General features: G+C 42.2%; 2 protein-coding genes and 2 long non-coding RNA genes across 9 annotated transcripts; 2 read left to right on the plus strand and 2 right to left on the minus strand.

Annotated features, from left to right (window-relative positions):
• Positions 1-50,192: 50,192 nt before the first annotated feature.
• On the plus strand, positions 50,193-77,278 carry fgl1 (fibrinogen-like 1). Of its 2 annotated transcripts, XM_055635362.1 has the most exons (8): positions 50,193-50,650; positions 50,812-50,893; positions 58,332-58,518; positions 61,274-61,433; positions 66,760-66,857; positions 68,251-68,339; positions 71,025-71,212; positions 74,513-77,278. In XM_055635362.1, the coding sequence occupies exons 2-8, from the start codon at positions 50,822-50,824 to the stop codon at positions 74,670-74,672; spliced, it is 954 nt and encodes a 317-aa protein (XP_055491337.1). In that variant the 5' UTR covers positions 50,193-50,650; positions 50,812-50,821; the 3' UTR covers positions 74,673-77,278. The 2 variants fall into 2 exon arrangements, with proteins under 2 accessions (XP_055491337.1, XP_055491346.1); XM_055635371.1 differs by having other exon boundaries at positions 50,193-50,893.
• Positions 75,828-84,997, minus strand: LOC129697132 (uncharacterized). Its single transcript, XR_008723455.1, has 3 exons — positions 84,863-84,997; positions 80,652-80,750; positions 75,828-75,967 (listed from the first exon to the last, which is right to left on the minus strand). It is a non-coding gene; the product is annotated as an uncharacterized LOC129697132 (long non-coding RNA).
• Positions 84,998-85,083: 86 nt separating this feature from the next.
• Positions 85,084-230,130, plus strand: mtus1b (microtubule associated tumor suppressor 1b). 5 transcript variants are annotated; one of them, XM_055635329.1, is made up of 15 exons: positions 85,084-85,183; positions 122,135-124,451; positions 131,589-131,790; positions 143,827-144,030; positions 147,431-147,556; positions 149,913-150,005; positions 190,261-190,493; positions 207,660-207,726; positions 213,525-213,739; positions 216,584-216,689; positions 216,837-216,910; positions 218,535-218,627; positions 222,297-222,416; positions 225,527-225,624; positions 227,087-230,130. In XM_055635329.1, exons 2-15 carry the CDS (start codon positions 122,286-122,288, stop codon positions 227,301-227,303), a joined length of 4,014 nt encoding a protein of 1,337 aa, XP_055491304.1. In that variant the 5' UTR covers positions 85,084-85,183; positions 122,135-122,285; the 3' UTR covers positions 227,304-230,130. The 5 variants fall into 5 exon arrangements, with proteins under 5 accessions (XP_055491304.1, XP_055491309.1, XP_055491316.1 ...); XM_055635334.1 differs by lacking the exon at positions 85,084-85,183 and adding an exon at positions 85,190-85,548; XM_055635341.1 differs by lacking the exon at positions 85,084-85,183 and adding an exon at positions 85,190-85,415.
• LOC129697136 (uncharacterized) lies at positions 115,110-118,104 on the minus strand. The gene is made up of 2 exons (XR_008723456.1): positions 117,962-118,104; positions 115,110-115,405 (listed from the first exon to the last, which is right to left on the minus strand). It is a non-coding gene; the product is annotated as an uncharacterized LOC129697136 (long non-coding RNA).
• Positions 230,131-243,793: the final 13,663 nt, after the last annotated feature.

Raw genomic sequence — 243,793 nt, forward strand, 5'->3', positions numbered from 1 at the left:
AGATGTTTCAGTATACAGAAACTTCCAATGTTTCAGAAAGCTTATCCTCTCTTAAGGCTTCTGTTTACAGAAGCCAGAACCTTCTCAAGAAGTACATCCACTCTCACCATTGTCAATAGCTTTTGCTTGGGCACAACAGGAAGCAGCTTGGATGCAGTTTGAATGCTGGCCTCCAATTTCCTGATTACCCAGCCCTTCGACAGAACCCAAATTTCAAAGCTTTCATTTACTCAGAACCCAAAACCCAAATAAGTCAAATTAATCTTTACTTAATAAAATAATAAAATATTCCATTATTAACTAGGATATTATCAGATGAATAACTAAGCGAATGGCTGCGTCTCTTCCAAAGTCTGGATTGTCAACATTGGTATTGATTCAATATTGTCACGCGTACCAAGATACTATGAAAAGCTTTGTTTGCGTGCTCTCCAATCAAATCGTACTAGACATGAATACCACCAAGCCACACACAAGTACAAAAGGCAGTGCAAAGAGAAAAATACTGGAGTACATAATATAGTGTTGCAGCTTATGGGGCGAAGGCAGGAGAATGGGATTATGAGGGAAAGATAGATCAGCCATGATTGCATGGCCAAATTCTGCTCCTATCACTTGTGACTTTTATGGGGTGCCAGTTACAGAGAAAACGTGCATGGTCTTCAATGTGTTAGGTTTGAGGATCTGGTCAACACCCTAGTTTATGGGAGGACATTTAAGTAATTTGATGTAAGCGAGGAAAATGCTAATCCTGAATCTGGTGGTATACATGCTTTCAAGCTTTTGTATCTTCTGCTCAACAGGAGAATGAAGAAGTGGGAATGCCTGCAAGTGAAATAGGTCTTAATTATGTTAGCTCCTTTCCTGAGGCAGTCTTAAGTGTAGATGGCGTTCGTGACAGGGAGTCTCATCTGTGTGATGAACTGGACTGATAGACCCAATATGTGGGTTGGTCAGTCAGGGAAGACGTGAAAAACTTACTTAGTCTCCTGAGGGACAACAGGCATTGGTGTGCCTACTTGGCCATGGCTGCATTTGGTAATATCAGACAAATTGCTGGTTTTATATACACCTAAGAACATGAAGCTGTCAAATATAGGGCCTGTCCGACTTGGCCGTCATTTGTGCCTCATTTACTCATTATATGTAAATGAGGTCGACGGATCGTGACGCGTGGGGTGCGCTTGCGTTGCGCATGGTGAGGCGTGGAATCGTATGCGGCAGCATGCGGTCTCGCGCGGCGCTCCAGGATTTAGTACAGGAACTAAATCCTCGCGCGCCACCTGACATATCGCGTACGCACGCTGATGCATTGGGTACGCACGCTGACGCATTGGCGTCGTACGCTGGCGTCCTGACGCCTCACATGTATCGCGTGGTGACGCATGGTTACGTCATCGTGTGTCAACGTCCTTGCGTCAACGTCCTGCCCCGCACCACAGGGTATTCTAATGACATCACGCGCACCAGATGGCTGTGATGACGCGTGGTTTGCACGCGACATCGCGCATCACAACGCGTCGACCTATTTTACATATGACGCGTAAATGAAGCGCAAATGACGGCCAAATGGGACAGGCCCTTATCTTCATTTTGACACCGTGGATGCTGATTGTGGCATGTACACCACACTGCTAACTAAAGTCAATAATTAGCTTCTTCTTGCTGATTTACAGGGAGAGGTTGATGTCTGGATATCATGTTACTAATCTATCACCTTCCTGTACTCCATTTATTATTGTTTGTAATCTGGCCCACTATAATGGTGCCACTTGTAAATGGAGTGAGAGCAATATCTGGCCATACAGTCGTGAGAGTGTAGAGAGTGTAAGGGGCTGAGAAATCATTCTGGTAGGTCACCAGTGTTGAGAATTGTCATGGAGGATGTTTGGTGGCCTATCCTCAGTCACTATGGTGTATGGATCAAGACGTCAAGGATCCAGTTGGAGAGGTGGGCCAGGAGTTTGATGAGACTGGACCTGGTGGCCGGTGTCCCGTCGGTCCGCATATGACATCACAATGGGATCTCATTTACATAAACTGCCTGTGCATTTACAAAAGAAATACGAGATTTTCATTGTGCGGGGGTGGGATCGGGGGGAGGTGAGCGCTGATGCATCACAATGGGATCTCATTTACATTTTTTTTAAACTCGCTGTCCCCGATAAAGCTGGACACAGACACAGACAGGGCCCAGAGCAGCGCTCCTCCCTCCCCCTCCCACGGCTCAAGACGCAGTCTCAAAAACTCATTGACTGACTTTCAGTTATTTTTAAATGTCGCGCACGCTGGACACAGACACAGACGGCCTGGAGCAGTGCTCATCCCTCCCCCCCCCCCCCCCCCCCCCCCCCCCCCCCCCAACTGCTCCAGACCGGAATATTGTGTTGAGGGAACAAGGCTCAACGGGTCCCACGGGGTAGGGAGTGGAGAGGACAATGTTAACAAAGACAGGGCTCTCAGTTCAATGAGAGATTTGTAACATTGTTGTCAGGAGAGGGAGGAAGTGTGGGAGGGGACGATGAGAGGATTGTTGTTTAATGTTATTTATACAGATAGAGGGAGCGGATGGGTGTAGGGAGGGGAGAGGGTTATGGTTGGAGTGAGGGAGGGAGGGACTGAAGGTAGGGGAAAGGAGGGAGAGGTGAGGGAGGGAGTGGAGGAGGGGCGAAGGAGAGGGGAAAGAAGAGGGAGGGTGAAGAGGAGGGGAGGGAGTGCTGGGAGATGAGGGGAAATGAGCCATGCCTGCGCAATTGGGGGCTATGGGTGAGTGGTGGAATATTGCATTGGGGAACAGGTAGCGTTGGGGGAACGGATGAGTGGTGGAATATTGCGTTGGGGAACGGGGCCCTACGGGTCCCACTTGGTCTAATATATTACTAAAACCCGCATCTTGTTTCCATATTTGTTTGACTGGTTTGTATTTGTGCAAAAACGGTACAGGATAGCGCTACAATCTTTGGCCCACCATACTCACCATTGTCATGTGATGTAAATTTAACACGTAAAAAAAAACTTTAAAAAAACTGTATTCAACTTGTCCTGCCCATCAGCAGTGTTCCACCCCACAATGATACATTGATGGGATTAATTTACATTTTTTTTAAGTCCGTTTTAAAAACCACCGCAGGTTCCACCTCACAATGGCATCATAATGGGATCCTGAATTTCATTTACATTTTTTTTAAAAGCCGTTTTTCATTTTGGGGAACTCGATACCTGGGACATTATAAAGCTTGAAAACCACCAGCACCCAGTCTATCTGGGAGTAGCTTTAGATCGTACCCTCAGTTACAAGGCACACACCCAAAAGACGAGAGCCAAGGTCTCAACCTGGAACAGCCTTCTACGACAACTAACAAACTCAAAGTGGGGGGCTCATCCAAGTACACTGCGTACTCCTTGTGCTTCTCCACCACTGAATATGCCTGCCCAGCATGGAGCAGATCATGCCATGCACGTAAAATAGACCCTAACCTCAACGAGACCTGCAGGATAGTGACTGTGTGCATCAAAACAACCTCGGTGCACTGTCTTTATGCCCTCTCTGGCATCGCTCCCCCTGACATCCGCAGAGCAATCATCACAAAAGCCGCGCGCACACAAAGCAGGCCAATGACAACCGGCACTCACTCCATGAACACTCTGCTGCCCAGAAACGGCTCAGCTCCATGAGCAGCTTCTTGGACACTACTGAAGTACTGGAAACCACCCCAACTGATGCCAGGATTACTGAATGACAGAAGCAGTGGAACAGCCTTGGCAGCCAGACAACAGAATAGATGGAGAGGTGCATCACCCCAAATGAATGCCTCGCTACCGGCCATGATCAACCTGTCTGGAAAACACTGAACCGCCTGCGGGTCGGCGAAGGACGCTGCAAGGTGTCCATGAAAAAATGGAAAATAACAACTTCCGATGCATGTGTGCGCGGCAAATCTCAAACCATGGAACACATCATGAGATGTATCCGGTAACATGTCAGCCCATGCCTGCGCAGTTGGGAATATTGTGATGGGAAACGGGACCCAATCGGTCCCACTTGGTCTAGTATCTATCTATCTATATTACTAAAACTCTGTTCTTGACCGGTTTTGGCCATCTGTGCTGCGATTTCCGAGAGAACGCCGCCACCTACGGCCGTCATTTTTGGCCACCTCGCTCAGAGCCCCCCTCCGCCATATGTGTGCCGAGGATTTTTCCAGTCGATTAAATATGACAGAGATATTAATGATTTTACAATATTCTCCATTCTCTCTGCTGCCCCCGCTGGCGGCATGGGGGAGGGACTATAAAACCAGGAAGTGGTGTGCCTCAATCAGTCTCTCTCTCTCTCTCTCTCTCTCTCTCTCTCTCTCTCTCTCTCTCTCTCTCTCTCTCTCTCTCTCTCTCTCTCTCTCTCTCTCTCTCTCTCTCTCTCTCTCTCTCTCTCTCTCTCTCATGAGGGTTGACAGAGTGGGGGATGGGAGAAGAAGAAATGTTATTTCAACATTGTCTTTAGAGGGAGAGTTTGGGAGGGGAGAGGTGAGGGTGGGAGTGCCTGCGGGTAGGGAAAAGGAGAGGGAGGGAGAGGTGACAAAGAGACAATGGGATCATCAGCAAGGGGAGTAAGGAGAGAGTGAGATTTTTGCTACCCCCCCCCACATGGGAAGGATTGATTGGCTCCAGGAAGCGCCGACAAGGATTGTTTGTGTTGAGGGAACGGGTTGCATTGGGAGAACGGGTGAGTGGTGGAAACGGGTTGCATGGGGAAACCGGTGAGTGGTGGAATATTGCATTGGGGAAACGGGGCCCATGGGTCAGGGGGGTAGGGAGGGGAGAGGGGTTATGGAGGGTGGGAGGGAGTGATTGAGGGTAGGAGAAAGGAGAGGGAGGGAGAGGTGAAGAAGGGGGGTGAAGTGAGGGGGTGAAGAGGGAGAGTGAAGAGGAGGGAGAGGGAGTGTTGGATGAGGGAAAATGAGCCTCGCCCGCGCAGTTGGGGGCTATGGGTAAGTGGTGGGTCAACGGGTCACGTTGGGGGAACGGGTGATGGGGTGATTGGCTCCAGGGTGGCCTGTCTAATGGGTGAGTGCCGACGCGACGTTCGGGGACCAGCCCTACCGTATGACGCCGCGCCCCTCCCTCGCATTGGGGGACAGGGCCCAACGCGTCCCACTTGATCTAGTATATTATACTAAAAGTCTTGTCTTGTTTGGACGTCGGTCTGCATGCGTGCGAGTGAGCGATCTCAAGGAACTACGACAAAATGGTACACAATAGCGCCAAAAACTTTGCAGAACCTTACTCAGCTTTTTCCCCTCGTCATTCTTACAAATTTCTTTCAGATTTGATGTTATATTTCACATGTTATTGATATTTAAAGTTTTTAAAAAGCCAACTTTGAAAATATTAACTGCCTTTGAGAGGGAGACTCTTCCAGCAGCTTCCAGTGATGATGTCACAATGGCATCTCACAGTCATCCAATCACAATGGCATCTCATTTACACATGCTGCAGTGAAGATTCCGACAACCGATAATGACATCACAATGTGATCTCAGCTGCCAATACACAAGCTATGAGAGTGTTTTTACATAGTTTTAAGGAGAGGGACGTAGTGGGGAAGATTAGTAAGATTAAATGAGAACTTACCAGTTTGAAGTTTGATCTTTATTTTATCGACTTCCGGTGGCGGCATGCTTTGCTAGCAGTCGCAAACCTTTTAGCTCCGCTGAAAAAATCGCGATTTTTCGCGTTAAAATCGGGTCTGGAGGTCGGGACCGATCTTAAAGACTTACCGGAGTTTCATGTCGCGGTGCTGATGACGTCATCAGTAAGCGCCGTGGATTTAACGGAGGGAAACCGATTTTAAATGAAAAATACATCTACAGGTCAGAGCCCACAGAGGAAAGTGACAAAACAACTTCTGAAGACTAAGGAACACCAAGAAACTGCAACACTAACCTCTGGAGTGGATTCTGGAATGGCTACACGATCTAAGACTGAGTTGATCACAAAAGAGAAAACTGAAATGGAGGAATTAAGGAACTCGGTAAGAGATTTGAAAGAGGATGTGAAAGCTGGAAATTTAAACTTGATGGAAAACATACAATCCATTAATGCTGGTAATGAAAAAATACTCGCGGGCATTGGCGCTCTGCAAAAAAAAGTTGATGATGTGCAAGAAGAGCTAACGGGGAAAATTACTAAGGTGGCAGAAGAGTCCACAAAGATGTTTGAGGCTGTGCATGAAACTATTTCCGCAAATGCAACTGCAGTGAAAGATTTGGAAGCTGTTGTGGAAGAGATGGCTGGAGAAATGGAGGCAATGAAGTCAGAATTAGACAGCCTTAAGAGCCAATTTACAAAAGTATCTGATAAATGTGTTGAACTAGAAGCTCGCTCAAGACGTCAAAATATACGAATACGTGGAGTGAAAGAGGGAGCTGAGGGGGAAAACGCTCGTGAGTACACTGCCAATTTAATTAAACATGTACTCAATTTACCTGAAGCACCAGTAATTGAAGAAGCACATCGACTACCTAGATTTAAACCAAGATTTCAAGGAGAACAAGCCTACCCACGACAGATTATAGTCAAACTTCGGGATATCCCAACAGTGGAAGCGCTGTTGAAAAAAATTAAATACGGAGAGAAGATGATGTATGGAAATGATTCTATTAAACTTCTACGGGACTACCCTTATGAGATTGTGCTAAAGAGAAGAAAGTTCTCACAGACCAGAGAAGCTCTCTACGGTGTCAAGGGCGTCATATCTGGAGTGTTTTATCCGGCTAGGATGCGTATCACTTTCAAGGGAATCTCAAAAACATTCACTAACCCGGTAGAATCCCTTAAATACGCTCAAGAAATCGTTGCTAAGGCAGCAGCAAAAGAAGATTGATCACCAGACGTCATGAACTAATTAATGTGCTTATTCCCCCAACAAGAATATTAGTAGAAAAATGTAAAAAGTGAATAACATCAAGATTTAAAAATGGCTATTCGCAACAGATTTTCCACGAGACTTGTCTAGACATTATAATCTTCTCTCGAATTTAATTCAAGGACATGCGATGTTTAAGCCAGGAAACACTGATAACAGAAGTATGCAGATCTGCTGAAGCTGAGAGAGAGTGAAAAACATCACATGGCTTACATATTTTCACAGACTGTTACAAAGTATAGAGAATTATTAGTAATTAATAACTAACAATACTAATACATAATACATAAACTGATATTGATAAATATGTGTTATAACGTAGATAACATTGTAATCTCACAGGTTCCGCAGCTCGAGTGGGGAGGGGAAGAAACTCAGACACCTGGCTTAATTCCAGGAGCCTGACTCTGGTTAACCCTTTCAACGAACAGCTCACTTTTAACAATACTAAAACCAATTACAAATAGTTAAGAGATAAAGAGAGAGGAATATGTGTAACTGAATAATTGATTAGATTTGATAAGTCGGAATGAAACATATATATATATATATACTGCAATGGGGTGAAATAGAACTGATTTGGAAACGGTACCTACCCCCTAGGTTATGAGCAATAAATTCAGCGGGGCTAACCTCATAACAGCTACGCCGGAAGCAATATTGATGTCATATCCCACAGACGAGTGGGCCACTCACTACGGTGTCGGAAATCCAGACACCGTACATTTATTTTATATACTTTTTTTTTTTACCACAATATGTCACATTTATGTGGTTTTTTTTCAAGGACAATCGCAGAGGGGAACTACCAAGAAAGTCTATAATATAAATGCTTCCAAAATAACCAGAGTCCTGAGGTATGGATGCACCATAATAAGTACGGTCATTAAAATTGGTAAAAATGTATGACGACAATCAAAGGAAAATGGGAGGAGTCACACTATGTAGTTGGAATATAAGGGGTATTAATGAACCTATTAAAAGGGGCAAGATACTAGCTCAGTTGAAAGCATACAACACGGACATTTCGTTCCTACAGGAAACGCATCTTAAACATCAAGATCAGACGAGATTGAGGGCTAACTGGATAGGCCAAACATTTCACTCTTCATTCACTTCTAAATCTAGAGGTACTGCAATTATTATCCGTAAAGGAATTCCATTTAAATCAAAGAATACTATTTCAGATAAGGAAGGGAGATATCTTATAGTAGCAGGAGAGATCAATAATACGCCAATTACGCTGGTAAATATATATGCGCCCAACTTTGATAACCCTCAATTTTTTAATAAAATTCTGAATATAATTGCCGAATTTAATTATCAAAATGTTATAATCGGAGGAGACTTCAACTGTGTTTTAGACCCTTATTTAGATAAATCGATGCAAAAACAAAAAGGTAATATGAAATCTAAAACCAGTGAACTCTTACATACATATATGGAAAACACAAATATAGCAGATGTATGGAGGATTGCAAATCCGACGGGAAGGGACTACTCGTTCTATTCAACGGTGCATAAAACATATTCACGGATAGATTATTTTCTTGTGGATACAAAATTAATTACACACACTATGAATCCTAAATACCACATTAATGCGATTTCAGATCACTCTCCTTTAACCTTTGTTTTAAAATTAGAAGGAATGTCTATGAATAAATCGTTCTGGAGGTTTAATTCGCAACTTTTAAAAGACCCACAAGGGAGTATATATCTAAAAAAACAGATGGACTTATTCTTTGAGATAAATGATACACCAGATATATCCCCCACGCTATTATGGGAATCCTTTAAAGCATTTATTAGAGGAGTCATTATTTCATTTCAAGCTTATCAAAATAAAAAGAATAAGAAAGAACAAAGACATTTAGAAGAACAAATAAAACAATTAGATACAGATAATGCTAAAGATCCAACTATGGATAAACATAATAAAATCCTATTATTGAAATTCAAGCTGAATAAATTATTGTCAGAGAAAGTTATAACATTATTCCAAGTTACAAAACAAGAACACTTTGAATTCGGGGACAAACCCCACAAACTCTTAGCACGCCAGTTGAAAAAACGGGAAAAAGAGAATGCAATACTAAAGATTAAATCAGATAGTGGGGAATTATTAACACTACCCAAGGATATCAATAAAAGATTTGCTCAATTCTACGAAAATCTATATACATCTAAAACGTCAATAGATAATAATAAAATTTCAGAATTTCTGGAAGATTGTAACCTTCCAAAATTAGAATTGAGGGAACAAGAGGAACTGGGAGCAACAATTACTTCTAAGGAGATAGAAGACACAATAAAAACACTAAAGAATGGTAAAACACCAGGACCAGACGGATTCAGTAGTGAATTCTATAAAGCCTTTTATGATATAGTTACCCCACGATTACAGAAAATGTATACACACGCTTTTAAAGAGCAAAGCTTACCCGAAACATTAGCAGAATCAACGATCACATTAATACTTAAAAAAGATAAAAACATAGAAGAACCAGGCTCATATAGAGCTATTGCTTTGTTAAATACGGATCAAAAAATAATAGCGAAAACACTAGCCAGTAGACTAAGCAGGTACGTTAGTAGATTAATAAATGGAGATCAAACAGGATTTATACCTAAGAGACACTCATTCAATAATTTGAGACGTTTGCTTAACATAATGCACTCACATAAACCTCACGACCAAGAGTTATCTATTATCTCACTGGACGCAGAAAAAGCGTTTGATCAAGTAGAATGGGATTATATGATTAAAGTATTGCAAAAATTCCAATTGGGAGAAAACTTTATCGCATGGATAAAACTATTATATAACAAACCTACGGCTAGAATATTAACTAATAATATCTTATCCTCGAAATTTGAACTATCAAGGGGCAATAGACAAGGATGCTCATTATCACCGCTGTTATTTGCTTTGGTAATTGAACCCCTTGCTGAAAAAATAAGAACACAACCGGATATTTATGGTTATAATACAAAATACTCAAAGAATAAAATATCCCTATATGCCGATGATGTACTACTGTACATCACAAAACCACAAATTAGTATACCAAACATACTAAACTTAATTGAGGACTTTGGATCCTTTTCAGGATATAGAATAAATTGGAACAAAAGTGAAATTATGTCAATAAAACCAAAAGACTCAACACAGCTTCGGAAATTTCCCTTTAAAATAGCTTCAAATATTTGGGAATTGAAATTACTAGAAATTACCAGGATATGTTTAAAACCAATTATAATCCCTTACTCAAGAAATTGAATAATCTGATTAAATTCTGGAAAACACTTCCGATGTCCTTAATAGGCAGAATAAATGCTATTAAAATGGTTTTCTTACCACAAATTCTATACCTATTTCAATCAATACCTATATACCTCCCAAAAAAGTTTTTCAAAAAATTGGACTCAGACATTACAAATTTTATATGGGATTATAAATCCCATAGAATACAAATAGCACACCTTAATAAACGAAAAGAGCTGGGGGGTCTAGCGATCCCTAATTTTATGTATTATAACTGGGCAGTAAATATTAAAAATATGATTCACCTGCTGGACAATTCTACACAGCAGGCGGACTGGATGGCAATGGAAAAAGGGGGCTGCTCCCCGAGTAATATAGGAGCGACCATCCTCTCACCAACAAATTTGAATAATAAAAATTATAATAAAAATCCAATTATACATAACACAATAAGAACATGGAAACAAATAAAACAGACTTTAAAATTAAGAAACCTATCTCTTTTAATACCAATAGTCAATAATCCATCGTTTAAACCATCAATCATAGACAAATCATTTATACAATGGGAAAGAATGGGAATTAAAACGCTTGAAGATCTGTATGAATTGGGGAATTTACTATCATTTCAACAACTACAACTGAAATATAATTTGAAAAATAACCAATATTTTAAATATCTTCAAATTTGTGATTATCTGAAAAAACACACAAAAGACTACCATAATATGTCTTCCGACTTATTGGATGAGGCAATGAAGACCAAGGCGGAATCAGCTAATTTAATATCGTACCTATATAATATCATTTTAAACATAGAAATACCCACAACAGATGGAATTAGAAAAGATTGGGAACAAGAATTAGCTATAAAAATCTCAAAAGAGACCTGGGATAATCATTTACTACAGGTGCATAAATGTTCGATCAACGTACGACATACGCTCATCCAATTTAAAACATTACATAGATTATATTATTCAAAAACTAAATTAAATAAAATCTTCCCTAATGTTTCACCAATCTGTGATAAATGCCTATGTCAAGAAGCTACCATAGCGCACTCTTTTGTTTTTTGTACAAAAATCCAAAAATTCTGGTATGAAATATTTGATATTTTTTCAAAATTGATCAAAATAAAACTGGTACCAAAACCAGAATGGATTATCTTCGGAATATCGGAAGGTAACCCTGAATTAAACGTGTTTCAGAAGAATTTATTTAATTACGGGCTAATAATGGGAAAAAAGCTTATACTTAAATTCTGGAAAAATGCGCCGACACCAACAATAAAAATGTGGATATCAAATATGTTTGAAACATTACATCTGGAAGAGATGAGATTCCTCCTAGCAGGTAAAGCAGACCAATTCCAAAAGACGTGGTCTATGTTTCTGGACCTATTACAAGTATGAGGTGCAATAGTAATCTAAAAAAAATATAATATATATAAATAAGCGGAATCAGGACCTGGTAACGGGAGGTAAAATAACAAAAACAGACTTGGTTGGTAGTCCCCTTCCTGCGGAGTTTAATGTTATAATAGAGCGATTGTTTCTATTTTCTCTTTCTTTCTTTTCTAGGGTCTATTTTCTCACTTTACTTCCTTCTCTAACTTCTTTCCTAAGGGGCTTTCTTTTCCTTACACTCTTGCACTGCACGACTCTCTTGCACTTTCTTTACTTTCCTTACTTCTACCTTTTTCTTAAAGCTCAAAAAAAAAATGAAGCGGTACAAAAAATGTATTAAGATATATGTGTTGTGTAGGATTGTAATTTACCGTACTTCTAATAAAAAAAAAAAAAAAAAAAAAAAAAAAAAAAAAAAAAAAAAAAAAAAAAAGATCTTTATTTTATGAGGAGTTACGATGAGGGAATACGTGAAGAAGACCCCGTCCAGCCGCACACGCATCAATCTTCAAAGCAGCGGTGTGAAATCACAGATAATAATTACTGAAGTATGATAGTAAGATACGTGAAGACTAGAACTACCAGTTGACCTTTATGAGGGGTGGGAGTGGAGGGCACGTAATCCCTCATCGTAACTCTTCATAAAATAAAGATCAAACTTCAAACTGGTAAGTTCTCGTTTAATCTTATTATTTTACTTCGGAGTCACGTGAGTGACTACGTGATGATTTTTAAGCGCTGTGATTTCATGCCGTAGATTCAAATCCAGGCGTCTCACTGCATTGATTGACTCCGAATGAGTAAAGCAATCAACAATGCATAACCATAACATAGATGCAATCAGTTAATGGTTTATTTATCACAACAATAGTAACCCCTTTATCCCAAGGGGGAACTTAATACTGAATCCAACACAGCATCACCAAATACCCCAGGTTTTGTAATCTCCTTATGGTAATACTTGTGAAACATCCGTTCACTTGCCCATCCTGCGGCCGCGAGGATATGCTCTATTGGGACGTCCAAATCCTTGGCCGCCGATGTTGATGCTGCCCTGGTGGAATGAGATTTAAATTTGTCAGTATCAATACCTGCATCAACCAACACCTGCTTCAGCCACCTTGAAATAGTCTGAACCGACACTTTCTTATGTGTTTTTATATGGCTGATAAAGAATGCTGATTCTGCACCTCTTAAGGTTCTGGTGGTTTCAATGTAACATTGTAAATGTGATACTACACATAGACGTGGATCCGTAGGATATGCTGAAAAAAACAACTTACATCCTGTGACTCCAGGTCTACTTTGTTTGAGTAAATCATAGACATAGAACGTAATGGCATCTGCTGCTATTTTCATCCTGTCTATTTGTAGTTTCTGCAATGTTTGCACTCTCTGTACTGAAACCAGTGCCATGAGCATGACTACCTTCATGGTAATTTTGGCCAAGGACAGAGCTGTAATAGGAGTCCATTGACGAAGGAGCATTAGCACATCTCTTACATTCCAAATTTCTGTATACCTGGGTCTAGGAGGCTTGGAATTGAAAATTCCCTTCATAAACCTACAGACCAAAGGGTGTGATCCTACTGGATTTTGTTCTGATTCCCTCCATAGATATGCAGAGAGGGCACTCCTTGCAGTATTGATCGCACTGTAGCTTAACTGCAAATCAAAATAAAGAGTTGACAGAAACTCTAACACGTCTGAGATGTCTGCAGTGTGATATGTAATATTCTGCTTTAATCAAAACACCTCCCATTTCCTTATGTAAGAAATGTACGAATGGCAAATGGCCGAATGCCAAATGTGTCTGGGTACTATCCCTCCAGGCTGCTGCAATAACATCCACAGTACGATCTGATAGTCCTCTTCCGAGATATTTCCTCCTTAGAATCTGCAAATCAACAAACCAATACGATCATGTAAAGGATGTGAATCACCAGTTACAGGGTGCACAAGCAGGTTTTCCTGTTTAGGAATAATCATAAGGGGCTTTGTGATCATTTTTAAGACCAGCGGGTACCATGGTTGTGTAGGCCAGTCTGGTACCACCAATACTCCTGAAGCAGAGTCCTGTTTGATCTTCTGTATACACCGACTAATGAGGCAAAATGGAGGAAATGCATACAAAAACATTCTTCCCCAATGCAGCGAGAAAGCATCCACCGCTACTGCCCCAGGATCAGGTTCCCATGACACATATTTAGTTAATTGGTGGTTAAGTCTGGATGCAAACAAGTCAATTTCTGGCATCCCGAACCGTGCAACAATTTTATTAAATTTGTCATAATCCAACATCCATTCTGTATTATCATTGAATTTACGTGACCTTGTGTCTGCAACTATGTTGAATCTACCTGGTAGGTAGGTTGCCGAATGCCAAATGTGTCTGGTAATACACCAGGTCCAGATCACGTTTGCCAATCTATCACAAGATTCTGACTTGATACCACCCATATGATTAACATACGCTACTGTCGTAGTGTTGTCAATCTGTACCTGAAATTTTGCATATTAGAGCAATAAGCTTTAAGCCCATAAAATGTCCCTAAAAGCTCTAGGTAATTGATCCCTTGTTCTTGGAGCAAAGGTACTTCTTCCACATTCCATCTACCTCCAAAGCTGGAAATAGTATTAGTAGCGCCCCAACCTAGAGCACTTACATCAGTCTGTAGAATAATGGAAGGTGTTTCAACCAGAATTTCCCTGGAAGCATTTGAGACACTCCTGATCCACCATTGTATTTCAGTAATAGCTGAAACTGGTAATTGCATGGGCCTGTCAAAATGCCATGAATGTATCCTCAATGCCTGTACCATTGCTCGCTGTAATTGCTGATAATGCAGTGGTGCAAACTGTACAACTGGAAATGAAGCAATTAGTTTGCCAAGCAAGCTTGCCACCTGCCTAATTGAGGGTTGGTGCTTAATACAACCTTCAACTGCAGCCTTTTATCCTTGGGCAGAGTCACTACCATGTGTTCTGAATTAATAGTAAACCCCAAGTAAGCAATTACTGTGCTTGGTTAGTTTGGACTTATCTGGATGGATAATAAATCCCAGCCTCTCGAAAGTGAGCTTGATTTTTGACACTGATGCTTCTGCTGTAGCCCGAGTGTCTCCCACAATCAGAATATCATCCAAATAGGCCATTACCAAATGGCCCTGAGCTCTTAGTAGTGCTAAGATTGGTTTTAACAATTTGGTAAGTAGTCTAGGAGCTGAGATTAAACCATTAGGCAATGCTTTAAATTGCCATAATTGACTCATCCAGCTAAACTTTAAGTATCTCCGATCATTACCATGCACAGCCACAGAGTAATAGGCATCTTGAAGATCTATGCTAGCCATATAGCATTTTCTTCATATTAGCTGTATATCATTGGCAAATGTCTCCATTTTTAAATGTTTATACTGTACAAAAGGGTTAAGACTCGTCAGATCTAGAATAATTCTACACCCACCATCCTTTTTTGCTCTAGGAAAAATACTTGACAAATTGATGGTGTTGATGAACTGACTTCTCAATTATCCCTTTTTTACACAATATTTCAAGTTCTGCCTGAATCTTCATATTCTCTTCCTTTGAGAAAATATATGTCCGGCTTGAAATATGCTGAGTAGGTGGATCAAAATATGGGTAGAATTCAATTCTAAAACCCACAATACTGTACAGTATAAATGCATCAGATGTTATTTTTTGCCATTCTTTTAGGAAGAATTGTAATCTTCCTCCAACTTGTAAGTGTGAGACATTTACTATGTCTTTTACAGGACCAGACCCACCTACCTCTGGGTTTGCCGATGGCAATTGTTGTCCCCTGCTCTTAGTGGGAATACTGTAACCTCCACGTGTCCCAGGAGCAGTGCGCCAATAACTCATATATGGGAAGAACCGACATGTTCCTTCACCGGCCCCAGTCACCACACGTCGGTCGGAAAACTGCCTTCGAATTGATCTGCCAAGCACCGGTCGTTTCATCATCCCCACGGTTTTCGCTTCTTCATTCAGATCTTTTACCCTTTTTGCTAGATTCTCTCCAAAAAGCAGATTAGGCAATTGAATATTAGATGGTTTACAGAGCCCAGCAAACTTAGGGTGGATGTTAGGTCTTATAGCACTTTTACGAATACAGTTTATTTCAAAGTACGCACTACACATGAGTGCCAAGGCATCCTGCTGTAATGCAGACACATGTTCCTCATCCAAGCCTCTGGCGAAAGTCGTAATGCCTGACTCCAGCAATTTCAACACTCGCTGTAATTTCATTTCTTGTGCGCGTACTGCAATGCCCAAATAGCCCCATATTACATTATTCACTGCTGGGACTGCTAGCAGTGCACAATTCTGTGGGGTTTCATATTTTTTGACAGTCTCATCCATGGTGAGTTCCTGGAGCTGGTGGGGGAGCAAGTAATTTATTGTCATTGCTAATTCATCTCCCAGTGGTTCCCCTGTCAGTCTGGGAACAGCAAATTTTTGTGCCAGACCTGGTATCTTAGGCTCTGTTATTGGGCTCTGGTCCTCATATGATTCATCATCTGAATCTTGCTGCCCTGTAAAATAGTCCCCCTCATGGTGGGGGCGATCTGGCATCCCTGCTTCAGGTGTTTCTAGCGCTGGCTCTCCCATAGGCCCACGCATTGAAAACCCTTTTTCAGGTGCTCCACGCGTGGGTTTTCTTGTAGGCCCACGCATAGGCAGCTCTCTTTCAGATGCTGCTGGCGCCGGCTCTCCTGTAGACCAACGCATAAAATGCCCTCGTTCAGGCATTGCTGGCGCTGACTCTCCTGTAGGCCAACGCTGAGCCGGATCTTTCCCAGGCACTCCCTGCGCTGGCTCTCCCATAGGCTGTACTCTTCCTGGAGTGGATCATGATAAATCATTTTCCCCATCAGGAATTCTAGGTTTGCGACCCGAGTAGACATCATATCTGCCTGAGGTGGGGTAACCTCCGGGTCTGACTCCTTAGAGTCTACTGGCCAAACAGATTTTTTCTTGGCCTTGCACCCTAAAGGTGCTGCAACGGTACTTTGAGTTACCGCTTCTGTAGTCGCTGGCTTTGCTGCCACCGACTCCTTAATCAGGCGCCCGCTACTCACAGACCCGCGGTCCTCACGAGTTATACCTGCGGTACGCCTCCCCTTGCCTTTACGCACTTTCTCCATTCTAAACTTGTCTGGCACCCAGCACAAGTCTCCTGGCAGAAAGCGACCTGAAAGCGAAAGTGAACCCACTTACCTTCAGGCTTTTTACACTCACCGCTTGGAGGGGCTCTGCTCCTCTACAACCGGTCGCTACGCTATGCGTCTGACGATATGATGCGTGTGCGGCTGGACAGGGTCTTCTTCACGTAGTCACTCAGGTGACTCTGAAGTAAAATTAAAAGTTTTAAAGTGACATTTAAAAGTTGGATTTCTTCAAATCTGCACTGGGCAGTTACGCAGTTATGATGTCACAATGCCCTACCGGCTACAATGTTGGCATCCCAGAACACTGAGTCCTTCACAGCAAATGTCCTTCAGGGAAAGAATCTGCCGCTATAGTAATATCAGATCACTCACCTGTGATACTGGACCTAGGCTTTCCTTTAAATATTAAAGAACAACCTCTTTGGAAACTCAACCCCCTTTTGCTTTCCAATGAAATTTTTGCAGTTTTGTATCAGCTAACAGAGACACATACCTTGAAATTAATAAAACTGAGTCCGTATCCTGCTCTTTAATTTGGGAAACTTTAAAAGCCTACTTAAGAGGTCAAATCATATCTTATACTTCATACTCCAATAAAGAACGCAAGAAGGAAATGGAAACCCTGTTAAAATCCATCTTGACCCTGGATAGGCAATATTCTGAAGCACCCACCACCCAATTATACAAAAGCCATGCTGATTTACAAACAAAATTCAATCTTTTATCTACTAATCAAACAGAACAACTAATTCTCCCGGACTCGTGGTCTTTATTATGAATATGGTGATAAGGCGAGCCGGCTTATGGCTCACCAACTGAAGCGTCAATCCGTGTCATGGCTTATTCCTCAGATAAGAGACATACACCAAGACATAACAAGCAATCCAAAATAAATAAACAATACTTTCACAGCCTTGATTAGAATAATGAATTTCAAGATTATAGCAGGCAAGATTAAGGCAAAAAAGTTAAGGCTTCATTGAGCGTATAATTAAAGCATGTCATTAAGTGTCATTCTCTTTACACCTCAGAATTCCCCTTGGATACTATGAATATGGAAACTTTCTTAGACGATTTGGAAATACCTACTCTGGAAGTAGAAGACGCAGAAAATCTAGACCAACCCCTTGGGCAGGAAGAGATAAATAATGCCATTATGGCGATGCAGAGTGGTAAAACCCCGGGCCCTAACGGCTACCCATTAGAATTTTATAAGAAATTTAAGGATAAGCTCACACCTGTTCGTTTAGAAATGTTTGAAGAATCTTTGGAAAAAGGTTCATTACCCCCCACTCGTTCACAGGCTTCTATTTCACTTCTTCTTAAAAAAGACAAGGATCCGACTCAATGTGGATCATACTGCCCCATCTCACTTTTGAATGTAGATGTAAAATTTTTGGCAAAGGCGCTGGCTTGCCGTTTAGAATGCCAACTTCACAAAATAATCTCAGAAGATCAAACAGGTTTCATTAAAAATCGTCATTCCTTTTCTAATATCCGCCGATTGGCCAGCGTGGTCTATTCGCCCATTGCTTCTCCGCGCCCAGAGGTTGTTATCTCTTTGGACGCGGAGAAGGCATTCGATCGAGTGGAGTGGCCATATTTGTTCAGAGTCTTGGAGAGATTTGGATTTGGCAAAATATTTGTAGCCTGGGTTAAGCTATTATACCATTCACCCTTAGCATGTGTACAGACAAATTATTTGCGATCTGATTATTTTCAATTAACATGTGGCACTCGTCAAGGCTGCCCATTGTCTCCGCTTCTTTTTGTGATTGCAATTGAGCCCCTCTCTATTACACTTAGGTCAACTACATTATTCCAGGGCATTAGGAGAGGAAACAGGGAACATCGTGTGTCTCTATATGCCGACGACCTTCTTCTTTATGTGAGTGAACCTAGAGCCAGTGGCCCTGCAATTGTGTCCTTGTTGGATCAGTTTGGGGCTTTTTCCAGCTATAAACTAAACCTCCAAAAAAGCAAATGCTTTCCCATCAACTTAACCCTACAGATCCAACAGGAAGCCTTGCCCTTTCCCATATCTCAAGAAGGTTTTGTATATTTAGGAATACACATCATCCGCTTTTTCACATCCCTGTTTGCAGCTAACTACATGCCTCAAGTTAGCCAAATGAAGAGATGGAGTAGTCTGCCACTCACTATGGCTGGGAGAGTGCAGTCAGTGAAGATGACTGTACTTCCCAGATTTGTTTACTTGTTCCAATGTTTGCCGGTTTTCCTACCCAAGCCATTTTTTAACTCAGTTAACCAATCTATAACCTCCTTTATATGGGGTAACAAATTTCCAAGGGTCAATAAGTGCACTCTCCAAAGAGGTCGTGAAGTAGGTGGACTGGGCCTTCCTAGCTTTATTAATTATTACTGGGCATCCAATATCCAAAAGATATTATTCTGGCTCCACCGACCAGATACAGACTGGTGTCTGCTTGAATCACAATCCTGTTACTCCTCGTCTCTCCCAGCTTTAGTATATTCCTCCCTGCCATTGAAACCCTCTAGATTTACATCCAACCCTGTCGTACTATCCACCATCAAAATTTTTAACCAATTTTGTTGCCATTATAAGCTTACATCAGCTTCAGTTCTGGGTCCCATTCATAGTAACCATTTATTTCCCCCCTCTACACTCAACATTTCGACAGAGGGGTTTGAATGGTCTTATGTCCATTAAGGATTTATTTGATAGTTTCGACTTCCTACACAAAAAACATGGCCTCCCACATAATAATTTCTTTAAATATCTTCAGGTTCGCCACTTTGTCATGAAAACATGTCCTTCTTTTCCTGATCTCCTTCCTGTCACAGTGTTGGATAAACTCACTCTTACCTTTGCAAATAAAGGACTGATCTCTGCAGTATATTCTCAATTGATGTATTTAGGAGATCAAAACCTGAACAAAGTTAAAGCTAGGTGGGAGGATGACCTTGGTATGGATCTGTCTGAGGAATGCTGGACAGAAGCGCTGAAAAAAGTCCACTCCTCGTCATCATGTGCTAGATTGGGGCTCATACAATTTAAAGTTTTACACAGGGTTCATTTAAGCAAAGCCAGGCTTGCTAACATATATCCAGGGACGGATGCTGGCTGTGACAGGTGCTCGTTCTCTCCAGCCAATCTAGCTCATGCATTCTGGTCTTGCCCCAAACTTGTTAACTACTGGGCAGTGGTTTTTAAAACCATCAGTGAAGTCCTTGGGATGACAGTGAGACCTTGCCCGCTTGTAGCTGTATTTGGTGTAACAGATAAAACCTTGGGTTTAAATACAACCCAGTCTGATATCATTACATTTACATCACTTTTGGCCCGTAGGAGAATCTTGCTGGTCTGGAAATCTACCACTCCTCCATCTGCCGCTGCTTGGCTGGAAGACGTCATGTTTTTTTTAAGGTTAGAAAAGATTAAATTCACATTGAGGGGATCTGTGAAAAAGTTTTATTTGAAATGGGAACCCTTTTTATCATACTTTGAGGGTCTAAAGGAACTACCTATTGACTGAGGGCACTTGACAGTGAGTGGGGATCCGCCTTTATTCTGTTTTGTTACTTTATTATTGTTAAAAAGTGCATTTGATTTTGTGATATATTTGGATTGTGAAAAAATAAGCTGCCAAGGGGTGTTTAGGGAGGTGGGTTAAGATTATTTCGTTTATATTATTATTATTATTATTATTATTATTATTATTATTATTATTATTATTTATAAAAAACAAAATGGAGGAAAATGTAATGCCATACATCAGATGTACTGTGAATTTTTTTATATTTTATTTCCCTCCAATAAAAAAAACCTATTAATTAAGGATCTGCCAGCCTAACCCAGCACAGCAAAGTTTAATGATTAGATATGGATAACAAAAGATGGATTTGTCGGTGGCACATACAACACATTATATCTTATTGTAATTGCTTTTTTTAAAAGTTTTAAATTATCTGCACAGTTGGGGGCTGTGAGTGAGTGGTGGAATATTGCATTGGGGGAACGGGTTGTGTTGGGGGAACGGGTGAGTGGTGGAATCTTACGTTGGGGAATGGGTTGCATTGGTGGACCAGGCCTCCCGTGTGACAGGGTCCCAACGGGTGAGTGGTGGAATCTTACATTGGGGAACGGCCTGCATTGGGGGACCAGGCCTGCCATGGGGGCTATGGGTGATGGGATTTTTGCATTGGGGACGGGGCCCAAAGGGTCCCACTTGGTCTAGTATATATATTACTGAAACTCTTATCTTGGTTGATTTATACGCATGCGCATGCGATCCTAGAATCCTGCCAAAACGGTAGCGCTACACTCACCATTGTCCTGTGATGTAAATGAAACAAATTTTGTTCAGATTTATGGTATATTTTACAAGATATTGACATTTTAAACTTTACAAAAGTCACTTTTCAAACCACTTTTCCAGTTGCCCTGCCCGTCAGCCACGTTCGACGTCACAATGTGATCCCGAATCTCATTTACATAGAAAATGGCGATTTTCAAAAAATCAGTTTTAATCAAATTCTTCTGTTTTCATCAACAGCTAACATTGTGTTTAAGTTATTAAAAATAAACGCGATTCTCACTGAGAATTTCATTTAAAAAAATATTGTTATTTTCATTGTGTTGTGGGGGGGGGGGATGTTTCATTTTTTTTTAATCGCAAATTCCATTGTGGGATGGGGGAAGTTTCATTTTTTTTTAATATTGTGATTTTCATTGTGGAGGGGTGGAATAAGGGGGAGGTGAGGAGTGGGGGATGAAGGGAGAGGAGGAGGGGGGTATGGAGGGAGAGGGAGGGGAAAGTCGAGGAGGTGAGGAGGAGGGTGGGGGAGGAGGGGGGATAGAGGGAGAAGAGGGGGGAGGCAGGGAGTGGGGGATAGAGCTAGAGGAGGGCAGTGGGGGAGGTGAGGAGGGAGGAGGGGGAGTGGGATAGGGGGGAGGTGAGGAGTAGGGGAGCAGGGATAGAGGAGGGGTTTGTGAGGGGAGAGGCTTTATGGAGGGAGGGAGGGAGGGAGGGAGGGAGGGAGGGAGGGAGGGAGGGAGGGAGGGACTGAAGGTAGGGGAAAGGAGAGGGAGGAAGAGGTGAGGGATGGAATGTGGAGGGGAGGAGAAGAGGTGAAAGAAAGGGGAGGGTGAAGAGGAGGGGGAGGGAGTGCTGGGGATGAGGGAGAATGGAGGAGGATGGGGGAGGATGGGGTAGGAAGAGGGATGGCGAGGTAATGGAGAAGGGGAGGGGAAGAGGGATGAGGGGAAGGAGGGGGTAATATTTTACAGGTTATTGCCATTCTGAACTTTAAAAACTTTGCAGTCGCACTCCCACTTGCCGGCCGCACCTGTGCAATTGGGGGAGGGTTTAACGTAACTCGCGTCACAACGGCGATCTCTGGCGTCACAATGGGAACCCGTCAGCCGCACCTGTGAAGTTGGAGTCGAACAATATTCCACCACTGACTCATACAGTGGTGGAATATTGCCTCGGGCTGAACGGGTCAGCACCTGGTCTAGTAGTTGATAATTAAGAGTCTAACGTAGGAGTTCTTGTTATCTAGATGTTCCAGAGATATGTTTTGGGCCAGAGTGAAGGCATCTGTGGTGGACCTGTTTGGACAGTAAGCAAACTGCTATGAATCAAGACTGGCTGGGAGGCTGGAGTTAATGTGTGCTATCACCAGTCTCTTGAAGCATGATGGTGGATGTCAGCATCATTGGACGCTAGCTGTTTAGATGCCATGGCCATGGTGCCCGCCCGGAAGGTTCGTTGATCAGCAGGGTGTTGCCTGAAGTTTCGTCGGTCAGCAGGACCGGGAACCTGCCCGATGGCTCGTTGGTCAGTGGGATGGGAACTCACCCGAAGGTTCGACGGGATCAGAAACTTGCCCGAAGGCTCGTCGGGGACCGGGAATTCGCCCGAAGGCTCGTCAGACTGTGAGACGGGGAGGGAGCGGGAGACGTTGAACGTGAGGAGCAAGGCCTGTTAGGAGAGTGACACTGGGGTAATCCCTCCAGCATCTTCAAGGACGGCTGCAGGAGGTGACTGGGCAAGGAGATGAGAGGGACATCGGTTTGCAGGACCTGCTCCAAAATATTGAGACCGCGAGCCGACCAGACTTTGGACATTGAATAATACTGCCAAAAAAGCGGTGCCTGCATGTGTAATGTACAATATGCAAAAATAATTTCACTGTGCAGTTGTATATGTGACAAGTAATGCACCATTGAACTACTGAAGGCACACTACCTTACTTTTCTTTGGCACCGGGATGATAGTGGTCTTTTTGAAGCAGGTAGGAACCTCTGAATGGAGTAATGGGAGGCTAAAGATGTCTGTGAATACCTCTGCCAGCTGATCTGCACAGCTCCTGAGGACACGGCCAGGACATTCATCTGGACTGACTGCTTTCTGTAGATTCACTCTCAGGAAGACCAATCTTCCACAGCAACCATTGGTACAGGCACACCCAAGACTGGCAGGGCAGGTATCCGTCCTCCAGCAACCTTCTGTTCAAAGCAGCACAAATGGACATTCAATTGGCTACATTGGCCAGGCTATGTTGTTCACATGCCTGAAATGGGACTCCCTAAACCCGCTATTCTGAGCTTAGTTGGAGGAAGAGATTATCAGGTGCACAGAGGGGATATTTATGGATGTGCCTCATCTCCTTAAAGATGTTGTTAAAATTATAACATACCCACTAACTCTAAGAAATATCCACCTGAAGACTGCTCAAAGTGGAAAAGATGCTTTTAGAAACTTGATTCCATGCATCAAAAACATACAGAATAGAATAGAATAGTTTCTTTATTGTCATTGTAACATGAACCATGTACAACGAAATTTAAAAATGTCAGCCAGTCAGTGCACCATTCAAACATTTCTAAAAGCTAACGATACATACAAGGTAAAATATTAAAAGATAAACAACTAAAATAAATATCACGAAAATAGCACGCATAAACACCCACCAAGAAGCTCTGTGAAAATCATAGAAGCACACCACATCAGGGCCCTCCTGCTCCAAAGTTAGTGAAGTAACAGACAACAAAGATGTTGGTGAATGGCTGTTCTATGGACTGCGGGAAGACAAATACTGGCATTCCAGAATCAATATGAGGATATTTCATGAACAGTCCATGAACTGGCCCTTGGGTCCATGATATTTCTGTTGATCATGACGTAGCTTTTTTTTTAAACCTAGTTCAATGCCTTAGTATTGGAGATAATAGCCACAATTTCTAAATCTGCAGATGACAAAACTAAGCAACATTTTGAACTGCAAAAGGAAAGTGATAAGTTACAGTAGGTTCCAAACAGGACGATGGAATGCATGGCAGATGAAGTTTAATGCAGAGAAAAGTAATATGGGGCCATAAGTCATTGTAAGTGATGATAAATTGAGAAAGCGAATATGCAGACATACACAATTCTGGATTTTATCAATGGATCATAGAGTATGAAGGCAGTGAAGCACTGCTGAAATTTTAGAAAACCGTGGTTTGGGCTCAACTTGAGTACTGTATTCATTCGGTTCTCGTCATCTCGTTATTGGATAGATATGACATGAGAATGAGTCCTGAAAATATGTACAAGAACGATTCATGAGTTGAAAGATTACAGCAGCAGGGAAAGGTTAGAAATACTAGGGCTTTTGATTTGGAGAAGGAAGGCTGAGGAGAGATCTAACAGAGGTCAATAAAAAGATAAGGGGTCTGAATAAAAGGGATAATATGAGGTTGTTCCCGTTGGTGGATGGATTGAATACTAGAACACAAGAAAATAGTAGAAGTAGGCCAACAGACCCTTCAAGCCACCCCCATCATTCAATATGAAAATGGCTAACCTATGCAGATCTCAACTACTGTGCCAATTCCACATAAGCTTCACAATGTCCATTTGTTCATGACTCTCCCACTGGTGAAAATACTTCAACTTAGCCCCTATCAATATTCACTCCCCAATATTCAAACATATAAGATGAATAATTATTCAGACATTCTTCGAAGCCCCAAGAAATGTAGATTCAGTCTATTATTGCCACGTGTACAGTGAAATGTTTTTGTTTGCATGTTATCTAATTAAATCAGATTATACTATACATAAGTACAATCAAGCCTGTGTCTAGCTGCTTAATCAGTCAACCCTCTCATGTCAGGAAATAGCTTGACAAATCAAATCCAATGCTTTAATGTCCGTTTTTCAGACGAGGAAACTGTGTGTAGTATATCAACACCCTATAGAATTGTGACGAAACATCCTGCTTCTTAAACACCGACCCATTCACAAGAAAGGCTAAAATTCTGTTTACCTTCTTAACTACTTTCCTTCTTAATTAGAGGCCACAGGTACAAATTAATATGTAATATAATTCGTTTTGGAAAGCCTGTTTAAACAGTATGTGATTGGGAGTGCATTGCTGTAGCTGTGATGTAGTCAAGTTGCATTGAGGTCTTCGAGAGTGGAATTGGATAAAAACATGGTGAGGAAAACTTTGAAAAGGTATTGAGGGAATGGGGAAGCAATGAGTAATTCTGGTAATGATCCAGCTCGGACATATTGAGTCAAATGTGCTATATCTATTCTATGATTCTCTGATGATCTTTAATATTTAATAGATACTAGACTAAGTGGGACCCGTTGGGTCCCATGTTCACACAGGAGGGCTGGTCCCCCAACGCAATATTCCACCTTTCCACCGATTCCAATATTGGTGGCCAGTGGAGGGGTGGGGGGTGGGGGGGGGGGGCTTACTGGAGTGCTAGTATGGGTGTTGTGGGCTGAAGGGACTGGTTTCCATTACCAGAGTAAGCCCACCCATACACTTTTAGAACAGCACTTCACGTTCTGCTTGGGTAGCTTACAACACAACAGTATGAACATTCAATTCTCCAATTTCAAGCCATACTACTCTACCTCCCTCTCTCCCATGCCCTCCCAACCCCATCCCAGTGTGCATGCATTTCTCCCACCCTCTTCCAATCCCCCAGCCAGCCATGCTGCTCCTTTCCCTTCCTCCATAAACTCGTCTCCCATCTCTTAGTTGCCCTTTTCCCTTTTATTTTCCATCTTTCCCCTTCCGTGTCTCTTAACACACATCCCTCCTTATTGCTCACTCCTCTCCTTATCCCACAAATTAACATGTGATAATCTATTTATGGTTATTGTAAGGTATTACATGTAGGCTTATTGGGGGTTTTTATTTTGAAAACAAATTTGTTTCCTTTTTGCACATCTCTCAATTCTTTGCTGCGTGTGATCATTAGGCTCACATATGTATAGGTCTTTCTGTCTAACAACTGCTGGAAATTGGTGGAGTTTCTCATTGAATTACTGTTCTTACTGCAGCTCTGTTTGAAGTAGGTAGCTCAGGTTTTGTGTTTCAACACATTCACTGTTAGCAGCACTGTTGCTGTGAGAACGCTTTTTGTTTACATGCTATTGAAGTCATTCAGGAAACATAAAAGAATAAGCTAGCTGCTTTCATGCAAAACGTTTAAAGGAGGTCTCCTGCAAATATTAAAAAGAGTGAAAATATTTCGAACAATATTAATGAAGACAATCAATCTGAGATTGATATAATTTGGTATATGGTAATCCTACTGCATTCTTACCACGGGGTGGCTCTGCACCACAAATTAGTTGCAAAATAATTTCAATCTCTTGATTTCAACTCTCACAATTTCATAACATATTTTTTGAAAGGAAATAACTTGAAGCTTCCAGAGGACAAAATAAATGTGGAATTGAGCATTCCAAGAATAAACAGGATTCAAATGACAAACTCTATATTTTTAAGAGCGAAGAAGGGAAACTTGACATAAAACAGATAAATTCTGGCAGTGTTTGAGAGTGGACTGCATGATGGCAGAAGGACCAGCTCTCAATAGTTGAATGGAACAGCATGTGCATCCCATAAGAGAGATTTGACAGTGACCTCAGAATCGTTTTTTCATGGTTACAGGGAACTGTGGAACTTTTGACAAATAGGTGATGAGACTGATGCTGCGATTCTGAAGGAAGATTAAATGAGAGTCAGGGGACTTCTTTTGGTATGAAGGCAGAGTTGGCTCAGGTGGATTAGGAAAAGATATTAAAATTTATTTTAGGGAATAAACAGTGGCAGACATTTAAAGAAATATTTGATAATCCTTAATGAAGCTGTATCCCATAGAGAAATAAACACTTACAGAGAAGGATGTTTCATTCAGGCCAAATTTAATCGGATCAAGATTGGGAACATTTTAGAAATGAGTACAGGATAACATAAACAATCATGTAGGTATGTTACAAAACCTACCTGAATCGTCATTGGGAATCTGCCCACAGCCATGTCCGCGATTTTGGCGCTGTTTGGAGGGGGCGGATTTAAAACGCGATTTTTACTAGGCTGTACTAATCGCAGATGTTCAGCCTAGTAAATCATTAACGAAAAATCGCTGCAAGACCCGGTCGCAAAAGGTATTATTAGTTTTATAGGCCTCGATAATATAGTTATAATAGTTTTAAAATTACTCTCTCATTCCGCAACCTCTCGCAGCCCCAGGGTTTTATAAAGCAAACAATTAAAGGTATGTACCTTATTTTTACATTAAATGGGGCATATATATAACCCTGTAAATCAAGTTATCTATAGCGAGTAGTTCATTTTGGGCTTTTTATATCCCGCAGTATTTTTCTGGGCATTTGAGGGCACTAATCCAGCGCGATGTGAACGTTCTAAACCAGCGCGTTCACATGAACCCACTAGAAAGCCGATTTAAATGGGCATTTATTTACAGCAATTGAACACTAAATTCCTTCCATTTGGCCTATAAATTAATGTAAATTAGATATAAAAATCATGTTATATTGTGAATTATTTGTGAATAATCTTTGGAAACTTAGGCTATTTAAAAATGTTAATCTTTCCTTAAGAAATGGGCTTTTGACTATCCAAGATCACAGCTTTTTTGTAATGTCCATTGAAAATCAATAGGGAACAAGATGCTAATTTCCAAGTATGAAAATGGCCATAACTTTTTTAATACTTGAGATATGAAAGTGAATTTGGTGTAAAATTAAACTTATTGTTATGCTTTATCTGATGGGATAAATTGCAGACTTGATTTTTAAAATCTCAAAATTTTGTAACATTGCTAAATCATGAGGGTAAAATAGAGAGCTTGGAAGAAAAAACCCTGAAAACTCTGAAGAACAGGAAGATTTCATCCAAATATATCAAAATAAGATGAGGGCAATAAAAGGGTGAATACATCGATGATGGAAAATTACACTTCTGAACCTTTGAACTATTATTTCATATTTGTCCATGCCAGAAGACACTAAAGGCATACCAATTACAGGTTAAAAGATAAAGGAGAATGATTTTTTGAATGATTTTTTTTTCTGTAATGGCAGGATATTGAGAAAATCATAGCATAATACAGAAGAGGTTTCATGAGAGAGAAATTGTATGTGATAAATTTATTGCAGTTGTTCATTAAGAATGCAATGAGCCAGGTTATTTTGCTCGTGTGTCAGGCGACGTATAGCTCGCTGTTGGCTTCCGTCATTGTCCAACATGTTGACAGAATTGGTCGTCCGACCCGTCACAAAGTGCATCGTGTCGTCGTTTCCGGGGATCGCCAAGAGGAGGCTTCTGTCTTGATCCCCATGTGCCAGGTGAATGAATGGGTACCAATATAAATAGTATATATGGAGTTCCTGAAGCAATTGATAAGATACCACATTAAAAGGAACTGCACAAGTTAAAAGCTTTTTCCATTGAGAGTGATACTTTAGTTTTGAAAATTGGCCATGGGAAAAGACACAGAAAACAGAGGTTAAGATAAACGGATCATTTTCAGATTTGCAGACTGCAACCAATGATATGTTAAAGAGTAAAATGCCGGGGCCAAAACTGCTCAATCTGTATTAATGACAGATAAAGGTAGTTGATTTGATTTGATATGATTTAATTTATTGTCATTGTCTTCAAAGTGGAGGAGGCCAGGATCAGGAAGTGAGGTACGTTCATAGGACTATACGCTGTTTCTTGGTCTTACTTCTCAACAATAAAGTCATTAGTTAGTTTAAATAATCAAATCCCAGCGGAAGGAAAACTGTGAGATGCTTAGATATCAAGGAAATACGAGGAAGTTTAATTGTGATATTTTAATAAATTAAGTATTTCTAGTGACAGAAGAATTATGACCTGCGAAGAAATATGAAGAAATTAATTTTTACATTGCGAGTCATTGTGACCTGGACTTGTAACCTTGTTTATTGTTCATTGACAGGACACTGATAAGATGACAGATATCGTCCACTTGAACTGATTGATTTTGGTGTGTATGGAGTCAAGTGTCATCAGAAGGAGTAAGGTGACAGATACACTACCTGAAGGATAATTATGAACCAGATGATCATTTAACTGCAATCTAGAAGTTTCATGTTTGCTTTTTACTAACATTGCCTTTTGGTTTTTAATTATTGATTTTGGTGTATTTATTGGTTTTAAATTCTCCATTTGTTAGGTTGGATTTGATTTTGTGTTGCGTGATCAATACTCCTGGCATTTTAGCAATAAATGTAACCATTTTGTAATCATAAAGAAGAAAAATGGTAACATTCATAAAGAAAATTCAATGGGCCAGGATTTCTGAATCGCAGAATCGCCTTCATTCACCAAAATTCAACATGAAATCAAGTCGCCTTCATTCACCAAAATTACAAACTAACTTTTTGCAGAGTTTGTCTGTGTCAATTTGCTGACTGCAGTAACCCGATGCTCTGTGGAAAAGTTTTTGCACAGTGCCAGAATCCTGTGCATGTTATTGGCATCATTTGAAAAGATCAAGGGCACGAGCCAGAACAAGCACTGCTCAGCAAACAACTGAAAAATTGGCATTGACAGCCAGCTTATGTTAGCCAAGGCCTTGAATGGACAACAGTCAATCAACCTTGCATTTCTATTTCTTTTAAGAATATTTAAGAACTACCAAAAAAATCTATTAAATAACAGAAACATTATAAACATTATTAAAATGTAAAATATATTTTAAAGTTAAACTTAAGAATGGGTATAAACATAGAGCCATAGAAACATAGAAATTAGGTGCAGGAGTAGGCCATTCGGCCCTTCGAGCCTGCACCGCCATTCAATATGATCATGGCTGATCATCCAACTCAGTATCCCGTACCTGCCTTCTCTCCATACCCTCTGATCCCCTTAGCCACAAGGGCCACATCTAACCCCCTCTTAAATATAGCCAATGAACTGGCCTCGACTACCCTCTGTGGCAGGGAGTTCCAGAGATTCACTACTCTCTGTGTGAAAAAAGTTCTTCTCATCTCGGTTTTAAAGGATTTCCCCCTTATCCTTAAGCTGTGACCCCTTGTTCTGGACTTCCCCAACATCGGGAACAATCTTCCTGCATCTAGCCTGTCCAACCCCTTAAGAATTTTATAAGTTTCTATAAGATCCCCTCTCAATCTCCTAAATTCTAGAGAGTATAAACCAAGTCTATCCAGTCTTTCTTCATAAGACAGTCCTGACATCCTAGGAATCAGTCTGGTGAACCTTCTCTGCACTCCCTCTATGGCAATAATGTCCTTCCTCAGATTTGGAGACCAAAACTGTACGCAATACTCCAGGTGTGGTCTCACCAAGACCCTGTACAACTGCAGTAGAACCTCTCTGCTCCTATACTCAAATCCTTTTGCTATGAAAGCTAACATACCATTCGCTTTCTTCACTGCCTGCTGCACCTGCATGCCTACCTTCAATGACTGGTGTACCATGACACCCAGGTCTTGCTGCATCTCCCCTTTTCCTAGTCGGCCACCATTTAGATAATAGTCTGCTTTCCTGTTTTTGCCACCAAAATGGATAACCTCACATTTATCCACATTATACTGCAATGAAAACCCTTAATGTTAACATATAAAAACAGAGAGTGGAGGAAGGAATCACCTACCGGCTCCTCGCTGACAAGCGATCACCCTGTACACAAACACTATTCTGGACACTAGGGACAATTTGCAATTTACAGACAGCAGTGGGAGTAAATGGAGCACCCAGAGAAAACCCACATGGTCACAGGGAGAACGTACATACTCCGTACAAAAAGCACCCATAGTCAGGATTGAACCGGGGTCTCTGGCCCTGTGAAGCAGCATCTCTATCGCTGCGATATTGTGAATAAGCTGGATGGTTTTCTTTCATACTGTCCTTCTGTTATAAGATGGCAATGTTTTTATGCTGCGTTGAATGCTCTTTGAACACAGTATGTAAAAGTATGATGGAAGTGTTAGAAATTTTCCAACAGACGACTATTACAAAAACTGAGGTACAACTGAATGAACTTTATTGAGAGAGAGTCATACAGAGCACAGGAGTCTGTACGAGTCCCCCTGTGCTAATGCTGCAACATATCTATTCTATACACTGATTGAAACCAAAGTCCAAGTTGATTAGGAAGTCCCATCTAAGCCAGTCCCATTTGTCTGCGTTTGGCCCATATCCTTCTAAATCTTTCCTATCCATGTATCAGTCTAAATGTCTCTCAAATGTTTTTTATTGTACCCACCACAACTACTTCCTCCAGCAGCTCACTCAATATACCCAATCATTCTTTCTGTGAAAATGTTGCCTCTCAAGTTTCTATTAAATCTTTCCCCTCTCACCTTAAACCTTTGACTTTCACTTCCTGATTCCCCTATTATGTGAAAAACTCTCCCAATCTATTACTCCTATTATCTTACACATCTCGAATAGATCACCCCTCAGTCTCATCCGCTTTAAGAAATAAAATCCTAGCCTGCTCAACCTATCCCCATAGTTCAATCAATACCTGGCACCATCCTCGTAAATCTTCTCTGCAATCTTTCCTTTTTACTGACATCTTTCCTGATGCAAGGTGACCAAAAGTGAACACAATACTCCAAGTGTAACCTCATCATCGTCTTGTACAACTGTAACATAACATCCCAAATTCTGAACTCGGTTCCTTGACTGATGCAAGCCAAAAGTCTTCTGCACCATCTTATCTATCTGTGACATCACTTTCATGGAACTGTGTACTTCCATCCCTAGAATCCTCTTCGTTACAACATTTCCCAGAGCTCTACCATCCACTATGGAGTTCTTGCCCTGGTTTGCCTTCCCAAAATGCAACATCTCACACTTTTCAAAATATAACTCCATTTGCAATTCCGCACTCCATATGCCCAACTGATTAACATACTGCTATCTGTCTAGATAACCATCTTCATTGTCAACAACACTGCGTTGTGGAATATTTAGGAATAATAGAATGACAGACAGGAAGCAGCATGTGAGGCTGGGAAAGCACATCTCGGATCTGCAGGGGCATAGGAGCACCAGCATAGGAGCACCGCAAGGCTGCGTACTCTCCCCTTTTCTACTCCCTCTATACCAATGACTGTACCTCCACTGACTCCTCTGTCAAGCTTCTCAAGTTTGCGGACGACACAACCCTGATTGGACTGATCCAGGATGGGGAGGAATCTGCCTACAGTCAGGAAGTGACACAGCTGGCGTCCTGGTGCCATCGGAACAACCTCTAGAGCTCAATGCTCTTAAGACAGTGGGATTGATTGTAGACTTTAGGAGAGCTCCCCCTCCCCACACTCACCATCAGCAACACCACAGTCACAGCTGTGGAGTCTTTTAAGTTCTGAGCCAAACCAGTCCATGGTCTGGTTTGGCTCAGCCACCAAGCACGACATCCGGAGGCTGCAGCGAATAGTACTGGGAGTTTGGAAATTCCACTGAGAGGGTCTCCAAGAAAATGTCCGTTTCTCTTGATAAATAAAGACTTTCATATAATCCAGCTACTCATCTGTGTGGGCTGAAGAGCCTGTTCTTTAGTTTTAGTTTTTAGAGATACGGTACAGAAACAGGCCCTTCGGCCCACCACGTCCGCGCCGACAAGCGATTCCCCCACATTTACGCTACCGTGGACACACTGGGGACAAATTAGGTTTATACCAAAACAATTAACCTACAAACCTGTACGTCTCTTTGGAGTGTGGGAGGAAGCCAAAGATCTCGTAGAAAACCCACGCAGGTCAAGGGGAGAACATACAAACTCCATATAGACAGCACCCGTCGGGATTGAACACAGGTCCCCAGCACCGCAAGCGCTGTAAGACAGCAACTCTACCGCTGCACCACCGTGCCGCCTGTTCTTGTGCTGTACTGTTCAATGTTCTACAACATTTCTAGTTGATTAACAATTTTGTTTCTTATTGGCCGGCACTGCAGGTGCTTTTGGACTTATCTGACTGTTTATTCATTTATCTCAGCATCAATGGTATTTCATTGCTTGTGTTTGAGTCCTCCACTAACAAGATAACAACAGTGTTCCTCTAATATTGTCCTGGATGAGCTGGGTTGTCCACCATTTAAACAATGATAAGATATCAAACTGCCATCAAAAACTTTGTATTCTTGGCATTTATTCCATCCGCCCCCTTGATCACGTGCCCTGTTGAACAGTCATAAATTTGGTATCCTGTTCAAACTTCCAGCTGTATATCCTTCCTGTCGCAAATAAGTGCTCTCCATTGCACTTGGACTCCAGCCCAATTACTGCTGACCTGTTCATAAACTCCATTACCAAATATTTCCTTAGCTCGCTTGGCTGACCTCCCATGCTCCATAATTAGTAACAAGATTAATTATTACAACCCATACAAACACTCTGTTCCATTCAGTAGTGGACTTAGCTTCTCATGCTTGGACAGGGTGGAGGTGGGAGTGATATTTTACTCGAGAGCACGCTGTTTCAATAGAGGTTGATAATTTTTTTACCTTTGAGTAGTTGCAAGAGGTCTAACAGTGGCATTTTTTTTTAGATAGGCACATAGATATGTAGGAATGGAAGGACATAGATCCTAGGCAGACAGAAGGAATTAGTTTAATTTTGCATAATTTACTCACAGGCATGAGGGGGGTGGGGGGCAGGGGGCTGTTTCTGTGCTGTATCGGCATATGTTCCATGTTTCAGGTTTTGGGCTCAGTAGACAACTGCCACCTCCCTTTTCTGGTTTTGCTTGTCGTTACTCTGGCTGAGGTCTTTTACATATCCACCTCATTTGGTATACACTGATAGTCATGGCTTTAGATAAGTTGTGTCATGTGTCCTGGAATTCCATCCCTCACTCCCTATCCCACTCGACCCTGTGGCCCCGCACGGCTCCCACACAGTTTAAGAAATACTTTACTTTAAATGTTGATCAGAACCAATGCATTCTTCATCTTCCATGAAAAAATCAATCTGATTAGAGATGGTCTAAGAGAAGATTTTGATACAGTTAAATATTCAATCATAGGCTCTGGGAAATTATTTGGCAATAGACAATAGGTGCAGGAGTAGGCCATTCTGCCCCTCGAGCCAGCACCGCCATTCAATGTGATAACGGCTGATCATCCACAATCAGTACCCCGTTCCTGCCTTCTCCCTATATCCCATGACTCCGCTATCTTTAAGAGCGCTGTCTAGCTCTGTCTCTTGAAAGCATCCAGAGAACCAGCCACCACCGCCCTCTGAGGCATTTAATGATCCTTGTAAGTTACGGCCTGATCGTCATTCAGGGAGTATTTTGTTGTTGCAACTAATCCAGCTATTCATCTGGATTCCAGATTTGTAAATTGGCAAACAACGATTGTACATTCAATTTGTCTTTTTTGGGGAAATGATATAAAATCTGAACAAAACTCTGTCCATCACAGGCTCATAATTTCCTTCTTATCAGAACTGAACAAGGAGGAGGACACAAATGCAGGCTCAGACACAGGGCAGATCAGTCTTCAGAGTTTAATCGGTCCAAGTCGGTACACAGGTAAGCAAAACAGAGGCAACAGTACAATCTAGGAGCAGGCAAAAAACAGAGGTCGAAAAACAGGCAATGGTCAAGGTCACAAGATTTCTAGAGCTGGAACGAGGTGATACCAAGTAGCATACACAACGAACTGGCAATGAGAACTAAAACACAAAGGGCTTAAATACAGACTAGCAGGGGATAACGAGACACAGGTGAAACACATCAGGGCGGGGCCAATAATCACATGAGGGTAAACGACCTGATAGGAAATGGGACCTGAAACAAGAGGAGATGCGAGACACCAAAATAAAACAAGAATGCACACTCTAATACTAAAAAACAATAAGAAACAGAAACTAGATCAAACCCGAGACCTGACACTTCTATCCAGTCCATCTTCACCATGCATTGCATCAGGAAGGCTGGAAGTATCATCAAAGATGCCTGCCACCCTGGCTATTCCTTTTCTCACTTCTACCTTCTTGAAGAGGATACACGAGCTTGAAAGTCTGGAAATCTAAACTAAACGACTTATTTCCAATTGCTATCCGACTCCTGAACCAATCACCTCCTTCCCAAAGGTGCTGCCTCTTACTCTTAACTCTACCTCATTGGATTATTCCGTTATTGTACTTTTTTTTGCACAACAATCTTGCACCATTCTGCTGTTGTGTACTTGCCATTGTTTTATTGTTCTATTTATCAGTACCGTATACCGTTTATTCTGTGAATTTCATGTGAACAAGGAATGTCATTGCACCCTGCTGTATATGACAATAAACTACTCCGAAACGGAAGCAATAAAGCTACTAACATATTTAAAATGGAGACCAGACTATTCTGTTATACCAATAAATTAATCTACCGATTTAATTAGCTAGATTATCAACCAATATCCATTACAAGCCCAGAAATGCAAACAGATGTCTCAACTAACCTTTCTTTCACCCTGCTCTGAGCATCTTCCTCCCACTCTCTCTCTTGAATTCCCTTGGTCCTTGCCTTCCACCCTCTGCATCCAATACATCTTCTTCCACAGCTCCAATGCAATCCCACCACCAATGACATTTTCCCTTCTCCCCTTTTCTGCATCCCTGTGAGAAGGGATAAGTGGACTACTCTCCACATCCTCTTGCACTTCCCCTGGCAACCATTACAACATCTCACCACCATCCATTATCATATATAGCCATTCCGGGTGAGGCAGAGATTCACCTGAACCTCTTCAAATCTGCACTGCATTTGTTGATCACAGTGCAGTCTTCTCTAATTGTTTTTTATTGTCGTGTACAGTGAAAAGTTTGTTTTGCATACTATCCAATCAGATTGTTACAACAGTTGATACGGCTCACACCTGCATCTCCTCTAATACCCTCATTTCTGCTCTCAGCCCCTCAACTCGCTGGCAGAGTAACAATGAAATTCCACTATTTGTCATCTCCCACCACATGAGTCTTCGCATTCAATGTCTCCCTTTACAGTTTTTACCACCTTCAATTACCTTTCACCACTAGGAACTGCTGTCTTCACCTTTCTGTTTTTCTCTTCCATCTCCACCAGAGGACAGAAGATGTAACATCTGATACCTTACCCTTTTTCTTGACGCCATCCACAAACTGAAATAAACCTTCCAGATGAAGCAACAATTCACTCACACTTCTTCCACTGTGCTCATGGTGTGATCTCCTTTACATCGAAGAATCTGAAGGTAGATTAGGAAACTGTTCTGCAAGATACCTATCTTCTGTCTGCAGGTATGGCCCTGAACTTCCATTTACCTGTTCCCTTAATTCTCCATCCCATTTCCGCTCTAACTTCTCAATGTATCTCACCAATTAACCTTCACATAAATTTGAAGGTCAGGACTTAATTTTCCTTCTGGGCCTCAATATTGAATTCAACAATTTCACATAACTTGCCTTATCTTATCACATAACTTATCTTATCTTTATCTTGGTATTACTCCAAGATTGCCCATTTGTACTATCAACTTACATTTGCTCTCTCTTCAGATACTGCCTGATCTGTTGTGTATTTTCAGCGTTCCCCGTTTGATTTCAGACCTACATTTCACAGCTTTATTATGTCCCTTTGTTAATTTTCTCTCTCTCCAATTGGATTTACCTATCAACCAGAAGATCACAGGAAGATTGAAGTCACATCAGTAATCATGGTCTCAGCCCATCAGAGATATTCTCTTTCTCCTATTTATTCCTGCACCCACCATACAACTTAATACTAATGCATTTTCAGATTTCTAACATCTGCAGTTGTTTACTTTCTTTAAATGCGCAGCGTATCATCAAGTAACATGCTGAATTGTTGTTTAGTGTATTAGGGGAAATATCTCTAAGTTAAATAGCTGATTTGCTGAAAGAATGTTGTAGAATGGGAAATCCCTAAAGGACTATAATTTCCACAAGAGTGCCACTAGAACTCCTTACTGGTTATGGAAAATGTATTTAAAATTAAATGATATTTCAGAATTCTGCATTCTGTAAACTCGAATATACTTCATCTTATGATCCCATTTACAATGTTGGATTCTTGGTACAGCTATTTCACTCATCTTATTTGATTCAATTGAAAACACACATTGTGCTGCACTTATTCTTACCAGGATTTTGAGATTGAAAAAAAAATGGAGTTGAGCAATAGTTTCCAACAAGCAAACAAATGAATAAATCAAGGCCCCTTGCCAATGATTCATTCGGTTGATTTAGTTTTGCTAAACTCAACTGCAATAAACATGAAGTTCTCTGATTTACTTTCCAGCCTATGCTGCTTTAGCCAGTTTCACCTGAGGCAGTGGTCACCATGCAACAATGTGTTTCTGCAACCCAAAGATAGATAGAGAAAAACTAGCAAAGATGATTGTTGTCAAACAAACCAATTGTTGTCAAACACGCTTTGTTGGATGTGAGTGCAGAATGGAAGGCTGAAGTCAGCTACAATGTTCCCCATAGTCACTGTGGAACCTCACAAAAGGAACATTAGTGAAAAGGAGTAAACATGATTCAGTCTTTGAGTATTAGCAGATGAGAAAATATGGGAAAAGAAACAATATGTATTATGCTGAAATAAAATTGGTATTTTACACTGTATGATACGTTCTACAAATGCATGTATTTATTTGGTTGGAAGAAGTTCCACAATAGTTGATGGTGAACAATGAAACTTTTGTAAATATTGTTTTTGAAATGGCATTTGATTCTTTTCTTCCTTAGAAGTAACCATCAAAGTAACAAAGGGTGAAGTGCAAACATCGGGGCCTCATCTAAATAACAAACATAAGTAAAAACCAAACAAGTTAATTCATTGCAGCTGGACTGGCTGTCAACTCATATCCCATTCAGTGAAAACATGTTATTGTTTTCTGTTTGCCGATTCTCTGAATATTGACTGAGGTTTTTATTCAGACTTCACTCCCCAGCTGAAGAAAAGCAAATAATAATAATAATAATAATAAGTTCAAGAGGAACAATGTTGTGGCATGATGAAAAAGATTGAGGGGGGATCTTATAGAAATAAAAAAATTCTTAAGGGGTTGGACAGGCTAGATGCAGGAAGATTATTCCTGATGTTAGGGAAGTCCAGAACTAGGGGTCACAGTTTAAGGATAAGAGGGAAGTATTTTAGGACCGAGATGAGAAAATCATTTTTTACACAGAGAGTGGTGAATCTGTGGAGTTCTCTGCCACAGAAGGTAGTTGAGGCCAGTTCATTGGCTATATTTAAGAGGGAGTTCAATGTGGCCCTTGTGGCTAAAGGGATCAGGGGGTATGGAGAGAAGGCAGGGATGGGATACTGAGTTGGATAATCAGCCATGATCATATCGAATGGCGGTGCAGGCTCGAAGGGCCGAATGGCGTACTCCTGCACCTATTTTCTATGTTTCTATGTTTCTATAAATAACTTCTCAAGAAAGAGTAGAGAAAGATTTTTTTTTAAAACATCTGAGAAAAGATTCTATAAGCGAGTTTGGTATTCCAGAAAACGCAAGGAATCATGGGATATGTCAAAGGTAAAACGCTATAAATATAAATCGAACAAAGCGCTGTAGATTCAATGAGCATAGTTTGGGTCCGATTTTTTGTATTTTTTCAAGTTTGTATTTGTCAGGGGGCAGATAGAGGGGGCAAGATATGAGTGGGAGACAGGGGGGTGGAGACTGGACAGGCTCTCGGCAGCTGCACGCACACTGGACCGCGCCTCATCCGCAGGCAGAATTGAACCCATGTCCCCTGCACCGCAAGCGCCTCTGAACCGCCACTGGACTGTTCCCAGTCCCCACTCGAGTGTTCCATCAACGCTCGGGAGGCGGCCGGAGACATCCGGACCGATGGAACAACGGCTCCCATGAGAACCGCCAACTCCAACCCCGCTCCAACTCCAGAGGAACCCGCTCCCCGATGGGTCACTACGGCGGCAAGTGCCAGTTCGCCCACGGCCTGGCCAAGGTGCGCTTCCTCAGCCGCCACCCCAAGTACAAGCCATAACTTGCACACCACCAGCTTCTGCCTCTACGGTACCTACTGCCACTTCATCCACAACCCCGTGGAGGAGCGAGGGCCTGGTCTCGCCTGCGCCAGAACGCCAGCCTGGGCTCGGCCTCCTCCGGCCCGGCGCCCAACTGGGCTGCGCTGCGGGTGGCCTTCACCCCGACCTGGAGTTGGAGCAGGCCCAGACTCTGGGCTTGGCGCTGGGCAAGGGAGGGGGAGGAGGTTGCTGCTGCCGCCAGCAACACCATCACAAACATCACCAGCAGCTCCAACGGGCGCCCGACTTGCCCATGGCCGCAGGAATCCGCCCACAGACTCTCTCTCTGACCAGAACGACTCCAGCAGCAGCGGCTCTGAGTCGCCCGTCTTCGAGCAGGGCCAGAGGCTGCCCATCTTCAGCAGTATCATGGTGTCGGACTGAGGGGAGAGGGGTGGAGGTGGAGGGCAGCCAGCCAACCTAGCGGGACAGGCAGAGCCGAGCTTGAGCTAGCAGCTGCAGCAGTAGCTGCAAGTCCGGGGCCGCCCTGCCAGTCCGGGGCCACCCCGGACACCTCCGGACGGGGACGGGACACCAAGGATAGGATTGGGTACGGGCCAGCAACAACTCAACAGCACCCGCAGCGACAGAGAACCAGGCCCGATCCCGACCACGGAAGAAACGCCACTGGAGCCGCGGGGCTGAAGAACGCCAGCTGAGCCGCGGGGCTGGAGAATGCCAGCGGAGCCACGGAGGCGCGGAGCAACGGAGCGGCAGAACACCAGCGCGCATCAAGCCAGCTCGGCTGACCAGAAGCACCAACAGACGGCGATGCTTACGAAAGCACCGCTGGGGACGCAGAGGTGGGTTAAAGGCCAGGTTAGAGCTAGCCCCACACAGGCTAGTGATTCCTACCCTTTTCCTCGCCAACATGCACTCACTGGCAAACAAAATGGACGAATTCCGGCTAAGGTTCACCTCCCACAAATGGATCAAGGACTGCAACATCCTGATCTTCACGGAAACTTGGCTCAACATCGACGTTCCTGACAGCGCCATCCAGCTAACGGGGCGTCATTTACTCCGAGCGGACAGGACAACAGACTCCGGTAAGACCAGAGGGGGGGGCCTGTGCATTTATGTAAACAAAGCATGGTGCACGGACTCCACCATCATCGACAGTCACTGCTTAGCTAACCTTGAGATCCTCTTGGTTAGATGCAGACCGTTCTATCTGCCCAGAGGGTTTACCTCCACTGTTGTGACTGCAGCCTATATCCCTCCTGATGCTAATGCCAAGCTTGCAATGAAAGAGCTGCTTACTTCCATTAGCAAACAACAGACGCACAACCCCGAGGCAGCCTTCATTGTTGCGGGTGACTTCAATCACTCCAACCTGAAGACTGTACTCCCCAAATTCCACCAACATGTCTCCTTCCCCACTAGAGTAGACAAGACACTGGACAAAGTCTACACTAACATGGCTGAAGCTTACAAAGCCGTCCCCCTCCCCCACCTTGGTCAGTCTGATCACCTCTCATTGTTCCTGCTCCCTAAGTACTCCCCACTCATCAGACGGGTTAAACCAACTGTGAGGACAGTTAAAGTCTGGTCAGAGGAAGCGGACTCCACACTTCAGCAGTGTTTTGGAAACACTGACTGGAAGGCGTTTGCAGCCCAGGCCACCCTTGACTCCCACACGGACATTGATTCCTACACATCCTCTGTTCTGGACTTTATAAACTCCACCATCAATAGTGTCACCTCCCTCAAACGGGTGACCATATTCCCGAATCAGAAGCCATGGATGAACAGCGAGGTCAGGCTACTGCTGAAAGCACGGGACACCACTTTCAGGTCAGGCGATGCTCGAGCCTACAGTTCATCCAGGGCTAACCTGAAGAGGGGCATCAAGAAGGCCAAGCACTGCCATAAGCTCAGGATTGAGGAGCACTTCAACAACAACTCCGACCCCCGACGCATGTGGCAAGGCATCCAGGCCATCACGGACTATAGACCCACCAACACCACCCCCACATCCAGCAACGCCTCCTTCCTTGAGGAGCTTAATCACTTCTATGGCTACTTCGACAGGGACAATCTAGAGACAGCCATCAAGGCTGTGCTCCCTGCTGATCACCAACCCCTCACACTCACCCCCTACGACGTGTACGTGGCACTGAGTAGGACTAATGCACGTAAGGCTGCTGGCCCTGACGGCATCCCCAGGCGCGTCCTCAGGGCCTGTGCTGCGCAGCTGACAGACGTCTGGACTGACATCTTCAACCTGTCACTTGCCCAAGCAGTTGTCCCCACGTGCATTAAAACCACCTCCATCGTGCCAGTGCCAAAACACTCCACTGCGGCAAGCCTCAACGACTTCCGCCCAGTTGCACTTACTCCCATCATCACCAAGTGCTTCGAGAGGCTGGTCCTGGCACACCTCAAAGGCTGCCTACCCCCCACATTGGATCCCTATCAGTTTGCCTACCGCAAGAACAGGATTACGGAGGATGCCATCTCAACGGCACTTCAATCCGCCCTCTCCCACCTCGACAACAGAGACACTTACGTAAGAATGCTGTTCATCGATTACAGCTCAGCATTCAACACCATTATACCCTCTAAACTGATCACCAAACTCAGTAACCTGGGCATCGACCCCTCCCTCTGCAACTGGATACTGGACTTTCTAACCAACAGACCCCAGTCTGTTAGGTTAGACAAGCACACCTCTTCAACCCTCACCCTGAACACCGGCGTTCCACAGGGCTGTGTGCTGAGCCCCCTCCTCTACTCCCTCTTCACCTACGACTGCACACCTGTACATGGTACTAACACCATCATCAAGTATGCAGATGATACAACGGCGATTGGCCTCATCAGCAACAACGATGAGTCGGCCTATAGGGAGGAGGTCCAGCTCCTAGCAGCATGGTGCGCTGACAACAACCTGGCCCTTAACTCCAAGAAGACCAAGGAGCTCATTGTAGACTTCAGGAAGTCTAGGGGCGGCATGCACACCCCCATCCACATCAACGGGACGGAGGTGGAACGTGTTTCCAGCTTCAGGTTCCTGGGGGTCAACATCTCCGATGACCTCTCTTGAACCCACAATACCTCAACTCTGATCAAGAAGGCTCACCAGCGTCTCTTCTTCCTGAGGAGACTGAAGAAGGTCCATCTGTCTCCTCAGATCCTGGTGAACTTCTACCACTGCACCATCGAGAGCATCCTTACCAACTGTATCACAGTATGGTATGGCAACTGCTCTGTCTCCGACCGGAAAGCACTGCAGAGGGTGGTGAAAATTGCCCAACGCATCACCGGTTCCTCACTCCCCTCCATTGAGTCTGTCCAAAGCAAGCGCTGTCTGCGGAGGGCGCTCAGCATCGCCAAGGACTTCTCTCATCCCAACCATGCATGTAAATAGATTTATTTATTGAAATCATATTCTATGTCGCTCTTCCAGGGAGATGCTAACTGCATTTCGTTGTCTCTCTACTGAACACTGACAATGACAATTAAAGTTGAATCTGAATCTGAAGCTTGCATACAATGCAGCACCACCATTGCCGAGACTCTTTTTCGATTGTGACCTTTGACCTGGGCTTGAGCAGTCGGAATACCGAACTCGCTTATTCTAAAGCAAAGTATGCATTTAAGGAGTCCTCATTGTCCAGCAGCAAAAGTGAAATGATAGCATGATGATCTGAAGAAGGGTCTCACCCAAAATGTCACCCGTTCCTTCTATCTAGAGAAGCTGCCATATGTCAGGTTCAGGTTACTGGGATCAAGCTACCTGAGGAGCATAAGGAATGTAGAAAGTAATCTGGAGCACAAAAATGGGACATAAAATATCATTGACAGATAAGCTAATGGAGATCCTTTAAATATCTTAAAAGTAAAAGGGTAATTTAAGAGAAAATAGGACCCCTTAAGGATTATTGCTGTCATCAATGAGAGATGTGTGAGGTCTCAAATGAATACTTCCTAAGTGTATTTACCATGGGTGCGAGGGAATTCAGGGAGGAAAACTGACGAAATGATACATCAACGTTATGCAAGGAGAAGTGTTGGTCGTGAGATTCATAAAGGTGGATATATTCGCAGGGCCTTGACAAAGTATTCTTGGACATTGTAGGAAGCAAGTGAAGGAATTCCTTGAGCACCAGCAGAGATATTTGTATCTTACTTAGCCATGGGTGAGGTAGCAGAAGACTGGAGAGTGATTAATATGTTGGAAGGAACTGTAGAAGTTGGTTTAAACCGAAGACAGACACAAAAAGCTGGAGTAAATCAGCGGGACAGGCAGCATCTCTGGAGCGAAGGAATGTGTGACATTTCAGATCGAGACCCAAGAAGAAGTTAAAGGGCCTCGACCCAAAACGGCACCCATTCCTTCGCTCGAGAGATGTTTCCTGTTCCAATAGACAATAGATAATAGGTGCAGGAGTAAGCCATTCGGCCTTTTGAGCCAGCACCGCCATTCATAGAAACATAGAAAATAGGTGCAGGAGGAGGCCATTCTGCCCTTTGAGCCAGCACCGCCATTCATTGTGATTATGGCTGATCGTCCCCTATCAATAACCCGTGCCTACCTTCTCCCCATATCCCTTGACTCCACTAGCCTCTATCTAACTCTCTCTTAAATCCATCCAGTGACTTGGCCTCCACTGCCCTCTATGATCAATGTGATCATGGCTGATCATTCACAATCAGTACCCCGTTCCTGCCTTCTCACCATATCCCCTAACTCTGCTATCATTAAGAGCTCTTTCTAACTCTCTCTAGAAAGCATCCAGAGAATTGGCCTCCACTGCCTTCTGAGGCAGAGAATACCACAGTTTCACAACCCTCTGTGTGAAAAGTTTTTCTTCATCTCCGTTCTAAATGGTTTACCCCTTATTCTTAAACTGTGGCCCCAGTTTCTGGACTCCCCCATAAATCGGGAACATGTTTCCTGCCTCTAGCGTGTCCAAACCCTTAATAATCTTATATGGTTCAATAAGATCCTCTCTCATCCTAAATTCCAGAGTATACAAGCACAGCCGCACCATTCTATCAACATATGACAGTCCTGTCATCCCAGGAATTAACCTTGTGAACCTCCACTGCCCTCCCTCAATAGCATGAATTTCCTTCCTCACATTTGGAGACAAAACCTGCACACAATCCTCCAGGTGTGGTCCACTAAGATCCTGTACAACTGCAGAAGAACCTCTTTGCTCCTATAATCAACTCCTGTTATAGAGGCCAACATGCCATTCGCTTTCTTCACTGCCTGCAGTACATGCATGCTTACTTTCAGTGACTGATAAACAAGGACCTCCCAGATCTCGTTGTACTTCCTCTTTTCCCAATTTGACACTATTCAGATAATAATCTGCCTTCCTGTTTTTGCCACCAAAGTGGATAACCTCACATTTTTCCATATTAAACTGCATCTGCCATGCATCTGCCCATTCACCCAACCTGTCCAAGTCACCCTGCATTCTCATAGCATCCTCCTCACAGTTCACACTGCCACCCAGCTTTGTGTCATCTGCAAATTTGCTCATGTTACTTTTAATCCCATCATCCAAAATATCATTCATGTATATTGTAAATAGCTGTGGTCCCAGCACCGAGCCTTGCGGTACCCCCACTAGTCACTGCCTGCCATTCTGAAAGGGACCCGTTAATCCTTACTCTTTGTTTCCTGTCTGCCAGCCAATTTTCTATCTATGTCAGCACTCAATCCCCAATACCATGTGCTCCAATTTTGCCCACTAATCTCCTATGTGGGACTTTATCAAATGCTTTCTGAAAGTTCAGGTACACTACATCCACTGGCTCTCCCTTGTCCATTTTCCTAGTTACATCCTCAAAAAATTCCAGAAGATTAGTTAAGCATGATTCCCCCTTCGTAAATCTATGCTGACAAGGACCGGTCCTGTTACAGCTATCCAAATGTGCGGCTATTTCATCTTTTATAATTGACTCAAGCATTTTCCCCACCACCGATGTGAGGCTAAATGTTCTATAATTCCCTGTTTTCTCTCTCTCGCCTTACTTAAAAAGTGAGGTACCATTAGCTACCCTCCAATCCATAGGAACTGACCCTGAATCTATAGAACATTGCAAAATGATCACCAAGTGGTTTCTAGAGCCACTTCCATAAGTACCCTGGGATGCAGCCAATCAGGCCCTTGGGATTTATCAGCCTTCAGTCCCATCAGCCTACACAACACCATTTCCTGCCTCATGTGAATTTCCTTCAGTTCCTCCGTCACCCTAGATCCTCTGGCCACTAGTACATCAGGGAGATTGTTTGTGTCCTCCTTTGTGAAGACGAATCCAAAGTACCTGTTCAACTCGTCTGCCATTTCCTTGTTCCCCATGATACATTCACCTGTTTCAGTCTTTAAAGGGTTGTCCCACTGCGACGACCTTATCCGCAAGTTCTGGCATGTTTGCCCTCGACTCATATGCGCAGCATGGTTGACACGAGATCCTAGGAGGTCTTTGTAACTCTCCTTCATGCTCGAGAGTAGTCCCCACTTACTCGAGGCCTCAGTTAGATTGTGGCGTATTTTTCAACATGTTGAAAAAATGCCCATGAGTAAACAAAGGTTTCCATGGAAAAAATCAATGCTTTTTTTTACTCGTAGGTTTTGTCGAAGTAGGTCGTAGTAGGTCGGCATGTTATTCGTAGGTAATCGAGGGTAGTCAAAGGTAATCAAAGGTAGTCGAAGGTAGTTGTAGATAGTCTTCAACATAGTCGAAGGGAGGTCGAAGGAGATCGAAGAAGGTCGTCTTCACTCTCCACTATTCGGTGTCAATTTTCCCGAAGCTAGTAGGTTAGTCGAAGCTAGTCTTCAACATAGTCGAAGGAGGTCTTCTACATAGTTGAAGGAGGTCTTCAGCACGACATATTTTCAAACTTTCATAAACTCTTCTAAACTTGCCAATTAGGTTGCTGCAGTGGGACAGCCCCTTTAGGGTCCAACTTTAATCTTAACTAATTGTTTTCTCTTCGCATACCTAAGAAAGCTTTTACTATCCTCCTTTATATTCTTGGCTGGCTTACCTTCATAGCTCATCTTTTCTCCCCGCATTGCCTTTTTAGTTATCTTCTGTTGCTCTTTAAAAGTACCCAATCCTCTGGCTTCCTGCTCATCTTTGCTACATTATACTTCTTCTCTTGTATTTTTATACTGTCCCTGACTTCCCTCGTCAGTCACGGTCGCCCCTTACTCCCCTTGGAATCTTTCTTCCTCTTTGGAATGAACTGATCCTGCACCTTCTGTATTATTCCCAGAAATACCTGCCATTGTTGTTCCACTGTCATCCCTGCTAGGGTATCTTTCCAGTCAATTGGAAAGCTCCTCCCTCATGGCCCCATCATCCCCTTTGCTCAATTGAAATACTGACACTTCCGATTTTCCATTCTCCCTCGCAAATTGTAGGTTAAAACTTATCATATTATGGTATTATGGTAATACCATAATATGGTAACTCAGCAAAATCCCGCTGAGTTACTCCAGCTTTTTGTGTCAAACGTCGGAGGGTGATTAAGCTCGAGACCTATAGTCTGATGAGCCTAACCCCAGTGGTGGGATAGTTACTGGAGGGGATATTGTGAGAGAGAATCTTTTATTTTTTTATATAGTTTTAGTTATAGAGATACAGTGCAGAAACAGGCCCTCCCACAACAACCAGCAATCCCCGCACATTAACATTACCCTACACATGCTAGGGACAATTTAGATTTCTACCAAAACAGTTAACTTACAAACTTGGACATCTTTGGAGTGTGGGAACAAAACCGAAGATCTCGGATAAAACCCACGTGGTCACGGGGAGAATGTACAAACTCCATACAGACAGCAGCTGTAATCGGGATCGAATCTGGGTCTCTGGCGATGCAAGCGGTGTAAGGCAGCAACTGTACCACTGCACCAACTGCTGCCCTTGCATCTATCTGCATTTGGAAAGGCATGCACTAATTAAGAATAGTCACCATCGCTTTGTGCATGCAAAATCGTGTCTCGTGAATTCACTTGAGGATTTTGAAGAGATGAAAATTGATGGTGGTATGTGTTTGGGACATCCAGGATGGTCAGTAGAAGCAAGGCAGCATACATGTTCTGTTAGACTTTAGACTTTACTTTAGACTTTAGAGATATGTGAAAACTGGCCCTTCGACCCACCGAGCCTGCACCAATCCTGTACACTGGTACTACCCTGTGCACTAGGGACACATTACAAATTTACAGAAGCCAATTAAGCTACAAACCTGCACGTCTTTGGTGCGTGCGTGGAAATTGGAACACCCACAGAAGCGGTCACAGGGAGAACGTAGAAAAATCCGTACAGACAGCCTCGTAGTCAGAAGCAAACCCGGGTCTCTGACGCTGTAAGGCAGCAACTCTGTCGCTGCACCACAGTGCCGCCATTGCAGAGGAGGCCGTTGAGAATTTCATAGGGATCACCGAGGGAAGATAAGTGATGGATTAAGTAGTTTGTGTGCTGGGAGAAGTTAAAAGGAGCAGGAGGGAAGTGGAAGATAAGCAGGTTTAGGTGGGGATTTAGATGTAGATTAGTTTTGTAGTGCTGGTGATTAGGCAGATATAGTGGGGCAAGGTTTTGGATGAAATTAAACATTGACGTATTGAAAGATTTTGGATGTTCCGGAGCTAATTTCTGTGAATTTTTCGATACTTTGCAGCATAAAATAGGTAATTGGAGGATTAGGTGTACTACATTTTGTTCTACAAAGACACTAAACCTTGCTGAGTTAATCCAGTTTTTTTTATCTGTCTTCATCTCAACATTGTTTTATACCCTTGTTCATCACACTTCACCTGGAATCGTGTGTCCTCATCAATATGTTCATTCAATTTGCCTCTCTTGCTACTTGTGGCCACAGCTTCCACATTTTGTACTTTCTCGGTTACAAAAATAAATTATTTCAGTGGAAGTGCATTGGACACTGGAGGGAAGCCATGGTCATAAGAGTTTTGAATTACAATCAAAACACAATGTCCAGAATGACACTTGGAATCTTCTCCTTGTGTGTACCTGGAGCCAGTATTTCTATACTGAGTTTGATGCAGGTACGCCTTTCAGAGGATTGTGCATGTCAAGTTGTAATATTATTATTCGTTATTTAATCTGGGTGAAAGCATTTGCAGCAGAGACTTATTTGGTTTGTTTAAAATGACCTTTTGCAAAATGGCAAAATGCCATGCCTTTGATGAAGATGTAAGGCGCAGCCTAAAACTTCACAGAAGTAGTTTGAGCATGGGAGGCAAAGTAATCTGTATATCATTTTGCAGACACTTTGGTCTTATCCTAAATTCTGCGACAATAATTTAATATCCATGCCTGTTTATGCACAGTGGATGTCCCTGGCCTGACTTATTAGCAGGGAATTGAAAATATACCCTATCCTCATTGAGACTAAATTGTAACACAACTTTTGGCCCAAATACCTCATGACTGCAATTAATACCATTGTCCACACTTAACATTTTTCAATTTTGTTGCAATTTATTGGTCTGGCTGCTGCTTTTCCTTTGACCTGTTGACATGAACCTGTCCCACGGTGGAGCAGTGGTTGAGCTGCTGCCTTACAGCCCTTGCTGCGCTGGAGACCCAGGTTCGATCCCGACTATGGGTACTGTCTGTACAGAGTTTGTACGTTCTCCCGATGACTGGGTGGGTTTTCTCCGGGATCTTCGATTTCCTCGCACACTCCAAAGAGGTACAAGAATAGGTGACGTTTGGGGTCGAGACCCTTGTCCAGACTAATTTTGTATGTTCCTTGACCCACTGAGTTTGTTCCTTGACCCACTCACCTGTACATGCTAGAATTTAGAAGATTGAGGGGGGATCTTATAGAAACTTACAAAATTCTTAAGGGGTTGGACAGGCTAGATGCAGGAAGATTATTCCTGATGTTGGGGAACTAGGGGTCACAGTTCAAGGATAAGAGGGAAGTCTTTTAGGACCGAGATGAGAAAATCATTTTTTACACAGAGAGTGGTGAATCTGTGGAATTCTCTGCCACAGAAGGTAGTTAAGGCCAGTTCATTGGCTATATTTAAGAGGGAGTTAGATGCGGCCCTTGTGGCCAAAGGGATCAGGGGGTATGGAGAGAAGGCAGGGATGGGATACTGTGTTGGATGATCAGCCATGATCATATCGAATGGCGGTGCAGGTTCGAAGGGCTGAATGGCCTACTCCTGCACCTACTTTCTATGTTTCTATGTTTCTATGAGTTACTCCAGCACTTTGTGTCTTTCTTGGTAAACAGGCATCTGTAGTTCCTTGTCTCTCTGGAGAAGAAATCTAGGTGTACAGATGAGTGTGTGTGCGGAAGATGAATTCCTGGGGTGTGGGTTCCTACATCTATGGTCTTCTTTGCCTTCATACCACTGCTCCACTTCAAATCCTCTTCAAGGCATGGCTACTTTGGAAAAGCTTCCCTCCTCCTTCTGACAGACTTTCTGTCAGTCTCTCATTGGTCTCCCTCTATCGTATCTCCTTCATCTGGATAAGGCCCTGACACTTTCCCCTCCCTGTTTTCATCTGCCCATCATAACGCCCATCCAACTCCTCTCTCTCTCTCCACCCCTCCCCTCCAAATCAGTCAGGCTTTGTCCCATCCTTCCCTCCTGTCGCCAATCGTTCTCCTTCCCTCGAGGTTTTGCTGCAGGGTCTCCATCCTAAATGTCAACATTTACCTCCACTGATGCTCCTAACCCACTGAGTCACAGAGTCATAGAGTGATACAGTGTGGAAACAGGCCCTTCGGCCCAACTCTCCCACACCGGCCAACAATGTCCCAGCTACCATAGTCCCACATGCCTGCGCTTGGCCCATAACCCTCCAAACCAGACCTATCAAGGTATCTGTCCAAGTGTTTCTTAAACGATGGGATAATCCCAGCCTCAACTACCTCCTCTAGCAGCTTGTTCCATACACCCACCACCCTTTGTGTGAAAAAGTTACCCCTCGGATTCCTATTAAATTCTACCATCCGGAGCAGTCACACGACCCGCAACATCACCTCTCCACGCTCTCCAGGGAAGCTGCCTGAGCCGCCGAGTTCCTCCAGCACTTCGTGTCTTCATTTCTGAGTTCTTCCGTCGTTTTCGTTTCTTTTTGTAACAGATTCCAGCAACTGCAGTCTTTTCTGTGTAGTCTTCGCGCTGTCAATCCTCAATTCGCTTGCAACAAAACGTGTCTCGTGTGTGTGTGTGTATAAAGTGTTAAGGCAACTGTGACTGTCTTCCTGCCAAACCAGCCAGTCATCTTCTTATATTCTATCTTTTGTCTTCCTTTTTTGGGGCCACCGCAGTCTCCTCCAGTCTGCTGACTGGTCGGATTTTTTTTTTCTCTCTCTCTCTGGAAACCATCTCAGCGGAAAACATTCCTGCTCATCGACTCACCCAAGATACAAATCCCCAACTCTGAAAACGGCTGAAATCTTCGAGCTCGCTGGAGACCCGATAGCCACTTGGAGCTGACCGCTTTGCTACTACAATTCTCAGGAAGAAGTAAATGTTCAATCTCAGTCTTCACTTTAGCCGCTCTTATCAGTGTGGATTATTTCCGTGTTAGTGGATGGAAAGTCTCCGTTTTCTACCGTCGGCCTGTTTGGATAATTCCCTGTGTATATATATATATATGTATTGTTCATTTTTGTGTTCGCTAACAGGAGTTCCGAAATGCAGCGACTCTGGGGTTCACTGTGTTCCCTGCTCGTGTGCACATCGATGCTGAGCTGCTGTTGCCTCTCGGTAAGTGAGTTCTGCTGTAACGAGCAAGAATGTAATTGTTCCGTTGTCGGTACAACATATGCCAATGGAACACTCTTGAGTTTACTGCAGTAAAAAGACACGCGATTACTGAGACTTTTTTAAACAAATCTTTACGACGAAGCTGGCCCAAACTCAAAAAAGTTGCAGCCTGAAAAGCAAAAGAAGCAGCTGGCAAAGTTAAAATGTTTTAAAATGTTTGCCAGACATTTTCAGTAAAAGTGGAGGTAAAGTGACGATGGAATATTGCTATTTGCTCAATCTAGAGTGGATGTGGAGGGGAAGCAGTGCTGTTCCAGATGTTTTCTATTGTGCAGCTGGGATCAGGCACTCACATTCCACTTACTGGCTTTGCCTCCCACACCACTGCTCTTTGAACTCTTGTCTGAATCCCGCACTCCTTGCAAAAATAAATCCATCTGTAGGGAATGAATCACTCTTGTTTGGTTACATTCTTCAGGAGTAACTTTCTCAAGAGAGCTGAAGTTCTCCTTAAGAAATTGTCAGTACTTTGGAGATATAAAATTGATCGGAATGTTTTTTATCTGACTACCTTTATTTGTAGTGGTTAACTGCGGAGACGAACATCCAAAAGAATATGTATTAACGGGAAGGTATCAATTCAACTCTTACCTCGGCAACCGGGAAATATACATCCAGTTAAGTAAATAGAACATAGATAAATACAGTGTGTAGGAAGCAACCGCAGATGATGGCATACACGGAAGATAGATACAAAATGCTGGAGCAATTCAGCAGGTCGGGCAGCATCTCTGGAGAAAAGGAATAGGTGACGTTTCGGGCTGAGACGCTTCTTCAGACTTAGAGTCAGGGGAGAGAGGAAATCGAGATATAAAAAGGTACAAAACAAATCAAAGCCGAATACTTTTCATATCTCTAGTTTCCCACTCCTCTAGTTTCCCACTCAGTCTGGAGAAGGGTCTCGACCAAGGGGTGACATAGAACCAGGAGATGTAAAGTCAGTATGGATAGAACTGAGGAATTGTAAGGGTAAGAAGACCCTAATGGGAGTTATCTAGAGGCCCCCAAGCAGTAGCCTGGATATACGGTGCAAGTTAAATCAAGAGTTTAAATTGGCATGTTGCAAAGGGTTGTTATGGGAGATTTCAACATGCAGGTAGACTGGGAAAATCAGGTTGGAACTGGACCCCAAGAAAGGGAGTTTGTGGAATGCCTCCGTGATGGATTCTTAGAGCAGCTTGTACTGGAGCCTACCAGTGAGAAGGCAATTCTGGACTTAGTGTTGTGCAATGAACCGGATTTGATAAGGGAACTCGAGGTAAAGGAACCATTAGGAGATGGTGACCATAATATGATGTTTTAATCTACAATGTGAGAGGGAGAAGGGTAAATCGGAGGTGTCAGAATTACAATTGTGTGAAGGTGACTATGGTGCCATGAGGGAGGAGCTGGCCAAAGTTGACAGTAAGATACCCTAGCAGGGATGACAATGGAACAACAATGGCAGGTATTATGGGAATAATACATAAGGTGCAGGATCAGTTCATTCCAAAGAGGAAGAAAGATTCCAAGGGGAGTAAGGAGCGACTGTGGCTGACAAGGGAAGTCAGGGAGAGTATAAAAATAAAAGAGAAGAAATATAACATAGGAAAGATGCGCAGGAAGCCAAAGGATTGGGTAATGTTTAAAGAGCAACAGAAGATAATTAAAAAGGCAATACAGGGAGAAAAGATGAGGTACGAAGGTAAGCTAGCCAAGAATATAAAGGAGGATAGTAAAAGCTTCATTAGGTATGTGAAGAGGAAAAACTAGTTAAGGCCAAAGTTGGACCATTGAAGACTAAAAAGAGTGAATTTATTATGGGGAACAAGGAAATAGCTGATTAGTTGAACAGGTACTTTGGATCCATCTTCACAAAGGAGGACACAAACAATCTTCCTGATGTACCAGCCAGAGGATCTGGGGTGGCAGAGGAACTGAAGGAGATTCCCATTAGGCAGGAAATGCTGTTCGTTAGACCGATGGGATTGAAGGCTGATAAATCCCCAGGGCCTGATGGTCTGCATCCCAGGGTACATAAGTAAGTGGCTCTAGAAATTGTGGATGCATTGGTGATCATTTTCCAATGTTCTATAGATTCAGGATCAGTTCCTGTGGATTGGAGGGTAGCTAATGTTGTTCCACTCTTTAAGAAGGGTGGAGAGAGAAAACAGGGAATTGTAGACTTGTTAGCCTGACATCGGTGGTGGGGAAGATGCTGGAGTCAATTATAAAAGATGAAATAGCAACACATTTGGATTGCAGTAGCAGGATCGGTCCGAGTCAGCATGGATTTATGAAGGGGATATCATGCTTGACTAATCTTCTGGAATTTCTTGAGGATGTAACCAGGATAATGGACAAGGGAGAGCCAGTGGATGTAGTATACCTGGACTTTCAGAAAGCATTTGATAAGGTCCCACAGAGATTAGTGGGCAAATTTAAAGCCCATGGTATTGGGGGTAGAATGCTGACATGGATAGAAAATTGGTTGGCAAACAGGAAACAAAGGGTAGAAATTAAAGGGTCCCTTTCAGAATGGCAGGCAGTGACTAGTGCGGTACCGCAAGGCTCGGTGCTGGGACCGCAGCTATTTACAATATATAATAATGATTTGGATGAAGTGATTAAAAGTAACATCAGCAAATTTGCAGATGACACAAAGCTGGGTGGCAGTGTGAACTGTGAGGAGGATGCTATGATGATGCAGGGTGACTTGGACAGGTTGGGTAAGTAGGCAAATGCATGGCAGATGCAGTTTAATGTGGATAAATATGAGGTTATCCTCTTTGGAGGCAAAAAACAGGAAGGCAGATTATTATCTAAATGGTGTCAAGTTGGGAAAAGGGGCAGTACAATGGGATCTGGGGGTCCTTGTTTATCAGTCACTGAATAAGCATGCAGGAACAGCAGGCAGTGAAGAAAGTGAATGGCATGTTGGCCTTCAAAACAAGAGTAGTCGTGTATAGGAGCAAAGAGGTCCTTCTGCAGTTGTACGGGGCCCTAGTGAGACCACACCTGGAGTATTGTGTGCAGTTTTGGTCCCCTAATTTGATGAAGGACATTCTTGCTATTGAGGGAGTGCAGCGTAGGTTTACATGGTTAATTCCCAGGATTGCGGGACTGTCGTATGCTGAGCGAATGGAGCGACTGGGCTTGTACACTCTGGAGTTTAGAAGAATGAGAGGGACTCTTATTGAAACATATAAGATTGTTAAGGGTTTGGACACGCTAGAGGCAGGAAACATGTTCCCGATGTTGGGGGAGTCCAGAACTAGGGGCCACAGTTTAAGAATAAGGGGTAAGCCATTTAGAACAGAAACGAGGAAACACTTTTTTTCCACAGAGAGTTGTGAGTGTGAATTTCTCTGCCTCGGTGTTGGAGGCCAGTTCTCTGGATACTTTCAAGAGAGAGCTAGATAGGCTCTTAAAGATAGTGGAATCAGAGGATATGGGGAAAAGACAGGTACGGGGTACTGATTGGAGATGATCAGCCATGATCACATTGAATGGTGGTGTTGGCTCGAAGGGCCGAATGGCCTACTCCTGCACCTATTGTCTATTGTCTATTGTCTTCCCCTTGAGCTTTCTTCCCACAGGAAGCCTGCAGTTATACTTGCACTTCTGGCTACATTACTTCCTGCATCTCAACAGTATTACTGCTGCAGAACTCCAATGAAAATGAGGCAAGCAGGCCACAGGTGATAGAAACTACAATCCTGAAACAGCGCTGCCCTGATAGCTTTTGGATAGCATCTGTTCATTATAAGTGTATCTGATGTGCCTGCATCTGACTTTCGGTTAATTTATACTTCAGTGGGAAGATCTTGAAGACTGGAATATGCTGATATGTGGCAGCACAATTTTGAGGACTTCTGGATTGGTTAAGCATCATTTGATCCAAGCCATTGAGTTTGGCTCTTGACTGCACTCTGCCATTGGAAATAGATAGGAATTGTTGGCTTTAATGTAAAGTTCTATTGCTAAGAAAAATGGTACAGTTACTCAATCAAGAACATCAGTTAGAACAAATTTGAATTTATTACATTTTTCCTGACAAAATCTGCCTCCGAGTTTTAAAAGCTCTTTGTAACATGAGGAAATATTCACTAATACCTGTATGGATTAAAATGCCTCCCCAAAGAAAGTAACAGCAAGTCTTATTTGGCATTTATAATAGGAGCCCATAATTAAATTAGTAATCATTGAAACTATGTTTAAATTTATTACACATTTGTTTTCAGTGTTATAAACAAATGGCAAATATTCATGCTGTGGCATGAATCATGTATCAAATACCACTGGACAAATTAAATAATCAAGTTGTGTGTTTACATTTTTGCATTGGATCTCCATAATCTAATATTTTAATCAATTCAAGATGCAGAATTCTATAAGATGGTTATTGCTGCACCAAATATTTGCTTATATATGCTTTTTGTTCATTACAAACTAAGCACAATGACATGATTTTATTGTCATAAATGGAATTGCATATTTTTTCTTAGCATGTTAAGTGATTATATTTTGCAGCGCACTTTCCAAAACACATAAATTATCTTTTTTTAAATTATTTTTACTTATGCTTTGAAATACCATTCAGTTTTCCAATTTTGCATCGACAAACTTTGATATTGCTGATGTTTGTATTAACAAATAAGTAACTGTTTGCATTAACAAATTTGGAGTAACCGACCGATAATACAGGTAAATATAGAAATTAATTCAAAATATTAAACTTGAAGTGAATCAATTTACACTTTTTCTTATAATGGAAAGATTGATATGGCTAGCAGTAATATAGAAACAAGGAATTGCAGATGCTGGTTTTAAAAAGAAGACACAGTGTGCTGTAGTAGCTGAACAGGTCATACAGCATATCAGGAAAACATGAAGAGGTGGCATTCTGTGTTGGGACCGTTCTTCCGACTTTATCCTGAGAAGCTGCTGACTCACTGGGCTTTTCCAGCACTCCGTGTCTTCTTTTGCATCAACATAGGATCTTTTGCAAACACAGCACTTTATTTATTCTGTAACTTACAAAACTTTAACACGCGGAATGTACTGCCTTGCAGAGTTCCCTCCATCTTGTTGGTCATTTCCCAAGGGATTTGGAACACATAAATGTTTTCCAGTTTTCTCATGGCATGTTGGCACAAAATGATGCATTTGCAATGACTATAATGTTTGATTCTGAAAGCAGCAATTAATTGTCAACATGAGTAAACAAGATTAAGTCTGAATATTTTTCATACCACATCTCTGACAGTACTTCCAAAAATGCTTATAAGTTTAGAGTCATGGAGTGATAGTGTGTAAACAAGCCCTTTGGCCCAACCTGCCTACACCGACCTACATCACCCATGTACACTAGTCCCCCTGCCTGCTTTTGGCCCATATCTCTCTAAATCTATCATATCCATGTACCTGTCTAAATGTTTCTTAACTGTTGCGATAGTATCTACCTCTACCTCCTCCGGCAGCTTGTTTCATGCGCCCACTACCTTTGTATAAAAACGTTACTCCTCAGGTTCCTATTAAATCTTTCCTCCTTCCCCTTAAATCTTTCCCCCTTCACCTTAAACCTGCGTCCTCTGGTTCTCGATTCCCCTACTCTAGGCAAGAGACTCAGTGCATCTACACAATCTATTTCTCTCATGATTTTATTCACCTCTGTAAGATCACCCCTCATCCTCCTGTGCTCCAAGGAGTCCGAGCCTGCTCAACCTCTCCCTGTAGCTTCGGCCCTCGAGTCCTGGCAATATCCTTGCTAATCTTCTCTGCACCTTTTCCAGATTGACAACATCTTTTCTATAACATGGTGTCCAAAACTGAACACAGCATTCTAAATGTGCCCTCACCAATGTCTTATACAACTGCAACATGACCTCCCAACGTCTATACTCAGGATTCAAGATTGTTTAATTGTAATATGTAGCAGCAACATAACAATGAAATCCTTACTACTGCAGCTTAACAAGCCTGTAACACAAGATAAATATATGAAAATCACCAATACAATAGAATAATGACCACAATACCAGGTAACCAGAATAGTGCAGAACAAAGTTTGTAGCACAACTAAAGGCCCAGTCCATAGAAGACCATAGTTGCTGAGATTAATTTGTGCAGTGTTTATGAGTTGATCTTTGCTGGGATGAAGCTGTTCTTGAACCTCTTGGTCACAGTTTTCAAGTTCCAGTACCTTCTTCTCGATGGGAGTAAGAAATGAGAGGGTGCACAGGATGCTGTGGGTCCTTGATGATGTTGGTTCACTTTTTGAGGCAGTGCCTCATGTGGATCCTTCGATGATAGGGAGGCCTTCAAGACAGTAAATGAAATTAAAAAAAATAACTGAAGATGCTGAAATTCTGAAATAAAAACAGGACATGTTGCAAATACTCAACAGATCAGGTATCACCTGTGGAAAGGGAAACAATGAATTATTTAAGTCCAGGATCCTTAGTCAGAACTTCAAAAGTGAAATCATAATCAAGATATTTTACCATTAACCAGAAAGTGGGGAGGGAAGGATAAAACAAAGGGGTAGCTCTGATAAGGTCTGTGGAATGTTGATACTAATGAGGTTAAGAAATATGTCCAGCAAGTCAGACTATCTTAAGAAAAAGTGACCCACCCCTGCTCCCCACATTCTCTGCTACTGAAAACAAAATTGTTTTTCTCACTTTCCGAGTTCTGAAGAAGGGCCCTGGATTTGAAACATTATTTTTTTCAATGGATACTGTGAGTGTTACCCGGATTCTCTGATTTTATATCAAGGATATAAAACCCTATGTTAATGCAAGGCACAAGGAACTGCAAATACTGGTTTACAAAAAAGTGCTGGAGTAATTCAGCGGGTCAGGTAGCATCTCCTGAGAATATCACTAGGTAGTGTTTTGGGTTGGGACCCTGTTTCAGATTGATTAAGGTGGGATGAGATGGTTAAGGCAGGGTGGGGTGGCGTTAGTGGGATGGGAGAAAAATGGAAGAAAGGAAAGGCAGGATAAAGCCTAGCAAGTGATTGGTGACAGGGAGTTTTGATAGGGAGATAATTGGACAAAATCCCTCGCACCTGTATCCACCTATATCCACCTATCACTCACCAGGCTTTGTCCTGTGCTTCCTCTCGTCCAGATATCTCAGCCTCCCCATCCCCTGACTCCACCACAATCAGTCTGAAGAAGCGTGCCGAAACAAAACTTCAACAATTCATGTTTCCCAGAGATGCTGCCTGGCCTGCTGAGTTATTCCAGCACATTGTGTCTTCATTTCCTATATGTTAATTCGAGTTACTTTAATTTGTTGATTTAAGGGAAAAAGTTTATGTTTCATATTTAATGCGCAGGGCAGTGTCCCCTCCCTGCATTCTCAATGACTGTCATGTTTGATTCTGAAGGCACCTGTCGATTGTCATCATGAACAAATGAGACTGAGGGCTCAGGTGAAAGCTCTGGAACTCAGGATTAAACAGCAACAACTTCAGATTGAGGCAATCTTGAGAGAGAGAGAAAACCAGAAAAACATTGATGTGTCAGAAGATGATGAATCCCTCAATGAAATGGAAGGAAGAAAATACTTTGCAGGTTAGACATGACTTATTTACAAGATTATTTTTAATAAACATAAAGCTACCTCAATAGTTACTGAGATTAAAATATAGGAGGGCCGAAAATGACAATCATTTAAAAATCACATCTTCCAAAAAATAAACAAACAGTAAACACCAAAATGTATGAAGCAGATCAGATATGAAAGAAATAAGAGTCTATTTCAAAACAAACGCTTCAGTATCATCTGGAAAAAAAACTATTAACCTATTTATTGTGTTCAGTTCTGGGCACCACGTTATAAGAAAGATATTGTCAAACTGGAAAGGGTACAGAGAAGATTTACAAGGATGTTGCCAGGACTAGAGGGTATGAGCTCTATGGAGATGTTGTGCAGGCTGGGACTCTATTCCTTGGAGCACAGGAGGATGAGGCGTGATCTTATAGATGCGTATAGATCATGAGAGGAATAGATCGGATAAATGCACAGAGTCTCTTGCCCAGAGTAGCGAATAGAGGACGAGGACTTGGGATTAAGGTGAAGGGGTAAAGATTTAATAGGAATCTGAGGGGTAACCTTTCCACACAAAAGGTGGTGGGTGTATGGAGCAAGCTGACAGAGGAGGTAGTTGAGGCAGGGACTATCCCAACATTTAAGAAACAGACTGGTACATGGATATGACAGGTTTGGAGGGATATGGACCAAACGTGGGCAGGTGCGACGTGTAGCTGGGACATGTGTTTGGCATGGGCAAGATGGGCTGAAGGGCCTGTTTCAATAGACAATAGGCAATAAGTGCAGGAGTAGGCCATTCAATGTGATTATGACTGATCATCCATAATCAGTATCCCGCTCCTGCCTTCTCCCCATATCCATTGACTCTGGTAGCTTTAAGAGCTCTATCTAACTGTTGAAAGCATCCAGAGAATCAGCCTCCACTGCCTTCTGAGGCAGAGAATTCCACGGATTCACAACTCTCTGGGTGAAAAAGTGTTTCCTCATCTCCGTTTGAAATGTCCTACCCCTTATTCTTAAACTGTGGCCCTTGGTTCTGCACTCCCCCAACATCGGGAACATATTTCCTGCCTCTAGCGTGCCGAATCCCTTAATAATCTTATATGTTTCAATAAGATTCCCTCTCATCCTTCTAAATTGCAGTGTATACAAGCCTAGTCACTCCATTCTATCAACATATGATAGGCCAACCATCCCGGAAATTAACCTGGTGAACCTACACTGCACTCATGCAATAGCAGGAATGTCCTTCCTCAAATTTGGAGACCAAAACTACACACAATACTCCAGGTGCGGTCTCACCAGGGCCCTGTACAACTGCAGAAGGACCTCTTTGCTCCTTTTTCTCAACTCCTTGTGAACTCTATTGTTGGAAGATATTCCGTGTAAAAATTATATTGAAGCTCTGACATGATATTGCCTTTCAAAACTCAATTTTGTGAGTTAGCTTGTGTCAGTCATATTTAGTTTAGTTTTAGTTTAGAGATACAGTACAGAAACAGGCCCTTCGGCCCATTGAGTCCACGCCAACTAGCGATCACCATATACTTCTCTGTCCTGCACACTAGGGACAATTCATAATGTTTTTTTACTGAAGCCAAATTAACTAGTGCAAAAGGGTGATCAATGGTCAGCATGGACTCAGCGGGCCAAAGGGCCTGTTTTTATGCAATATCACTAAACTAAACTAAAGTAAAATTTGCTTTGTAGCCACATTTAAAAAAATTTAAGTTTGTAATTTAAATACCTCAAGTAAATTGTCAGCCTTTTTCCAAGCAGACTCAACCTGTCCAACCTTTCAATATACTATCATATTTTTAATGATATCATTGTAAGTCAACTCCCAAGTAACTTCACATCCTTTTTTATAACATGGCAACCAGATTTGTGCACTATTCCAAGTGTAGTATCACCACACATTCAACATGGGCTTAGCACAATTCATCTCCTTTTTAATTTTTTTACTCCACAGATATATCATAGTTTTTCCCTTCTTTGGACTTTATTATTCAGAGGTGCCACCTTTTTATGTTTGTTGCATTTGCAATCTAGGGTCTTTTTGTTTTTCTACCTCACCTAGACTTGCAATTAAATAGTGATCCCCTTGGTTTTCCTATCAAGGTACAAACTCACATTTATTTGCGTTGAACTCATTTATCAGTAATCTGCCTATTTTGCATTTAATCACGTATTCCTGCTATTTGTTGCAGTCCCCCTCATTGTTGACTATTAATTCTGATTGGATGTCTTCTGCAAGATTAGAAATTCTGTTTTTTTAATTCTAAATTCAAACTCAATAATGTAAATGTGAGCGGCACTGGTTCCAGAACTGATCTTTGTATCCTTAGTTTCAACCCCTGCTTTTGGTCCTGAAGTCAGCTAGCTATTTGACTAATTCTGCAATTTCTTCACATTCTCTGATATTCCCTGGTGTTTCATGATGTTTTATCAGAGACCTTTCTTAAAACCAAAGGAAAACTTGAAATCTAGAGGTATGCGTTTTCACATTGTTGTACCTCTTATCTGATGGAAAAAGGTAGAAGAGGGAGTGAGGCTGGGGTGAGACTCGTCCTTGATCAGGCCAGCAGCATGGATCTCCATATAGCCCACTGTTGCCTCCTCTTCCTTTCCCTTGTCCTCAGATCAATTTCTCCCTTATCTTTCTTCAGCACTGTCCTGACTATATCCAACCCTTCCCCCTACCCCACCACATTTATTTTTCTACAACCAACTTCCCTCGTCAGAATAACATTCTCAAATTTATATTTGATGAAGATTGTGCAGAGCTGTACAACAGTGGTAACAGGCATAGTGGATTTTACCGAATTCAGCCACTGGCATCACGTACAAGCTTTCTCGTGCACTGTGACATGACAGAAGGTGGTGGCTGGACTGTCGTTCAAAGACGAACTGATGGCAGTGAAAATTTTGACAGGTTTGACACTTTTAAAAACAAATTCTTTAGTTAATACACTTCAAAGATTTTTTTGCATAATATATCTGATGGATGAGGATATTAATTTTACCACCATTGCTACTTATTTAACCCATTCTAGTAATATTGTTCCTTCTTTATTATGGTGGAAGCTTTCAAGATTCCTATTCAAGTGACACTAATCAATTTACTTTACCAAAATCTGCTTAAACCTGAAATTTTTGCAATCAGAATGTCTATAGTTACTATAATTATGCTAAAACTTTCATAGCTTTTGTGTGTAAAATGTTTCTTAAGATGTAACTTCAATTGACTAACCTCCGAAAAGAATTGAATGTTTTTCCTGTATGATACATCAATTTGAAATTTACTGCTAAATTGTAATGTGCATTAAAATGTGATCAGTTACAGGTATTTTAAATGTTGCAAAGAGAGAGAAGTAATTTATAAATTTGTATCAAATCTTTTTTTTGTTGAAGTGGCTACAATGAAATATAAAGTAGAAACAAGGAACTGCAGATCTGGGTTTACAAAGAAAGACACAAAGTCCTGGAGTAACTCAACGGGTCAGATCGTATCTCAAGAGAACATGGCTAAGAGACGTTTCAGATTGGGACTCTCTATAACAGTCAGTCTGAAGAAGGATTCTGATGTGAAATGGTGCCTTTCCATATTCTCTTGAGTTGCTGCCTGACCTGCAGAGCTACTCCAGCACTTTGTGTCTTTTCTATGAAACAAAATCCAGCTTCAGCAAAAGTACACTTCTGAATCCCCGTTCTCTGTCCCACTAACAGAACTTATAAAAGTGAATACAAGATTTATTTATGTTACGTATTGATATGATATGAAAATCTTACCTCACAATGTTGTTAACATTAAGACGGTTTAGTGTAACAGGAAACAACCTGCTTTTGCATTTTTGTTTTAAAACAAACTTTACTTAGAAATTGAAATACATCATATCACAATTTGACTTTAAATATTTTGCTTAAAGATTGTCTTCATTAATATTTAATTAATAATGTATTTAATATAAATGGTTCAGAAGCATTTGGAAACAAGCAACAATTAAAATTTCTACAACAATCCTAACTGATCATTTGAAATTCACATCTGGAAATAATTTCCTTAAAATTTGTCAATGGAATGTGAACAGCATTAACACACCCAACGTTTATTGCCAAACTAGTTTAGTTTTGTTATTTCATTGCTCCTGAGAAGGTGGTGGAAAACTGGCTTCTTGAACAGCTGCTTGAACTTTTACTGAAGTTACAAGTACAAGAACTAGAAACAAGGAACTGCAGAGGCTGGTTTTGAAAAAAATAGACACAAAGTGCTGGAGTAACTCAGCAAGTCAGGCAGCATCTCCAAAGATTGAGATTAAAAGTACAAGATCTGTTGGGCTAAGAATTCCAGTATTTAGACCCAATAACAATGATGTAATATCTTGATATTAGGAGAGTTCAAGTTCAAGTTCAAGTGAGTTTATTGTCATGTGTCCCAGATAGGACAATGAAATTCTTGCTTTTCTTCAGCACACAGAACATAGGAGGCATTTACTACAAAACAGATCAGTGTGTCCATATACCATTATATAAATATAAACACATGAATAAATAGACTGATAAAGTGCAAATAACAGATAATGGGTTATTAATGATCAGAGTTTTGTCCGAGCCAGGTTTAATAGCCTGATGGCTGTGGGGAAGTAGCTATTCCTGAACCTGGTTGTTGCAGTCTTCAGGCTCCTGTACCTTCTACCTGAAGGTAGCAGGGAGATGAGTGTGTGGCCAGGATGGTGTGGGTCGTTGATGATACTGCCAGCCTTTTTGAGTGTGTGACTTGGAGGAGAACTTGCAAGTGGTGACGTTGCCATGTGCTATCTGTCCTTGTCCATCTGCATGGCAGAGACCATGAATTTGGAATTTGGAACATGGTGTCAAAAGTGCTTTGGTGTATTGCTGTTATTTGTTAATGACGCACATTGAAAACTGGTGTACTGGTGGTGATTAGAGTGAATGTTTCAGGCTGGTGAGTTGAGCTGATTACTTATTCTGGATGGTGATGAATTACTTATGTTGCTGGAGCGGCACTCAAGTAACTAAATGGAGAATATTCTTTCTCACTTCTGGCTTGTGCTTTGTAGATTGGGAAGTCCAAAAGCAAATACTCTTTTGATGATGCCCAACTTCCGGCTTTTTGTTTTTGTAGTGCCAGTATTTACATGGCTGCTACTATTAGATTTCTTGTCAATTAAACTTCCAGCGTTTTTGATACTGAGCTATCTGCTGCTGGTAATGTTGAATGTCAGGTGGAGGTAGGTAGACGCCCTCATTTTGTAGATGGCCGCTCCCTAATGTTTCTGTGCTGCAAATATTACTTGCCACATCTGGAATATTGTCGAGGTCTATTTTGTGTCTTTATCAGAAGGATTGTGTATGTCCCCATATTTGTCAAAAGGCACTGTTCAGTGGAACTCCTGGGGTTTCGATATGGATGGCACAATGACGCAGTGACTGAACTGCTGCCTCACAGCACAGGTGATCTTTGGTGTGCGGTTTGCATGTTCTCCCAGTTAACAAATGGTTTTCTCCCTCAACCAAATACATGCTGGTTGGTAGGTAAATTGGTAGGCACACTCAGCTGCCCCTTCTACCTGAAGGGAGTTGATGAGCATGTAGGGGGGTATAGTTTATAGGGGGGGAAAAAGGCGGGGAATGGGAGTGATATCTTTCCCAGCATAGTTTCAATGGACTAAATGACCTCTTTCCCTCTTAATGAAAATACGACCATACAGTAAGTCTTTCCACTGATTTCCATTGACTAGTTTTACCATGTGCCCTTGACTCGCCGATGTAATTTAAACTCACTACACAAGCTTGGCTATATATTAATGTTTAGAAAAGGATTCCAGGATAGATGAAGCTGAATAGTGCTGGTGAAATTCAAACTGATCATCAATAATAAAGCACTGGGCTAAAGAGCTCTACTTCGCTGGTCTGGATTCCAAGAGGCGCTTGTAAAGTTCTGCCGATACAATTGGTCAGGATGTGAGCAATAAATTATTCAGAGCACCTTTTAATAGTGGAAAAAATGAGTCAATGTTTTATGAATACAAGGCTTAGAGCTAACCGTGATGCGCTTCATTTATTGAGAATTGTTTCACAGGAAAGTAAAGACTGTCGTAATTTATTAAAACAACCTCAGTGAAAATATATGGCGGTTGATGTTATTACAAAGATCCCAAGCAAATTAAAGGCAAATTCAGCAAAAGTAGATGGCAGGACACTTTAGACTTCTTGACTTTAGAGATACAGCAAGGAAACAGGTCATTTGGTCCACCAAGTCCACGCCGACCAGCGATCACTAATGCTATCCTACACACTAGGGACAATTTACAAATTTTACCGGACAATTAACCTACAAGCATGTATACGTCTTTGGAATGTGGGAGGAAACCACAGCACTCGGAGAAAACCCATGTGGTCACAGGGAAAACGTACAAACTCTGTACAGACAGCACCCATAGTCAGGATCGAACCCAGGGGTCTGCCGCTGTAAGTCAGCAGCTCTACCATTATGCCACTATGATGCCTAGTCTCTTATGTTTAAGATCTCTACCTCCCTCAAGATCTGAGATGGTACTTATGATAAACATTTTTTTCACTGTCTTGACCAAACAATTCTTGTATTAGGAGTCTAGCTATTTGTGAAGGCAATGTCATTAGTTTCTTGCAAAAATGCAATTAGTGTACAGTATCTTGGTTTGATAATCATAGCGTCAAGCAACAGGGAAACAAGCCATTCAGCCCACCAGGTCCCCTCTGACCAGTGGGTGCCCATCAGTAATGAATCTCATCTTTCACCCCCCATGCCGAGGCAATTAAAGTGCTCCAGTAGACTATTTTTAAATGCTGTCAGCAACTCTGCTTCCACCAGTCCTCAGGCAGCAGTGTATTCCAAATATTAACCAATTTCTGGGTGAAAAGGATTCTCATCAAAATCCCCTCTAAATCTTTCACCTCTTACCCTGACTCTTTGTCCTCCAGTTTTCATACGTTTATGTACTAGGAGCAGAATTAGGCCATTTGGCCCATCGTTCAACCATGGCTGATCTACCTTTCCCTCTCAACCCCATTTTCCTGCCTTCACCCCATAACCCCTGACACCCTTACTAATCAAGAATATGTCAATCTCTGCCATAAAAATATCTATTGATTTGGCCTTTACATCTGTCAATAAATTCCACAGATTCATCACCTATTAACTAAATATATTCCTTTTCACCTCCTTTTAAAATCTCATCTCCTTTCTCATCTCCTCTCTTTTATCAACCTCTGAGAATAGTTTCCTGCCGACTACCCATTTATACCTCCATAATTGTATATACTTTATTTATGACTCCTTTTAACCTCCTCTGCTCAAGGGAAAACAGACCCAGCCTCTCCAATCATTCCTCATATGTGAAACATTTAATGCTTTTGATTGTGCTTATTGATTAGAATTCAGTATCTTCATTTCCTGCAGGTCCATCAAATGCACATGGAATGAATTGAAACAATCAACAAAAATAAAAAAAATGTTCCTTACATTTGTTGATTATCAGTTTTCACCGAATACTGGAGCCTTCTTTTAATCAAAATAGGTTTTCTTATGTATTGCAGTTCAAATGTTTATTTAAATGTTCCTTTATTTTCTTTAGAAATTATTGTTCATTCCCATTGGCCAAAGTTACTTTCAAGCTTGGTTTTAAGCAGTTACCAATGCTCACCAAAGCTCTCATCAGGGTTTAAAGGGACATAGTAAACAACACAAAAATCCCACCTAACTTGCATCCTTCTACAAAGCAATTCTGAGTCAAATATAATGCAATCCGAATACAATTAAAACAGATGTAGTCATCTTCTCTTACCTAATGAATTAAAGATATAGGCATAATTAATAATGAATACAGGTGTACAATTCATAATTAATGTGCATGCTCATGTATAATTAATAATAGTGTACTCTCTCTTGCTAGGTTGAAGACATTCAAGATTACCACAGACAGTTCAAATGACACTACCTCCTTATTGCACATTGACCTTTTCAGCAGTTGAATGCAACCTAATTTCTACTGCACTATTTTTTACAATTCATTTCTGATTGGTTCACAGTAAACATTTAAAAAATATGATCATCTAGCTTAATTTGCAGTAAATACAGATAATTGTGTCCAAACATCTGTTACAAGTTAGCCCTTTCTGCCACACAATCTTTTACAGTATCTAGTTTTACTTTTAAGAAAATAACTTTTAAAATAATATATTTCACAATTTCTTTGCAGGGTTTGGTCTGATTATAAACGAGGATTTGGAAACTTCCAATCAATCAATGGAGAATATTGGTTAGGAAATGACAACTTGAATTATTTAACATCACAGGGTATGCATTCCAACACCTTTGATTATTATGAGCTGCATTCTTTCTAATTGAAATACCGGTTAAGATTAAACAAACTGCTTCAATGTAATTTGAGCCCTCTTTGTAGAATAGAAAGGAAATACACTGTCTTTTGTGAGCAGTGAGCAGTGCATGCAAGGATTTTGCTGTGTGCTTATGGACCCAGCATTGTCAAGAACTGTGGAAGGGACATTTCCAGCAGAGAAGTTGGGAATCTCTGGATGGTTTTGGTCCAGAAACACAACTGAAAATGATACATGACTGTCCATCGAACGTGTCCAAAGACAGGCAGCTCGATTTGTTACCAAACTTCTGAATTCACTCGGTGGAACCCTCTTCAAGACAGACGTAAATCTCACCATTTGACCTGTTTTTACAAAATGTTAAATAGTCAGCTCGACATAGATTACCAAACCTACACCAAACCTATTAAGAGCAGACAAGGGCTGATCCAATTCGATCCAATTTGAGATACCAGCTACCAAGACAGATGTGTACATCAATTCATTCTTCCCCCGCACAATTAAAGCATGAAATAGTCTTCACCCTACTATAGTTACTCAACTAGACGCAACTAAATTTAAGGTAGCTCTTCTTCTCCAAGAATCCTTTTTTGCTTAAGTCCACCCTCTGCCACCTCCAGTTTAAATTCGATTTGGAATATTTTGGAGGACCAAGAGCCAAGAACATGATAGTTGTGCAGCTGCATTTTCTCCAGAGATGCTGCATGACCCACTGAGTTACTCTAGCACTTCATGTCTGATTTTGATATAAACCAGCATCTGGAGTTCCTTGATATTACCTTCGAGGAGATGCCTTGCCAGGTCAACTATTTCTTTCCCTCTTCCTTTCTAGAGTCCAGGCAATTCCCGAGTCCGTCAAATGCATTTTTACAACCTAACTTTCAGTAATATAATTGAAGTTACATTCTGTGCATTGGTATTGCACGCTATTGCATTAGTGGTTGGGCCATTTGCAATATGTTCACAAACTAGCCGAGTTAAATCTCCACCAACGGACAACTGAGAATAAAACTGGCTCCTGCTTGCCGGTAAGCACTGCGCTTCTCCACCTCAACCTCTTCTCAAAACACCAAAGAGTAAAAAAAAACTCTCCCCTTCTTAAGAAGACGTTAAAAGGAAAAGCTTTACCACTCTGGTTTGAGAAGCAATTTATTGATTTTTTTAAAGTAATTATTTATTATTCATAACCAACTGAGATTTCAGAATAAGCCAGACCCACTTCCGTACTTATATTTCTACAGTGTTTTACTTTTAAACTTGGCAATCTTGCTTAAGAATTTGAGATTTTTATTGGACAGCCCAACTCAGTAAGGTTAGAGGAATAAATATATCTTCCCTTTTCTTTATATCAGGAGATTACACAATGAAAATCGATCTTACTGATTGGGAAGGTGATAAACACTACGCACAATACAAACGCTTCAAAGTTCAAAATGAGCAGGTAAGGATAATTGGGATGAATAAATGTTCTTTTTTTAAACATTTGGTTATAATCAGGTTACATGAGACATCTAGCAGCATTCTTTCCAAATGGGGCATAGTGTCTGACAGTGTTTTATGGGCATCCTGAAGGAATATACAGTATTTTCCAATTTTGTATGGATCAAATTAATCCAACTATATGAGTACTACTATGGGCCACTTCATTTAATGGTGAATGAATGACAAGAAGTTGCATTCATGTAGTTTATTTAATGTTGAATATCACCCTTCTAATCTAATTGTGCTCCCCCCAAGATCACAACAAATACTCCCTGCTTTATTGAACCCCCTTCCAATTTTCTTCAACCAATTGTGTGACTATTGCATGACCTCCTCTGTTGATGAGCTGTTCAGATTTTAATCACAAGAGGAACATACAGGTTGCCAATAGATCCCTCATAATTAAAATGATCCTCAATATTAGGTAAGCCTTGAACTTGCACCTTCAAGTAAAGCATTTGATCTCCGTAAACGATTTACTTCAACGTGAACTTAATTGTTCTTGGTCAGGAGATCAACTGCAACAAGACCTACACATGTAAAATCCTTATCTTGTTACCCCTATAGTGCACTGGAGTTGTTGTCTAGACTTCCATCTACTCATTATTTGGTCCTAGTTCTGAGCATTATCTCCAATGGCTTTTTACTCTCTATGAAGTCCTTCCACATATTACACCCTTCTGATCTCCTGTTTCTTTCATATCTTTATTTAAATCCCAAATCAAGTTGTTTTTCCATTCCTGCTGCAATACTGAGAAAGTTCTGATCATCTTTTACAATCCGTTAGCAATTTGACTAAGTTGATCAGAGCAATTTCAACCTCCACCCACATTAGCCGAATGTAATTTTACACATCTACTTGTCATCAGGGAATCAACAGCCGTGCCTTCACACCTTACCCCCAGTGCTTTCCCTGCTGTGTTTGTAGTTATCTTACCCATGGCCTGTATTTTATCTGCATGCTGGTGCTTGGCAACATCATATGAAAATAAATTGTAGTTTCTACATGAAAGCTGATAGTTCATCTAGCTTTATCTCAAACTACATATCTTACTCCTTCTGTCGCCCTACGTGGTCAAACATTTGGCCTGACTTCCAGAGGGCGAGCATAAATTTCCTTCAGCTAAGTATTGGGAGGACCAAAACCATTATTTCTGCTCATTTTCACAAACTTGATTTTCCAGCCAATTACTCTATTTCTCTCTTAACCATTATTTGTAACAATGTCACATTTACCCTCCAGTTGGTTTTGACCTCATATCTGTGCGATTATTAAGATAGCTAATCTCCATTGGCCAGCTTCATCTCTGCCTCAATTTATGTGGTACTGAACCCTCATCCAGACTTAACTATTCCAATGTCTCCTCCCCTCCCCATTCTATTTGCTGCAAATTTGAAGTTATCCCAAACTCTGCTGTTTACATCATAAACACACTCTCATGTACCCAACCCCCCTTTGCTAGCTGACTTACTCAGTTCTCATTTAAGCAAAGTCTCAAGGTTAATGTTTTCCTCCTTGTTCCCACTCTCTAAGGTTTTTCCCCTTCCTTTCCCTGTAATGTTCCAGAGTCCAACAAAACTCGTCAGATGCTGCATTCCTCTGATTTGTCCCTGCATATCCCCGATTTTTGTTGCTCTTTCTGTGAATTGCCAAATTTTTGTATAGTTCTTGAAAAGTATTTGCAATCCATAAAATCAAAGATCTGATATATACTCCAATACTCCAGCAAATTGCATGGATTTGTCTAGCCATCCCTTGAGCTTGGGTCTCATCAATTCCTTTTTTGTGACGGTATGCGCAGTATAGAAACATAGAAATTAGGTGCAGGAGTAGGCCATTCGGCCCTTCGAGCCTGCACCGCCATTCAATATGATCATGGCTGATCATCCAACTCAGTATCCCATCCCTGCCTTCTCTCCATACCCCCTGATCCCCTTAGCCACAACTAACTCCCTCTTAAATATAGCCAATGAACTGGCCTCAACTACCCTCTGTGGCAGAGAGTTCCAGAGATTCACCACTCTCTGCGTGAAAAAAGTTCTTCTCATCTCGGTTTTTCCCAAAGGATTTCCCCTTTATCCTTAAGCTGTGACCCCTTGTCCTGGACTTCCCCCAAAGGATCGGGAACAATCTTCCTGCATCTAGCCTGTCCAAAAAATCTTAAGAATTTTGTAAGTTTCTATAAGATCCCCTCTCAATCTCCTAAATTCTAGAGAGTATAAAAGTCTATCCAGTCTTTCTTCATAAGACAGTCCTGACATCCCAGGAATCAGTCTGGTGAACCGTCTCTGCACTCCCTCTATGGCAAAATAATGTCCTTCCTCAGATTTGGAGACCAAAACTGTACGCAATACTCCAGGTGTGGTCTCACCAAGACCCTGTACAACTGCAGTAGAACCTCTCTGCTCCTATACTCAAATCCTTTTGCAATGAAAGCTAACATACCATTCGCTTTTCTTTACTGCCTGCTGCACCTGCATGCCTACCTTCAATGACTGGTGTACCATGACACCCAGGTCTTGCTGCATCTCCCCCTTTCCCAATCGGCCACCATTTAGATAATAGTCTGCTTTCCTGTTTTTGCACCAGTATGGAGTACCAACACCTCCAAAAGGTTAAAAACAAACTTTTGTTTTTTTGCAGAGTTCATATGTTTTAACCTTTGGCGCCTACACTGGAACTGCAGGGGATTCACTGAGTGGCACTTTTCACCCAGAGGTCCAATGGTGGGCCAACCACAACGGCATGAAGTTCAGCACAAAGGACAGGGACAATGACCGTTATCATGGCAACTGTGCAAAGGAAGACAAGGGTGGATGGTGGTTTAACAGGTTGCTGAAAAAAATATTTTTCTTGACAAAATTCATAATTTACAGTTCTTATACTTTCAACATTAATATTGGACCAGAATTGGCAACAATTTCTTTTTAAGGGGATAATTTCCATTCAAAGTGGCAATACTCCGTTTACATTTTCAAACGAGGAATAGTTGTCCCACTCTAATTGATACTTTGCAAAGGAAGCTGGGGAGGTGAAAACTGCACGTGATATAGAGTTGTTCCTCCACTTTAATTTTTTCCAGCAAAATCTGCATGGACATAAATATAATTTGTTCTGGATACTCTATTATTTTAGACACAATGACGATTTTAGCTAATGATAATCAAAAAAATTGCAGGTGCTGGAAATCTAATCTAAAGATATGTAAAAGCACAATGTCTATGTTTTGCACACAGAGCAGAGCTCAGGAAACCAAACTAAAAATCTGCCAATTTGCATGTCTGTTGGGTCTAGCATAAGGAAGTGCACTACACTCTTAATTGTTCTAAAATCCCCAAATGAGGATACCCAAAGCCCAAATAGGCCTATTTTAAATTTTCCCCATCGAAAATTGATGACATTTCTCTCTCCGAACTCTTTTTGAAATATATTGCTGAGATTTTCTTTTGAGTTGGATATATTCATCTCAATTGAAAATTATATCTATCATCGTCTCGCTAAAAAGAATAGTCTAATGTCATTAGAATGATGTGTGTCTATCCCATAGCTCAGTAACAAAACAATCTCAGAATCTAAAATTTTGCATGAAAGTTAGGTTTAGCATTAGGGTGTCCACACTACACTCGACATTTCTTTCAAACCTCCAAAGAAGGCCTTCCATAGCCCCAGTTTTAATTTCCTCCATTGATGAGACTCTTTTCAGATCGATTTTTGAGGTACTAAACATATAGGTGGACACGACCCAAGCATTTTGGATTTACCTAAACCACAAATAGAATCTGTGCAAGTGTCTGTAGAAGACCAGCAGCAACCTAAACAAATATTTTAGCGGGATCCCAAAGAAATACTTTAGATGCTGACACATAGACTGCTTACGAATACCAAGGAATTGTTTTTTCTTTGGATGATTCCGATGAAACTGGAAACTATTTACGTATTAATCTATTTTTGGATAAAATTCAAAGACAAAACATAATGGTCCTGTCTGAGGCATTATCAGGCTTTTAAAAGGAGGTAAATAAACACATTTGACTGCAAATTCCTTTAAATTCTTTGTTGCTTTGGTGGTAATGAATTTCAAGGACCTCCATGAAATGCAAGGAGTTTGGAAGACAATGGTGCATGTTAGGGGGAACGATAGGCAGTGACTTTAGGAGTGCTTTGAAGTCAAGACAGACAAATTACTAATTTTTCAACAGTCAGTGGCTGCTGATAGTGTTTCTTCCAATCCCAAAGATCTTCCAATCAGACTCCCTGGGAAGCCAGTGTACCAGATTTTAACTGAATTTTAAGAATCCATTCATCTGCGTAATGTACCCACAATATGCATGTTAAGCAACAGCCTCAGATGCTTGCAGATTTGCCAAAACTGTTTTCAGTTAGATATTTTCCAGGGATCATTTAAGACACATTATTTACTGAAGTCTGGCCTTATAGTTCCCTTTTAGTCTATTCTAATAAAAACAGAAGCTACCAGTGGAGCGAGAAACAAAATTAATGATACCTTTCATAAGAATGAGAAGACTTTACCCTGTTCTTCTCTCCACAGATGCTGCCTGACCTGTTGAGCATATTCAAAATCTTCTGTCTTTATGTCAGATTTCAAGCAACAATCTAGTTTTTTTTAAATCACCATAAGAAACTATGAAACTGAATTTAATATATCAAGCGATTTTAGAGTTGGAACCAGAAAATGACATGATAGCTATAGAATTAATACAAACACCAAATGATTTGATGGAAACTTTTGCAGAAGATTACACTCCATCTTTTCTTGGTCTGACCCTTCGAATGCAACCTTGCACAAAATGGCTGCCTCTCAATGTCTTCCATCATTGCTAATAATGGGATATAACTATTACGTTTGTTGTATTATCTCCATCAATACATTAATAAAATAAATAAATTAAGATGGTAATTATTAAGGGGTAGGCGAACCAGAATTTTCAACGACATTATGGCATACCGTGTTAGTTGGTTATGGGTGTAGTAGGGCGGCAAGAAATGAACCAAGACTGAAATAAATCAAGTCCTTACTTTGGCTGCAAGCTTCTATTGAGATCTATTTGGAACATAGTTTGTGACCTAAATATAGCTGATGACATAGGATGGGGAAGGCATGTTGGGAATGAGTTTTCATAGGAGTAATTCAATCAGCCCTGCTATCTTTATTATGAAGTACATTGCACCCTACATTAACTTGATTAATGATGTTCCCAACCGTGAGACTGAAGCCAATTTGGCAGCACTGGAATGGAGACACAAGCAAAAGACACATTCCTGTCCTAAACTCTGACTTTTAATTATAAAATTACCTCCTGTTATTAAATAAGCATCTTGCCTCTAGTTTAACCCTACCTACCTCCTAAATAGAACTGCAGGTTTGGTGAACAAGTTTGCATCGGCATTGCATCAACCAGTAACCATCTGCATTCACAACTTCGGTAACGGGGATGTAAAATTTAAGATGAATAACAAATGGGTATAAAGAAATATGACGGAGAATCGCAGCATTCAAAGAGAAATAACCGATACATACTGTACAAACAAAACAATTAAAAACATGATCATAGTTGGTCTTACATGCTATTAAATAAATGTTGCAGTTACTTCCCAGCTATTAGTTTCTAGGTGAATGCCTAACATAGCATTACCCAATACAAATAATCTGCAGACACAAGGAATTGCAGATACACAAAAATGCTGGAGAAACTCAGCGGGTGCAGCAGCATCTATGGAGCGAAGGAAATGGGTAACATTTCGGCACGAAACGTTACCTATTTCCTTTGCTCCATAGATGCTGCTGCACCCGCTGAGTTTCTCCAGCATTTTTGTGTACCTTCGATTTTCCAGCATCTGCAGTTCCTTCTTGAACACAGGAATTGAAGATGCTGTGTATCTTACATAAAACAAAATGTTCGGGTAACTCAGCGGTTCAGGCAGCATCTATGGAAGGAATGGATAGGCGACATTTTGGGATGAATATTTTCCATTAAATTTAGGCTGCAAAATCTAATTTATTTGGGATACACTGCATTTACAGGGTTGTTAATTTAAATTGACTGCATTGAAGGGTTATTCTTTTTTTTAGTTTTCTAGATGTTTAAAAATGTAACATGTTGATTTTACAGATGTCACTCTGCTAACTTGAATGGACATTATTACAATAGAGGACCTTTCAATGCAAATACAGATGACGGAATTGTATGGTACACATGGCATGGATGGTGGTATTCACTAAACTCCACAGTCATAAAGATAAGACCTTCTGAATTTGTACCTTCAGAATGAATTTTCCAATTTTTTAATCAAATTTGACTAATTTTGTATTATTGTACTGTAATAATTTCTCTAAGTAATGCTTATGCACAACATTGTACATTATTCTGCATAGTTATTCCTCCAACATTTCACATGGCACAAAACATTAATTGGTAAAATAATAATGCAGTCCATTTGGTATTTTCCATTAGTAGCAGTATTTAACATTCAACATGTATCACAAAGTGAACATGTATTATTATCTGAGTAGGGTTATCTGATTTTGGTGTGTGGAGTAGGTTGTTTTAATGCCAGGTATGTGTTACATTATTCTACAGCATGACACATAAGACATATTGCCACATTTTATCTGTTTTTCCATAAATATATTTTAATTCGAACAATCAATATCATTTTGTTATTTAAACTGGATAAAAAATATTCCCTTATGACTCAGATTCAAACAACTATTCTATTTTCTGTCACCAGGCAGAAATTTAGGATCATTATATTGTTTATCAGAATCAGAAATTATTCGCTAAGTATGTTTTGCAACATACGAGGAATTTCACTGGCCAGGTCAGTCATACAATTAAAAGCAACAGACTCAAAAACACATTTTAACATGAACATCCACCACGGTGACTCCTACACATTCCTCGCTGTGATGGAAGGCGAAATAAAGTTCAAATCCTTCTTTTTGTTCGTCCTTGGTCGTGGGCCTTGAGCCCCCGTTGACGGGACGGTCTTGACTCCCGTAGCCGGTGGTGTTCGGGCCCTCCATGTCGAGGCGATCAGCTCCTGCATCGGGGAGTTGTCAGCTCCCCCCCGCCGGGCGATCAAACCTCGCGTCGGGGCTGGTCGAGCCTTCCGTGGTGTTGTAACTCCCGACCAGCCCTCTCCCGAGACTGCGAGCTCTTGATGGTAAAGTCCGCAGGCCGCAGTGAGAGCGATCCTAGGCAAGCTGATCCGCTCTGATGTTAAGTCTGCGCCCCACAGAGGGGCTCACGACAGTCCGAGGAGGCCCCCAGCTCCAGCGATGGAAGGCCGCAGAGCCCAGAGAATGTGATCCGAAAATTGATCACATCTCCGGCAAGGTAGGAACCTGAAAAAAAGTTTCCTTCGATCCCCTCCCCCCACATAAAACAAACCGAAGTACAATAAAACAAACTTTTAACAAACGCTAAAAATAACAAAACGATTAAAAAAACGAACAGACTGCCGGCAGGGTTGCCATGTCCCCAGTGTCCTTGGTGGTCATTAAATGGAAATGTCCTTGATGTTTTGAGAGAAGCAAGTCTAAAGGTTGTTGAAGCCAGTTGAAGCTGTTGAAAGAAGATAAGAGCAGGCGTAGATCTTTGAACCCTTTAGACCTGCTCCACAATTCAAAATGATTGTGGCTGATCATTCAATTTGATATCCTGTCCCTGACCTCCCCTTATGTGTTGATCCCATGTACTGTATATTAAATATATTTACTTTTTTCTTGTATATAATTAATGCTGGTCTCCACTGCTCTCTGTGGTGCAGAATGATGGACATTTCTTCACTTGAAAATACATCATCCCTACACTGAAGACATTTCTGTTAATCTCCATGTCATCAGGAACATCGATCTTTTATCGCTTTTGTCTACTCTTGTAAATTTTTTTGTAAAAAGAATTTTAATATGATCCTCTCCCATTCTCGTAAACTCCAGTGAAACTATCCAAATATTTCCTTATCTCACAGTCCTGCCCTGCCAGGAATCCAGCTAGTGAACTTTGGTTACACTCCCTCCATTGTCTAGAACATTTTTGTTTATCAGGTATTGAGGCAAATACTGTACAAACATTCCAGATGGTGTCTCAACAAGGCCTTGTACATATATACCAAGACATGCATAGATAGGACAGGTTTGGAGGGATATGGACCAAATGCAGGCAGGTGAGACAAGCAAAGCTGGGATATGTTAGCCGGTGTGGGCAAGTTGGGCTGAAGGGCCTGTTTCCACACTGTATCACTTTATGACTCTATCCTTGCTCTTGTGCTCATATTATCTTATAATGATACATGCCCTTTATCTTCCTAAGAGCTTGTGGCACGAGTGTTTGCTTTTAGTGAGGGTTACACAAAGACACCGGATATCAACGTATTGTTCCAGTATTCTTAAATAAATAAGCTTTCGGCCTATGACAGCTCTCTCTTTTATATTAGACAAGTGTGATTGAGGTATTGGCAAACAAAATCATCAACCTCATTTAATCCATGGTCTGTATTTTTTTTTAATTGCATTAATATTTAAAAGTTGCAGACATCTGCATTTTATTTTACTGTCATCCATTCCACACCCGACCTCCCAATCCCATAACTATTCATATTTGTATTCATCAAGCTTTCTTCTCCGGTGTGTAAATACTCTTCAGAATCTTGAGCACCAATTTAAACAATTTTCTCAATTAACAAATGGGTTTAACTAAGAATGGGATTAACTAATCAAGCTGAGGATTGAAGCATGTTGAATGTGACTTTTGTGCAGAGATCTGTGCCTGATAATTGCAACTCATCATTGTGCATTTGTTGACCTCACTAGTTGCAGATATTTTCCAGTGTCATGATTTCTCTTTGTATGGCAAATAAAGTAATAGCTATCCTCATTTTGTATGGGTCCGGTTCCTTCCAAATGTCAAAAGTATCAGGTACCATTAGCTGGTTCAGCAACAGGCATGATCACCCTTCATAGAGTAGCCTATCCAGTTTGGTTTCAACCCCAGAAAGCTAAGGCAGCATCATAGGAACCAAACAATCAGTTACCCAAGAAAACTAATAGGAAGGTCACTCACATGGAGGAAAACTCATCTGCAATGCACCAAGAAAATGTCTCACCTCACCACTGCAGGAAGTAATTGTCAGATTTCCCTTCATTGACTAATGGGCTGTCATGGCAGCAATTAAACAGTCCCTTCTCCAACACATCAGTTAATACTATGAGGATCTTGGCGCAGAAAACCCCAACATATGGGAAAATGTCCATATCAAATGAATCGTTTATTACATGATTTATCGTGGGTACTTATTTGATAAATTGAGATATGTTGTATCCTCATGTTATATTCCCTTCAAATATACCACTCTGTACAATCCCATACTGAGCTTACAAAATGCATAGGAAAGAACTGTAGATGCTGGTTTTTATTGGTGTTATTATTGATAGTGAAGAGGATAGTCTTAGAGGCAACAGGATAAATATTAACAAGTTAGTAAGAAACATAGAAATTAGGTGCAGGAGTAGGCCATTCGGCCCTTCGAGCCTGCACGCCATTCATATGATCAATCATCCAACTCAGTATCCCGTACCTTCCTTCTCTCCATACCCTCTGATCCCCTTGGCCACAAGGGCCACATCTAACTCCCTCTTAAATATAGCCAATGAACTGGCCTCAACTACCCTCTGTGGCAGAGAGTTCCAGAGATTCACCACTCTCTGTGTGAAAAAAGTTCTCCTCATCTCGGTTCTAAAGGACTCCCCCCTTATCCTTAAGCTGTGACCCCTTGTCCTGGATAGGCAGAACGATGATAAATCAAATTCATTCCGGATAAATGTGAGGCGAAGCATTGTGGGAGTTCTAATATCGGTGGGACATGTACAATGAATAATATAGTGTTGGGTTTTGTTGAGATGCAGAGTCCTTGCTGTACAAGTCCTGGGATCCCCGAAGTTGGCACCACAGGTAGGTAAGGTAGTTATGAAAGCAAATGTGATGCTAGCTTTCAGTTGCCACAGCACAAAATAAAGGGACAGCGAGATTATGATGTAAGTCTGTAAAATATTTGTTATGCCACAAGTACTGTGCAGTTCTCAACCTGCTCACAAAGAAGGGAAAACAGAAATACAATCCTCATTCAATGCAAAGTGAAATCAACCTAATTTACAGAACACTGCATTTAAATCAAAGCAGTTTTACGTGCACTTCTATATTTACAGTGCTTCTTTGCACATTGTACTTATTTCGGGCTGCGCTGAGGTTAAATGTAACCTGATGCTCAGAACACCACTGATAGTTGGCTGCTCTGTGATATAATGACCTTCATGGGACAGAAATGAACTTCATTTCAAGTTTTCCAAGTCCAGAGGTTGACCAGCAGCTGTCTGAAATGCCAGTTGCATGAAAGGGCAGCCTTGTAGTGTATCATGTGTCATGATCAGGAAGGGACTGACTAAAGAGATCACACGAACAGTTACCAGGAAAAGGATCAGTGTAATTAAGGTGTATTCTTGGTTATTTGGGTTGGGTCCCACCTCCAGCTACCCACTGTTCAATGGGAGAGAGGATCATCTTGCTGATTTTGAGAGGTATTGCCTAATGTTGACAGACACAATAAGGATTAGTGAAGAAAGGGGAACGGTAGACTGGAAGCATTTACTTGCAGGTAAGTCTTCATTGCACAGTGAGAAGCATTGAAGGGAGAAACAGTGAGAATTTGAGGGCAACGTGGTCCTTTAAGGGTAAAAGCCAGGGATAACATGTACAGAGAATCCTGGATGTTGAGGGATATTGAATGTTGGGTAAAGAGTTAAGAAAGCATAAGATGGGGGGGGGGGGTGGGGCGGCTAATGATAGGGGAGTCAAGAGAGATTATATAGAAAGTGTAGGGGAGATCTTGAAAGGAGATTAGGAAGGCTATGAGAGGTCATGAAAAATCACTGGCAGGCAGGATTTAAGGTAAATCCAAAGCATATAATGAGCATATTAAGGCAAAGGAATAACCTGTGAAAAGATAGGATAATGCAGCAAATGCGCCAAGAGAAAAGATCCTAAATAAATAATTTTCAACAATATTCACAAAAGAAACAATGTTGAATTCTGTAAAAGGCTAGTTGATAGTACAGGTCTCCATTTAAAAAAAAAAGAGAAAGCACTTGATGCCTTAACAGACTTAAAGGTGGATAAATTCTTGGGACCAAATGGGATTTATCCCAGGCTGCTACATGAGGCAACAAAATTGATTGCTGGGGCTCTGGCTGAGATTTTTTATTTTTTGCTGAACACAAGTGAGTTTCCGATGAACTTTCCAAGAAGGACAGGAAGGAAGGAAAAGCCTATTTAATATAAACCTCCGAGCCTAAGCTAAATATTATGAGCAATTTTGGGCTCCATATCTCAGGAAGGTAGTGCTATCCCTGGAGAGGGTCCAGATGAGGTTTACAAGACTTATCCCAGGAATGAGTGGGTTAATTTATGATGAGCGTTTTACAGCACTGGGCCTGTACTCGCTGGAGTTTAGAAGAATGAGGTGGGCAGTGGTGGACTGGGTCTAAAAATATTGGTTGCCAGGAGACAAAGGGGGCCCACTTCATCAGGGGCCCACTTGATAGAGGGGGCCCACTTCATCAGGGGCCCACTTGCCATCGGGCAAGCTGACACCCTGGCCAGTCCGCCACTGGAGGGGGGTCCTTATTGAAACGTACTGAATAGTGAAAAGCTTGGATAGAGTGGATGTGGAGAGAGGGTTTCCACTAGTGGGAGAGTCAAGGACGAGGTCATCACCTCAGAATTAAAGGACGTTAATTTAGGAAGGAGATAAGAAGGAATTTCTTTAGTCAGAGGGTGGTGAATCCGTGGAATTCTGCCACAGAAGGCTGCGGAGACCAAGTCAATGGATATTTTTAAGGCAGAGATAGATTATTGTGTAGGAAGGAATAGCAGATGCTGGTTTAAACCGTAGACACAAAAAGCTGGAGTAACTCAGCGGGACAGGCAGCATCTCTGAAGAGAAGGAATGGATGACATTTCGGGTCGATACCTTTCTTCAGACTGGTTAGGGATAAGGGAAACAAGAGATATAGACGGTGATGTAGAAAGATAAAGAACAATATGTGAATGATATGCAAAAAAGTAACAATGATAAAGGAAACAGGCCGTTGTTAGCTGTTGGGTGAAACCAAGAAGCTGGTGCGACTTGGGTGGGGGAGGGATAAAGAGAGAGGGAATGCCGGGGTTACTTGAAGTTAGATAAATCAATACTCACCACTTAGCTGTAAGCTGCCCATGTGAAATATGAGATGCTGTTCCTCCAATTTGCATTTAGCCTCACTCTGACAATGGAGGCGACCTTGGACAGAAAGGTCTGTGTGGGAAAGGGAAGGAGAATTAAAGTGTTTAGCAACCGGGAGATCAGGTAGATTCAAGCCGACTGAGCGAAGGTGTTCAGCGATACGATCGCCCAGTCTGCGTTTGGTCTCGCTAATGTATAAGAGTCCACATCTTGAACAACAGATACAGTAGATGAGGTTGGAAAGGGTGCACATGAACCTTTGCCTAACCTGAAAGGACTGTCGAGGTGCCTGGACAGAGTAGAGAGAGGAGGTATAGCGACAGGTGTTGCATTTTCTGTGGTTGCCGGAGAAGGTTCCTGGGGAGGGGGTGGTTTGGGTGGGAAGGATGAATTAACCGGGGAGTTGCGGAGGGAAAGGTCTCTGCAGAAGGCGAAAAGGAGTGGAGATGGGAAGTAGCGACTGGTGTAGGGATCCCGTTGGAGGTGGTGAAAATTTTGGAGGATTATGTGTTGTATGCGACGGCTGATGGGGTGGAAGGTAATGACTAAGGTGACTGTCTCTGTTGCGATTAGAGGGAGGGGCAACAAGGGGGGAGAAACGGGATACTGAGGAGACACGAGTGAGGGCCTCATCTATGATGGGATTGGGTACACCTAAAGAATGAGGACATCTCGGATGTCCTATTATGGAATACTTCATCTTGGGTGCAGATGAGGCGTAGATGAAGGAATTGAGAGTAGGGGATAGAGTCTTTGCAGGAAGCAGGGTGGAAAGAAGTGCAGTCGAGATAGTTGTGGGAGTCAGTTGGTTTGTAATAGATGTCAGTCGATAGTCTATTTCCTGTGACTGTGAGATCAAGAAAGGGGAGGGAGGTGTCGGAGATGGTCCAAGTAAATTTGAGTGCAGGATGGAAATTGGTGGCAAAGTTGATAAAGTCCATGTGTTCTGCATGGGTGCAGGAGATAGCACTGATACAATCGTCAATGTAACAGAGATAGAGTTCGGGGATAGGGCCAGTGTACGTCTGCGATTGTTCAACATACCCTACAAAGAGGCAGGCATAGCTGGGACCCGATGCGAGTGCCCATAGCTACGCCTTGGACTTGGTGGAAGTGGGAGGAGTCAAAGAAGAAATTGATAAGGGTGAGGACCAACTCCGCTGGGTGGTATAGTGATAGTAGAGGGAAATTGGATGGTTTTGCACTCAAGGAAGAAACATAGGGCTTTATGGCCTTCCTGGTGGGGTATGGAAGTGTAGAGTGACTGAACATCCATAGTAAAGATGAGGGAATGGGGGCTCGGAAAGTGGAAGTCATTAAAGAGACGAAGGGCATGTGAGGTATCTTTGACATAGGTCGGTGGAGATTGGACCAGGGGGAATAGGATGGAGTTAAGGTACGTGGAAATCATTTCTGTGGTACAGGAGCAGGCAGAAACAGTGGGTCTGCCAAGGCAGTTGTGTTTATGGATTTTGGGGAGAAGGTAAAACTGGGCTGTGCGGGGCTGGGAAATGATAAGGTTGGAGGTTAAAGCAGACAGCCAGAAGTGGTTCTGATCGGAATCAGATAGATTCTTTATTAATACAGGTGTCAGGGGAAGAAGGCAGGAGAATGGGGTTAGGAAGGAGAGATAGATCAGCCATGATTGAATGGCGGAGTAGAATTGATGGTCTAATTCTGCTCCCATCAATTATGTCCTTATGACTTAACAGCAGTGGAAGGGAAGATAACTGGAAAAATACTGAGGTAGAGGGTTACATAGAAACATAGATAATAGGTGCAGGAGGAGGCCATTCGGCCGTTCGAGCCAGCACCGTCATTGTGATCATGGCTGATCATCCCCAATCAATAACCTGTGCCTGCCTTCTCCCCATATCCCTTGATTCCATCAGCCCCTAGAGCTCTATCTAACTTCCTCTTAAGTCCATCCAGTGATTTGACCTCCGCTGCCCTCTGTGGTAGGGAATTCCACACATTCACACCTCTCTGCCTCCTCCTGCATCTATTTTCTATGTTTCTATGTTTCCAAGCTGTATGATTCTGTGACTGAATGAACAACAACTCTCAAGGTTTCTTTATAAGCCATTTTTTTATTCGTTGACCAGTGTTTGGACTTGTGTGGGGACTGGCATTGTTCGAGGGCAACTGAAGTATGTCAGAGCACAGTGCCACAAACAATTCCATTTCCTGACAATCTCAATTAGGCTTTTGCAGTTACTCTTGAGCAACCGCAGCTAATTTATTTCAGCATTTAAAAAAATGATTAAATATAAATCATTCAACTAAAACAAATATTTCCGGAAGGACATTTGGGATGTTTGGAAAGTTGGCACAAAAAGTAATGTGGTATTGAAGCCTCACTTCATCCTTACCATTAAAAAGTATATACATGCAAGATAAATCCAAATTGAGCTGTAATAAGAAACAGCAAAATCTCCTGCATAATAACATTAAATCACAGAGGTACAGAAAAATTGGCGACATGAAGAGAGCTATTGAGCATACAACATGTTAAACCACTAATTATTTGCATTTATTAAACATTAGAAAATAATAATGCACACGCACAATGCAAATAGATGGCCGGATAATGGCAGCAATATAATCTCAAACTTAGGTGATCCTCAGAAATGCCTGCAACCTGCCTTCTTCAATGGTGTTTCACCACTGATTCTTCTTGGGCAACACAGCAGCGCCATCTAATGTTTGATTTAAACCTACTAAATTTCAAAGCACAATATAGTGATATCTTTCAATCAGAGCTTAAATATTTGCAAATTCAAATATTTTTGTGTAAATAATCAATGGCAATTACAATAAAAAATATAGTATTTATTTTTAAATTCAAATAGGTAAAATAAACTCAGAATACCTTTCATCTTCTTCACTATAACACATTGCCTGTGCCAACTCCCAGGAGTTTTGTTCCCCCTAACTCTCTTCCCCTGCAACCCAACACTATTGTAAAAGCATAATTTCAACGAGATCACACATCATTAACAATACCTGCATAGGATTTCCCCCCGAAAAGTTAATTGCAAGAAACACTATTCTGTGAATACGATGGTGCAAAATTGTGGACAATAGGAAACCAAATCTCAGCTTCTGGGCCAACTATGATAAACGACATCATATTCAACCAGTTCCCACAATCAGAGGCTTCTCCCAACTGATACGTTGCATTTTTCGTCCTTCAAACATTAACCTGATCTGCTATTGCCAGCTTCACTATATTTTATATTGGCCTATTATAACAAACGAATTGTGTTTAGTTTTCCCAAATAAAACTGAAAATCAAAGTTTTAAAAGAACGATTGTAAAGAAGACGGTGTTTTTGTAACACGGGTGAATTATTTAATGAAAACACAACAACGCAAGTTAAATGTAGTTTGATTGACATACATAGTTATCCAAAAGTGTGTATATATATTTACCAACATTATCATAGTTTTGAAATAGAATTAGAACGATATGGAAGTGCACTCTGCAAATGTGACAATTAGCGGGAACAGTAACTAACCTAACGAACGACACTACGCTCAGCCTTTGTTAATACACAGGTTGGTATTTTGGGCAAAACTTTGTGATAAAGATAATAATATCATCACAGTATTTTCACCCATTTATCTTTCATCTGATAATTAGTTCGCCGGCAACAGAATATGTTGACAGTGATTTTTAGTATTAGATGTTTTCAAAACACTGCTTTAAATCACCAGTGGGTTATCAGGGAGCATTCCAGCCTCTGAATATCTCTGTACCGAGTGTGGAACTCTCCGCTGTGATGTTAAAGTGCGGCCTAGTCTGCTGTTTCGGACAGAAGTGAAAGATCCGATGGTGCTACTTTGTGGAAGATTTGTTGCTTGTATCCTCGCGTGGCGCCGGGAAAACAAATGATCCGATCACCATTGCACTGCAGTTATACAGGCAAATCATTTGTCCAGAAGCTCACCTCGACAGTATTCTTACAAAAGGTAAAGACACGAGAGGTTGCAGATGCTGGAATCTGAAACAAAAATAAACAGGCTGCCCGACAAACCTGCTGGGCTCTATAAAAATATTGTTTAAATTTCTCTTCAAACTGAACTTCTTACTTGCATTATTAAGGCACAAGCCTTCGTGAAACTAATGTCACGTACTGCTTTACAGGCATGTTTGAAATCTGCTTGAAAACCCGCACAAACCTAGTCAAAAAATGTGACGAAATGCAACATCGGCTGACCAAGATGTTAATGCAGGGTTCAGAGAGATGTTGCCCAATAAATTTCATTGCACTGCTCCCCCGCCAGCACCTCGAGAAAAAACAGCAAGTACAACTCAGGGTTATTAAAGATCGCCACTGATATCATTGGGAGTTCACGTGGGGCACGAGCTTGTCCAGGTGGAGCGAATCCCGGGGGCGCGCACTGCAGCTTTAACTAAAGATACCAGAGGAGCTATAGGATCTTTGGCTTTAACTGGCTCTGCAAAGCCGGGCTTGACTTTCACCGTACGCTAGTGGGAAGGTTTGTTGCATTGCGCTGTAATGAGTGGGTGTCAGTAAGAAACGAGTTTGCGCTGTGACGGGTGGGTGTCAGTAAGAAATGAGTTTGCGCTGTCCTCCTGGTCACTCATTCCAGCATGATTTGAAGCATTATTTCTTAGCGCGTAGTGTTGCGTTTTCTTCTAGGTATTTTCCCATCTGCTACTATATTCTATCTTCTACGTTGCTCGTCGTATCGCTCCAAGGCTAACCCGGTAGGTTGTTTGTGTGTTGTAGACGATGTAGTTTGTACCCGGGTCTTCTAGTCTGAGTTAACAGTGGGCTGTACGCTAATACTGAGAGGTGCAACTACAACTCCCAGTGGACTCCGCGACGGCAAGTTACCAGGTGTGTTGTGAGCGCTGGCGCCACCATTGAAACGTGTGTTGTTGTCAAAGTGGGAGGTGGGCTACAAAATACAGCGTTTGTTGTGTATTTTTCTAGTCGCAATTACGCTGAATGAAAATTAGGAAACTGGAGATATGTCACTCATTGTAAAAATCTTATGTAAGTTTTCTGTTCATGCCTCTTCTCTCCTATCTCAATTGTTCAATCTTCCTCGAGGTCAAACTTCGGTTTTGCTCAGTCTTTATCATCAGCCGAATCATCAATTTTAACTCTATTGCTCGGTAACATATTTTCGGTTCTGTATAATGCAATTAAAATAACTTTATTGGATAAAGTTGTATTTGTTATTACAGATTGAAAAAAAAAGTGAGTGTTACATACAACAAGAAGTCGAGGTTTTAAAATGTGAAACGAGAGCGAGATTTCTTTGTGAGCTTCGTTTTGTTAATTCACACAACATGGCTTTTGGAACAATACTGGCGAATGTTTGGAGGTTAATTATTGCCTGATGTATATTGTTTTGATTGCATTCCAACGAGATATTTGCGTATTAGTAAGGATTATAACAGCTGCCAAATGTTCCATGGGTTTGGAACTGTAATTGAACTTTGTGCCAGCTACTTATCAGTGAGTTATCTCCATTTATCTAGTTTACTAAGCAAACAACTTGACATCACTGAATAATGTGGTCACATTTTCAGGTTGTTTCTGCAACAAAGGCCTATTTCCAAATAGAGGAGTGGATTATCATGTTTAAATGGCTGGAGTTTGTTGCTTGTTATGTTTACCTAAACTGGGGCAAATAGTTGCCATCTAATATATTTGAGTATAATAATTAACATTAAATTTTCCCCGCTGCATTTATCTGTGGGTGGTGGTGCACGGTAAATCATTTCCCATTGTTGTGTACATGGTTTGCTGTCTTCAATTTAGTTATTGCACCCCAAAGGGTTACAATTCAACTGGAGAATGTTTTTTTTTAAATTGTAATATTGTAAAGGGAAACAATCTCCAGAGTTGAAATAATTATTGGTAATTCCAACTCCAGTGTATTGTTAATTGAAGTAGTGTATGATTATCCTCAAATTGTTTGAATTCAAATCGAGACTTCAACACACATCCTAACCAGCTCTGCTAGTGAAGAGATATTCTATTGCATGATGTACTTTCAAGGAGTATTCTTTTCTGGATTAATATTAAATCAATTATAGTTTGTTGACTATCATCGGGGAAGATCGGCGGGGAGGCTGGCTGGACTTTGGTTTCTTCCCTAACTTTGGTGCCGCTGTAGGGTTGTGTTGTGTCGTGGACTTCTGTGTTTGTGCTTTTTTAAAAAAAAAATGATGACTAAAGAAAATCCATTTTGTTGTCTCTTATGAGACAATGACAATAAATTGAAACCAATCCAATGATGAACACAATATATTCCATTATCCTTTACCACAAACTGCAAATGTTCTGGTCATAAGGAATAGGAGTAGAATTAGGCCATTCGGCCCATCAAATCTATGCCATTCAATCATGGCTGATCTCTCTCCCTCCTAACCCCATTCTCGTGTCTTCTCCCCATAATGGTCTTATGATATTTTTTATTAAAATTATGTTTTGAATTAGTAGCCAAGCCAAGTTAATTATTAATTGTAAAGCACATGATGAATAAAACTCTCTACAGTCACAATCAGCCTCCTGGGATGGGAGATAAGTGTAGATAAACTGGAAGAACTGCACTTTATGTTCTGTTTTGGTAGCTTACCAGACAATGGTATGAATTTTGGTTTCTCTAATTTCAAGCATACCTACATTCCCAGCATGTGCACATTTCTCCCACCACATTTCTCCCATCATCTTCCATCTCCAAGTATTATATTTCTGTCATGCCCCTTGTCCCTCGCAACAATGCCCTTCTGCACATATCCTTCTACCTGCTTTAAAGTCCATTCTTCTTTATCTCCCACCCTTCATCTCTATTGCACAAGCGTTTGTAATTTATTCCACCCACTGCTAATCACCCCCTGCCCCTTCACTTGCATCCACCTATTACTTCCCAGGTTATGAACTTTTCCAGCTTTCATCCCCTACTCCATCAGCCTAAAGAAGTGTCCCACCTGATGTCATCTTTCCATTCCCTCCATTGATGCTGCCTGACCAGCTGAATTCCTCCAGCCTTTTATTTTATTGCGAGAACCATATTGAAAACATTGGTTCCTTTATCAGGATTTAAGGAGAACATATTTGGCATTTAGTCCCTTTTGGTTAGCTCACCCATTGGTCAATACTCTTGTGGCATTGGCCCCATATTTGTTGATTCCTTAATATCAAGTTTAATTCCCTCAACTTGTATTTAGCAACTGACCCTTGTAGCTCCTTTTGGGGGTGGAGGAAACGGAGAGAGAGGGAGAGATGAGGTACAGAAGACCTTTTTATTGAATGGCTACTGAAAGATTCCATAAGCCCTAGTTCTGAATATGTCAGCCAGGGGAAATAGATGCATTGTTCACTCTTGAAGAATTTAAACTGTATTTTCAAAGAATGATGTAAGCCTGGTCTGATTTCTGTTAATGGGAATTACAAGAATCCATTTAACCACATTGATTGAAAATATATTTTGTTTGAAGAAAAAGAGATGTACTGCAAGAACTCAACATGTCAAGCAGCTTCTGTGGAAAGCAAAAACAGCCAACATGTTGTGTAGAAATGCAGCATTTGTGCTAGAATATTGAGTGCAGTCGAGTCTCTGTAAACTCTGGTGAGGAAAGAAGACCAGCCCACAGTAGTTTAGACATAGACTCATTGTCCTCACTCGTGTATCTCTCCAATCTTTATCAACATTACCTTTGCTTGCCAAATTGTTTGGTGAACCTGAAATTTGACTTTGAGTGATTTTGTGTATAAGGAAATCCAGGTTTCTTTGAATATCAACACTTTACAATTTCTCATTGGTAAGTGAAATCTTAGAAAAATAAGTGACCTTGCACTTAACACATTGTTCAGATCAGATTCAATTTAATTGTCATTGTCAGTGTACAGTACAGAGACAACGAAATGCATTTAGCATCTCCCTTGAAGAGCGACATAGCAAACGATTTGAATAAAAAATAAATAATAAGTGTCCGGGGGGGGGGGGGGGTGATTGGCAGTCACCGAGGTACGTTGTTTAGTAGAGTGACAGCCGCCGGAAAGAAGCTGTTCCTCGACCTGCTGGTTCGGCAACGGACCATCTACCATGTTCATGTCCATCTACCATGTTCATGTCCTATCATTTAGCCTTTGCCACTGAAGATTCTGTCTCCTTGCAACTTGCACTGCACCCCAGCTTTTGCTTACCAGTGAATCTTTGATATTAAACAGTTGAATACCTCAAACACATCTCTTATACACCATGTTATAGTTGATTGAAAAGTGTCCAATTTATTCCTAATGTTTTCTGTTAATCTTCAGTTTATGCCATTATCTACTACCCATCTACCCTTTGTTGATTAGCATCCATGTGTGGCATTTGAAGGTCATCTGGCCATCCAAAGATGTTTGATCCATTCGTTCTCACTGCAAACTATCTCAAAATAATTTTGGATTGACTGCCTTTCATAATTATTCTCTAATGAGCCTGTCAATACTATAACAGAATCTAGAGCTTTCTACTTCTGATGTCTTGGTCAGTCTTAAAGTTGGCCCTTCAATCTAAGTCATACTACTTGTAAAAAGCTCAAAGACACAGACATTGCACATCCATGTTTGCCTATTCTTTTGCTGTGGAACAAAACACACCCATCAACCCTGGATAGTTGTTGTAATAACAAATAATTAACAACTAGATATATTACCTTACAAATTAAGTGCAAAGGTGGAGGATTTCAATGCTTTAGCTTTTAACTTAAGCAGAGATCAGATCTACATTTTGTCCCTGCTGCCTTCCAAAGTTAAAATTAAGTAAATTGTACCAAGTTTGCAGTTTCCAGTCTTGGTTTCAAGATTTTAAATTACCTTAACGCTTTGTAGATAAAAGAACACGTGTAATGTTCAAGGGTCACATTTTTCAATTGTAAACGTGTGAAGTGCTTGTAGGGAAATGTGGGAACAATTCACCCTTTGAGTGTGATTTGTTTTTCTTGTTCATTGAAGAGAAACATTTTGCAGGATGTCACCCAGCTGAAATTTAGACAAGACGTAAGTTGTTCTGGCCCTTTACCCCATTGATTCAGCAAAATAAATAAACTGTTTCCATCAACTTTATCAACTCTCACCACTCATTCACACAGTTTATTGTAATAATTGGACCCAACAACCTCCATGTTTTTTTAGGAAGGGGTGTATTTCTAGGAATCGAAACTCTGCTTCTTGCATGGGAAATGGGCTGCCCCTTTAAGATTGCTAGGAGACTTGAACATTTGATATATCAAGGTCAAGTAACAAGACTGTAAAGAAACAATAAGTGCATTTTTGCATTCAGCAGGGCACCGGATCTCTGTCCGATTTCAAACTAAATAAAAGCTTATCTTATCTCGCAGTAATTTTCCCAGCACAGAAGTGGGCAAGCATAACTTAGTGTTGCCAATTGTCCCAAAATGAATGGTAAATTAGCTGCACCACACCATTATGAGGATTCGCTAATCTACAATGAGAAATTTGACAGAAATAGGACACACGCGCAATTTTTAAATACAAATTTTATTAAAATTATGTTTGCACATTTATGTACTTTTAAATTTTGAATCTGGAATGAACTTTGTTTATGCAGAGATGATTCAGCTGTTGGAAATGAGTACAGGTAAGCAGAATGGTTGGCATGGACATAGTGTGCCAAAGAGCCTATCACTGTGCTGTATCCTGATCCTGACTAATGAACTTGTGCATTCACGATTCCCTCTGTGTCTTCCGATGTCTGCACCATAAGCTGTGAAATACCATCCTTGCTTAAATATTGGTTTACACACGAGTTACCATTTTTCCTCAAGCAATTACATAAGTGCAAATTGCGGTTCTGAAGATCCATCCAGAATTTTGTACATGCATATTTTTAGGAAAAAACAGTTTTATCATTAACTTCGTGAGTTCACATCCAGTACCTTTATTTACTTTGCCCCATGAATAAAGGTTGTTCTCAGTTACATTGCTTAATGTTTACTTAAAGTAGATGCCTGTATCTCCCCCCCCCCCCCCCCCCCCCCCCCCCTTAAATGAAGATGGCTTTCTTTTTGACAAGTTACCAACCAACACCTTGTTAGTTTTGAACCCATATTTTCTGGCTGTATCCATGCTGTATTTAAAAACTTTTCAAAGTTGCTCATCAAAATAAGAATTAATGATGCCATCCTCGAACTAAGGGGGTTCTTTGTGGATTAATAATCCTGGACACATGGGAAGCTGGAATCTTAAGTAAGTAATAAACAGAGGGTCAGGCAGCATCTGGAGGGAATGGGGGGACATTGCATTGGTCCAGGATAATTTTCTTAGAGTAAGGGGAAGAAAGCTGTAAACGAGGTGGAGGTTGGGGGAATTGAGGGGGTATTACTTGAAATTGACAAATTAAATGTTCACACTTGTATTGTAAGTTACCCAAGTGGAATATGAGGTGCTGTTCTTCCAGTTTGCATGTGGTATCTGACAATGTTAGAGGCCAATGGTGGTTCCCAGGCCTTTGGTTGTTTGTCTATTCCCTCCTCGGATGCTGCCTGATCTGCTAAGTTGGGGCTATATTGCCCTAATTCTGTTTGGTAAAGATGTTGATGTATTAATGGGGAAAAGCTGCTTGTAAGGGAAGTAATACGTGACTGACTTGCTAATAATGTTACAACATGTTTAAGCCACATAATAAGTACAAACTTGTTTACAATAGTTGCAGATGGTTTATTAAGCAAGTTATGCAAACAAATTTAAATCTGGCAAGCTATCGTTGTTTTACACTAAAACATTTGTGTCCCAATGTAGTTCATCCATATTTGTATTTACTTCTGTGTGGTCCAGATGTTCGAAAATTGTTGTGTAGTTTTTATAATTATGTGAGATTAAAGGGTTGTTTTAATTCCACTTTTGGGAGGAGGCAATGAGCAACACTTGAACTGTAGCTGTTGAAAGAAATGCTACTGGGGCGGATGTTTCAGGATTGTGACCCAGTGACCTTGAACTATAATTCCAAGATGAGACGGTAGGATAAAACTTAGATCTGGCGTTTCCATGTGCCTGCTGCCATTTGTCCTTGGTGGTGGAGGTAGTTGGCTTGGGAGATGCTGTTGCGGTAGCATGGGTGGGTGAGTAGTTACACTGCATTTTGTAGCTGTTATGCACTGCAGCCCCTGACTATCTGACTCCAAACAAAAACTGAAGGAGGAAGATCCAGTACAGAAAGTTGTTCAATGCTGGCCTGTGGAAACAGATGACATCCTTCGACTGCTTTGAGTTCGTGGACTGGTCCATATTCAAGAATTCAGCAGCCAACCTGACTGAGTAGGCCACTGCTGTGATTGACTTTATCAGTAAGTACAGAGACGAATGCGTGTCGAACAGGGCAGCACGGTAGCATAGTGGTAGAGTTGCTGCCTTACAGCGATTCCTGACTGCGGGTGCTATCTGTGCAGTGTTTGTATATTCTCCCTGTGACCTGCGTGGGTTTTCTCCAAGATCTTCGGTTTCCTCCCACACTCCAAAGACGTACAGGTATGTAGGTTAATTGGCTTGGTAAATCTAAAAATTGCCCCTAGTGGGTATAGGATAGTGTTAATGTGCGGGGATCACTGATTGGCGCGGACCCGGTGGGCCGAAAGGTCTTGTTTCTGTGCTGTATCACTAAACTAAACAAGACTGTTCCTCAGCTGGAAACTATGGATGAACCCACTTGCTTTAAGAAAACTGCTATCACCTCCGTGCCAAAGCAAAGCAAGATGCGTGCCTTAATGATGACAGTACAGTGGCCTTGACTTTCTTCATTGATGACCAAGACTGCTGCTTATTGGTCAAACAAACATGAACGGTACAAGAAATCTCTATGATCTTTGCAAAGCCATAGGAGTGCTAAGAGACAACACTGGGACAAACATGAGTCCCAGTATAACCGTTCGGACAGATGTTGACTGTGGCAAGGCCTGAACATTATAACTGACTAAGAAGTGAAGTCATACAATTACGCTGGTGATAGTGTGGTCTTCCCTGATGAACAATGCATTCTTGGATCACTTTGAGCAGGCCAACAGTGTGATGATGATATGCGACCCGTCAGATACTAGTGTGTCTTTTTGCATGGTCACAGGAAGATGGGACTTTGTGAGGGTGAACCCATGGAAAGCAACTGTCCAGGGTGGAGTCCTAAGGCCACATTCTCAGCAACTGTGCAGACAAACTAGTGAGTGTGTTCATAGACATCTTTAATCTCTCCCTACTCCATTTGAAGGTACCCACTTGCTTCAAGAAAACTGCTAACATCTCTGTGCCAAAGAAAAGCAAGTTCTCGTGCCTTATTGATCCTGTTCAGTGGCCTTCACATCCACCATCCTGTAGTGCCTTAAGGGCCTGTCCCACGAGCATGTGACTCCATGCGGCAAGCGCAACCTAAAGAGCCGGTCCCACCAGCATGTGCCTGCATGCGGCAAGCGCGACCTAACATGGTCGCTTGAGCCGTACGGCCTCGCGGGGCCGGTCCCACTTCGATCGGCGGAGTTGTGCAGAGCTGGTCCCGACATCGCGCGGGGCTCCGAAAAACTGACCGTGTTCAAAAACTCTGCGCGGCAACGGCCTGCCGGCCCGCAGCTGCCTCGACGCCGTATGCACCACCTCTAACTTCATGTCGCTCACTCGACCTCCGCGTGGCCTCTGCTTCTGATTTGGTCGCGCTTGCTGCATGGAGTCGCATGCTCGTGGGACAGACCCTTTAAGAGGCTGGTTATGGAATACATTACATCCAGTCTACCAAGCAGCCTAGATCCACTGCAGTTTGCCATTGCCACAACAGGTCCATGCAGATGCCTTCTCCCTGGCACTACTCATCCCTGGAATACCTGGATAGGAAGGACACATTAATACTCCTATTCATCAACTAGCCGGTGCCATCTTTTGCGCTGTCATGTGCTGGGGAAGCAGGGCGAAGGCCGTGGACGACAACACAATTAACAGGCTCATCAGAAAGGCTGGCTCTGCCCTGGGGGTGGAGTTTGATTCACCGGAGATGGTCTTGGAGGGGAGGATGCTTGTCAAACTGTGTAGCCTCTTGGACAATATAGCTCACCCCCTCCATGACACACTGGTCAACCTGAGGAGCAGGTTCAGAAATGGATTAGTTCCACCAAGATGCAGCAGAGAATGCCACAGGAGATCCCTTTTTCCTGCAGCTATCAAACTGTCCAACTCCTCCCCATCTGTCGAGCGGTAGACTGACTCCCTTTCCCCTCCCCAATCTTTGCACATCTCAAATCCTAGACTTTCCACTCGTCACTAGGATGGGGAGAGATGGAGACAGGGAAAGCAAGGGTTACATGAAGTTAGAAGTCAATATTCATACTGCTGGATTGTAAGCTGTACCTTGTAACCTGGTGCCAAGACTACAACCCCTCCCTCAATGTCAGTGACAAAGGGGATTGTGTGGAAACAAAACTGCAGATGCTGTTTTTACAAAAAAAAATGCAAAGTGTTGGAGCAATTTGGTGGATCAGGCTTCTGGAGAACATGGATAGGTGATAATTTGGGCCAAGACCGTTCAAACGAAATATCAAATGCCAAAATATTCAAGATAATATGCATGTGCACGAAACAAATTTGAAGCATATTTGCAATTTTTCTGCATGATGTGGGTGGGGAGTGGTGTGTGGTGTAATGCACGACCTTTTGTCTTGAACCTATGCAGTTAAAAGTCAATGCTGGAGGCTGCGTGCAGGGCATAGCAGTGAGAGGGGGGAAATATAATGGAGATGTGTGGAGCAAATCTTTTTACAATGGGTGTTGGAGTCCTGGAATTCATTGCCAGGGATGATAGAAACATAGAAAATAGGTGCGGGAGGAGGCCATTTGGCCCTTCGAGCCAGCAGCGCCATTCATTGTGATCATGGCTGATTATCCACAATCAGTAACCCGTGCCTGCCATCTCCCTATATCTCTTGATTCTGCTAGCCCCCAGAATTCTATCTAACCCTCTTTTAATTTCATCCAGTGAATTGGCCTCAACTGCCTTCTGTGGCAGAATTCCACAAATTCACAACTCTCTGGGTGAAAACGTTTTTTCTCATCTCAGTTTGTAAATGGCCTCCCCTTTATTCTTAGACTGTGGCCCCTGGTTCTGGACCCTCCCAACATTGGGAACATTTTTCCTGCATCTAGCTTGTCCAGTCATTTTTATATTTTATATATTTCTATAAATCCCCTCATCCTTCTGAATTCCAGTGAATACAAGCCCAGTATTTCCAATCTTTCCTTGTATGACAGTCCCGCCATCCTGGGGATTAACCTCATGAATCTACGCTGCACTCCCTCAATAGCAAGGATGTCCTTCCTCAAATTAGACCAAAACTGCACACAATACTCCAGATGTGGTGTACAACTGCAGGAGGACCTCCTTATTCCTATACTTAAATCCTTGTTTTGAAGGTCAACATGCCATTAGCTTTCTTCACTGCCTGCTGTACCTGTATGTTTACTTTCAGTGACTGGTGTACAAATACACCCGGGTCTCGTTGCACTTCCCTTTTTCCTAATCTGACACCATTGAGATAATAAACTGCCTCCTTGTTCTTGCCGCCGAAGTGGATAACCTTACATTTATCCACATTATACCACATCAGTCGTGCATCTGCCGACTTGCTCAACTTGTCAAAGTCACCCTGCAACCTCCTAGCATCCTCTTTGCAGTTCATACTGCAACCCAGCTTTGTGCCATCTGTAAATTTGCTGCTGTTACTTTTAATCCCATCATCTAAATCATTCTATATTGTAAATAGTTGCAGCACCGAGCCTTGCGGCACTCCACTCGCCACTGCCTGCCAATCTGACAGGGTCCCGTTAATTCCTACTTTTTGTTTCCTGTCTGCCAACCAATTCTCTATCCCTGTCAAGACCCTACCCCCAATACCATGTGCTCTAATTTTGCCCACTAACCTCCTGTGTGGGACCTTATCAAAGGCTTTCTGAAAATCCGGATACACTACATCCACTGGCTCTCCTTCTTCCATTTTACTTGTCACATCCTCAAAATTCCAGAAGATTGTTCAAGCAATATTTCCCTTTCATAAATCCATGCTGACTTGGACCAATCCTTTTACTGCTATCCAAATGCACTGTTATTACTTCTTTAATAATTGACTCCAGCACTTCCCCACTACCAATGTCAGGCTAACTGGTCTGTAATTCCCCGTTTTCTCTATTGCCCCTTTCTTGAAAGGTGGGATAACATCAGCTACCCTCCAATCCACAGGAACTTATCCTGAATCTATAGAACATTGGAAAATGATCACCAATACGTCCACAATTTCTAGAGCCACCTCCTTGAGTACTCTGGGATGCAGACCATCAGGCCCTGGGGATTTATCAGCCTTTAGTCCCATCCGTCTACCCAATACTATTTCTTGCCTAATGCAAATTTCTTTCAGTTTCCCCAGATCCTCTGTCCTCCAGTGCATCTGGGAGATTGTTTCTGTCTTCCTTAGTGAAGACAGTACCAAAATACCTGTTCAACTCTTCTGTCATTTCTTTGTTCCCCATAATAATTTTGCCTGTTTCTGACTTCAAGGGACCCACATTTGTTTTTACTAATCTTTTTCTCTTAATTTTCCTAAAAAACCTTTTGCTATTCTTCTTTATATTCTTGGCCAGTTTACCCTTGTACTTCATCTTCTCACCCCATATTGCCCTTTATATTATCTTCTGTTGTCCTTTGCAAGTGTCAAAATCCTCTGGCTTCCCGCTACTCTTTGCTGTGTTATGCATCTTTTGTTTTAGTTTTATTCCATCCCCAACTTCCCTTGTCAGCCACGGTTGCCTCTTACTCCCCTTAGAATCTTTCTTCTTCTTTGGAATGAAATGATCCTGCATCTTCTGGATTATGGCCAGAAATTCCTGCCATTGCTGTTCCACTGTCATTCCTGCTAGGATCCTTTTTCAGTTGACCTTGGCCAGCTCCTCATGCCTTTGTAGTCCTCTTTGTTCAACTGCAACACTGACACTTCTGATGTAACCTTCTTCCTCTCAAATTACAGATTAAAACTTACCATATTACAGTCACTACCTCCCAGCGGTTCCTTTACCTTGAGTTCCCTTATCAAATCCCATTCATTACACAACACTAAATCCAGGATTGCCTTCTCTCTGGTTGGCTCTGGTACAAGCTGCTTTAAGAATCGATTTCAGAGGCAATCTACAAATTCCCTTTCTTGTGGTCCAGAACCAACCTGATTTTCCCAGTCTACCTGCATATTGAAATCTCCCATAACCACAGTGGCATTACCTTTCTTACATGCCAATTTTAACTCTCCACTCTGCTGTCTCCCCTCCCCCAGGCAAACTTGCCTGCCAGAATGCTGGTCCCCCACGTGTTAGGGTGCGACCCATCCCTTTTGTACAATTCACCCTTACCACAAAACTGATCCCAGTGGTCTAAGAATCTAAATCCCTGCCCCCTGCACCAGCTCCTGTCTAACCTTGCGCGCTCCCCCCCGCCCCCCCCGAACGTACAGCCCTCCACTCACTCCGCAACATCCCAGACTGGGTGATTAAATCTGCGACAAGGGAGGTGCCGTGGTAGTCTGGCGAGCTGATCTCTGCAAGGCTGAGGTCACGCGCCAACTCCCAGACACGTCCTCCGACTTATCCTTGAACCATGACCCCACAGACGAGCACCAGGCCATTATCTCTAGCACGATCACTGACTTCAACAACTCCGGGTCCCTGCCCCCCAAGCCTCCAACCTCATCATTCCCCAGCCCCGCACGGCCCAAATTTACCCAAAATCCACAAACCTGACTGTCCTGGCAGACCCATTGTTTCTGCTTGTTCATGTCCCACCAATATTATTTCCACATACCTCGACTCCATCCTATCCCACCCCCCCCCCCCCTGGTTAAATCCCTCCCTACCTATGTTCAAGATGCCTCACACGCTCTTCGTCTACTCCAGGACTTCCGTTACCTAGCCCCCCAATCCCCTCATCTTCACCATGGATGTCCAATCACACTACACCTCCATCCCCCACCAGCAGGGTCTCAAAGCCCTCCGTTTCTTCCTCAACCGTAGAACCAACCAATCCTCATCTACTGATACTCTCCTCCGCTGAGCGGAGCTGGTCCTTACCCTTAATAACTTTTCGTTTGACTCCTCCCATTTCCTCCAAATACAAGGTGTAACTATGACCAGGGTCTCTCTATTCCCTGTGACTCTGCTCTCACTCACCATCCTCCCCACTCGCAACAAGGGTCGAGTCCCCCTTGTTTTCACCTACCACCCTACCAACCGTCACATACAACAAATAATCCTCTGACATTTTCACCACATCCAACGTGATCTCACCACTTGCCACTTCTTCCCATCTCCTCCCCTGTCTGCTTTCTGCAGAGATCGCTCCCTCCGGAACTCCCTGGTCAATTCGTCGCTTCCCCCCTGAACCACCCCCTCTCTGGGCATTTTCCCTTGCAACTGCAAGAAATGCTACACTTGTCGCTTTACCACCCCCCTTGACTCCATTCAAGGACCCAAGCAGTCTTTCTAGGTGCGGCAGAGGTTCACCTGCACCTCCTCCAACCTCATCTATTGCATCCGCTGCTCTAGATGTCAGCTGCCCTACATTGGTGAGACCAAGCGGAGGCTTGGCGATCGCTTCGCTGAACACCTCCTCTCGGTTCGTAATAACCAACCCGATCTCCCGGTGGCTCAGCATTTCAACTCCCCCTCCAATTCCGAATCCGACCTTTCTGCCCTGGGCCTCCTCCATGGCCAGAGTGAGCACCATTGTAAACTGGAGGAGCAGCACTTCATATTCCGCTTGGGCAGTTTGCACCCCAGCGGTATGAACATTGACGTCTCTAATTTCAGGTAGTCCCTACTTTCTACTCCCCTTCTCAGCTCTCCTTCCACCCCCCCCCCCCCCCCCCCCCCCCCACACACACACACCCTCACATCAGTCTGAAAAGGGTTTCGACCTGAAACATTGCCTATTTCCTTACCTCCATAGATGCTGCCTCACCCGCTGAGTTTCTCCAGCATTTTTGTCTACTGTGTGGGGGCCTGTGGATAACTCCCATTGGTGTCTTCTTATCTTTACAATTCCTCAATTCTATCCACAGCGACTGTACATCATCAGTCCCTATGTCACCCCTCGCAAGGGACTGAATTTCATCCCTCACCAACAGAGCTACCCACCTCCTCTGCCCACCTGCCTGTCCTTTCTATAGGACATATAACCCTGAATATTCGGTTCCCGATCCTCCTGCAGCCATGTCTCTGTAATCCCCGCAGTCATATCTACCAATCTCTAACTGAGCCTCAAGCTCAGCCACTTTACTGCTTATACTTTGTGCATTCATATATAATACTTTTAATACTTTACTCACCTCACCTTTCACATCGATTCCTATTTCACTTGGCTATACTCTCTTATCCCTTTGTGAGCTTTTTGCTCCGTTAATTCTGGTGTCTTTCGTAACTTTTCCTATACTCTCCCTTTAACTCCATCGTTTCATTTCCAATTTGCCTCCTTCTCCCCCCCCCCCCCCCCCCCCCCCCCCCCCCAGGCAAACTTGCCTGCCAGAATGCTGGTCCCCCACGTGTTAGGGTGCAACTCATCCCTTTTGCACAATTCACCCTTGCCCCAAAACTGATTCCAGTGGTCTAAGAATCTAAACCCCTGCCCCGTGCACCAGCTCCTGCCACAAATTCAGATCCCATATCTCCCTGTTCCTGCACTTACCAGCATGAGGAACTGGAAGCAAACCAGAGATAAACACCCTGGAGGTCCTGCTTCTTCCGAGCTCTCTAAAGTCATGCTGCAGAATCTGTTTCCTCTTTTCCCCGATGTCATTTGTGCCGACATGCACTACCACTTCTGGCTGCTCACCTTCACCCTTGAGTGACGTCCTGGACCAGGGAGGCAACACACCATCCTTGAATCCTGCATGTTGTCGCAGAAACCCCTGTCTGTACCTCTCACTGATGGGGACACTGATACGATAGTAGCGTTTTAAAAAAAAAACTTTTAAATAGGCACATGTATTTGCAGGGAATAAAGGGATATGGGTCACTTGCAGGCAGATGAGATTAGTTCAGCTAGGCATCATGTCTGGCACAAACATTGGGGCCAAAGTGCTCCACTGTTCTATGTTCGAGCTTCGTTTGCCAAAAATTATTTTGGTGAACCAAACGAACCATGATTGATGCTTAATATATAATTGCAGAAGTTATTTTAATGAGAGTTCATTTTTCCCTCAGACTTTTGCATGTTCTCATCTTGACCACAGTCGACTCAGTTGCTACATTCCAATACTCTGGGGGTTGCTTTCCATCCACCATTTTTAGATTATGTCTAAAATGTTGCTATCTTTCACCTGAATTGCACTGTCTATTCGTGGATAAGGAATGTATTTTATGAAGACATCTCCACATGACCTTGCTGCTATGTTTGTGAAAACCTTTCCAGCCCCCTCTGTGCTCGGATTCAGTTCTGCACATATTCATATTCTTTTGACTTCAATAGAGAAAATGGCTACAACTGCCAACATCTTAACTGGTTTCTTCTAAGCATGACTAAGCATCTCAATCAAATCAGTGTAACTCATGCTGGTGTTCTGTTTGATGGCAATGGGATGAACCAAAATAGCAGTTTTTCCCAATGACATCCACATCATGTGAATGACTAAAATGCCAAGAGGTGTGCTTTACGCATGACCCCATGGTTTGGTCACAGGCAGAAGTGCTTTACCCTGTGAAAATATCACACTTTATTTCCCCGGTGAAGTTCAGCAGTGTAACATATCCAAAATGTGCCCTCAGCTTTTGTTCTGCTTTGATTCTACCTAAATTGGAAACAATCCTGCTGTTACTTTAGGTACACAAAAATGCTGGAGAAACTCAGTGGGTGCAGCAGCATCTATGGAGCGAAGGAAATAGGCAACGTTTCGGGCCGAAAGCCTTCTTCAGACTGATGGGGGATTATCCAGTATTGCTATTTTATCCAGTCCATAGCTAGCAAAAAAATGTGCTGCTGAAAGTCTGCGCAAATTTTCATGATCGTAAAGTTTTTAATTGTTTGGCTCGAGGGGAAGAGAAGATTAACATTTGCTTTCAAGGTACAATAGTTATTTTGTGCTATTCAAATGGATTTGCTGTCGTCTGCATTCTTGCTAATGCATTTTGTGGAAAAGTGATTTGCTGTGCAACCTTTCATGCTAATTTATCCTGACTGGATCAGACACACCCATTTCAATGACGAAGCTGCCAGTTCCTGCTGGAACTTCGGCTCAGTTGCTCGTTTGGATCTTGAAATGCAGCATGATAAGAGCGTTGCTACGCTCATTAAACAGCAGCTTTCGGGAGACCATGGCTTGAACATTCCGCTTAAACATGTCTGAGAAAGTGAGCACTTGCCCTTTGTGCTGCATTGCTTGCTGAGTTAATCCACAAGGAGCAGTCAGTCCCATGAGGGTTCTTAATGCAAGCCGATGGTTTAGTTTACAGTACATCTCCATTTCCAGAATGTCGCAACCGGCAATGCAGCCAAGTGAGTGCCTGCCTCCACTTAATGAAGAGGAAGTTTTCATGATTCAATACTTGCTTTTTAGCGCGTTGTCCTTTTCGCGGTAAACAGTTTATGGTAAGTTGCTTTTTATTGGACCCAGTATTGATCCTTCTCGGTTGTACATTTTCCAAAGTGCTGCCCTTAAGAGCATTCCGGACTCTTTGTTTTTGGAACTGCTCATAGACAATAATCGTATTTGGGCATTCCGCAGGTTAAATGCAAACACATTTTAGCCATTCAGCCGTTCTGGAAAGACGCTTAAGAAGCTATGAACTACAAAAAGTGAATAATTTATTTCGCACCTTCTGCGGGAGAAATGTTCAGTTGCATTGAATTAAACCCTCGTCAAAATGTAAACCTACCTCCTATCATGAATTTAATTTTCATTATATTGCGCCATTAATTATTTCCATTTACCTTTTTGTAAAAGGTTGGCTTGCACCTGAATCGCCGCGAGTTGTACTACAATGGGAAGATTTGTCTTGGCACTGATCCCTTCTTCTCCCCCCCCTCCCACTCCCCCCCCCCCCCACCCCCACACACCCACACACCCACACCCCCCACACACACACACACACACACACACACACACACACACACACACACACACACACACACACACACAGACACACACACCCACACACACACACACACAGAGTCGGCAGAGGTAAAGTAAAATGCTAAACTTTTAATGCGAATCGCAATCATTGTTTTTTTGAGGAAATTACTTTATAAAAGGAGTTATTTCAGCCCTTTATAGGATCCATTTCAGCCCTTCTCGCACAGCAATCGCCGTTGATTTTAGTAGGCTCCCATCAATGTACTCTTCCTGCCCCCTCCATTCAAGATTTCAAGGTCAGTTTGTCTCGTGTACCAATTAAGGTACAGTGAAATTCGAATTACCATATAGCCATGCTGAAAAAAAACAAGATGCGTAACTACATCAAAGTTAACATAAACAGCCACCGCAGTTGATTCCCCACATTCCTCACAGATAGACAACAGGTGCAGGAGTAGGCCATTCGGCTCTTTTAGCCAGCACCGCCATTCAATGTGATCATGGCTGATCATCCACAATCAGTACCCCATTCCTGCCTTCTCCCCATATCCACTGACTCCGCTATCTAGCTCTCTGAAAGTATCCAGAGAATTGGCATCCACCGCCCTCTGAGGCAGATAATTCCACAGACTTGCAACTCTCTGTGTGAAAAAGTGTTTCCTCATCTCCGTTCTAAATGGCTTACCCCTTATTCTTAAACTGGCCCGTGGTTCTGGACTCCCGCAACATCGGGAACATGTTTCCTGCCTCTAGCGTGTCCAAACCCTTAATCTTATGTTTTAATAAGATATCCTCATCCTTCCAAATTCCAGAGTATACAAGCCCAGCGCTCCATTCTTTCAGCATATGACGGTCCCGCCATCCCGGGAATTAACTTTGTGAACCTACGCTGCACTCCCTCAATAGCAAGGATGTCCTTTCTCAAATTTGGAGACCAAAACTGCTCACAATACTCCAGGTGTGGTCTCACTAGGGTCATGTACAACTGCAGAAGGGCCTCTTTATTCCTATACTCAACTCCTCTTGTTATGAAGGCCAACATGCCATTTGCTTTCTTCACTGCCTGCTGTACCAGCATGCTTACTTTCATTGACTGATGAGCAAGTACCCCCAGACCCCATTGTACTTCCCCTTTTCCCATTTTGACACCATTTAGACAATCTTCCTTCCTATTTTTGCAACCAATGTGGATAACCTCACATTTACAGTTATAGAAACTTACAAAATTCTTAAGCGGTTGGACAGGCTAGATGCAGGAAGATTGTTCCCGATGTTGGGGAAGTCCAGAACAAAGGGTCACAGTTTAAGGATAAGGGGGAAATCTTTTAGGACTGAGAGGAGGAAAACATTTTTCACACAGAGTGGTGAATCTTTTGAATTCTCTGCCACAGAAGGCAGTTGAGGCCAGTTCATTGGCTATATTTAAGAGGGAGTTAGATGTGGCCCTTGTGGCTAAAGGGATCAGGGGGTATGGAAAGAAGGCAGGTACAGGATACTTAGTTGGATGATCAGCCATGATCAAAATAAATGGTGGTGCAGGCTCGAAGGGCCGAATGGCATACTCCTGCATTCGCCCAACCTGTCCAAGTTACCCTAAATTCTCATAGCATCCTCTTCATAGTTCACACTGCCACCCAGCTTTGTCATCTGCAAATTTGCTAATGTTCCTTGTAATCCCTTCATCTAAATAATTATGGGTCAATTTAGGGCCCCTAATCTCACCTACACATGTTTGGATAAATGATGGAAACAAAGCACATGGTGCAAACCACTGAATCACGGCATTATTTTGTCTGGCAAACTATTAATAGACAATAGGTGCAGGCGTAGGCCATTCGGCCCTTCGAGTCCGCACCGCAATTCAGCATATGACAGTCCCGCTATCCCGGGAATTAACTTTGTGAACCTACGCTGCACTCCCTCAATAGCAAGAATGTCCTTCCTGAAATCTCTTGGTATAACAGATTTTGGGGGAATGCATACCCCTCAGAACGGGCTGTGATCAGGGTGTTAAAGCAGGGGATATTTCTCCAACAGGATGGCAGATGGTTTCCTGATCCTTCCAGTGCACTGGGAGGTTTTTGGATAGTGGATACATTTTAGGTTTTGTGCTTTAAAAACTTTGAGTTGTACAATAAAAATAAACACATGGCAACAATCTAGACAATCCCAGTTCAACATATTCAATGCTTGACTAGATGGTCTCTGTCTCGATTCGTGTGTTCCAAGCTCAAGCCATTCGCTAGCAAAAAAACTTAAAAATCCTTAAGCATTGTGGAGTAAGGGACCTGGAACTTACACATTTATTTTCCGATTAAGCATTGCACTTTTAAGTGAATACATCTTAATTTTGACGGTTGCAGATGGTAATTATTTGTACAGCTTGCATTGAGCTGTGATAGGCATGGGTTGAAGTCTGCAAATGAACAGCACTAATCAATTCTTAGAGTACCCTTAATTGTTTGAAATCAATCACCTGTCAAGAGCTGTAGATTTGAAGAACCTTATTGGAAATGATCAAGCCAGCAAACTTATTAAAATTCCTTGTATCCTCATTTCAGGAATGCTCTTTAATGGTAATCATGTGCCCAGCTGATCCAGATCCAACTATAATTCCAGATAAACATCTTCACTGTCTACAATACCACCTATTTTAGTGTCATCTGTAACCTTGCAAATCATGCCCTGTACATTCTCACCAAATTAATGATATAGATGACAAACAGCAATGGGCCCTGCACTGGAAGAGTGTTTCTAGTCTGACAAACAACCTTCCTTTAACCACCCTCTGCTTCCTATCATGAAGCTAATTCTGTATCCAGTTAGCTAGCCCTTCCTGGATCCCATGTAATCTAACCTTACAGAGCAGCCTACAAAATAGTTTCATGGTAGGCCTGGATAGATATGCTGCTGGGAAGAAATTACAGAAATCCTGGCTGAGATGTGAATCATGGATAGACACAGGTCCTGGAAGACTGGCTACTGTTGTGCCTCGAAGGGCTGAAAAGAAAACATGGGAACTATAGACCAGTAAGCCTGACATCTGTGATGGGAAAGTTACTGGAAAGGATTCTGTGGATTAAGATGTATACATCTTTGGAAAGTTAGATGTTGATGAAGGAAGGTCAGCATGCTATTGTACATGGGGGGTCGTGTGATAAACAAACATTAGATTTTTGTATGGCAAGGTGGCATCTTTTGTAGATAGAGTGGTAAAGAAAGCTTTTGGTGTGCTGGCCTTTATAAATCAGAGCATTGAGTATAGAAGTTGGGATGTAATGTTAAAATTGTACACGGCATTGGTGAGGCCAATTCTGGATTATGGTGTACAATTTTGGTTGTCTAATTATAGGAAGGATGTTAACAAAATAGAGAGAGTACAGAGGAGATTTACTAGAATGTTGCCTGGGTTTTAGCAACTAAGTTACAGAGAAAGGTTGAACAAGTTAGGTCTTTATTCTTTGGAGCGCAGAAGGTTAAGGGGGACTTGATAGAGGTTTTTAAAATGATGAGAGGGATAGACAGAGTTGATGTGGATAAGCTTTTCTCCTTGAGAGTAGGGAAGATTCAAACAAGAGGACATGACTTGAGAATTAAGGGACAGAAGTTTAGGGGTAACATGAGGGGGAACTTCTTTACTCGGAGAGTGGTAGCTGTGTGGAATGAGCTTCTAGTGGAAGTGGTGGACGCAGGTTCGATTTTATCATTTAAAAATAAATTGGATAGGTATATGGATGGGAATAGGTATGGAGGGTTATGGTCTGAGTGCAGGTAGATGGGACTTGGGGAGAATAAGTGTTCGGCACGGACTAGAAGGGATGAGATGACCTGTCTCCGTGCTGTAATTGTTATATGGTTATATGGTATTGAAGTAGCAAGAAGGTTGACGAGGGGCTGGGCTGTATACACAGTCTGTGGACTTAAGCAAGTCATTTAAACTTCTATCAATGATTTGTATATCTTGGCCAAGACTTATGCAATTTCTTCTCCAGCTTCCCAACAATATGCTTGGAAATATCTGATCAGGCCTGGGAGATTTATCTACTTATGTCTTTGGATGTCCAGGACCACTAATGATTGTAACTCAGACTGTCCTTGAGACATCTGTTAACTTTCCCAAGTTCCCCAGTCTCCTTTGGCAAATACAGATATTAATTGAGGATCATGTGGCTCCCAACATAGATGACTAGACCAAAAGTATGTTTATGTAAAGATTTTAACCTAAATTCAGTGCTGTATTTGCTCAGTGTAAATTGTCCTTAAAGCTTGGGTTGTTTGCTTGGACCCAGTGGCTGTCACACAATTAGAGAGCAGTAAAGAACCACCATGGTTATATAGACATTTTGTGATGTATTTCAGTTTCAAGAATGTCCCAACCCGAAATGTCACCTGTCCATTCCCACTTCAGATGTCGCCTGACCTGCTGAGTTCCTCCAGCACTTTATCATAAAAATCATTATATCTAAACTGTGTACTCCACCAAAACCACACTTTAAGGAATTTCTTGGATTTGGTTTGCATGCTTGAGGCTTCTGATTGATTGTAAGAATGGGTGTAAACCCAAAGACGGGGATAATTATAGAAATGAGCAATATTTGGATAAGATCCCAGAGGATGGGGAAACCACAAACCAAATGTCAGTCAGGAAAAGGCTGGAATTAATTAAAAGGAAGTAATGTTTGAACACTTAACCGCTAAGCAGAATCAACATGGTTTTATGAAATGGAAATATTATGAAACATTGGAGCTCTTATGAGTTTGCAACTTGCAGGTGGAAAACTGAATGCCGGTGCATGGAACTTTATCTTTTGGAAAGATACAAGTGCTGCAAGAAATACTGTATCTGACATGGGATTGAGTGTAAGTGTTTGCAGGAATAGATATTTGATTGCAAATAATACTGATTTGCAGTAATACTGATAAAATGATTTTTTTTAATGTAGGTGAGCAGTAACTGGTGGTCTTTGATTTGTGGAGGCAAATTGATAATGGCAGGTGAAATGTGAGGCAAGTTTAGCTGGTTACACTGGGAAGAGTAGAAAAGCAGAAAGTTTAAAGCTAAGAGGCTGTTACATGGTGTTTAGAAATGTTATCTCACGATGTGTATACTGACTAGCACACAAATAACCTGAAAGAAAATTGAATATTGATTCTTATTGCAAGAGAGATGGGGTACAAGAGTAAGGAACCTCGTACAGGGTTATAAGGGCATAATTGAGGTGAAATACTTTGGTCCCCAAGGATAGGTCCCCTTGGAGTTCTGCTGTGAAGGTTGAGGATAGTTCAATAAACTATGGAATTTGGCATTAGCAATCTCATAATAACTGTCAAATTGGGCAGAAATGTTGAGTAAAATACTTGATTTGAGACGACATTTGCAGTGTACACTGTTAATTGATGACACCAATTGTGAGGAATTGATTTGTTGAAGGTTGTTTTCCTATGACATTTGCTACAGCAGTGAACTGATTTGGAGAGTGAACATGTAATTAATATGAATATAGAAGGAAAGTGAGAACAGACCAAAGCCATTTAGGAAAGGGAAAATAACATTAAAGGGCTGTCTGTCCCTGCACAGATTAAGATGGAATCAAGTTAAGGCACAAGTCCAATGATTTTCCAGTTTGAATAAAAAAAAACTGACCTCCACTGAAATGATTGCAGTGTGGATGAATCTTGGGGTGAATTACTGGTGATTTTGACTATAGTCCACTTCCCCTCCTTTGTGAGGCCACAATTGGAGTATTGTACCATAGGATAACATTAAACTGGAAAGAGTGCAGAACTGATTGATGATGTTGCCAGAACCTTAGGACCTGAATTCTGGGGAAAGGTTGGACAAGTCAGGACTTTATTCCTTGGAACTCAGGAGGCTGAGGGCTGATGTTATAAAGATGTATGAAATCACAAAGGGAATAGGTAAGATGAATGCAGAGTCATTAACCCATGGTTGGTGAGTCAAGAACCAGAGGACAGGGGTTTAAGATGAGGGGCAAGATTTAAAAGGAACTTAAAGTGCATCTTTTTCACTGAGGGTGGTGGGTGTATGGAGCAAGCTGCCAGAGGATGAAGTTGAGGCAGCTACTATAATCAGGATTTAAAAGACACTTGGACAAGTACATGGATAGAGAAGGTTGAGTGGGGTATGTGACAAACATGGCCAAATGGAATTGGCTTGGATACGAGGCACCTTGTTTGGCATGGACAATTTGGGCCAATGGGTCCCTGTTTCCATGCAATGACTCTGACACTATGACTAAGCTATGACCATTATTTGGTAAGATGTAGGTGTAGTCTGGCATAAGGGTAATTCTTGAGGGTGTGTGAAGGCATGTGGAAGAGAAAGATGAATACCCGGTGAACATCAGGAGGTGAACGGTACATAATAGCTACTTTAAAAAATAAATTGTGGGTAGCATTTGTTTTATGGTGATCATCTGCCAGAAGAGTAGATTGATATTAATTTTTAATAATGCCATTTAAATATAGTGGTTTAAACTGTGTGGGATGAGGTTGTATATTGGAAAGGAAACAAATGTTGAAAGACTTGGCAATTGCTGATGAGAGCAATCATTGCACAATGAAAGGTGTTTGTTTTGAAAGGTGTAATCATTGGGCTAAGGGGAACAGGAATATTCCTGAGAGATCTTGAGTGAAGGTTCACTTGCACTTCTCCTTCCGAGATTCTGACCAGATCAGCTTATGTCACGTGTACAAGGTATTGAAAAGTTTTGTGTGCAGGCTCGAACATGGGCCGACAATCGAGCCTACTCCTGTATAGATAATTTCGGAATAACGTTTCTGCAAGTTAAAGCCAGCAAGGTTTGATCAAGGATGTGATCACCAGTGGGTAGATAAGAGCAACAGGAGTCTCTGGTTGTAGTAGGATAATTTAGTTGATGATCAAGATCTTGAGTGAAATCCCTGAATCACATGCACTTCTATATCTTTTGCCTTGGGGATTCTGACCAGTTTAGCTTATAATGTCCTTACTGTGTACCAAGGTACAGTGAAACAAAGCTTTTGTGTGCTATCCAGTCAGTGGAACATGAGGCAACCCATGATTACAATCGAGCCGTTTACAGTGTATAGATACATGGTGCAACGGAATAACGTTTAGTGCAAGTTAAAGCCAGCAAGGTCTGATCAAGGATAGTCTGAGGGTCACCAGTGAGGTAGATAGTAGTACAGGACTGCTCTCTGGTTGTAGTAGGATAATTTAGTTGCCTGATCACAGATGTGAAGAAACTGTCCCTGAATCTGGTATTAAAAGGTTATGACCATTTCTATACTCGGAAATTTTTGTTCCTATGGGGAGGGAGAAGGGCGAAAAAGCTGGATCTTGGATAGTGAAACTCCCATTTCTTAAGGAAAGATTAACGTTTTTAAATAGCCTGGGGCCAAAGAAAATAGGTCATAAACATGAGTCAATGTAGTTTACATTAACAAAGGCCAAATGGAAGGAATTTAGTGTTCGATGGCTGTAAATAAATGTCCACAATTTGCTGCAATGGGTTCTGTGCGGTCTTGGAACGTGGACATAGCGCTGGATTAGCCAAAAATGCAAGCTGCGGGATATATCAGGATAAAATGCTTTCTATGGTGCATTTGTAGAAGTTAGTAAGAATTGTAGGGGACAGGCCGAATTTCTTAAGACTTCTAAGGAAGTTCGTTGGTGTGCTTTCTCGGTCGTTGCGTCAATATGGGTGGTTCAGGAGAAGTTGGTGATATTGACTTCTAGGAATTAGGAATTTTCAACCATCTCTACTTCGGCACCATCGATGCAAAGTGGGGTATGTCGATCAGTATCGCATTTGCCTTGCTGATATTGAGAGAAAGGATAGATACCAGGACATGAGGTTCTCGATCTCCTTGCTGTACTCTTTCATCATTATTAGATATCAGCAGTATCGTTGGTAAATTTTGAAAATTGAATTGGATTTGTACATGGCTGCACAGTTGTGTAGGAATAAAGGGGGCTGAGGATGCAGCCTTGTAGAGTGTTGACGATTATCATAGAGGATGATTTGTAGTCTGGTCAGGAAGTCGAGGATCCAGTTGCAGAGATGAGTGCTGACACCAAGTCCCAGGAATTTGGTGATCAGCTTGGATTGTATAATATTGTTAAAGGCAGAGCTGTAGTCTATGATTGGGAGTCTGAAGAAGGTGTCTCTCTCATCCAGGTGTTTCAGGAATTGGGGTAGGAATGGGTGATGACATTGTCCATGGACCTGTTGTGGCGGTAGGCGAGCTGCAGTGGGTCAAGGCCGCTGGGTAGACTGGATTTAATGCATTCCACAACTAGCTTCTCAAAACATTTCATGGTGGTAGATGTCAAGGCCACTGCATGGTAGGCGTTTACACATGAAATCTTGCTTTTCTTCGGCAAGATGGTGGTCTTCTTGAAGCAGGTGGGTACCTCAGAACTGAGTAGGGAGAGATACGACTTGACCTACTGAGTTCATGTTTTTGTTCCCTATTCCAGCATCTGCAGTCATCTTCTGTCTGCTAATCATTCAATGTAGTGCCTGTCCCTCAGCTTGTACATTTGACCACGTGTCAATAGGGTAATAATTCACCCAAAATATCTTTGGTCCCGTAGGATTTGACAATAGACAATAGAGGGCTATTAAAAGGCCATTTGGCCCTTCGAGCCAGCACCGCCATTCATTGTGATCATGGCTGATCATCCACAATCCGTACCCCTTTTCCTCATGTCCCTTGACTCTGCCAACTTTAAGTGCGCTATCTAACTCTCTCATGAAAGCATTCAGAGAATTGGCCTCCGCTGCCTTCTGAGGCAGAGAATTCCACAGATTCACAACTCTGCGTGAAAAAGGTTTTCCTCATCTCCGTTCTAAATGACCTACCCATTATTCTTAAACTGTGGCCCCTGGTTCTGGACTCCCCCAACATCGGAAACATGTTTCCTGCCTCTGTCAAGAGTTCCCAACCTGGGGTAAATTTACCCCAGGGGGTAAATTTTGCCTACCCAGGGGGGGTAAATTTTGCCTACCCAGGGGGGGTAAATTTGAACAAAATGTTAACAGTATTTTGAAATTCCCCTTTGTTGGTTGCTTTATTATGATAGAAGTGTAAACTCAAATTACTGAACAAAGCGGGGTGGGGTAAATTCACTTTCGAAAATTCGCCAGGGGTAAACGGAACAAAAGGTTGGGAACCCCTGCTCTAGCGTGTCCAACCCCTTAATAATTCTATATGTTTCAATAGGATCCCCTCTCATTTCGGAGTATACAAGCCCAGTCGCTCCATTCTTTCAACATATGACAGTCCCGCCTTCCCGAGAATTAACCTTGTGAAACTACGCTGCACTCCATCAATAGCAAGATGTCTTTCCTCAGATTTGGAGAGACACAATACAAGTGAGGTCTTACCAGGGCCCAGTACAACTGCAGTTCCTAGTTACATCCTCAAAAAATTCCTGAAGATTATTCCAGCATCATTTCATCTTCGTAAATCCATGCTGACTCGGACCCATCCTGACACTTGCTGTTGGATGGCTACCCAAGCAGATTTTCAAAGGCATTTGGCAAAATGCCTCAACATCAGCTCCACAAGGCCCTTAAGGCCCCACTCTTATTTTACACAGCTGAAATGTCAGCACCAAGTTCTCGAAAGGATATTTAATGTTAAACAGTAAAAGGAAAAGTAAGCTCTGCCATGGCTATTAGATGGAAAGTATATGGGGAGGAAAAAGCTTAAAGGCTTCTTTTGGAGGTGAGAATGCAGGAGGCTGCAGGTAAATAGTCCTAAAATGATGCTTTTACAAATAATACTTAAATTTAAGAGGATCTTTTAAAATAAGGTATATATTTATTCAAAAGTAATAGTAATAGAATGTGGTGGCCTCTGGGATTCTCAACTTGAAAGATTGGAGGCTACAGGGGAAAGAAAATCCCAAAAGTTATGTATTTGAAATCGGCATCAAATTACAATGGATGATGCATTGATTTTGACAGTTTCATATTACTTGGTTCCTGATGTGCTACGTAGAAAATTGAAGGGCATTTAGGATTTCATTAGGTCGTTTTGCACCACAGCTTACTGTAAGTTAGGGAATACAGCCATTCAAATATGTTTGCATTTGTCTAGCTGCAGGCAACATTTGGTATGAAATTCCAGGAGGGTGAAACTCTGCTGCTGTCTCCTTTTTGCCAACTTATGATACTTTGGCCCCTAAAACATAGACCCCAGGAGTAGGCCATTCGGCCCTTCGAGCCTGCACCGCCATTCAATATGATCACTGATCATCCAACTCAGTATTTGCCTTCTCCATACCCTTGATCCCCTTGGCCACAAGGGCCACATCTAACTCCCTCTTAAATATAGTCAATTCAACTACCCTCTGTGGCAGAGAGTTTTTCACCATTCTCTGTGTGTGAAAATGATCCCTTTCCCTTCGGACTAAGATATCACATGCGTTATTTTCCTGCCGGCGGCTGACTTGTCTTATTTTCTATTTCTCCCTACTATTCCTCGTTTTCTTTCTACAGCTTTCTGCTTTTTTAAAAAAAAAAAGTCAAAGTAGAACATGGCCAGGTTAACCAAGCTGTGTAGTCTGATGTCTTTTCAATTTGGCCTGGATATTTCACCGCTGGCTCTTGACACTGGCCTCCTTGCTGAAAATTATTGGGCTCCGATTACTGAAGATGAGAAAAATCTTTTTTTTTTGGTGCAGTTACCTATGTGCCCTTAGAATGAGTATAAAGTCTGTACTCTGCAAATAGATTTTGTGTTAATGAATTACAGCTGAGCTCAAGGTTGCAGTTTTTATATTGAAGATAATTGGCTTAGTATGAATGAATGCAGTCATGTATCCAAATGAAATTATCATATAACCATATAACAATTACAGCACGGAAAAGGCCATCTCGGCCGTACAAGTCCGTGCCGAACAATTATTTTCCCTTAGTCCCACCTGCTTGCACTCATACCATAACCCTCCATTCCCTTCTCATCCATATGCCTATCCAATTTATTTTTAAATGACACCAACAAACCTGCCTCCACCACTTCCACTGGAAGCTCATTCCACACCGCTACCACTCTCTGAGTAAAGAAATTCCCCCTCATGATACCCCTAAACTTCTGTCCCTTAATTCTGAAGTCATGTCCTCTTGTTTGAATCTTCCCTATTCTCAAAGGGAAAAAGCTTGTCCACATCAACTCTGTCTATCCCTCTCATCGTTTTAAAGACCTCTATCAAGTCCCCCCTTAACCTTCTGCGCTCCAGAGAATAAAGACTTAACTTATTCAACCTTTCTCTGTAACTTAGTTGTTGAAACCCAGGCAACATTCTAGTAAATCTCCTCTACTCTCTCTATTTTGTTGACGTCCTTCCTATAATTGGGCGACCAAAATTGTACACCATACTCCAGATTTGGTCTCACCAATGCCTTGTACAATTTTAACATTACATCCCAGCTTCCATACTCAATGCTCTGATTTATAAAGGCTAGCATACCAAAAGCTTTCTTTACCACTCTATCTATATGAGATTCCACCTTCAAGGAACTATGTACGGTTATTCCCAGATCCCTCTGTTCAACTGAATTCTTCAATTCACTACCATTTACCATGTACGTCCTATTTTGATTTGTCCTGCCAAGGTGTAGCACCTCACATTTATCAGTATTAAACTCCATCTGCCATCTTTGGAAATCCTCTTTATTATCCACAACACCCCCTGTCTTGGTATCATCTGCATACTTACTAATCCAATTTACCACACCGTCATCCAGATCATTGATGTACATGACAAACAACAAAGGACCCAACACAGATCCCTGAGGAACCCACTAGTCACCTGCCTCCAACCCGATAAACAGCCATCCACCATTACCCTCTGGCATTTCCCATTCAGCCACTGTTAAATCCATCTTGCTACTCCTGCATTTATACCCAACAGTTGAACCTTCTTAACCAACCTTCCATGAGGAACCTTGTCAAAGGCCTTACTAAAGTCCATATAGACAACATCCACTGCTTTACCCTCGTCAATTTCCCTAGTAACCTCTTCAAAAAATTCAAGACGATTAGTCAAACATGACCTTCCAGGCACAAATCCATGTTGACTGTTCCTAATCAGACCCTGTTTATCCAGATGCTTATATATATTATCTCTAAGTATCTTTTCCATTAATTTGCCCACCACTGAAGTCAAACTAACAGGTCTATAATTGCTAGGTTTACTCTTAGAACCCTTTTTAAATAATGGAACAACGTGCGCAGTACGCCAATCCTCCGGTACTATTCCCATTTCATGATTTAGTTCTCCTCTTAATCTGGGGAAAGAGAATCCAAAGGCACAAGGTTAACAGAAATGGTGAGATGATGATGGCCAGATTGTGAAATCGTTAAGCTTGTTTGAAGAAGTTGGCCCAGAACCAAATATTTGACAGTCCTCCAATTTGATGCCTGCAATAGATATAGCTGGGTAATTGGCTCATGTCCTTCCTCCTCGGTGATTTAGTACATGACCTCCAGAGAGAAATGGGAGCCTGTCAGTCTTGCATGCTCATTGTTATGGTGCATCAATAATACTTTGTGATTTTAATCTGAGAAAAGTAAACTGAACAAGGTCATGTTCAGCCAGAGTAGCTGAAATGTGACTACAATAAAATCAATTAAATTGCATTGCAGAAGTGAAAATTCTGTATCTAATGTTCCTTGTGTGGATTTACCATTGTGAGCAGCATTCCAAAAGCCTTATTCACAAGCAGCAAGAGGTGTCATGCATATCAGTCTGAACTTCAGTGGTTTGGTTTTTATACCCAAATATATGTGGTACAAGGATATAGGTTTGTTGTTTTCAAAGTTAATGGTCCCCTTGGCTAGAAAGAGCAACATCAAATTTGTATGACCAGGAGGTAGAGATTAGAGAAAAATGATTTTGGAGCCAGTTATCTTGCTCTGGTTGTGAATAGTAAACGAAAAATGTTGTTGGACTGGAGCTGGGACTTTATGACTAAATTATTAACATCGTAGGTTAATAATCAGCAAATAATTGTACCATTCACCCATTTGTGACACTGGATGTTTGTGCTTTGTTTATATTGCTTATTAGACAATAGACAATAGGTGCAGGAGCAGGCCATTTGGCCCTTTGAGCCAGCACCACCTTTCAATGTGATCATGGCTGATCATCCCCAATCAGTACCCCGTTCCTGCCTTCTCCCCATATCCCCTGACTCCGCTATTTTTAAGAGCCCTATCTAGCTCTCTTGAAAGCATCCAGAGAACCTGTCTCCACTGAGGCAGAAAATTCCACAGAATCACAACTCTCTGTGAGCGTTCAACAATTTATTCCTTGCTACCCCATTATACTGAAAAAATAATATTTTTGCCTGGTATTCGAACCCAATTTGGTCCTCTGATTTTTATACCGCAGTTGGTGGTGATAATGCTCCGTAAATGGTAAATGGACCACATCACTGTCACTCATATCTATGATGCTCTCACTCCTGGATGATCCTGAAGTTGTCCAATCACAACTCTGTTCTCTCCACACGGGATTCCGTAGTCAGGAATTGCAGCTGGATGCACTTCCCACTGGTGTAATCTTCTCCCAGACTTCCCACATCCTGCAGAAAGGGCATACAGTGCTTTAACTACCAACCCAAATGTATGTGGTAAAGAAGAACGTTAGAAACAAAACACCTTATGGCCTATTTAGCCTCTTCAGTGAATCCTCTGGAGTCCAAGCCAAAACACTTTCAGCCACATTTGGAGAATTGTTTGCAGTTCTGGTCATGCCATAACAGGAATGATGTGGAGGCTTTGGGGAGGGTGCAGGAGAGGTTTACCAGAATGTTTATCTCCAAGAAGAGTTTGGACAAACTTGGACTTTTTTCTCTGGGGTGTCTGATGTTGAGCGGAGACCTGAAATGTCTAGAAAATTGAGTCTTTGTGGGCGGTTAAAAGTTTTCTCCCATGGTAGAAATGTTAAAGACTAGAGAGCATAGCTTTAAGATCAGAGGGGAAGGTTTGAGATGTACAGTGTATGTTTATTTAGGGTGGTGGGTGCTAGGAACATGCTGCCAGGGGTAGTGGTGGAGGCAGATATGATGGTGGCATTGAAAAGTCTTTAAGATGGGTACATGGATATGCAGGGAATGTGCCAATATTATGCTATACATTGTACTGTCCTATTATGCTGTACAAGTATGAAGTAAAAGGATATTATCAGATGTATGCATCAATGGATCACCATTGAACAAAGCAAAATGATTGAATTTTGAATATGGCACGGCTCCAATTGCAGACGCAGGTTTCTTGCTACTTGTCAGATTCTGAGGTTTGTTTTTTTACTATTTTGGAACTTTATGGTGGGATAGACGTGAAGGTCACCTCAGAAAAATTGGCGGATAAGGATAATGAAATGAATAATGTAATAGTTTGAATGTTGTTCCATCCACCATTATTTAGGTGCAAGATGCTTAATTCCAACTTTTAAAGAAACAGTAAAAAGTTTTGATAGCAAGACATTTCTCCTTGTCTGTTGATTGATCTAAACTTTGCATGATTCCAATATCTATCAAGAGAGTTAATGTTTCCTGGGGCTACTCCATGGCTTCTTTATGGAATGTACTATAGATTAATCTGCTTAACCCTCAGAATTAAAAATAATGAACAATTTCAGTTTGCTCTCTAGTTACTACATTGCTATCTCTTGGTCTTTCTTGCCCCACCCATTACTGTGGACTATAGTTAATCCAGGATAATAACTATAGTATGTGCTCCAGCATGCCTATGAGTCTGTGAATGTTTATCTACTAGAATTATGTTTTTACGCGAATAGAACGTGAGGTTCCCGATTACTTTATTCATTATGATGGATCCTGATTTACGTTACAGAGGATCCTGATTTACTTTACTCATTGTCTTGAGATACGGTAGGAAGCATCCTAAGTCTTGTTCAAGCATTAGCCTAAGAGAAATGGGTATCCTGGATCACTGCAATTGTGAAGATTTGGAATGCAGGGAAATCAATAGTTGAAACCTCCCTGCAGGTTCCAGGTCATTAATGTCAGGGCTGCCTCTGTCTTGCAGTAAAGAATGATGCAAAGAGTGAGGTTATTTTTGTTGTTCCTGTATTTGACTTTCCCCTTGGAGAAAAATTGAAGGAAGATGACGGCTGGTGTGCATACTTGGAGCTTAAATTTAATCTATTAGTTGAACTCAGTTCTGTATTTTAAGTAACACAAAAAAGCATATTTCTTTCGATTTCAGAACTTAAGCATGTAACGTAACATTTAGTGGCTTGAACTTGGATAAATCTTTAATTTGGGGCTATGGATGACACATCTTAATTTTAATTAAATACCAAATCACCTTTTGCAAATTCATAGCCTGCATCAATAAAATCAGAAGCATTGTGCACATGAATAACTTCAGTTAATATCTAACTGGATCAGTCTCAAAAAAAGGTGTGCCAGTACAGAAGAATGCACCTGGGAACCTGATGAACCTTTTGATATTTTTGGACATGGTTTTTGTTTCAGCAAAACATTTGTCGATGAAATTATCCGCTAATCAATACTTTAGAAGTGATTTGCTGTTGGCCAATGAAGCATCAAATTAGGATTTGTAGGCGCAAGTCACTCTGGCCCAATTGAACAGTGCATTCCCAACTAATAGGAGAAACGTTAGGAGTTTTTTATTTTGCAGAATCTTTGGGTAAGCATCATTCCATTGTGCAGTATTTTCTTGATTAAGAATGAAAAAACATGAAACTAAAATCAACAAAATCTGACTACTGGTTTTACCTGATCTGGCGATAGATATCTGTATGCCCTGTCCCCAGGTTATGCAAGGATTTGGTTCCTGAGAACTGTCAGTGAGCTGACTTTGCCGCAAGTCAAAAAGTCTGCCTTCAAAAGTAAATTGTACTGGATGCGCTTGCTGTAATTCTTTTATTTCATTGAATAATTACTCCAACACTACCCATAATTAAATTAAAGAACAATGTACAGTATCCAGACATTAATGAATACCATGAAATATTTTTACTAGAATATAAGCACGTAACAAAAGATTTTCACTACCTCAGTACACATGACAATTAACTAAACTGAACTAAAAATGCTTTTAAAGCATGGTAAAATCTACGTAAAAGTTGGTTTTGTAAATGTCCTCACTCTTAGCTGGGGAGTCCGTGTACATGCTGTCCATTCCAGTTAAACACCAGGGGCGGTTCGGTGTGCTTTCAGCGGTTGAGCCTGTTTCTCTCAAGTTACATTAATCAAGAGGGTTTTGTTGTCGTATGTCCTGGACGGGACAATGAAATTCTTACTTGCTGCAGCACAACAGAATATGTGAATAAGTAAGCATTGTATATGACCGGGGGGGGGGGGGGAAGAAAAAGTTCAATAAATAACAAATATAGTGCAAATAACATATAATATAGTATTTTGCAATTCAGAGCTCATAGCTTATTCGTTATGTTTAATAGCCTGATGGCTGTTGGGATGAAGCTGTTCCTGAACCTGGACGTTAGTCCTCGGGCTCCTGTACCTTCTTCCTGATGGCAGTCGTGAGATAAGTGTGGCCAGGATGGTGCGGGTCCATGATGATTTTGGCTGCCGTTTTGAGGGTGCGACTACGATAGATCCCTCCGACGGTGGGGAGGTCAAAGCCAGTGATGGACTGGGCAATTATTGAAAGGGCTGTGATTGTTGAGAAGGTGACCATATTTATCCGATGAATTGGGGAGTTAAATATTTGATTAAGCAATATTCAGGAACAATCAGTTGGAGAAACTTGGTGGGTCAAGTTGCATTTATGGATGAAAAACATTTATTGGATCAAAACCCTGCATCAGGACTTGGAGTGGAGAGGGGAGAGAGAAAAGATGATTAATTTATTATATTTCTCATCAAGATAGAGATATAAAGGGGAATGCAGAGGCAGAAATGAGGGGTCATTTGCAAACCTGGAGAGGCAAGGAATGACTGGTACATGGAGCCAGCTGGGGAAGGTGTGGTTTGGAGGTAGAGACAGTTAAATGCTAAATTGGAGTTTTAGTTGGAGTTCCTCCAACGCTAGGTTGGAGGAACTCAGCAGGTCGGGTAGTGTTTGGAGAAAAATGGATAGTTAAGGTTTGTTGTCTGGCCCCCAAAAATCAAAACTTAGAGGGAAGTAACCAGTATAAGAGACGAGTGGGGCATGCGTTGGGTGGAGACGGATGACGAGATGTTGATTGGCGGATACTTCAGATTGGAATGGGAAGGATGGAGATAGCAACAGAGTCTGGGAGGTACGAAGTGGGGATCAAAACACTGCAGATTCTGGAGTGTGAAGATTGGAGCTGAATAAGAAATGATGGGAACAACTGGGTGAAGACTCGACCAATTCAAAGCTGAATGCAGAGGAAATGTGCTCCCGAATTACTTTATTTAGTATGCAATAGAGCTTATAATTGGCAGGACATACATAGATGAAAACTGCAGAAAGGTACATGGCCATAATGCTCAAGTAAAACTTTTTTTTTGGTAGATCCAGATTATAACTTCGTGCCTGAAGTTGCCAATGTTTTCCTCCTTCCTCTTGACAATCTCTGGAGAAAATGTTACGTTTTTAAAATTAAGGGAGAGAGCATGGATTTGTCACCCCTCCGAGTCCACACTGACCATTGATCATCAATCAGTTTGTGCTAGTTCTGTTTTACCCCACCTTCATCATGCATTAGGGTGCAATTTAGAGGCCAATTAACAGCAAACCCACATATATTTGGGAATTGGGAGGAAATTGGAGCACTCTGAGGAAACCCAGCCAGTCACAGAGAGAGCTTGCGAATTGCATTCAATCTGCATAAGACATAATAGCAGAATTAGGCCACTCAGCCCATTGAATCTGCTCTGCCATTCGATCATGGCTGATCTATTTTTTCCCTCTACTGCATTCTCTTGCCTTTTCCCCATAACCTTCGATGCTCATGCTAATCAAGAACCTATCAAAGCATTTGGCGAGCTTGCCTTGATCAGTCAGGGCAGAGTACAGCGGTTAAGATGCCATCTTACAACTAAGATATTGGTAAGGTGGCACATGGAATTTTATATGCGTTTATTGCCCAGCTGTAGCAAGGATTTCATTAAGCTTGAGAGGATGTTACTTGGATTGGAGAGCTTGAATATGAGGAAAGGCTGGACAGGCTGAGACTTTAACTTGCGTACCATGGCCCTTGGTTTATATATATAGTCAAGTCAAGAGTATTGTTGTAATATGTCCCAGACAGAACAATGAGGGTTATTTACAGTCAAAGATCCCATAAGGCACAGCATGGGTAGATGAGGTGGCAAATGGGATACTTTATTAGTTTGGGCATGGAATATAAGAGCTGGGGTGTCTGGTACAACTGATATTCATTTGTAGGTGGAGTCGCTGCTTAATGGGGAAGTCGGCACTGAAGATAGCTTTGAGTAGATACACTGGCATGTTGCTTAGGATGGAGTGATGTATGAAGCTCACAGATGAGCAGGGTGGTGAAGGCATTTAGCTCGCTTGCCCACAGTCAGAGAGTAGAGTACTGGAATTGAGATGCCATCTTACAGCTGAGATATTGGTAAGACGGCACATGGAATTTAGTATGTATTTCAGTTGCCCAGCTATAGCAAAGATTTAATTAGACATGAGAGGATGCAGCAAAGATGACCAAGGATGTTACTAGGACTGGAGGGACTGAACGTCAGGAAAGACTGGACAGGCTGAGTATTTTCTGGAGAATATGAGCCTGAGGGGATGACCATATAGCGATGTATAAAATCGTGAGGAGCAGAGAAGGTGAATATTCAGTCATTTTTCCCAGTTTGGAGAGTCTGGGTTTAAAATGAGTGGGGAAAGATTTAAAGGACATCTGATGGGCTGGGTTTCAGAGGGTGGTGGGTATATGGAGGAGCTGCCCAAGGAAGCTGTGGAGGTGGGTATAATTATAATGTTTTAAAGACAATTAAATAGGTGCCTGAATGGTTAAGGTCAGAGTCGTACAACAAGCAAACTTGCTGTTAGGCCCAAACTGCCCATACCAATGATTTAGAGGGGTGTCTGCCAAATGCAGGTAAATGAGGTTAACTCAGTAAGGCATCATGTTTGGCATGGATGAGTTTGTCTGAAGAGCCTGTTCCCACGTTGTACAAGGGCAAAGATTTAAGTGATAATATATTTAAATGGTAGTAGATTTAAATGAGAACTGGACAATTCTCTAGATGGAGAAAGCAGACTTGCATAAAAGAGACTTAAATACTCAGTATGGTATTGGCTTATTATTGTCACGTGTACTAACTTGCAATGAAAAGCTTTTGTTGAAATATGTTTGAAACATTACACCTGGAAGATATGAGACTCCTTCTTGCAGGCAAATCAGACCTCTTCCAAAAGACGTGGTCTGCATTTATCGACTTGCTACAAGAATAAGGTTCATCAGTACTTCAAAAAAGAAATTGTGTCAGGATCTGGTAAAGGGGGGAGGAAAAATACGAAGTTGGTATATCCCTTTTGCGCGGTTTTCATAATAGAGCTTTTTTTGTTTGTTTTTTCTTTCTTTTCGGGGGTCTATTTCTTGACTCTTTTCCCTAACTAATGGTTTTTTGTTTTTTTTTTAAATTGATCACTCTTTTCCACTAACACAACTTTCTCTCACTTTCTCTACTTTCTTTATTTCTATCTTTCCTTAAAGCTTAAAAAATGAAGGGGGACAATAAATGTAATATCTGGCTTGTACTACTGTAATTTACTGTACTTATAATAAATAAAAATATTAAAAAAAAAAAACAAAAAAAAACAAGCTTTTGTTGGTGTGCTATAAGATTAAATCGGATACTACACATGAATACAATCAAGTCACGTAAGTACAAATGGTAGAGCAAAGAGAAAATGATCCGAGTGCAGGATATAGTTGTCCCATGGCAGCATTACAGTTCCAGAGAGCAAGTCCAGTGTTCACTGTGAGGTAGGTTGGAAGATTGGGAGTGCACTCTAGCTCTGGGCCGGTTGCTGGAACATGGGAATCTTGGTACATGTCTGGCATGAAGATGGTGGACGGTAGGGTCTAATTTTATGGTGTTTTAACACTGACTTTAAACCTTGCACAGAGAAATCTGAACTTCATTCTGGGATTCATCGGTTTTATTTTCTGGCAAATTCTAAACTTGTAAATTTTGTATTACTGTAAGGTTGATACAACTTTGGTCCAGTTGCACTGCAAGCATTGCATTATGATTTGGAATTATCAGATAGCACTCTAAAATTACAAAATCCAGTGAGAATATCTATTGGATATGTAGCAAACCTAACTTTTGTTTTCTGTTCACTTCTAGATAAACGTTATTTGCTTGAAGAATCAACATTCAAGTCGATTCAAATTGCTATTTTGGAACAATTTATCCTTTCTGATTTGCCTCGAGTGTTGTGTGCACTGCTGCTAATGTCAGATTAATATTCCGAACAGCTCTGTTGGATATATTTGAAATGAGCTTGCAAGCTAATAACTGCAATGGAATGGATGATTCTTTGCCCGATACAGTAAATAGCGCATATCAGCCTAATCTGATCAATGACACGAATGACAACAAACATTCCTGTGCACGAACATCTCGTAAAACAGTCCATGTGGCAACCCAATTGACTATTGAAAAGTGTATGATCCCAGATAAGCTAATGTTTGCACGCAGTAGTAGTAGTAGTAGTAATAATAATAATGCCATGGCAATCTTATCTGACCAAGAATTGTGCGGAATCCCAGATATAGCCGGACCTGAATTAGAAGTGGCTGATGAGCATCTCTGTGATGAAGTTACTAATTCTCAAACTAGCTCTTCAGATAAGTACATGACTGCAAATCTGAGTTGCAACTCCGAGAGTTCTGCTACAATAACAGATCCTGGCTGGTGTGGCCAAACACGTAAATTATCTAACTCCCTCAAAAGTAAGATGCCGTGCATTGAGCCCCTTGGTGCCAGCCATGCCACAGATTTTGTACACAAGTTAAACTCTAACGTTTCAAATGAAGAGTATCTTCAGAAGACGGTGCATCACGTTTCGGGTAACAGCTTGAACTTCGATAAAATTCGCAATACCAATAATTCAAGCATAGGAATTAAAACACGTATAGAAAGTTTAGAATATCTAATATTGCCTTGTGAAGCACAGTTGGAAATGAAAGGTGGTTGTCTTGGCAGCACAGAATTTGAATCTACTGTGTCTGTCCCTGAATTGTCAGTATTTTCCAATAGTTCGTATGAACCAATTGTCGTGTCAGATCAGTCACTGGATGTTTTTGAGTCTGTGGGTGACTGTGAGCTGACAGATGACCTGCTGACTACATATCAACTGCCAATGGAAGTTGTCTTTGATTCCAAGGACCCTCTTGAAGGGCTATCAAATCAGCAGCCAGTCGTCGATGAAAAGGCGCAAGTACTTTGTCAAGCAGAATTGGGTCAGAGAGCTAGATTCTCTAGCGGCCCCTCCCAAAATCCTAATTGGAACGATAGGGAGAACACTGATCGTGAGAAATTCCGTTCCACTGATGACCTCTGTGTGAAATATCAACCAAAGGAAATGGTACATGAACAGTTAGTAGCTACAAATGAACAAACCACCAAAGTTGACAGTAAGAAACCTATGCAAAGGAATGAAGCTTGCAGAAAGCCAGCCAACTGGGCAATGGATGCCACTTTTATGGTGTTGCAGGAAGCAAATAATTCAAATTCCGCATCTGAAAGCACCAATTGGAATGGTGATGCAGAGGAACCTGTACCTCAAGCAAGGGAAAATAATGAGGAAACATTTCTAATTTCTAATTCAATAATTCATGAAGATGGAAATACTTACTCTCAAACATCAACCCCATTGCCAAAGTCCACAGGAATGACATTCTTCAGCCCTCCCTATATGAATCCAACTGGCAGAATGGATGGGAACTGCACCACACCTGTAGAAGAGCCTCCCATTAACATGCAGCTCCATACACCCAGAGACCCAGTACAGAGGCAACGTTACAAGGTAAAACATAATGCAACTATGAAAGCAAAATTGGAGATAAAATGTTACCCCAAGCCTAACTTTAACAATGTCAAACCTAAAGTTGTATCCAGAGTTCAGACAAATTTGTCACCAAAAAATGTCTCCCCTTCATCTGAAGGTTCATCAAAAAATGTTCCAAGGTCCGTCGGTTCCATTCCATCACCACGGTCTCCATGTTCCCTCTCTTTTCCAAAAGCCTTAACTAAGGATCAGCTTTCCAAATCTGCACTAAAAACAAAGTCGGCAGTCTTGAAATTGCAGAATGTTGTGTATAAGAAAATGATCCCTACAAACATGCAGCGCATTTCGATTGCAGAGAAGATCTCAAAGTCCAATTGTAAGAATGCTCTAGCCTCAACATCTTCAAAACCAGCTTTAATTGATGGACCCTCAAGTCAAGTACACAACTCATCGCAGTACTCTGCAAGCACAATTCAACTTAATAAAACTTTTCATTGTAATGGAAGTGAGAGAACAAATATTTCAAAGCAACGTGTTCCTGTTATTGAAAAACCAAGAGCCAGATGTTCGAGTCTGGCAAGTGATCACCAAGTTGATTTAAATGTTCCAGCTTCTGTGCCGAAAGTGGAGAAGGCTTGCAGCACAGAAGAAGTAAGTGTTGACTGTTATTGCTGTACGTTTTGAAATGCGAGCCTTTTTGTTAATGGTTAGAGCCACATTGTTAATTTTCTGTTATGACCAATCACAGCTGCAGGTGACATCATTTGAATAGTTTTATTACTAGACGCTTGGATTAAAATTCAAGTGTGCATTTATCTGGGTTAATTAAAGATCAACTCTAATCTCTCCAATTTTTCGCACTGCTACTATTATCGGTGCAATGTACTGCAAGTGGGAGGGGAAGAAATAAAGCAAAACAATGTAGTGGATATAATATGAAAGTACTAATTGAGCAATGGTGGTTGCTGCACTGGCTGAGAAAATAGCTGAAGGCTTGGAAGTTAGTTGTGCAAAGGGAAACTCATTTTGGGCATGGCTGAAAATCGCAAAATATGATTTTGTATTTTTCAGTTATATTCAGTTAGGAATTAATGTTTGGAGAACAGACTGTAATGTTCCTTCCATAACACTTGGGGAAAATAGAGATGAATATAAATCTGATGAATTCCAAACACTATTACAGAATACATTTATTAATTGATGGAGTAGCATTCAGCCTAGTGTTTATTTCTCATTAGTTTGGGCTGTTGGATCCCAGCCAAGTAATTTAACCAATGCACAACTGAATTTCTATCTTGTGTGATTATTATCACTGTAACAGATGTGGCATTCCTGAGTTCTGGATTTATAAGCTATCGTCTGGGCCAATGACATCTGCTTTAATTCCTTCATGACTGCTGGCAAAATAATATTGAATTAAATTGTAACTAAAATGCCCTTTTTGATAAATATTACATTCAATTTTAAACTATCGATCATTTATAGACTTGGGGATAAGCTGGTCTATTCCTGCCCAATGTGGCTTGAAATCCACAGCAGCAAGGCTGATTCTTATCCGTCCTTGAATTTAATGAGTTGTTAAGACCATTTCAAAATAGAATTCAAGTTGGAGTAATGTGTTGGTGTTGGCCAGTGGGAGAGAATTGAAGTATGCAGCTGCAAAGTGGAAAACATGGGAATATTGTATATTTGGGAAGGTGGAAAGCTACTACTTGTATTACAGCTTAATTGTAAATGTTTTTCAAACTATCTAGGGTTACCTTCATGATCCATTTTTAACCTAATGTAAAGTGGAATTGCGTGATTTGAGATTTAGAAAGGATCTGCAGAAAAATAAAAACAGCAGTGCTACTTTGGAAATGCAGTTGTAGGTTGAATAGCGTCCTATTAGCCCTGTGGGTGAGCTCTACAGAAAGTATATTGGAAATGAAGTGCAGCACTGCAATGAAAATATTTACAGCTATTGTGCTCTGGTAGGTTAAATCGTGGCCTGCTTTCCATCGTCAATCAAATGAGATGCAGATAACTCTGAACAGCGCAGGGATATTGCAGTTTCTCAGGTGGTGGTGGTGAGGTTCAGGCAAGCTCAAAGCCATGTATGCTACAACTCTAAAGATAGTCAAAGTGCTGGAGTAACAGTGGGTCAGGCAGCATCTATGGAGAAAACGTATGATATGGTGGTTGGAAAAGATTAGGACGTCCTGCCACAGGACGGGGAGATGCAGCGAGACCTGGGTGTCATGGTACACCGGTCATTAAAAGTAGGCATGCAGGTGCAGCAGGCAGTGAAGAAGGCGAATGGTATGTTAGCATTCATAGCAAAAGGATTTGAGTATAGGAGCAGTGAGGTTCTACTGCAGTTGTACAGGGTCTTGGTGAGACCACATCTGGAGTATTGCATACAGTTTTGGTCTCCTAATCTGAGGAAAGACATTCTTGCCATAGAGGGAGTAGAGAAGGTTCACCAGACTGCTTCCTGGGATGTCAGGACTTTCATATGAAGAAAGACTGGATAGACTCGGTTTATACTCGCTAGAATTTAGAAGATTGAGGGGGGATCTTATAGAAATTTACAAAATTCTTAAGGGGTTGGACAGGCTAGATGCAGGAAGATTGTTCCCAATGTTGGGGAGGTCCAGAACAAGGGGTCACAGTTTAAGGATAAGGGGGAAATCGTTTAGGACTGAGATGAGGAAAACATTTTTCAATCAGAGTGGTGAATCTCTGGAATTCTCTGCCACAGAAGGTACTTGAGGCCAGTTCATTGGCTATATTTAAGAGGGAGTTAGATGTGGCCCTTGTGGCTAAAGGGATCGGGGGTATGGAGAGAAGGCAGGTACAGGATACTGAGTTGGATGATTAGCCATGATCATATTGAATGGCGGTGCAGGCTCGAAGGGCCGAATGGCCTACTCCTGCACCTATTTTCTATGTTTCTATGTCATTTGTAGCTGGCCCCGATTGTTCCTGGTCTTTATTAGCCTCCAGCTCTTCACCCCCCCCCCCCCCCCCCCCCCCCCCCACCCCCACCCACCACCCCTACTTTCAGTCTGAAGAAGGTTCCTGACCCAAAACGTCACCCCTCTTTTTCTCCAGAGATGCTACCTGAGCTGCTGAGTTACTCCAGCACTTAGTGTTTATCTTTGATATAAACCAGCATCTGCAGTTCTTTGTTTCTGTACTATAACTTCAATTGGTACACTTAGCATTTTGATGCAAGACTTGGAGTATGGATCATAATTGAATGTTATTCATATTAATACCGTGATGGTTGGGTTTTATGTCTTGAGTTTTCAGGGAACCCAGTCATTTTAAAGGAAACGTTGTTTCCTGGAATTTAAGTGGAGTGCAGGAAATGTCACCTGGTGAGCCAGATGCTGAATGGTTAGGATTTAGAAACGTAGAAAATAAATGCAGGAGTAGGCCATTCGGCCCTTCGAGCCAGCACTGCCATTCAATGTGATCATGGCTGATCATCCACAATCAGTTCCTGCCTTTTCCCTATATCCCTTGATTCCACTAGCCCTAAGAGCTCCACCTAACTCTTTTGAATGCATCCAGTGAATCGGCCTCCACTGCCTTCTGAGGCAGAAAATTCCACAAATTCACAACTCTGCGTGAAAACGTTTTTCCTCATCTCAATTCTCCACCAGATGGCGCCAGCAATGGCTGCCTCGTCTCTTTGTTGTGTTTTATTAGTATGTGTTAAATGTATATTTAGTGTTCTTTCAAACTCCCTCAAACTTTTTCTAATCTCTTGCCTTGACGGAGATGCAAATTTTTTTTTTCCCCGTATCGTATTTCCGTCAGACTTCGGGAACTCCAAACTGCGGGAGTTTCGATCACCCCGACGCGCGAATTTCGATCACCCCGATGCAGGGGCTTTGACCGCCCCGATGCGGGGGCTTTGACTGTCGCTGCGGGAGCTTCGATCGCCCCGACGGATGGTTTGACTGACCCAACTGAGAATGAAGAGGAAGGTTTAACATTTTTGCCTTCCATCACAGTGAGGAATGTGGGGAATCCACTGCGGTGGATGTTTCTGTTAACTTTTATGTAGTTTTGTCTTGTTGCTTTTTTATCGTAAGGTAAATCTCATATCACTGTACCTTAAAGTTGTACATGTGACAATAAAAAAACCTTTGAAACTTTTAAATGGCCTTTCCCTTATTCTTAAACTGTGGCCCCTGTTTCTGGACTCCTCCAACATTGGGATGTTTCCGGCATCTAGCTTGTCCAAACCCTTAATAATTTTATGTGTTTCTATAAGATGCCCTCTCATCCTTCTAAATTCCAGTGAATACAAGCCCAGTCGTTCCATTCTTTCATCATATGACAGTCCTGCCATCCCGGGAATTAACCTTGTGAACCTACGCTGCACTCCCTCAATAGCAGGAACGTCCTTCCTCAAATTAGGAGACCAAAACTGCACACAATACTTCCGGTGTGGTCTCATCAGGGCCCTGTACAACTGCAGAAGGACCTATTTGCTCCTATACTCGAATACTCTTGTTATAAAGGCCAATATTTCGAGAATTTTTCGAGGAGGTAACTAAGGGAGAACCAGTGGATGTGTTATATCTGGACTTTCAGAAGGCTTTCGACAAGGTTCCACATAAGAGATTAGTATACAAAATTAAAGCACACGGTATTGGGGGTTCAGTATTGATGTGGATAGAGAACTGGCTGGCAGGAAGAAAAGAGTAGGAGTTAACGGGTCCTTTTCACAATGGCAGGCAGTGACTAATGGGGTACTGCAAGGCTTAGTGCTGAGACCCCAGCTATTTACAATATATGTTAATGATTTGGACGAGGGAATTGAATGCAACATCTCCAAGTTTGCGGATGACACGAAGCTGGGGGGTAGTGTTACCTGTGAGGAGGATGCTAGGAGGCTGCAAGATGACTTGGATAGGCTGGGTGAGTGGGCAAATGCATGGCAGATGCAGTATAATGTGGATAAATGTGAGGTTATCCACTTTGGTGGCAAAAACAGGAAAGTAAGCTATTACCTGAATGGTGGCCGATTAGGAAAAGGGGAGATGCAACGAGACCTGGGTGTCATGGTACACCAGTCATTGAAAGTAGGCATGCAGGAAATCTTTTAGGACTGAGATGAGAAAAACATTTTTTACACAGAGTGGTGAATCTCTGGAATTCTCTGCCACAGAATATAGTTGAGGCCAGTTCATTGGCTATATTTAAGAGGAAGTTAGATGTGGCCCTTGTGGCTAAAGGGATTAGGGAGTACGGAGAGAGGGCAGGTACAGGATACTGAGTTGGATGATCAGCCATGATCATATTGACTGGCGGTGCAGGCTCGAAGGGCCGAATGGCCTACACCTGCATCATACCTTCTATGTTTCTATATGCCATTAGCTTTCTTCACTGCCTGCTGTACCTGCAAACTTACTTTCTGAAGTGTTGAATTGCAGATTATTGGCATATTACTGGCAAAGGTTGTTATTGCTCCCTGCATTTATTGGGTATTGTCACCTAGTGAATATTGTCCACTCATTCTTTACAATGTTTGGGTGAGCAGCTTATCTACTATTAGTAGGAGGATTCTGTCAATTATTCCCGATGGCAAATAGCAGGGTGTGTCCCTCATTATTGTCAGTTGTCTGTTGTTTACATCATCTGAGGCATGTACTCTGCTCAGATATTCACTTTGTGGATTTGTGACTCGGCTTTTATGGCTAAGTTTTAAAACTAAAGTGGCAAAACTATCTGGTCCTTGTTCTTCATTAGTTAGTGTTTGACCTTTTCAAATATCTGACAAGGGAACTATAACAAATGGGTGGAGTAAAGGTTGCTTGATTCGAGGATAGTTGCGATCGAGGTGGTATTCCTTCCTGACAGTCCCTCTGTCTTTGAAGTTCGATCTTGTCATTGGGTAAGGCCTTTGGTGTTTCGGGTAAAGATATCATTGACTGAGCTGAATGTGGGCAATGAAGGGGGACTGTCATGGTAGACAATTTACAGTGGAAACAAAAGACTGGAGGGCATAGCTTTTGGGTGAAAGGAGCAAACTTTAAAGGAGACACGTGGAACATTTTTTTTAGTAACTGATGGATGCCTGGAATGTACTGCTAAGAGTGGTAATGGAGGCCGATACAATAGTGGTGTTTAAGAGGCTTTCAGATAGGCTCATGGATATGCAGGGAGTGGAGGAGTATGGATCATAAGTAGGCAGATGAGATTAGTTTAGCTTGGCATTATGTTCTGCACAGACATTGTGTGCCGAAGGACCAGTCCCTGTTCTGCACAGTGTCACAGCGGTTGAGTTGCTGCTTCACAGCACCAGAGACCATGATTCAATCCTGGCTACGGGTGCTGTCTGTATGGAGTTTGCATGTTTTCACTGTGACAACGTGGGTTTTCTCTGCATCTTTGGTTTCCTTCCACACTTCAGAGACATACACGTTTGTAGGTTAATTGGCTTGGTATAAAAATAAATTGTCCCTCGTTAGTGTGTGTGTGCGCGTATGTGATAATGTTAGTGTGCGGGTTCGCTGGTTTGTATGGACTTGATGGGGCGAAGGGCCTATTTCCGCACTATATCTCTAAATTAAATACTGTTCTATGTCTAATTATGGACTCTTTCAGGGCAGCCCATAGTCTTTGCACACTCAAGCTTCTTTTGGCTGAAACATCCAGGCTTTTAAATGCTAGTACAACTAGTTTCAAATGTTCAGTTATTTATGCTGATACTTATTCACACTTGCAAGGCTCCCAAGGTCTTGATTTACCTATAAAACATGCATAGTTGAACAATCAATGAAATGGCTTGCAATTAATGCATTAGTTCAAAGAAGATGTGGCAGGGGGTCGCAGCGGAAGACTGATAGGCCTGTTTCCGCACTGTATCTCTAAACTAAATTGGTATTTGCTTATCTTTATCCCTTTATTTTGAGGAGATGTTTAAATGTGACGAGACAAACCAGCATTTATTGATTACCTTTGGTATATCAAGTATCTGTTGGATTTAAATGTCAACCAAGGTTATGAAATGTCTTTTGGGCAACTAGCTTCCTTGTGTCAAAAGTTTACTTTAGTATTTGAAATGGTTTTAAACTTTCTAAGTGAAGTTCTGAATTGTATTTAGTGCAATAATTTTAATTGATCTGAATTTCCCAGTTTTGCATCTTGTAAATTCTATGTGAATGCTCCATAGAGAACACAAACAATGTTAGCACTCAAATGATGCAGCACTTTGTAATGAAGATAAAAGATATTTTTGTCCTTCCCTCTTCCCCATTGTCAGTGCTCAAACAATGCAGTTGGCTGAGGCAGTGTTCTTTTGATGCGTTCCCTGTTCATGTATTTGAGATTGTTGTGCAATAATTGTGGAAATTGGCCAACATTGCAAGTCAGCGATCAAAGGCACTCTGAGTGGCTTAACAGTTGCAGTTTTTTTCCATTTTAACATTGAGCCATCAGCATTTGAGTGCTTTGCATGAAAAGCTTCTAATTCTCATTTGGACATATTTTTAAAAGTGAAACTACTTACCATGTAAGTAATAGTGCCTTGCTCTTCAGTGTATGCTTTTTGTTATGGACAATTATGCATCATTGTGTAGCAGAATACTGAATGTGCTTAGACTAGTGGTGGCTCAAGCAAAACAATCATCTTTCAATGAGTGTTTACACGTGAGACAGAAATAGATGTCTCTAACTACATGTAAGCCTGATTTTGGTCAGTTGATTACATTTTAAGTGATTTGTACAAGATCAGTGGACCCCTTTTCAATTTATTTTTTCCACATAACATTTTTTTTTGGTCAGGTTATTTTACCTATATCAGCACCCAGTGATCAAGGTGGACGGAAACCATCTCTCAGCAATAAGAGGAGCCTACCTATGCCGTCTCAGTCTGCAAAATTAAGAGTGCCATCTTCTGAGTCCAAATTGCCTCTGGGAAGTATGAAGAACCACAACCACTTGGGTGGAGTGCAGTGTCCAACAAATAAGCAGCTGATGCAATCTGGTAAGCTAAACACTAAATTGCTTAAACTCAATGTATAATTGCGTAAGCCACTAGTTTAGAATTGTAAAATGTTTTTGTGATTGGTTATTTAGGTTTGGGTATATTATTGTCACATGTACCAAGGTACAATAAATATTTGTCTTGCATGCTATCTAATCAGATAATACTATATATAATACAATCAAGTTCAATAGGTGAAGCAAATGGGAAGGTAGAATGAAAAATCGTTCTCAACATTATAGCACATCCGTTCCATTGACAAATCGCAATGTCTGCAGTGGGGCAGAGGTGAATTAGACAGTACCCTAGGTTATGGAAGGAGCATTCAGAAACGTGATAAGAAGGGAATGAGCTGCCTCTGACTTTGGTGATGCACACTTTCAAGTTGTTGGCAGGAGACAGGAGGGGAATGACTGGGATGGGAAAAGTCTTTCTTGGTTCTTTTTCTGAGGCAGCTTGAAATGTTGATGGTGGGGAAGCTGGCCTGTGTGATGAACTGGCCCACACTTCAAATTCCCATTTTTATTTTGTAAAGTGCTTGCTGAATAATTAATGCTGCTTTCTAGGATTATTTTGATGGAAAATAAAAAATGACTGGATAATCTGTAAGGGGAGTCCTTTGTGCTATAATGTTGAGAACTATATTTTCATTCTATCTCCCCTCCCCCCCCCCCCCCCCCCCCCCCCCCCTTTGCTTTCCCTATTGTACTTGATTGTATTTATGTGCAGTTTTGTTTGATTGGATAACATGCAAAACAACATTTTTTTTGTACCTGGGTACATGTGCCTTAACCAGTCACTACTTGCTGCTGTAATGAATAGTCTTCATCAATATAATTGCATCCCACAGAGCTTTGTGGAAAAAAACTCAAAAGCTTTCAATTACTTTTCCACGCACCATCTGGTAAATAAGGGTTAAAAGTTGTAATAGGTTAAGACAGTTTGAGATTCCTACCTTGCCACCAGCAGTGATGTGGTGTTTGTAAGAAAATAAAGCCATTTGATTTGACCAAAAGAAATCTTGAGGTTGGCAAATATTGATCAAGACCGTGAACATGCAAAGAAGCAATTAATTTACTGTATATTGTATATAACAGTCAATGTGTTAATAAATGAGTTTACTGTGAAATATTCTTCGTGAATTTGAAAGTTGGAAGAAAATCCTGGTCTTTGGGGGGGGGGGGTGGGGAGGAAAATAAAACACATGCCTTTGAAGAGTGTGGATCATTGACGCAGTTAAAATCTGGGCGAGACTTCAAGTTTGAACAATCCCTTGCTACACTTTCAATATAAACATTGCCATTTAACGAAATGTTTTTTAGATGTTTCAGCCACGGCAGCTTGCCAATGCTTTGCCGTTGCTAAAAGCAGTAAACACTGGAAACATTGAACAGCATGTGGGGCATTTCTGGAATGCTGCCTCTTGTTCCTTCCACAGATGGTGGCTGGGCTGGTTGAACATTTTGAGTATTTTCGGTTTTTGATTCATTCAGCTGAGTTGTGAAGGCACTTTAAGTGTGTTTTTTGGTTTAATTATGCCCTGCCCCCTTCGCATTGCTCCATTAATAACTTGCCTTTCTTCCAATTAGTTTTTTTCAATTTTGACATTCAAAGCCAAATAATTATCAATATTTAATTCCAATGCAGAAGAGGCTGCAGTGACTAAATCTGCCAAGTCAGCAATGGACATTTTCTGCTTCTTGTAACAAGATTTAGTTTACAAATGTCTGCGTTTGCCAGATTTGAAATACAATAGTGATTCTGAATATTTTTGGTTCGTGCTAAATTGTTGAACAAAGAAGTTCTTGTCAACTAAGTAATTGAAACCAAATGTAAATTCCTTGTTGAGGCTACTGAGTCAAACAGCCTGGGTTGAGGTTAAATTATAAATTATGCGCACTTGGATTATAGTTTAATTTTAATCACTTGTGTAGTGTCACTCAGCGCTGTAAATTAAAAACGTGTAGTTTTGCAGAATGTTGCACTCAACTGGACAATCGCCTTTTTAGGTTTAATTTGAAGATATTTCCGCAACTTTTATTTGCTTAGCTTTGCATAAGATGACATTCAATTAATTCCCCAATGCATGGTTGTAAATGTAAGTGCTTGCTAAGGAAAGTGTTTTTAAAATGTTGTACAAAATGTGTAGGACAGCAGACCAACTCAAAATACAGTGCGAGTGATGTTTATTTCTCTGATGCAATGGAAACTGGAAATAGGTTTCAAACCTTGTAACTTTTAATTTGGTCACACACTTAACTGGAAGTTTGAAATGAGTGGACACTTCTCAGAATAATTGCAGCATCAGCAGGGCAAAAATGTTTCATTTTGTTTTGGGATTGCTTTTTGTAGCTCCACTGCCACTCATGAGTCAAATGGCAATGGGCTAGTCAAGACTTGCCTTGTGTGGGTGGAAATGCTTGCCTACTTGATACTCTGAAGTCCAGGTCAGAGCAATATGCCAAGTGGGTCATTAATAACATTGCTCTGCCCCTTACTCTGGGATTTGAGAATGGTAATGAGATTTGCACTTTTAATAATTGTTTATTGGCAATTATCCAGTTGCCATGAGTTAATAATAATGTACGTGTGGGGTTTTCGAGAGTAAGGAGCAAGGTTAATTTAACCAGAGTGATACGGGCCAACTGTTGGGCTTTGTTGTATGCAGAAAGTCAGCTGGTCCTAAAAACCTTAGCTGTTGTCAAAAGCTCTGTATTTAGGGCGAGTAGTACACAAGATGGACAGGTCACACTTGAACTGGAGAGGGAAAGATTTGCTGGAGCTGCTTGGGAGGATTTAAAGTTGATTGGCAGAGGGAGAGGTGGGGGGGGGGGGGGGGGGGGGGTCGTCCACAGCAGGAACTAGACAGATGAGAAGTAGGAAGTAATTGCAGTCAAAAAGCAATGTTTGCAAACGAGATGGGCAAAAAGGTTTAAACTGCTTTTTATTTCGCTTGAGGCTTAACGGGCAAGGTGAATGATCTTGGGCTATGGATTGACACTGGGCACTGATATTGTAGTCGGAGCAGAAACATGGCTGAGAGAAGGGCAGGGTTGGCAGCTCAATGTTCCAGGGTATAGTTGCAGCAGCTGTGATAAATGTACAGGTAAGAGAGGGAGGGGTTGCCTTTTTAGGGAAGACCTAACTACAATACCGTACTTTCTTGGGTTGCACACTTTCCAGTGAGGCTCTATAAGTAGAGCTTGGGAATTAGAAGGTGCTGGCTTGTCTTTGCTGGGTCCACAATTTGTCAACCGAATTGTTAATAAAGATTAAAAAATGAACTTTGTCAGTAAATGTGATGCCAAAATTGGTGGTAAGGAAGGATATGTGTATGTTTACAATACTGGAGAGATTTTAGCACAGAACATTAAAAATGTCATATCTCCACTGTTTCAAGTAGTTTGGTGTTAAATTTTTCAGGGATTGTTACCCAAATGTGCAAGAGATAGTAGAGATAAAATCAACTTAGTAATTAAATTAATTCCCTGGTTCAACCAGTTTATCTCAAAAATATACATTTTTTGGACATCAAAAATGTGACATGCTTTGACACAATGAAATAAAGAGGCAATTTCTGCATTGATTTCATTATAATTCAAAACATTTTCACGTTTGTTGTTTTGCAGAGGGGGATGTTTCACAGTAATAAGCAAAACATTTGATGAATTTGGCCTTAAGTGCTCTGGCCATATTTCAAAGAGTGTAACGGAGGTTACTCTTGGTGTCCACCCTATTTTAGAGTAACCACTGTTACACCACAATGGCACAAGTTTGAAGAACTCAATAAATGAAGTTATGAGAAGAAAGTAACATTAATATCAAGATTCTGTAAAAGCTGCTGCATGCCGAAATTAGTGAATTGTTTTGTCCACCATCACACGCGTAACACCAGCCTTTTGCAGCATCTATATTTCCATCAAATTATGTACCTGCAGTCTCTTATTATATATGGACAATTACTTCCATAAAGTTTATTCAAAACATGAGAAAGAAATTACAAAAAAAGAATTACTGGAAGAAACAGGAGCTGCTTTCATTTTGGTCCCTTGGACACTGTAATGCACGTAACACACGTTTCCGTAGATAACAGGAATATTGCTCATTTGGTCACATACTCCAGGTTTATAGTAAGAAAGCACATCTCTGTGTTGAAAAACAGCAAAAGTGAACAAATCAGCTGTCATGCTTTAGAAAAAAAAAGACTTTCGTGATTCTCTAAAAATGACTAAAAGGAATCAGGCCATTGTTAAATGTGACCTAGGTGAAAACAAATTAGACAATGAAACTCAAGATGACTTTGAAGCTAGTATGACTTGGGAGGGGGTGGGATGGAGAGAGGGGATGCAAGGGTGGTGAATGTAAGAACAGGAAGATTGGGTAAATTAATGTGTGGCTGAGGAGTTGGTGCTTTATGTTTCTGCATCATTGGGATCTTTTCTGGGGCAGGGGTGACCTGTACAAAAGAGACGAGTTGCACCTTCACTGGAGGGGGACCAACATCATAGCAGGAAGGTTTGCTAATGCTACACGGAAAGGTTTAAACTAAATTGGCAGGGGGATGGGATCTCGTACAGGACAGAGGCACATGAGAGGCTAGAAGTTGGTAAAGAGGGTGGTGTAGAAAAGGTTAGTGGGAAGACTAGGCAGCTGAAAGGCAGAGAGCGAGAAAGGAGAGTTGGTTTAAATGGCACGTATTTTACTGCAAGGCAGATGAGGGGGAAAAAAAAAGTTGTTCGGCACGGACTTGTAGGGCCGAGATGGCCTGTTTCCATGCTGTAATTGTTATATGGTTATATGAGCTTTGGACACGGATAGGTACGAGTGACTGGGACGTTGTAGCCATGACTGAAACCTGGTTAAGGGACGGGCAGGATGGGCAGCCCAATGTTCCTGGGTGCAGGAGCTCCCGGAGAGACGGGAGTGAGGGAAAATGAAGAGGGGGGGGGATTGCATTGTTGGTTAAAGAGGATGTTACGGCTGTGTTCAGAGGTAATATTATGGACGGTTCGTCCAGTGAGGTGATATGGGTGGAGCTGAGGAACAAGAATGGGATGATTACCTTGTTGGGGGTGTACTACGGACCCTCAAATAGTCAATGGGAATTAGATGAACAAATGTGCAAGGAGATTGCAGACAGCTGCAGGTCAAATAAGGTTGTTGTAGTAGGGGATTTTAACTTTCCCAATATAGACTGGGAGAATCATAGCGTGTAGATACAAGATACAAGATACATTTAATTGTCATTTGGACCCCTTGAGGTCCAAACGAAATGCCGTTTCTGCAGCCATACATTACAAACACATAGACCCAAGACACAACATAATTTACATAAACATCCATCACATCGCTGTGATGGAAGGCCTAATAAACTTATCTCTCCACTGCACTCTCCCCCCCCCCCCCCCATGTCAGAGTCAAAGTCAAAGCCCCCGGCTGGCGATGGCGATTGTCCCGCGGCCATTAAAGCCACGCCGGGTGGTGCGAGCTCACACACCGGGTCTTGGTGTTAGAGCCCCCGGCGTGCGCTCGCAGAGTCCCGCGGCCATTCCAAGCCGCGCGGGGCGGTGATGTCAGGCCCCGCTCCAGGAGCTCTTCGACCCCACAACTCGGGCGGGAGAAGTCGCCGTTGCGAGAGCCCTGAAAAGCGGTCTCCCTCCAGGGAGCCGCGGGCTCCCGGTGCCGCCGTCCACAGACCTGCCGTTGGAGCCTCCGACTCTCCGGTAGCAGCAGCAGCAGCAGCAGCAGCGCTCCTCCACCGCTCCACCCGCTCCGGACTCGGCCAGCCCCGCGACGGCGACGGTGAGTCGTAGCACCAGAGTCCCCGGCTTCTTCCTGTTGGAGGCCGCTCCTCGTTGCGGCCCCAACGAAAACGGAAACCCGACGAGAAAAGGTCGGGTCTCCAGTGCAGGGAGAGATTTAAAAAAGTTTCCCCCCACACACACACACCCCAACAAAAAATAACAAAAACTACATTTAAATACAGACAGAAAATAATAAAACGCGGACAGACTGCAGAGGCCACTGCTGACCAGAGTCGCGCCGCCCACCCTTTTGGGACCAGTGTCCACAGTTCTATTCAGTTTAAGATAGTCATGGATAGGGACGGAGAGTGTCTATATGTTAAAATGCTCAACTGGGGTAAGGCCAACTTTGAGGGTATGAGAGAAGTTCTCGCTCAAGATGACAGGAGCAGGTTATTTGAGGGGAAAGGAGCATCGGCCAAGTGGGATGGTTTTAAAAGTGTACTGAAGAAAGCTCAGGATGTGTACGCCCCCGTTAGAGTGAAGGGCAAAGCAGGCAAACGTAAGGAAACTTGGCTGATGAGGGAAATTGAGGCATTGGTCAAAAACAAGAAGAATGCATTGGATGTGTTTAAGCAGCTGGGATCAAGTGCATCCCTGGAGGAGTTTTAGGAGCTAATGAATAAACTGTGAAAGGAGATCAGAAGGGCAAAATAGGGCCAGGCGATAGCTCTGGCCAGTAGCGTTAAGGACCATCCCAAAAGATTTTATAAATACATAAGGAGGAAAAGGGTAACTAGAGAGAATGGAACCTCAGAAATCAAAGCGGTCACCTCTGTGGAGCCACAGGAGATGAACAAGGTATTGAATATTTCTCCTCTATATTTACTGAGGAGAAAGACAGTAGGACGGAGGAACTTGGGGCAGTCAATGGAAGTGTCTTGAGAGCATTTAGTGTTACCGTCGAAGAAGTACTGAAGGTAGACCAAATCCCCAGGCCCTGATCATATATATCAGGCAACATTGCAGGAAATGAAAGAGGAAGTTGTGGGAGCACTGGTTGAAATTTACAAGTCGTCCTTAAATACAGGAGGCGGAAGACTGGAGGGTGGCAAATGTTGTGCCTCTTTCCAAGAAGGGCTGCAGGGAAAATCCTGGGAACTATAGGCCGGTGAGCTTAACATCTGTAGTTGGAAAATTACTTGAGTATTGTGAGGGATAGGTTATACAGACATTTGGATGGGCAAGGGGTGATTAGGGATAGAGCTGTAGATGTGTACATGGATTTCAGTAAGGCATGCGACAAGATTCCACATGGTAGGCTGCTCTGGAAGGTTGGATCGCATGGAATCCAAGGAGAGATGGTGATGGTGGAAGTTTGCTTCTTGGACTGGAGGACTGTGACTTGTGGTGCGTCTCGGGGGGGGGGGGGGGGGTCTGTGCTGGGCCCGTTTGCTATCTACATCAATGATTTGGATAAAAAATATACAGGGAAAGATTAGCATGTTTGCTGATACAAAAGTGAGTGGTTTTACAGATAGTGAAGATGGTTGTGAAAGATTGCAGCAGGATCTGGATCAATTGGAGGAATGGTTGATGGAATTTAATACAGAAGTGTGAGGTGTTGCACTTTAGGATGTCGAACAAGGGCAGGACCTACACAGTAAATGGTAGGCTGGGTATGAAAAAGCTACTTTTCTTAACTACTAAACCCGGTTCGCTTCTTAATAAACAGACACCACACAAACTGTTTGGTAGACCAGTTCAAAACTTTACTTAACATCGGCCGATGGAAGGGAGCGAGAATTCCAGCTAAGTGACCAATATAGACACTTGACTGTCCTTGGTCCCCTTCCCTGAACAACAGAATTACATTGCATTAAATAGGTTTTTTTTTTGTACCCTTAGCACATTCCACAGACATTAGTCATGGTCAGAGGTACAGGAAAAGGTTTCCACAAAATGCATCACATCAAAGGCATTTTGTTTACATGGTACAAGATATACTAAAAACAATGGCCATTTGTTTTAGGTCATTTTATCTCCAAAGAGATCACCCTAGCTCTTTTCGCTGCTTCCTCTCTGTCACTTGGTCCCTCATAAACATAGGCCATTTGGTTTACGACATCTTACATCAAAGAGATCTCTCTAGCTTCTCCTCTCTGCTTGTCACTTGGGAGACAATGTTATAGGATTTATTATCTCACACACCGCAACCTGAGGAAAGCCTAATTTGACACTAAATATAAGCTGTAAGCTAGCCCAGAAGCCAATTTAATATCTTCTTATATTTTTAACTAAAATTCGGCTTCATCAGGTAGTGTTGTAAAGCAGAGGGATCTTGGAGTATAGGTGCATGATTCCTTGAAGGTTGAGCCGAAGGTGGTCAAAAAGACTTTTGGCACTTTGGCCTTCATCAGTCAGAATATTGAGTATAGAAGTTGGGAGGTCATGTTGCAGTTGTAAGATGTTGGTGAGACTGAATTTAGAATATTGTGTTCAGTTCTTGGCACCATGTTAAAGAAAATATTGTCAAGCTTGAAATGGTTCAGAAAAGATTTCCGAGGTTGTTGCTAGGACGAGAGGGTGTGAGCTATAGGGAGAGGTTGAGTAGGCTGGGTCTCTATTCCATGGAGCGCTGGATAAGGGGTGGTCTTATAGAGGTGTATACGATCATTAGAGGAATAGATCGGACAGATAGTCTTTTGCCCAGAGTAGTGAAATCTGTAGCGGAGTAGGGATGACAGTGGAACAACAATGGCAGGTATCTCTGGGAATAATACAGAAGATGCAGGATCAGTTCATTCCAAAGAGGAAGAAAGATTCCAAGGGGAGTAAAGGGACGACTGTGTCTGACAAGGGACACCAGGAACAGTATAAAAATCAAAGAGAAGAAGTATAACGTAGCAAAGATGAGCGGGAAGCAAGAGGATTGGGTAATGTTTAAAGACCAACAGAAGATAACTAAAAAGGCAATACGGGAAGAAAAGATGAGGTACAAAGGTAAACTAGCCAAGAATATAAAGGGGTATAGTAAAAGCTTCTTTAGGTATGTGAAGAGGAAAAAATTGTTAAGACCAAAGTTAAACCCTTGAAGACTGAAAAAGTGAATTTATTATGGGGAACAAGGAAATGGCAGATGAGTTGAACAGGTATTTTGATCCGTCTTCACTAAGGAGGACACAAACAATCTTCCTGACATACTAGTGGCCAGAGGATCTGGAGCGACGGACCAAGCACAGGCAAGTGGGACTAGTGTAGCTGGGACATTGTTGGCCGGTGTGGGCAAGTTGGGTCCAAGGGGCTGTTTCCACACTATATCACTATGACTATGACTTTATGATTATGACTGTTAGAAAAATGAATATTCATACTGCTGGGTTGTAAGCTGCCCAAGCAAAATATGAGGTGCTGTTCCACCAATTTGCATTTGGCTTCACTCTGACAATGGAGGCCCAGCACAGACGTCAGTGTGGGAATTGGATGGGTCAATTCTATTTTTGCCATGGAGAAAGAAATGAAGACAAGGGAACTTTGGACAATTAATGGGGATATCTTGAGGACCGTCTGTATTGTGGCTGAAGAGACACTGAAGTCCAAAGGCATATGAAGTCAGGTCAGGGCAGGCCCTACACCGTGAATGGAAGGCTGCTGGAGAGTGTTGTAAAGCAGAGGGATCTTGGAGTGCAGGTACACAAGTCCCTGTAAGTACAATCACACGTAGATATGGTGGCCAATAATGCTTTTGGTGATTTGGCCTTCATCAGTCAGGGTATGGAGTATAGAAGTTGCTATTTTGTATTGCAGTTGTACAAGAGATTGGTGAAGCCACATTAGTGTCTTTAATTTTGGTCACCTTGCTGTGGGAAGCTTGCCATTAAGCTGGAAAGATTGCATTACTTCAAGAAGGGGAATCGAGAATCATAGGACAGAAGTTTAATGTGAGAGGTAAGGTTTGGATCCTGAAGGGCAACTTTATCCACACAGGGCAACTGGAAAGTGCTGCAAGAGGAGGTTGTTGAGGCAGGTATTATAATGACATTTGGACATGTATATGGATAGGAAAGGTTAAAAGGGATACGAGCCAAACATGGGCAGGTGGGACTAATGTAGATGGGGCAACTTGGTGGGCATGGGCAACTTGGGCCAAAGGGCCTGATTCAGTCCTATATCACTCTAATCTGGTGATCTATCAGTGTTTCCGAATCCATGAGTATGTTTTGCAGAATAATTTCACTGGAATATTAATATGGAATCAATCGACTTGAGAGTTTAACATATTTCTGGTTAATGGAACGGCTCCTTATAAATGAAGGAAATTGTTTCTGTAATTTTACAGCTATGAATTTGCTTCCCATACATAAATTGATTCCTATCGTTGCAGTACTTGGCATTGCCAGGGAGTGGCGTGAAATTACTTATTGAAAGATGAAGGAAACATGACGTTTTGTACCACAGTGAATGCTTATGCTGTTGTATTTGCCAAGCATAAATATTAAATGTCCTGTACTTTTTCCACATTCTTGATGTATTGATGATAAATGGATTTTGAGCATTAAGCTGATTTTGCAGCTAGCATTGCAGAACGTAATAGAATGCTTTTGTCAATCTCAGATATGGAGATCATTGCCATGGTTACTCACATAATGCTTGTTCCCTCTGCATGCTTAAAAGGCATCAATGCAATTCACAAAGGACAATTCATTAAAGGAACACTTCCTTGGAATTTAAGGGTACAAAATATTTAGGGTATTGTACACCATTTTAAAATTGAATATTTCTAAATCTAGTGCTATTTATATTAATTTCCTGTCTAAAACTTGTATCTGTCAAAATTGTTTGGTAGAACTGGATAATAAATTTGTTACTTGCTGGTGATGCATTTGAAATGAACAACAGTTCAGCCAGGAGAACATTTACCTGAATTTCCATGTTTCAAGATTCTATGGCCATTTTTATGGAATAAATAAAATAAAATGGGTGTCTGGATAAGTAGAGTAGAAAATAGGGGTTGTTGTGAACTTGCTACCTCCTGGTTGCAGTATTAAAACATGAAGTTTGGTGACTACTGACTTGACAAGCCATGAATTTAACACTTGTGATAGAAGCAGATGTTTTAAGATTTAACCATGGCATTATAGTTTAATTTGTGGATGGCTATCACATTTTCTGATGGAGTGCCTCAAAGCTTTATAGTGAGAATTCCAGAAATGTTGTGTTATGTTGTTTGCTCCTGTGCCGTCAGTGATTCCAGTAACTTTGCCCTAGTTTATTTGATTGAAACCTGGTCTAATTTGTCAAATGAGTGAGATTTTTGCATTTATGTATGAGTCTGCAAACAGATCACAATTTCCTTTCGGACGATGTACTATTTTTTATCATATTATCGAGGACTTTCATATCAACTCTAATTACTTAAATCAAGGAAGATAGTGTGATATTATCCCAGTTTTTACTACTAAGGATAACAATATGAATCGAGTAGATGGATTTAGATATTACTTGGCCTCTCTTTCTAAGAGGATAACATTCTGACTATGCAAGGAATGTAATATTGAATTAAGGATGAACAATTGCTAAAATTAGTGTATTCAAATAGAAGTAATGAAAATCAAGTGGAAACATTCCCCAATGTTAAATCATTAGTAAAATTGTGCTGCAGTAACTCAGTAGGTCAGGCAGACTTAAACAGGTGTTGTTTCAAGTCTGGACCCTTCAGACCTGTAAAGCTACCGTATGTCCTCCAGAGATGCTGCCCGATCCACTGAGTTACTCCAGCACTTATTGTTTTGTTCAATAATCCAGCATCTGCAGTACTTGTCAAATTGAGTTTTCATTATGGGAATTAATGGAAGGAATGCAAACAAATAAATATACGTTTGAAGATGTTTTGTCCAATTTGGTGTAGCCCTAGACTTTTGGAATTTGATTTCAAAATGGGCAGAGCTTAAACTGAGCATGGGTTGATCATAGCATTTGATTTCGTGTTTTGCACTGCGTTATATCAATCTCTGAAAAACAGAGATGGAATTTTATGTCTAAATTTAGATATTGTTGTCGTAAATCCATCAGGCTGCATTGTTTGAGTTTAGTTTATTGTCATGTGTACCGAGGTACCGAGGCTTTTGAATGCTAACCAGTCAGCGGAAAGACAATACATGATTACAATTGAGCCTTTCGGGGCTGCTCTCTAGTTGGTAGAATGGGTTGGTTACCTGACTGCATTTTGGGCAAAATCTGGAAGATGACGTTTAAACTTCTTGCAGTTTACACTTTTTTATTCTTCCTCCAGATGAACACAAGGTTGCTTCAAATAACACAAAACCAAGGCTTGGATCAATTAAAGCCACCCCAAACTTGGGCGGTAAAACAGTGAAAGGCAACTTCAACTCTAAGCTGCCCGTTCCAACTTCTGGGTTAAAACGAGTCAACAGCCTGTCATCAAACAGCAGTGGTGTGTCAGTTCACAGTGTTCGGAGCACTTACAGTAGTAAAGGCAAGTATCTTGTGCCCTACGTATTGGAAAAAATACTTTGAAATTTAGCAATGTCCATAGCTTTTGATTTTTCTGCAGGAAATTCATAATCATCATAATCATGTTTTATTAGCCAAGTATGTTTTGCAACAGATGAGGAATTTCATTTGCCATACAGTCATACCAATAAAGAGCAACAGAACACACAAAATATATTTTAACAAACATCCACCACAGTGACTCCTCCACATTCCTCACTGTGATGGAAGGCGAAAAAAAAAAAGTTCAATCTCTTCCCTTCTAGTTCTCCCACGGTCGGGGGCCTCGAGCCTTCCATTGACGGGCTGATCATGGCTCCCGTAGCTGGCAGTGTTTGGGCCCTCCCGTTGGGGCGATTAAGCTCCTGCACCGGGGGGGGGATCTCAGCTCTCCCGTGCCGGGCGATCTGACCCCAAATCGGGGCTGGTGGAAATCTTCTGCATCATATGGAGCTTCCCGACATCGGTCTCTACCCGAGACTGCGAGCTCCTGGACGGTGAAATCCCAGGCAATGAATAGGCTCTGATGGTATGTCCACAGCCCCGCAGTGGGGCTCAAAATCAGTCCCGAACAAGGCCTCCAGCTCCATGTTGTTTGGCCGCAGAGCGACCGGAGACACAATCCGGAATACAATCGCATCTCCGGCGATCGGAGAGATTGAAAAAACATTTTCCCCCTACATAAAACAAACTAGAGAACATTAACACAAACTTTTAAAACACAATTAAAAATAACAAAAAAAAACAAGACGGAGACTGTTGACGAGGTGGCCATCATGCAGTGCCCCCTGGTGCCAAGATTTTAACAATTGTTACAATATTGCAATATTTTATGTTTATATCTTGAAATGCATTGATTCTTGGCACTAATTTTTAATACATGGACAAGACTGTGGAACTTAAGTAATGCAGACATAAACTTGCTATAGCACAAATCTTTAAACTGGAAAAAGCAAATGGTCTATCCAAACTCATTCTACAAAAATATTAATTCGAATTGATCCATCTCTGAAGCTATTGCTAATTTAGGATTACCTAAAATAAAGTGGAATTGAATTGTGTTGCCTCAGTTTCAAGCAGATTTAAAATAACATTCAACACTGGGGCACTGATGGTAAATAATCAAAAGGAACAGTGGGCCAAATAGCTTCTGTACTTTAATAGATTGCGATATACTACTTGATCAACGTTGCTGATAGCTCTACATTTGATAATGTAATTCGTGTTGTCTAATGAAATACGCATCTGCCTGGAGTGTCAGATGACGTTTGCTGTCAAGTTAATGTATTTAATTGTTTGACTGTGTCCAGCTGAAATGGAGAAGGATTTCATGAAATTAATTGTTTCCTTGTGTCACTGGTTTAAATGCTCATGTCGACTGCTGTGTCTACTGTGCTGTAAGAATGAACAGCTTTCTACAGCAGCACCCTGGAACAAAGGCTATCTAACGAGTGTGTGTGTATAGGAGTGATTCAGTGCTCTCCAACAAAAATATTAAAATATGCATGAAAATATTCACAAAGTGTGCACTATACAAATCTGCATCGTTTCAATTCGCGGCTCTGCAAATAAACAACAGGAATGCAGCATAAATGCGTGTGAATGCAATTTTTCGGCGAAGGAAGCTTGTATTCTACATGCTGCTTCTTTGTTTCCATTTTTTGATTGGCCATCTCTTTGTGCGTGTGTAGCTGGAGCACAGCACACAGGCATGCCGAGCAAATTACTTTATTTCCACTCTATTTCACAGAGGGGCAGCGTAGGAGGTGGCAGCATGAGCAAGGGTGAAATGTTATTTCTGCGACTGCTTGATTTTGGACTATTTCAATGACTGTATCAGGAGGACTTCGAAGCTGCACTCATACGACTTTTTCTCCACATATTTTCTCCAATTCGACACTCATGCCTCCCAACACTTCAGGAAGTCGCAGTGATGTCATGTTTGTGACCTTTCTATTAATTGGATCTTATAGTTTCTGTATTGTTCCTTTGTTAGCAGTCTTCATTGCTCGACCTAAATACCAGCATTTCAAAAGTAAGTCAGTCTTTTATTTTCTTAATGTGTTCTCTGACCCATTGGTAGTTTGAATTGTGAAATTTACATGCTAAAATGAAGTCTTGACACAGCTGCAAGATGGGAGACAAACGGCAGTACAAAGGCAGATGCATTCTTGTGTGATGGGAGAGAAAAATATTACTACATCAGCGGATGGATTCCACCGGGACCAGTTAATTTAGTGATGTCAATAGTGGCGATTGAATTGAATCCCTTAAGGCAGTTAAGCAAAAATAAACATAATTTTATTTCTGGTTATTCTGAGCAATGCACACAAGCCACAGCAGGTGACAGAAATGTGTGAAATGCTTGCTGCACGAATACTCCAATACAGAGCAAAAGGCTTACGGTTGCAGGGTAAACAAGCAATGCTCTCATTCCAACAAAGAAGTATTAAGCTTTCGTGGATTAAATCTGTGCGAAGCTTATTGCAAAATTTAAAAAAAAAAAAAAAAAAATCCAAGCTAATTTCATCAAATGGGAGGTACTTCATGGCAGAATGATTTCTGATCTTTGACATCCAGAATGATGCCCTGGTACTGCCTCCTCACGTGACCTGTACTTGTGCAGCAATAGCTGCTTCCATTTGTGGCACTATTTCATCCATAGTACCAAAATGAAAATTGTTAAACTGTGCCTTGGGTCAAGTCTATAGCTATCACTTGTCTGGTACATTTTCTAAATCAATTTGCACGATACCATTCTGTTTTTGGGTAACGGGTCATGCAAAATAATTATTTGAACAAGACGAGATAAGGTAGATGTATTGAGAAGGTAGTCATTTTTAACAGCTTGTGTACAACACGGGTTTGATTTTTTTCAATTGAACATACTGGAGATTTGAAGTGGGTAAATCCTGCCCTTATAAATGAAATGCAATCCAACTTCAGATCAAAATGTACTGTGATGCTTAAGTGGCTATACAGTAGTTTGTGCAAAATTGAAATGTCCTCCTGTGACTTTGCACAATGGGCATGTGTCTGTTGCCATGCAACTGTTAAATTTTAAAGCTTGAACAATATTAGTTCAGCTCAGTTTATTGGCACTTGTTCCGAGGTACAGTGAAAAGCTTCTGTTGCATGCCAACCTGTCAGCAGAAAGGGAATACATGATCACAGTTGATCCATTTACAAGGTAGAGATACATGATATGTATTATGGTGGTATATTTATAACAAATGGATGGATGGTTTTTGGGGAAGTTTCTTCAATCCCTGTATGTCCACTTGATTGAGGATGTCGCATGTGTACAGGTACAAAGTGTGTATCATTGTAAACAAAAATAGCTCGATGCTTCAACAAACATACTTTTTTTCTCTCTCCATCAGCTACAGTTGCTTCAGTTCATCGCGGAGATGGTTCAAGGGAACGCATACGCTCTGCATGTGCCAATCATATTCAAAAACAGTCTTTTTCGGTGATACGGTCTGCATCCGTTAAGTCCCCATGCAAAGGTAGATATGCTTTGAACGTAGTTGAAATATACTTTAGTTTTGTGTTCAAAATGTACTCTCCTGTACGTGACTTGAATTTCAGCATCTGGTGGAACAATTTACTTTGTAGTGTTAGATCTGAATGTTGCCATCCTGTGTATGCATTTGTGGTACTGAAGTAAAATTGCACATCACTTTTACTGGGATTCTTTCATGTTAACTATCGGTGAGTGTGACAAATTTCTTATTGGTAGCTCGCAAGTAACTTGGCCTGTAAACAGCTCCACTGGTTAAGAATTGAAACAAGCTCTCTTTTAATTTGACACAAATGACTTGGACCATTCTAAGATTTATGCATTTAGTTAAGTTCTGCCATGCACATGAAAACTGTTGTATTTTTACCTGACCACTCCTATTGCCACAGGCTTGTGGTAATAAATAACGATTGCTAGTTATGGTTTACTTTTCCTTCCTTTGAGTAATTATTCCAGGAATCAATGTTTTAATTTCTAGAGTTGGGTGTTTTAAAAGCCAATGATTCAAGATTCAAGATACATTTAATTGTCACGTGCCAGATGGCACAGTGAAATGAGATTCCCCTACAGCCATACAATTAAAAAAAAAAGAAAAAAAAAAAAAAGATATTTCATCACTAGATACAAGGCACTGCAGTTGCTTGTTTACAAAAGAAGACAGTGCTTGAGTAATTCAGCAGGACTGAGTTTGAGGAAGGGCACTGACCCCCAACTTCACCTCTCCTTGTTCTCTGCGGATGCTGCCTGACCCGCTAAGTTACTCCAGCACTGTCAATATTTGGCCACTGACCCAAATAAAATGGCAGGCTTTTTTATGGATTATTTCATATTCTGGCCTGATTAATCCAAAGGGGTTCTATAGATGCACAGATTCTGTGTTGCAATGAATGAAGCCATCTTTAAAGATCTATTACTGGATCAATTTATCATAGCTGAATTTTAATTTGTTCCTGGACATTCGTGTGTGTTTATAACTACCAGTCCCATAATATTGAAGTAAAGGCAGGATAATGCTGGGAGCACTCTAGCCAGGCAGCATATGTGGAAAGAGAACAATTTGGTCCATGACACTTAATCAAAACTGGGAAAGACAAAGGGTCTATCTTGTCATATTTCTAGCAACTGCAAGGCTTTATCCTTTTAGACTCTTCTAATTTAGGATTAAAACGATGTAGGGGCACATACAATAGCAAAGCACAGTTTAAAAAAAACAGGAGAGAAATGGACAGGTGACTTCAGGATGATGACAACATGAGGAATGGCCGATGCTGATTAACAATTGCTGTATCATCTTGAGGGGCAAAATGCTGGAGTAAATCAGCAGGTCAGGCAGCATCTCTGGAGAGCATGGATCGGTGACATTTTGGGTGGGGGAGCCTTGTGCAGTTGTGCCAACCAACATCAGGAATTCCTGGTATCGAACGGTCGTGAGCAGAAACATCGCCTACTCGTGTTCTCCAGAGATGCTGCCTGATCTGCTGAGTTACTCCAACATTTTGCCCCTCAAGATGATACCTGACCCATTGTGCTCCACCAGCAGGTTGTTTTTGCTCATGACACCAGCAGCTGTGAACAAAACTGTAAAAGGAATAGATCGGGAGGATGCTCAGCCTCTTGCACACAGTAGGGGAATCGAGAACCAAAGGACATAGGTTTAAGGTGAGGTGGGGGGGGGGGGGGGAAAGATTTGATAGGAACCTGAGGGGTAATATTTGCCTCGCAAAGGAGTAGGTAGTTGAAGCAGGTACTATTGTAACGTTTAAGAAACATTTAGACCGTCACATGGATAGGACTGGTTTAGAGGGATATGAGCCAAACAAGGCAGGTGGGACGAGTGTAGATAAGGCATGTTGGTTCGTGTGGGCAGGTTGTGTTGAAGGATCTGTTTCCACGCTGTCTGACTATGTGCAATCTTTTGTTTCTTATTTGTAAACTATAGTCTGACAAAGAAATTGGCTTATTTTAAGTTCTGAAACTGAAGAGGTCAAACTTCGCACTTTCCACAATGTGCCGTGATTGTATCCTTAAGATTAATCACATTTCATATTGATCTTCATATAAAAGAACTTTTGTAAAAAGCTTCATGTAAAGGGCCATTATTTGGAGGCAAAACTTCCAAATGTTGTTCTGTCAGGAATGTGCTTTTCAGTAATATAAAAGGTCTTTGTTCCTTAATCTACTGTTTAACAGAAATTTAAATAAATCTTCCAATGCAGAAAGCTCGTTCCAATTGTGTTGAACTGTTTTTGTGTAGAGCTTAGAAAAACTCTTGCACATTTTTGTCTTGACCATTAATTTATCAGTGAGGCTTAATTTTACAAACTATTTTCTTAAATTTATAGGACCATGGAGAAACGGGAACACTCCAAGCCAGGTTCTTTCAGGATCTGTTCCAAGGTCTGCAAGACAGTTGACGACTTCAAGCAAGCTAAAAGGTAACTTCAACATCACTGTCTGTTTCAGCTACCAGCTTCATTAGCCATTGATGCAGCTGTCACTTTTATTCATTCCACCAATCTTTAGTTTATGATCGGTTGGAGATTATCTTAAGACATTGTGTGATTAAGTTAAGGAATTCCGTCTTTCCTTGGTTTGTTGCCTTCTGATTACCTGCAATTTAAGCACAATCTTGCTTGGCACAATCTGGTAAAACCTCAATCTGAAAGAGTACCAAATGCGTAGCTGAGATTGTGGGTTGTCTGTCAAAAGCAAGCTGATGCACCTGAAACTCAACACAATCTGTTTGCTATCCAATTTGGTTTCATGTATGAACGTTTGAAATCTGTTTGGACTTGGGTTTGATTTCATTCTGTCAAGGGCAATTTGAGGGAAATGTAATCTGTTTTGCTCTCCTCCTGGCCAAAAGGGTGGCCTTGTGATAGCTCTCTAACACAAAGTAGATCATGGGTTTAAGGTCCACTTCCCAAGGACTGCTTGACACTTATGATTTCACATGATTACTTTCAAATCCATGAGCTTGTAATTTGATGCAAACTAGAACAACCACAGGCCTTTGACAAAAACTTGTAGTGCTTCTCTTATTTTGTATTTTAAAGGGTTACACTTGAACCTGCTACGATGCCAACATTAATGCACCAAATTGGGGTAGTCTGCAAGAAGCTAAAGAGTAGCTTAAACATTAGGGGGAGTTCCACAGCTTGGGCACCTGGTGTGGTTGGCAGAATTGAACTGTTCAAAGTAAGAGTCCAAGAACTAAGAATTGTTCTGAGATTTGTATGGTCAGCTGATAATAAACAGAGTGTAATATGATTGTTAGGTGTTAAAAGTAGAACTTGGAGCTATGGGGCATGTGCTAATGTGGGCAGCAGATGTGTAGAAAAAGGAAAATGATAGGCCAGTTTTATTTAATGTGACGTCTGCGGTATAAATAGATCATGTGGTTTTTGAGTGTGGTGTAACAGATGGAAGTTGGTGACAATGATGGAACACAGATAAGACCTGAAGCTCTGCTTGGGGTATTATGAATGGGTTTTGTTCAGCTTCAATTACCAGGCAGAGGGAGCGTTGATTTGAGTAAGCTTTTAATAAAGGCCAAGAAAGATGTAATGTAAAATTTTTGTTTTTATAAATCGTAGTGCTTGGGGCTCATTGTTCACTTTAGGTAAGTTGATTCTGATGAGTTTAGATAACTTTGGAGTGACACCTACATTGTGAAACTTGAGAGAGTAATGTCATAGAATTACACAGTATGAAAAAGGACCTTTGTCCATGCCAACCAAGCTGGTTTTCGTGGTTAGTCCCACAAAGATGAAATTGTTCTGAGTAGAGATGCCTGAGATTTTATTTTTAAAAGCCCAATGCTTATCAAAAAATTGTATAAAAATTTCCCATTTTTATACAATTCCTAAAAATCGCAGCCTAAAAGGGTATGAAATGCAACAAAATCAAGTTGTAAATTGCATGGGTATTTTCAATAATTTGTCAGATTCCTAATCTAATCCTTCATTTAGCCTGTTGTAGGTATCGAATAAAATCTATGACCTGACTCCATTTAGTCTGCAACATTTTGATAGCATGACTTTGGATTCAGTAGATACACTGAAGGCTTCCCGATGGGTGGAGGCTGTGGACTGGGAACGCGGCCGGAGGCCTTTATCGAGGCACTGTGGTCTCGATGCCTCCTGGATGGCCGTGTGGAAGCCGGGACGGGGCCCGGCCGGGGTTTCGCGGGTCGGAAGGAGGAGCCAGGTCTCGGGGATCGGAGTCAAGAGCGGCCGTCGGAGCCCGCGGCTTGGGCCTGGGTAAGCGCCATGGAGGCGTGAAGGCCTTGGTGGTGGTGAAGCCTCGCGGCGGCTGCGAAGATCCTCGCGGGTCGACTGTCAATGAGAGCGTGGAGGACCAACGTGAGGGGGGAGGGGACGATCAATGGAGGACCAGGCGTGGGGGGACCGCTATGGGGGGAACCAACGGACAATGGGGACCTGACTTTGGGGGAGGGGGGGGGGGGGGAGACACTAAAGGGGGCGCCAGCGTGCTTTGTAACTTTGTCAGCGTCGTAAGTGGCTGCTATTTGTATACATTGTGTATGCAAGCAAAGAATTTCATTGTGCCTATAATGTATTCCTTCCTAATCCTATTCCAACTATCTTCCTGAATTATTTTGATTCCTGCGTGTTTAAATACAAGAATAACCAAGTGCCAGGCAGGGTAATCTGGAATCGGTGGTGCCTGCCTCGAAATCAGGGTTGGAAATGGGATGTATATATCATTCTGGGAGTAAATCTTTCCCTCAGGATTATGGATGCTGAGTTGCTGCGTAGTTTAAACTTTTAAACTGTAAATCCATCAGTACAGAATTATACTGCTTATTGATTTTTGCGAGTTTCCATCTCAACATTAAGTGGTGAACTTTTGAAGTCACAAAAACAATTCTGTAGGGATCACACTTGTTGCTATCAATGGACGTATGTGCTCAGCCACAGTCTTGGTTAAAAAAATGAGATAATGAACACATGATGCAACTGGCAGCAAATTTAAAAGAAACGTCAGAAAAATTATAACATGTGAACTGAAATGGTGGCATAGAAAAATTGTGTTGATCAGACACCAAGGTATGGACTCCTGGAACCAGAGATCAAGGCTAAAGCGCTGAATACCTTGGTGTTCTTCAAATAAGAGGCTGCTGTGTCAATTATAGCAAAAGGAGCAAATTAGATTTCTAATAGGCTAACTATTGATAGATAAGGATTAAAGTGGCCTGCGACACTTTAAATCTGGCCCAAAACGTCACTTATCCATTTTCTCCAGATATGCTGCCTGACCCGCTGAGTTACTCCAGCGTTTTATCCACCTTTGATATAACCAGCATCTGCAGTTTCTTTTTATTACAGTTCAAATATATCTTGTTGCTTGTTGGGAGAAAATAGGAGGTCCTGAACACGATCCACCAAACAAATAGCCATCAGAGGGTGGTTCCTGTGGGCTAGAAAGTCGCAGTTGGGAGGCAAGCGTATAACCACATACCAGAAAATGAGAACCAAAATGGCCACCATGACCCTTTCAGATATTCCTTTTTATTCCCCCATTGTACTCTTCCCACCTTCTTTGTTACTCACACCAGCTTACATTTTCTTCTTGGCTCAAGTAAAGGCCCTTTAGCCTGAAATGTCAACTGTTTCACTTTCCACATTTGCTTCCTGACCTTTTTTTTGAGCATTTTTTGTTTATGACTAATAAACAGGTCATTCGCCTTGGAGTGGAGATGGAATTTACAGCCCTGACTTGGCTTGTCAAGGAAAAATACATTTAAAGTTAAATTGTCTAAAATAATAGTTTAAGGAAATGTATGGGTAAAATCAAAACGGCAAATATCGACTTTTAAAGGTGTTTGATAAGATTCCATATTATCCGGTTGACCTCAAAGATTAAAAGGGGCAAAGACAACATAGTTGGTAAACTGATTAGTTAATAAGAAATGTCTTTGTTTTCCAGTCTACTTTGTTGCTTTACAGAGTTCTGCGTTGGAGTAGTTGCTTTCTATGATACATATGACTTTGAATTGAATGGGTACAATTTTCAAGTTTGCGCACAACACCAAACTTGGAAGTGTTAAGTGTGAGGAGGATGGTAAAAGTCAAGCTACTAAAATAAATCAAAATAGACTGCAGTCTGAAGGAGGGTCTCGACCCGAAACATTGCCCATTCCTTCTCTCCAGAGATGCTGCCTGTCCCACTAAGTTACTCCAGCATTTTGTGTCTACCTTCAAAATAGGCTACTAAAAGACTGTGCGGCTCAGCTGGCGGAGCCGCTCCAGACCATTTTCAACCTGAGCCTCCAGTCAGGGAGGGTACCAGGTCTGTGGAAAACATCATGTCTCGTGCCGGTTCCCAAAGCAGGGCGGCCGACCGAGATCAACGACTACAGACCAGTGGCCCTTACATCCCATATCATGAAGACAATGGAGCGGCTACTCATTCGTCTCCTGAGACCACAAGTCCAGCACGCACTCGACCCACTACAGTTTGCATACCAGGAGAACATTGGGGTGGATGACGCAGCCCTCTACATGCTGCACCGGATCTACTCCTTTTTGGACAAACCCGGTGGCTATGTGAGGATTATGTTCTTCGACTTCTCAAGTCCGTTCAACACCATCCAACCCCTGATTCTGAATGACAAGCTTAAGAAGATGGGGGTGGATTCCACATTTATCTCCTGGATAGACGACTACCTGACGGGTCGACCACAGTTTGTCAAGCTGGGTGACAGTGTCTCTGGCACAGTGGTGTGCAATGTTGGTGCCCCACAGGGAACGGTTCTGGCCCCGTTCCTCTTCACCCTGTATACAGCAGACTTTAACTATAAGTCTGACACATGCCACGTACAGAAATATTCAGATGATACAGCGATTGTGGCATGTGTATGGAACGGGCAGGAGGAGGAATACAGGAACTTGACCAGTTCCTTTTGTGCCTGGAGTGAAGAGAACTGTCTCATCCTGAACACAACTAAAACTAAAGAGGTGGTGGTTAACTTTGGCAGGTCCAAGCTCCCCCTTCAGCTGGTCAACGCTGCTGGGGCTGACACTGAGGTGGTGCAGACATATAAATACCTTGGAGTGCACCTTGATAACAAACTGGACTGGTCTGTCAACTCTGACTCCCTCTACAAAAAAGGCCAGAGCAGACTCTTTTTCCTCAGAAGGCTCAAATCCTTCAATGTGTGTAATGACATGCTGCACATGTTTTACAACACTGTGGTTGCAAGTGTTATTTTCTACGCTGTTGTCTGCTGGGGCAACAGCATTAGTGAAAAAAACAACAAGAAGCTGGTCAAACTGGTTAAATGAGCTAGCTCAGTGCTGGAGGGGAGAGTAGACTCTGGGATGGATGTGCTTGAGAGGCGTATGAGGCACAAGGTGCAGGTCATCCTGAAAAACCCCGGGCATCCCCTCCATGTAATTCTGGAGAGTCAAAAGAGCACTCGGAACAACAACTGGTTCCTCTCCCTGCCCTGTAGAACGGAGCGGTTCAGGAGATCCTTCACCCCTGCAGCCATTAGATTTTATAATTCGGACCGCTAGGCTGTAGGGGGATGCATTTTTGCAATTTTTAATTGTTAATTATTGGTCTTTTTAAGTATTTATTGCTCTCAGGTAGTGTCCACAGTGTATTCTATGTATTTTCTGTCTGTGTTCGTTTTGAATCTGTGGGTTTGTTGGTTGGGGGCTTCTGGACATCTGAATTTCCTTGAGGGGATCAGTAAATATTTTATTATTATTATTAAAATAAATCAATAGTTGGCAACAAATATGCCGAGATGTTGTGCAGAAAGAATGAAAATAGGCTCTCTAAATGGGTGCACAAGAGCAGGTTGAAGTAATAGGTTTTGAGTATGGGGGACAGGTTGAGAATCGAAGCTTAAAATGCAGATCTAAACAACAAGAGCAAGGAAGTTATAACATACCATTATGTAATACATGACTTGGTCATTGTTGTGAGACAAATGAAACTTTTACGCTACTCGTAATTTACGTAAACTTTATTGAAGTTTTAAGCAACTAGTTTCTGTAATACATAACCTCGAAGCATCTGGAAAATATCGCTGATTCCACAGGCCTCGCTGGCCTGAGACCTGGCACATGCACACACTCTGGAAAGGCCCCGCACATGCACACACTTCAATCATACAGGGAGTATTGTCTAATGCCTAATGCTGCATATTATAACGGATGCAAAAGCTTCAGAGGTTGAAAGATTTTTTAATGCATAGAATGAGGACCTTTATTTGTGGCTGGACCCCATGGGGAAGGTGAGGTTGCTCTTAATGGAACATGAAATTAAGATACCTGGAAGATATTTAAATCTTTAAATGGTTCAACTATAGAGGCAGTAGATGAAATATTTTTCATTGGAGGAAGGGTTAAGAACTAAAACGTTTTTGCCATATCTTCATTCTAATTACATAAATAAATTGTTTGGCACAGTAAATGGTAATAGAATGCACTGCTTGGTTGGTACTTTCCTTTAAAAAGGAAACTGGGTTATCTGAAAGGAAGAGATTTGTTGGACTTTCAGTGGGTATGGGCAGAGGATTGAGACTAGCTGGCGAGAATTCTACACTTCCGTTCAAATTGGGTTGTGCTTGTATATAGTCATGATTAACCAATTTAGGCCATTTAGTCAATGCAATCTGATTTGATAATAGGTGCAACATGATTTGTAAATTTGGAAGCATTTGCTAAGGTTGAATTTTGTGAGATCTACTAATTTTCATGTGGCCTTTGCTTAACATTTATAGTAAAAAGGTTAAATTCTTCATCTTGATGGCTGCTGTGAACTAAGTATAGTTGGATCATTGTGCCTTGGGCAAGAATACTCAATGTTAAATGTACAGTTAATAGTGCTGACAGACCAAGTTGGATTACTTTGACAAGGTTGGGTTACATTAAAGAATTGACTCACCCATCCCATATATACAGGTTTGAGGCTGAACTGGGTGTAGGCAGTTTTCAGTGTTCATTGGCCAGGTGCACTCGTGTTTAACATCAGCGATTTTAGATCTAGTTTCTTGCGAATTTTTGGGCTTGGTGTTCCTGGATATTCTGTGCTGAATGTGCTCTATATTAGAATGTACATGATTAGTTTTAAATATTGACTTGAAAGGTATTCAATCTTCATTATTAGTAATGAGATTTGTTTTAATCTGTTTCAAATCTCATTTGGGTAGAGAGAAATTACTAGGAAGTGGAGTGTTGGGGATGGGAAGGCTTGACTGGATTCTGCAATGATTCAGATGTAAAAATGAGCCGGTATATGGTTGCCAGATGTAATTGGACCACAACTGCAGTATTGGAAGGTAAGGAGTTAAAAATGTAATCATGAGATGTTTTCTATAAGTTTGACTAAACTTTGTATAATAGTTGTGATGAGAAGCAGTTTTTCGATCAATATATAGTTGGCCATAAGTCAGTTTACTAAAAGTGCAATTTTCCTGTGGTCTACTTCACTGAACTAATATAGTATTTTAGGTATTGTCATACACGCAAAAATGTGATGTTAGAATTAAAACTGTCAAATGAGTTGTAATTGCAGTCTATAAGTTTCTACTATTTCTATAAATCAAGTTATTTAAATCAAGTATCAAGCTGTTTACATGCTACTGCAGTTACGTGAAATTCTGTATTCTCTGTTACATAAACTGACATTGCTTGTAATTGTAACTATTGAATTATGAAATTGATTTAACGCTATGTGTGACGAATTCAGTTGAAGTATCGGCAGTGTTCCTTCATGATATCCGTTTATAATTTTGAGGGTTAAGAGTTGTGGGAGTCAGAACATCTGAAGTATATTCTGTATTTTAAGGTAAAACTTCAAATGTATTTAATTAAAACAGTGGCATATCTTGTATTTAAAGCATTCTTAAATGTTTGATACAGGGAGGTTTGCTAGCGCAACTAGGGAGATTTTTAATTGGGGGGGGGGGGGATGACCCAGCAGGGAGAAGTGAAGGAATTTGGTGATGCCCATAGGATTAAACTGTTATCTCAATACAAGGAATATTGTGGAGAAAGCATATGAACTTGGAGCCTAGATTGGTACTTGAGAATGATTTTGAGCTTGGAAGTAAGGAAGGTGTAAGCACTCAAATAGGCTTATAATATAGGCCTCCCAATAGCAAGTAAGGGATGGAGGAACAGATGGATAAATGAAAGATGCCAAAGCAGCCGTGATGTCTTAATGTATGATTTAAACCTCCCCAATATTGAGTGGGACTTGCTCAGTATCAAAGGCTCCGAGAGGCAGAATTTGAGAGATGTATCCATGAGGGTTTCTTGATACATTGATAGTTGAATGTGATAAGGAACATACTGGACCTTGGGTTGGGAAATGAGACTGGCCAGGTGACTGGTGTTCCAGAGGAAGAGCATATTGAGGATGGTGGTCATAGCTCCAGGTTTTTTAATTGTTTTGAACAGGGAGAAGGCCAGATTTTTCGGGAAGGTTTTAAATTGGAGTAAGACAAACTACAACTTTGACGGAGCACAGGAGGTTACACTGGAAGCATTTACTGAGTCATCCACATCTGGTTCAGAACTTGCATGTTGCAGTAAGGAGAGAGGATTAGGATGGCAAAATAATGGAACTTTGGATGACCAAAGAGGTTGTAAATGTGGTCAAAAAGATGAAGTGCATTTGAGGTTTAAGAGAATGTCCTTGAAGGAATATGAAAAAATACAAAAGGAACTCGAATGGGCAATTAGAAGGGCCAAAAGGGGCAACAAAATGACTTTAGCAACTCGGATTAAATAACATTCCAAAGATCGTTGTACCTATATTAAAAGCAAGAGGGTACCCAGGGAGAAGGGAGGATCACTTGAGGATAAAGGAGGGCATTTGTGCTTGGACTACGGGGATGCATGCAAGGTACAAAACGAGGAACTGCAGATGCTGGTTTGCACAAAAGGGCGCACAGTGCTGGAGTAACTCGGCAGATGAGGCAGATCTCTGGAGATCATGGGGTAGGTGACATTTGGAGTTCGGAGTACTTTGCATCTGTATTCACCAAGATGGAGGACCGTGAGATCAGCGGGTCGAATACTAATAGGCATGGGTAGTTTGAGATTAAGAGTCGGGAGGGTTGCATTTTCATGTCTCAAAATAGAATTGTTGGGGCTTTGGAAGAGCATTAAGATGGTTAAATCCCCAGAAAGACAATGCTGGAGTAACTCAGCGGGACAGGCAGCATCTCTCGAGAGAAGGAATGGGTGATGTTTCGGGTCTAGACCCTTCAGCCTGAATCCTCAGGACGTGTTGGGATCCAAGGTAATTGTGAGACCAGAAGAGATTGCAGAAGCTTTGACAACGATCTTTGTATCTTCTCTAGCTACAGATGAACACTGGAGAGTATTTAATGTTCCTTTATTTAAGAAGGAAAGTCGAGATTACCGGAGCCTGGCTGTGGGTGGAGGATATCTTCATTTTCCATTTTCATACAACAAAATTCTTTAGGCTTTGTAAATACAAATGGTAGAAATATGAATAAAACAATGCTGACAGTACCTCTGTTCAGTTGCTTCTGAGATGAGAGAGTAAATGTTTTAAGTTGAAGATTCCCCAGAACATGTAAAGTAGAGAAATAACAAGCTTGTTTTGTGTTTAAGGGTGGACGAGGCATGGAGAGAACAAAGTACATCTCTGATGGGTTTGCCTTTGGGGATCTGGTTGACGGATTAATCAGGGCAGTTAGAAACACGAATGGGAAAATGAAATAGAGCTGCAGAACACGTTTAACAAGTCAGGATATCCCAACAGTTAACAAAATGAGCCAGTATCACGTGGACTTGTCTGCTCGGATGCAGAGTTGTCTAAAGTTGTACAATTTGAGTTGGGGAAAGTGAAACGCGCTCAAAGATTGGGAGTTTTTGGCCAGTGTTAGGCCTTGTTATAACAGTGCAGGATGACACAGCAGCTTGGTGAATTAAGTGGCAATTTTGTGTAGATCACAGTGATAAGGGAATATGAAGACTGAGGCCATAGACCAGCAATTTCGGGAGGTGCATATCAAATTAAGAAAATCTGAAACAATTCATTTTGGAAAGGTAGAACATCGCAGGTAATATGAAGTAAATATTACTATATTGGTGTCAATTGAGCATATCGTTTCTGAACATTTTTTTGAAAGTGGTGGTTTTATTCTCTAAAATGTGAAAGCGTGTTGAATACAGAAGGATACGATGGCAAAAATGCTTAAACCAAATACTTAAACAGGCAATGATTAGGAATCGCTTGGTTTGTGCCAAATTTAGTGCATCAATTTAAGTTGTATTGGAAAAGGGTACAGTGCCAAGGACGTGGGTCTTCAGTTCTTCTTGGTCCTCCAAAAATATTCCAAATTGAAACTGGAGGTGGTGGAGTGTGGACTTAAGCAAAAAAGGGTTCTTAGAGAAGAAGAGCGACCTTAAATTTAGTTGCGTCTGGTTGGGTAACTATAGTAGGGTGGAGATTATTCCATGCTTTAATTGTGTGGGGAGGAATGAATTGCTGTACACATCTGTCTTGGTAGCTGGTATCTCAAATTGGCTCGAATGCCCTTGTCTGCTCCTAATAGGTTTGGGTTTGGTGTAGGTTTGGTAATCTATGTCGAGCTGATCATTTAACATTTTGTAAAAACGGGTCTAAACGGTGAGCTTTGATTTGAACGGTGAGCTTTGGGATTCTATAAACCCATAGAATCATGGTCAAACGGATGCAAGGCTAAGTTGATACTTGATGCAAGTTCTTGATTCAAAGTACTTCATTCTAAATGCCAAGGCTTTCAGCACTTCATGAACTAGCGAAACAGTTTAATTTTGTGATACCAGCAGTCAGTTTTGAAATTCATCTTTGCCTGTAATTATCATGAAAAACTAAATTGTAATTTTTAAACATTTGATATTTTCCTCTTTCAAAATGAGATTTCAGTTGAATTAAACCAGTAATCTGGAATTCTACATTTTAAATTCACATTATTTAAACACCTTGCAAATGTATGTGTATGTATATATGTGTATATATTTATTTATATTACAAGGATGACCTATGTGATATTTATGTATGTGTGTGTGTGTGTGATCCTTGTGTAGAATTCATTAGAGGATTGACCTTTCTCCCAGCCTTGCCTCTGACTAAGTGGAACTAATTCTTGCTTTCTGATCCTTGTCAATCCAGTTATTATACTGCATGCCTGGCTGGCCTCGTATTTTACCTTAACATAGACCAGAATCTATAGCTAGCTGACCAAGCCATCCCCTTGAGCCTTCAGTGTCAGTATATATGGAAATACTGATGATCCAACCTAATCATTTTGTGCCTTTCCTCTCCAGCTCTTGTGCCTTTCTAGCTCTAGAACTCTCAGATCTTGGCTTTCAGTTTTGGTGACCTGTGCTTTCTCCCCATGTTTTCATCAGTTACCTTACTTACCTGTAGATTCTGGCACGGCAATACATGTGAACTGGGGAGCCCAATTCATACGCAGCAATGTTCCCGATGTAGCCTCCTTTACATTGGTGAGACTAAATGTAGATTAGGTGACCACCTCAATTGCACTTTGTCCACCAAAACCTGTTGAGTCTCCTGGTTACCAACCATTCTAACCCCTCTTCTCATTCTGCATCCCAGGGTACTTAAGGAATTGGCTCTAGAAATTGTGGATGCATTGGTGATCATTTTCCAATGTTCTATAGATTCAGGGTCAATTCCTGTCGCTTGGATGGTAGCTAATGTTATCCCACTTTTTAAGAGAGAAAATCAGGGAATTATAGACCAGTTAGCCTGACATCGCTGGTGGGGAAGATGCTGGAGCCAATTATAAAAGATGAAATAGCGGCACATATGGATAGCTGTAACAGGATTGGTCCGAGTCGGCATGGATTTACAAAGGGGAAATCATGTTTGACTAATCTTCTGGAATTTTTTGAAGATGTAACTAGGAAAATGGACAAGGGAGAGCCAATGGATGTAGTGTATCTGGACATTCAAAAATTTGATAATGTCCCACATAGGAGATTAGTGGGCAAAATTAGAGCACATGGTATTGGGGGTAGGGTACTGACATGGATAGAGAAGTGGTTGGCGGACAGGAAACAAAGAGTAGGGATTAACGGGTCACTTTCAGAATGGCAGGCAGTGACTAGTGGGGTACTGCAAGGCTCGGTGTGGAGCCGCAGCTGTTTACAATATACATTAATGATTTAGATGAAGGGATTCAAAGCAACATTAGCAAATTTGCAGATGGATGCAAGCTGGGTGGCAGTGTGAACTGAGGATTCAGGGTGACTTGGACAGGTTGGGTGAGTGGGCAGTTGCATGGCCGATGCAGTTTAATGTGGATAAATGTGAGGTTGTCCACTTTGGTGGCAAAAACAGGAAGGCAGATTATTATCTGAATGGTGTCAAGTTGGGAAAAGGGGAAGTACAACAAGATACGAGGGTCCTTCATTACTAACTGAAAGTAAGCATGTAGGTGCAGCAGGCAGTGAAGAAAGCTAATGGCATGTTGGCCTTCATAACAAGAGGAGTTGAGTATTGGAGCAAAGAGGTCCTTCTGCAGTTGTGCAGAGCCCTAGTGAGACCACACCAGGAGTATTGTGTGCAGTTTTGGTCTCCAAATTTGAGGAAGGACTTTCTTGCTATTGAGGGAGTTTAGCGTAGGTTTACAAGGTTAATTCCCGGGATGGCAGGACTGTCATTTGTTGATAGAATGGAGCGGTTGGGATTTTATACTCCGGAATTTAGAAGGATGAGAGGAAATCTTATGGAAACATATTAGATTATTAAGGAATTGGACACGCTAGAGGCAGGAAGCATGTTCTCGATGTTGGTGGAGTCCAGAACCATGGGTCAAAGTTTCTGATTAAGGGGTAGGCCATTTAGAATGATGAGGAAAAACTTTTTCATCCAAAGTTGTGAATCTGTGGAATTCTCTGCCTCAGAAGGCCAATTCTCTGGATGCTTTCAAGAGAGAGTTAGATAGACTCCACAATCTTTAAGAGCTCTAGGATATTGGTGAGAAGGCAGGAATGGGGTACTGATTGTGGATGATCAGCCATGATCACATTGAATGGCGGTGCTGTCTCGAAGGGCCGAATGTCCTACTCCTGTGCCTATTGTCTATTGCCATATTGGCCTTTCTGTGCTTGGCCATTACCAGAGCGAGGCCACAGGCAAACTGGAGGAACAGCACACCATATTCCGCCAGGGTAGCTTACAACCCACGTGTGCATGATGGTCGGTGGTAGAGTTGCTACATTACAGCACCAGAGACACGGTTTCAATCCTGACTGTGGGTGCTGTCTGTTTGAAGTTTGTATATTCTCCCCGTGACCTTCGTGGATTTTCTCCAGGTGGTCTGGTTTCCGACCACACTCAAGACTTACAGGTTTGTAGGTTAATTGGCTTAGTAAAATTGTAAATAGTCTCTCATGTGTGTAGGATAGTATTAGGGGATTGCTGGTCGGTGCTGACAAGGTGGGCTGAAAGGACTCTTTCCGTGCTGTTTTGGGTAACACACTGGCAATTAGCATATTTTTATTATTTTCTTACACTTTATACTTTTCACCTCTGGCCTTTGTCAACCGTCTGCCTATGATAAACCTCTCTCTCTTGCATCCACGTGTCACTAGCCAGGCTTTGTCCTTCCCTTGCATTTCCCACCTTTCTTCCTCCACAATCGATCTGAAGAAGGGTCCAGACCCAAAATGTCTCCTGTTCATTCGTTGAGTTTCTTCTGCACCTTGGATTAGTTTGTAGTTATTTAGGTTTGGAATTACAGCGGGGAAGCCGGCCCTTCAGCCCACAGAGTCCGCAACACCAAGCAAACCCCGTACATTAACACTATCCTACACGAGGGACAGTTTTTACATTTATACCAAGCCAATCAACCTACAAACCTGTACGTCTTTGGAGTGTGGGAGGAAACAGAAGTTCTCGGAGAAAGCACACGGTCACGGGGAGAGCGTACAAACTCCGTACAGACAAGCACCTGTAGTTGGGATCGAACCTGGGACTCTGCCGCTGTAAAGCAGCAACTGTACCGCTGCACCACTGTGCCGCCCCTTTTTTTTGTAAACCAGCATCTTCCTTGTTTCTGCCAAACACACAAGCAATACCATAAGGTACAGCAATTAGATGGGTCATCTGACTCGGAGGGCAGATAAATCTTTAAACACCTTAGCAATTTAAATGCAAGTGGATTCTAGGTTCATGTTCTCTGACAAATGTTGCTGTACATGAAGGCAAGGAACTGCAGATGCTTGGTTTTGGAAAAAAGGGTCTGTGCTGCTAGAACTCATCTGGTCAGGCAGCATCTTGTTTCAGTTGTGACCCTACCTCGGACTTATTGTGGGGGACAGGGAAAAGGAATGAAACTGGAAGCGAGGGGCATGGCGAAGCTTTGCATATAATCTGTGAGCAGATGAGGGGGTGTGAATATTGAAAGGCAGGTGGTGGGCAAAGCAAGAGATGAAAAACAGAAGGTGTGAGACGAGGATTGAAGCATTGCAAATTGTGAACCTAGAAGAATGAATATAGGTGGAGAGGGGCGGGGCAAATGGGTACAAATCCAGGTGGGGCACAGGGGTGGGGAGCAAGAAAGACGGGTGTGGGAGAGGAAAAGGAGGTGGGGAGGGGGTGGTAGCTTCCTTATATCAAGAAAACAAGGGGGTGGGAAAGAAGTTGGATTGTTTGGTCAGTACATTCATCACTACTGAAAATCATTCAATTTTACGATTTATTAATTTGCCCTTCATTTGAATCCTATCTGAAATGTGCTGCGATAACCATCTAGATATTAGCCAACTGTCAAAAAAATCTACTTAACTCTCATAATAGAATAGAATTATCATGTAAAAGTCAATGCAGTCCTGTTTTCTGCATGACATCAAAGGTTGGTCATCTGGTAATTTGTACAGTAGATCTTTTGTATCATTTGAAAAATAGCAGCAACTCCATCCCAATTGTTTGAATGGTGTTTGTTATAATTCATGCAGACAGATGTGAAAAGCGTTGACAATGAACCTTTGTAAGGATTCAATTTTCATGAAGAAATGAGAAAACCTCATTCAATCAATCCATGGAATTCTTTAACTTCAGCACAAATCAAATGAATAGTTACTTGCATTCTCACAATCTCAACAGATTTCAATAAATTTGTCGACAGTGCAATTGCTGATTAAGACCCAATTACAGATTGCGTTTGCATTTATATAATATTAATTGTCGTTGCTTAAAGGGATGTTATTGCCTGTCAGAAGTTAAATGCATAGGCAGTTCATGGGTTAAACTTCGGACTCTCTGCAATTTGAGAGGGACTATAGACAATAGATGCCCTTTAAGCTTTCGTAGTGATCATGGCTGATCGTCCACAATCAGTACCCCGTTCCTGCCTTCTTGCCATATGGCCTGAAACGTTGCCTATTTCCTTCGCTCCATAGATGCTGCGGCACCCGCTGAGTTTCTCCAGCACTTTTATCTACCTTCGATTTTTCAGCATTTGCAGTTCCTTCTTAAATTCTTCCCGTATCCCCTGACTTCGCTATCTTCAAGAGCCTTATCTAGCTATCTTGAAAGTATCCAGCGAACTGGCCTCCACCACCCTCTGAAGCAGAATTCCACAGACACAACTCTGTGTGAAAAGATTTCCTCATCTCAATTCTAAATGTCTTAAACCCCTGTCTCACGATGCGAGTTGACCCACGAGTGACTCGGAGTTTAAAACAAATTAAACTCGTGGTAATCACGTACAATTAACGTAGCGAGAACGTCTGATTACGCAACTTAACGACACGTGGCGCTAACGGCAGGTACCCGGGAAATTTCTTCACTCTTGAAAAACTTAAAACATGTTGAAAGATTTCCACGAGTCAAATTTACTCTTGAAGTTAAAATTTGAAACATTTAAACTCGTTGTAAGACCGTAGTGGCCCGTGAGTTTACCGTAGTGATTCGTGAGTCTACCGTGGGCACTCTTTAACTCAGCGGGCAGGCAGCATCTCTGGAGAGAAGCAATGGGTGACGGGATGATGTTTCCAAATTTCTGCTGCGTCTTTGTGTTACTCCAGCACCGTGTATTCACTTTTTGTCAATCGGCATCTGCCCTTTCTTGTGTGTGACATTATTTGTATCCGTGGCAGTTGATTGTCGCTCCCTTCAGTTTCCCTGGGGGTCGGAACGGGACTGGAGTTGGGAGGGAATGGTTGGGGGGAGGGGGGGTGGGGGGGAGATGACTTGGGACGGCAGACAAGTGTACTGACTGTGTGGGCAGACACTTTGGTAGTGATTGCCCATGGGGTTCACTGTCGAGGACTTCATAATGCAGAGAGCATTATAAACAGTGTAGCGAATAACCCTGGAAAGGGGGGAGACTTCTCTCCGAGTTGGACCAAGAAAACTGAAGCAGGAATTTTCTTGAGGTTATTAACGACAGATAAATGGATGGGAAGGGTTTAGAGGGCTATGGGGGCCCTCTATTTTTCCTTTCTAAAGATGCAGTATATTTTTGTGACTATTGCACACTGCAGACCAGAAGCGCCTTCAATACCCAGTGAGAAGGGATGGGTGGATTAGGTGAGCAGGAGAGTGGGGTTGTTTACAGAGGCAGGGGGCAAGGGCTGTACAGTTCCAGTCTCAGCTCCTACTCTACCGAGCGTGTGGACGTGGTCGGGTGGCTTGGTTGGCGGCGGCCCATGGTGTGGCAGAGCCGGCGTGGCTGCTGACTCCCATCCCCCCCCCCCCCCCCCCCCCCCCCCCGTCCAGGGCCACGCTGGGAGAGAGCCCCACAAGCACCTGCCCCGGGACGACTGGCACTGACCTGCTGGTGTCGCCGACGTGAAGACGGTGCGAAGCCCCCGCACCCGGTGCAATGGGCGGGGAGCTGGAGAGGGGAGGGAAGGGGTCACACACATGACCGGGAAGCAGAGGGGTGTAGGAGGGGGGTGGTGATAGACAGGGCCAACAATGAGTGGAGAAAGACAGAAACACTGACGTGCAAAGGAAACCTACAACAGTGCATGATCTCTCTCGCGTTATGGCGGGTGATTGTCGCCTGCCCGCTGTTCCTGATGCTAAAGCCTTGGGATCATTGCCCTTCGTATTGGCGTGGAGGTGGAGGGGGGTATTGTGCTGTTTGATCGCCCCCTGCTATCCCAGGGACAGGGAGACAAAGCGGCTTTTGAGACTGGTGGGCAATTACTACCAAAGTGTCTGTCCACACAGTCAGTACACCCCTCCTACACTTGTCTCCCGTACAAAGCCACCCAAGGCCCCCCCCCCCCCCCCCCCCAAACTGCAGTCCCGTCCCGACCCCCTGGGAAACTGAAAAGAGCGACAATCAACTGCCATGGATACATATAAAACGTCATCCCGTCACCCATTCCTTCTCTCCAGAGATGCTGTCTGTCCCGCTGAGTGACCATACTGAGGGAATTCCCACGTATATGAAGCGGAGAGAAATGCTCTGGCACTGGACGGTGTGCATTTTCCCTTTGTAGGTCATATATGCGGCGGTGTGACTCACCTGTTGCAGCGGCCCCTACAGCCTGTCTGTCTTTTTTTTTTTGTCTAATTAAATGTAGTTGTTCGTGTTTTTTAATAGTGTTTTTAACTGTGTATATGTGGGGGGCGGGGGAGGGGGAAACTTTAAAAATATCTCTTCCCTGCAGGGGAGACCCGACCTTTTCCCTGTCGGGTCTCCGTTGTCGTTGGGGCCTAGTGTCGTGGAGCGGCCTCCAGTCACGGAGCCTGCGGCGCTGCGGACTTACCACCGTGGGGCTGGCCGGCCTCGGAGCGTGGGGAGTGGTGGTGGCTCATTGCTGCGGCCCGACTCTGGAGCTCGGAGGCTCCAGCAACGCAACTTCTCCAGCCCGTGTCGCGGGGTTGGAAGACCCGGAGCAGGGCCGTACATCGCCCGGCGCGGCTTAATGGCCGCGGGACAATCCAGCGCCTGCCGGGCGCTCCAACTTTTGGACATTTAGACCTGGAGCGGGGCCGTACATCGCCCGGCACGGCCTAACATGGCCGCGGGACTTATCACCGCCTGCCTGGGGCTTCGACATTGGGAGAAAAATGGAGAACGGGGGAGAGAAAAGACTTTGCCTTCCATCGCAGTGAGAAGGAGGTTCACTGATGGATGTTTCTGTAAATTGAATTGCGTGTATGTCTGTAGGAAATTGTCTTTGTTTGTATGGCTGTGGAAACGGAGTTTCGTTTGAGCCTCACTGAGGTTCAAATGACGTAATAAAATATTGTATATTGTATATCAATAGATACGGCCGCGCGGAATTCTATCTTTAACTCAAAGCCGCAGGATGGAGCTGTCTTCTTTAACACTGTTGCTTCGCCGCCACCGCCTCCTTGCTGCGCAATGGCAGCGAGTGTGGGACCAAGATCCTGCCTAGTTTTTTTAAGTTCTGAAATTGAGTAACTTTTAATACTGAATCAGAATATACTTACTGTATGAGATGCTGTCCAGCTCCTCTATTTGATACTTAAAACAGGCCTTCATTCACGGTTGGCTCGAGAGTAACACGGGAGAGGAACTTGGTAACTCGGGAGAGGAACTTGGTACATCGCAGAAATGAGAAGTAAACGTCAAACTTAGACATACATGTGGGAACTCGTTTAAACTCGTGACCATGAACTTGGAATCTCGTAAACAACCACAAGTGTGATTTTTTTTTTTTCTTTTACTTGGGATCACTCGTGGGTGGACTTGTACCGTGAGACAGGGCCATTACCCCTTATTCTTAAACTGTGCCCCTGATTCTGGACTCAGGAATATGTTTTCTGCCTCTAGTGTGTCCAAACCCTTAATCTTATGTTTCAATAAGATCTCCTCTCATCCTTTTAAATTCCAGAGTATACAAGCCCAGCCGGTCCATTCTCTTAGCATATGACAGTTCCACCATCCCGGAAATTAACCTTGTGAACCTACGCTGCACTCCCTCAATAGCAAGAATGTCCTTCCTTAAATTTGTCGACCAAAACTGCACACAATACTCCAGGTGTGGTCTCACCAGCGCCCTGTAAAACTGCAGATGGACCTCTTTGCTCAACTCCTCTTGTTATGAAGGCCAACATGCCATTCACTTTCTTCACTGCCTGCTGTACCTGCATGCTTACTTTCATTGATTGTTGAACTAGGACCTCCAGATCCCATTGTAAATCAGTGTCAATGTTGTGGTTGAATAACGGGGTCTATGAAGGCATGAGAGGGGAGCTGGCCAAGGTCGACTGGAAAAGGATACTGGCAGGAATGATGGTGGATCAGCAATGGCAGGAATTTCTGGGCAAATCCAGAAGATGCAGGATCATTTCATTTCAAAGAGTAAAAAAGATTCTAAGGAGTAAGACGCCACCGTGACTGACAAGGGGAAGTTAGGGATGGAAAAGGTGTAAAAGAAAAGGTATATAACATAGCAAAGAGTAGCGGGAAGCCAGAAGATTGGGAAACTTTCAAATGACAACAGAAGGTAACAAAAAGGGCAATATGGGGTTTAAAGATGAAGTACAAGGGTAAGCTGGCCAAGAATATAAAGAAGGATAGTAAAAGCTTCTTTAGGTATGTTGAGAGAAAAAGATTAGTAAAGACAAATGTGGGTCCCTTGAAGGCAGAAACAGATGAAATTATTATGGGGAACAAGGAAATGGCAGAAGAGTTGAACAGGTACTTTGGTTCTGCTTTCACTAAGGAAGACATAAACAATCTCCCAGATGTACTAGAGGACAGAGGACCTAGGGAGACAGAGGAACTGAAAGAAATTAGCATTAGGCGAGAAATAGTATTGGGTAGACTGATGGGATTGAAGGCTGATAAATCCCCTAGAAATGGCTCTAGAAATCGTGGACGCATTGGTGATCATTTTCCAATGTTCTATAGATTCAGGATCAGTTCCTGTGGATTGGAGGGTAGCTAATGTTATTCCAGTTTCCAATAAAGGGGCAATAGAGAAAACAGAGAATTCTAGACCAGTTAGCCTGACATTGGTGGTGGGGTAGATGCTGGAGTCAATTATTAAAGAAGTAATAACATTGCATTTGGATAGCAGTACAATGATTGGTCCAATTCTGCATGGATCTATGAAGGGGAAATCCTGCTTGACTGATCTTTTGGAATTTTTTGATGGTGTGACAAGTAAAATAGATGGAAGGGGAGACAGTGGATGTAGTATATCTAGACTTTCAGAAAGCCTTTGATAAGGTCCCACACAGGAGGTTAGTGGGCAACATTGGAGCACATGGTATTGGGGGTAGGGTGTTGACATGGTTAGAGAATTGGTTGGCAGACAGGAAACCGAGAAGGAATAAACGGGACCCTGTCGGAATGGCAGGCAGTGGCGAGTGGAGTGCCACAAGGCTCGGTGCTGGGGCTGCAACTATTTACAATATATTAGTGATTTAGATGGGATTAAAAGTAACACAAGCAAATTTTCAGATGACACAAAGCTGGATGACAAGCTAGATGCAGGAAAAATGTTCCCAATGTTGGGGGAGTCCAGAACCAGGGACCACAGTCTAAGCATAAAGGGAAGGCTATTTAAAACTGAGATGAGAAATTTTTTCACCCGTGAGTTGTGAATTTGTAGAATTCTCTGCCACAGAAGGCAGTAGAGGCCAATTCACTGGATAAATTTAAAAGAGAGCTCTAGTCCAGGGGCTAGCGGAATCAAGGGAGAAGGCAGACACGGGTTACTGATGGCCTCCACCTGCACCTATTTTCTATGTTTCATTGTCTTTATGCAGTTTTCCAGTCAAATTTTAAATAACGTTTGAAACAAATTAAGCTAGTCCAACTTTAAGGGAGAGCCTCATGGGCAAGTCAGAAGCAAATCAGTTGGCCAGTACAACTGGAGCCTGGCTAGGTTTTATGATGCGGAATTGATATTTTCAGCAGGAATATGTGGTTTAAGTCACTGCGCTGGCTGTCCGGAGACTTGTCTGGGATGGATTTGCCACTGCAGGGTTGCGGGTGGTATTTTGGGGGTTGAGTGGGGTATTTAGCATGGTGTTTTGGAGATGGCGTGATGGATGAAGGTGGATTTGCTTGATGCTGCAGGCATCTTCTGCCGTTTGGGAACAAGGAATTTTTGCTCTTCTTCAACCTCTCCACAGCTGTGAGCAGCAACAGTCAGTGGCTGGGTCAACCAAAGCTGGGATTGCTGAGCTGTCTTGCTCACTCACTGAGTCTGTGAAGCTGGATGATGGCCACTCTTCTGATAATGCTCTTTTTGTGTTCCACACAGTTTGGTAATTTCTGACTTCTAAGCAGTTTGAGTTATGAGCAATTCTCTGAATTTGAGCCCTTTTGCAACACTGATTGTCTGTAACTTTGAGTACAAACTGCATGCCCTTTCTTATTCAAAGTTCACATGCATTTCCATATACCAATCCTGTTTATTGGGTCCAGTCATGTTTTTCAAGAACAAAATGTATATGAAATAATTGCAGATGCTGGTTTAAATCAAAGGTAGACACAAAATGCTGGAGTAACACAGCGGGATAGGCAGTATCTCTGGAGAGAAGGATGGGTGACATTTCGGAAGAAGGGTCTCGACCTGAAACGTCATCCATTCCTTCTCTCCAGAGATGCTACCTGTCCCGCTAAGTTACACCAGCATTTTGTGTCTACCAATGTTTTCCAAGGATTTAAAACTAGATAGTAACCTGATCCAAATGTTCACATACAGCTTCAATCTTTTTAATCCCTGCAGTACTTTTCAAGTCTAATGAATATCAGGATGTTTTAATTTGAAATCTGGATGATGCTGACAAAATGAGCATTATGACAAAAATAAACTGGAAACACAACAAGCCAGTGTGACACATTTTGTGCCTGCATTCTTAAATCCCCCGCCAATGAATTTTAGGTTGGCTTTTGTTGTGAATTCCTTTTGAATGATGTGCTCTAAAGTATTGCACCGGCGCGGGGGCTTTGCACTGTCATTAAGGTTATGCAAATTGAATCAACGGCAGTTGTCAAGGCTGCCACATTGTACTGAACTCCTTGTCTTCGACTGCTCAAACACTCCCCACCCACCATTCCATCCCTGCATCTGAGTGTCAGCTTTGAGGTTTGAACATGCTGTCATGTGACCAATAAACTAGGCTGTTATTGGTTTCTGCTTCGCCCCTGCATAGCTTCCCCACCCCCAGTCTTTCATCTGCCGTTATAAGATCAGCAAATATTTTGTCTTAAAACATTAAAATGCTAAAATAAAGATTTGTTCCCAAATGCAGCTGTTTACATTTAATACCTGTGCATTTCTTTAAATTTACCTTCCTGTCCAGAATTAGTTGTTAAACCGATGGTGTAGCGGTAGAGTTGCTGGCTTACAGCCACCAGAGACCTGGGTTTGATCCTGACTACGGGCGCTGTCTGTACGAAGTTTGTATACTCTCCCTGTGTCCGCGTGGATTTTTTTCGGGTGCTCAAGTTTCCTCCCACAGTCCAGTGACGTATAGGTTTGTAGGTTAATTAGCGTTGTAGGTTGTAAAATTGTAAGTTGTCCCTAGGATAGTGCTTGTGTACGAGTTGAATGTTGGTCGGCATTGACTCTGTGGGCTGAAGAGCCTGTTTCTGCGCTGTATCTCAAATCTAATCTGCAACTGACTAAAAAATGTACCCATTCCTTCTCTCCAGAGATGCTGCCAGTCCCACAGAGTTACTCCAGCATTTTGTGTCTATCTTCTATTTAAACCAACATCTGCAGTTCTTTCCTGCATCCTTTTTTACCTATTCATTTTGTCAGCAACCATTGTAAGCCAGTTGTGCAGTAGCCACATCAAGTAATCTGAGCTCTTTGTAGTTTTGTGAATTTCAAGGTGGCAATGTTGATTTGAGGGTAGGGCAGTGTATGTTTCTACATGGATTTTAGTAAGCGTTTGATATGATTGCTCGTGGTAGGCTATTGCAAAGAACACATGGTGAGTTGGTAATTTGGAAACAAAATTAGCTCTGTCATACACAGTGCAGAGGTCAGAGCATTTTCTGACAATTGGTCTGTGAACTGTCAAGTAAGTTTGCATATGACATTAAAAATATGGCAGTTGTGGGTGGTAAGTGTCAAATAAAAAGGCAGAATATAGATCAATTGGAAATTTGGGGGGGGGGGAGAGAGTAGAGACACAGTTTAATCTGGACAAGTTTGTGATGCTGAATATTGGGAGGTCCAATGCAAGAGGGAAGTATGCAGTAAGTGGCAGGACCCTTCAAAACATTGGTATTGGAAGGAACTTGGGCTGCAAGTCCATAGCTCGATGAAAGTGGCAACATTAATTGATAGTGTAGTTAATAGAAGGCAGATCAAATGCTTGCCTTTGTTAATAGAAACATAGAAATTAGGTGCAGGAGTAGAGGCCATTCGGCCCTTCGAGCCTGCACCGCCATTCAATATGACCATGGCTGATCATCCAACTCAGTATCCCGTACCTGCCTTCTTATTGGGATCTCCTCCATAACCCCTGATCCCCTTAGCCACAAGGGCCACATCTAACTCCCTCTTAAATATAGCCAATGAACTGGCCTCAACTACCCTTAAACATTCAGGGCTTTGAATGTTTAAATTAACAGTAAATAAAATGGAGGCATCTATATTAGGTAGGTAGTCAGTTGTTTCCTCTGGTAAAAATGTGAAATGCTGGAGGATGTAGGTTTTGGGGAGTGGGGGGGGGAGGGACATGACTGAAGAGTGTAAAGATGAGCAAGGCAACTTTTTTTGATTGGCGACTGCCTGGAATGTGGTGCCTTGGGAGGTGGTAGGAGCGGATCCAATAGCAAAGTTTGAATCATTTTGGAAAATGCATGAACAGGCCGGCAGACCAGTTAGCGGCAGCTGGGTTTAGTCAGATTAGCATCATGATCCCTGCGGATATAATGGGCAAAGAGCCTGTTCCCCAGCTTTACTGCTGTTGCAGATGGTTTACACTAAACTTGGTGTCCTAACGATGGAGGGAATGAGCATTAATGCCAAATGTTTGAATATATTGGTTTGTCCTGGATGGTGTTTGTCCTGACCTGAGTTGGGAATTAGCTCAAAGGCAAAGTGCTGGAGTAACTCAGCAGGTGGTCAAGCTGCATTTCTCGAGAACACGGATTGGTAATGATTTGGGTCAGGCTGCGACAGACTGATTGAAGAATGGGGCGAGATTAGAAAATTGAAAGAGATGGGGCTGGGCAAAGCACGGCGGGTTTAGTTTAGAGATACAGTGCGGAAACAGGCCCTTCTGCCCACCGAGTCTGTGCCAACCAGCAATCACTGCACATTAATTCAATCCTACACACGCTAGGTACAATTCTTACCAAAGCCAAATAACCTACAATTTGGATTGTTCGAGGAAACCAGAGCACCCGGAGAAATCCCACGCAGGTCACAGGGAGAACGTATAAACTCCGAACCGGCAGCACCCGTAGTCAGGATTGAATCTGGGTCTGGTGCTGTAAGGAAGCAACTCTACTGCTGCTCCACCCTTAATGGGTATTAGGGGGATGCATGCAGGTGATGAGGGTTTTTTGATCGGCAGATGGTTGGACAAAGACTAGAGATGAAAGGACAGAAATGAAGGAGGGGAGAAATGGGTAGGAGTCCAGGTAGGGCACGGTGTGAGGGAGGGGGGTATAAATGGGGGAGGAAGGGAGCGATGGAGGGTTATATAGAATAGCTTGATAATTCCTTTGTCTTGATGTAGTTTTGGTACAGGATGTGGATGTTCACAAACTGGCTTTCAATATCTAATTGTCCTTAAACTGCAGCAACCTAGTGTAGATTTTCTTAATTTTCATCAGTTCCAACGTACAGTCTGATTGAAGATCAACCCTTTAATAAACTATTATCCAACTGGCGACCATTTTGGAGGACAGTCTACTGTACATTCACCAGGCGATGCAAGGGCACCAGGTTTTCCCTTGAAGGCAAACCAGAAAGGTTTTACAAAAGATTGGTGTTGGTTATGCTGACAAACTGACTCTTGGCTCATTCCAGATAATGTGAGTGAATGTTTAAATTCCACCACACCACCAGGGAAATATAATTCTTCTGTATTTTTGGCCGAGGCAGATGGGTTTTAGTTGGACTAAATTTCTGTCAGTGCATGGGGAAAAAAAGTGTATTTAATTTGACAGTAAGAGCATTGATTTCTTGGTGACTCTGGGCTTGAGTCATCTACCCTAGTAAAAAATCAACTCGCAGCCATAATGTTTTCCAGAGTTTGCTTCAACGTATTTCAAGTTGAAGTGGAACTTAATGTGTTAAATGGAAAAAGATCCCAATCCTTTAAAAACGACAAATCCAGAAATATTTTGCCATTCCAAAATTCAAATGTAAATAATCCTTGTGCCAGCATTTTAGCTTGTCTAGAGTCTGATTTTGTATAAGCTAATTTTAAATGACCACAAAAGAACATGAATGATCTGCAGTCTTTCTAACCTTGCGCTCAAAGTATACATTGAAATTGACTCAATCAGTTCCGTCTAGGCAGATTCTATCGTTAAAGATGTATCATTGCAAAAGACAAAGCACCACTTAACAATCTTGTACAAACTGCAAAGAAATGTTTATTTGGCAGGAAAAATAACAATGTGTTGGAGTAACTGCGGGGTCAGGCAGCATCTACGGAGAATATGGAGAGAAGTTCAGATGCTGGACCCTTCAGACTTTTTTGTGGGGTTGGGAGGGGGGTGGAGATGAAGAAGAAAGCTGGCAGAGGAGGGGCAGGGCAAAGCTTATTTGGCAGATACGGATCAGCAGTTGCTAGTTTACGAAAAAGTCACTTTCAGCTGTAAATGAAGGCTGGATGTACACATTTTGATTTCTGTACTTTTGCATGTCTGAAGCACTTCTCATCTCCTAGAGCCAGTTATTTACTTTATTTTGTTTACACCAATAAATTATGTGTAACCTTGTTGATAATGCGGCTTCTCAGTAAATGGCATGTGTTAAACTTGGAAATTCAAGTTCCTTAAATTTGAGTTAATTGAATTTTTAAATGCGAGTCCCCTTGTTCTTGTGCTTAAACATGGTACGAATTTTCTCATTTTTCTTTCTGCACCCCTATGTCCGGGAATTCGAGCTTGAGTTGCGGCTTGCTTGCTTCACCCTCATGCTTTTAAGTTCCTACCCATCTGAAGGCTTACCCATACTACTACTTGAGGCTGTCTCCAGATCCTGCCTCTTCTTGATCTTTTCTCTCCTCCTTGTAACTGCCCTTGCGTCCTTCCCAAAAGTGCACTCACCCTTCATCCATCAAGCCATCTTTATTTTCATTGTGTAATGTCCTTAAAATAAGAAAATGCTGGAAATACTGAAGTCATGCTGCCTCCTGGGAAGTGAAGCAACTTTTTAATGTTAGTTCAATAACTTTCTGAATTTCGAATGTAGTTTCTGCTCCTGTTTTATGTTGGCTGATAGTTAAGATTTTGTGCAGGAGATGGTGACCAGATTATTAGTTCTCAAGTTTTCAATGAGTGATCTTTGCTCGGAAATAACCATGTGTAAAATCTATTATAACTCCAGCAAATAATAACAATATCATGGAGTTGACAGTTTTCTGGTGTTGTCTTGATCTCCTTGTATTGTAGAAAGAGTTGATCTCACTTACAATCCCTTTGGTGCAAGTAACTTAATATTCAACCTGTTCTTATTGTACATCTCAGAATGAAATGGACTTGAACAGCGAAGTACGAGGGAAAATTGATTTTGATGCATCTGTGCATTCCATTCCATTAATGTATTGAAACATCGCAATAGTCTAGTGCTTCCATTAAAAGGATTTCAAAAGAGACCTTAGATTGACCATGTATGAGACTCCCAGGAATGCACATAAATTGCATTTAGCAAAGTGTCTTAATAAGCAAGTTCGGTATTCCAACTGTGCACGCCCAGGTCATAGGCCACTCGCGATGAACATTCTCGGCAGCTGTGTTGCTGCACCTGTGCAGGCCTGCGATTCATCCATGATCGGGGTAGGACCCGGTCTCCAGCGCTGCGGGTGCTGTGGAGTTGATGCTGGGCTGTCCCCGCCCCCTCCTGGGTGTCCCGTCCCTGTCCTGGGTTGACTGGGGTGACTTTGGGATGGCGAGGCACCAGCCAGGGGCGGTGATGGGCTCGGGCTTGCAGCCGGCGCGGGGTGGAGATGCTGTATCCAGCTCGGCTCTGCCTGTCCCTCCGGGTTGGCCGTCAGCCATGGACTGGCGAGGTGGTGGCCCCGGGCTTGCAGCCAGCGTGGGGGGGGAGACGCTGGCTCCGACTCGGCTCTGCTGCGGCTCCCGGGAGGTGTGTTCCCCGGCGGGCTGGGGACCGTTGGCTGTGCCTCTTACCTTGTCCTATCGGTTGGCCCCCTTCATGCCGGCAGAGATGCATATGGGGTGCTGTGGTGGCTCGGCGGGTCAGGCAGCATCTCTGGAAAAGGGTCTCGACCCGAAACGTCACCTATTCCTTTTCTCCATGAATGCTGCCTGTCCAGCTGAGTTGCTGCAGCGTTTTGTGTCTGTCCCTATTGATGGCTGGGGTGCTCAGCATTTTTCGGCACCGGGGGGGGGGGGGGGGGGGGGTGACGGGCGGTCCCCGGCCCGTCGGGGAGTGTGGGTTCCTCGGGAGTTGGAGCAGGGTTGGGCTAGAGTTGGCGTTTCGTCTCCGCGCTGGCTGTGGGTCTGGGTCCGCTGCTGCTCCGGGCCGATGTCCCGTCGGTCCGTGGCTGTCTGTTCGCCCGGTGGAGTTGAGCTGGAGTTGTCACTTCTCCGCGCTGGCTGTGGGCCTGGGGCCGCTGCTGCTCCGGGCCGATGTCCCGTTGTCCTGGACATCACCAGCTGCCCCCGGGGGTGGGGTGAGAGACAGTCCAATGGTGGTTCGGCAGAACTTGCGGTGCCGGGGACCCAGGTTTGATCCTGGCTGCGGATGAGGCGCAGGTCTATGTGCGCGCAGCTACTGAGAATGTCTCTCAGCACACCCAGTCTCTCCCCCTGTCTCCCACTCACATCTGTCCCTCTGTTACACCCTGCTCACCTGCTACCTGGCACCCCTGTTCCTCAGATTAAATATTTTTACATAAATTCTGAATAAAGATAAGAATGTAAACACAGCTTGTACAGCCACGCATCGTTCACTTTTTATTTATCATGAATGACCTTTGACAAATCCCATGATTCCTTGCTTTTTTTTGGAATACCGAACTGGCTTATTGAAGTAAAAGAATTTCAAAACAATTCTTCAATACGAAATAATTGTTGTTTTTTTTGTAACCTTTTTTGCATTCCTTTGCCCCAGAATGAAACTAGGTTGTAATTAAGCTGCTGTTGACGTTCACTGGAACAGAGTAGGGAGGAACTGCAGATGCTTGTTTAAACCGAGGATAGACATAACAAGCTGGATTAACAGCAAGACAGGCAGCATCTCTGGAGAGAAGAAATGGTGGACTTCTCTGGTTGAGACCCTTCCTCAGACTGAAAGTCACGAAAAAGGGAAACGAGAGATATAGACGATGTAGAAATATCGAATAATGAATGAACGATATGCAAAATAAATAACGATGATAAAGGAAATGGGCCATTATTAACTGTTTGCTGGGTGAAAACTAGAAGCTGGTGTGACTTGATGTTGTTCCTCCAATTCTCATTTTGAGGCCTGGGACGGAAAGGTCGGTGTGGGAATGGGAAGGAGAATTAAAGTATTTAGCAACAAGGAGACTTCCTAGAACTGCACTGTCTGCACAGTTGCAACTTGCTGCTGCTGTCTTGTGTGTCAATTGCTGTTGGAGCTGCACTGAGGGGCAGCTGTGGGGTTGAGAGTGGAAACATCTTGTGCCTCCTTATGAAATATGTTTATGGCTCCCAGAAAGCAGCGAAAGACACCAGTATTGTTTGCCTGAAATATATGCTATTGATTCAGCAGGAATTTTCCCACGTTGTGGAAACATTTATTCCAATGGCTCAACAAAGCATGGATTTTCATTGAATTAGCAGTACACTCATTACAATGCATGTGCATATTCATGTATTTTAACTTGAATAATACATGGCCATTCAAGCAATCTAATTTCAAATTCTGCTCATGTCACCACTTGATATATGCAGCACCAGAAGCTGAGATATTGCATCGCTTACAATTTTCATAAATCCATGTGGATCTGGCTAATGCCAAACGTCAGTAAATTTGCGCATTATTTTGTTCTCTTCCAGTGACTTCTCAAAGGAAAGTGATGATGTAACTTCCCCAAACAGCTGGGATACTGTTCTCATCTTTGTGCAAAATAATACTTCCGTTTGTTCAGGAAGTTCAATGAAATTAAAAGTGCTCTTTTGCATTTAATATTTGCCTTTTCACAGAGATGTAATCCATGTCAGAAATCAGAATGAAGATGCAATTTTATAAACTGTTGTAATGAAGGAGAATGCTAACCTTTATTGTGCTTTAAAGAATTGCCCTGAATAGTGTATGTTGGCACATGCCAAATGAGACAAAGGTGGCTCATTTCCTCCTTTTGAATGATGTTCAAAAGGTTCAAAAGGTACAAGTACAAGAATCATGCACAATAATCTTCTAGTTCATGGTGCCAGTTACTGAGGAATTGATAAAATTCCACTTTATATACTTGCTCTAAATCTCCACCTGTCATAATGCAATTGTAGGTACAATTCAAAATGAAGCGAGTCAAATTCTAGCTTTGAGATGCTTAAATACCCTGTTCAAAAACATTAATTATACATATTTTTTAAAGCTGAAATCAATCAATTTGGAATTTTCTAAAATTTCATGCGAAACTTCCTGATTGCATTCTACCTTTCTACCTGTGAATTGAAACGTAAAGATTACTTTTTTTAAATTCTTGGCATTTGACAAGATGCATTGGATTTATAATTATACATTTTGTAAAAACTGTATAGTTAAGGCCAAGCATTGAACAATGTGAATGTGCACAAATTCCCGTCAATTGCATCTTTCCATGTCTCTCAATCTGAGAGAGGGCGTGGGACTCAACCTCTGCAGATTTGCACAGGAAACCTGTTTACGGAACAATAAGGCACCAGAATTCCTTTGAGGAATACAAATTATTTTTCAAAAAATAATCCTAAGCTTTTTATCCTTCAGTTTTAAATTGCTTTTGGCAGAGCTGATTTTTAATAAGTGTCATTTTAATGTAAAGCTCAATCTTGATTTAAAACCCATAATTAGAAATCGCTTTTTTTCATTTTCTGCCCCCACCCCCACATGTTTTTGGAACTGATTAACCATGAAACAGCAGTGCAATTTGGGGCAGGCTTGTTTTGATTTGGTGGGATGGTTTGCCAGCAGCTCAATCTTTGTGACACAACTGCAAGGGAAAACCCTGTCAAATGGATATGTCGCCCTCTCTGAAAACATCTCTGTGTTGATGAAGCTTTGGCATATTTGAATTCTAATTTCTTTGAGTTTTGTGAAATCACATTTTACGTTGCTTGGCGATGGTGATGAAACTTGTGCTGTGATTGCACATGAGCAGTGTTTCATCCTTCAGTTTTTCATTATCTGGAAGAAATGTTCTGGATTTCAAGAATATCGTTAACGAAAGTCCGTGTCCGACTGACTGTAAAAGGGTTGTTCCAAAATCTTCAATTTCTGTCAGCACACAGAAAGAACACCATTGTTTTTCGGAAAGGTTTGTGATGCACCTGGGGCGGGAGCCAAGTACTTGATTGCAAGTAGTAAATACTGTGTAAACACATTTTTAACGTGCAGAAATCTGAGTAAATATATGGTGACATTTGCTCATCTCTTGGTAATTTAAATACAAAATTAATGTTTTTTATTTGGCTTTTGTGAATATGATCTCTTTGGCTGTCACTTTGATATACTTGGATGAAGTGTCTATTTTATAAAAAGTGACATTACAATGGTGTTTTGGCATTTAAAAGGACAGAATTAGCATTGTTTAAACCAGCTGATAAATAGCACCAAACTAGCTGTTGAATATTTTCTGTAAGTGTCTGCCGAGGTGCATATTTGATAGAAATATTTACCATTTGAAAGCAAATAAATTCTATTGAGAACCAATGTTTGTTAGGAGTATTTCAGCTATGTTGTGGAAAAATATGCATGTGATTATCATTTTAACCAGATTTTCTTGATGTTAGAATTTGATCCCGTTACAAAGCTACTTGGTGCCCAGCATATTGAAGATGAGCTTCTGTTCTGTGTTAGCTTTCAAAAGTTAATATTAATATATCATTTTCGTTGTTTCTCCATTCTCATTGCTAGAGCTAAAGTTCACGTTTTTGTTTTGTACTTTGAACAAAAGCTAGCCATTCTGAATCTAATTGTACACCCTTGTAGTTTTACAATCCACCACCTCGACTATACTAAGAAAGAAATGACTAAACTGAAGATAATGTCAGTAATGACTAAAATTGAGTGTTTTTGCACAATAATGGGAGTGGATGTGGGAGAGGCCGCAGTCAAGAAATGCTGTAGATAGTGAGCAGGTCGGGCAGCAATTGGAAAGAGGCAGTTTGCATGTTTCATCAAACTTGTTACTAATGTTGAAAGGTCAATGATCTAATACACCTATCCTATTTACAAGAATTGGCTTGCAAAAAATGTATTCAAGCCTCTTTTGGGTGTTCAGTTCTTTTGTTTTGTAAAGGGCCTGTCCCACTTAGGAGACCTAAACAGCAACCCCTGATGACCTTGCCTGCCACCCAAGGTTTCCATGAGGTCACAGGAGGTTTTGGTCGCTCCCTAATGGTTGAAAGTGGTTTCCACGTGGTCAAGGTTTCATCCAGGTTGCTGCTATTTTTTTTCATCATGATTAAAACCGTCCTCAACTAAAAATAGGCTGCCGTTTTAAAAATTGATAATTTTTTAGTCGCAGGTCTAGTCGAAGCCGGTTTTCTTCATAGTCGAGGAAGGTTTTCAACATGTGCGTGGGAGGTGGTAGGAGGTTGCAGGTCACCTTGACCTTGATTTTTTTTTTTTTTTTTTGGGTGGCGGGCAAGGTCACCAGAGGTTGCTGTTTAGGTCTCCTAAGTGGGACAGGCCCTTAACAGTTGTGACCCATCCTCCTCACCTCCTACTGCTATATAAAGAAATCCCAGATAGTATTTCTCTGCAAGTATTTCAATGCATTTTGAATATCCATATTAAAGCTGAATTGTCTGCATTCTTGTGTCAATTTTAAATTAAGATGTGCTGTGCTCTGTATAAACACAATCTCCACTCCCCTGCTCTGCCATTTGCCAATGTGGTAATTTGTGCATAATTTTAGGATCCCAATGCTCTTGCTGCATGAAGTATCAGGATCTTCACTTAAAGAGAATATAAACTATCTCAGCACTAAAACAAATCATTCAGTCCAACTTGTCCATGCAACCGAGATGCTCATCTAAGGGAGTCCCATTTAGATGAATTTACCTCTAATTTGTACTATCTATGTACCTACATGAATGTCTTAAATGTTAATGTACCTGCCTCAACTTCTTGCTCTGGCAGCTCATTCCATGTCTGCTATCTTCTGGTTCCTATTCCGTTTGAATTTGGATGAGTGAATTTTAGGCTGCACAGTGATGCAGCAGTAGAGATGCTGCCTTACAGTGCCAGAAACCTGGCTTCGATCCGGATACGGGTTATGTTTGCACATTCTCCATGTGACCGCGTGGGTTTTATCCGGTGCTCCGGTTTCCTCCCACGTCACAGTTAACTTTCAGGTTTATCGGTTAATTGCCTTTGTTAAAAAATTGGAAGTTGTCCCGCGTGTGTAGGGTAGAGCTAGTGTACAGGGTGATCACTGGTCGGCACGACTCTGTGAGCCAAAGAGTCTGTTTCTGCACTGTATATCAAAGGTTTAAAGAGTGGGAAATGCCATTGAGTTGTAGTTTCAGCCGTGATTGTGAAAATACAAATGGTCCATTCCCTATTTCTAGTTATATATTTAACTTGGGGGAAAATGACTATAGTTTGCTCGATACTTGTGCAAGGGTTACATTGGAGCTTGCAAAACTGCCATGAGTTTATCTGAAATTGGAGAAACCACTGATGCAATGCAGCTAAATCTGAGGCTTTAATTTTGTCTATAACTGTGATAATGAAGGAACAACATAACCAAGTCCAGATAGTGAGACTTGAGGTGTGCAACTAAGAGTTTGAGAAGGGAATTGTCACTAAACATGCTTGTTGCTGTATGCGGTCAGGGCATATGTAGTGTATCCAGTATGTTTAAGCTTGTGGTTTGGTGCCAGTTAAGTAGCCTCTTGAACGTTGGTTCAATGAATATGGATGTTAAAATTCTCTGTGCAAGCAAGTCGCGGATTTCTATTTGTTGTACATTGTAAGATGGACCTATGGTTCTACCATGTTCAACATAATTACTGTCTCAAATCCACTTCAAATATTTGCAATAATTTTTCGTTCTGGTTCATGGTGGGAATAATGGTGCAAAACACTGTAAAAGATGAATTTCATAAAGATTTTAGACATTAGACAATAGGTGCAGGAGTAGGCCATTCAGCCCTTTAAGCCTATTCAATGTGATCTTGGCTGATCATCCCCAATCAGTACCCCGAACCTGCCTTCTCCCCTTATCCCTTGACTCCGCTATCTTTAAGAGCTCTATCTAACTCTCTTGAAAGCATCCAGAAAACCGGCACCTGCCTTCTCCCCATATCCCTTGACTCCATTATCTTTAAGAGCTCTATCTAACTCTCTTGAAAGCATCCAGAGAACCGGCCTCCACCGCCCTCTGAGCCAGATAATGCCACAGACCTGCAACTCTCTCTGTGAAAAAGTATTTCCTCATCTCCGTTCTAAATGGCTTACACCTTGTTCTTAAACTGTGGCCCCTGGTTCTGGACTCCCCCAGCATCGGGAACATGTTTCCAGCCTAGCATGTCCAAACCCTTAATCTTATATGGTTCAATAAGATCCCCCCTCAACCTTCTAAATTCCAGAGTATACAAGCCCAGCCGCTCCATTCTATCAACATATGACAGTCCCGCCCTCCCGGGAATTAACCTTGTGAACCTACGCTCCACTCACTCAATAGCAAGAATGTCCCTCCTCAAATTTGGAGACCAAAACTGCACACAATACTCCAGGTGTGGTCTCACTAGGGCCCTGTACAATTGCAGAAGGACCTCTTTGCTCCTATACTCAACACCTCTTGTTATGAAGGCCAACATACCATTAGTTTTCTTCACTGCCTGCTGTACCTGCATGCTTACTTTCAGTGACTGATGAACAAAGACCCCCAGACCCCATTGTATTTCCCCTTTTCCCAACTTAACACCATTTAGATAATAATAATCTGCCTTCCTGTTTTTGCCTCGTGGATAACCTCGCGTTTATCCACATTAAACTGCATCTGCCATGCATCTGCCCACTCACCCAACCTGTCCAAGTCGCCCTGCATCCTCGTAGCATCCTCCTCACAGTTCACACTGCCACCCAGTTTTGTGTCATCTACAAATTTGCTAATGCTACTTTTAATCACCTCATCTGAATCATTGATATATATTGTATATAGCTACGGTCCCAGCACTGAGCCTTATGGTACCCCACTAGTCACTGCCTGCCATTCTGAAAGGGACCCGATAATCCCTTCTCTTTGTTTCCTGTCTGCCAACCAATTTTCTATCCATGTCAGCAACCTACCCCCAACCCCAATACCATGTGCTCTAATTTTGCCCACGAATCTCCTATGTGGGACCTTATCAAATCAAGTTTTGCCTCTGAGTTTGTAAGAAGCTGCTTGACTTAATTTTCTTTTTTTTTATGGTTAAAAGTGAAGAGATTGAAGTTTTAACAATATTAATCGCAGAATATTTAGTGGTACCGCAAATAAATTTCTAAGTCGTCATTAACATGTCATGTATCCAATTCATTCTCTAAAATTGGTTTGGATTGGTTTTTATTTCTATTGTACTTTATGTAAAAAATAATAATTATTTGTTATCTATAAAATTGCACTTGCTAATATTTCTCTAAATTAGTTGTGCATCTGAATTTGCAACAATCGGATTAAATTTCCACCGTGACAAAACCGGAAAGTGAAACAAATGAGGATGGAAATCTGGACTCAGCACAGCTGTGTACATTTCGTGCTGCTGAGATAGGAATATAGAACCTTGTGTGCACCCAGATCTAGATAAGGTAAATCATGGCCGTCTGAAGGGGGGGATGTGTTGGGTGCGACCGCACCCCCCTTTTTTTCCCTTAAGAAAAAGGTCACCCAAAAAAAAATTTTTTTTTTAAATCAACGTTTCCACTTTGGAAACAGCCAGTTCTCTGTTCTCTCGTCCCCGGGCGGGAGTGGCTGAATCTGAACCCAACGGCTGTAACCCCAACACCAGTCGCCGCTGCGGCGGAGCCCGCTCCCCACGCTTCCCCCCGCCGCCGGGGCCCAAGCCATCTTCCCCCCACACCACCCCCGCTGGGCCCACGCCACCCCCGCTGGGCCCACGCCACCCCCGCTGGGCCCACGCCACCCCCACTGGGCCCACGCCACCTTCATCTTCGCCCGCAAGAAAGAGGGGGATGTGAGATGGGGAGGGGGAGAGAGAGAGAGATGGGGAGGGGAGAGGGAAAGGGCGATTATCTTGAGTGAGATTGCAAAATTAAGGTAGGTTTTATAGCTATTATATTTTCTCCTCCATATGAATAATATTAAACAATATCAAATAATATCAAACAATTGGAACTGCTTTCTTTTCCTTGATAACAATACTGAAAAATATGAATTCCATAGTTTGTGACATAAATACACATTTTAATGGGATAATTATACACAGATGTAACATTTCCATTTTGAGATCGGGGGGGAGGGGGGGGGGATGTTGGGGGAAAATATGCGTCAAGCCAATAACCTAATTGTTAAAGAGTTAAAAGATAGCTTAATCGATAATGGGCTCAGAAGATGAATCGGAGCTGCCAAGGAAAGATATCCGGGGAAGTTGAGGAGCAAGTTCTCAGCTAGTGATTCTTCTTCAGTTTGGAAGGGCATGCAAGAAATCACCAGCTATAAGAGGAAAGCCCCCTGCTCTTTGGACAATCGTCAGCTAACGAACAACCTGAATGAGTATTACTGTGGGCTTAAAAATCAAAAACGTAACCCTGAAACCCCCTCCCCAACAAACGCATCCAGACCCCAGTCTGCAAAGAATAGACCCTGCACCCTCTCCTTCCCATTCACCACTTCACACCCAAAGATCCTATAGCAGAGCAAGATGGGTTACTCTCACGCAAACGTGTAGTACGCTCATGGGCGGATTCATGGGCGATTTTATGACATTTTAGCAACCTGCCTCCGCCATCTTGTTCCGCCATCTTGTTCCGCCATCTTGCTTCCGGCCAAAGATTGGATCCGCAGCGGGGAGAGCGAGTGCGCGGCCCGGAGCAGCGGGAGAGAGAGTGCGCGGCCCGGGCCAGCGGGAGAGGGAGTGTGGGGTCCGGGGCAGCGGGCGAGGGAGTCCGCGGCCCGGGGCAGCGGGAGAGCGAGTGTGGGGTCCGGGGCAGCGGGAGAGGCGATCAGGCCTAGTGTGTGTGAAGTTGCGGGGAGGTTTACAATGTTTCTTATTTAATGTTCCGTGTCTAGTCTGAAATAAAGTTCATTATTGGATCAGAATATAATTGTGTGTTATATGATTATATACATTTATATAATTTTCATGTATGTGTGTTTATAAACATTTTATTCTTTAACAAGAATTAACAGAATTATGAACTAACAGAATTATGACTCTAACCCTATATCACACACAAAAATTTCCCCCGCAATGTCAATTACCCTGCGAGTCGGGTCGGTTCCGGTTACTACAAAAAATCAAACTCCCTGAAACTGTTTGTGAGCCATTTAAAAGAAATGATTTAAAAAAAACCATTAAAAAAGACCTATTACCAGAGTCAAATTTTATTCTTGACAAGAAGTATGAACTGACAGATTTATGAATCTAATCCACACAAACTGTTGCCCCGCAACATTGATTACACTGCGAGTCGGGTAGGCTCAGGTTGCTAAAATGGGCGTGGAGAAATGCCCAGGATCCCCTCCATAGCGTACTACACGTCAGCCCATTGCATTTTGCAGGAGTAGCCCATCTTGCTCTGCTATAAGATCTTTGTTCACACCTACTTAAGGCAAGACTCCAGTATGAAAAGAGTGGAACCTTTCCCACCCTACCCAACCACTTCACATCCACTCACAGCCTGACCTCAGTCTGCAAAGACTGGGTCCTTCTACACCCACCCAACTCCAATCACCACTTCACACCCAATGACGGCACCTCCACAGACACCTCTGTCAAGCTTTTCAAGTTTGTGGATGACTAAACCCTGATTGGACTGATCCAGGATGGGGATCTCTGTACTCTTTTCAGTTTGACATCTTTCCTATAATATGGTGCCCAGAACTGAACACAATATTCTAAATGCGGCCTCACCAACGTCTTATACAACGGCAACATGACCTCCCAACTTCTATACACAATACTCTGACTGATGAAGGCCAAAGTGCCAAAATACTTTTTGACCACCTGATATACCTGCGACACGACCTTCAAGGAACCATGCAACCATCAACCATTCCTCTGCCCACCTGGCTAATTGATCCAGATCCTGCTGCTATCTTTCACAACCATCTTCACTATCTGCAAAACCACTCACTTCTGTATCATCAGCAAACTTGCTAATCTTGCCCTGTTCTGTGACGTTTCAGAGTGCTGGAGTAACTCAGCGGGCCAGGCTGAGTATAGAAGTTGGGAGGTCATGTTGCAGTTGCATAAGAAGTTGGTGAGGCCGCATTCAGAGTATTGTGTTCAGTTCTGGGCACCGTGTTATAGGAAATATGTCATCAAACTGGAAAGGGTACAGTGAAGATTTATGAGGATGTTGCCAGGACTGGAGGGCCAGAGCTATAGGGAGAGGTTGAGTAGGCTGGGACTCTATTTCATGGAGCACAGGGGGCTGATGGATGATCTAATAGAGGTGTATAAAATCATGATTTGAATAGATATGGTTTAGTCTTTTGCCCAGAGTAAGTGAATTGAGGAGCAGAGGACATAAGTTTAAGGTGAAGGGCAAAAGATTTAATAGGAATCTGAGGGGTATGTTTTCCACACAAAGGGTGGTAGGTGTATGGAACAAGCTGCCAGAGGAGGTAGTTGAGGCAGGGACTATCGCAACATTTAAGAAACAGTTAGACAGGTACATGGATAGGACAGGTTCGGAGGGATATGGATCAAACGTGGGCAGGTGGGGCTAGTGCAGATGGGACATGCTGGGCCGAAAGGGCCTGTTTCCACACTGTATCACGCTATGACTATTTTTCTCTCTCAAACCCATTCTCCTGCCTTCTCCCCATTACCTCTGACACGCGTATCAATCAAGAATCTATCAATCTCCTCCTGAAAAATGTCCATTGACTTGACCTCCACAGCTGTCTGGCAATGAATTCCACAGTTCACCACCCTCTAACTTAAGAAATTCCTGCTCATCTCCTTCTAAAGGAATGTCTTTTAATTCTGAGGCTGTGGCCACTGGTCCTAGACTCTCCCACTAGTGGAAACATCCTCTCCAAATCCACTACCTTCAAGTTTTTACCATGCTGGGACAGACGGCAACAGCTTCACACTGTGTCCCAAAGCTTGTGTCCTGTCCTGCATCACCCAAGGCAGCAGAGACGTTATAGGAGAGGGCAAGCACCGCGACAAAGTAGCTCACGATGGTTTGGGTTACATTCAGGAATGTCTATGCATGGCACATCATGAATATTACTGAAGAATGGTCTTCACCCGAACTATAATCTATACCTTTTCTCCAGAGATGCTGCCTGACCAACTGAGTTACTCCAGCACTTTGTGACTATTTTCCCTTCACTCATCTGCCCAAGCCCACTCTCCCCCTCCTTTCCTATGTTCCTTTCCACCCATAAACCTCTCTCTGCCTTTACATTTCACTCCTCTGTCAAATCTGCTCTACTTATCTACATGCATTTTTCTTCACTTTTTAGTCATAGAATGATGCAGTGTGGAAACAGGCCCTTCAGCCCAACTTGCCCACACGGACCGACATGTCCCATCTACACTAGTCCCACTCACACGCGTTTGGCCCATATCCATCTAAATCAGTCGTATCCATGTACGTGTCCAAATGTCTCTTAAACAGGAGGATAGTCCCAGCCTTAACTACCTCCTCTGGCAGCTCGTTACATACACCCAGCACCCTTTGTGTGAAAAAGCTACCTCAGATTCCTGTTAATTTCTGAAATATTGGTCATAAATTTGGTGCAAAAATGCTCCAAAACAAGGCTCAGAATGGATCATAGAGCATCTAAAACCCCTTAAGCGGGCCCTGGACCCCGATATCGAGGGGCTTCGCGTTCGTGATGTGTGCAGCACACACATTATTTCACATTAAGTTTTTTGTAATCCTGTCATGCCACCCCCTTTTATAAAAGCTTTGTACGGGCCTGTAAATGAACCACCTTGTTAAGAGCAGTATAATTGAATGATATTTTGGTGATACAGTTCCTACATGGTATCTGTATTTTCATCTGTAACCGCTAAGTGGCACTGTTCTCATTTTCGCAGCTGTATTCATATTCTGCAGATAATCTTTCCAGTCACTGTGCTGCGGACTGCACATTGTATCACATTGCAGTTTGCATTTACTTTGTTATAAAACTTTTTGGCCAGTTCAGCAAGATTTTATTCAGTTACTCTTGGAGAGGGGGGGGGGCTCTCAAAGATTTTGGTTCTCAAAGGATAATGGATATTTTGCTATCATCTATCTATACACTGAAACTCCGTGATTTCTTCCATTTTGCTAGCTAATTCACTTTTACATTCACTCAAAACATTTAAAACATTTAAAACCTCCTTAAAACATTTGGACATTTTTATGTACACATTTTTTCATATAATCCTCCCCCCCCCCCGTACTAGGGGTCTGAAGCACGTTCGAGGACCAGACCCAACGGGTCTGCACTTGGTCTAGTATACTTTTAAAACTGTGTTTGTGTGTAGATTTTGAATAACCTACCCCTCTCCCCCCACACTCTCGTCCTCCCCCCCCCCCCTCCCCCTCCTCCCCCTCCCCCCCCCCCCCCCCCCCTCCTCCCCCCCCCTCCTCCTCCCCCCCCTCACCCCTCCCCCTCCACCCCTCCCCCTCTCACCCCTCCCCCCCACCCCTCCCCCCCTCTCACCCCTCCCCCTCTCACCCCCCCCCTCTCACCCTTCCCCCTCTCACCCTCCCCCTCTCACCCCTCCCCCCCCTCACCCCTCCCCCTCTCACCCCTCCCCCCTCTCACCCCCCCCCTCTCACCCCTCTCACCCCTTCCACCCCTCTCACCCCTCACACCCCTCCCCCTTCTCACCCCTAACTCAAATCTCACTGTACCAATTGGTACATGTGACAATAAAGCAGAATCGAATGCAACATCTAGCATTGCTGCACAACATGTACCTCTTTGCAGCTGCTTGATACAACATTGTCTGATTGAACCTTTCACAGAGATGGTGCCACCCATCAACCAGATCAGTCACGATCAGAAAATAACATGCCCAAAAAACGTTGGTTAAGTGCATTTTTAATATTTGAGAGGTTAGTTTTTCATAACGGGTTGATCTTGTTTGCACAGTCAACAACTGAAAGATATTGTGAAAATCAAAATTTTGTGTATATCAATTTTGTCCTAACAGGATTGTGCAACATTATTTATGCCTGTAATTTTGTTTGCTAGCTGACAAAACTTGGGTGAAGTCCAACTCCGCACAGAAAGCAGGCTCCCAAACTAACCTGTCAACACACCCTTTGGATTTGCGCACAGTTGAGAAGAGACCCCCTGGGCTACTTCACTACAAAGCTACATGTGAAAAGCAGGTTGCATCAATTGCAAGGCTGAAAGAACGATTAAAAACAAGTAACCAAAGATGCGAAGCTATTGCAACAGTGGTTCAATATCTTCAAGGCCAGGTGAGGATTGCTTGAACTTTATTTCCGTGGCTACTTCAACATTAACCTTGAGCAAGTTAATAATTTTATCGAAGATAGACACAAAGCTGGAGTAACTCAGCGGGTTGAACAACATCTCTGGAGAAAAGGAATAGGTGACGTTTCGGTCTAGACCCTTCTTCAGACTGAGTCTGTCTTGAGTTCATGCATTCTGCTGATTTACTTGTGTATCAGGATTGGGTTGTCACAAGGAAAGCCAGCTTTTGCATATTACTAATTGGCTGTAGGATGGTGGTGAGTCATCATCTTGAATCACTTTCTTACTAGTGAAAGTTTAGTATTACTAGTGAATCTAGAGTACTACATTGCCGGTTCCCCACAATCAATATCCTTGAGGGGGGTGTTTGTGTGGGGAAAGGTCACCATTGACCGAAAACTCACGAGTGAATCACAAAGGGCAGATCAAAGGCTGCCAGGTTGTGACTTGCCTCTAGCCACCAATCAACATAGTGCACCCTCTTCACATGCCTGGATGAAATCAGTGCCAACACTAGCAAAGCCCAAAATGATGCAGTTAGAAGCATCCTCCTTGATGGGCACCCCATTGACCATCTTAAATATTCATTCCTTCCTTCAACTTTTGAACACAGTGGTTGCAGTATTTGCCATTTGTAAATGTACTGAAGCAGTTCGAACAGATGGAATGACACCCCTTAAACCATGCTCCGATACACAACCAAGTAGTTAGTACAAGGGTAACAAGGACATGGGATACCACTGCTTGCAAATTCAAAGTCATTCAGTTGCCCGACTTGGAAATGTCTTACTGAACTGTCATTTATTTTGTCTAAATCTCTAAAGCCTTGTATTTCCTATCCACAGCACCATGTGAGTGAGTATCTTTAGCAGTAAAGCTGCAGTAGTTGCTGCAAATAGGGAGCTCACCCCTACCTCGAGGGTAACTTTTCATGGACAATAAATGGCTTGGCAGTTCATGCCCTGATCCTGAAAATAAGAACATTTGACCTTGTGATTGAAGGAAGGACATAGAAAAAGTAATTTAAGGTGGTTAGGCTCAAGGTTCTGCCCTGAGCAATGTTTACTATAGATTTTTGAAATGTGCAATTTCAAACTTGGTGGGGGGGGGGGGGAGAATTAGTGTTTCAAACAAGATCATCCATTACGCAATGCATTTTCATTGAAAAGCCTCTGAATTTACATTAAGGTAGTTCAGCAGTCATTTAAATTATTCATTTAAATAATTTATTTAAATAATTGGATCGGGCCCCGATCCAATTCGTCACCATTCCATGTCCCACAAAGACTCTGCTTGACCTGCTGAGTTACTCCAGAATATTGAGATTTTAGTATCTGTAGTTCCTTGTGAATCAATTTAAAGTTCTTATTGGGTTGGGCTTGATCCATACTTCGAGGCCAAGCCATGGCAGGTCCTGCAACCACAGTAGCCTCTCATAACCACTTTTCTGCACAATGTTGGGCAGCTCAATGTTAGTTGTGCAAAATGTTAGTTGTGCAAATGCATCTCATCAGTTTAAATAGTTGGGAAAATATCAGATTTCTATTTCAATGTTTTAAATTAACAAACATTTAAAGAAAACCTTTTGCATTTCTGGTGTGAGCCAAATTACTTTTTTTCGGCTGGTGTAAAGGTAGAGTTAAACGCCCTGGTTTAATTACACATTGCCTTTGATCAGTCACTGCTTTTATTCAAATATTGCTGGGAGGCTGCATTATGACATGCAAATTGTTCAGTTTGCAAACGATTCTCAGGAACAGAACCCTGTCATAACCCAAGGACCTGTCTGCTTCTGATCTGGATTATGTACAACAGACATTTCAAGGCACTGGAATGATGCTACTTAAGAGGCCTCTGGAATTCCCCCAAATGGTAAGGAAAGTGAGGCAAACTACCGCAGTGCCCTTTCCCAGATCATTAACCGAGTTGACAGGAATTTCCACTTGCATGACCATTATCAATCTCTCAAAACACTAATTTCAGACCTCTTCCGTTGACCAATTGTTCATGTTTTAACAGTCAAGGTGATGCTCAAAGCTTGCTTTGTGGGAGGGGTGTGGAGTACAATATTCTTATGGAAATGAGGAATCTCTGACCCATGACCAAGTGAAGGGACATTTAGGTTTATTGTTGCCACATATACTGACGTACAGTGAAATGTTTTATTTTGCATGACACCCAATCAGATCAGTTTATATAATACATGAATACAATCAAATCAACTCTCGGACAAGAGGGAGGGCAAAGAGGAAGAGAGTACAGTATATAGTTGTCTGCAATTTATTGAACCAGTTCCATAAACCTCCAATGTCTGCAATGGGATAGAGGGTACTAACACTAGTACCCTAGCTGGTGGTAGGACTGTTCAGAAGTCTTGTAACAGGGGAAGAAGCTGTTCCTGACTCCAGAGCATGCTTTCAAGCTTCTGCATCTCCTGCCTGATTGGAACGGGGAGAAGGAATGATGGGTAGTACAAGTCTTTGATTCTATTGGTACCAAGGAAGTACAAGTACTTTGTTCCCTGAAAATGTCTCACAGATAGATAGGGTGGTGAAGAAGGCTTTTTGTACGCTGGCATTCATCAGTCAGAGTTTTGAGTCTAGACATTATGTTATAGTTGTACAAGATGTTGGTGAGGTCACATTTGAAGTACTGTATTCAGTTTTGGTCATTCTGCTATGCGAAGAATGTTGTTAAGCTGGAAAGAGTGAAGAGCAGATCTATGAGGATACTAGATACTAGATGCATTTATTTGTCACATGTACCAGTTGGTCCAGTGAAATGTGTGGTCACCACACAGCCATATGAATAATAAAGAGCACAGAACACGATAGATTTTAACACAGACATTCCCACACAGCGGAATCAAAATTTTCCACTGAGGGAAGGCTCCAAAAATGCAGTTATCCTCCTCCGTTGTGCTCCGTTCACCCGTGGTCGGAGGGGCTCCCGAACCCCTCGCAATCACCGCCACAGGCGGCTCGAGGTTCAGGCCCTCTCGCCGGGGTGATGAGACTCCGACGTCCGAACGGGAGAACCACCTCAATAGCTTGGACATCGGAATCAGCCACTTCCTACCGGACGGAGTCCACGGCTCCCGAAGTCCACAGGTTGCGCTGGGCTGAGATTCAACGCTGGCGGCCCTCGGCAAAGGGTCCCAGGACTCCGCGTTGTTGGTCAGTGCTGCCCCCGCTGGGAGCTCTCCAAACCCCAGCTCCAAGATGTTGAGGCAGCAGGCCCAGCACTCCGGAGCTTCAAACGGCGATCCAGGTAGGCATCGCCCGCTCCGCGGTGAATCCAGTGCTCCGCTGCCACCGCTGAAGCTTTGGCCAGTCCCCGGCAGGACAGGCTGCTCCAATCCAGTCGGTAGGCCGCGAGGAGGGAGGGCGAGAACGCAACTCGGAGTATAGTTGCATACTCGCCAGGAAGTGACTGGGAAACGGTTTCCCCCTTACCCTACCCCCCTCCCCCACATAGAAAAACTAAAAAAACCTCCACCACACTTTTAAAACAGACTAAAAAATTTAAAAAAGATAGAAAAACAGACTGACTGTGGGCAGAGGCCACCATCAACGCCCCGCCCCTAGTGGCACAGGACTCCAGGGCCAGAGTAAAGGTGGAAGGTTGGGCAAGCTAGGACTTCATACCTGGTAGAGCAGGAGAGGGGCGATCTTCCACAAGTGTATAAAATCACGAGGGGAATAGGTCGGAAGAATGAAGCTTATTTTATCCATGCTGGGGAAATCAAGAAACTGAAGACATTGTTTAAGCTGAGGGGAAAGATTTAGTATGAATTCAAATGGCAACTTTTTCACGCAGGATGGAAGGTGCATGGAATGAGCTAGATTATTGTCCAAACACCGTGACACATTTTTTGATCTTTCATGTACATCATCTCATTTATCCAACTGACATCAGTAGTATCATCAGCGAACTTGATGACCGAGTTGGTAGTGTTCTTGGCCATACACTGTCGTTGGGAGTAGAGCACGATCTTCCCAAGGAGCACCAGTGTTGAAGGTCACAGTGGAGGAAACGTTATCACCAATTCTAACTGACTGAGGTCGGGTCTGGACCCAACACGTCATCCATTCCTTCTGTCCAGAGATGCTGCCTGAATTACTCCAACAATTTGTCTATCTTCGGTTTAAACCAGCACTTGCAGTCCCTTCCTACACACATTGTCTTTCCTTGGTAAACCAGCATTTGTAGTTTCCCCATTTCTATCAATGTGTAGTAACATGTAGTAGTAATGTGTTGAAGGCTGAGCTGTAATCCCCGTTATCAATGAGTAGCGTTATGACTTGGGTGTTTTGTCAAGGTATCCAGAGCTGAATGTAGTGCAAGAGAGAGTATCCTTTGTAGAACCATCTTTGTTTGGTGTGGAATACCTTATCCAAGCTTAGTGGGAAGTCTGGTGTACTGGAATGTGACCACCAGTGCAATCTATACTTGTTCCTTTAAGACTTTAGTCCTTCAATGAGTAGTAGGCCTTTATCTTGCCGGAAAAGGCAACAAATAAATGCTTCATTGTCAAGTACTAACATTTCTCCAACCTACAGTATGTATGGCATATGCGAAATGGAAGTATACGTACCTCCTTTGCACACAGCTGAAACTAACTGGTCATGGTCTATCTTGAGTAGGATCTTGCACGTTGCCTTTTTTCTCTGAACAATTCAAATCGAGTTATTTTGCATCAAACAAAATAAAAGCAGTAAATTTGCTGTAGTGTGAGCATCAGAGTTACCACCAATAGTGTATGTGATTTAGACACACTGCTCGAGTAACTCAGCGGATCAGGCAGCATCTCTGGGGAGAAGGAATGAGTGACGTTTTGGGTCGAGACCCTTCAGACTGATGTCAGGGGAGAGGGAGATACATAGATAAGGAAGTGTAAGGTGCAGCAGTAGAAATCAGAGGGGGAGCAGCGATAGAGGTTGCCAGCACCTGCAGTTCCTTCCTACACAGTGTATGCGATTTACTGGGCAAGGAGTAAAGTGAGAAATGCATGTTTGGCCAATGAAAGACAAAGGTTGATTAGCATTGCGTAAATTACCACTTATTTTAAAGGTCGTATTAATTACTAAATTACACTGTAGGAAATCACAATGTGCAAATTGCTAAGTTCTGAGATTGGGGCAATGAAGGGAGGTGCCACGAATGTAAAGCAAACTGAAACCACCAAGAAAATTCAAAATATGCACCATGGCCAATTAATTATCGTTTATGGCTGGTGAAATGCGTGTACAATATTGCAGATGGAGATTGGAGGTGAGCTGTCAAGTGAATTGTTAGTAATAGCATTATAGAACCGTAACTTTCAACACATCTTCACCCTGGTACACACCTGCACTTCGTAAACTGAAACAGACTGGTCGCCGACTTGAACGACTCACAAAGAAATCATCTCTAACAGTCCACCTTGAAGCTTACAAACTCCACCTCACTGACTACAAAGATGCCCTCATTGCTGCAAAATTTGCCTATCTCTTTTCCATATTCACCGATCCCTGCCTAAACCACAGAACCCTCTTCTCCACAGTGGGCAACTTCCTCAAGCCTCGAGCCAACACTCTCCCTACCTCTACTCCGGATCTCTATAACTCATTCCTCCACTTTTTCACTGATAAAATCAGCACCATCTATCAATCTTTATCCCCTGTACCAGACTCCCCAGCATCTACTCCACCACCTACCAAGGCCCCTCCTTTCAACATCTCCACTGACCTCCTTACCCCTCCTCCACACTGCTTCCTCTCCCAGTTTGACATGGTCACCCCTATTGAAATCTCCAAACTCATCGGCTCTTCCAAACCCACTACCTGCTCCCTCAACCCTCTCCCCACTCCCCTGCTGAAGTTCTTCCTCCCCGTTCTCTGCCCCTACCTCACTAATCTCTTCAACTCCTCATTGTCCCAAGGAATTGTCCCCTCCGCTTTCAAAACTGCTGCTGTTACACCAATCTTAAAGAAACCTGGTTTTGATCCCTCCTCTCTCATTAACTACCGCCCAATCTCAAACCTCCCCTTTCTTTCAAAAAACCCTGGAGCGTATCGTCGCGTCACAACTTCATTCCCACCTCCTTGCGTATAACCTACTTGAACCCCTCCAATCTGGCTTTCGCCCCCTCCATAGCACATAAACTGCTCTCCTCAAAGTCCTCAACGACCTCCTCACCTCTGCTGACACTGGTCCCCTCAACATCCTCATCCTCCTCGACCTGAACGCAGCCTTCGATACAGTGAACCATAACATCCTGCTCACCAGACTCAAAGACGTCGGCATTGAAGGCTCTGCACTCAGCTGGCTCCGTTCCTACCTTTCCAACAGATCCCACTTCATCTCTCTCCACAACCACAGCTCTGCTACAGCCACAGTCACTCAAGGCATTCCCCAAGGCTCCGTACTCGGCCCCCTCCTCTTCATCATCTACATCCTCCCCCTTGGTCAGATACTCCGCCACTTCAACCTGGACTTCCACTGTTACGCTGACAACACCCAGATCTACCTCGGCACCAAATCCCCCCACAACCCCTCCCTCCCTCCCCCCCCCCCCCCCCCCCCCCAGATTCAGATTCAATTTTAATTGTCATTGTCAGTGTACAGTACAGAGACAACGAAATGCATTATCATTTCCCTCCCATATCAATTCCTGTTTGTCAGCTATAAAAACCTGGATGCAACATAATTTCCTCAAACTCAACAGCGATAAGACAGAATTCCTCCTCATAGGCTCCAAAGCCACACTCAGCAAAATCAATAACCCCACTCTCACCATCGACGGCACCACTGTCTCCCCATCTCCCCAGGCCCGCAACCTTGGCGTGATCTTTGATTCCACCCTCTCCCTTGAGCCTCACATCCGCCATGTCATTAAAACCTCCTTCTTTCATCTCCGCAACATCGCCAAACTCAGACCCTCTCTCACACCTCCCGCTGCTGAAAGACTCATCCATGTCTTCATCTCCTCCCGACTGGACTATTGCAACTCACTTTTCCTTGGCATCAGCTCCACCTACATCAACCGACTCCAACTGGTCCAGAACGCAGCCGCCTGACTCATCACCCACACCAAATCCTGGCATCGCATCACTCCAGTCCTCAAACAACTTCACTGGCAACTTCACCAGAACAACTACAAAATCCTGATCCTCCACGATCTGGCCCCCCCATGGATATGCAGCGAATGGAGGGATATGAATTATGACAGCCAAATAAGAGATGGTCTTGGCATCATGTTTGGCACAGACATTGTGGGCTAAAGGGCCTATTCTCTTGCTGCACTGTTCTACGTTCTGTTTTGGTCGCAGGAGGGGGGTCTTGCCAGTGATTGCAAGGTGGCAGGTCTAAATACAAGATGCAGATTGAGAAATAATGCTGAATTTGTAGCCAGGTAAATGTAGTTTTGATGTCCCTTGCTTATGTACGTAGCCATATAGTTGAGATTTTGCTGGGAACTCCAAACCTTTCATGTATATAGTTGCAAAGAAATATAGAATATAGGTGCAGGAGTAGGCCATTCAATACAAGCCAGCAGCGCCATTCAATACAATCATGGCTGATCATCCAAAATCAGTACCCAGTTCCTGCTTTCTTCCCATATCCCTTGATTATGTTTGCCCCAAGAGCTATATCTAATTCTCTCTTAAACATCCAGTGAATTGGCCTCCACTGCCTTCCGTGGCAGAGAATTCCACGGATTCACAACTCCCTGGGTGAAAATGTTTTTCCTCATCTCAGTCCTAATACCCCTTATTCTAATTCCCCCCCAACATCGATAACATTTTTCCTGCATCTAGCCTGTCCAATCCCTTAAGAATTTATGTTTCTATAAGATACCCTCTCATCCTTCTAAATTCCAGTGAATATAAGCCGAGTTGAGCCGTTCTTTCATCATATCAGTCCCGCCATCCCGGGAATTAGCCTGATGAACCTGCGTTGCACTCAATAGCAAGAAACCCCCTTCCTCAAATTAGGAGACCAAAACTGCACACAATACTCCCGGTGTGGTCTCACCAGGGCCCTGCACAACAGCAGTAGGACCTCCTTGCTCCTATACTCAAATCAAATAATTCAGGAATATTAGAATGGAACATTCCTGAGCCATTTAAAAGGATTTCATGGAATGATATTCCACACGATTTGGGACAGAATGCATTGGCTAATCAGCAGATCGATTCATCTTGTCATGTTCTGTGCTCTTATTCCCCTTTAACTATTTTCTTCCACGTTGAAGCAAGTGAACGTGCATTTTTCCTTATTTTTATTGACAAACTGAGCCAACAGCAAAGCAATATAATTACGTTAACATTGGGTTCAAATTTTGTACGATTGGAAGCAATTGACGCTGGGAATTTTTATTTCTGAACCAGATCAGACCAAAGAACAAATTGTATGAAGTTGGGTGGCAGGTCAAAAATTAGACAAAAAGCAAAAATGAAAAAATAGCTAAGATCGTAGTGAAGAAAAAATGGTTCAAAAACAGCTAGTCAGAAATATCAAAATCTGTTTTCAGATATTTTCAAAGTTAACAACATGCAGATAGGTTATGTGATTGGGAGAGGTGGGGGGGGGGGGGGGGTGTGGATGGGGTGGTGAAGTCTTGAGAACTGAGAAAAAGGTGACACATTGTTTGCATCAGTTTTTGCCGTATAAATGACAATCCAAGCAACAGTAAATCAGCAACTGCGAGGGAGGAATTTGTAGAAAATTCCAATCACCAATGTCGAGGTGCAACCCATAACAGTCTCCAGGACCTGATGGATGTCACCTTGGGTAGTAAAAGTTGTGGCAAGTGAGAGATAATTACAAGTTCTTAACTATAGTTACTTTTGTTCAACATTTTGCAAATATACGTTTACTCAAAGGGAAGGAGTGCAGAAATCTACAGAATGTTCATTGGGAAAGTATTCAAATCTATTGTCGATAGCAGGACTAAAATGCAAGGGAATTGGGTAATGTCAATGGTTTTTATGACCGATAATGTTTGATCAACATTGATTTTAAAGGAAGATTTGCGATAGACAAAGGATATAAACCAGTTTGTTTAAAGGTGTTAAATTTCATCTCTTGCACATGTCTATTTCTTAAGTTTGTGATTCTAAAATCTGTTAGTAACCGCATCAGATTTTGATATTTGCACTGCCAGGTAAATTATAATTTATTTAAACAGTCTTTACTTACAGGAACAGTTGTCGTAACACTGATTTCTGGGGAAATTGCTGAGTGCTTTGTCTAATTTTGGGCAAGGGGAGACAAACAACTGTCACTTAGCAAGAGAAAATTTGATGGTATGAAACAGTAGCTTCCAAAAGTTGATGGTATAGATTGTTTGCAGGCAACAAGATGTCCAGAAAGTGGGATGTTCTTAGTGTGATCATCATCATTCTTTATTGTCATCATGCAAAGCAACAAATTGTACAGTGCAAAATGAGAAGACGTTTCTCAGGGAATACCAGAGCATCGCACATAAAAACTTAAACATTTCACACATAAATAGAAACAATCCAGTTCCTGATAAAAAACAGTACGAATAGTTTAAAAAAAGTGCAGGTAAAAAAGCAACATTAAAATACAATTTTAAAAAGTCGTAAAATGTCCAGGGCAGCTGATTTAAGTGACCTGAGCCAGTGCCAGAGTTATTACTCAGTGCCAGTTATTAAATTGTCAGTGCAAAAGCAGCAGAATCAGGTGGAGTGACTGTTTAGCAGCCTCACAGGCTGTGGAAGGAAGCAGTTTAGCAGTCTGGTTGTCCGGGCTTTGATGCTGCGGTATCTCTTGCCTGATGGCAGGAGATCTAGATGTGTGTGGAGGGGGTGCAGCCTGTCCTTTGCTATGCTCCGTGCTTTTTTCAGGCAGCGGCTCTGGAACAGTTCTTGTACCGAGGGTAGCAAGACACCAATGATCCTCTCTGCTCCCCTCACAACCCTCTGCAGAGACTTCCTGTCTGAGTAGTTACAGTTGGAGTACCACGTGTTCATGCAGTACGTGAGTACACACTCCACCGTGCCCCTGTAAAAAGTCCTGAGGATGTTGGTGGGGAGTGAGGCCTGTTTGAGTTTCCTCAGGTAGTGCAGTCGCTGATGGGGCCCGTTTGACAATCCCAGTGTTGTTCCTGGACCAGGTGAGACTATTTGTTATTTGCACTCCGAGGAACTTTATGCTCTCCACTCTCTCCACCGTGGTGCCACTGATGTTGATACTGAGAGATACTGTTCTTACTCCATTGAAGGGCATGGCAGATGGGAGAAAGGAGGCCTGGATGACCAGAGAAATTGAGTCTGGTCAGGAAAAAGGTGTTGGTCAGGTATACGCAGCTGGAATCAAGTGTATCAGAGTATGAGAGATTGACGAGCATACTTAAGAAGGAAATGAGGACAATAAGGGGACATGAAAAAGCTTTGGCAAGTAAGATCAAAGAAAATCCAAAGAGATTTAACTATATTAAGAAGAAAGGGTAAACTGGAGAGAGAATGTCCCTCAAACCAGCATGATCATCTGTGTGGAACTGCAGGAGATTCCACATGTAAGATGTCCTCAATATATATTTCTCCTATTCGACATGGGACAGTTCATGGATGTGTCTTGGAGACTGTCTTATTTACAGTCGGAGGTGCTGGATGTCCGAAGATGAAGATTAATCTCCTGGGCCTGATTAGATATATCCGAGGATGTTAGAGTAGAAATTACTGGCTGTGATATCTGAATCATCAGTAGACACGGGTGAGATGCTGGAAGACTGGAGCTAATGTTGTGCCTCTGTTTAAGAAGGACTGCACAGGAAAAACTTGAACTATATGGCTAGTCATTCTAAGATCTGTGATAGGAAAATTACTGGAGAAGACTGAGGGGTAAGATAAACATGCATTAGGTTAGAAAAGGATTGATTGAGGGCAGTCGGCATGGATTTGTATGTGGGAGATCATGTCTCAAATTTTCAAGTAATAAAGTAGTTTGACACGGATAGATGTTGACAGTCTGCATGGACTGCAGCAATTTATTTACGACACCATGGTAGTGTGCTCTGAAAGTTTCGATCACATGGGATCCATGGAGAGCTAGCTAATAGGATGCAGATACAGAAATGGCCTCATGGAAGGAAGCAGAGGGTCGTGGTGAAAGGTTGTTTTTTTCAGGCTAGGTCTGTGATTAGCAGTGTACCTTGGGGATCTACATCAAAAACTTAGATGAGAATATATAAAACATAATTAAGATTGTAGGTGACCATGATGGTAGTAGTTATCAAGGAAAACAGTGCGAACTTGATCAGCTCCACCATCAATAGTGTCACCTCCCTCAAAAGGGTGACCATATTCCCGAATCAGAAGCCATGGATGAACAGCGAGGTCAGGCTACTGCTGAAAGCACGGGACACCGCTTTCAGGTCAGGCGATGCTCAAACCTACAGTTCATCCAGGGCTAACCTGAAGAGGGGCATCAAGAAGGCCAAGCACTGCCATAAGCTCAGGATTGAGGAGCACTTCAACCACAACTCTGACCCCCGACGCATGTGGCAAGGCATCCAGGCCATCACGGACTACAGACCCACCAACACCACCTCCACATCCAGCGACGCCTCCTTCCTTGAGGAGCTTAATCACTTCTATGGCCGCTTCAACGGGGACAATCTAGAGACAGCCATCAAGGCTGTGCTACCTGCCGATCACCAACCCCTCGCACTCACCCCCTACGACGTATATGTGGCACTGAGTAGGACTAATGCACGTAAGGCCGCTGGCCCTGACGGCATCCCCAGGCGCGTCCTCAGGGCCTGTGCTGCGCAGCTGACAGACGTCTGGACTGACATCTTCAATCTGTCACTTGCCCAAGCAGTTGTCCCCACGTGCCTTAAAACCACCTCCATCGTGCTGGTGCCAAAACACTCCACTGCGGCAAGCCTCAACGACTTCCGCCCAGTTGCACTTACCCCCATCATCACCAAGTGCTTTGAGAGGCTGGTCCTGGCACACCTCAAAAGCTGCCTACCCCCCACACTGGATCCCTATCAGTTTGCCTACCACAAGAATAGGAGTACGGAGGATGCCATCTCAACGACACTTCACTCCGCCCTCTCCCACCTCGACAACAGAGACACTTACGTAAGAATGCTGTTCATCGATTACAGCTCAGCATTCAACACCATTATACCCTCTGAACTGATCACCAAACTCGGTAACCTGGGCATCGACCCCTCCCTCTGCAACTGGATACTGGACTTTCTAACCAACAGACCCCAGTCTGTTAGGTTAGACAAGCACACCTCTTCAACCCTCACCCTGAACACCGGCGTTCCTCAGGGCTGTGTGCTGAGCCCTCTCCTCTACTCCCTCTTCACCTACGACTGCACACCTGTACATGGTACTAACACCATCATCAAGTATGCAGATGATACAACGGTGATTGGCCTCATCAGCAACAACGATGAATCGGCCTATAGGGAGGAGGTCCAGCTCCTAGCAGCATGGTGCGCTGACAACAACCTGGCCCTTAACTCCAAGAAGACCAAGGAGCTCATTGTAGACTTCAGGAAGTCTAGGGGCGGCAAGCACACCCCCATCCACATCAACGGGATGAAGGTGGAACATGTCAACATCTCTGATGACCTCTCTTGGACCCACAATACCTCAACTCTGGTCAAGAAGGCTCACCAGCGTCTCTTCTTCCTGAGGAGACTGAAGAAGGTTCATCCGTCTCCTCAGATCCTGGTGAACTTCTACCGCTGCACCATCGAGAGCATCCTTACCAACTGTATCACAGTATGGTATGGCAACTGCTCTGTCTCCGACCGGAAAGCACTGCAGAGGGTGGTGAAAATTGCCCAACGCATCACCGGTTCCTCGCTCCCCTCCATTGAGTCTGTCCAAAGCAAGCGCTGTCTGCGAAGGGTGCACAGCATCTGGTTTAACCCCGTAAGGACTGCTCTCAAGCCTGGACCAGAAGATCCGGGACATCCCCCGGGGGACACTCCTCCCACGGAAAAATACACTGTCTGTATACATGTAAATAGATTTTTCATTGAAACATATTCTATGTCGCTCTTCCAGCTAACTGCATTTCGTTGTCTCTGTATTGGTACACTGACAATGACATTTAAAGTTGAATCTGAATCAAGGACTGCTCTCACCCCAACCATGGACAGTTTACCCTCCTACCATCCGGGAGCCTCTACACGTCTCTCCGCTGCCGGACCAGCAGGTCCAGGAACAGCTTCTTCCCTGCGGCTGTCACACTACTCAACAACGTACCCTCCCCCCCAATATACCTCCCCTTCTCTTTGACTGCCAATCCGGACCCCCCCCCCCCCCCCCCCCCCCCCCCCCCCCCCCCCGGGCACTCTTCCCACAGGAAAATACACTATATCTGTACACATGTAAATAGATTTATTTATTGAAATCATATTCTATGTCGCTCTTCCAGGGAGATGCTAACTGCATTCCATTGTCTGTATTGTACACTGACAATGACAATTAAAGTTGAATCTGAATCTGAATCTGAGCTGGTCAAGTGAACTGAGGAATGTCGTGCAGAGAGCAGAGGGTTTGAGGAACACAAGTACATGGTTCCTTGAACGGGCTATCACAGTAGATAGGGTAGTAAAGGATATGAGTATATCTCCTATATTTACCAAGGAGAAGGACAGGAGGATGGTGGATCTTGGGGCAATCAATGGAAGTGACTTGAGAGCAGTCAGTGTTACAGTCAAAGAGGCGCTGAAGGTACTATTGTGTTTAGATGGACAAGGGTGATTCAGGGCAGTCAACATGGTTTTGTACGTGGAGGCCATATCTTACATCTGAGTTTTTTGATGACTGGACCAAAAAGGTTGCTGAGGGCAGAGCTGTAGATATTGTATATTTGTACTTCAGCAAAGCTTTTGACACGGTTCCGCATGGTCGGTGGCTGTGGAAGGTTGGATCGCATGGGATCCAAGGAGAGATAGCTGAATGGATATAAACTTGGCTTTATGGAAGGAAGCAGAGGGTGTTGGTGGATCGTTGCTTCTTGGACTGAAGGCCTGTGACTAGTGGTGTGCCTCAGGGTTCGATGCTGGGTCCGTTACTGTTTGTCACCTATTTCAAAGATTTACATGAAAACATTAATGGCAAGATTAGCACGTTTGCTGATGATACAAAAGTGGGTGGTTTTGCAGATCGTGAAGATGGTTGTGAAAAATTGCAGCAGGATTTTGATCAATTGGCCGGGTGGGCTGAGGGATGGTTGATGGAATTTAATGCAGAGAAATGTGAGGTGTTGCATTTTGGGAAGTTTAACATAGGCCGGACCTACACAGGGAATGGTAGGGCTCTGAGAAGTGTTGTAGAGCAGTGGGATTCAGGCCTTTGTGTATTAATTGGTAGATTATGGAGATGGTTACAGGAGTGTGGGGAGAAAACAATGGGCATGGGTATCCAATGTAAAGTATTCATTGGTTCATTATTTATCTTTTAAAATTTGTTGAAGAAGTTTGTCTCGACACATTAAGGTAATGTTTCAAGATGGAGCCCATTAATATTATTAGAAAAATTATGACAATGACTTGGGTGCAGTAGAGGAACTGGGCGACAATAAAATGTGCCATGTCATTGCTTGTACTTCAGACTGAAACGTAACCTTGCACAAAGCTCCTGGTAATGCAGGCTGGTGTTGGTAGCTGCTGATTAGATTGCAGGTTCTGCTGCTGGAGGCAATAAATTACATTCAATTAATTAAATTAAATTTAACCAATTTGAATAGTTTGACCATAAATTTGGAGTTTAAGTCTTTAAATGTGGATAATTTCAGATCAGATGTATTCATTCTTCAAGGAATTGTGTACTATACAATCAAGTCTGCTTGTGACATTGTCAATGCCTCCAGTTTGTGTTTTGCCCGTTTGCTGGAATTATTACTTTAAAGCACTCTTTTTTTTCATAATTTTAGTCTGAATTAACAGTTTACATGGAGCTATTTTTTAAATGAGCTGCTATTGCAAGTATCTACAAACCTTTGCATTTACATGGCTTGCTCTTGAAAATATACTATTCTCAGCATTTAACATTTTTAAATTTGAGCTGTCATGCTGCAGTCAGTTCAGCTACGATCCAAAGTACTTTGTGCCCAATGAGCTACAAAAAGACAAGCTTAATTTTGAACATGCGTTTTGCATATATGTGAGTAATATTTGTAAGCTTTTCACCACGTTTCTCCTGTCAGTATGGCAATATCAACACTGATAGTAATTACCTTATTCTCCAGTGTACATTCATATAGGTGCATTTAATCTTTTGCACTTTAAGAATCCTGCTCTGGGATTACCTTGGGCTGTATTTGAGTTACTTTGATGTATGCTTCTGAAATACTTTCAATATTTCATTATATAGGTGCTGAATTACAAATCAGCCCGACTTACTGTAATATGAAACTCTCTAGTTACATTTCAGCAGACCTTCTGTTTTCCAGCTTTTTCGACTTTCTGGTACTTGATAGCATTGCATATTAAGATGAGATATCAGAATAGTCCATTATTGTATTAGGTGGAAGATCAATGCGCGTTGCAGTGCCAAGCTTCAACTGCTGACATACGATGAAATGAATATTGATCAGCTTCTTACCGCCCCCTCGCTACCACTCCCCTTGTCTCCAGTTTACAGACAGGGCTGTGCCTCTTTTAATGAGTGCTTCCCAGTGCTTTCTTATGCAGCTGTTTTTTTTTTCAGGGCACAGTACTGCAGGAAATATGGTACATATACTGCACTGAAAGTTAGCTTGGAAGGCAAGGGTCAATGGATCTTTTCCTACAAGCATTTTAAATGTAGAAAGACCAGTTTGGGTTGTGGCGTGGCCACCTGTGCTCCACACAAACAGCCGGATAAAGAGAATGGGCTGCAACAGCAGCAAAATGTGCCTCTACGGTCCTTGCACTGGAAATAGGGTAACTGATGCATCCTTTCTTGATTTGCTGACTGGGAATGAAAGCGGTTGCTAGCTGGCGCTAGTAGTTTCAACCAATTCCTTTGTTTCCAGCTGTTCTTCGCTGTCGGTTGTTCCTCCTCTTTGCTGAACAATTGGTGCATTAGGGAGTCAGATTAAGCAGAGTGCTCAGAACATCATCTTGCTTTTAATAGCTGCATCCTGACTCTATGCTTTTGGGATTAAAAAGGCTCAGTCAATTTCCTCAGTTATTGATTTGCTGGTGAATTGGATGTCGCTTGATTGTGTCTAGGATACTAAAGGTAATGCAAGGTCTGCCTGTTTTTCTTTATAAGATTATGTAAAATTGTGCACTTCAATATTTTGGTTTTTGCTTATGTTGAAGATAGAAGTATTTACTGGATCAATTTACAGCCATACTTGTTTAATATAAATTTAAATCTGTGTTGGAAATGCTAAATTGTGTTGTACTTGGTTAATATGCAATGTAAATTATATTGTAATGGCAGTTAATACAGTTGAAATGCTGATCTCCAAGATTTTTGCATAATTTGCTCATTTAAAACCTTTAAACAAATTATACTGTTCATTAGTACACCGACTGACCTAGTTGAGTTTGGAAATGCACATCAAAAGTTACGGGATTGTTTTTTCCTCCAGGTGAACTTATTTAGCTTTGAGGCTTTGTCTAGAAGGCACATGTTAGTTTGGCCCTTTGTACATGTTTCTATTGATAATTTTTCAGAACCACTTTTGGTGTTTTTGTCATTTGGATGAATTTCAGTTTCCACCATTGGAAACTGAAGTCCAAATTTGAGACGGTAACGTGAATCAATAAAATCATGGGAGACCCCTTCCACCCATGCAACGGACTGTTCCAGCTGCTACGGTCAGGCAAACGCCTCCGTTGCCATGCTGTGAGAACGGAGAGGTTGAGAAGGAGTTTCTTCCCAGAGGCCATTCGGACTGTAAATCTCACCAGGGACTAACTTTACTGAACGTTTTTCCTTCCAATATTTATATATATATATATATGTAAAAGAATATGTGTGTGTCTATGATTGTGTTTATAGTTTGCTTGGTTGTTTGTTTGTTTGTCTTTTTGCACAAAGTCCGCGAGCATTGCCACTTTTCATTTCACTGCACATCTCGTATGTGTATGTGACTAATAAACTTGACTTGACTTGAGTTGATGTACTAAATATATTTCTGTGGTAACAATGTATTTTTCTTCTCAGAAGGAGGAAGTGGACAAACAACGCAAGGGGTTGTCTCAGGAGTTGCTCGCTTTGCATTCTGAACTTGGTAAGAAATGCATAAATTGATATTGTACTTCGAGTTTGAAAATGTAAATGATGCAATCCATATACAAGTTTCTACAACTAGTTCGTCCTTGGTAACTGAAAGTTATTCGATTCTATATTTCACTGGAGTCTGATGGCTTGACTACTAATGGAATTTCTCCCACTTGGTGCAGCAGGAGTTGCCAATGTTTCTTCTGTTGCATTTCCAGAATGCAAACTCTCAAGTTCGGATCAAAAAATATACTTGACTCTTTACTTTGATTTAAATTATTCAGAATGAAATGGTTAATTTTTTTGGGGGTGTTTAAATTTCTAAGTATTGTAACTATCAAAAGTTTGTGCATTTACCTGCTTTGTACACATGGAAACTTGGATAAAAAAAGATAACCCAGAATTTAAGTTATGAAGAATTCAAATAATTCCTAAATTGTGTTAGCCTTAATCATTGTACACATCAAATTTAAGCAGAAATTGTGTGCAATTTGACATGTATTCACTTGATGCAGGCCAATTGACCAAGCAGAAAAACATTGAATTCAGAATGCACTAGTCACTTTCTGACTTGAGGCACCAGAATTTTTCCCATTATATAATTACCATGCTTGTCATTGATGTGGATTGAAAATTGAAATGGATTTCTAGCTTCCAGTGCTCTGAAATAAGATGCTCACTAAATAATAGTCATGCCTTCAAAATTACTCGGGTAGGTTTAACAGTTTAACCTGCTGAGTTGTTCCAGTAAGATATTTGTTTGCTTTGATATGACTTGTTATGAACCAAACAGATTTCTGGTTCTGACTACCAGTTGTGGCAAGCTTTAAAAGAGCTTGTGTTATGAATCAATTGAAGAGGAATTTGGGAGTAAACTTGCTTTCATCATTCTGGGCTATTTTGTTTGTAGGTGGCTCAACATGGCTAAATCAAAATTTCTGGGTTTTACATATTTTTTCATTCATAGCCTTGCAGAAGCCTGTGTTGGGAAGGAACCGACTTGAGTTTAATTCCAGACAGCACCTTAAGACAGTAGTGGTTCAGTATTTAAGATTAATGTCGCAAGAATGTTATTTGAACTGGTTATTGATACCTGGAATGATGTTTGGTGTCACATTGTTTGAGCACTCATTGAGTGAGTAAGACAATTATTTTGACCCCATTGGTGGCCCTGCATGGGTTGATAAATGTATTTCACATGATCCAAACCCGTGCCAATGCTTAATATTGGCATCTCTAATTCCTGTAATTAAGGAGATTCAACTTTGGTTAAAATGGATGCTGAAGGATTGTTTTCTTTATCTTTAACCGTGATTGCTAAGACAGCAGTTTAAGATAAATCTGAGCACATGGTGTGGAAACCCATTCATCAATGCTCATGCGGGGCAAAATGGAGTATTTAATGACACTTCCATTTCTCCACGCTCCACCCATAGCTATTTGGTTTCTGTTTTTTTGATTTAATGATTTAATGTGAGGGTTTAATGATTATCCAGGTACTAATTAAGGGTTTAATGATTATCCAGGTTCTGCCTCCGCCCTGTTCATTCTGTAAATTCTTGATTTGCTACTCATAGTAGCAGAAAAATGTCTTCTATAAACCCTTCCAAATTGTAACTTACCACTGACCCAAGAGAAATGGGATCTTCCATTTCCCCCCAACTTTGAATTTTACACAGTAGAAACAAGGAACTGCAGATGCTGGCTTACAATTTAAAAAAAAAACAGTGCTGGAGCAACTCGGTGGGTCAGGCAGCATCCCTGAAGAACATGTGTTGATGACGTTTCAGTTCAGAGTCCTTCCTCACGACCCGAAATGTCATCTATCCATATTCTCCAGGGATGCTGCCTGACACATTCTCATCGCCACACTGAGATGAGAAGGAATTTCTTTAGTCGGAGTGTGATAAATCTGTGGAATGTTTTGCCACAGAAGGCTGTGGAGGCCAAGTCAATGGACATTTCTAAGGCTGAGATAGATAGATTATTGATTACTATGGGTGTCAGGGGTTATGGGGAGAAGGCCAGAGAATTGGGTTGCTGACCTTCCTGAATTGAGGGAGAGATAGATCAGCCGGGAGCGAATGACGGAGTACAATTGATGGGCCAAATGACCTAATTCTGCTCCAATTCCTTATGATCTTATGACTTTGTGACAAATGTTACACACTTCCATCAAGATGTTTCTCACACCCAACCTCAACTAAATCCACAGCAATCTTTCATTCCAACTGCAGTTCTCTGCTCCTGTTCTGGTCAAATTATATTCCTGTTGTGTGGGCACCAGAATTGCATGTGGGATACAAGCTGTGCTACCTCGTATTACCTGCTTCCTGACGGAATTTAAGGACAATTTAGATGCATTAAAAAACAAGGGGCTTCGTCCTGCAGAATGCCGCTCCACTCAATTTGCTGGTGGTTTAATTTCCTGTTCAATCTGATGAGATTGTTGGCTATTTTCCCAAACGTCCATGTAAATTGCATCAATAGCTGAGCTCATCATTGTGTTAGTCTAAGTGCACATTGCGCAGTGACAATGCATTCCACTGCTCCATTTAAAAAATCTTGTTCTGCTGGTATTACTGCCTCGCCTGAAATTACTGAGCCAGCCCTTTTTAACAGTCGTAAATCAAATTTTCCATTCTTCAGCCAACACATCTGTACCCAGACATTGGAAAATGATTGGAGTCCACTGTATTTCCTCCCTTTTAGAAACCCCTACATACATGTTGTCTGAAGGAAGATGCTGAATATTTCCAGCATTTTGCAGTAGAGCAAGAGATGTTTGGATTGATGGCCATTTCCCAAAACTTGCTGATATTCACTTTCCTGGTGCCCTTTTTGACCCAGGCTGTGACTGGAGAACAATACAGAGCTGAAATATTTAGGGTTTTTTTGTATCCTTTGTTCTCTAAAAAACATCCACATTACACAGCAAGTGCATGTAGTCCCCACTCCATATGACTTAACTCACTTAAATGTTGCTGACCTTCCTGAATTGAATACCATCTATAACCTTGCCATCTATCCAATTTGTACACTTTGTTTCCCTGTCCACCATTTGGGGGTAAATTCAGAGCTATCCATGTCTCTGAGTTGAAGGTAAACAAAAGAGAGCAATGGAATGTATTTTTAATGTCCATCTATTGTTGTATGTCTTGTGCATGAATATGGGTGGTTGCACAAACAATTTATAAATAGTGAGAAATGTATTGTAGGCAAGACCACTGTAGGTGAAGAAGATGCTTCAGTTTTAATGTGACCGCACCAGGTATCCTCAGTGATCTGATGTTGTAATCCACCCTGGCAATTGAGTAATACTTTCCTTTTTCATTCACTGCCCTCTGATGTATTTTGTTTTTTGTTCATTGGTATCTTTTGGATAAAAATGTCTATTACTGTGGATGCCAGTAACATATCAAGTTATGATGGTTTCCAGTCAAGTGGTTGGCAATAGAAAGCCTTCATGATAATGAGCAGCATAGGCATCAGATCATCAGGTTAGCTCTTGGGGCGAAGGAAATCAAGGGATATGTGTGTGTGGGGGGGGGGGGGGGTACTGATTTTGGATGAGCAGCCATGATTATATTGAATGGTGGTGCTGGCTTGAAGGGCTGAATGGCCTACTCTTGCACTAATCTCTATGATATTGGTTTGAGAATTGGCCATCTGTTCAGCAGGAAGCAGTCTTGTATGGACATTTTTAAAGCTGAAAGTGAAGATACTTGATCACGAAGGACTGGGAGGAATATAAAGTGGGATCAGCCATAATCTTGGTAATGGTAGAGCGGTCTCGAGGGATTAAATGGATCTTGTATACTTAGTACACTAACCTGTCTCCGGGATAAGATGGGACTGAGGGCTGTGGAAGTAGAGTAAAGGAAGATTGAGCCAGTGAGATTTATGTTTGGGTAGATGAACTAATCACAGTCAAACCTGGCTCATTATTGAATTTGAAATCTATTTGGTTTACTGAATATTTGATATTTGGAACTTGCATGTCATTTAATACAAGGTGAAATTACAAACACCAATACAATTCAGCGTTCTAGTTCTGCGTCAAACTGTAATTTTATTCCATTAAACATAGTCTATTATTTATATAGGATGATATAGAATGAACTTTCCAAATTTAGGTAACCGCTTTAAACCCCCCCCCCCTCCCCCACTCAGCTGGACTTGTACATATTTCTCCCAACCATCAAAACCCCCTGGCCTGAATCCATCATATCCACATATTATCTGTCACGCTCTGTCTCTTCCAGCTTTCTTCTAACCCACCACTCTCCTCTCCCACCACCAGTGTGAAGAATGGTCCTGACCCAAAATGTCACCCTTCCGTGTTCTACAGAGATGCTGCTTGATCAGCTGAGTTACTCCAACACTGCCCTTTTTTAAAGTAGCTTGAATGCATGACCGTTGTCCTTGAAACTATTTTTGGTATTGGAACAAAGGAGTCTGTTTTTTTAAACTGGAAGTACATTAACTAGCATGAGATTGTCCTGAATAATATAATCAGCTGTGTTGTCATTGGGAGTTATGACTGCAATTTTTATCAGAACCGATTATTATTATTGTGACGAAGCTGCCGTTTCAGACTGCAGCCGACTTCATTGAGTTATTTGATATTAGCTGATATTTAAAAATTTGGGTTGCAGGAAATGGATTTTTGCCTAGTTACCAATGTACAAGTTTATCCCAATGCATTTCGAAGTGTTTGATGCTGTTGTAAAATTAAATCTGCAATCGTAGGTGAGGTTGTGACACTGAAAAATTGCATTTAAAATCTTCGATTACCATTTTAATTGAAACTACTCAGAAAATCGAAAAGCCTCGCTTGTAACCCCATTTTTCATTGGTTCCCGTAATTTACAAAATTTGAAGTCCGCCATAATTGTGTTTCGAGCCTCTGTGGAACTATTGCATAGAAAGTAGAGGATTTGGTTATTTTCCTCTCATCTCCGTTTTGAATGCTTAATGCCTTTTTTGAAAGAGTTCTTTCATTTTCCCTTGTTTCCCCTCTCTACAAAAACAATCCCAGTCTGTTTGGATTTCGTTAAGTCACCAATCGTATTGCAATAGAATGACCTTCAGTTATATCTACTGCCCATTCTTCTATATTCTGGCCAAACTGCAAGGGCGAAATGATCGGTTGAAGTAAACATTTGGATGTCGGGAGAGTGGAAGATTGCTGTGGTTATGATCCTAGCACGGCTGTCAGTGGTGTTGGGTTCGTGCACATGTTTATTTTGCATCTGGTATTTGCTTCTCTGAGACCAGTCCTCCTCTGGAGTCTTTGTCTAGAAAGCTGCCTGCAAATGTATCCGGCTTCATGATCTGGAGGAAGGATAACACTTATTTTGGCCTAAATGGACATGAAGGGCTTAACGCTATGTTCCAATGTAAATTGCTTTAAATCTATATTGACCGGAACAAAATGTATGTGCAGCATGGTATTGCACACGTGGCAGACTGAACTTTAGAGTTCCTTTCTTCAGTTATTTTCTTTTTCCATTAAAGTCTTGCAGGAGCCCCTCTTGTCGTGTTGTGTACAAAATGCAAGAATAAAATATCTGACACATCCAGGTTTTTAATCAAATTGTCTCTAGTTTTTTTTTTTGTCAATTCACACAAGGTGAGTGATGTGCTGCACTCAATGCTTATCTGCTCGTGTTGTGACTTTTCAAAAATCTAGCAGGGGATGCACAAAAACTGATCAAAAAAAAGGCGTTCTCGATTTTAAAGCTGGTATTGATTCATGCATGCATTTGTTCCATTAGCTCAACTAACACAATTTATGCCATGCAGAGACGAGGAATTTGACGTATACCCAGTTAGAGAAGGATCAGGAAGAACTTCAAAAAAAATATGAAGGAGTCCTTCAAAAGCTGTCTGAAGAACATCGGAATGAGCTTAAAGATTTGGAACAGAGACTGGAACAGCTTTTCAATGCAGAGAAGGAGCATTTGGAGCAAAACTTCAAACACGATGTGGAAACTCTGCAAACACACCTGCAAAAGGAGGTCTGATTCTTCAGATGAATTTTAAATTTCTAGGGAAAAAATAGTAATTTGATTCTGCACTGTTTTATTTTGGCATATGGCTTTTTATTTTTTGGGAATTTTTTGGCTAAATGCTTGTATGCATTGAATTGCAATGATTACATTGTAGGAGATGGTGATTTGACATATTACGCCAATACTCACTCTTTGTAAGCTGTAAATTTCCCCTCTTCAGGTATCTAGGCAGTTGCCTATTGAAAATCACAATTAAATTTTCTGAAATGTAGAAACTAGGAACTGCAGATGCTGGTTTACACAAGGACAGAAAGTACTTGAGTAACTCTGGGTCAGGCAACATCTCTGGCCAAGATGGATAGGTGACATTTTGGGTCAGGATCCCTATTGAGACTGTTTGTTGGGAGGGGGTGGAGGAGCAGAAGAAAGCTGGGAGAAAAAATGTAGGACAAAATGTAGAACAAAGTCCAGAGATTAAAGCAGAAGGTGTGAGAGACTGAAGGGTTGCAAATTGAGGCTCGAGGAAAGAAAGAGGGGAGGGACGAAATAGATGGTCCACAGGGAAAAGGGGGGGGGGGGGGGGGGGGGGGGGGGGGGGGGTGAATTGTTAGCTACCTCTAAATTTGTCTCTGTTCAATACCCTGGTAGTATATACTTGTTTCCTTTATCATTATTACAAATTTCCATATCTTTAATTCATTTGTTCCATATCTCTCTATTACTGTACATCTCTCGTTTCCCTTCCCTTGCCTCTCTGTCTGAAGAAGGGTCTCGGCCCGAAACGTCACCTATTCCTTTTCTCCACGAAAGTGGGTGGTTTTGCAGATAGTGAAGATGGCTATGAAAATTTGCAGTTTTGATTGATTGGTCAGGTGGGCTGAGGAGTGGCTGGTGGTGAGGTTACATTTTGGGAAGTCTAACCTGGCCAGGACTCACACAGTGAATGGTAGGGCTCTGGGGAGTGTTGAGCAGGGGGATCTGAGTACAGGTGCATGGTTCCTTGAAGGTGGAGTCACAGGCAAATAGGGTGACACATTGACCTTCAGTCAGAGTGTTGGGAGGTCATGTTGCAGTAGTATAAGATGTTGGTGAGGTGGCATTTAGAGTATTGTGTTCAGTTCTGGGCACTGTGTTAAAAGAAAGATGTCAAAATGGGGTGTAGGAGGGTGAGGAGTGATCTTAGAGATGCATAAAATCATGAGAGGAATAGATCAGGTCCAGTAGAATGCACAGAATCTCTTGCCCAGAGTAGGTGAATCGAGGACCAGAGAACATAGGGTTAAGATGAAGGGGAAAAGATTTAATAGGAATTTGAGGGGTAACATTTTCTCACACATTGTGGTGGGTGTATGGAACAAGCTGCTAGAGGAGGTAGTTGAGGCTAGCACTTTACTAATTTATTGTCATTGTAGTGGTGCATGCTGTGACATTCAGGCGCACTGTCTGAGCGGAGCTCAAATATACAAAATAATAAAAAATAACAATAAAATAACAGCAAAAAAGTGAGGACATTTAAGAAACTGTTATGGAAAGGATATGTTTGGAGGGATGTGGACCAAACGAGGGTAGGTGAGACGAGAGCAGCTGAGACATGTTGGCCGGTGTGGGCAAGTTGGGCCGAAGGGCCTGTTTCCACACTGTATCACTCTATGACTCTAACTCGAGAGGTGCTGTCTGACCCCTGAGTTACTCCAGCATTTTGTGTCTCTACTTGGACACTAATTGTTTACTGTGTTATGAAAATTCTTGAGCAATGTTACTTTGGCTAATTTCTGTTCTGTGTGTGTACAAGTTTCTCTGCAATTAAATGAAAAAGCAACTAATGCTCTGTTCACACGGAACCTGTACATTGACACTTGAGCAATCTTAGTTCTAAAAATTTGATTTTAATTTGAGAACAACTTTTAAGTTGAATTAGCACAATTAAGGACAGTTTAAAAAATAAAAAAGTCTAATATTAGCTAAAATGTAAGCATTGTCGCCAATGCTTTATTGCGAGATTAAATCTTGGGATCCCTAACCCAACCGGAACAGAAATGTAATCATGGAAGTAGAGCAGCTCAAGGTGCTTAGTGCCACATTGAGGGCAGTTGGGCATTCCTTTGCCTGCCATTGACATTTTAGTTTAGTTTATTTTATTTATTGTCACGTGTACTGAGGTACAGTGAAAAGACTTCTGTTTACATGCTGTCCAGTCAACGAAGACTGGGCATGCTTACATCCAAGCCATCAACAGTGCACTGATAGAGGATAAAGGGTACAACATTTACTGCAAGATAGTCTGATTTAAAAATAGTTTAAAGCTCTTCAATGAGGTAGATGGTGGTCGGGACCACACTCCAGCTGATGAGGACCGTTCAGTTACATGATAACAGCTGGTAAAAAACTGTCCCTGAATCTGGAAGTGTGCGTTTTCAAACTTCTGTACCTCGTGACTGTTAGGACGGGAGCAGAGGGTGCAACTGGTTCTTGATTATGCCTGTGGCCTTGCCGAAGCACCATGAAGTGTAGATGGAATCAGTAGAAGAGAGGTTGGTTTGCGTGATTTTGTGGGCGGCGTCCACAACACTCTGTTACTTCTTGCGGTCTTGGATGGAGCTGTTCTCAAACCAGATTATCCCAAATTTTCGTTTTTTCTTGTAAAGGGCATCCTATCTCCGAATGATCATTCAGTTATTGTCAAAACTATTTCCAGCAGTTTGCCATACGCTATTTTGCTTCTACACTTCATACAATAATTGCATTTCAATAATCTTTAGTTGCATCAGAATTGGGAATGTCCTAAAGCTTTAAGTGACTCTCAATTGCTTAATTTCCATGATATGACCATTAATTGATGCCTCTTTTTAGGTTGAAAGCTTATCTTCTGAGCATGAAGCCCATGAAGTAGAACTTGTTGCAACCCATGCAAAGAATCTAGAATCCCTTGAGAAAGCCTATCACCAGTCTTTGGCAGGTAATCAGCATTGAATGTGATCTTTTATCAATGGAATGGCATTGTGAATTGAATAGATGATTTATAAACAGCTGACATATCCCACTCATCAGTGTTATTTTTGATGTAATCTGAAACTTTTGGATTTATTTTTGTATTTCTTTGCAGAACTGACCAGATCACATGAGATGGAACAAACGACATTGGAAGAGAGCTTTACAGAGAGACAATCACTGTTTGAGGTTAGTGTAACAACCTTGCAGGAAAATATGTGGCAAATCAATTCTAAATTAGGAAGATAGTTTTGCCTTAATGTATCAGACACCTGTAGTATTACATTTAGTGCACAGCAGGGACCTGAAATTATTGCCCAAAAGATGGAATAAAGGAAGTCGGTAATATCAAAATGAATGTTGAGCAAATGGATACAAAAATACTGCTGTTGAGCTAATTACTAACTCTCAATGATAGGATAAATTTGAAGCACTTGGTATAATCATGCTAAGTTGAATGAATGAAAACAAATACAAGTTAAAATTGGAGAAATCACTCGTCATGTTCAGATCTCTCGTACACAAAGAACCCTTCCAATTTTTCATCCTTGCTACCTTTCTTGTAACTGATCTCTGCACTCTGCCTTAAAATATGGTATCTAATGTTGACATGAATATTGCAGCTGTATTATGGATTTGGTGACCAATTTCCAAAGTTTATAAAACGACTGCACTTGTATGATATGCAATTTGTGTGCACTTGCCTTGTCCCTTCCAAAGATGTGTTACATTAATACGTAGACAATAGGTGCAGGAGTAGGCCATTTGAGCCAGCACCATTTCATGTGATCATGGCTGATCATCCACAATCCCCCCCCCCCCCCCCCCCCCCCCCCCCCCCCCCCCCCCCCCCCCCCCCCATACCTCTTGATTTTGCTAGTCCTAAGAGCTATATCTAACTCTTTTCAATGCATCCAGTGATTCGGCCTCCACTGCCTTCTGAGGCAGAAAATTCCACAAATCCACTATTCTTTGTATGAATTCTTTTTCCTTTTCTCTGTTCCAAATGGCCTACTCTTTATTCTTAAACTGTGGCCCCTGGTTCTGGACTCCCCCAACATCAGGGACACGTTTCCTGCATCGAGCGTGTCTAATCCCTCAATAATTTAAATGTTTCTATAAGATCCCACCTCATCCTTCTAAATTCCAGAGAATACAAGCTCAGTCGCTCCATTCTTTCATCATATGACAGTCCCACCATCCCGGGAATTAACCTTGTGAACCTGCGCTGCACTCCCTCAATAGCAAGAATGTCCTTCCTCAAATTAGGAGACCAAAACTGCTCACAATGCTCCAGGTGTGGTCTCACCATAGCCCTGTACAACTGCAGAAGGACCTCTTTGGTCCCATACTCAACTCCTCTCATTATTAAGGCCAAGATGCCATTAGCCTTCTGTACCTATATGATGCTTACTTTCAGTGACTGATGTACTAGGACGCCCAGGTCTCGCTGTACTTCTCCTTTTCCTAACCTGACACCATTCAGATAATAATCTGACTTCCCGTTCTTGCTTCCAAAGTGGATAACCTCACATTTATCCACATTATACTGCATCTGCCATGCATCTGCCCACTCACCCAATCAGTCCAAGTCACTCTGCATCCGCATAGCATCCTCTGCACAGTTCACACTGCCACCCAGCTTTGTGTCATCTGCAAATTTGCTGATGTTTCTTTTAATTCATTCATCTAAATAGTTAATGTATATTGTGAATGTGCCCCAAGATTTATTCTTGAAAAGACTTTATCAGTGCACTAAACCTAAATAACTCCTACTGTTAAGAACCTGTCTAATTGGAATCTGTAATTATAGGAACAGATTGCAAAACTGAATGAGGAAAATGATTCTTTGAAAGAAGAAATTAAAGCAAAAGAGATTGCAAAAGCACAAATGCAGAGAGATCAAGTAAGTACTTGTTTTGCAGAGGATTAAAAAAGTTAGGCATGCTTTGAGATGTATTGTTTACATCAACTCACAAGATGAACAATTGTCAAATTTGGGGTGATTTGGGGTTTGTGTAATTAATGGCAAAAGCATATTTTCTCATGGAGCTGCTGTCCTGAAATTGAAATAACACGTAAATACAAAAGTTACTTAATACAAACAAAACATTGAAACACGACCATGCAATAGCAGGCCAATTTTTGCTGTATAGCGGACTGTGACAATCGCTTTTGTTAGAATTTAAATTTCTGTGAAGATCAGTCTTGTTTTGGTGAACCCCAGGTTTCGGGGGATCATGTGTTGGAAATGTATTTAATATCACAACATCTGCAGCTTCGGATGTTATTCCAATGTCATTAATTTTAGACTAATGTTAGTGACTTTCTTTCAAACTGAAGTTCAGAACGCATTGTTACAATGTGAGATCAGTGCAGATATTAACTGGTTTTAATTAGTATGGTGTTTTATACTTAAATGCAAAGTGTACGTTGTCTGACCTTGACAATTAATTCGCAATGATCCACAAGTTCTGAAGCTCATCCCCCATCACTGTAATTTGAGAATTTGTGATCTGTCAGGCGAGATTAAAGTAGCCACTTGATAGCTTCCATTGATATAGTGTTTCTAAATGCAGCAATGTTGTTGCTGAAGCCTAATCAAAGAAAGATTATCCATAAACCAAATGACTACAACCTTGGCCAGTAGGGAAGGCTGTTCAGAGTGACTTAAAAATTGTTTGTATTGGACCTAGTGAGTGGGATAAAGCAAGTGGGAGGCCCAGAACAGAAGAAATGTTGTTGTTTTTTTGTCCTAATGTATGGTTTAATACCACTGGAAACGTGTTCCTCTATTTGCTTTCATTTAGGAATATTCACCTGGGATGGAAAATTGATATTGATGTGCACCTCCTAGATCTTTGAGGGAAATTAAATGGTTGTTGTGGGATTAAATAGTGAATGTGAGCCAACAATAACAAGTTTGTGATTAATACAGGCAAAGCAAAGTGCAATGGACAGCTGAATAGGAGAGCTGATGGTGTTTTGGGTGAAGTCTGAGCAGTAATATTGTTGACAAACAGTTAATTGAGGTTGAAACTAGATCCTTTGGATTCTAAATGTGATTTGTTCCAAGTGTTTGTGGTAGCAGTGATATCACTGATTATAGAATGGGTCTTGCATGGATCAAGAATGGGAAGGCAAAAACTCTGCTTTCCTAATTGTATGAAAAAATGTAGCTCGTACAACGCTAATGAGTCGTTTGGCAATAATGCCCGTCAAGAGGTGATGTGGCAGTGAGACTGTGAATTGTGGGTCCAAATTGTGACCAGCTGGGTGTAAACCTCATGATAAATGGTGATAATATTTGTAAACAACTCTATGATAGATTACTAAAAGATGCATTGGTACAGCACAGGAACAGACAATTTGGTCCCCAATGCCCTTGCCAAACATGATGTGAAGTTAAAATAATAATCTCTGCCTGCATATGATCCACATCCCTCCATTTCCTGGAAATCCATATGCCTCTAGAGTATCTGCCTCCACACCTGGCAGTGCTTTCCACTGCCACTCTGTATTTAAACAAAAAAAACTTGCTGTACATATCTCCTTTTTAAATTTTGGTCCTCACTGTAAAGCTATGTCCTTTAGTCTTTCCTCAGCCTCCGATGCTCCAGAGAAAACAATTCAAGTTTGTCCAATCCCTTTAAACCTAAGATAGACACAAAGTGCTGGAGTAACTCAGCAGGTGAGGCAGAATCTTTGGAGAAAAAGGATGGGTGACGTTTAGGGTTGGGACCCTAAGAGGGGTACTGACTCAAAACATCACCAATCTCTTTATCTCCTAGTTACTTCTGCACTTTGTCGATCTTTGGTATATATCAGCACCTGTAGTTTTTTTCTGCATTCTTTATAGCTAATATCCTTTAATCCAGCCAATGTTCTGCAAACCTCTTCTGCACCCTCTCCAAATTCTCCTCATCCTTCCTGTAATGGGGTAATCAGAACTGCATATGTTACTCCAAATGTGGCTTAACCACTGTCCAATAAAGCTGCAACATGACTTCCCGACTCTTGTACTCTAACTCGACCGATTATGGCAGGCGCACCATGTGCCATCATTATCGTTCTATACTCATGTGTTGCCACTTTCACAGAGCTATGAACTTTGACCCCAAGATCCCTCTGTACATCAATGCTGTTAAGGGTCTTGCCATTACTCCCCTTGCATCAAACCTCCCAAAGTGCAGCACCTCAAACCTTTTTAAAATTCACTTTGCTATCGCATGTAATTTTCAGTGTAGGACATTTTTGATGAAATGTTGATTCCTATTTGAGATTTGGACATGACTGGTAAGTATTGAACCATTCACTATTTCCCATTTGCCCCTGAACTGAAACAGTTGAGGCAACTTCATTGGGAGGGACAAATCCATGAAGGAAAGAAGTAGATGAAATGAAAGTTGGACCCAAATGGAAAATGGCAGCAATAGCAATGAAAATTGATAGGGGCAACAGTACATAGAAACATAGAAAATAGGTGCAAGAGTAGGCCATTCGGCCCTTCGAGCCAGCACCGTCATTCAATATGATCATAGCTGATCATCCAAAATTAGTAACCTGTTCCTGCTTTCTCCCCATATCCCTTGATTCATTCAGCCGTAAGAGGTGTATTTAACTCTCTTGAATACATCCACTGAATTTGCCTCCACTCTGGCAGAGAATTCCACAGATTCGCAACTTTCTGGGTGAAAAGGTTTTTCCTCATCTCAGTCTTAAATGGCCTACCCCTTATTCTTAAACTGTGACCCCTCGTTCTGGTCTCCCTCAACATCGGGAACATTTTTCCTGCATCTAGCCTGTCCAGCCCCTTAAGAATTTTATGTTTCTATAAGATCCCCCCCCCTCATCCTTCTAAATTCCAGTGCCTGCACAATCATTTATATATCAGAAACATTTGAGGAAGAGAAATAAACCATTATTTTGTTTTGCAAAGATGTGTGGTGTGGGTCCAAGGCAGTTTCCATAGTAATATCTCTGGATTTGAGTTGACTAGCAAATTTGTGCTGGAGGAGGGGAGTAGGTTGGACCTCTGTTCGAAACCACCCTGGTGAGATGGGGTAGCAAAAGAATTGTGTATCCATGGTTACAGTGAGCAGAACAGAAACTCTATAAACGGCAGAGGATGTCAGATATGTCAAGTATGCAAGTGGAAAGGAACTGAGCCAGAGTAGGAGCAAGAAATTGATTTGATGGGGCAAGAGCAGGCTGAAACAATCATTGAATAGGTCGTAGAGTGCAAGAGTCCTGCGGTAGTGTGCAAGAGTCCTGCAGGTGGGAAAGATGAAGAAAACTGGAGATGGGATACATGGTCTGCATTCTGTGGGGATGTGAGAGATTCCTGGCCATAGAAGTCGGCTCAGAAATGGTGGTAAAGGTAAACAATGTTGGACTCAGAATTCATTAAATTGAGGAGGGAGATAAAGCGGAGTTCTGACTCACTAGTTGGAGACTAATTTCTTCACTGCATTAAAAACCATCCAAGATAACTGCAACATTACCAAGTTCGATCAATGTTCACTTAACCAACCGTGTAATTGGAAACCCACTGGTTTAAAACTTTTATTTGTAGAAAGTTGACCCTGTGGGTCTGTTTTTGGAGCAAGAATTGGAAAGTTTGAAGGCGGTGCTCGAAATAAAGAATGAGAAAATACACAATCAAGAGAAAAGGCTGATGCAGATGGAAAAATTGGTAAGTCCACTTAAGAAGCTCAAGGTTCAAGGTTTCTAGGTCAGTTTATTGTCACATGTACCAATTAAATTTGAGTTACCATACAGCCATACCAAGTGAAAAGCAACAAGACACACAACCACTTAAAAGTTAACATAAACATCCACCACAGTGGATTCCACATTCCTCACTGTGATGGAAGGCAATAACGTTCAGCTTCTTCCTCAAACCACCCGCAGTCGGAGCGGTCAAAGCCCTCGCAGCCGATGATCGAAACACCCGATGATCGGGGCGGTTGAAACATTTTCCGTGCATGGAGCTCCCAAGTCGGCCTCTTCTTACCAGAGGCAGCGGGCTTCACGATGTTAAAGTCCTCAGGCCCAGCGGTTGGAGCTTCGATCCCCAGCAAAGGGATCGCAAGCTCCGCGATGTTAAAATCCTGCAAACTTCTGCGGCTTGGAACGCCCGTTGGTCTCCAGGGAAGGCAGCAGTGGTGATACAGTACGGAAAAAAATCGCATCTTTGTTGAGGTAAAAAAAAAATTCTTTACGGTTTCCCCCAGCTCCCCCGCATAAAACAAACAAAGGAATACAAACATACTTTTTAACACATATTAAAAATAACAAAAAGAAGAAAGGACAGACAGACTGTTGGCGAGGCAGCCACTGCTGATGGCACCACTTGGTAGCTTAAATCTATCACAGGATTGTCTAGAATTTGGAATAAGTTCATTCTCTCTTTTGGTTATGTTGAGTTGAATAGGTATGGCAGCTCATCTGCAGTGAGGGTTTTGATATTTCCAGTTTACTTTAATCACTCTATCTTTTCCTGTCTTTGTAAATATTAATTTGTATCCCTCAACAGGTTCCTAAGTGAATCTTTAATGCACTCAAATAGCTTGGTCGTATGGATTCAGAAGTTGCTTACTGATCAGACAGAGTGGATGTGGGGAAGGCATTATTCAGGCTGAGTAGAGTTCAGCAGGAATCTGTGCGGGGACTTCTGCTGTTTGTGATATAAATGATTTGGACCCGCACGTAGACGGGTTGGTTAGTGTGCTTGCAGTTGACACCACGATTGTTGGAGTCACGGAATGTGAGGACGACTGTCAGAGTATACAGTGGGATAAAGATCAGATATAGAAGTGCATGGAGTGATAGATGGAGTTTAATCCGAGCAAGTGTGAGGTGTTGCACTTTGGGTGGTTAAATGTAAGGGGAAAGATACAATTAATGGCATGAGGCTTAACAGCATAGATGTACAGAGGGATCTTAGAGTCCAAGTCCATAACTTGCTGATGTGACAACAAGTATATTGAGCAGTAAAGTAGGCATATGGTATACTTGCTTCCATAGGTAGGGGCATAAGAATCAGGAATCGGGAAGTTATGATGGATCTTTATAGGAATTGGTTAGGATTTTTGGAATATTGTGTGCAGTTTTGGTTGCCCCATTACAGGAAGTATGTGTAGGCTTGTGAAAGGCTTTGGAGGAGGGATAGCAGAATGATGCCTGGCTTATGGAGTATTAGCTATAGAGAGAGTTTGGACAAACTCATCACCCTGAGCACCGGCACACCACAGGGCTGTGTACTGAGCCCCATGCTCTACTCCCTGTTCACACACGACTGTGTTCCTGCATTCGACACCAACACCATCGTCAAGTTTGCAGACGACACAACTGTGATCAGGCTGATCACCAACGGTGATGAAACAAACTACAGAGCAGAGGTCCAGAATCTGGCGGACTGGTGCTCACATAACAACTTGTCCCTAGGCACCTCCAAGACCATGGAGCTGATTATCGACTTCAGGAGGACACATAATGGGGAATACACCCCAATCTCCATCTACGGGGACAGTGTGGAGAGAGTGTCCAGCTTTAGGTTTCTGGGCACACACATCTCAGAGGACCTCACATGGTCCACCAACACCGCTGCGCTGGTCAAGAAGGCACAGCAACGACTGTTCTTCCTGAGAACATTGAAAAAGACTGGTCTGCCCCAACAGCTGCTGACAACCTTCTACCGCTGCACCACAGAGAGCATATTAACATATGGCATCTCTGTGTCGTATCTCAGCTGCACGGAGGCGGAGAGGAGAGCTCTTCAGCGCGTCGTACGCAGAGCGCTGAAGATTAGTGGGACACCGCTACCAGCCTTGGAGGGCATCTACTATACACGGTGCCTCAGGAAGGCCGTCAGCATCCATAAAGACTCCTCACACTCTTGTAATGGACTGTTCAAACTACTTCCCTCCGGCAGACGTTACAAGGCCTTCTACGCCCGCACCTCCAGACTCAGGAACAGCTTCATCCCCAGAGCTATAGCTGCTCTGAACCGGCCCTGCTGATTGCCAGACACCCCCATGAACTGTCTCCCTCGGATGGTCACGTCGCACATCGACCCGGCACAGACACATTTGCACTTTAGACTGTTTTACTGTTCTTTTTATAAATCGTATTTCTCGGGGTATCTGAATCTAAATTTTATTAGTTGTTTAAGTTATGACATCGGATGGAAGCTGCATACCACATCTCGTTGCACATATGTGTAATGACAATAAAATGTATTATTATTATTATTGTTTTCTCTGGAACGCAAGAGATTACAGGGAGAAGTATATAAAATTGAGAAGTATAGATTGGGTCGAAGGTCAGAACCTTTTCCCCACGATGGACAAATACTAGTGGGCACAGCTTTAAGTTGAGAGGGGCAAAGTTTAAAGGAGATGGGCAAGGAAGTTTTTGGAGTGGTGATTGCTTGAAACTTGCTGCCACGGGTGGTAGTTGAGGCAGATACAATAGTAGCATTTTTGAGACTTGGGTAAGCTTATGGATATACAGGGGTTGGTGCGAATTGGATCATGCACAAACAAGATGGTCTTGGTTTAGTGTGCGGCACAAACGTGGGCTGAAGGGCCTGGTCTTGTGCTGTACTATTCGTGTTTTTTTACTGGATAGCCTGGATCTCGCCACACGTCTCTGTGTTGGTCGTGTAGGATTGTCAGCCCAACGTGACTGGTTTAATCCAAGAGACATTCAAGTCTCTCTCGGAGGTCACTTGGGGATGGGCATAAGTGGAGAACTAACTCCAATTTGAACTGACAATCTGGTTTTCTTTTTCAAAAATAGATGGAAACGCATATTGCGTTGGATGAAAAGCATAAAATTGTGCTACAAGAAAATGAAGACTTAAAAGCTCGAATGGACAAACATAAAGCTGTGTCCAAGTAAGTGACTTCACTCTTCCAGAAATGCTTTGCTGTCAATAGTGATTGTTTTTTCAATTGTAGTTACAGGTGCAACACGTTCTCCTGGGATATAGGTTGATATGCAAGATGCTATCTCCAGTATTCTTCTGGTTCTGCATCTGTATATTCATTTTCTTTGTGCTCCAGAGTCTTTTCCTCTCTTCATGTGGAGCAACTGCTGGCTTTGGTGCATGAGGAATTCAGTGGACAGTTTCAGGTTATTTTATGTTAAGAAAGAAGATTTGAAATAAATCGAGTGGAAAAATCTCTAAATGCATTACCTTTTTGCTGCCAGGTTTTTTAAAATTGAGAAGCAAAAAATGTTGTCATACACAAAATCCTTTTGGTTGAAGAATGTAATGCAACACTGTTTTTAAAAAAAAATTTGCATTCTGATTTGGACATTGTCTTCCCACTTGAATTGGCAAATAGCTGCAAATGGACAAAGTATCTGATATAAATAGACAAGCTTACTTCTACAATCAGAATTCTCAAATTAAACTTTTCAATGAGTTGGAAAGTTTGGTCTGTCTTGTATTTTGGTCAGCCAACCAGAAGACCTATCATTGACTGTCCCATGAAGTGGAACTATCTTTAAGGGCCTGTCCCACCAGCATGCGATTGCATGCGTCTAGCGCGGACAAATGTGGTCGCTTGAGGCGTACGGCCGTGCGGGGCCGGTCCCACTTCGAACCGCGGAGGCGTATGGAGTTGTGCGGTTTTAGTGAGTACAGGCCCAGTGCCGTCAAACGCTCATCTTACAAACCTCCTCTGGATCCTCTCCAGGGCCAACACATCCTTCCTCAGATATGGTGTCCAAAATTGCTCACAATACTCCAAATGTATCCTTACCAGCGCCTTTTAGAGCCTCAGCATTACATTCTGTTGTATTCTAGCCCTCTTTAAATAAATGCTACCATTGTGTTTGCCTTCTATACTACCGATTCGACTTGCAGATTTAATGTGAAAAATGACAAATGACACTAATAATGGTAGAACAGTGAATAGTATCAATAATTAACAGATCGTGGAATGCATATCCTCTAACTAACTTTATCTTTAAAGGTTGCAATTGGATTAAGCAAGTTCTTGAATATGGAGGAACTGAGTAAAATGCATTTTGTTCCAAAAATATAGATGAGGTCCTATATTTACCCAATTATATAAATTATACATTTTTAAGGCTGTTGGATTGTTAAGGACTATTTTGAGTATTACCATTGACTATTTTTAGGGTATTTTAGGGGAAAAATACAATATAAGCTATCTCAATAGTTAATCATTTTCAAATAACAATAATTGTTGAGAAATACTATTGTATACAGAGTAAGTCCTTTGTGTGCATGTACAAAACTGGACTGAAGTAAAATATGTTGCTTTAAATTGCCGTTGTGATCTTGTGGTGATCTCTTTCAGCAGTGTGTTTGTAAATTTATTGCAGGCAATTGTCAACTGAGCAGGTGGTTCTCCAAGAGTCATTGCAGAAAGAATCAAAAGTCAACAAGCGCTTATCTATGCAAAATGAAGAACTTTTATGGAAACTGCAAAATGGAGACGTTCTTAGCCCTCAGAAGTTATCACCAAGTTCTTCTTTCTCCTTTCAATCTTCTGGAAATTCAGCACCCTCATTTTTCAGCCCTGCACCCACACCAAGGTGACACATCCAAACCTTTTACATCAAAGGTTATTGGGACATTCAAGGGCTTTTGATTTTTGACCGTGACAAACAAAATTCTGTTCTATTATATGGTGTAAGATTATGAAAAGCATTTTTTAATATCTATAATTGAGTATGATCTGTATATAGAATGTTGCACAGAGCACTTAATATAAACAGCAAGAATCTTGCTTTTGCCTTTTTGCCTATTAAAATCAAACTCAGGGCATGTAGATTATTTTTAGCAAATCTGAGTGTTCCTCATTTATGTAGAACATTTGTCTGGTAAAATGGAGGAACTGCGAGATATCTAGATGAAACTAGCTTGTAGAAGTCGGAAATGCTTGTGCAGTATCTAGTCCTTGATCTCTGTTAGAAATCAGACCGATAGCTGTGTGTACAGATTTAAATTCACTTGGAAGTTAATGGCCAGAAGATATTGTGGACACTTGCTGACTTTATTTATAATGCAGAAAGATGCTCTCAATCTATCTAAGCACTTAGCAATATTAAAGGAACAATTAGTACACTAGCAATGCAAGGAGAGCACTTAAATTTTGATTCCAATATGTGGCTGCATATTACTGATTGCAATATGTGGCTGTATATTACTTTGCATCCATTCAGTTGTAATGAATTTTGAACTTTTCAGGACAGTAAGGACTTGTCTGTTCAACCATCCTACAGGGAGTTAAATCATTCCACCTTGAACTTTGAGGTGTGTTCTTAAACATGGTGTTAAAACATCTTCCATGGTTGTGAGCGCGACTATAGTTCTGAACAACCCAGAAAACAATTTTGGTCGCTATATAGCTATTTTTAATGAATTTAATCTTAAATGGCCACGTCTCTAGAAACAAGTCTTACCTGGCAGACTGCATAGGAATGTTGGTTGTGTTTATACTGTAATAAAAGTAGATCAAGTGTAGTAAAGTTGCGAAATACCAAGTCAATGGTTTGTCTTTTACACTTTAAAATTCTCTTTGGAGATGTGTAGCTTTGTGGAACTTGTCACCATTGAGGAACTGCTCTCCATTGAACATGTTGCCGGATGTATCTTGGTGATTACTTTGATCTTTTCTCTGCATTCCTTTCAATGGCGTGAATCTAGAACCCCAGGTAGATCTGCAAGAACCAGCGGTAGCGCCTAGACATTCTAGTTTTTGAGATTTGTTAGAACTGTATTGCTTAGAAGTTGATACGAGTCTGTTTACTGTTTTTTGGTGGGTTGAACATAATTCAAAACTCTGATCTGTTAAATTTGGCAACCTTCAAGTGCAAATTGATGGGACGATGATTTTAATTTGTGGTCATTACACCTCATTCTGTGTGAATGCAACACAGATAAACAGAACATTTCCAGAATCTTAGTGCAAGTCAACAATTGTCATCCTACAATTATTCTAAATGTACTGAAGCTATTTCTATTCATCGCATAATTTATTCCTCTTGAAGCTACTGCCATGAGCAGGTGATTTCCAAAGAAATCCAGATTAAACCATGACTAAGGTGGTCAAACATTATCTGTTGGCCTGGCCAAAATGTTGATGTTCTTTTGTTGCATTAAGTGAGAGGATACGTTCCTATTGTATCAATAAGTAATGAAACTAAAAACATGCAGTTTTTCAACTTCCCAATTGAAAATTGGCATTTGCTTTCAAAATGTTATTAATTTTGTCTTGATGCATGCTGATTTACAATTCACTTTCCAAATTAATCTGGGCCACGGAAAATCATGATTAGTGTTGAGTTTTATCGGCATCTACTGCAAAAAGCTCCAAATTCTCAGGCAAATCTTGGTTATTTGTTACTGATCTGTGTACTATTCACTTTATACACAGGATTAAAAGGAGGAACATCAATCACTAAATTCATTTAATCTAGAAATTGAAATGGAGGCCCAGACAATTGGATTTATTGATTGTTCTCATTTCTATGCAATTTCATTTCACTAACCAATAAATATACTGACATGGATTTGCAATATTAAAGATGTTAACTTTCTAATCAAGGCATTCAAAAATTCATAGTTTTTCAAGTAACGCACCCGATGCCTTTAATAATTTTCCTCCAGTGTTGGTACTATTAAGTTTGTTTGGTCAGTTGTAGAAAAATATATATATTTTGGAAAGGAAAAATAACATCTTCCTAGCTTCATTTTGAACTTTGAATAATCACCTCAATCAACCCTTGATGTAAACCAACTGAGATTTCAAAGGTATTTCTTGCATTTGGTATGCCAATGATTATTTGTGCATTTCATTGAAGTTAGCATTTTCACTACAGATGCTTATTTTTGAAACTCGTTTACACATGTTGGAGCGGCCTGGAGTTTCTTGTTGCACAGCAACACTAGTTACTGGATGATAAACCTGCATTATTCGCTTCTCCAAGTTTAAAAAGAGATGTTTCTTAATCAGTGATCCAATTTGTGGTGTGTAATTAGGAAACCTTCTCATGCTGATGCTTGTTAAATGATTTTGGGTACATGCAATATTTTAACCAGTAAATCCGTAGAAGCTTGTCTATTTTGTTGCAGAAAATAGCTATCTTCAGTATTTGTTATGTTTTTGCATAACATTTTTGACAAATGATGTAATGAGATCGAAGATGCATTTATAATTTATACTTACTACAAACTTGATGTCCAATGCAAAAGGGACAATGATTAGTTGAAATGCTCTAAATAAATGTCCTAACAAAGCTTGTAAACATTTTGATTTCATTTTACATGTACTTTGTGCATTGATCACTTTTAATCTTTTGCATGGTAAATGTATCCGTTGCTTCCTTGTTAAATAAAGTTATTGCTGTTTTCTCTAATCAAACATTTATATTGATTTTATATTGTATATTTGTTGATTTATTCCGTTTGCATTTGTTTCACTAATGGTTCCATAAAATATTGCAAGCATTATAATTATTTAACATGTGAACATTTTTTTCAAAGCTTCAGTCAACCATTGTGTGTGTGTGTGTACACACACACACACACACACACACACACACACACACACACACACACACACACAACGTTCCGCATGATAGGCTGCTCTGGAAGGTTAGATCAAGATTCAAGATTCAATTTAATTGTCATTTGGACCCCTTGAGGTCCAAACGCATGGGATCCAAGGAGGGATAGCTGAATAGATAGTAAATTGGTTTCATGGAAGGAAGCAGAGGGTGATGGTAGAAGGTTACTTCTCGGACTGGTGGCCTGTGACTAGTGGTGTGCCGCAGGGTTCAGTGCTGGGCCCGTTACTGTTTGTCATCTTCATCAATTATTTGGATGAGAACATACATGGCAAGATTAGAAAGTTTGCTGATGATATAAAAGTGGGTGGTTTTGCAGATAGTGAAGATGGTTGTGAAAAATTGCAGCAGGATCTTGATCAAACGGCCAGGTGGGCGAGGAATGGTTGATGGAATTTAATACAGAGAAATGTGAGGTGTTGCATTTTGGGACGTCTAACATGGGCAATACCTAAACAGTGAATGGTAGGGCTCTGGGGAGTGTTGTAGAGCAGAGGGATTTAGGAGTACAGATGCATGGCTCCTTGAAGATTGAGCCACAGGTCGACAAGGTGGTCAAAAAGTATTTTGGCATATTGGCCTTCATCAGTCAGATAATTGGGTATAGAAGTATTGGGAGGTCATGTTGCTGTTGTGTAAGACGTTGGTGAAGCCACGTTTAGAGTATTGTGTTCAGTTCTGGGTACCATGTACAGGACCCTAGTGACACCACACCTGGAGTGTTGTGTGCAGTTTTGGTCTCCAAATTTGAGGAAGGACATTCTTGCTATTGAGGGAGTGCAGCGTAGGATCACAAGGTTAATCCCCAGGATGGCGGGACTGCCATATGCTGAGAGAATGGAGTGGCTGGGCTTGTATGCTCTGGAATTTAGATGGATGAGAGGGGATCTTATTGAAACATATTATTAAGAGTTTGGACATGCTAAAGGCAGGAAACATGTTCCCTAAATTGGGGGAGTCCAGAATCAGGGCCCACAGTTTAAGAATAAGGGGTAAGCCATTTAGAAAGGAGACGAGGAAACACTTTTTTCACAGAGTTGCGAGTCTGTGGAATTCTCTGCCTCGGAGGGCAGTGGAGGCCAGTTCTCAGAATACTTTCAAGATAGAGCAAGATAGGGCTCTTAAATATGGTGGAGTCAGAGGATATGGGTAGAAGGCAGGAAAGGGGTACTGATTGTGGATGATCAGCCATGATCCCATTGAATGGTGGTGCTGGCTCCAAGGGCCGAATGGCCTACTCCTGCATCTATTGTCTATTGTTATAGGAAACATGTCAAGCTGGAACTGGTACAGAGAAGATTAACAGGGATGTTGCCAGGACTCGAGGGTCTGAGCTATAGGGAGAGGTTGAGTAGGCTGGGTTTCGATGCCTTGGAGCGCAGGAGGATGTGGGGCGATTTTATTGAGGTATAAAATCATGAAAGGAATAGATGGGGTCGATGCACAGTCTCTTGCCCAGAGTAGGTAAATCTAGGACCAGAGGACATAGGTTTAAATGTGAAGGGGAAAATAATTAATAATAATCTGAGGGGTACCTTTTTTCACACAAAGGGTGGTGGGTGTATGGAACAAGTTGCCAGAGGAGGTAATTGAGGCAGGGACTCTCCCAATGTTTAAGAAACGGTTAGACAGGTACATGGATAGGACAGGTTTGGAGGGAAATTGGACCAAACGCAGGTAGGATTAGTGTAGCTGGGACATGTTGGCTGATGTGGGCAAGTTGGGCCAAAGGGTCTGTTTCCAAGCTGTATCACTCTGTGACTAAAACAAATTGACTTGTTTTGGGGTCAATTTTTTGCGTTCTGATTCTGTTTTTACTTTAGTTTATTGTGTCACATTTATTGTAGTACAGTGAGAAGCTTTTGTGTGCTATCCGTTCGGTGAAATTACTAACTATATTACTAAAAGTCTGATCTTGACCGCTTTTGGCCCACTGTGCTGCGATTTCCGAGAGAACACCGCCACCTACGGCCATCATTTTTGGCCACCTCGCTCAGAGCGGGACCAGAGGGTTTTTCCCATCGCTGAAAAATCAGAGAGATATTAATTTTTTTTTTTTAATTGCCATTCTCTCTGCTGCCCCTGCTGGAAGGAGGGGGAGTGAAAAGGCACTGCCTGCAAATGGTTGTTTGGGGGCGTTGGGTTGAAGTGAAAAGGCACTGCCTGCAAATGGTTGTTTGTCTAAACTTGACAACTTCCTGTTTGCACTATATTGATTTTAGATAAAACGCTACCACTTACGGCTGTGGTTTTTGGCCATCTTACTCGGTTCCCCTCCGCTCATCAGGTGCAGAGAATTCTTCCCATCAATGAAAAACAAAAGTTTTATTAGTGTTTAAAAAATGTTGAGAATCTATCTCCTGTCAATCACGCCATGAAGACCACACCTTTTCCGATGGGAGGGGGAGGGATTATAAAACCCAGAAGTGTGGGTGTGGCTCAGTCTCTGCATGATGGGGGAGGGAGAGGTCACGACTTTGTCTGAGCTGTGAATCAACTGAACACACTGAATGTCTACTGAACTGTGAGTGTGGTGTTTTGTTTGGTTTTATGGTGGTTTCATCCTGCTTGAAATAGTATGAAACTGCATTTGAATGTGGTGGCCTTGCACGAAATGGTATGAAACTGCATTTGAATGTGGTGTCGTTGCACCCTGCATGAAATGGTATGAAACCACATTTGAATTTGATGGCCTTGCACCCTCCTTGAAATGGTATGAAACCACACTTGAATTTGGTGGCCTTGCACCCTGCTTGAAGTGGTTGGAAACTGCACTTGAATTTGGTGGACTTGCACCCTGCTTGAAATGGTAGGAAAATGGATTTGAATTTGGTTGCCTAGCACCCTGCTTGAAATGGAATTTCAAGGAATAGCCGTGAGTCAACTGCCAGCCCACCAGCCGTGAGTGAGCTGCCAGCACATCAGGCTTGAGGGACTAAGCTGCCACCCCAAGAAACCATGTGGCCCACAATGTTCATACTAGCCCTCTGGAGCCCAGTAGTCCCTGCAGCCAACAACACCCATACCAGCGCTCCAGAAAGCCCCCCCCTCCCCACCCCTCCTCACTCGCCACCAATATTGGAATTCGTGGAGAGGTGGAATATTGCGTCGGAGGACCAGCCCTCCCGTGTGAACATGGGACCCAACGGGTCCCACTTAGTCTAGTACATGAATAGAATCAAGCTGTCCACAGTGCACAGAGAGGATATGGGTACATTTAATGCAAGATTAAAGTCTGATTAAAGATGGTTCAAAGCTCTCCAATGAGGTTGATGGGAGGTCAGGACCCCACACTAGCTCATGAGGACTGTTCAGTTGCCTGATAACAGCTGGCAAGAAACTTCATGCATTTAGAGGTATTCATTTTCCAACTTCTGTGTCCCTTGCCTGATGAGAGAGGGAAGAGGAGTGACCAGGAAGAGACTGGTTTTAATTATGCTGGCGGCCTTGCTGAGGCAGCATGAAATGTATATGGAAAACTTGTTCCAATGAGTACATAAAGGCATGGCCGTCCGAAGGGGGGGGGGTGCGTTGGGTGCGACCGCACCTCCCCTCAGGATGCAAACTGCCCAGGCGGAATATGAGGTACTGTTTGCAATATTCCGCCTGGGCAGTTTGCATCCTGATGGCATTAACGTTGAATTCTCCCAATTTTGCTAGCCCTTGCTGTCTCCTCCTCTTCCTTAACCCTTGAGCTGTCTCCTCCCATCCCCCCGCCCTCGGGCTCCTCCTCCTCCCTTTTTCCTTCCTTCTCTCCCCCCTCCCTTCCCCCCCCCCCCCCCCCCCCCCCCATCAGTCAGTGAAGAAGGGTTTCGGCCCGAAACGTCGCCTATTTCCTTCGCTCCATAGATGCTGCTGCACCCGCTGAGTTTCTCCAGCAATTTTGTGTACCTTCTATACTCAATACTCTGACTGATGAAGGCCAAAGTACCAAAATACTTTTTGACCACCTGATATACCTGCGACATGACCTTCAAGGAACCATGCAACCATTAACCATTCCTCTGCCCACCTGGCCAATTGATCCAGATCCTGCTGCAATCTTTCACAACCATCTTGACTATCTGCAAAACCACTCACTTCTGTATCATCAGCAAACTTGCTAATCTTGCCCTGTTCTGTGACGTTTCACAGAGTGCTGGAGTAACTCAGCGGGCCAGGCTGAGTATAGAAGTTGGGAGGTCATGTTGCAGTTGCATAAAAAGTTGGTGAGGCCGCATTCAGAGTATTGTGTTCAGTTCTGGGCACCATGTTATAGGAAATATGTCATCTAACTGGAAAGGGTACAGTGAAGATTTATGAGGAAGTTGCCAGGACTAGAGAGCCAGAGCTATAGGGAGAGGTTGAGTAGGCTGGGACTATTTCATGGAGCACAGGAGGGATGATCTAATAGAGGTGTATAAAATCATGATTTGAATAGATATGGTTAAGTCTTTTGCCCAGAGTAAGTGAATCGAGGAGCAGAGGACATAAGTTTAAGGTGAAGGGCAAAAGATTTAATAGGAATCTGTGGGGTATGTTTTTCACACAAAGGGTGGTAGGTGTATGGAACAAGCTGCCAGAGGAGGTAGTTGAGGCAGGGACTATCGCAATATTTAAGAAACAGTTAGACAGATACATGGATAGGACAGGTTCGGAGGGATATAGATCAAGCGTGGGCAGGTGGGACTAGTGCAGATGGGACATGCTGGGCCGAAGGGCCTGTTTCCACACTGTATCACTCTATGACTCTATCTATCTTTCCCTCTCAAACCCATTCTCCTGCCTTCTCCCCATTACCTCTGACACACGTATCAATCAAGAATCTATCAATCTCCTCCTGAAAAATGTCCATTGACTTGACCTCCACAGCTGTCTGTGGCAATGAATTCCACAGTTCACCACCCTCTGACTTAAGAAATTCCTGCTCATCCCCTTCCTAAAGGAATGTCTTTTAATTCTGAGGCTGTGGCCACTGGTCCTAGACTCTCCCACTAGTGGAAACATCCTCTCCAAATCCACTACCTTCAAGTTTTTACCATGCTGGGACGGCAACAGCTTCACACTGTGTCCCAAAGCTTGTGTCCTGTCCTGCATCTCCCAAGGCAGCAGAGACGTTATAGGAGAGGGCAAGCACCGTAACAAAGTAGCTCACAATGGTTTGGGTAACATTCAGGACTGTCTATGCATGTCACATCATGAATATTACTGAAGAACGGTCTTGACCCAAAATATAATCTATACCTTTTCTCCAGAGATGCTGCCTGACTCACTGAGTTACTCCAGCACTCAGTGACATGTCACCTATCCATGTTCTCCACAGATGCTGCTTGACTCGCTGAGTTACTCCAGCACTCTGTGAAATGTCGCCTATTCATATTCTCCGCAGATGCTGCCTGACCCACTGAGTTACTCCAGCACTTTGTGACTATTTTCCCTTCACCCATCTGCCCAAGCCCACTCTCCCCCTCCTTTCCTATATTCCTTTCCACCCATAAACCTCTCTCTGCCTTTACATTTCACTCCTCTTTCAAATCTGCTCGACTTATCTACATGCATTTTTCTTCTTCGCTTTTTAGTCATAGAATGATGCAGTGTGGAAACAGGCCCTTCAGCCCAACTTGCCCACACGGACCGACATGTCCCATCTAAACTAGTCCCACTCGCATGCGTCTGGCCCATATCGATCTAAATCTGTCCTATCCATGTACGTGTCCAAATGTCTCTTAAACAGGAGGATAGTCCCAGCCTTAACTACCTCCTCTAGCAGCTCGTTACATACACCCAGCACCCTTTGTGTGAAAAAGCTACCTCTCAGGTTCCTGTTAATTTCTGAAATATTGGTCATAAATTTGGCGCGAAAATGCTCCAAAATAAGGCTCGGAATGTATCAGAGAGAATCTAAAACCCCTGAGCTTCCAGGGCCCTTAAGCGGGGCTTCGCGCACGTGATGTGTGCAGCGCGCACATTATTTCACATTAAGTTTTTTGTAATCCTGTCATGCCACCCCCCTTTTTGAAAACAGGTTACAGGTTTAGAGGTTTCCTTTATTGTCATTCAGACCGAAGTCTGAATGAAATTTCGTGCCTGCAGTCATACATACATACAATACAATTTAAAAAACCCAACAATAAACACATATTAACATCCACCACAGTGAGTCCACCCAGCATCTCCTCACTGTGATGGAGGCAAAAGTCTTAGGTCTGCAGTCTCTTCCCTCCTCTTCTCCCCCTGCGCTGAGGCGATACCCCACCGGGTGATGTTAAAACAGTCCCGCGGCTCAATCACCTCGGCCCGGGGTGGTCGAAGCTGCCGTCCACCAGTCCTGCTGACGCAGCCGCTGGCTCGCGGCCGAACCCCGGACTCAGGTCACCGCCGCCAGAACGCCGTCCCAGCCACCGGACCACCGGGAAAGCTTCGGACGTAAAGGTGAGGTGGACTAGCTTTAATTGGATCAGCAATTATTACCCAGGGTGTAAATGGGTCCAGTATTGGGTCAACAGTTGGATCCCCGATCAAGCCGACAGTTGATGTTGCGTTACCCTCGCCACATGGCTGTTTGTAACCACAAAAAGACAGGCAAATAGACATGGACTGGGATTTCTCAGACTATTGGTTTTCACCCTTGATCTGCTTTCGGGTAAACTGCTAGAATTTTTTTACAGGAGACTCTTTCAGCGTGTGACTTGCGGTGAGACTTGTCCATGATTGTGCAGGTGGCCTTGTTGAATCAGTGCTATTGTTGATCGGGTGGAAGTACATTTAGCCGTATAAATAGCCTGATCAAAGTCTTGTACCCTGTATTGCTGAAACAACACGTCTACATGATTCGTGTATATCTGATCCTCAATCTATTTGCTATGACATTTTCTTACAAAAACTCTGGGGCTTCTTCTGCCTGAAGGTGATCCTTCTACAATGGAAACTGCCCAGTTCTTTCATTTTAATGAACATTTGACAGGAAATCCAATGGGCTGACTCCACACTGTACCCGAAGAGCAAAAATAACTTTTCAAGTGGCTTAAAAGGATATTAATCATTTTTGGAATGGGATATCATCCATGGATGTTTAACACTCCAAATCCATCCAATGATTTAAATTAAGTATCTGGATTTTCTTTGTTCTGGAACTTCTATCTGCAAGTTCTATTGAATATTAACTGTGGATTGATGTAATTTCCCTTCCTCAATTATGTTCAAATCCTGTTTTATGTACAAAATCATAGGCACAGTTGTTTAGATAGGAATAAGAAAACATACAATGCCTTGGACAAATGGAAAGTTTATGTATCCCAAACAATGTACTGACATTCATGGACACGCACAGGGATGGGAGATCACGTGAAGAGTTGAGGAACGTGCATTATTGGGAAGCAACAATTACAACAAAACTAATGAAAGAATGATGCAGGAATATAAAGCAAATAATTGTGTTTGGAGATATACCCTAAGGTGAATTGTATGTTTCCTTTTGGACAGCAATACTCTGAATTACTCGAAGGAATCCATCAAAGTCGCTGCCTCAAAGGCAGCCAGCATCATCAGAGACCCACATCACCCTGGCCACACACTCATTTCACCATTGTCATCGGGAAGAAGGTACAGGAGCCTGAAAACTGTAATGTCCAGGTTCAGGAACAGCTTCTTCCATACAGCCATCAGGCTATTAAACACTACAACAAATAAGCTCTGAACTGCAACAGACCTATTATTATTATTATTATTATTGCACTATATTTGTTATTTATTGAGTATGCGTGCCGTATACACACACTGAACTTTTTTTCTTTTCCCGTTATGTACTATGTTTACATATTCTGTTGTGCTGCAGCAAGTGAGAACTTCATTGTCCTATCTAGGACACATGACAATAAAACACTCTTGAATTAACCTATAAAACAAAGATGCACAAAATGCTGGAGTAACTTTGATGAACAGGTGACGTTTTGGGTCGAGAGGCTTCAGATAGTCGGAAGAAGGGTCTTGACCAGAAACGTCACCCATTCCTTCTCTCCAGAGATGCTGCCTGTCCTGCCGAGTTACTCCAGCATTTTGTCTATCTTCGGTGTAAACCAGCATCTGCAGTCCCTTCCTATATGATACTTTAACTAAATTCTGCTCTGAAATATTTAATTCTCTGCAAAGACCCAGTGCAGAGGTGGTGTTTCAGATAGTATGTTATTTTATTTTGCAAACCTATTTGCTTGAGTAACGTTATAATTGTTGCATGTTGATAAATCACTACTTTAATTGGATCTCAGACCCATTAAGTTAAAATCCCACATCTGTGAACTCTGTATATTTTTTGGGATGCTTAATCATTCCATTTACCTAAAGTTGTGTACATTGGTGCTCCTTATTGTTATCTACCTAATTTACTTTCTAAAAACATTATCTTTCCCAAACTATATGCCTACGAACTAATCAAGGAGAAACTTGGATTTTCTGCAGACTTGATTAAAACATCTCTTGCCATCTATGTTCTAATCTCTCCTTCCTAAATAATTGAGCATGGCACTCTTCAAATGGTTTATACTCCTATTACTTTGATTAAGAATGATGGCCTTGTTCATACTGATCCAACTCTATGTTGGGCTATTGCACAGTGAAGCACTTGTTTACTTTTTCTTTTGTTTTTCTCCAACCTTTCCCAGATGTTTGTCATCATAAATCCTCATGAGAGGGAGCAGCTGTTCATTTGCAATCATTGATAAGCCAACTGAGCAAAATGGGTGTGTAGGAAGGAACTGCAGACACTTGATAAAACCAAAGATGCAAAATGCTGGAGTAACTCAGTGAGACAGGCAGCAACTCTGGATAGAAGGAATGGGTAACTTCTGACTAAAGGGTCCCGACCCGAAAAGTCACCCATTCCTTCTATCCAGAGATGCTGCCTGTCCCACTGAGTTACTCCAGCATTTTGTGTCTATCTAGATCAAGATGGGCTTGGCTACTAGCTAAGTTTGGTTCTAATTTAATGTGGTTAAGTTGCGTCTTGCATGCCTTTCTGCATTCTTTTCCAATACTCTAAGGTTACTTTTTACGTCCTTCTGTAATTGTAAAATTAACCTTCTCAGTTCTAACCCTCAGTCACTTCTATTACATTTTGGCCCTTTCCTTCATAGTTCCTCAGGAATTCCAATGAAATGTTATGGATGGGTTTTTTTTTTAATAAACCAAGAAACTGCTCATTTAACATTTGTGTCCCAACACATCAAAACTGTGTCCAAAGGATATAAAAACGTAACAAACTCAAAAGAAAATAATTCAGTTTACTAATTTTGACTATTTGAAATAGACCAGTGACCAAAGCTCCAGTCATTACCAAAAATTTATTTCTATAAGATTTGAGGCAAATCGATATTTTCATGAACATGGGAAAGAAATAAAATTTGCATTTCATAAGATGAACAGAAATATTTGTAAATGAGGAAGATTTTGATGCGAACTAAATGCTGAATAAGTAGAGTTTAGTTGGGCTGGAACTTAAGAGAATTAAGATTTTTTAAACGCAAATATTTGTGGTAGCCAAGGAACCAATTTAGTTAGAACTGAGGCCAAACAGCTGATTATAGACGGCCAATGAGGCTTGGTGTAGACTAGCCTTGCTGTGCCACAAACTCTGTGGCTCTGAAATACTTGGAGTACAGATAACAGGTTGGTTTAATAGATTATTACTTGTCACTAATTCACCCCAGGGCTTGACGTAATCTTGCCCTTGTTGCAAGTACAGACAACTTCATTATCTGACATGTTGAAAATAGAACTTACCGCTGGAATCGGTGAACATGCTGAAAGGACTGAAGCAGCTGGAGTTTGGGTTTTGTATTCTGCCGAGCAATTCCTTATGTTCTCAAGCTGAAATATTTGGTCTTTTAGAACCATAACCATCTTTGTGCTGGTTTGAGTCCAAACCGATAAGAGATTTTCCTCTGTTCCTAACACTTGAATACTATTTAGGAACTTGGATGTTTCCTCATGGTCAAGGACAAAGGACAAAGGACATTTATTGTCACGTACACCAAATGGTGTAGTAACATTTGTCTTGCCATGCAGCACATAGATAAAGATTAGACATAACATTAAAGAGATTTAACAATAAACATAAAAACATCCCCCCACAATGGTTCCCACTGTGAGGGAAGGCACAATGTCCAGTTCCCATCCCCACTTCACCCATAGTCGGGTCTATTGAGGCCTCCGCAGTCGCCTCTATGGAGTCCCGATGTTCCAGGCCGTTCTCGCCAGGTGATGTAGCTCCGGCGTCGGGAGAATCCTCACAGCGTCTTGGGACACCTGGAACAGCCGCTTCCGTACTGGAGGCCGCGGCTTCCGAAGCCAACAAGACCGCGCCAGATGGAGCTCCACAACTGGCGATCTCGACGAGAGATCCCAGGCTCCGCGATGTTTAAGTCCAGCGCCACCGCCCGCAGCTGGCCGCTCCACAGTCCCGCAGCTCCACGATGTTTTTCTCGGCGGTCTTCAGCTCACCGGAGCTCCAGCGCGGCGACCCGGGCAAGGCATCGCCCGCTCCGCGATAGCGTTCCAGCGCTGTGCCGCCGCTGAAGCCAAGGTACTGGGCGGTCCCCGACAGGAAACGCCGCTCCAGGCTCGCTGGTAGGCAGCGAGGACGGGTCGAAACTGCAGCCCGGAGAAAAGCTGCCTCTCCGACCAGGTAGGAGACCCTAAAAAGCAGTTTCCCCCTCCCCCCCCCCCCCCCACATAAAAAGGCTAGCACTAAAAACTAAACACTCAACTAACTAAAAATAAGAAAACAGATGTAAAACAGACAGTTGCAGGCTGGGCAGCCATAGCCCACAGGATGGCGCCCCCCACACGCCTTGTATTGGGAGTTTTGCTTGTTTACATTGAAACTATATGTCAGAAGTTACGTGGTTCTTGCAGTGCCTACATAGACTGCTTTAACAGGCCATTGGTGTACATTCTATGATGTCACTTATTATTACCTCAAATTGACTGTTGGGTTATTGACCAAATTGGTGGTGTCTTGTGGTCAAGATAAACGTAGTCAATGTTCTCTACTGGTCGGGTGCTAGCCTGATGGGGAAACAGTTAGAAACTGAGAATTCTCCCTGATATATTTTCCCTGAGCCATTTTATCTTGCCTCTTTTAACATTATTGCAACTCTAGTCTCAAGCCAACACAATAGTTACAGATAGCAGCTAAGCGTATAGGTTTCAAATGGTTGCTTAAGATAATGGTTACAAATCAGGTTGTAACTGCATTTTGTTGTCTCTGTACTGTACACGGACAATGACAATTACAGTTGAATCTGAGGTGGATTATTTATCATCGCACCTTGGTAAAAAGGGTAAATAACTGCTGGCTTTGGGAATTACACATATCTGGAGATTAAATTTAACATTTTCTATGCCATAATGCACACCTCTGCTTTACCCAATTCCCAGTAAGGTTTCCATATCTTAATACGAGTCCAGAACCAGGGGCCACAGTCTTAGAATAAAGGGGAGGCCATTTAAGACTGAGGTGAGAAAAAACTCAGAAAGTTGTGAATTTGTGGAATTCCCTGCCACAGAGGTCAGTGGAGGTCAAATCATTGGTGGATTTAAGAGAGAGTTAGATGGAGCTCTAGGGGCTAGTGGAGTCAAGGGATATGGGGAGAAGGCAGGCATGGGTTATTGATTGGGGATGATCAGCCATGATCCCAATGAATGGCGGTGCTGGCTCGAAGGGCCGAATGGCCTCCTCCTGCATCTATTTTCTATGTCTATGTTTAATCTACAGGCCCTGATAACATACCAAGCCGGGTGCTATGGGAATGTGCTGATCAGCTGGCACGTATCTTTACGGACATCTTCAACAACTCGCTGAACCAGGCTGTTGTCCCATCGTGTTTCAAGACTGCCACCATCATACCAGTGCCAAAATAATCTGCAATAAAATGTCTCAATGATTACCACCCTGTAGCACTCACTCCCATAATGATGAAGTGCTTCGAGAGGGTGGTCAGGGATCATATTACCTCCAGACTCCCCTCCACACTTGACCCGTTCCAGTTTGCTTACAGGCCAAACCACTCCACAGAGGACGCCATATCCTCCGTACTCCACCTGAGCCTGGCACATCTAGAGGAGAAGAACACACATGTGCGAATGCTGTTCGTGATCTTCAGTTCAGCATTCAATACAATCATCCCTCAGCACTTGGTAAGTAAATTGGGTTCATTGGGCCCCAGCACCCCCTTGTGTAACTGGTTACTGGCCTTCCTCACTGACAGACCCCAGTCAGTGCGGGTTGGAAACAACACCTTCAACATCATCTCTCTGAGCACCGGTTCCCCTCAGGGCTGTGTCCTGAGTCCACCGCTGTTTACCCTGATGACCCACGACTGTTGTGCCAGGTTTAGAACAAACCACATCATGAAGTACGCAGATGACACAACAGTAGTGGGCCTTATCCGTGACGACAATGAACTGGCTTACAGGGAGGAGGTGAAACAACTGGTGGACTGGTGCAACACGAACAATCTGATCCTGAATGTTGACAAAACAAAGGAGATCATCGTTGACTTCAGGATAAACCGGCACAGTCACACACCACTACACATTAATGACATCGATGTGGAGTTGGTCAGTAGCACTAAGTTCCTGGGGGTGCAGATCACGAACAGTCTGACCTGGTCAAAAACATCGCATCACTAGTTAAGAGAGCCCAGCAGCGTTTGCACTTTCTGCGCCGGATGAGAAGAGCTCACCTCCCCCATGCCATCCTCACCACTTTCTACAGGGGCACCATAGAGAGCATTTTGACCAGCTGCATCTCTGTCTGGTTTGGGGACTGCAAAGCCTCCGACTGGAAGTCCGTGCAGAGAGTGGTGAGGGCGGCTGAAAAAATCATCGTGACTTCTCTTCCTTCAATCCGGGACATTGCGTGCAAACGTTGCTTGTCCAAGGCCAACAGCATTATAAAAGACCCCACACATCTCCATCATGGACTGTTCACTCTGCTGCCCTCGGGCAAAAGGTATCGCAGTATAAGGAGCAGAACGGCCAGGTTTTGCAAACAGCTTCTTCCCCCGAGCCATCAGACTCTTGAATTCCGTGTAATGGGCAGCACTATTATTTATTTTATCCATTTTGTCTTTATATCCATTTTATCCTTCTGTTTAATTGTGTTGCACGGGGAGCCAAATGCAATGGAATTTTGTTTAGAATTGCATATATCGATGTATTTCTAAATGACAATAACGTTTTGATTGATTGATTGAATCTGATATCATAATTTTCTTGTTTGCTTTTCCAAGATAAAATGCATTATGCTAATCATTGAAGTAAACTAAAAATAGCTGCTTCACATAAGTGATAGAGGCAAGTGTTCTATCACCTTCAATACAACAGTAGCTCCAAATTGGCTCTTCATTAGAGCTGAAAATCTAACACTAAACATAGAAACATAGAAATTAGGTGCAGGAGTAGGCCATTCGGCCCTTCGAG

This window comes from Leucoraja erinacea, chromosome 1 (genome assembly GCF_028641065.1).
Source record: "Leucoraja erinacea ecotype New England chromosome 1, Leri_hhj_1, whole genome shotgun sequence".
Classification (NCBI taxonomy): Eukaryota; Metazoa; Chordata; class Chondrichthyes; order Rajiformes; family Rajidae; genus Leucoraja; species Leucoraja erinaceus.

Coding starts and splice junctions, on each gene's coding strand:
- fgl1 (XM_055635371.1), top strand. CDS start 50,822: ATGCAGCGACTCTGGGGTTCACTGTGTTCCCTGCTCGTGTGCACATCG. Junction 50,894..58,331: donor TGAGCTGCTGTTGCCTCTCG/GTAAGTGAGTTC, acceptor TTGATTCTGAAG/GCACCTGTCGATTGTCATCA. Junction 61,434..66,759: donor GGCAGTGAAAATTTTGACAG/GTTTGACACTTT, acceptor ATTTCTTTGCAG/GGTTTGGTCTGATTATAAAC.
- mtus1b (XM_055635329.1), top strand. CDS start 122,286: ATGAGCTTGCAAGCTAATAACTGCAATGGAATGGATGATTCTTTGCCC. Junction 144,031..147,430: donor GAGCACTTACAGTAGTAAAG/GCAAGTATCTTG, acceptor TCTCTCCATCAG/CTACAGTTGCTTCAGTTCAT. Junction 147,557..149,912: donor CGTTAAGTCCCCATGCAAAG/GTAGATATGCTT, acceptor TTAAATTTATAG/GACCATGGAGAAACGGGAAC.